Below are 278,963 nucleotides of genomic sequence, written 5' to 3' on the forward strand. Positions count from 1 at the left end.
TATGGAATTATAATCTGGAGGAAAAAGAGCCTCACAGAGCTCCTAGACAATATATCCGTCTATTGGAGCTGAAACGGATCTTAAACTGATCCTCTGTTCATCATTGGCTCTAAAAAAACCTCCAAGAAAGCATATTAATCATTGCTCACTAACAGATTTTAAAAAATGACTGTAATGACACTACTTTTCCACAAATATCGAAATCCAAACAGTCACATAAATCAGCCATTTTACCCAAAATATTTGTTTTAATTCATATTAGGTCATCACAACCACTTTCTGTATTATAGATACCACACCTTACCAGAATTTGTACAAAATACACCAAAAATACCCCTAAAACCTTCTTGATTCCGCTTCCCATTACCATGAAATTACTAATCTGACCACCTCAATATGGCATGTCTCCTTCACAGGCATTGTTTATTTTTATATATATTTAAAGAACACTAAATTTTAAGTATAAACACTTTCTCACACCACCCAACCATTTACACCCCCATCCTCTTCACCCTTGTCCTCTTCACCCCAAAGATTTCCTCAGGTCATGATGACTATTAAGGATTAGTTTAAATAATTTTAAAATCCCTGGAGCTACAGGCCCCCAAAATCAAATAAAACTATTGTTACATTCCCTGACCCCAAATGCCCTCATACCTAGGCTCCTCCAATGTGCTCCAAGACTCTCCTGACCCATGATTGGGTCCAGGTGACTACTACTACTACTTATCATTTCTCTAGTGCTACTAGACGTACGCAGCGCTGTACACTTTTTTTTTTATTGTTACATTTGTACCCCGCGCTTTCCCACTCATGGCAGGCTCAATGCGGCTTACATGGGGCAATGGAGGGTTAAGTGACTTGCCCAGAGTCACAAGGAGCTGCCTGTGCCTGAAGTGGGAATCAAACTCAGTTCCTCAGTTCCCCAGGACCAAAGTCCACCACCCTAACCACTAGGCTACTCCTCCACTAGCAACATTCCATGTAGAAGTCGGCCCTTGCAGATCACCAATGTGGCCGCGCAGGCTTCTGCTTCTGTGAGTCTGACATCCTGCACGTATGTGCAGGACGTCAGACTCACAGAAACAGAAGCCTGCGCAGCCTTCTACATGGAATGTTGCTAGTGGAATAGCAACATTCCATGTAGAATCTCCAATAGTAGCAACATTCCATGTAGAATCTCCAATAGTATCTATTTTATTTTTGTTACATTTGTACCCTGCGCTTTCCCACTCATGGCAGGCTCAATGCGGCTTACATGGGGCAATGGAGGGTTAAGTGACTTGCCCAGAGTCACAAGGAGCTGCCTGTGCCTGAAGTGGGAATCAAACTCAGTTCCTCAGTTCCCTAGGACCAAAGTCCACCACCCTAACCACTAGGCCACTCCTCCACTTGAACATGAAGAGACAGTCCCTGCTCGAAAGAGATTACAATCTAATCGGGACAGACAGGACAAATAAGGGGATAAAGAAATTATTAAGGTGGGAATGATAAAACATACATGGGTACTGTACAAGTGAATAGGGGTTAGGAGATAAAAGCAGCATCAAAAATAACTCTTATATGATGCTGGGCCCATGTGCAAGCTCTCACAGAAGGCCCACTGAGCAGCCTCAAAATCGAGGCTTCGGCTTCGCTTTGGGGCATGTCTGCATTTACATGAAAGTGTGCAGATATGGGCCCAGCCACAGCCCTGAACTTTACTAACATTGCAGCTGCATCTCTACAGCATGAGAGCATAATCCCTTCGACCTCCTGAAAAGCCTGAGAATTTGCACCGGAATACCCAGGTCATCCTGGCACTGCCTACGCAGCCACCCACTGGTCCCCAAATTGGTCCTGGCAATGTAAACTTTAAATAAATCATATTTTAACTCTTAGATTATGATAATAATCTTTTATGCAGCCCTTATCAACAAGATGCACAATCGACTTGAAGTGAAACTTTTCCTGCTAATAAGGTTGTCTGTCAGCGTCTCTGTGTTCCCTAACGAGCCATCACTGCATCTGCTGTTGGTGTCGTTTGAACGAAGCACATTGGTTACTTCTTTCACTGCATGGTGTTCTATCATAAGTTGTAGATTCTTTGCATGCTGGCAAAATAAGTTTTAGCAATAGTAATGCAGTTTCATTGTTTTCACATGTCACCTAACAAAATTATAGTGGCTTTTTGCATCCTGATGGAAACTTTCATGTATATGTTCTCGAAGGTTTTTTTTTTTTTGCTTCAGATTCTGGCCTCGCATCTCCTTGAAGTAGACGATGTCCTCAGAGAGGTAAGCAGAGTGTTTAGAAGAAAGGTGGCATTTTTTTTTAAATTTTTTATTTATAACCATTTAAATTTTTACAAGCGATAAAACAACTTGCTGGAAATACAGAGAAAATAATATGTAGGAATTATTTCAGTCAGGTAATTCTATTCTCTTCCTTAGACCACTAAATAGGGAGAGTGAAACAAGATAAGGAGATCAATTAAACAGTAAACGGAGAAACAAACCGTGGTATTAACCTGATTATCCCCAGATATTACTCGTTTAATTCATTATTCCACATTGATCATCTGGTTGGCTTCTTCAAGGCCAATACGGTGTATAGTCAAATCATTTCATTGAAAAACATACTTATTGTCCAATATTAGTTAGAAATAATACATTTGATTACATTCTTTCTCTTTTAAAAACCAGAAGTTATTTAACAATACATATACTTGTTTCAAATCCCACTGATTAATCCAAGTTTTCACAGGCTTCACTCCTTTTAAAGTAATAATTTAAGGAAATATTTCTGAGGAAAGCTTTAGGAGTCATACCCGGAACTCTGGGAAGAAAGGTGGCATTTTAATTACAGACTCATCTGTTTGCAAGTTGCATTTTGGGGTGAATTTCTTCCAAAAGATAGTAAATAGATCCTAATAAATAAATAACTGCTGATGTGCTTTCTCCAATTCAGAATTTCTGTAGGTTGAACTTTTTGGACAGACCCTTGCAGAAGCAACCTAGAGCTAGCCAAAAGTGGTAAAATTACCTTTTTCCATATAGGTGGTGTTTTGACCTGGAACAAAGCCCAGGAAAGAGGAAATAAACTCAAAACGTTTCAAAGATAAGGTATTTATAACTAACCCCAAGCTTTAAAAGCAAATGTAACTTAAATAATATCTTATCTGTGTCTCTATATTCAACTCAGGCTGAGAAAGTCCCTTCGACCAGCAGAGTTAGGAGTGATATTGCAGGAGGGCCCGGCGAAACGTCTGACCCATCGCATGACACTTCAGCTTCTGGAACTTTGCAGCCAAGTTAAATAATAGTGTTTCTTCCTCATTCTCATCCTTCCTGTCTGAGTCAGCCAGCAAAGATCCAGAGGAGCATGCTTTGCTTAATTCATTTCATGGGTCTCCCTCTCAGTGAACATGCAGTGATCACATGTTTACATCATGATCTGAACAAAACTTATAACATAAACCTATAGAGCATGCGCAAGATACTAAGGTCAACTACAGGACAGCAGATGTTCTAAGAGTCAGCTGACTTGTTTACATAGTGTAGACCAGAAGGCGATGGACAATAGTCTCTAGACTATTACCATTACAGATGGTAATTCTGTACAGGTCACCTAAAACTTAGGCACCAAGATGTGCAGTAAGTGTAAATTCTACCACAGCAATTAAGCATGTAATTGCTGTTATAGAATACTAGTATAAACCCCCAGTTATGCACCCAACTGAAGGTGTGAGCAGTAGCACTTGATGTTAGCTCATTGCGTGGTATAAATGCTTGCACCTAACTGCTGTCAGTTAGATATATAGCTGATTATCAAACATATAAATGGCAAGTGACCGACTCACCTGCAGATGCGCAGTAGAGACTTCCCTCTCTGTCCCGCTCTCATGTCAAGACGTGACGACGTCAGAGGGCGGAACAGAGAGGGAAACGGAGTCAGACTGTGGGACGCTGCTGCTGGAGCCTGGAAACAAACATCGCGCGCACCAATCTCCACCCTCCCCCCAACCCCACCGCTGCTCCCGCCCCCCTCCGTATCGGGCCCCCTGCACTGACCTGACAGTGCCTCTCACCTCCGTGTGGAAGCGCTGCAGCCAGCAGCAGAGCGATCTGCTGCTGCCTGCAGCGCTTTCACACGGCGGTGAGAGGCGCTGTCAGGTCAGTGCAGGGGGCCCAGCAAGGAGGGGGGAGGGAGCGGCGGCAAGGAGGGTAGCTGGAAATCTCGCCCGTTTTAACGGGCTTAACGGCTAGTATTCTATAAACAGTATATAAGTGGTAGGCATGCTCCTGACCTGCTCATGCCACTCACAGATCCATCCCCCCCCCCCCCCCTTTGCAGTTTAGATTTTGCGCGTTCAATTTGTAGCATGCCAACTAAGGGCAGTTATGTGCATAACTGCTAATTAGTGCCAATTAACGCCAATTATAGCCACGTCACTGACACCATTCTATAACTTGTATGGGCAACTTTGCGTACTAAGCATCAAATTGTGTGTGCAAGTTTATAGAATCGGGGGGGGGGGGGGGGGGGGGTAAATGTGATCTTGACGAAAATGAATTCTTTTCATATGTGCTGTCCACGACATACGTTGCCTGTGGGAGCTCTGGGGCCATCTAGCTATTTAAACAGCTGGGAGCTTCAAAAAGCCCCTAGTTGTGACTGTTTTTGTCAGCAGGGTCTTCATGATGTATTCTTTCTGATCATTTAGGAAGAACTACTAGAGAAGTGGTCATCACTGATGATCCTCGAGAGCAGCAAACAAGCTGAGTTTTCAAGATATTTTTCTATTCCTGCTCTTTACATCACTTTTCGAAAGAAACGGTTCTGTCAGGTGCCTGCATTTCATTTTTCTGTGGATACTTTGTACAACCAAACCAATGTATGTTGTGTTGAACATCCGCAGCTGTGTGAATAGAATGCTTATTCCCTACGGAAGCTACTCTGAAAACTGCTGTTTTATCATATCTTTTTTTTTTTTTTTTAATCCACTTGCCTGCTTATAATCGAACGAGAAAAACGCCCAAGTTCCGACCTAAATCGGGAGATGGACGTTTATCTCACAAAACCGAATAAAGCGGTATAATCGAAAGCCGATTTTTGGACGTTTTCAACTGCACTCCGTCGTGGATGCGGACAAAGTTGATGGGGGCGTGTCAGAGGTGTGGCGAAGGCGGAACTGGGGCGTGGTTATCTGCCGAACAAAGATGGGCGCATTTCACTGATAATGGGAAAAAAGTATGCGTTTTTAGCTAGAATTTAGGACACTTTTCCTGGACCCTGTTTTTTCACGAATAAGGCCCCAAAAAGTGCCCTAAATGACCAGATGACCACTGGAGGGAATCGGGGATGACCTCCCCTGACTCCCCCAGTGGTCACTAACCCCCTCCCACCACAAAAAAATGATGTTTCACAACTTTTTATTTTCACCCTCAAATGTCATACCCAGCTCCCTGGCAGCAGTATGCAGGTCACTGGAGGAGTTGTTAGGGGGTGCAGTGGACTTCAGGCAGGTGGACCCAGGTCCATCCCCCCTACCTGTTACAATTGTGCTGCTTAATGCTTATTAGTCGTCCAGCCCCCCCAAACCCACTGTACCCACATGTAGGTGCCCCCCTTCACCCCTTAGGGCTATAGTAATGGTGTAGACTTGTGGGCAGTGGGTTTTGAGGGGGATTTGGGGGGCTCAACACAAAGGGAAGGGTGCTATGCACCTGGGAGCTCTTTTACCTGTTTTGTTGGTTTTGTAAAAGTGCCCCCTAGGGTGCCCGGTTGATGTCCTGGCATGTGAGGGGGACCAGTACACTACGAATCCTGGCCCCTCCCACGAATAAATGTCTTGGATTTATTCGTTTTTGAGCTGGGCGCTTTCATTTTCCATTATCGCTGAAAAACAAAAACGCCCAGCTCACACATTGTTGAATAAAACATGGGCGTCTATTTTTTTCGAAAATATGGTTCGGTCCGCCCCTTCACGGACCCGTTCTCGGAGATAAACGCCCATGGAGATAGGCGTTTTCGTTCAATTATGCCCCTCTTGGTGTGTTCCAGGCATTTTGTAGTTTGAACTAGAGAATTCAAGTTTGTCCCCATCCCTGTGTGTTCTGTCTCTGTCCCTGCCCCATCCCCTTTGGCTCTATAATCTGCAGAAGCCTTGAACACTTATGATTTTATATTTAAATCTTTTTATTAAAGTATAGACTGGAATATGCTGTGCAACTGTTTATAAACATATCTTCATCGGCTCACTGTAGTGTCAAATTGTTGAATATCTTTTATATATACAATTTTATGTTAACTTAGATACTCATCTTATTTAGGTATATCGGACCCAGGGGTTGATGTTAATGTCCTGTTGACATGCATGTTTCGCCCTTCCCTAGGGCTGTCTCAAGGACTGACCCCCTGTGCCGTCTTAGCGTCAGCTCTGCTTAAATTATTACAGGGTTGTTCAGGGTTTAACATAAAATTGTATATATAAAAGATATCCAACAATTTGACACTACAGTGAGCCGATCTGTGTGCAAGTTTCATTGCCATAAGATTAAGTTGGCAATAGGTCACTAAAGTATTATAAGAAGAATAACTTAAAGCTTGGATGAATGTATGGTGTGGGTAGATGAAGTGAGGAGGGGGAGTTACGTACTATAGCGATACTGAATATATAAGACACTTGCAAACCTGAAGGCTGTTGAAGTGGTGTATATTCAGGTACAGTTGCTATTTCTCTGTTCCTGGAGGGTTTACAATTTAAAATAAAAAATCCCAGCTTTAATGAATGTATGGTGTGGGTAGATGAAGTGAGGAGGGGGAGTTACGTACTATAGCGATACTGAATATTTTTTTTTTGTTACATTTGTACCCCGCGCTTTCCCACTCATGGCAGGCTCAGTGCAGTAGGCAATGGAGGGTTAAGTGACTTGCCCAGAGTCACAAGGAGCTGCCTGTAATTGGAATCGAACTCAGTTCCTCAGTTCCCCAGGACCAAAGTCCACCACCCTAACCACTAGGCCACTCCTAAGACACTTGCAAACCTGAAGGCTGTTGAAGTGGTGTATATTCAGGTACAGTTGGTATTTCTCTGTTCCTGGAGGGTTTACAATTTAAAAAAAATCCCAGCTGAAGTGGATTAGAACTTGGTCTCCTGTTCTGAGCTCACTGCTCTAACCATTAGGATACCCCTCTTCCCTTCAAGGATGTCTGTAACAGCATAGGTCAAAAAATGGAACCAGAGAATAGTAAAGTGGAAACAAAATATAGAAAGAACATTGACCCCACCCTTGAAACAACAAATGGCTAACACATTTTTTTTAATAGATTTGGAGAGTTCTCAGAGTATTGACTCACCCAAACTAGACTACACACAAGTGATTTAAATCTCTAAGGGTGGTTGAGCATCTCAATCATAGAACCTCTCCGTGGTTTTTATTTTTTGTTTTTTTACAAATCGTTCACAAAACCACACAGTAGTGCTCTAATCACATAATAGTGAATAACTACCGTATTTTTCGGACTATAAGACGCACTGGACCATAAGACGCACCTAGGTTTTAGAGGAGGGAAATAGGAAAAAAAAAAATTTTCCTTTTTCCCTCCTCTAAAACCTAGGTGCTCCGGTGCGTCTTGTCCGAGTTTTGGACCGCCGTCCCGTACTTACACGATTCCATGTTCCCTGGTGGTCTAGTGACGTCGGGGCAGGAAAGAGCCCCCTCTTTCCTGCCCATCGCGCTGCTCTCCGTGCTCCTCACTGCTTTCTGACGGTCTCGGCGATTTTGGGGGAAAAAAGTGCGTCTTATAGTCCGAAAAATACGGTAAATAAAGAATTTTCCAAAATAACAAAAAAAGGTGTGAAAGTCAATCACTTCTATCTATTGTTCCACTCAACCTCAATCTCAAATATTTCAAAAATATATATGACCTGAAAAAGGTCTAATAATCTTCTAATTCACAAACGAGGCACTTATCGTATTATGTCGAATGACTCTCCTTCGAGATGTTCAATGAGTTGCTGTTATATTTTCATCCATCTTGCTTTCCACAGGAACACCGAGTCTTTGTTACTTTGTTCTCAACTGTTCCACGGTGTGTCCTAATCCTCGTGAGGGCTATCTCTCACCCTCGCAAGAGTATGGTTGTATTCTCTCCTTAGATCATTTTGGAAAATTCTTTATTTAGTTATTCACTATTATGTGATTAGAGCACTACTGTGTGGTTTTGTGAACGATTTGTAAAAAAAACAAAAAATAAAAACCACGGAGAAGTTCTGTGATTGAGATGCTCAACCACCCTTAGAGATTTAAATCACTTGTGTGTAGTCTCGTTTGGGTGAGTCAATACTCTGAGAACTCTCCAAATCTATTAAAATAAAAAATGTGTTAGCCATTTGTTGTTTCAAGGGTGGGGTCAATGTTCTATCTATATTTTGTTTCTACTTTACTATTCTCTGGTTCCATTTTTTGACATTTGATGATTTTCACCAGGGAGTTAATTTTGGGATCAATTTTTGTTTAGTTGGTGTAACAGCACAGGAACATCCATGTTATAAAATTGCCACATAGACGTCCATGTCCGTTGTTTTCCCTGGTTCATAATTTGGATATTTCACTTTGTAAAATGGATGTTCATGCTGGACATTTCCAGCACATGGACATCATCTCACATGTATTTTAGAACAGGCTGTATCATAGTAACATAGTAGATGACGGCAGAAAAAGACCTGCACGGTCCATCTAGTCTGCCCACGATAAACTCATATGTGTATACCTTACCTTGATTTGTACCTGTCTTTTTCAGGGCACAGACCGTATAAGTCTGTCCAGCAGTATTTCCCGCCTCCCAACCACCAGTCCCGCCTCCCATCACTGGCTCCGGCACAGACCCCGTATAAGTCTGCCCTCCCCCATCCTAGCCTCTCAACCACCAACCCCTCTTCCCCCCGCCACCCAATTTCAGCTAAGCTTCTGTGGATCCATTCCTTCTGCACAGGATTCCTTTATGCCTGTCCCACGCATGCTTGAATTCAGTTACCGTTTTCATCTCCACCACCTCCCGCGGGAGGGCATTCCAAGCGTTCACCACCCTCTCTGTGAAGAAATACTTCCTGACATCTTTCCTGAGTCTGCCCCCCTTCAATCTCATTTCATGTCCTCTCGTTCTACCGCCTTCCCATCTCCGGAAAAGATTCGTTTGCGGATTAATACCTTTCAAATATTTGAACGTCTGTATCATATCACCCCTGTTCCTCCTTTCCTCCAGAGTATACATGTTCAGGTCAGCAAGTCTCTCTTCATACATCTTGGAACGCAACTCCCATACCATCCTCGTAGCATTTCTTTGCACCGCTTCCATTTTTTTAACATCCTTCGCAAGGTACGGCCTCCAAAACTGAACACAATACTCCAGGTGGGGCCTCACCAACGTCTTATACAGGGGCATTAAAACCTCCTTTCTTCTGCTGGTCACACCTCTCTCTATACAGCCTAGCAACCTTCTCGCTACAGCCACCGCCTTGTCGCACTGTTTCATCGCCTTCAGGTCCTCAGATACTATCACCCCAAGATCCCTCTCCCCGTCCGTGTCTATCAGGCTCTCCCCACCTAACACATATGCCTCCCTTGGATTTCTACTCCCTAAGTGCTTCACTTTGCATTTCTTCACATTGAATTTTAATTGCCAAATGTTAGACCATTTTTCCAGCTTCTTCAGATCTTTTTTCATGTTTTCCACTCCCTCCGGGGTGTCCACTCTGTTGCAAATCTTGGTGTCATCCGCAAAAAGGCAAACTTTACCTTGTAACCCTTCGGCAATGTCACTCACAAATATATTGAACAGAATCGGCCCCAGCACCGATCCCTGAGGCACTCCACTACTCACCTTTCCCTCCTCCGAGCGAACTCCATTCACTACCACCCTCTGGCGTCTGCCCGTCAACCAGTTCCTAATCCAGTTCACCACTTCGGGTCCTATCTTCAGCCCTTCTAGTTTATTCAAGAGCCTCCTGTGGGGAACCGTGTCAAAAGCCTTGCTGAAATCTAAGTAGATGACGTCCATAGCACGTCCTTGATTTAATTCTCCTGTCACCCAGTCAAAGAATTTGAATCTATTACAACTATGTCTATTCAAATATCTTTATTATGAATCATATAACAAACTATGCTCAATCCAGTAGGTTAAAAACCAAGCACACTATGAGGCATATTTTCAAAGCACTTTGGGAGGCTAAGTTCCATAGGTTTCTATGGAACTTTGGGAGGCTAAGTGCTTTGAAAATGAGCCTCAAACTCACACATTTCAGTCAATCACTCATCCTCCCTACATACTTAATATCCATATCATATATATACACAATCTATGATAAACCATAAATAAATGCAATATTTTCAAATGGCACGGTGTGTGGATGAAGATTAAGAGTCTCTATATTTATCTCAAAAGTTCTCTGACTTGAAGATGATGACAACGTAAAATATACATCCTCAAAAATGAATCTCCCTTGCCCATGTCATTGCAGTTCATGCACAGCAGACTCAAAACACCTTAAAAATATGTTCCACAGTTGTCTTGACTGAATCTTCACACTCCAAGAAATTATTCCACAGTCCGTGTCTGACCAAATGCAATATATTGTTGTCCAGAAGGTCATATCAAAGACACACAACCACAGTCTAAAATACATGTGAGATGGACGCCCATTTGTGACATTCACACTTGGACGTCCATATTCTGAGTTGGACGTCCCTCTCTTTCACAATGTGTGTACACCAGTGGTTCACAGGGGTGATCCCTGGAGGCACCCCAGCCAGTTGGGTTTTCAGTATATTCACAATGAATATTCATGAGATAAATTTGCAAGCATTGGAAGCAGTGCATGCAGATCTCTCTCATGAATATTCATTGTGGGTATCCTGAAAACCTGACTGGCTGGGATGCCTCCAGGACAGGTTTGGGAACCACTGCTGTAAACTTAAGACAGATAATAATCTTGCCTATGTAAGGGAAAAGTATTTATGCCAGATAGGCAGTTTATGACTCACAAGCACTCAAAGCCACACATCTATCCTTTCCTAGAATCAAAACAGATATATGGTCTCTGTGCACCCAGTAATTGGAGACTCTAAACTTCCCAAAGAAGGGGGGAAATTCATCCCTTGCTTCATAGTGTTTTTCTCAGCCATGGAACATTTTCTGTCTGGCTAGGAGACCTTATTTGCCCAAGATAATGTAAATTCTGATGTTCCTGTTGAATCCAATTAAAACATGTCTTCACCATCAGTAATACTAATAATGATTTGATTTTAATTTAATATTTGTATTCTGCTTTAGCCAGCAAACCGATACATGGCAGATTACACAAGCATAAGATACGCTAGCTTAATTATACAAAAATATCATTATTAACATCCATAAGTTAATCAACTATCAATCACCAAACCTGTAACATATAGAATCATCTGAAAAAGCAAACACCCTCTGGACCAGAACAATTCATCCTTCTATAATCTGTTGAAACAATTCTGGTCGCCGCATCTCAAAAAAGATATAGTGGAATTAGAAAAGGTGCAGAGAAGGGTGACAAAAATGATAAAGGGGATGGGATGATTCCCTATGAGGAAAGGTTAAAGCGGCTAGGGCTCTTCAGCTTGGAGAAAAGGCGGCTGAGGGGAGATATGATAGAGGTCTATAAAATAATGAGTGGAGTTGAACGGGTAGATGTGAAGCATCTGTTTATGCTTTCCAAAAATACTAGGACTAGGGGGCATGCGATGAAGCTACAATATAGTAAATTTAAAACGAATCTGAGAAAAACTTCCTTCACTCAACGTGTAATTAAACTCTGGAATTCATTGCCAGAGAATGTGGTAAAAGCAGTTAGTTTAGCGGAGTTTAAAAAAGGTTTGGACGGCTTCCTAAAGGAAAAGTCCATAGACCATTATTGAATGGACTTGGAGAAAATCCACTATTTCTGGGATAAGCAGTATAAAATGTTTTGTACTTTTTTGGAGATCTTGCCAGGTATATTGTGACCTGGATTGGCCAGTGTTGGAAACAGGATGCCGGGCTTGATGGACCTTTTGTCTTTCCCAGTATGGCAATACTTATGTACTTATGTAACTAAGTTTTAAACTTCTTCCTAAATACCAGGTAATTTGGCTCCATTTTGAATTATAAAGGTAAGGCTTTCCAAACATAGAAATGGAGAAAACTGTGGACAGATAAAGACAATATGGCCTATCCTGTCTGCCCATCCATGCCATCTACTCTCCCTATTACTCCCTTGGAGATCCTATGTACTTGTCTCAAGCTCTCCAGTAGGAATGTACCCCTGTAAAGCTAATTTCTGAATAGAACAAAGCTGCTGGAATCATTAATCTAAAGTCTTGCTCAGACCAAGGGCTCATAAGGAGTACGTTTTTCAGTATACTGGGACAAATATTTTGAACCAATACCATTAAGGGCCCCTTTACTAAACCTTGCTGGTGATTCCCACGTGGCAAATGTGATGAAGCTCATTCGAATCGAATGGGCTGCGTCACATTTTTGCCGCACTGGGAATCACTAGCACGGTTTAATAAAAGGGGCCCTAAAAGATCTAAAAACCATAAAAGAGCAGTTAAACACAATCCTTTTTTGAACAGATAATCACTGCACTTCAAAAAAAAAAAAAAAAAAAACAGGGGTGGGGGGAACATGTTCCACTTATTACTCCCCATGACAAATTTTGCTGCAGCATTTTGTGACTTGGGCCAAGATGCACTAAAGACCCGTTAAAGCCCTTTCCTTACCGATTCCCTTAGCGAATCGGTAAGGAACGAGCATGCATCAAAGAATAGGAATGCAAATGAGCTGCTCATTGTAGCTCACTTGCATTCTCTATTCCATCGTTAGTCGGCCAGTCGGCCGGTCGAGCATGCACAGAGCAGCCAAGCGTTATGCTGGCTGCTCTGCGCATGCCAAGGACGTCCTTTATGGACGTCCTTCACTATATATATAAAAAAAAAGACAAGCTATGCCTATAGACGTCCTTTATGGACGTCTTTCACCCCCCCCCCCCCCGAGATCGCCGCTGCTCCCCCCTGCATTGAAATGACAGCTTCCCACAGCCCCGGCTTCCCCGCCATCCTCCACACCCTCGAGGCCCCGGCCCTGCCGCCCCCCCTGAGGTCGTCACCGCCACCCGCCCTCCTTCGTCTGCCACCGGGCCGGGCCCTCACAGCGCCTCTCACCTCGGTGTGAAGGCGCTGCAGCAGGCAACAGCTGATCGCCTCCCTTCGGACTTCCCTCCTTTCCTCCCTGGCCCGCCCTCGTCTGACGTAAGTTACTGAAGTGTCTTGTTAAAGCAACACTACTTTGTTAATAATGATTCAAGTACTGCTGTTGCTTAATCTACTTTTATTTTTTTGCTCTACAGCCCCATCTACTGGAAGCAATAAAAGCCAAAATATAGTAATAACTAGCTGGAGGTTACGTTTATATAAAGGTTATTCCACATGTAAAGCCTGTTTAACAAGATGCAGAAAAGACATTGTACAAAATTTAGTGGTGGAGTATGTGGTGCATATTAATCTAAACACTACATGTAACATAGTAGATGACGGCAGATAAAGACCAGTATGGTCCATCCAGTCTGCCTAATAAGATAAACTCATTGCATATGGTATGAAGTGATACATCATACGTATACCTGGTCTTGATTTATCCTTGCCATTTTTAGGGCATAGACCAAATAAGTCTGCCTGGCACTAGCCTTCTTCTAACATTTCTGAAGTTGTTGTCAAAGCCTCTGAAAAGCTCCACTCCAGCCCATCTGAGTCTATGCCTAATGCAGCATTTACAGAGGTGTAGCTTGGATGACATGGGGGGATGGAGTTGCAATATACTTATGTATTTTATAAAATATACGAATGCATAAACTTCTGAAGAGATGTGAATGTGTACATTGGCGTTTGTGCACAAGCGGAGCTGATGTTGGGTTGTCTCTTTTATAGAGGTATAGATGACAGCATATGCTGCCTGTATAAAGTAACAATCAAAGCCATCCCTTCAAAAATAACTGGAGCTGCATTTTCCTTAAAATTTTTAATTGTAATTAATCCCACAATTAAAAGTATTTTCTTCTTTCCTCCCTTCCTTCCCCTGCAGCAACTTGTGAATCTGGGCAGGTCACTTATCCTCCATTGCCCCAGGTGCAAAATAAGTATACCTGTATAATATATAAACCGCTTTGATTGGAACCACAGAAAGGTGGTGTACCAAATGCCATCTCCCTTCTCTTCCTTAAAGGACTGATAATTTCCCTCCTTCCTACCCGAAGATCCAACATCTCTCCCTTTCTCTTCCTTCCCTCCCTCTCCACTTCCTCAAGTCCATTATCTCTCGCTCCTCGGCAATAGCTTCCACTGGTGGCCCCTCCAGTTCTTGTCAGTCTTGTATCTGAATCCTCCTCCCAGTCGATATTCCCTAAAGGTGGTCTTCTGTTAGTCCCTGGCAGTCGCAGCGTTGCACATATGCTGCCTGTGGCCTGCTTCGAAGCTTTTCCTCTGGCTCATCCCACCTCTTTGGATATTACTTCTTGTTTCTGAATGGGCGAGATGGATCAGAGGGAAAGCTTCCGACCAGTAGGCAGGCAGCATTTGTGCAATACTGCCAGGGACCAATAAAAGATCTCCTTTTAAGGTAGACCAGCTGCGGGGGGTGGGGGGGAGGAAGATACCGGATTGTACCAGGTTGGGAGTGGAAGAGAGCAGAAGAGTGTGGAGGAGAAAGGAAATGCAGCAATACAATAAATTGTTTTCTTAATAGCAGCTAAAGATTAATACATTAATTGCAGAGTTAACTGCAATTAACTTGCAGCCCTAAAAATAACCTAAATAGCCTATACTCTTTTATGAAAATAATTTTATAATACCCTCATAAAGGAAATAAATTTTATATTCAAAGAATCTCTTTGAATGGAACTCTGTTTATATGCTTCAAAATTTAACAATAATAATAATAAAAATGTATGTATAACCTGCTATATCTATAAAAGTCTAATCAACAGCCCTGCTAGAAGTAGTGAGACATAGAGGGGCATAATTGAACGAAAACGTCTATCTCCATGGGTGTTTATCTCCGAGAACGGGTCCGTGAAGGAGCGGACTGAACCGTATTTTCGAAAAAAATAGACGTCCATATTTTATTCGACAATTTGTGAGCTGGGCGTTTTTGTTTTTCAGTGATAATGGAAAATTAAAGCGCCCAGCTCAAAAATGAATAAATCCAAGGCATTTGTTCGTGGGAAGGGCCAGGATTCGTAGTGCACTGGTCCCCCTCACATGCCAGGACACCAACCGGGCACCCTAGGGGGCACTTTTACAAAAAAAAAAAAAAAAGGTAAAAGAGCTCCCAGGTGCATAGCACCCTTCCCTTGTGTGTTGAGCCCCCCAAATCCCCCTCAAAACCCACTGCCCACAAGTCTACACCATTACTGTAGCCCTAAGGGGTGAAGGGGGGGGCACCTACATGTGGGTACAGTGGGTTTGGGGGGGTTGGACGACTAAGCATTAAGCAGCACAATTGTAACAGGTAGGGGGGGGATGGGCCTGGGTCCACCTGCCTGAAGTCCACTGCACCCCCTAACAACTGCTCCAGGGACCTGCATACTGCTGCCAGGGAAGTGGGTATGACATTTGAGGGTGAAAATAAAAAGTTGTGAAACATTTTTTGTGGTGGGAGGGGGTTAGTGACCACTGGGGGAGTCAGGGGAGGTCATCCCCGATTCCCTCTGGGGGTAATCTGGTCATTTAGGGCACTTTTTGGGGCCTTATTCGTGGAAAAAACAGGGTCCAGGAAAAGTGCCCTAAATTCTAGCTACAAACGCATACTTTTTTTCCATTATCGGCGAAAGGCGTCCATCTCTCCTCGGCCAATAACCACGCCCCAGTTCCACTTTCGCAACGCCTCCGACACGCCCCCGTCAACTTTGTACACTTCCGCGATGGAGTGCAGTTGAAAACGTCCAAAATTGGCTTTCCATTATACCGATTTATTCGTTTTTGTGAGATAAACGTCTATCTCCCGATTTGGGTCGAAATCTAGGTGTTTTTCTCTTTCAATTATAAAGTGGATACTAAGCCAAGCAAAAAAAAAAAAAAAAATCAAATAACATAACATAAGCATTGTCATACTGGGACAGACTGCAGGTTCATCAAGCCCAGTATCCTGTTTCCAACAGTGGCCAATCCAGTTCACAAGTACCAGGCAAGATCCCAGAACAGTAAAACAGATTTTATGCTGCTTATCCTAGAAATAAGCAGTGGATTTTCCCTATGTCCATTTTAATAATGGCTTATGGACTTTTCTTTTAGGAAGCTATCCAAACCGTTTTGAACTTGACATCCTGTCATAAAATCAAGCTAAGTAGATAGGTAGTAGGGTTTTTTGGAAATTTCAAATGATGTATCTAGAGCATCTTCCCTTTCATTTGAGACCTAGAAAGAACTGATTGTTAATTGGTGTATAATTTGATGTTTTCTCTTTATTTCCTTTGTAATTTGGCTTGTAGCTTTTCTAAAATTATACTTTTTCTTTGCTTTTCATTTTAGGTATATTAAGTTGCATAAAATAACTCTTCCTCTCTACGATTCCCTAACGCGTCTGTTCACATACGAACCTTATTCTACCTGTCATTTGTATTTGTTCTTTATCAGACCTGGTGAATGCCTTTACGGTACTATGTAAGCCACATTGAGCCTTCAAATAGGTGGGGAAATGTGGGATGCAAAGGTAACAAATAAATAAAATAAAGGCACCATAAATGTCAGGATTTCGAAACCATTATTTGGTTTGTTATAAAAGCATCAGATAAAATAAGGAAAAGTGCAAGCTCCAGTTCACTTCCATTCTTGATATATCAGCTATCATAGGAAGAGCTAAGTGGCTGTCACGTTCGTGAGCCCTTGTGCCCAGACAGAGCACAGCGATGAGGTATTGAGCCTGCGCTCTGTCGAGCAGCTGAGCAAACCTTGAGGCTTCACCTGAGAGGATCACTGTTCCCTGAGGGTTGAGCCCCCAGGTGCAGGCGGCCCACAGGACTTCCGGATACGGTGGGGGTCAGACGGCAAGGGAAGACTGGGCTCAGACAGCAGCTAGAGTTAGGTCAAGTAACCAGCAGAGGATAATCAGGATCAGGTAGTAGTCAGGGCCAGCAGCAAGCGGAGGGTAATCAAACATATAAACGGCGAGTGACCGTACTCACTCACAAATGCGCAGTAGAGACCTTCTCTGCCCCGCCCCCGCGTCAATACGTGATGACGGGGGGCGGAACACAGAGGGTCTCTACTGCGCATTTCTGAGGGAGGGACACCGCCGTCTAACGCTCCCCCCACCCGAGTCGCCGCCACCACCCACCTTCTACCCGGTCGGGCCCTCGCTCCACTATGGAAACAGCGAGGGTCCGAGAACACAGCACTGAGCTCTGCTGAGCTGCCGACATCGCCCTTCCTTCTTCTCTGCCTCTGTCCCGCCCTCGACGACGTTACGTCACACGAGGGCGGGACAGGCAGAGAAGAAGAAGGAAGGCCGACGTCGGCAGCTCAGCAGAGCTCAGTGCTGCGTTCCCGGACCCTCGCTGTTTCAATAGCGGAGCGAGGGCCCGGCCGGGTGGAAGGTGGGTGGTGACGGCTCGGGGGGGGGGGGGGGGCAGCGGCAAACTCGGCGGTGGGGGCGGGCCTTTCAACCCCCCCCTTCCTATAATAGCCCGTTTTTACGGGCTCAAAGGCTAGTCAGGATCTAAGCAGAGATCAGGTCAAGCAGCAAGCAGAGAGTAGTCGGGTTCAAAGCAGTGGTCAGGTCAGGTAGTAAGCAAAGGGTAGTCGGGTTCCAAGCAGAGGTCAGGTAGCAAACCAAGTCTCCACCACCCCCAAGCGAGTCTACCGTAGTAGAAGCCGAAGTAAAGTTTGTAGAGATATGCTGGCCCTTAAATAGCCCCACCATCGGGGGTGATAGCTGTCAGCTGACAAGAGGCAGGGAAACCGAAATCAGCTGGCCCAGGAAGCGTGGATAGGCTGGCCGATAGGAGGAGGTAGAGCACAGACCCGAATGACCAATCCAGACGCCGGGGGCGTGGCCAGAGTTCCCGGGCCCCGCGCCCGGAAGAGAAGAATTCACCAGAGGCGCCGGCGTTGCTCAAAATGGCCGACTGTCGGATGGCAGCGAGGGTAAGCGCGGAGCGCCAGCCCCTGCCATGCCAACCAGCGAGGCCAGCTGAGTAAGGCCCGGGCGTTGGAGTATCAACCCCACTGGCAAGGCCGATGCTATCTGTTACTGAGGCGGGGCCGGGGATCGCACCGGGCACAAGGAGCGCACCATAGGTGAGAGACGCGACAGTGGCTCACAATAATTACTCAAAGCAAAGCAAAGAGAGAGACAATGAGAAAAAGAAAGTTATGTCATCAGTAGGGGTATGAGAAGAAAAGTTTGGGGTAGTCTATAGTGTATTTAGTCTGGTGTTCCAGGTCCCATGGATGTCCCCTCAATGGTTTTCTTGTAGAAATAAGTTTTTAGGCTCTTCTCAACTTTTTCCCAAGGGGATCAAGACACAATGAGTGTGGAAGATTGTTCCAGAGAGAGGGGCCAATGATGCCAAACAGTGAATTAGGTATATGTTCATATGTAAGAGAATGAAGGCATAATTTACTGTTTTACTTTTGCTTTTTAGCTCACAGTAAACTGATTACCAAAGAAGTTTTTTAGAATGGAAGATCAAAGTTATTTATTAAGCACCGGAGGAGGGGTAGAGGAGGGGGAGGGGATGGGACACGGGAAAAGCATAGGAAAAATTTGGTGGGAGATGTAGTCTGAGTCATTGTCTTTGTCTTCTGGATATGTGTTGGGAAGAATGCACACTTAGGGCCTTATTCTATAAAGGTTATGCTCCTAAATTTACACTCCTAAAATTTATGTGCATAATTTATGCTCATAGATTTACGCCCCTAAATTTAAGCTCCTAAAATTTACGAGCATAAATTTAGGAGCATAATTTATGCTCCTAAATGTATGTAGGAACATAGATTATGCTCATAATTTTAGGAGCATAACCTTTATAGAATAAGACACTTAGAGGCATATTTTCAAAGCACTTAGCCTCCCAAAGTTCCATAGAAACCTATGCAACTTAGCCTCCCAAAGTGCTTTGAAAATATGCCTCTTAGGGGTCCTTTTACAAAGGCGCACTAGTGGTTTTAGTGCACCCTAATCGTTAGCGCGTGTTAAACGTGAGAAACACCCATAGAAATATATGGGTGACTCTAATGTTTAGTGCACCTCTGTAAAAGGACCCCTTAATGTGCATCAGTTCGCATCATCCCACCACCCAACTTTAGGTAATCTACAGAGAATTATCCCCCTTTATGTTTTGACTAAATTTTTTTTTTGTTGCATTTGTACCCCGTGCTTTCCCACTCATGGCAGGCTCAATGCAGCTTACATGGGGCAATGGAGGGTTAAGTGACTTGCCCAGAGTCACAAGGAGCTGCCTGTGCCTGAAGTGGGAATTGAACTCAGTTCCTCAGGACCAAAGTTCACCACCCTAACCACTAGGCTACTCCTCCACTAGCAATGTTCCATGTAGAAGTCGGCCCTTGCAGATCACCAATGTGGCCGCGCAGGCTTCTGCTTCTGTGAGTCTGACGTCAGACTCACAGAAACAGAAGCCTGCGCAGCCTTCTACATAAAATGTTGCTAGTGGAATAGCAACATTCCATGTAGAATCTCCAATAGTAGCAACATTCCATGTAGAATCTCAAATAATAGCAACATTCCATGTAGAATCTCCAATAGTAGCAACATTCCATGTAGAATCTCAAATAATAGCAACATTCCATGTAGAATCTCCAATAGTAGCAACATTCCATGTAGAATCTCCAATAGTATCTATTTTATTTTTGTTACATTGGTACCCTGCGTTTTCCCACTCATGGCAGGCTCAATGCGTCTTACATGGGGCAATGGAGGGTTAAGTGACTTGCCCAGAGTCACAAGGAGCTGCCTCTGCCTGAAGTGGGAATTGAACTCAGTTCCTCAGGACCAAAGTTCACCACCCTAACCACTAGGCTACTCCTCCACTAGCAATGTTCCATGTAGAAGTCGGCCCTTGCAGATCACCAATGTGGCCGCGCAGGCTTCTGCTTCTGTGAGTCTGACGTCAGACTCACAGAAACAGAAGCCTGCGCAGCCTTCTACATAAAATGTTGCTAGTGGAATAGCAACATTCCATGTAGAATCTCCAATAGTAGCAACATTCCATGTAGAATCTCAAATAATAGCAACATTCCATGTAGAATCTCCAATAGTAGCAACATTCCATGTAGAATCTCCAATAGTATCTATTTTATTTTTGTTACATTGGTACCCTGCGTTTTCCCACTCATGGCAGGCTCAATGCGGCTTACATGGGGCAATAGAGGGTTAAGTGACTTGCCCAGAGTCACAAGGAGCTGCCTGTGCCTGAAGTGGGAATCAAACTCAGTTCCTCAGTTCCCCAGGACCAGAGTCCACCACCCTAACCACTAGGCTACTCCTCCACTCAGTTAAATTTCAGTTAACATATGCATCTTCCATTTTGACTGAACTTTTTTTTAACCTGCTTTGATTAGCTTAATAAATAACTTTGATCTTCCATTCTAAAAAAATTCTTTGGCAATCAGTTAAAATATATACTTGCCCTGCTGCTTATCATTTCTAGGGTACCATTAGGTATACATAGCACTGTATAAAAACAGACATGACAGTGAGGCGTTGCTCTGTAGAGCTTACAATCTGATAAAAGGACAGGCAAGAAAACACATTTTTGACGGTAAACTTGGTTAAAATTGACAAGGCTGTGAGAATGGGGAGCCAGGGTTTAATTATTAAAACTCCAAAAGATTTGGAACCAGTTCTTCTTGCTCATTTCAAATGAACGCACATCCCGAATTGGAGCAGCAGAAGATCATGGTAAACTGAAACTGTGTCAAACGCTGCTGACATATCTGGGCAACCACGGTCCTTGAGGGCCACAATCCAGTCAGGTTTTGCACAATGAATATGCATGAGCTTGATTTGCATGTACTGCTTCCATTGTATGCAAGTAGATCTCATGCATATTCATTATGGAAATCTTGAAAACCTGAATTGTGGCCCTCAGACTATGGTTTCCCATCCCTGGGGTAACATAAGTACATAAGTAGTGCCATACTGGGAAAGACCAAAGGTCCATCTAGCCCAGCATCCTGTCACCGACAGTGGCCAATCCAGGTCAAGGGCACCTGGCACGCTCCCCAAACGTAAAAACATTCCAGACAAGTTATACCTAAAAATGCGGAATTTTTCCAAGTCCATTTAATAGCGGTCTATGGACTTGTCCTTTAGGAATCTATCTAACCCCTTTTTAAACTCCGTCAAGCTAACCGCCCGTACCACGTTCTCCGGCAACGAATTCCAGAGTCTAATTACACGTTGGGTGAAGAAAAATTTTCTCCGATTCGTTTTAAATTTACCACACTGTAGCTTCAACTCATGCCCTCTAGTCCTAGTATTTTGGATAGCGTGAACAGTCGCTTCACATCCACCCGATCCATTCCACTCATTATTTTATACACTTCTATCATATCTCCCCTCAGCCGTCTCTTCTCCAAGCTGAAAAGCCCTAGCCTTCTCAGCCTCTCTTCATAGGAAAGTCGTCCCATCCCCACTATCATTTTCGTCGCCCTTCGCTGTACCTTTTCCAATTCTACTATATCTTTTTTGAGATACGGAGACCAGTACTGAACACAATACTCCAGGTGCGGTCGCACCATGGAGCAATACAACGGCATTATAACATCCGCACACCTGGACTCCATACCCTTCCTATTAACACCCAATATTCTATTCGCTTTCCTAGCCGCAGCAGCGTCTTTAAAAATCACTCATTAAGGATAATAGTGCAGTAGCACTATAACCTATATGAAACACCAGTTTGTATTGTTTCTAGATTTCCACAACTTTTTTTTGTAGTTTTTTGGTTACTGCTGGTGACACCTACCTCTGTTTTGGTTCATGATGGAAACTGTTACCTTGAAAGAATCGTAGTAACATAACATAGTAGATTAGATGACAGCAGAAAAAGACCTGCACGGTCCATCCAGTCTGCCCAACAAGATAACTCATACATGCTACTTTTTGTGTATACCTTACCTTGATTTGTATCTGCCTTTTTCAGGGCACAGACCGTAGAAGTCTGCCCAGCGCTAGCCCCGCCTCCCAACCACCAGCCCCTTGATTTGTATCTGTCTCTTTCAGGGCACAGACCGTATAAGTCTGCCCAGCACTAGCCCCACCTCCCAACGACCAGCCCCTTGATTTGTATCTGTCTTTTTCAGGGCACAGACCGTATAAGTCTGCCCAACACTAGCCCTGCCTCCCAACCACCAGCCCCGCCTCCCACCACCGGCTCTGCTATCCAATCTCCGCTAAGCTCCAGAGTTATTAAATGCAGGGCTGTGGAGTCGGTACCAAACCTCCAACCCCTACTAATATTAGGCTTTAAACTTTTGTTCTGGATCTAAAGTACTGGTAAATATAACTTCAGTATATAAGTATAAAATGATAAATTTACCATATATTATAGTGTTTTGGGGTTTTTTTTTTTAATTTGAAGTCAGTGTCGGTAAAAATGTACAGATTCCAGCTCCCCCAAACTTGCTTCCTACTCCGATTGAATGTATGTAGCACTTACTATACAGTGATAGTAAGTGTTCTGCTTCAATATATCCCTACCTAGAAGAGCTTACAATCTAAGTGATATCTGAGACATCAAAAGATAAACAGCTTGCCAAGGTCAGGAGGAGTGTAAGTGGTAAACTTTGAACCCTGGCTTCCCTACTTCTCAGCCTGCTGCTCTAACCACTAGGCTACTTCCTCTCTCCAAGCAGTAAAAACCAGCTGGAAAAATCACTACAGTATAGATAGCTCTGTTACATTTAGAGCTGTGAGTGCATGTGGTTTTCCCTCCAGAGGTAATTTGATTATAGTCTCTGTAATGAAGTTGCTAGTTCCCCTTAGCAATACTTCTGAAGGGAGCCACCTTAAGAACCCCCAGGTCCTGCAGTAAGGAGCAGAGAGGGAATGGCAGTCAGGGCAGAACAGGATGTGATTTAGGCAGCCTGATCAAACTCTTGAACCCAGTCAAGCCAAAGAGGCGCAGGGAACAGGGAAGCAGCCCTGCGCTATATGCCTCCACCTCAATTGTGTAAGTCAATGCTTCTCAATCAGTGCTCGGGGCACACCCAGCTAGTCATGTTTTCAGGATATCCACAATGATTATGCATGTACGCTTCCTCGGTATACCATCAAAAACCTGAGTAGGGTAGTGGTTTTCAACCCAGTCCTCAAGGACCATCTCAGCTGGTTGGGTTTTCAGGATATCCGCAATATGCATCAGATACGATTTGCATGCACTGCCACCTTATTATGCAAATCTCTCTCATATGTATTCCTTGTGGCTATCCTGAATAGATAGAAATTGCACCCATTCCCGTCCATTCACAGTGGAATCTAACCCGTACCCACTAAGATCCATTCCATCCCCACCCGTCCTCACAATTACTCTCCTCCATCCTCACCCGTTCCCGCAGGAGTCAACACTATTTATTTATTTTATTTCATTTGTACCCCGCGCTTTCCCACTCATGGCAGGCTCTATGCGGCAGGCAGTGGAGAGTTAAGTGACTTGCCCAGAGTCACAGGGAGCTGCCTGTGCCGGGAATTGAACTCAGTTCCTCAGTTCCCCAGGACCAAAGTCCACCACCCTAACCACTAGGCCACTCCTCCACTCCCATGCTCACAGCCCTCTTGATTCCTTCCAACCCCAACAGCCTCCCGTGGTTTTTTGGATGGTATTTACTATTCAACCAATGAGTGTTCCAAGCCTCATTCTGGTGCTCCAATTGCCTCTCTCAGTGCATTCCAAGCCCCATTCTGGTCACCAGCGATTTTTGCTGCATTCCCACAGGAATCCCATGGCAACTTCTTCCATCCCTGCTAGAATCCCGTGACAACTTCTTCCATTCCTCACAATTCCCATTCCCATGCAGGGCCGCCGAGAGACTGGGCCGGGCCCGGGACAAGGCCGCCCCTGGGCCCCCCCCCCCCCCCCCCCCCCCCCCCCCCCCCCCGAGGTCACGGCTGCTCCACCCGCCACCGGGCCGGGCCCCTGCACTATATGTATATCCTTCAAGAGGTAGTGTGTCATGATTTAGGCTCTACACTTTTTCTGATGTTTTGGTGCTACCTCAGTAAGGTCAAAACACAATCTCTCCACTGCAAAACACTATACACAAACTTGTGCAAAAACCCACTCATAACCTTACCAAACCATAACAGCACTAATTCCAAGGACAGGACGAGCTACAACCTTATGCATGGAAAGGCAGCACTATAATTATACCGGGCTCTAAAACACCAGTACACAACCTAATGAAAAACAAAACAAAAAGGGCTGCAAATACTACACACTAGCAGAATACTGTACCTTATCACACATGAAAAACACATGGCAACAGATATGACACAAAGAACTAGAAATAAAAAAAAATATGAAGGCAAAATACTGAACTAGAAAGTTACCTGAAGAAGTCAGACTCAGCATGCAGCAATACTAGAAAAATTGAAACTTACATGAAAAACATCACAGATACACATTTCCAAAAGCTGACATAAAAAATTCTGAATAAAATACTTTTTTCTACCTTTGTTGTCTGATCATAGTTTTTCTATTCGCTTTGGTCCCAGTGTCTTCTGTTTTATGCAGTGTCTTCTTTCCATTTGATATTTTTTTCTCACCATGTCCACCATCCTCCTGTGTCCTTATGCGTCCTGTCTACCATCTGTAGCCCTGTCCCTATCATTCCTCCAGTTTCAGCATCTGCCCTGAAAGTGTTCCGATCCAGCCCTTAAATTCAGCAATTTCCCCTACATCCATGAGCATTTCTCCTCACTCCCCTCCATCCATGTGCATGTACTTCCTGTCTTCCCTCCCCTCCATCTATGTCCAGCATTTCTCCTCTCTCCTTTTCCCTCCATCTGTGTGCATCTCCTTCCTTTGTCTTTCCTTCCCTTCATCCTTGTCCAACATTTCTTCTCTCTTCCCTGCCCTCCACTCCATCCATGTCCAGCATTTCTCATCTCTTCCCTCACCTCCATCCATGTGCATCTCCTTCCTGACTTCCCTCTCCTCCATCCACCCATATCCAGTAAATTTCCTCTCTCCCCTGCCCCTCCAATCATCCATCCATGTTCAGCAATTCTTCTCTCTCCCCTGCCAGGCATCCCCTCCTGTCCAGCAATTCTCCTCTCCCCCTGCCCTCCTATTCAGCAATCTCTTCTCTCTCCCCCATGCCTCTACCCTCTTATCCAGCGATCTCTTCTCTCCCCCCTGCCCTCCCCTCTTGTCCAGCAATCTCTTCTCTCTCCCCCTGCCCTGCCTTCCCCTCTTGTCCAGCAATCTCTTCTCTCCCCTCCTGTCCAGTGATATGTTCTTTCTCCCCCCTGCCCTCCCCTCCCTCCGAGATCCAAGGCCCCCCTCCCTCTCTCTGAGATCCAAGCCCTCCCTCCCTCCAAGATCCAAGGCCCCCCTCCCTCCCTCCGAGATCCAAGGCCCCCCTCCCTCCCTCTGAGATCCAAGCCCTCCCTCCCTCAGAGATCCAAGACCCCCCTCCCTCAGAGATCCAAGGCCCCCCCCTCCCTCCCTCTGAGATCCAAGCCCTCCCTTAGAGATCCAAGGCCCCCCTCCCTCCCTCAGAGATCCAAGCCCTCCCTCCCTCCCTCGGAGATCCAAGACCCCCTCCCTCCCTCTGAGATCCAAGCCCTCCCTCCCTCAGAGATCCAAGGCCCCCCTCCCTCCCTCTGAGATCCAAGCCCTCCCTCCCTCCGAGATCCAAGACCCCCCTCCCTCCCTCTGAGATCCAAGCCCTCCCTTAGAGATCCAAGGCCCCCCTCCCTCCCTCAGAGATCCAAGCCCTCCCTCCCTCCCTCCCTCAGAGATCCAAGCCCTCCCTCCCTCAGAGATCCAAGGCCCCCCCCTCCCTCCCTCCCTCTGAGATCCAAGCCCTCCCTCCCTCCGAGATCCAAGACCCCCCTCCCTCCCTCTGAGATCCAAGCCCTCCCTCCCTCAGAGATCCAAGGCCCCCCCTCCCTCCCTCTGAGATCCAAGCCCTCCCTTAGAGATCCAAGGCCCCCCTCCCTCCCTCAGAGATCCAAGCCCTCCCTCCCTCGGAGATCCAAGACCCCCTCCCTCCCTCCCTCCCTCCCTCAGAGATCCAAGCCCTCCCTCCCTCCCTCCCTCAGAGATCCAAGGCCCCCCTCCCGCCCTCCGAGATCCAAGGCCCCCCCTCCTTCCGAGAACAAAGCCCCCACCCCTCCCTCCCTCCGTCCGAATGTCAAAAGCGATCTTCTTACCTCGTGGTTACAGCGCGAGCAGCACACAGTGAAAATCGTACAGGCTCGCGCTTCAGCCTTCCTTTGTCTGTCTATCAGCTGCAGGGCGGGACCTCAGCTGATAGACAGACAAAGGAAGGCTGAAGGCGAGCCTGCACGATTTTCACCGCGTGCTGCTCGCGCCGTAACCACGAGGTCAGATAAGAACAAGACGATCGCTTTTGACATGATTCGGAATCGGATGGAGGGAGGGACAGAAGGTGGGCCCTGGAACTCGGGTGAAAGGGACGGACGACGGGTGGGCCCTGGCTGGAACTCGACGGATGATGGGCGGGCCCTGGAACTCGGAGGGGAGGGGCGGAGCTATGGGCATGCGGCGTCGGGCCCCCCTGGAGGCCCGGTTCCGGGGACTTTTGTCCCCCCTGTCCCCCCCTCTCGGCGGCCCTGTTCCCATGCAACTCTCCTAATAAATAAATAATTCTGAAGACCCAACTGGCCAGGTGGTCCACAAGGACTGGGTTGAAAACCACTGAGGTGGGGTCAAGCTATATCATGGAACCTTGTACGACACCTGTTTTATGAGGCCTGGCTGGAGCTAGGGCAGGAGTTTTGTAGCACTGCAGTTAGGCTGTGCACACTAAATCAGGGAATCCTGTCCAGAAGCAATGGATCCACAGAAGCTTAGCAGAGATTGGATGGCAACACCGGTAATTGGGAAGCAAAGCTAGTGCTGGGCAGACTCCTACAGTCTGTGCCCTGAAAATGGCAAGGACAAATCAAGGTCAGGTATACATATAAAGTAGCTCATACAATAAGTTTATCTTCTTGGGCAGACTGGATGGACCTTACAGGTCTTTATCTGCCATCATCTACTATGGTTTTTTTTTTTTTAAATTTATGTACCTGTGAAGTGACAGGCTTCAGCATATTTTTCTGTTAATAAAGAGTCTGGCTTTACTTCTATACCCTTGCCTGGCTGTATCTATGAGGGCCCGTACTCAACCCCTACTCATCGTGCTACTGTAGTTTCAGATAGAATAAAAATCTGTGTCAGGAGTGGAGGAGTGGCCTAGTGGTTAGGGTGGTGGACTTTGGTCCTGAGGAACTGAGTTTGATTCCCACTTCAGGCACAGGCAGCTCCTTGTGACTCTGGGCAAGTCACTTAACCCTCCATTGCCCCAGGTACAAATAGTACCTGTATACAATATGTAAGCTGCATTGAGCCTGCCATGAGTGGGAAAGTTTGGGGTACAAATGTAATAAAAAATAACCTTTGAACACAACCTAAGAAAAATATAAGCTATAAGCTATGGACTAGGGATCATATTGCAAGGGTTACCAGTTCCTTCCAGTTTTCAGGGACCACATCGTCTATCCTTCAGGCATCAGAATTTACACTTCCTCTTTCTAGCATGAAACTGAGTCACAAGCTCTTTAAAAACATGAAGTAAAAGTTAGAAATCTTGTTTAGCTGTGCAAATGTCTCTGCTCTGGGAAAAACCTAAACTTTTCAGATTTCAGAAATTAGGCAGTTAAGATCTGGATGGGGGAAGAGCAGATGCTGTTGCTTTCTGCAGTCCACAACAAGCTTCAATCAAGAATGTCCTTGATGATGCGTTGAAACCTTCTGATCAGTGTGCTGCTGCAGCTAAGAAAGCAAATAGAATGTTAGGTATTATTAGGAAAGGAATAGAAAACAAAAATGAGGATGTTACAATGCCTTTGTATCGCTCCATGTTGTGACTGTACCTCAAAAAGGAGTGGAGGAGTGGCCTAGTGGTTAGGGTGGTGGACTTTGGTCCTGGGGAACTGAGTTCGATTCCCACTTCAGGCACAGGCAGCTCCTTGTGACTCTGGACAAGTCACTTAACCCTCCATTGCCCCAGGTACAAATAAGTACCTGTATACAATATGTAAGCCGCATTGAGCCTGCCGTGAGTGGGAAAGCACAGGGTACAAATGTAACAAAAATATTGTGTTCAATTCTGGTCGCTGCATCTCAAAAAAGATATAGTGGAATTAGAAAAAGTGCAGAGAAGGGTGACGAAAGATGGGATGACTTCCCTATGAGGAAAGGCTAAAGCGGCTAGGGCTCTTCAGCTTGGAGAAAAGGCAGCTGAGGGAAGATATGATAGAGGTCTATAAAATATTGAGTGAAGTTGAATGGGTAGATGTGAAGCGTCTGTTTACGCTTTCCAAAAATACTAGGACTAGGGGGCATGCGATGAAGCTACAAAGTAGTAAATTTAAAACTAATCAGAGAAAATCTTTCTTCACTCAACGTGTAATTAAACTCTGGACTTCGTTGCCAGAGAATGTGGTAAAAACGGTTAGCTTAGCGGAGTTTAAAAAAGGTTTGGACGGCTTCCTAAAGGAAAAGTCCATAGACCATTATTAAATGGACTTGGGGAAAATCCACTATTTCTGGGATAAGCAGTATAAAGTGTTTTGTATTTTTTTGGGATCTTGCCAGGTATTTGTAACCTGGATTGGCCACTGTTGGAAACAGGATGCTAGGCTTGATGGACCTTTGGTCTTTCCCAGTATGGCAATACTTATGTACTTATGTAATGTCACCGGGTTCATGATTACCAAAGCCTTTAATAATGTATCACCACCACCATTACCTTCTGTGAAGACCTTGAGCTGAGACAGTGTTGGACACAACCTAAATCAGGCTCAAGCCTTTCATGATTTGTTAAGCTCTGGTTTATATTTAGAGTCAGTTCTTCCATAATAAGATTAATAATAATGGAACAAGCCATTTCCCTATTGCTCTGGAACTGTAGGCAGCATTACACCAAGGTTGATCAAATTTCTACAAAACCTTAATATTTCAGATTTTACAACAGCAGACTTACAGAATACAGCTTGGTTTAAGCTACATTTTATGAAGATACCTGGATAATTATTAAGCTTCTGGAGGAAGCTCAAATTCTCCAGTTATACCAGACCAATCTTTGTGTTATGTGCCATGTATAATATAATAATGTTAGAAATAATCAGACTAAACAATTATCTAGACTACAACAATTTTGGGAAATAATGACTCTTCACCAGTGCCCTGATTTTCATACAACAGAAAACAGTTCTCTGCTTTCTGCTCCAGCCCAACCTCCTTGCGGAATATGCAGCAAAGAGGATGGGCTAGCCACACAGCTGAAACGTCACGGTGACGTTGCTGACTCGGCCTTTTATAAAGCTCAGAAAGCTCTTTTACAAATCTGTATGACAACAAAAATTACCAGTTAACACTATCAGGCTTATTTTCGAAAGTAGGGTGGATGGGCAGAGCAGATAACCCTTATGAGCTTTACGTAATATGCTCTATGCTTTGAGGATCCTTATTAGGGTGTAAGTATGACGACGTTCCAGCAAATCAGCCCTTGGATGTCTATCAGGCTCATTTTCGAAAGAGAAGGACGCCCATCTTTCGACACAAATTGGAAGATGGGCGTCCTTCTCACAGGGTCGCCCAAATCGGCATAATCGAAAGCCGATTTTGGGCGTCTACGTCCCCAACTGCTTTCCGTCGCGGGGATGACCAAAGTTCACGGGGGCGTGTCGTAGGCATAGCGAAGGCGGGACATGGGCGTGCCTAACACATGGGCGTCCTTGACCCATAATGGAAAAAAAGGGCATCCCTGATGAGCACTTGGACGACTTTACCTGGTCCTGTTTTTCTAACGACCAAGACACAAAAAGGTGCCCAAACTGATCAGATGACCACCGGAGGGAATCGGAGATGACCTCCCCTTACTTCCCCAGTGGTCACTAACCCCCTCCCACCCTCAAAAAAAACATCTTTAAAAATATTTTGTGCCAGCCTCTATGTCAGCCTCAAATGTCATACTCAGGTCCATCACAGTAGTATGCAGGTCCCTGGAGCAGTTTTAGTGGGTGCAGTGCACTTCAGGCAGGCGGACCCAGGCCCATCCCCCCTACCTGTTACACTTGTGGTGGTAAATGTGGGCCTTCCAAAACCCACCAGAAACCCACTGTACCCACATCTAGGTGCCCCCCTTCACCTGTAAGGTAGTGGTGTACAATGGTGGGTAGTGGGTTTTGGGGGGCTCCACTCCAGTGCCCCCTAGGGTGCCCGGTTGGTGTCCTGGCATGTCAGGGGTACCAGTGCACTACGAATGCTGGCTCCTCCTATGACCAACGGGCTTGCATTTGTTCATTTCCGAGATGGGCGTCCTTAGTTTCCATTATTGGCGAAAATCAGAAACGATTATCTCTAAGGACGACCTAAATGTCAAGATTTGGGCGTCCCCGACTGTATTATCAAAATGAAAGATGGATGTCCATCTTGTTTCGATAATAGGAGTTTCCCCTCCCCTCCACCGGGACGTTTTCGAGGACGTCCTCAGCAAAACTTGGGCGTCCCTTTCGATAAAGCCCCTCCACGTAAGCAAATTAAGTCCTTGTAAAAAACATTATGTGGGAAAAACAACCCGTAGTTTTAAAATAAGATTGAATGAACATCAGAGCAATCCAAAAAGGAACTGGATTGAAGCACCACTAGTTACTCATTGCAAAGAATTTAACCATAATTTTGACCTTTTGAAATGTTTTTTTGTTGATTTGATTAAACCAAACATCAGAGGAGGAGATCATGCGAAGCTACTCTCACAGCAAGAACAAAAATGGATCCATCGGCTCAATACATTAGAACCTATTGGTTTAAATAATCTCATTGAATGGCGAGCGTTTTCTTTGATATACACATTATAGGTGCACGAATCAAAAGAATCCGTAAGAATTTTCAATTTAGTACAAAAATGAATACTAAAAATCAAAGTCTACTGTCTATCACAATGACCAGCTACTGTTTAAGAGCACAGGATTAAGCGTGGGATGTTTTTGAAGGCCTATCATCAGTTGGAAGAACACAATGTGACAAGTTTTCTTATCATCAAGTATATTTATTTGAACAGCATAGACAAAGAAAAATTAATAAATTGGATAATTGTTAAATCAGCTGACCAACGGAATTTTGCAGTTCATCTATAATCACACAAAAATTAAAGAATGAATGAATTGCAGAATTCAGATAATATCTAAAAAACTCAATAATTTAACAACTAGAATAATGTGCAATGAGGTTTTCTTTTTATGACTAAACATCGAATTCTATAACCAGTGAACTGATATCTTGCAAAATACTTACAATTAATAAGTAAATTTAGATAAATAAATAATCCATGATCATTATGACATCATTAATTGATCTGGAGATTTAAAAAAAATGCTGTTCATTGATTGGTCGAAAATTAACTGACCCTATGTTTGAAAAGAGTAGCAACTGCTCTGGAAGTCATTTCCTGACTTGTTGCAGAGAGCGACATACAGGACGAGATGAAATGTAAGTTAAAATACCAAATGAGATGTGCACAAGATTGTTCATGATGATATATATAAAAAAAGAACTAACGTATATTAGCTAAGAATTAGAGTTTTCTCTTTTGATGAAAGATATATATATATATATATTTAAACCAATAGCTTGGAAACTTGTGAATGTCGATGCACAGCAGTTGAAGGGAAACGGGTCTGGCCACCGTTGGGTGATAGCTAAGTGCTCAACTGTTTATTATATATATAAAAACCAAGTCTAATATAAAGAGGTATTTTTGATGAAAAATTAAGAAATAAGCGACAAGAAACAAAGAAAACTTATGTTTTAAACTTTAAGGATTACAATAAAACTGGATTTCAGAAAAAAATTTAATATTTTTTTTGTTACATTTGTACCCCGTGCTTTCCCACTCATGGCAGGCTCTATGCAGCTTACATGGGGCAATGGAGGGTTAAGTGACTTGCCCAGAGTCACAAGGAGCTGCCTGTGCCAGGAATTGAACTCAGTTCCTCAGGACCAAAGTCCACCACCCTAACCTCTAGGCCACTCTTCCACTCGTGAGGTTGACAGACCGATGATGAATATTACAACCCCAGTCAAAGACGCTAAAACTCAGATAAGCATCCGGGTGTATTGAGGTCTTTTCCTCGTTTAAATAAATATAAGCAATATATATCTTGTAAAAATACTGGACTCGTCAGTATTTTGTTGCATATGATTGGTTAGAGCCACAGTTATCGTTCTCATTTTTTGATACTGTAAATACTCTACCACCCACTTTCCACATTAGTATTATTTAATCCGCAGTTGCGACAGGACCCACGTTGCCTTTCAATCCCTTCGGAACTTTGAAATTTTACCCTAACATTAATTTATCTTTTCTTTTAGATTTTTTCAACTTTTCATATTTTCAGACCACTCAGAATACGACAGCCAGACTTATCTTCGGAAAAACCCGATTTGATAGCACAAAACCCTCCGCGAAAAACTACATTGGCTCCCAATTAAACAACGCATTGTTTTCAAGATCTGCACACTGGTCCACAAGATTATCTACGGTGAAGCCCTGGGTTACATGCTACTACTACTACTACTATTTGACATTTCTAAAGCGCTACTAGGGTTACGCAGCGCTGTATAATTTAACATAGAAGGACAGTCCCTGCTCAAAGAGCTTACAATCTAATGGACAAATGTACAAACAGTCAAGTAGGGGTCGTCAGATTGGGGCAGTCAGGATTTCCTGAGAGGTATAAAGGTTAGGTGCCGAAAGCAACATTGAAGAGGTGGGCTTTGAGTAAGGATTTGAAGATAGGGAGGGGGCTTGGCGTAAGGGCTCAGGAAGTTTATTCCAAGCATAGGGTGAGGCGAGGCAGAATGGGCGGAGCCTGGAGTTGGCGGTGGTGGAGAAGGGTACTGAGAGGAGGGATTTGTCCTGTGAGCGGAGGTTTCAGGCGGGAACGTAAGGGGAGATGAGGGTAGAGAGGTAATGAGGCGTCGTGATCAACCTACCAATGAGAAACACATCTGAATCAACACAAATGTACTTAAACCTGCACTACCCAAGCTGCAAAGGACTCAAATACAAATCAACTTACGCATCCAATTTTTCCTACATAAGCACTCGATTGTGGAACACACTACCAAAAGCCTTGAAAACGATGTAAAACCACCTACACTTCCGAAGAACACTAAAAACTTATCTTTTTAAAAAGGCATACCCTACCAACCCAACATAAATGCATGATCTCTGCAACACAACAAAACTAAAACATGGAATAGACAAAACACAATTCTCCCGCTGCACGATGACCTTGTGTGGCTGTACCACTTGAAGTTTCTTATCTCAACATTACTCTGTATTTGTTAACACTGGGGTCTGCAAACGCATCTCCAACACTATGTATGCCACATTGAGCCTGCAAATAGGTGGGAAAATGTGGGATACAAATGTAACAAATAAATAATTATATTTCCATTTTATATGATGTCCTATGGAATATGCTTACAGTCTGGTAGCTTGGGAGCACTCTTGTGAACAATCATGTGGAAGAACCTAAGTTAAAGTCCTAGTTCAGACACTGGCACCCCCCATTTATGCTCAGTTCAGGTACATGAAGTGGGCGTGGATAAGGAATGTCAGCATCAGTGGCTGGAAGCATGTCGCTGACTTCCCTGCTGCTCAGACGGCATAGAGGGCTTGGGCAAAGGATATCTTCAACTGGTGGGGCTTGGGTGCATCCCCGCCAACCAAGGTATTAATTTTAATGCGGTGGTGGTGGAAGGAGGGAGGGCAGAGAGGAAAGGGGTGAACACAGTTAGTCTACCCCTGGACCTCCCAGAAGTGAACCTCTAGCTACGCTACTGTTTCACGTGCCCACAGATGTGTAGGGAAGCTAAACGTGAGCTGGGAGGAATATGGAGAGGGCCTGGGAGATGTTTTTTGTTTGTTTTGCAGAAAAAATTGTCTGTGATTTTCTTTTATAACATGAAATGAAACTAAACAGGAAAAGCACATCCCTAGCATGTAATTTTGAAAATGCAGCTATGCTTATTATTGCCTCCCTGACCTAGGTTTGTCTAGAGTTTGCCTTCTTTCCTGTAGGTGGAAGTGCTTATGCTATCGAGTCCTACATGCACTTTTACTTGAGGAAAGGACAGGTAGTTTCAGATAGTCAAGTAAATGGCTTTTGAAAACTGCTTTCATAATGTTTAGCCCTTGGTTGCTCAACCTTCCCATAAACTGGAAGGTTTTCCCCATTTTGAGAGAAGTCTATAAAATAGGAACTAACATTATAGGTGTTTTACATGTATGCATGTATGTGTGTATAAGCCAACAGCCCATTTTTGGGGGGAGGTGCACCCATTCCTTTCTGCTCTCCCCCCCCCCCCCCCCCCCATTAAAAATTTTATCTTTGTTCGTGAGGTGCCCAAGCCCTGACAGCTGAAGAACTCCATGGTCTTAACCTCCCCTAGTAAGAAAAAGACAGCAGAGTACACCTAGCTGCTGATGCTGGCACTCCTTGTGCATGTTCAAACTGAGCATGCATGAGGAGTGCTGGCACTGGCAGCTGGAAAGCACACCACCAACTTCCTCGCATCAGGGGAGGTTCCAACAGTGGAGCTCTTAGCTGGCGGGACTTAGACATCCATACCAGCCATTCAGGGTAATGCATTTGAGGGACCTGAGCCCTAAGGCTCACCCCCCCCCCCCCCCCCCCCCCCCCCCCCCCCCGCCATGGCTACATCACTAGTAAATGCATGCATATCTTGCATAATGTGTGCTTGCAAGGGAATATACACATGGACAGAGCCTGGGCAGGATATATTACTGTACCTTATAGAATATCACAATGTATTTGTGTATCTTCTGTATTTAGGTGCCCACAATTAAATCAGGTCTATGGCTGGAGTATGTGCCTCTGTCTACATTACAGACATGGATATACCTAGTTGTGCTACCATTGTATAAAGGAAAATAAGGGCCTTTGTTGATAGAAACATAGAAAAATGTAGTCAGATAAAGACCATATTGCCTATCCAGTCTACCTGTGTCATATGAGGCTTACACAAATTCATGGATGACTGGGGAAATTTGAAAGCAGTGGCTAAAGAAGTTAGACACTAGAATGCGGGCACAAAAGCATCAGATTTTGTTGCTTTGTGATAAGTGTGCTGCACACAGTGATGATGTCAGGCTGTCTAACGTCAAGGTGGTCTTCCTGCCACCAAATAATACCTCTCTGATCCAACCTATGGATCAGGGCATAATAGCCAATTTCAAACAACATTATCGGGCTCTTGTGCTACGTCATCTGATGAGCGTTATGGATGACCAGACTGGCAAGGATAAATGTGCTGTTGAACTGGCTCGTAATCTATCACTCATGGATTCCCTACATATGCAGAAAGAAGCCTGGAATCATGTTACACAGGCAACCATTGTGAACTGCTACAAGCGGGCAAGCTTTGTTAGGGATGTGGAGAGGGACGAAACAGATGCAGCTGTTGCAAACGCGTCAAATGAACAGGCTATTGACATCCCAGCTGGTGTTACTGAAGAGGAGTTTCATCACTACGTAGCTATTGATTACGATCTACAAACAGCTGACGACAGCACTGATGTTCAGATATGCGCCTACATGCAGGCAATGGCTGATGATGAAACAGATGAAGAAATGAGCAGCAAGGCACATGCTGACGAAATTCAACAACCTCCTGTCACTTTTGCAAGAGTGCTGGAGAGTCTTAACACTGTGCGGGCCTATCTGGAGGCCACTGGATGTCAGTGCTATGACAGTGTTTACCGTCTGGCAGACAAAGACTTCAAGTAAGCCTAATGTCAGTTAACAGAGACTGTATACTGTACGTGTAATAAACAGATTCAGCACTTCTTGATGTGGTGTTGCAAGGTGCTCTGTAGACCATGAGCAGCCACATAGGTTCCTTGTCTCCCAGTTGGATTAGGAGGCATTCTGACTCAGACGGGTGAGGGATGGAGACTTTGCGCAGTCTGATTGCCTCTTGGATCAGGACTGCTACCCCTCTACCCCACTTCCCTTGTCTTGGTATAGCATAGTGAATGGTCTCGGGCATAGTTCTGCCAATGCTACTCCTCCACTTTCATCCAGCCAGGTCTCAGTTATTCCCAAAATGTATAAGTGGTATTCATTGATGACATCATGGATCAAAGGAAATTTTTTATTGCTTATCTGGCATTTACTAGGCCCAAGTTTTATTTATTTATTTGTTGCTTTTGTATATCACATTTCCCCATCTATTTGCAGGCTCAATGTGGCTTACATCATACCGGAGGTACGTTTGCAGCCTCTGGTGTTTACAAATACAGAGTGATGTTGAGATGAGATAAAGTTAATGTGGGACAGCCACATAAGGTTGTGGAACAGTGGGAGAGTTGTGTTTTGTACATTTAGAATTCTAGTGTTATTGTGTTGCAGAGATCAGGCATTTGTTGGGTTGGTAGGGTTTCCAAGTACTGCTGGTCTGTGGTTGTAGTTGTAGTTTTAGGGGTTACTTGATGGTGGTAGGCAGCAGGGCCGTGCCAATGCGGTAAGCGAGGTAAGCGTGGCAGGGGGGCGCCGTCCTCTGGGGGTGCCCCGCCGTGCCATGCTTGCCTCGCCCTCCCGCTCCCATGTCCCAACTGCCCGCCCTCTTCTCCCCCCAACAAAATCTCTTTTAAATTTACCTCCGTCCGGCGCAGCGTCAGTGAAGGAGGCGGCGCTCCCGACGTCTCTACTGGTCTTCCCTTCGCTCAATGTCCCGCCTTCTTCTGACATCATTAGAGACGTCGGGAGAGCCGCCTCCTTCACTGACATTGCGCCGTTCGCTGCCCTGCCAGCCAGACGGAGGTAAATTTAAAAGAGATTTTGTTGGGGGAGAAGAGGGCGGGCAGTTGGGACATGGGAGCGGGAGGGCAGGGGAGAGAGGACAGCAATCATCTACACGGGGGGGGGGGGGGCGGCACCCGATCCCTTGCAGGGGGGTGCCACAAACCCTTGGCAGGGCCCTGGTAGGCAGCTAGACAGAGTTTTGCCTCTTGTGTCATCTAGGCAGATGGGGGAGTCTATTGTTTCTTCTTCCCCAAATTACTGGGATGTCTGAAGATTTATGGTTTACTAGACCAAAACACATTCTTGTTTAAAGCAGATAAGATTACAGAGCTCTCTAGCTATTCAGTATAACAAAAAGCCAGTTTGTCCTTGGCAGCAATTAACAGTGGAGTGTTAATTACGCAGACAGTGCTTGATGAGGGTCTGAGTCCCTTTGAAGTATCAGCTTCCTAAGAAGAGGAGTGTTGTTTGCTTCAATAAAATTTCATGTTTAAAATGAGATATGCAGTCAGTCAGCTAATTCTACCTATATTTTGTGCTTTTAAATCTTAAAACAAGGTAAAATAATTTTAAAGACCATCTATGGTTCCTCTTTCCCTTATCTGTAATGACAATGTTAACAAAATTATGTAAGCCACATTGAGCCTGCAAATAGGTGGGAAAATGTGGGATACAAATGCAATAAATAATAATAATAAATCTCAGCACTCAACTGTGGAACGGCTGCCTCGAGAGGTCAAATTCACTCCAGATCACCCGACCTTCAAGAAGCGACTTAAAACCTTCCTGTTTGGCAGAGCATACTCTGCCAGCCCTTTAGGTGCCACACCCTTTTAATTCATGACTCTCTCTGTGATAATTTATCACTCCCCCTCCCTTTTCCTCCTCAGTTATTTTCTTTCTCCCTCTTGTGACCTTGTAAACTGTATTTTGTACTATTGTTTGCTTATTAACTATTGTAGGCCACATTGAGCCTGCCCATGGGCGGGAATACTATGGGATATAAATGCCATAAATAAATATCTAATATCTAACAGGCACTTCTGTTCACTAGAGACATACATCAAATGGCTGTATTTCACTCCTGTGAAATTATTTGGAAGTTTTAATGCAGAGGAAGATTCAGCAAGATATCAGAAACTAGTAAAAGAGGCCCGTTTCTGAGCAAATGAAACGGGCGCTAGCAAGGTTTTCGTTGCCAACACCCCCCTCCCTCCCTGGCCAACCCCTTCGTTGTTCTGGTCATTGCTCCGCCCCCAACGTCATGACGTTTGACGCGAGGGCAGGGCCCGGAGCGATTTCCCCCCCCCCCCCGCCTCCCTCCCTGCCAACCCCTTCGTTGTTCTGCCATAGCTCCGCCCTCGAGGGCGGGGCCCGGAGCGATTTGGTGGCTTCACCACCACGAACCTTCGAACCTTTTTGAAGGAAGTCAGGGCTTGGCTTCACTGACGTCAGTGTCCTCAGAACGTTGAGGGTGAGTTTTATTATAGTAGAGATTTAGAGATAATGTGAGTTAAAGATATGAACTTCAACTCACAAATTGTAGTCATGGTTTCAATTTGCAATTTCTGATCCTGATGTCCTTTGATCCAACTGATGCAGATCTCCGGACGCTTTTTTTTTACTTATAGATCCAGCTCATATCACAAGCAAAGAGAAAGGGTGCTTGCTTGAAAAGCGCAGGGAGGCAGAAAGCTGCCTTTATCCGAACAAAACAAATGACATTAACTATAAGTGAAGGAAGGAAACTCAAAATAGAACTCAGGACTGGTATCGCAACATAGACTGAGCAGAAGTATGTAAAATCTGAGCAGTAAAAAAGCAATTAGTGTATTATTTAACCTGAAGTGTAGGAGCAGGATGTGAACACAGCCTCTGCCTTCCTCTTGCCCAGATAAGCGCAGTATGTGGTCCCCTCTGAATTCAACACCAAATGGTGAAACGTCAATTGGCCTCTAGATATATCAAACAAAACACCAGCCCCCTCATTCTATAATTTGACACCTAAATTTACAAAGGTAAGAGTACACTTGTGCATGCAAATTTGAGAATACTGTAAGTTACACAATAAAGTGCCACTTTTAGGGGTGTGCATTTATGCATGCTGTTGACATGGGGTAAATGGGCATTCCTGTAGGTGTGTTGATGCTGATTTATGCTAGCATTCTATGATGGAATCTTGATACCCAGTTCCAATTATTTAATGAGCACTCAGCATGCTGTATCTAGGCGCCTAACATGTGGTGCCCAGTTATAGAATTGCTCCATCTTATTTACTACTACGCAGGACTGGTTTTAGACATTCAGGGGTCCAGGGCAGAAACTGGGGAGGGAGCCCAAAAGTTGGCCTTCAGCTTATGCCTCCTTTAGCTTGAGGCAGGTTTGGGGCCCCCTATGGTATGGGGGCCCAGGGCAATTGTCCTGTTTGCCACCCCCTGACGCCGGCCCTACTACTGCTTCTATAGCTACCGCTGCTACTATTACTGCTACTACTACTGTTACCACTACTACTACTATTACTACTTCTCATTTCTTTGGTGTTAATAGACATATACAGCACTGTACACAAACATGTAAGAGTCCCTGCTCAACAGAGCTTACAATCTACTCAAGACAAACAGGACAAATAAGAGATTAGAGCGTTATTTAATGGGAATGATTAAAACAAACCTTGGTACTGAGCAGATGAAGAGGGGGCTAAGAGTTAAAAGCAGTCTCAAAAAGTGGACTTTTAGCCTAGATTTGAATAGGGTCAGAGACCTATATGTATAGGTAAGTCTAGAGACACTATCAGGCTCATTTTCGAAAGAGAAGGACGCCCATCTTTCGACACAAATCGGAAGATGGGCGTCCTTTTCCCAGGGTCGTCCAAATCGGTATAATCAAAAGCCGATTTTGGACGTCTCCAACTGCTTTCCGTCGCAGGGACGGCCAAAGTTCAAGGAGGCATAGCGAAGGGGGGACGTGGACGTGCCTAACACATGGACGTCCTCAACCCATAATGGAAAAAAAAAGGGCGTCCCTGACGAGCACTTGGATGACTTTACCTGGTCCGGTTTTCTTACGACCAAGGCACAAAAAGGTGGCCGAAATGACCAGATGACCACCGGAGAGAATCGGGGATGACCTCCCCTTACTCCCCCAGTGATCAATAACCCCCCTCCCACCCAAAAAAAACATATTTCAAAATATTTTTTGCTAGCCTCTATGCCAGCCTCAGATGTCATACTCAGGTCCATGACAGCAGTATGCAGGTACCTGGAGCAGTTTTAGTGGGTGCAGTGCACTTGAGGCAGGCGGACCCAGGCCCATCCCCCTCCCTACCTGTTACTTTTGTGGAGGAAACAGCGAGCCCTCCAAAACCCACCAGAAACCCACTGTACCCACATCTAGGTGCCCCCCTTCACCCCTTAGGGCTATGGTAGTGGTGTACAGTTGGGGTAGTGGGTTTTGGGTTTTTTTGGGGGGGGGGCTCAGCACACAAGGTAAGGGAGCTATGTACCTGGGAGCAATTTCTGAAGTCCACTGAAGTGCCCCCTAGGGTGCCTGGTTGGTGTCCTGGCATGTCAGGGGGACCAGTGCACTCCGAATGCTGGCTCCTCTCATGACCAAAGAGCTTGCATTTGGTTGTTTCTGAAATGGTCGTCCTTGGTTTCCATTATCGCCGAAAATCAGAAACGACCAAGTCTAGGGACGACCATCTCTAAGGACAACCTAAATTTCAAGATTTGGACGTCCCTGACGAAAGATGGACGTCCATCTTGTTTCGATAATACGAGTTTCCCCGCCCCTCCATCGGGACGTTTTTCGAGGACGTCCTCAACAAAACTTGGGTGTCCCTTTTGATTACCGTATTTTTCGGACTATAAGACGCACCGGACCATAAGACGCACCTAGGTTTTAGAGGAGGGAAATATGAAAAAAATTTTTTTCCTTTTTCCCAACTCTAAAACCTAGGTGCTCCGGTGCATCTTGTCCGAATCCCGCCCTCCCTCCGGCCCTGTCACCACTTCTCCCTACTCACGCGATCTTCCCTGGTGGTCTAGTGACCCCCTCTTTCCTGCCCAGCGCGCTGCTCTTCTTCCTCCTGTATGCATTGCTGCCTGACGGTCTCGGCGAGATTCAAAATGGCCGCCGAGAATTGAAGTCTCGGCGGCCATTTTGAATCTCGCCGAGACCGTCAGGCTGCATACAGGAGGATGGAGAGCAGCGCGCTGGGCAGGAAAGAGGAGGCTCTTTCCTGCCCCGACGTCACTAGACCACCAGGGAAGATCGCGTGAGTAGGGAGAAGTCTACCTTCGGACTATAAGACACACCCCCCATTTTCCTCCCAAATTTTGGGGGAAAAAAGTGCGTCTTATAGTCTGAAAAATACGGTATGCCCCTCCATGATAGTTACAATAGTCCAGAGACTGACCATGAAGATGTTTTAATAATAAACAGCTGACCATAAATGTTAAACAGAAAATATAACGTGAAGAAAGAAGATCAAACAAGGTCAGATGTACAGACAGGAAAAAAAAGACGAAACAAATTACTAATTGTAGCAACGGATTCCTAAGAACCAAGACATTTATAAAAGGTATAGCAGCAATTCCTTTTTTCTTTAGCCAATGGTGTATATCAAAAGTAGGTTAATGAATGTCATTTCTGGTTTGCTTTGACTTGTTAGAAGATCAGAATACTATAGGTTAGTGTTTGTTAAAATTATATGACACTTTTTATCTTTAAAATAATAAAAAAGCAATGTTCGAGGGTAAGGCCTTTAATAAAGGTCTGCCTGCTAGTCCCAACAGTTGATTCATCCTTTTTTAATTAGAAAACACTGCAGAAGATATAATCAAAGGAAAACTGGGGCTTAGAAGCACTTTTTCTTTAACAAGAAGGGTCTAATCAGTATAAGTGAATGGTCTGAGACAGGGATGCGCATCTGCAAATAATTTGGCTTCATTTATGGAATTTTTAACTTGTTCATGATTTTTAGGTAGTGTTTGTTTTTAAATTTAAACATTCATTTTAATAATAATAAAGCATTCGGTATTCAGACAGAAATGTTCAGTGGGGAGAAATTCTATAAATGTCACTCAAAATTCATCGCTTGGAAAAAAAATCAGCATTAAGCGCTATTCTATAAAATTATAAATTTAACATATATTTATTTATTAGGATTTATTACCGCCTTTTTGAAGGAATTCACTCAAGGCGGTGTACAATAAGAATAAATCAAACATGAGCAATAAACAATTATAGTAGTAAAATATTCAAATAACAATACATGGTATGGCATGGAGGGGCATAATCGAAAGGGGCCGCCCATCTCTAAGGGCGGCCATCTCCGTGGACGGATCCGAGAAGGGGCGGTCCCGACCGTATTATCGAAAAAGATGGGCGGCCATCTTTTGTTTCGATAATACGGTTGGGCCCGGCCAAATGTCAGAGATGGGCGGGTTTGAGATGGTCAGTATCGGTTTTCAGTGATAATGGAAACTGAAGGCGGCCATCTCAAAAACGAACAACTCCAAGGCATTTGGTCGTGGGAGGGGCCAGGATTTGTAGTGCACTGGTCCCCTTACATGCCAGGACACCAACCGGGCACCCTAGGGGGCACTTTTAAAAGTAAAAAAAAAAACATTAAAATACCTCCCAGGTGCATAGCTCCCTTACCTTGGGTGCTGAGCCCCCCAAATCCCCCCCAAACCCAATCCCCACAACACTACACCATTACCATAGCCCTTATGGGTGAAGGGGGCACCTACATATGGGTACAGTGGGTTTTGGGGAGGTTTGGAGGGCTCACATTTACCACCACAAGAGTAACAGGTGGGGGGGTGGGGTGGGCCTGGGTCTGCCTGCCTGAAGTGTATTGCACCCACTAAAAACTGCTCCAGGGACCTGCATACTGCTGTCATGGAGCTGGGTAAGACATTTGAGGTTGGCTTAAAGGCTGGGAAAATAAAGTTTTTAAAGTACTTTTTTTTTTGGTGGGAGGGGGTTTGTGACCACTGGGGGAGTCAGGGGAGGTCATTCTTGATTCCCTCCGGTGGTCATCTGGGTAGTTTGGGCACTTTTTTGGGACTTGGACCTAAAAAAAAAAAGGGTCCAAAAAAAAAAAGCAACCAAAATTCTCGCTACGGCCGCCCTTCTTTTTTCCATTGTGGCCTGAAGCCGGCCATCTGTTAACCACTCCCATGCCCACCCCTGTCCTGCCTTCGCTACTGTGCTGACACGCCCCCATGAACTTTGTTCGTCTCTGTGACGGAGTGCAGTTGAAAGCGCCCAAAATCGGCTTTCGATTATACCAATTTGGGTGCCCATGTCCCGAAGATGGGCGCCCTTCTCCTTTCGAAAATAAGCTGGATAGTATACTACTTACAATATAACATTTTAATTGACAGTGTAGAGTATAAGCAAATATAGAACACAGATAGGTAAGAGAGTAAGAGGTGACTAATTTAAAAGAAAGTTGCACATGAGGTCAGAGAGATGGTTAACTATTATCTCAGCTAGGGTAGGAATAAATAAATAAATATACTAGCAAGCTCATTTTCAAAGCACTTAGCCTCCCAAAGTTCCATAGAAACCTATGGAACTTAGCCTCCCAAAGTGCTTTGAAAATATGCCTCAGTCATGTAACATAGTAACATAGTAGATGACGGCAGAAAAAGACCTGCACGGTCTATCCAGTCTGCCCAACAAGATAACTCATATTTGCTGCTTTTTGTGTATACCCTACTTTGATTTGTACCTGTGCTCTTCAGGGCACAGACCGTATAAGTCTGCCCAGCACTATCCCCGCCTCCCACCACCGGCTCTGGCACAGACCGTATAAATCTGCCCAGCAGTATCCCTGCCTCCCACCACCGGCTCTGGCACAGACTGTATAAGTCTGCCCAGCACTATCCTCACCTCCCAACCACCAGCCCTGCCTCCCAACCACCGGCTCTGGCACAGACCGTACAAGTCTGTCCAGCACTATCCCCGCCTCCCAACCACCAGTCCCGCCTCCCACCACCGGCTCTGGCACAGACCGTATAAGTCTGCCCAGCACTATCCCTTCACCTAGCACTAAATCTTCACCTAGAAGAACCCAACTCTACCAATGCACGCAAATGCAAAGACTTCTTACAGTCATGGGATCTCAAATCGCCTAAAAAAGCAAAACAGCGAAGATGACTAACAAAACAAAAATAAAAAAAAAAATAAAAAACAAGAAAATATCAAATTTGTATTTAAAAATACAAATACATAAAAAAATAATAAAATAAAAAGGACGACACTTGTTCATGAAAAATTAAAACACTTTATTAGCCAAAGGATAGCAGGGAGAAATGGACTCGACACAGCTGTGTTTCAGCCATGCAGGCCTGCGTCAGGAGTCTTCTCACCGTGTGTTGATTTTTAACTCTATCCAATTGTAAAAGGAATATGTGTGTCTCTTTCTGAACTATAGCCTTAGGTTTATTTTTCACTTTGTTTTCAAGGATTACCTAAGGCTATATAGTTCAGAAAGAGACACACATTTTCCTTTTACACGGTGAGAAGACTCCTGACGCAGGCCTGCATGGCCGAAACACAGCTGTGTCGAGTCCATTTCTCCCTGCTATCCTTTGGCTAATAAAGTGTTTTAATTTTTCATGAACAAGTGTCGTCCTTTTTATTTTATTATTTTTTATTTTTTTATGTATTTGTATTTTAAATACAAATTTGATATTTTTTTTTTTTTTTTTGTTAGTCATCTTCGCTGTTTTGCTTTTTTGGCTGTTTTTCTTGCGAAGACTGGTTTCTTCTGTTTTTTGTATCTCAAATCGCCTCACATGCAAGCTACCCGCACCAAGGGACACACACTGGACCTCCTATCACACAAACTATCCACAGATCATAACCTATTAATAACAGACATCAGTTGGACAGAAGTACCTTGGACTGACCACTACAAATTGAACCTATCCATAGACTGGCAAAAGAAGGGATTAAACCATACACCAGAACAAACAACTTGCACCACGAGAGGGCAAATAGACCCACAAATATTCTGGCAACAGATATATGATAACAAATGGACTACACGAATCGATTCCATACATTATCTCAATCACTGGGAGAATAGATGCAGAAGCGTACTAAACGAAATTGCTCCCTTAAAAACAAGAATATCAAGAAGACAAAACTCGATACCATCGTTCAATGACAAACTAAAAAAAACTCAAAACCCAATCCAGGAAACTTGAATGAGCATGGAAAAAAATTAAAGATGAACATACACTCAATGCATGGAAACAAATACATAGAAAATACAAATATGCAATACGACAAACCAAAAGGTCCTATTACAAAACTAAAATAGGACCGGATTACAAAGATCTGAAGAAAATATTCCATCTCGTAAACAAGTTACTAGACACGACCCCTATCACCACAACCAACACAGACATCCCACCTGCAGACAAACTCGCTAACTACTTTAATGAAAAAATAATAAAACTACGCAGCACATTTCCTCAGTACAATACCGACATTGAAAACTTCTTCAGCGACCTGGACCTAATCCCTGATGGATACCCAGCAGACCGCTTCTGGTCAACATTTACCCTCCTCACCACTGAATCAGTTACACAAGTGACTCATAGGTTTGCCAGTACTCACTGCAAACTAGATATATGCCTCAGTCATCTACTTAAATCCGCCCCCGTGCATTTCTTAGCTGACCTCACATCCCACCTAAACTTCATGTTACAACAAGGTCTCTTCCCCAAGGATTATGGTAACATCCTACTCACCCCATTACCAAAAGACCCTAAGAAAAACACAAATGATCTCATCAATTACCGTCCAGTTGCGTCCATCCCACTAGTAGTCAAACTGACGGAAAGCTTAGTGACCAAACAGCTTACGAAATACATGGATAAGTTCTCAATATTACATGACTCACAATCAGGATTTTTCCCCCACCATAGTACCGAAACTGTCCTAGTCACTCTCCTATCCAAATTCAAGCAAGAAATAGCCACAGGCAAAAGCATACTTCTCCTCCAATTCGACATGTTGAGTGCATTTGACATGGTAAACCACAATATATTACTAAGACTTCTTGGCCACTTTGGGATTGATGGAAATGTACTTAACTGGATCAAGGGCTTTTTAACCACCAGGACATACCAAGTAAAATCAAACTCAAACATATCACCACCGTGGAAAGCAGCCTTCGGAGTACCTCAAGGATCACCACTAGCACCAATACTCTTCAATATAATGATGATCCCACTGGCAAAGTCCGTATCCAATCGAGGCCTCAACCCATTCATCTATGCAGATGACGTTACAATCTACATTCCCTTAAGACATGACTTAACAGAAATAATCAATGAAATCAATGATGCCCTGAACATCATGAACTCCTGGGCAAACTCATTCCAACTGAATTTGAACACTGAAAAACACACTGCCTCATCTCAACATAACTAGTACAAACCCACAACCATAAACACCCCAGAATACACCCTCCCTACCTCAGACAGCCTAAAAATACTCTGCGTCACAATCAACCGCAACCTTACCCTTGAGATCCAAGTAAACTCTGTAATAAAGAAAATGTTCTATTCAATGTGGAAACTTAAACGAGTAAAACCTTTCTTCCTGAGAGAAATCTTCCGAAATCTAATACAGTCAATGGTCCTAAGCCATGCAGATTACTGCAACGGAATTTATGCGGGATGCAAAAAACAACTCACAAAAAAACTCCAAACTGCCCAAAACACAGCAGCCAGACTGATATTTTGTAAAACACGATTCGAAAGTGCAAAACTCCTCCGAGAAAAGCTGCATTGGCTCCCAATCAAAGAACGTATCTTCTTCAAAATCTGCACCTTGGTCCACAAAATTATCTATGGCATAGTCCCAGGCTATATGATAGACCTCATAGACCTACCAACCAGAAACAGAATTGGATCATCACGATCATACCTAAACCTACATTACCCGAATTGCAACTTACGCATCCTGCTTCTCCTACATAAGTGCACAACTATGGAATGGACTCCCAAAAGCTGTGAAAACAATCCACAACCATCTAAACTTCAGGAAATCACTAAAAACCAATCTCTTCAAAAAGGCTTACCCCACTGGCCCACCGTAATTCCCCACACCTAGCAACACCACATAACCAATGATCATACTGGACAATATACAATATACAATCTTCATTCCCTCCAACCATCATGGTGCCTGATACACACCGATCTCATTCGACCACAATATAACCTTGTATTTGTTATCAACCGAAATGGCGAACGCCTTCTCAGTACTATGGTAAGCCACATTGAGCCTGCAAATAGGTGGGAAAATGTGGATACAAATGCAACAAACAAATAAATAAATAAATAAATAAATAGACATGTCCTGCTGCAGTATGTGCAGCCCGTGTCACTCCTTGTGTGTGTAAGACTAACAAGTTAGTTACTTCTTCCATAAAAGGCTTGGTTGAAGAACCAAGCTTTCACTTGCTTCCTGAATTACAGATAGTGTAGTGTTAAGCGGAGCCTTCAGGGAGTGCATTCCAGAGTGTGAAGGCTACTCCGGAGAAGACTCAGTTGTGGGTATCACATCGTGTAATGTGTTTTGGGGAGGGTGTGGTTAGGGATATTCCTTGAGAGGACCTTAGTTTCCTTGGAGGTGTGTAGAGCATGATCCTGTTCTTCAGGTACCTGGGGCTATTTCCTTTAAGGGCCTTGAAGATCAGACAAGATCTGCACCAGCTCCAATTGATTCAGAATGCTGCAGCAAGACTTACAGAAGGTTGCAAGCAAAGTGACCACATCACATGATTTTTGCAAACTTTCACTGGCTACCAGTACAATACAGGGTTAAATGTAAAACTCTATGTCTGAGTTTTAAATTTAGCCCTGTATTACACTGGTAGCCAGTGAAAGTTTGCAAAAATCATGTGATGTGGTCACTTTGCTTGCAACCTTCTGTAAGTCTTGCTGCAGCATTCTGAATCAATTGGCCTTGGTGCAGGCCCTTTGTAATCAGACCGTTGTAGAGTGCATTACAGTAATTCACTCTTGATGTTATCATGGCATGCACAACTGGGAAAAGATTTACCTTCTCGATGTAAAAAGAGGGGCAGCGTAGCTGTCGCAAATAGTAGAAGCAGCTCTTGAAGGTTGCTTGTATTTGGGGAATGCTGTAAGTTTTTATTTTGAAGCTGGAGTCGGTGTCAGTACATTTTTACTGACTCCAACTCTGACTCCACCTAAAATTGCTTCCGACTCCAACTCCACAGCCCTACTTTATTTTTTCTTATAGCTGGACAAAGCCCTCCCCCTTCCCTCATAGCTCACATTGCACGATGCTGTGGGTTTCGTTTCCAAAACTGCTTCAGGGGCATGGGAAGTGGCTTCCGTGCAGATTGTAGACTTTAGAGAGGAGCTGATTAGCTAAGACATACAAGTTTGCTGTTCACTGACAATAAATACATTTTTGCCATAATTAACATGCTCCCTGAACGAATGCAGCCCTCAAATGTAGCACTCAAATAGATAAAATTAACTTTTGAATTTATTTTCTCTATGATTCAAGACTTGAAGATTGAAGGGTTATTTTACCTAATGTGAGACATACTAAATCAAATCAATTATTGTATACCACTAATATCCCTTTTCTAGGGTTCAGTGTGTGGTTTACATTCTAGGTGAGACAAAAGTTGATAATGTTAGTGTGAGGTATGAGAACAATTAGAGACCATTAGTGTAATGCATGAGACCAAAAACATTATAGGAAAGGATAGTGGATGATACTAGGAGGTAGAAGTCAATGGATTGTTATGAAGCCGTCTTTGGGAAGCGAAAGATTTTTAACCTCTTCCTGAAGCTAAGTTAGCTGTTTATGTTCTGATGGCAATAGGTAGAGAGTATAACAATTAAATCAATTTCCTCTTATATTGGCTCCCACTCAGTACATATAGAAGATCAAAGAAATTCTTTAACAAAAGGAACCTCAACTGCCTGGGGTGCCCCAAACTCTGGCTAGACCCCCAATAACGGCTACTATCACGGGTTCTAACCGATCATCCAAACCCAACTGCAAGGAAAACAACTCATATAGAGAAAAAACCTTGCAGCCAAAAAAACAGAGGACCAATCAGATCTTCAAAATATTCAATGTCATTGCCATGAGTGAGAATATATCACTAGAAAAATCCACAATATCAAAAAAAACTGTGCTTAGTAAAAGGGCCCCATAGTAACAAAGGGGCCCTTTTACTAAGCAGCAGTAAAAAGTGGCATGCGGTAGCGTAGACGCATGTATTGGGTGTGCGCTGGGCCAGTTTTTACCACATTCAAAGTCGTTAACTCGCGAGAGGATTGTGAAAAATTACAGAAAGACCTTACGAGACTGGGAGACTGGGCGGCTAAATGGCAGATGAAGTTTAATGTGAACAAGTGCAAGGTGATGCATGTGGGAAAAAAGAACCTGAATTATAGCTACGTCATGCAAGGTTCCACGTTAGGAGTTACGGACCAAGAAAGGGATCTGGGTGTCGTCATTGATAATACACTGAAACCTTCTGCTTAGTGTGCTGCTGCGGCTAGGAAAGCGAATAGAATGTTGGGTATTATTAAGAAAGGTATGGAAAACAGGTGTGAGGTGTGAGGGTTTTTCCTGCATGCTAAGACCATTTTTATAGCAGCCAAAAAATGGCTGTTTTTCTGTTTCTGATAAAATAACAGAGAACGATTAGCAAACTAAGGGGTCCTTTACTAAGCTGTAGTAAAAGGTGACCTTGGTGTGTGTCCTTATGTGGACACACTTGACATTTCGTCCTTTAGATTGTAAGCTCCTTTGAGCAGGGACTATCCTTATTTGTAAAACTGTACAGCGCTGCGTAACCCGAGTAGCGCTTTAGAAATGTTAAGTAGTAGTAGTAGTAGGATGTTATAATGTTGTATCGCTCCATGGTGCGACCGCACCTTGAGTAATGTGTTCAATTCTGGTCGCCGCATCTCAAGAAAGATAAAGTAGAACTGGAAAAGGTGCAGCGAAGGGCGACTAAAATGATAGCGGGGATGGGACGACTTCCCTATGAAGAAAGACTAAGGAGGCTAGGGCTTTTCAGCTTGGAGAAGAGACGGCTGAGGGGAGACAATGATAGAGGTATATAAAATAATGAGTGGAGTGGAACAGGTGGATGTGAAGCTTCTGTTCACGCTTTCCAAAAATACTAGGACTAGGGGGCATGCGATGAAACTACAGTGTAGTAAATTTAAAACAAATAGGAGAAAATATTTCTTCACCCAACGCGTAATTAAACTCTAGAATTCGTTGCCGGAGAACGTAGTGAAGGCAGTTAGCTTGGCAGAGTTTAAAAAGGGGTTGGACGGTTTCCTAAAGGACAAGTCCATAGACCGCTACTAAATGGACTTGGGAGAAATCCACAATTTCGGGAATAACTTGTATAAAATGTTTGTACGTTTGGGAAGCTTGCCAGGTGCCCTTGACCTGGATTGGCCGCTGTCGGGGACAGGATGCTTGGCTTGATGGACCTATGGCATTACTTATGTACAAAAAAAGGGCTTTTTAACAAAAAATGGGATGGGAAAAGGGCCTGTGGTAAAAATGAAACCAGCGCGTGCCCAAAACCGGCCTGAGCCCTTAATGCCACCCATTGATCTAGCAGTAAAGGCTCACACGCTACACGTACGGTGACCAGTCGGCAAGCGCCAAGTGCTGATTACTACCAGAACTGGCACACGTAGGAAGCAATAAATAATTAATCCAAGCGTTATGGGCGCGCACTGAATCTGAAATAACCACCAGGAAGGTGCACTAGACTCATTTGTGTGCATGCTGCATGTGCGTAGATCCTACCGCGGCTTAGTAAAAGGGCCCCATAGTAAATGACAGCAGATAAAGACCTGAATGGTCCATCCAGTCTGCCCAACAGATTTACATCAACAATGAATGTGATACTCAATCATGGCCTTTCTTTGGTGTTTCTGGGACATAGACGATGAGGGGCATAATCGAACGTGAACGTCCATCTCCGAGGATGGGTACGTGAAGGGGCGGGCCAGACCGTATTTTCGAAAAAGATGAGCGTCCATCTTTTGTTTCGATAATACAGTTTGTGCCGGGCAAATGCATCGCATTTGGGCGGATTTGAGCTGGGCGGTATCGGTTTTCAGCGATAATGGAAACCGAAGGCGCCCAGCTCAAAAGCGAACAAATCCAAGGCATTTGGTCGAGGGAGGGGCCAGGATTCGCAGTACACTGGTCCCCCTCACATGCCAGGACACCAACCGGGCACCCTAGGGAGCACTTGTAAAAAGTAAAAAAAAAAAAGTTAAAATACCTCCCAGGTGCATAGCTCCCTTCCCTTAGGTGCTGAGCCCCCCAAATCCCCCCAAAACCCACTGCCCACAACTCTACACCATTACCATAGCACTTATGGCTGAAGGGGGGGCACCTAGATGTGGGTACAGTGGTTTTTGGGGCTGGTTTGGAACGCTCCCATTTAGCAGCACAAGTGTAACAGGTGGGGGGGGGGGGGGGGGGGGGTTGGGCCTGGGTCCACCTGCCTGAAGTTCACTGCACCCACTAACAACTGCTCCAGGGACCTGCATACTGCTGTGATGGAGCTGGGTATGACATTTGAGGCTGGCATACAGGCTGGGAAAAAAAGTTTTTAAAATTCTTTTTTTTTTGGTGGGAGGGGGGTTAGTGACCACTGGGGGAGTCAGTGGAGGTCATCCCCGATTCCCTCCAGTAGTCATCTGGGCAGTTGGGGCACTTTTTGGGGACTTGTTTGTGACAAAAAAGGGTCCAAAAAAGTGACCCAAATTCTCGCTTCTGGCGCCCTTTTTTTCCCATTATCGGCCGAGCGCGCCCATCTCTCCTTGCCTGATAAACACGCCCCAGTCCCGCCTTCACCACACTTCTGACATGCCCCTGTCAACTTTGTTCGTTCCCGCGACAGAGTGCAGTTGGAGGCGCCCAAAATCGGCTTTCGATTATACTGATTTGGGCGCCCATGAGAGAAAGGCGCCCATCTCCCGATTTGGGTCAAAATATGGGCGTATTTCTCTTTCGAAAATAAGCTGGTATATATTTTATTAATTTATTAAGAAAAACTTGATATACCACCTTAAACTAACAGGTAGATCTAGGCAGTGTACAATAATAACAACATTTCAGAAATATAGGAAAGGAACTACAATTATTTACAGGAAAGTACACAAACATCCGTTTATACAAAATAAAGTGAAGCCTAAGAGAAGGTTACACAAGTGTTAGGGGGAGCGCAGACATATACCTTATTGAAAGCGAAGGATATTTGAGAGAGGGGAAGGGACTGGTAAAATAGCAGGTACAAAGGAAAGAGAAGTCAAGCCGTCAGCAAAGAACATTTCATGGAATTTTATAGGCCTTATGAAATAGCCAAGTCTTTATGGCTGATTTAAATTTGTTAAAGGCAGGCTCAGCCCTGATTTCTCGAGAAAGGGAATTCCAGTGCAATGGAGCAGCAAAATAGAACACACGGTGCCTAGTTGACTCAAGAGTAGGATTTATGGGGTTAAGGAGAACTAGCCAAAAGTCATTTAGGGACCGGAAAAGACACATTAGAGAGTAGGGAATAGTGAGGTTAGACAGATATTGCGGGGAACCAACATGAAAAACTTTGAAAGTGATGGTCAAAAGGTTATGGAGAAGTCCGCCTGGCTCTGTCCTTATGTTCCAACTACTGGAGTTGCCGTCAAAGCCCACTCCAGCCTATCCAAATCTGTCTTGGAGTGGAAGAGTGGCTTAGAGGTTAGAGCATCAGGCTTGACATCCAGAGATGGCTGGTTCAAATCTCACTGCTGCTCCTTGTGATCTTGGGCAAACCACTTAACCCTCCATTGCCTCAGGAACCAACTTAGATTGTGAGCCCTCCAGGGACAGAGAACCCTGAATGTAACTCACCTTGAGCTACTACTGAAAAGGTGTGAGCAAAACCCAAATTAATAATAATTTGCAGGACAAAGACCATAAAAGTCTGCCTGGCACTGTCCTCATGTTCCAAATTACTGGTGTTTCTGTCATAGTAGTAGATGACGTCAGAAAAGACCTGCACGGTCCATCCAGTCTGCCCAAGAAGATAAATTCATATGTGCTACTTTTTTATTTGTACTGTCCTCTTCAGGGCATAGACCGTATAAGTCTGTCCAGCCCTATCCCCGCCTCCCAACCACCAGCCCCGCCTCCCACCACCAGCTCTGGCACAGACCGTATAAGTCTGCCCAGCACTATCCCCGCCGCCCAACCACCAGCCCCGGCACAGACCGTATAAGTCTGCCCAGCACTATCCCCGCCGCCCAACCACCAGCCCCGGCACAGACCGTATAAGTCTGCCCAGCACTAGTCCCGCCTCCCAACCACCAGCCCCGGCACAGACCGTATAAGTCTGCCCAGCAGTAGCCCCGCCTCCCAACCACCAGCTCTGCCACCCATTCTAGGCTAAGCTCCTGAGGATCCCTTCCTTCTGCACAGGATTCTTTATGTTTATCCCACGCATGTTTGAATTCCGTTACCGTTTTCCTCTCCACCACCTTCCGCGGTCAAAGCTCTCTCCAGCCCACCCTAAACTGGATCGCCATATGCGGGACTCAGACCACACAAACCAGTCCAGCACTGGCCTTAGTTGATGCAGCCACATCTAAGTACCACTTGACATGATGCAACCCTTTTAAGTTTTGTTGTTTTTTTTTAATATAATTAATTTTCTAATTAGAGATCCTCTGTGTCCATCCCATGCCTTTTGAATTCTGCCACGGTTTTTTTTTCCACCACCTCCCTCGGGAGGGTATTCCAGGCATCAACCACCCTCTCCGTGAAAAAAGAATTTTCTGACATTACTCCTAAGTCTACCACCCCGCAACCTCAATTCATGTCCTCTGGTTTTACCACTTTCCCTTCTCTGGAAAATATTTGTTTCTATATTAATACCTTTCAAGTATTTAAACGTCTGTATCATATATCCACTGTCCCTTCTCTCCTCTAGGATACCACATGCAAACTGATTAGCACACGGATAACACAGGAGCCCTCGTCACCTACAAAAATAGGTGACGGTGAGTGCTGACGTGCTAATTTTTAAAAACGGATTTGGTTGTAAAAGGGCCTCTAGGGGAACACACCTTTCTTTCCTCATATGCCGAGTATAGAGTTTTACATGTCAAGGAACACTTCATAAATCAGCCTAAGTTGAATTCCTTTGGTTTTTTTTTTAAATTAAATAAACTTTTCTGTTTTCCATAATTCTTGTGGAAGATAGGCTCAAAGGACTTCAGATAACTAAGCTGAAATCCTGATGGACAGTGGCAAACCTGTGTAACGGTTCAGAGGTCGTTCCTGAAATGTGTTCATTCCTGCTGTGCAAAGTACAATGAGCCGGCCTTGAGCGATGGTAGCAGAAAATGTTACTTCACATAACAATTACTTTTTGTAAAAATAACAGGAATTACAGAAGGCCTGGACGGTTGATGGAACACAGCTGCTGATAATTGCTAAAATGACCCTGAGCCAAGCATGAAAAAATGTTCTTTATGTCTAATGGTTAGCAAGACACCAGCAGACAACCAAGGAAACTTCAGAGCTGTTAAAAATGGGCCCTGACCCTCACATCAGCTCTGCATCATGACTGGGCTTTAAATAAACTCAATAGAAAAGCTTGCCAAGTGTTTTATTTATTTAATTTTGTATTATATTGTGAAAGTTCAGCTCAGAACAATACCCCTGCTACTACTTCCAGGAATCAGTACATAAGTACTGCCAAACTGGGACAGACCAAAGGTCCATCAAGCCCAGTCCAACAGTGGCCAATCCAGGTCACAAATACCTGGCAAGATCCCGAAAAAGTTCAACACATTTTATGCTGCTTATCCCAGAAATAAGCAGTGGATTTTCCCAAGTCAATTTAATAATGGTCTATGGACTTTTCCATTTGGAAGCTGTCCAAACCTTTTTTAAACCCCACTAAGTTAACCGCCTTTACCACATTCTCTGGCAACAAATTCCAGAGTTTAATTACATGTTGAGTGAAGAAACATTTTCTCCCATTTGTTTTAAATTTACTACTTTGTAGATTCATCGCATGCCCCCCAGTTCTAGTATTTTTGGAAAGAGTAAACAAACGATTCACATCTACCCGTTCCACTCCACTCATTATTTTATAGACCTCTATCATATCTCCCCTCAGCCGTCTTTTCTCCAAGCTGAAGAGCCCTAACCGCTTCAGCCTTTCCTCATAGGGAAGTCGTCCCATCCCCGTCATCATTTTCGTCGCCCTTCTCTGTACCTTTTCTAATTTCACTATATCTTTTTTGAGATGCGGTGACCAGAATTGAACACAGTATTCAAGGTGCCATCATACCATGGACAGATGCAAAGCTATTATAACGTCTTCACTTTTGTTTTCCATTCCTTTCCTAGTAATACCTAACATTCTATTTGCTTTCTTAGCCACCGCCACACATCGAACAGAGGGTTTCAATGTATCATCAACCACGACGCTGAGATCCCTTTCTTGGTCCCTAACTTTACATTATGTAGCTATAGTTCGGGTTCCTCTTTCCCACATGCATCACTTTGCACTTGCTCACATTAAACATCATCTGCCATTTAGACGCCCAGTCTCCCAGTCTCGTAAGGTCCTCTTGTAATTTTTCACAATCCTCTCACGATTTAACAACTTTGAATAACTTTGTGTCATCAGCAAATGTAATTACCTCACTAGTTACTCCCATCTCTAGATCATTTATTACAAGAGGACCTTACGAGACTGGGAGACTGGGCATCTAAATGGACACTCAGTTCTACATCTATGCGGATGATGTGTAGCTACTCATACCCATTGAACCTTACTTACCTACAGCCTTGAATAAACTGATTACTTGTCTAACATCAATTCAAGAATGGGCTAAACACAACAAACTTTGCCTGAACCCAAGTACAACCGAGCTTCTCTGGGTCCCTAACACAATTGGATACATACCTGACTTCAAAATCCCTTATGGGAGGTACAAACTCCCCCTCAAATCACAAGTCAGGAGCCTTGAAATACAGTTAGATTCAACACTTACTCTGATTCCTCAAATCCAAGCAACATTCAAGAGCTGCTTCTACTATTTGCGACAGCTATGCTGCCTCTCTCCTTACATCGAGAAGGTAAATCGTATCCCAGTTGTACATGCTATGATAATATCAAGACTGGATTACTGCAATGCACTATACAATGGTCTGACTACAAAGGGCCTGCACCAGCTCCAGTTGATTCAGAGTGCAGCAGCAAGACTCATAGAAGGTTGCAAGCGACGTGACTGAATCACACCATTTTTGCAAAAACTTCATTGGCTACCAGTACAAGGAAAATGACCCTGAGTACCTGAAACGTAGGATGATCCTCCACACACCACCAATGACACTAAGGTCGTCCCAAGGACTTTCACTAACCATACCCTCTCCCAAAAGACATTACACGATGTGATACCCGCAAGCAAGCCTTCTCCGGAGTAGCCTCCACACTCTGGAGTGCACTGTCTGAAAGACTGCTCTTAACGCAAGACTATTCAGAATGAATGGATTCTCAGAAGCTTAGCAGAGATTGGGTGGCAGCACCGGTGGTTGGGAGGCAGGGCTAGTACTAGGCAGACTTCTGCGGTCTGTGTCCTGAAAATGGTAAGTACCGCATATGAGTTTATCTTGTTGGGCAGACTGGATGGACTGTACTGGTCTTTTTCTGCCGTCACTTACTATGTTACTATCTCTACTTCAGGAAGCAGGTGAAAGCTTGGCTCTTCAACCAGGCCTTTCATGGAAGAAGTAACTAGCTCGTTAGTCTCATTCACACACACAAGGAGTGAGTCGGGCTGCATACACTGCAGCAGAACATGTTTATCCACTACTACCCTAGCTGAGATAATATTTAACCATTTCTCTAACCAATTATAATGTTCTATTACCTATTGCGTTGACATTGTAAGTAGTATACCATGCCATACTTTGTATTGTTTTTGAATATTTTTATCACTGTGTCTATTGGTCACGTTTGATCTATTCTTACTGTACACTGCCTTGAGTGAATTCCTTAAAAAAATGCGATAAATAAATCCTAATAAATAAATAAATCCATGTTGGCTTTGTCTCATTAATCCTTGCTTTTGAATATGCTCTGTAATTTTGTTCTCTATAATAGTGTCTACCATTTTACCAGGCACCGATGTCAGGGTCACCGGTCTATAATTTCCCGCATTCCCTCTGGAACCTTTTTAAAATATCGGCGTTACATTGGTCACCTTCCAATCTTCCAGTACCATGCTCAATTTTAAAGATAAATTACATATTACTAAGAATAGTTCCGCAAGTTCATTTTTCAATTCTATCAGTACTCTGGGATAGATACCATCTGGTCCAGGAGATTTGCATCACAGAAGAATAAAATAAATACAACTCAGAAAGTTACAATAAAGAATATAAAACACAGTGCAATGCAAATATATAATATGATCAATTATATATCTTAACAATAGAATACAACAGAGTATCACCCCAATACTGGTTAAAAGTACACTGAAATTAAAATAATATAGAACAAAGTACAGTCAAGCATAAATCATAAACTTTTAAAACACATAATTCTGGTCACCGCATCTCAAGAAAGATATAGTAGAATTGGAAAAGGTGCAGTGAAGGGCGACTAAAATGATAGCGGGGATGGGAGGACTTCCCTATGAAGAAAGACTAAGGAGGCTAGGGCTTTTCAGTTTGGAGAAGAGACGGCTGAGGGGAGACACGATAGAGGCATATAAAATAATGAGTGGAGTGGAACAGGTGGATGTGAAGCATCTGTTCACGCTTTCCAAAAATACTAGGACTAGGGGGCATGCGATGAAACTACAGTGTAGTAAATTTAAAACCGGAGAAAATTTTTCTCCACCCAACGCATAATTAAACTCTGGAATTCATTGCCGGAGAACGTGGTGAAGGCTGTTAGCTTGGCAGAGTTTAAAAAGGGGTTAGACAGTTTCCTAAAGGACAAGTCCATAAACCACTACTAAATGGACTTGGGAAAAATCCACAATTCCAGGAATAACATGTATAGAATGTTTGTACGTTTGGGAAGCTCGCCAGGTGCCCTTGGCCTGGATTGGCCGCTGTCATGGACAGGATGCTGGGCTCGATGGACCCTTGGTCTTTTCCCAGTGTGGCATTACTTATGTACTTATGCTACTCTTCAATTTGTCAAATTGCCCCATTACATCCTCTAGGTTTATAAAGGTTTCATTCAGTTTCTGTGACTCGTCAGCTTTGAATACCATTTCTGGCACCGGTATCTTTCCCAAATCTTCCTCGGTGAAGACCGAAGCAAAGAATTCATTTTATCTCTCCGCTATGCTTTGTATTCCCTGATTGCCCCTTTTACTCCTTAGTCATCTAGCGGTCCAACTGATTCTTTTGCCGGATACCTAATAAATATACCTAAAAAAATATACCTAAAAAAAATTTTACTATGCATTTTTGCCTCCAACGCAATCATTATTTCAAAGCCCCTCTTTGCCTTCATTATCAGCACTTTCCATTTGACTAGACATTCCTTATGCTGTTTCTTATTATTTTCAGTCGTTTCCGTCTTCCATTTTCTGAATGATTTTCTTTTAGCTCTAATAGCTTCCTTCAGCTCACTTTTTAACCATGCCGGCTGTCGTTTGGTCTTCCTCCCTCCTTTTTTAATACAAGGAATATATTTGGCCTGGGCTTCCAGGATGGTATTTTTGAACAGCATCCACGCCTGATGTAAATTTTTGACCCTCGTAGGACGTCAGGATGACTCACACAGAAACAGAATCCTTCCACATCAGCTGCAGCAACGCACCGGCCCAGAAACCGGCGTTGAAGAGGACTTTGGCTGGCGGGGGTTGGGGACCCTCACCAGCACGGGTACCTGACGGTGGCGGCAGCGGGGGGGGGGGGGGTTGGCGGTGGCGGGAAGAGGGGGTCAAAAGGGTTTGCGGTGGGGGGTGACCAGGGCCAAATCTGGGGGGGCCCATCCCCCCACGTAGCTACGCCCCTGCTGTGGCCACTGCCTTGCTGCATTGTTTTGTCACCTTGAGGTCCTCACCCCAAGGTCCCTTTCCTGAGCTGTACACATCAATCTCTCTCCTCCTATCTGGTACATCTCTTTTGTATTTGTGCGCCCTAAGTGCATCACTCTGCACTTGTTGGCATTAAATTTTAACTAAAAATCAAACTGGAAAGTCCCACAATAACATCACCTGTTCCTAAGCTGATGTTGGGTACCTGATCACAGGTACCCAAACTTACACAATCAACATGATATAACTAATAAATATACTTTGATAACTTCCTGAGAGAGGATAACATTCAATACGATATACCTTGATATGGTGCACATATTTATTGAGAGAACATATCCAGCGGTGTAGCAAGGGCGGGGCGGTGGGGGCGTTCCGCCCCGGGTGCACGCCGCTGGAGGGGTGCAGGGAGCCAGCGGAGCCGAGAGCCACGTGGCTGCTCCCAGCAGCCAAGAATGCACTCTGTGGGGAGGGGGGGGGTGATGCGCTGGGGGCGGTGTCATGTTGCACCGGGGGGGGGGGGGGGGTGCGCATCGGCGATCTGCCCCGGGTGGCAGCCGACCTAGGATCGTCACTGAACATATCTATAAGAACATAATTACACTTGTATACCTACACATATTCGTTATGATAACATATTTATGGCAGCATAATTACACTCTCAAGTCCAATAAGCACCAAAATATTTTATAAAGGATGAAGCAATGCAATCGACATAAATAATAGCCCAGCTCCTATCAATAAAATGTATCAATAATCATTGTACTTTACAATTAATGATTTACTATTGGATCCATCGGATACGCATACATCATCCACTAGGCTGATTTCTTTTGAGCCTGGCATAGACAAGGGTGAGCATGTAATCCTCATCATTCCATTGGAAAAATTTTTATTTCTTACGTTCATAATGTACTTCTATAATTCCAGTTTCATTTGCATTTTTTATATATAAAATAAACTGAATACTTAGCTTAATTTAGCTTAGTTTAACCTCTTCGTTTTCTTCTTCTTTAAATTCAGCTTAAACTTTCACTATGAGGTATTTAAGAAGTTATTCAGGAGACACATTCATAACCAACATGAATTCCTGTTTCGCCACTGGCTGTCTCAAGGTAGTCTCCTAAAGCCATAAAAAGTAACTTTACAAAAACATCTTAAACATACATTTTTTTTAGAAAAAAAAAACATTTCATGTCCAATAGTATAATTACCAGCCATACTGGTCTGCATTCATCATGGGTTTTAAAACGGCCGCGGCCTTTTTTCAGTGTTTTATATAGAGGTAAAGTCATCTGTAAAACCGAGCACCAATCAGAGCTTAGTGGGCAGGGCACTTTCCTTCAATCAAAATTAGAGTTATGTCAGCGTCATCCATTCAATCTCAGGATTTAAACCCCTGGGGCTGACAGCTTTCAAAGTGAAAATCCAATACTGCTCTCTATCGACTATGTTTATTAAGTGGCTCTATGGGCGTGTTAGCGTTTTTAACGCGCGTAAATGGTTTATGCGTGTTAAACACTAACACACACACAGAAATGAATAGGCGCATTAACATTTAATGCGCCTTAAATTTATAGGCTTGTTAAAAATGCTAATGCACCTTAGTAAACATACCCCTGCTATAGAAATGATTTATAGTAGTAGTAGTAGTAGTAGTATAATTCAGTACAAAAAGTCCACAATGGGGGAATGACATGCAATGAAGCTACAATGTAGTAAATTTAAAATGAATCGGAGAAACATTTTCTTCACTCAATGTGTAATTAAACTCTGGAATTTGTTGCCAGAGAATGTGGTAAAGGCGGTTAGCTTAGCGGAGTTTAAAAAAGGTTTGGCCGGCTTCCTAAAGGAAAAGTCCATAGACCGTTATTAAATGGACTTGGGGAAAATCCACTATTTCTGGGATAAGCAGTATAAAATGTTTTGCACTTTTTGGGATCTTGCCGGGTATCTGTGACCTGGATTGGCCACTGTTGGAAACAGGTGGTAGAACGAGAGGACATGAAATAAGATTGAAGGAGGGCAGACTCAGGAAAGATGTCAGGAAGTATTTTTTCACAGAGAGGGTGGTGGGTGGTGGACGCTTGGAATGCCCTCCCGCGGGAGGTGGTGGAGATGAAAACGGTAACGGAATTCAAACATGCGTGGGAAATGCATAAAGGAATCCTGTGCAGAAGGAATGGATCCTCAGAAGCTTAGCTGAAATTGGGTGGCGGAGCAGGTGGGGGGAAGAGGGGTTGGTGGTTGGGAGGCTAGGATAGGGGAGGGCAGACTTTTACGGTCTGTACCAGAGCCGGTGATGGGAGGCGGGACTGGTGGTTGGGAGGTGGAAAATACTGCTGGGCAGACTTATACGGTCTGTGCCCTGAAAAAGACAGGTACAAATTCAAGGTAAGGTACAAATTCAAGGTAAGGTATACACATATGAGTTTATCTTGGGCAGACTGGATGGACCATGCAGGTCTTTTTCTGCCGTCATCTACTATGTTACCATGTAGGATGCTGGGCTCCATGGACCTTTGGTCTTTCCCAGTATGGCAATACTTATGTACTTATGACTACAAATTAGGAAAAGACCAGAAATACATTTGAAAAGAGAGTAAGAGATAAGAAGGCATCATAAAAGGGAGGTCTTGGGCAAGGGTGATACTACTACTACTACTTAACATTTCTAGAGCGCTACTAGGGTTACGCAGCGCTGTACAATTTAACAAAGAGAGACAGTCCCTGCTCAAAGAGCTTACAATCTAATAGACAAGTGAACGGTCGGTCCGATAGGGGCAGTCAAATTGGGGCAGTCTGGATTCACTGAACGGTAAGGGTTAGGTGCCAAACGCAGCATTGAAGAGGTGGGCTTTAAGCAAAGACTTGAAGACGGGCAGGGAGGGGGCTTGGCGTAAGGGTTCAGGAAGGTTGTTCCAAGCATAGGGTGAGGCGAGGCAGAATGAGCGGAGCCTGGAGTTGGCGGTGGTGGAGAAGGGTACTGAGAGGAGGGATTTATCCTGTGAACGGAGGTTACGGGCGGGAACGTAAGGGGAGATGAGGGTAGAAAGATAGTGAGGGGCAGCAGACCGAGTGCATTTGTAGGTAAGAAGGAGAAGCTTGAATTGAATGCGGTATATGATCGGAAGCCAGTGAAGTGACCTGAGGATAGGGTGATGACTGAGTGATAGGGGGATAACTCTTCTCTGATGATTTCAGGAGAGGACCATGCATCCCTTTGCCTATTCAGCACCCATCTGTGACTAGCTTTTGAGAGCTCTGCCTCCTTTATCAGATCAGTGGAGAAACAGTGCAGTTACACCACTGTTACCTCTTTTCTGAATAATGGGAAGTGTCATTTAGCAAAGGATGAATGGGTCAAAACTCAGTTCTTATACGTGGCAGTGTCATCTTACGTTGGAAAAGGTGCATATATAAGGATACTTCTGGAGCTACTTTTTAATGGCTGCATGTGAAATATCATTATCGCTGGCTCTCTCATCCACAGAATGCATAGATTGCTATCTGAAGAATTACGGGATTAGGGATATTTGAAACCTTTCAGTTTCTAGTCAATGCTTGCAACCATATGTACCTGTCCTTGACCTTTTCCAAAGTCATCTGGCAGTCAGAGAGCAAGAAAATGTAGCTGCGTGTTTTGGGCGTGTACAGCAGGGCCGCCGAGAGGGGGGGACAGGGGGGACAAAATTCCCCGGGCCCGGGCCTCCGGGGGGGCCTGGCGCCACTGCCGCAGTCCGGCCCGCCTGCCCTCCGTCGCTCCCTGGCACTGACCTTAAGCGTTTCCCTCATCTTTCCTTCGAAAGCGCAGCGCAGCAAGCAGCAGCAGACCACTCCTTCCTTCCGTGTCCCCCCCTCGCCTGATGTAACTTCTGCGAGGGTGGGGCAAGGAAGGAAGGAGTGGTCTGCCGCTGCTTGCTGCGCTCAGTGCGCTGCGCTTTCGAAGGTGAGGGAGACGCTTAAGGTCAGTGTAGAGGGCCTGGGGGTGGAGAGAGGGCCTGGCCCGGTGGTGGGTGGAGGGGGGGGGGCCCGGCAACCTCAGGTGGGGGGGGGGCCCAGGGGTGGCCTTGTCCCGGGCCTGGCCCAGTCGCTCGGCGGCCCTGGTGTACAGAATTATTTTTTAGTGCACCTACAAAAAATGCCTTTTAAAACTTTTTGCCGAAAATGGTTATGCGGCAACAAGAATAATTCCGCGCATCCATTTTGGGTCTGAGACCCTACAGCAAGCCATTGACCTAGTGGTAAGGTGTCACGCGGTAACCGGGCAGTAATGGTCTACGCACGTCAGAAAATAAAAAAGGTTTTGGACGCGCATAGCAGATGCGTGCCAAAATTGAAATTACCACAAGGGCCACGCGGTAACTCCAATTTGGCGTGCATTGGGTGCGTGTAGGTAAAATGCCCCCTAAGTAACTGTTGAGTTTATTTGATATGGATGTTGTGCAGTGGGATGGCCTTATGTGGTCTTCTGAATCACAAATAACTGATGTACGGTTTGTCTCCTGTGATACAGCTGTTAGGGTTGGATACTTTCTACTCCCATGGACTTGGAAGTAGGCATGGGCATGATCTTTGTTGATTTGTAATAATAATAATAATAAAACTTTATTTATAACCCGCTATATCTTTAAAAGTCTAAGCGGGGAACAAATCATATACAAAATATTTTTTTAAAAATTATTTATTTACACAACAAACTATACAAAAACCTCTACAATTCAAACATACAGCAGATTAAAATTTAATAATTTAGAGAACAGGAAAAAACCACGCAAGGATGGAGGTGCACTAATTCCCTACGTGAGAAGGATGCAGAAGGCAAGAAGTAGGGAGAGTTGGCTCTTCTCAAACAACAAAGGAGACATATTATGGACAGAGATTTCCTGTCTAACTTCGGGTTAGATTGATATCTTTTGTGTATAGAGATTTGATAAGAATCTCTTTTCATAATCAGCCATACATCATATGACTCCTGAGGCAGGCGCTTAGGGTGCCGAAACACAGCTGCTGTGTCGAGTCGATTTTGAATACTTTGTAATAAAGATTTTTTATCCATCAATACTTCTCCTCCGTTGTTTGAGTAGAGCCAACTCTCCCTACTTCCTGCCTTCTGCATTAAAATAATTTATACATCAGAGGAACCAAAAGCCTGAAGAAATAAATGAGTTTTCAATGCTTTTTTAAACTGGTCCATATTTTGTATTGAACAAAGTACAATGGGCAAAACATTCCATGATTTCGGACCTTTGATGCAGAAAATAGATGATCTGCATTCTTCTAAATAAACCCGATGAAATGAAGGCACGTCAAGTAGCTGTTTTTGAGATGATCTCAGAGAACGAGTAGGTTGATAACATCTTAGAGTGGCACTAAGAGTTGGTGAAATATTACTATTCAATATTTTGAAAACTAGCAATAAAATGTTAAATTCAGTGCAAACTTTTACAGGAAGCCAATGCAGCGATTTCAAAATTGGAGTAACATGATCATAGCGAGAACCTCCTTTAATCAGTTGGGCTATAGCGTTCTGAACTAGTTGTAGCGCCTTCAGCATGTTCCCAGTAATCCCCATTAGCAAACCATTACAGTAATCTAACAGTGGAAAAACTACAGACTGAACAATTTTACGAAAGTTTTCAACAGAAACCAGTGATCTAATATGCCATACAATTCTTAATTCATAGAATACCTTTGCTATTGTATACAGGGCAGATGTTTTCTTCCACTGTCTTGTATAAGGAACAGAATCATCTACCTGAGCCCATGACTTACACAAGGGACAGACACTCCTGTTTAAATGAATAAAAAAGGCTGCTTACATGCCGTGAGCAAATTGAAGAAAGTTATCATTAACTATGAAATCACAATTGAAGAAAGTATTAGGATGCTTTTTTTTCCCAATTAGGATGTTTTTCTTTTTCGATTGTGAGGGCTATTGAATGCTTTTAATTTTTGTACAGTTATTCAAAGTTTGGTACTGCCTTACTTTGATTATCGTAATGCCTTGTATTTAGGTCTGCTACAGTATTTGTTGTATGCTCTTCAGATAGCACATTTGTTATGACAAGAGTGATTGTGGGCATGCCATGAGTTGATCATATACGTAAGTACAGAAGTATTGCCATACTGGGAAAGACCAAAGGTCCATCAAGCCCAGCATCCTGTTTCCAACAGTGGCCAATCCAGGTCAGAAATACCTGGCAAGATCCCAAAAAGGTACTAAACATTTTATACTGCTTACCCCACAAATAGTGGATTTTCCCCAAGTCCATTTAATAACGGTCTATGGACTTTTCCTTTAGGAAGCCGTCCAAACCTTTTTAAAACTCCGCTAAGCTAACCACCTTTACCACATTCTCTGGCAACGAATTCCAGAGTTTAATTACACATATTTCTTCAGTTTTAAAATATTTGCTTTGGTTACCCATTGCCTTTCGTAGAAAGTTTATTTAGTTATTCTTATATCCCACTATTTTCCAAAACCAAGTTTTGGTTCAAGGTGGCTTACAATTAACAATTAGGAGACGTTACAGTGTTATTTTACACTTACAAATACAGTTACGGGTATTATTGAACATTTGTGTCATATAGGGCTCCTTTTACTAAGCGGCAGTAAGCCCAACACGGGCTTTCCGCTCGCTATAACAGAAGTACCACCAGGCTACTACAGCAGCCTGGCGGTTCTTCCCACCCCTACCGTGCCACGACGGACTGTACCCGGCAGTAATCGGGCAGTGCCGCGCGCTGCCCGGTCACTGCCAGGTTAATGCGAGAACCCTTACCACCACCTCAGTGGGTGGTGGTAAGGGCTCCCCCCCGAAATGGCCACGCAAGTGCTTTACTTGCCGCACGGCCATTTCCTGCAGAAAAGTGAGACCTTCCCTTTTACCAGCCGCAATAAAAGGGGGCCTCGGCATGTGTAAAACATACACTGACGCCAGCGCCGGCCCCCTTTTGCCACGGCTTGGCAAAAGGGGCCCATGGTTAGCCATAAAATTTCTTGAAAAGATAGGTTGTTAGATCTTTTCTGAACTGAAGCTAGGTGGTATTGGTTAAATAAAAGTGAGGAAAGTTGGGACCCTTGCAGGATACCACATTACCTTCTGCAGCCTGTGTGGGAGGAGCCTGGTTAACCAAGTAGCTCATTGATTTTTAAGTGAAAAAAGAAAACTGTTTTTGGAGTGGAGGAGTGGCCTAGTGGTTAGGGTGGTGGACTTTGGTCCTGGGGAACTGAGGAACTGAGTTTGATTCCCACTTCAGGCACAGGCAGCTCCTTGTGACTCTGGGCAAGTCACTTAACCCTCCATTGCCCCATGTAAGCCGCATTGAGCCTGCCATGAGTGAGAAAGCGCGGGGTACAAATGTAACAAAAATAAAATAGATACTATTGGAGATTCTACATGGAATGTTGCTACTATTGGAGATTCTACATGGAATGTTGCTATTCCACTAGCAACATTCCACGTAGAAGGCTGCGGAGGCTTCTGTTTCTGTGAGTCTGGCGTCCTGCACGTACGTGCAGGATGTCAGACTTGCAGAAGCCTGTGCAGCCACATTGGTGATCTGCAAGGGCTGACTTCTACATGGAATGTTGCTAGTGGAATAGCAACATTCCATGTAGAATCTCCAATAGCACCAACAGTGGAGGAGTGGCCTAGTGGTTAGGATGGTGGACTTTGGTCCTGGGGAACTGAGGAACTGAGTTCGATTCCCACTTCAGGCACAGGCAGCTCCTTGTGACTCTGGGCAAGTCACTTAACCCTCTGTTGCCCCATGTAAGCCACATTGAGCCTGCCATGAGTGGGAAAGCACGGGGTACAAATGTAACAACAACAAAAAATTAGACTGAATGCAAAAAAAAATATTTTCGTGTTCACCAATTCTGTTTGGGAGAAATAGGCTGACAAAGACTATAAAACAGAAGAGACTGTGTTTCAGCCTGGAACGCCTTTTCAGCTGAGTTAATTGCAATACTGGATAATGCTTGGTATAGCATATGAAGATTACATCATTGCCAAATTTTACTACAATGATATGTTTCATTTAAAAAAATCTGGGTTGCATCCTAAATGAGACCATACCCAATGGCAGATGAATTATGTTCTGTTGTACTGCAGCACTTAATCTGCAGCACATGCTACATAATTTTGTTACTTTTTATAGTATGTTTTTCTTAAACCTTTAAGAAGAAAACTAGATTATAATGGTGCTTTCTAATTTCATATGGTTCCAATTTTGCTTGCTCAAGTAAAACAGAGTTATTTAGAATTAACTGCAAATAGTGGAATTTATCATGCAGTACCCAGAAGCTTTAGTATCATGTGGGGTCTATAGAACTCTGGTTATGTTTGTTTCTAGTCAACATTTCCTTGTATCATCTAAATAGGCAGAGAATCCATACACCGTTCCTAGGTAAGAAAGTGGGAAATGGACTCTGAATCTAAGAGCCTGGATCAATATATACAAGGGATACCTTCTTTACAGATACAAGGAATAGGGTCCCCTTGTTGATCAATGTACTTTAACTGTACTATTTTTTTATTTTAGTTACATTTGTACCCCGCGCTTTCCCACTCATGGCAGGCTCTATGCAGCAGGCAATGGAGGGTTAAGTGACTTGTCCAGAGTTCACAAGGAGCTGCCTGTGCCAGGAATTGAACTCAGTTCCTCAGGACCAAAGTCCACCACCCTAACCACTAGGCCACTCCTCCACTGTTGAGAAGTCTAGCAAAAATTAAGCTAAATCTAGGATTTAGTATAGGAAAAGGATGGAGACTATGGCAGGATCAGTGTGGACATACAATTCTTCATTTACTGGTTGGGTTTGACTTCTTCTCCTAAGTTCTCTTTTCTAGGTACTGAAAACAAGGCAGTCACCTGACAAAATTTTGTCTCGGGCAAATGTTGCTTTGGTACACCCCCTTCCTTCCTATCTATCTGTCCTTTTATGACTGTATCTATCTATATCTATTTCAGTTTTGTTGTAGTTTAAATATCTTTATTAAGTTAACAGTAGAACAAATTGTAAATATTCACAATAATGGCTATGGAAAAAGATAATTATGATCTTTGAGATGGAAGAAAGTTTCTTGATGAACGTAAGGAAATATCAACTTATCGGGCACCTGGAGATATTATGGAATAGTCTTCTAGAAATAAAACCAAAGATTTTATAGCTAAATATGAACTCAACTGGTAACCATGCCATTTTCCAAAAACAAGATAAGAATAGCCACATTGGGTGAGACCAGTGGTACACCTAATAGCCTAGTATCCTGTTTACAACAGTGGCCAATCTAGGTCACAAGTACTTGGCAGAAACCCAAATAGTAGTAAGATTCCATGCTATCAATAGAAATCCACAGAAGCAGAGAACTCAATAATCCCACGAGGATACACAAACACTGGAGAATAGTGGGTGATGGACCATGGATTCCAGAGACAAAAGAACAATCTTAAGTTGTAAACGTTTATTGATAAAAGACTAGACACAATGCTGTGTTTCAGCTACGAGGCCTGCCTCAGGAGTCTTATTGTTTGCAAATTTTTAACTTCTGGATTTCAAGTATGAGAGGCAGGGATAGTTCTGGGCAGACTTATACGGTCTGTGCCAGAGCCGGTGGTGGGAGGCGGGGCTGGTGGTTGGGAGGTGGGGATAGTGCTGGGCAGACTTATACGGTCTGTGCCAGAGCCAGTGGTTGGGAGGCGGTGATAGTGCTGGGCAGACTTATATGGTCTGTGCCCTGAAGAGCACAGGTACAAATCAAAGAAGGGTATACACAAAAAGTAGCACATATGAGTTGTCTTGTTGGGCAGACTGGATGGACCGTGCAGGTCTTTTTCTGCCGTCATCTACTACGTTACTATGAAATAAATCAGGTAAAAGTGGTCTTGACAAAGACATTTATAGATGGGCGATACGTGCCTTCTAGTCAGGTAAACGTTGAGTAGATTGGCCACTGTTTTCACAGGTCATCCTAAGGCATAGGAGCCAACTTTTCAAAATTATTAGGGGTGCTAAACCCAATGAAAATAACTCCTCCCTGGACACAAAGAATTTTCTCAATAGGGTGCTCAAACACCCACAGCACCCACAAAGTCGGCTCTTATGTACTAAGGGCCTCTTTTATCAAGCTGTGCTAGCGGCTCCCGGTACGGTAATGCCGACAAAGCCCATTCACTTTAAATGAGCTCCGTTGGCACTGCAGTGTGGGAACCGCTACAGCGGCTTGATAAAAGAATTCCTAAATGTTTAAACAATTGCAGACAATTACAGACTCCGTGTAATTCTAGGGTCAGATATATTGTTAATCCAGATTACCTCAGGAGTTCAGTTTAAGCCAATGGGCATCTAGAAGACAGTGGCCAAGTGCCCAGATTAGAGCTGGATAGTCTCACTTTGAATCCCTGCCCAGGAGTCTGGGTTCTTCACCTCTTGACCTGGTAAAATGATGGCTGTCAGGGCTGCAGGCGAGCTTATACTGGCCCTACGCAGGTGCATAACATGGGTGAGCTATAATTCTTCTCCCTCCCTCCTATCCAGTTTAGTCAGATCCTCTCAATCAGCAGCATCGGCATAGGCCAGTGGCTCCCCAAACCTGGTCCCTGGAGGCATTGCAGCCAGTCAGGTTTTCATGATATCCACAATGAATATTCATGACAGATTTGCATGCACTGCCTCCTTGGTATGCAAATCTCTCCCACGAATATTCATTGATGATATCCTGAAATCCTGACGGGCTGGTGTGCCTACAGGACCAGGTTTGGGAACGACTGGCACAGGCCAATGAAAAGTGAGCTCGAGACAGCTGCAGCATCAACCTCTCTGCCACATAGGCAGATGATGAAACAGAAGGGGAGGCATCAGTTGTCTGGGCTACAAACAGCAGGTGAGCTAATGGCTCAAAGCTAGTGGATGCTAAGTGGGAAGTAGAGCAACCCTCTTCTCCTCTCTTGTGCTTGCTCCCAGTCTCCCTGTGCACTTTTCTTCCTGCATCAGTGCACTCTGTGTGGTTCACGTGACCGTTATTTATTTATTTATTGCATTTGTATCCCACATTTTCCCACCTTTTTGCAGGCTCAATGTGGCTTACATTATGCCGTAATGGCGATCGCCATTTCCGCAATGAGAAGTACAAAGTGCTATTGCATTAAAGTTCATAAATGATAGAGTGAGTTATAGATTAAGTTAGGTAATCAGATCATTTCCGGCATGAGAAATAAGGTGGTAGTGCGTTAATGTTCATTGGTGACAGAATAACTGAGTAGTCGGTGTAGAGAGTTTGATATTAACTGGTTTGGGTAGAGTTTCGTCTGGTATTTAGGATGGGTCATTATGGTATTTTTTTTTTTTTAGTTATATTTGTACCCCGCGCTTTCCCACTCGTGGCAGGCTCAATGCGGCAGGCAATGGAGGGTTGTGACTTGCCCAGAGTCACAAGGAGCTGCCTGTGCTGGGAATTGAACTCAATTCCCCACGACCAAAGTCCACCACCCTAACCACTAGGCCACTCCTATGACTTTTTGAACAGGTTGGTCTTTAGTAATTTTCGGAAGGTCGTTAGGTCATGCATTGTTTTTATGACATTTGGTAGTGCATTCCATAGTTGCGTGCTAATGTAGGCGAAGCTGGATGCATATGTTGATTTATATTTAAGTCCCTTGCAACTGGGGTAGTGGAGATTCAAGAATGTGCGTGCTGACCTTTTTGTGTTCCTGGTTGGTAAGTCTGTGCGGTCTGACATATATGCCGGGGCTTCGCCGTGGATGATTTTATTTGAACTGTGTGGTACTCTGTAGATGTAGAAAATGGTGATGTGCAAACCATGCTGCTTCAGAAGGCAAAGCGAGGCACCATTGCATGACGCTCAGGCTAAGATTCAGTTTATTTGATATATCGTCTATATACTGAATATCTAAGCAGTTTACAGTTGTTAAAAAATTTTTTTGGGGGGGAGCGACAAGGTGGGAACAACACAAGTAATAGGGATAATAATTCAGGACATGCAACATAATTCACCACAACAGACATTGTCATTGCGATGACACTGCTTTCTTTTTGTACATTCCTTTTGGAGGGATTTCAATGTTGCCATTTTTTGGTTCTTACAGCTTTTGACAGTATTTTATTTATTGCATTTGGATCCCACATTTTCCAACCTATTTGCAGGCTCAATGTGGCTTACATAGTTTTGTTAACAATGTCGTTCCAAGATATCAGAGATACAGTTAGTATTGTGCAGAGATTAAGTAGGGAAGAGAGAAGAAGGAAGGTTTTGAACAGTATTGCACAGCCTCACGTCATTTATAGATACCTTTCACAGACAAGTACATTTGAGCAAGTCTTGTAGCCCCTGAGGCAGGCAGTGTTTTCGCTGCAACACAGGCCTGGGCTGGGCTTGGAACCTTTACTTGTTTGGTACCTAATAAAGGATCGACGTTGGAATTCTCAAGGCCTGAGAGTCTTTGTGTCATCCTCTACTTCCTGTTGGTTCTAACCTACATTTCATACAGGGCACCTCCCTGTTTCTCTAAGTACCTGAGGAGATAGAACATATGACAAAGTGGAAGCTAATGTCTCCACACTATTTTCTAGGCATACTTTTGCTTTGATGTAAGTCAAAGGTTAGAACTCGGAGCAGCGAAAAGCGCACCCAATAGGAGAGACACAGAGTGGCAGATTAAACTTCAGTAAGGTTACAGTTTCAGTTTGGGTTGCACTGCAGCAGTGCACAAGGAAATCTCTGTGACTTGCAGGGCAGCTCAAGCTATATGCCAAGCAAGCAGCTGTTACTTTAAATCAGAGCAGCACGTGCACATGCAAGTCACTATGGCTTTAAGCCAAAGCATTCACAGACCAGGCACAGGCGGAGCAAACTACAAGTCCCTGCAGGCTCCATGCGTTGGGGTAAGCCCAAGACTGAATCAACCCTGTTGGGCGAATCTGGCAACCCTAGGAGCAGCTTCACTCAAGCGGGAGAGGGAAGTGCTGCAGAAATCCAACCTGAGCTGAGATCCCTGCATCATGGAGTAGCTGACAGAGCAAACGACCAGGGAAGGAGGGAGCGATTAACCAGTCTGTTTATTCGGAGCCGGGTTGTTGTGTGGGGCGGAGGCACGTGTGTCTGTAATCTGCAGCCTCAGCGCTTCGGGGGGGACAGAGACGCTTCAGTTCCTGCAGAGGGCGAGCCTGAGCACCCTGCACAACCGAACTCGTAGTAGGCAGGCAGTGCACAGAGGCAGCATCGGGAGCACAACAGTACAGAGGTCGGGGTAAGGAGGTTTTTCGTGATCCGGTACACAACAGGCGATTTGTTCAGAAGATGAAGGAATTCGGCATCTTCCAAGCACTTTTCCTCACTTTCACCACTTTCTGTGTGGTATTCGCAGCTGAGGGTGAGTGCCAGCGATTGCTTGACTTCATTTTCTTGGCTGAGCTGCTGATCAGCAGATTATTTTGGTGGGGTTGGGGGGCAGGGAGGAGATAGGGGCATCGGACTGAAGCAACAGTGATATCTGTGTTTAGCTTCATGCTATAAATCCCCCGTTTTTCTCTTTGATCTTGATTATTCCTTTTTTTTTTCTTTCCTGATTTTATAGTTTGTTTGAGACCAGGAGCCCCACAATATAAACTCCAGAATGGTCCTTTTCATGGTTTTAAAACTGTGCTAGTGAAGAATTTACTGTACTGAGTTGGCTTGTTCCACAACGGTATATTTCATATCAAGTTTAGAATGTTTAATTCTTAGTTTTTAAAATCATAAAAAAGTACTAATAATGTTATACAGTACAATGGTAGATGTCATATCAAGAACCAGAGTATTATATTGGGATTGTAAATTGTCAGCGCTTAAAACATATATTTGATTGCAAATGAGAAGTAAGGCCCTTTGCTTGTTTTATATAAATATTCCTTTTTTTTTTTTTGTTACATTTGTACCCAGCGCTTTCCCACTCATGGCAGGCTCAATGCGGCTTACATGTTTTGTCCAAGAAGGGGCTAAAAGTTTTTATAGACTCCTGGTGAAATGCTATGTTTTCCTTTCTGGACTTGCAAGAGTTAAACGATTCCCATTTGTGCATTAGCGTTTGTTTAAAAGCATCACGGGTGACTCCGGCAATGGGTAGCTTGAGAAAACCTTATTTGATGAGAGAATCCCACACATCAGGAGATGGATTTGTCCTTGTTCTTAATGGACAGAGATTTTGCTGCTTGGGGATCAGAAAAGTTGCTTTCCAGAGCTTTAAATCCCTATTTAGAGCACTGTGACCTGAATAGGGGTCTTGGTTACTCTAAGTTGTGTGTAATTCACTTTGAAGGAAAGTGATGCAAAAGGTCAATTCTGGGAGATGCTATAATTGAAACTTTTTATTTCCTGTCAGTCTGTGGGATATATTACAAACTGAGGACATACTGGATTACGCTTGTATATTAAGTATTCCAGGTGTTGTGCTTCCCACATTCTTACAGTGCCACATTTCTTTGGTCTAGAGACAGCTTTCCTAGTGTAAAATATTGAGGTGGGGGGAGGGGGGAGTCACTGCTGATGCTGAAATGCAGTGTGGAGCATAGATTCTATGTTCAGTTCTTAAGAGTCCTTTGGTTTCAATGAATAAAGAGGGAGAGAATCCCTAGCCTAGATCATTTCCCCCCTGTCATGAGTCTAGAAGGCAGAGCTTAGGGATAGGTGTTGTGCCCGAGGCAAGGCTAAATAGGGATTTGCACCAGTGCCCACACTGAGCCTCTGCCTGGTGAGGGTTGGTTTCAGGAATCTGCCACTTTTTATTGTCATTAAATTAATATTAACCACAACAACAACACTCCTCTTATCTCACAGGGCATAATACCCATCAGCTGAGATCCAGCCAACCTGTGTATCATCAGATTGGCAAAAAAAAAAAACATCCAAAGGATTCCAAACTTTTAAAAAATTTGCGTCTTAACAGCAACTTTTTCATACTTCCGTACTAAACAAACAGCATTCCTCCAAGCATTCTTAGACAGTGCAGTGTTAACATCTTCGCTCAGATAAAATATGCAGAATTGCTAACCCCATTAACACATCAAACAACTTGGCTTCATCCCTGTGCAAAAGATGGGACAAAGCCACTGACCTTAGGAATATGAAGAGAATCTTGTCACAGAGGCAAAAACTCACAGTAACAACTTTTTCAGGTACCTCAAAAGCAGCCTGTGAGGGAATCCCTGGGACTGTTAGATCATGAAGGAGCAAAGGGGGCACTCAGGGAGGACAAGGCCATAGTGGAGAGACTGAATGAATTCTTTGCTTCGATCTTTACGGAAGATCTCTTTTGTTGCTTCGCAGAGATCTTACCTGTACCAAAAGTGGTTTTCAAGGGTGATGATGTGGAGGAACTGAAAGAAATCTTGGTGAACCTAGAAGACATACTGAGCCAAACTGATAAAGAGTAGTAAATCACCTGGACCAGATGGCATGCACCCTAGGGTACTGAAAGAATGCAAACATGATATCACCGACCTGCTGTTAGTGTTCTGTAACCTGTTGTTAAAATCATCCATAGTATCTGAAGATTGGAGAGTGGGCAATGTAATGCTGTCTTTTTAAAAAAGGGTTCCGGGGTGATCTGGGAAATTACAGACCGGTAAACCTGATGTCAGTGCAGGGGAAAATAGTGAAAACTATTATCAAGAATAAAATTATTGAATACATAGATAAATGTGGTTTAATGGGACAAAATCAACATGGATTCAGCCAAGGGCAGTCTTGCCTCACCGATTTGCTTTATTTATTTGAAGGCATGAATAAACATTTTTTTATTATTTTTTTTTGTTACATTTGTACCCCGCGCTTTCCCACTCATGGCAGGCTCAATGCGGCTTACATGGGGCAATGGAGGGTTAAGTGACTTGCCCAGAGTCACAAGGAGCTGCCTGTGCCTGAAGTGGGAATCGAACTCAGTTCCTCAGGACCAAAGTCCACCACCCTAGTCGACCCTTGCAGATCACCAATGTGGCCGCGCAGGCTTCTGCTTCTGTGAGTCTGACGTCCTGCACGTACGTGCAGGACGTCAGACTCACAGAAACAGAAGCCTGCGCAGCCTTCTACATGGAATGTTGCTAGTGGAATAGCAACATTCCATGTAGAATCTCCAATAGTAGCAACATTCCATGTAGAATCCTCCAATAGTAGCAACATTCCATGTAGAATCTCCAGTAGTATCTATTTTATTTTTGTTACATTTGTACCCCGCGCTTTCCCACTCATGGCAGGCTCAATGCGGCTTACATGGGGCAATGGAGGGTTAAGTGACTTGCCCAGAGTCACAAGGAGCTGCCTGTGCCTGAAGTGGGAATCTAACTCAGTGCCCCAGGACCAAAGTCCACCACCCTAACCACTAGGCCACTCCTAGATTTTCAGAAAGCTTTTGACAAAGTTCCTTTTGAAAGACTCCTGAGAAAATTAGAGAGTCATGGGATAGGAGACCATGTTCTGTTGTGGATTAGGACTTGTTTATTTGACAGGTAATCAATAGAAATCAAACAAAATAAAACATGGAAAAGAAAATAAGATGATACCTTTTCTATTGGACAAAACTTACATTTCTTGATTAGCTTTCAAAGGTTGCCCTTCTTCGTCAGATCGGAAATAAGCAAATGTGGTAGATGACAGTATATATAAGTAACATATAGTAACATAGTAGATGACGGCAGAAAAAGACCTGCACGGTCCATCTAGTCTGCCCAACAAGATAAACTCATATGTGCTACTTTTTGTGTATACCTTACCTTGATTTGTATCTGCCAATTTTCAGGACACAGACCGTAGAAGTCTTGCCCAGAACTAGCCCCATTTTCAGGACCCAGACTGTAGAAGTCTTGCCCAGAACTAGCCCCACCACCGAAACACCAGCCCCGCCTCCCAATCTCGGCTAAGCTTCTGAGGATCCATTCCTTCTGCACAGGATTCCTTTATGTTTATCCCACGCATGCTTGAATTCTGCTACCGTTTTCATCTCCACCACCTCCCGCGGGAGGGCATTCCAAGTATCTACCACTCTCCATGAAAAAATACTTCCTGACATTTTTCTTGAGTCTGCCCCCCTTCACATCCAAGCATTTCATTGACAGTCTAACAGGGTGGGGGTGGGTAAGAGGTATGCATGGGAACATCAAAGCATTTCAGTGATAGTCTAACAGGATGGGGGTGGATAGGTGAGAGGAGGGTGATAAACAGAGCAATACAACTTTATGGTTTATAATGGGCTAGAAAACCCCAGATCCTTGTTAAGTCCTGTCTGTTGGGTGTCAAAATATTCAATCATTCTGACTTCAAAGGTCTCACGTTCCTGTATTGTTTTAAAGTTACCTTTCAAGATTCTTACTATGAAGTCACTGGTACAGTGATCTGGCTTTGTAAAGTGCTGCCACACAGGGGCATTTGACAGAAAACAGTGGGTAGGGTTAAGTGGCCATTTTTCTAATGGAGGAGTGTGAGTGCCACGGGGATCTGTACTGGGACTGGTGCTATTTAACTTATGATCTGGAAATCGGAACAAGTGAGATGATTAAATTTGCAGATGACACAAAACAATGCATACTGTGATTAATTGCAGGAATACCTTAGAAAATATGAAGACAGGGCATCCAAGTGGCAGATGAACTTTTAATGTGGACAAATGCAAAGTGATGCACATTGGGAAGAATAATCGGAATCATAGATACCTGATGCTAGGGTCCACACGCTGAAATCTTCTGTCCAGTGTGCAGCGTTGGCAAAAAAAAAAATCAAACATGAAGCTAGAAATGATTAGGAAAGGGATAGTAAATAAGACCAAGAATACTATGATACCTCTGTATCACTCCATGGTGCAACATCAACTTGAGTATTGCGTTGAATCTTGGTCGTCATTTCTCAAAAAAGATATAGTGGAATTAGAAAAGGTTCTAAGAAGAGCGACCAAAAATGATAAAAAGGATGGAACTCCTCTCATATGAGGAAAGGCTAAAGAGTTTAGGGCTCTTCAGCTTGAAAAAGAGATGGCTGAGGGGAGATATGATTGAGGTCTACAAAATCCTGAGTGGTGTAGAACGAGTAGAAGTGAATCAGTTTTTTTTTACTCTTTCAAAAAGTATATAGACCAGGGGACACTCAATGAAGTTACATGGAAATACTTTTAAAAACAAATAGGAGGAAATATTTTTTCACTCAACGAATAGATAAGCTCTGGAACTCATTGCTGGAGGATGTGGTAAAAGCAGTTAGCTTATCTGGGTTTAAAAAAAAAGTTTGGACACGATTTTGGAGATGCTGGACTGGGGGGGGGGGGGGTTGGAGGGAAAAGAGAGACTGGACCTGAGGGGAGAAGGGTAGAGATGCTGGACCAATGGAAGGAGGGAGGGAGAGAGAGAGATGTGGGGGAGGGGCAGCAGGGGAGAGAGAGGGATGATATTGGCCTTGGATGGGTGGTGGGGGATGGAGGGAGAGAAGAAGAGATCCTGGATCTGGGATATGGGCGTGGGAGAAAGGGAAAGGAGAGGGGAGAAGCTGGGCATGGAGAGGGACAGAGGGACAGAGACACAGAGAAAAAGTGTTGGGCAGGGAGGCAGCATAGGGACAGAGATACAGCATGGGGGTAGCCAGATACCTAATTTTGGTTGGGTCTGAGCCCAAGAACCCTGCCTCCCTGCCTGGCATCTCTCCCTCCCCTCTCCTCCCTCTCAGGCGATTCCCAGCTTTCCCCCCGTACCTTTTAAAGCCTTCATTTCTTTGCCAGCAACTCATACCCACTGCACATGCCAGCCCCAAGCCTTCTCTCTGACCTGGTCCCACCTATGTGGAAACAGGAAGTTGTGCCAGAGGGAAGGCTCAGAGCCGGCGTGAGCTGCAGTTATGAGTCATTGATCGTGCTGCCAGAAAAGAAGTGAAGGGTTGTAAAGGTACAGAGGGGTTGGGGGATTGGAACTGAGACGCTGGAATGTCTGCTAGGGAAGGAAGGGAGAGATGCTGGGCGTCTTCAGCTGTCAGGATTTCAGGAGCCCCACCAGCTACAGAGATGTGCCACTGCTGGCTGGGCCTGAGTCCAAAGTGGGTGGGCTTGTGCTCACCCATGGCTACACCACTGGGATACAGAGGGGTGATGCTGGACACAATAGGAGAGACAGACACACTGAGTGAGGGGAGATGCTGAATATGGGAGGACGATAGGGACACTGAGAGGGCAGATGCTGAACATGGCCAGAGGAGGTCTTGGAGGAAAGATAGAAGGTGGACATGAAGAGAGAAGAAATACCAAATACAGAGGAGACCCTGGAAAGAGAGGAGAAACAGAGGAGAGCAGAAGAGAGTCATTGGGACCAGAGTAAATGGGAGAAAAATGCGCAACCAAGGTAGAAAAACATTATTTTATTCTGAATTTATGAATTTGAATATGGCAGCTTTAGGAAACGTGCATCACTGATATCTGGCGTTTCAGTTTCTTTTTTTCTCTAGTTTGCTGTACATGTAGAGTTTGATTTCTTGAGGTTTCCAGTTTTTTTTTTTTTTTTTTGCCTTCATATCTCTGTTCCTGATGTGTGTGGTCCCTTGTTTTATATTTGTTGAGGTATCTGTGTTTTGCATGTGTGACTGAGATGCGATATTCTGCTAGCCTATAGTTTCTATGTGGAGATCGGTAGCAGTCTCATTTGTTCTGTTTTCTCACTAGATGGTTTATTGATGTTGTCAAGTTTTGGTGTAGTATTTACAGTGTTGCCTTTTCACTACTAAAGTTGTTGCTCTTTGAGTCCTTGGATTTGTTGCCGTTCTGTTTCTCCAGTGTTGCCATTGCATTCAGGCTTCTTGGAGTTCCTACTTCTGGGTAATAGTCACTTATTCTGTATTGGTGGCTTCGTCTGTCTTCTGCTAGTGCAGTGATTCCACAGTGAAAATGCATCAAATAGATTTGCATACCAAGGAGGCAGTACATGCAAATCGACCTCATGCATATTCCATGTGGATATCCTGAAAACCTGACTGACTGTCCCCCAGGACAGGCTTGGGAATCACTAAACTAGTGTTTAGTTTCTGTTTAGGGATCTGTAGCAGTCTGACTTTTTCTGTTTTTCCAGTTGGAAGTATATTGGTATTCTAGGGTGCTGCCTTTGTATAGGTAAGGATGTTGCCATTTGAGTCCTGGACATCAGGGCGACTTTTATTAGGACAGATTTTTTTTTTTTAACAGAGATCTGGAATGTGTTTGTCTTTTGGTTACTGGAGCTTTGAAGGGGTCATCCCTCCCCCCAGTCCCCACTACCTTGGGAGATGGAGATATGGTGTTTTAGGGGCCCATTTGTCATGAAATGCCTAGCCCACGCGCCTGGGGTTACCCCAAGGCCACTTAGAGGGTCTATCTCCAGCACAGCTAAGGTCCACCTGCACCTGTCACTTGTGCTCTACACTAGCACCCTCCTCCCACCAACTGGGTTCCAGCCGCCTCGGGGCGAGTCTTCCACTCTCAAGGTGTTCTCCAGTGATTCTAGGTTGCTGGGGCCACACTCCCAGTGGTCCCACAGTTCCTAGAAAGCACTCAGAGACCCAACACACAAACCACCAGGATTCTTAGTCCAGACAAGCAGAGGCAATAAACTAAAAATGTTTGTTTTGACAAAATTAGAACAATGAACAGAAAAGATGCAATCAGCAAACTAACAGTTTTATAATTGATCCATATTTCAGTTATCTAACTATTTGTTTACTATTTAAATAGTGCATGGGGCGATCAGGACATATAGCTGCTCACAAATTATCAAATGTAACTTTTCACAGGGCCTCAGCAAAGAGATCTTTCTCTCTTTTCTCCCAGGCTAAGACTGGAGGAAAAAAAAAACCAGTACATCCTAGCTGAATTTTGAGTTCTTGGGACAATCAGAGCCCAGAACAACAAGTTTTTAAAAATAGTTGGCCACATCACTGCAGGTTACCTCTTCTCTGTGTTAACTAAAGAAAGGAACAGTCAGGTCTCTGTAACAGCTTCAAACATAAACAAGCACCACCTGCTGGCCAAACTAAAGAAATACACTTCAAGAAATAATCAGTACAGTTTACAAGCTTAAACCCCTCTGTTTTTTGCACCATTTTAATGTTTTCACCTAGGGCATATTGAATCCTAGCTACGTCACTACACTGTGCCCATCAATACATACCAGAGCCACTGAGCCACCAAGCAATCCTTGCTGCCTTCATTTCTCATGCCATGTTCATCTTGTTAAATCCATTGATGTAAAGCCCATGTCCTGGAAGCCACATGAAGCTTCTTGTGCCCTCACTTATCCCACCGAATGAAATGGAAGAGATACTTAAGGCTAATAGAAAGTCTAGCTTGTTGACAATGCTTTTCCCAGAAGACCAAGACCCTACTGCTCAACACCCTAGCGCTCAAAACTAATGAGATGCAAATATAAGCGTGCTCATAGTGTTGAGCATTAGGGAGTTTGGCGGGAGGATTGTGCTGGGCGCTTACGCAGAAGAGTTCCGCGGTAAGCTCAGCGCCTGGTAAATCCTGAATGTGAAGCATACATTGGTGTCTGCTTTCTGTGGCCTAAATATAAGCGTTATTATTATTATTTTTTTTAAAAATCTTGGATGCTTATATTTAGATGCAGGAAATAGACACCAATGTGTGATTTTGGTTGGGTCTGCTGTTTCTCACGGCCAGCGCTTAAGGGCTTACACGGGCTTCCTTCTGCTTCCAAAAGCGATCAAACCCAGAAGATTTTGCAGAAAGAGTCATGCGAAATCCTCTCTTTCAACAGCCTAATGCCTTCTCTGACCTGGTGTTATTTTTTGCAGCAGTAGGCAGTTTGGTTTCTGGCGCTCTTTCCTGAGCATTGGGGAGGAATGCAAAATGCGCTCGTTTGTTCCCGCGCTCCAAGCCTCTGAACATTCGGCGCAAGTAAATGCGAGTGCAAGTATGGCACTAATTGGTTCAGCTGAGCATCGGGGCCTCAATGAACTGCTCCATGGGCTTAGATGAGTCTGTAACTAGTCCCATAGGCTTAGCTGTGAGTCACTATGGGGCTCATTTTCAAAGCACTTAGCCTCCCAAAGTTCCACAGAAACCTATGGAACTTAGCCTCCCAAAGTGCTTTGAAAATATGCCTCTATAGGGCTCATTTGCAAAGCACTTATACTTACAAAGTTACATATTTTTTATTTTTATTTTATTGTTTGCATTTGTATCCCACATTTTCCCACCTCTTTGCGGGCTCAGTGTGGCTTACAATAAGATAAGAATAATGAAAATACATTTGTTACAACTTGGTTATGGGTTATATTGTACAAGTTATGCGAGATAATCGAATTATCATTAGGAATATCCCAATGGGACGTCAACATGAAGCTTAAGGGCAGTGTTAAGACACAAAAGCATATGGTGTACATATTTCTGTGAGTAAGTGTATGAGTAGTGTTGAATTATGGGGGATGGGAGATCATAAGTGGATGTATGATGCATTGATGAACAGTGAGTGTGGACTCTATGTGTTTTGGTTCTTTCCATAAATTGTTTCAAATAGATGGGTCTTCAGTAATCTATGGAAGGATGCTTGTTCGTGGATCGCTCTTAAGTTGCGCGGCAGTGTGTTCCAAAGCTGCGTGCTCGTGTGAGAAAAGGTTGACGCGTGTAGCGTCTTGTATTTCACGTCCTTGCAAGTAGGGAAATGGAGGTTGAGGTATGTTCGGGAAGATCTCCTAGCATTTCTGGGTGGTAATTAATTTTGTAAGCCTAAGTGCTTCGAAAATACACCTCTATGCTATTTAAAGGGTAGTGACAAATATGTTATTAAGGCCCAGCCTCTTCTAATTAGTTTCTATAGTACAGGTGCTGCTGAAGAATTAAGCTTCTGTGTGGACTGATTAGATGGAAGGTATGAGCACTGGTGATTCATGAATTGGTTTTCTTGCCTGGCCTGTGTTATAGGGATGTGCATTTGTTTGAAGTAACATAGGAAATATCAACAACATTCACCATGTGGTATCAACACAAGAGAGGCAAGTGAGATCCACAGTTAGTAGTAATGAAGAAAGAAAGTGAATTACAGGAGATGAAGTAAAAATAATTTGTTGACTATAGATCAATGTTTTGCCTGTAAACATATATAAAACTAATAATTATTCAAAAATAAGAACGCATCTAAATCAGATCCATAAAAAACCTGCAAAAACTGAGTAAGCATTCACAGCAATCGGGTGACAACAACCAGATAAATTATGTTAAGCACATTGAAATAAATATTGAAAACATGAGAATAAATACCAGTACGACCAATGAAATAATATTAGATGCATTCTTATTTATCAATAATTTTCAGTTTTGTATATGTTTTTATTAGTTTGGTTTTATTATTTGTTTTTAATTTATGACTTTTGTCTACCAGTTGCTGCCCCTGAAGCAGCCTTTAATAGGTGAAAGATGGCCATGATGGTCTATTGTCAATAAAATTATTTTTGCTTCATCTCTTGTGAGTCATTTTCTTTCTTTGTAACATTCATTATTCAGCTCATTTTGGAAAGAGAAGGGTACCCATATTCCGACCCAAATCGGGAGATGGGCGCCCTTCTCCCGTGGGCGCCCAAATTGGTATAATCGAAAGCCGATTTTGGGCGCCTCCAACTGCAATCTGTCGCGGGAACGGACAAAGATGACGGGGCATCTGTCGCGGGAACGGACAAAGATGACGGGGGCATGTTGGAGGCGTGGTGAAGGTGGGACTGGGGCGTGTTTATCGGCCGAGAAGAGATGGGTGCCCTTGGCCGATAATGGAAAAAAGAAGGGCGGCAGTAGCGAGAATTTGTGCCGCTTTTTTGGACCCTTTTTTTCCACGAACAAGTCCCCAAAAAGTGCCCCAACTGGCTAGATGACCACCGGAGGGAATCGGGGATGACCTCCCCTGACTCCCCCAGTGGTCACTATCCCCCTCCCACCAAAAAAAAAAAGAACTTTAACAAACTTTTTTTGCCAGCCTGTATGCCATCCTCAAATGTAATACCCAGCTCCATGACAGCAGTATGCAGGTCCCTGGAGCAGTTTTTAGTGGGTGCAGTGGACTTCAGGCAGGTAGGCCCAGGCCCACCCCCCCCCCCCTTACCTGTTACACTTGTGGTGGTAAATGGGGGCCCTCCAACCCCCCCCAAACCCACTGTACCCACATGTAGGTGCCCCCCTTCACCCATAAGTGCTATGGTAATGGTGTAGAGTTGGGGGGGAGTGGGTTTTGGGGTGGATTTGGGGGGCTCAGCACCCAAGGGAAGGGAGCTATGGACTTGGGAGGTATTTTAAATGTTTTTTTTTTTTTTTTAACTTTTTACAAGTGCCCCCTAGGGTGCCCGGTTGGTGTCCTGGCATGTGAGAGGGACCAGGGCACTACGAATCCTGGCCCCTCCCATGACCAAATGCCTTGGAAGTGTTCGTTTTTGAGCTGGGCGCCTTTGGTTTCTATTATCGCTGAAAACCGAAACCGCCCATCTCAAATCCGCCCAAATCCGATGCATTTGCCCGGCACCAACCGTATTATCAAAACAAAAGATGGACACCCATCTTTTTTTGAAAATATGGTCTGTCCCGCCCCTTCACGTACCCGTCCTTGGAGATAGACACCCATGGAGATGGGCGTTCGCGTTCGATTATGCCCTTCCACGTCATCTCATGTCACTGGCAAACAAAAAAGAGCAGAAAAATGTGTAACCTTTTGCTGTGAAAACCACATACGATCACCTCCAATTCAGGAAAAGACTAAAAACTCACCTGTTTCAAAAGGCATACCCTCCTGACCCAACATAAATGCGTGAACCTAGCGACACCATAACACTACAGTTCCTACTGATCACCAAACAACTCCACCTGCTCTTGATTTCCTTCATGTGGTCCCTCTACATGAACCTTTACCTACCACAACTTAACCTTGTAACTGTAATTGTTTACTCCGGAGTCAACCAACACTTCTCCGGAACCATGTAAGCCACATTGAGCCTGCAAATAGGTGGGAAAATGTGGGGTACAAATAAAAATAAATAAAGAGTGTGCAGTCTTTCCCGATAGTGCACACATGTGTGAACCATTGCATATGCATATGTGTGAACGGTGCACACATGCATGTACGATTGGGAAAGAATGCATACTGTTCGAGCATATTGTGGAGGAGTGGCCTAGTGGTTAGGGTGGTGGACTTTGGTCCTGGGGAACTGAGGAACTGAGTTTGATTCCCACTTCAGGCACAGGCAGCTCCTTGTGACTCTGGGCAAGTCACTTAACCCTCCATTGCCCCATGTAAGCCGCATTGAGCCTGCCATGAGTGGGAAAGCGCAGGGTACAAATGTAACAAAAATAAAATAGATACTATTGGACATTCTACATGGAATGTTGCTACTATTGGAGATTCTACATGGGATGTTGCTATTCCACTAGCAACATTCCACGTAGAAGGCTGCGCAGGCTTCTGTTTCTGTGAGTCTGACGTCCTGCACGTACGTGCAGGACGTCAGACTCACAGAAGCAGAAGCCTGCGCGGCCACATTGGTGATCTGCAAGGGCCGACTTCTACATGGAATGTTGCTAGTGGAATAGGGAGAACTGAGGAACTGAGTTTGATTCCCACTTCAGGCACAGGCAGCTCCTTGTGACTCTGGGCAAGTCACTTAACCCTCCATTGCCCCATGTAAGCCACATTGAGCCTGCCATGAGTGGGAAAGCGTGGGGTACAAATGTAACAAAATTATTGTGCCCTCTTTCAAAAGAGCATGCACATTTAATGATATTGCTCCCTTGACAACATGATGAACTCTCTTCCCGCCCCCCCCCCCCCCCCCCAAAAAAAAAGCCCTCCTAAGAAACCCAAACATTCCTGGATAGGAAACAGTACTACACAAAATTTTCTGGCTTCACATCTCTACTGTGTTATATTTATTTGTTGCATTTGTATCCCACATTTTCCCACCTATTTGCAGACTCAATGTGGCTTACAATAATACATCATGACAAGCGTCAATCAAGAGTAGATAAACAATTGGTTACATAAAGAACAAGTGTAACATAATGGATATAATCAATTCAGTAAGTCAGAAGGCAGACAGATTATCGAGTAATTAGTGATGTGTTGGAATTCCAATTATTGATTATTATGGTAGGTCTTATAAAGGAAAGTCTTTAAAGATTTTTGAAAGTTGATGAGGTCGTGAATATTTTTCAGATCCAGTGGTAATGCATTCCACAGCTGCGTGCCAATGTAAGAAAAACAGGACGAATGTACTAGTTTGTACTTTAGACCTTTGCAGCTAGGGAAATGAAGTCCCAAGAATGTGCGTGCTGATCTTTTAGCGTTCCTGGGTGGTAAATCAATAAGGTCTGACATGTATGCCAGAGCATTTCCATGAATGATTTTATGAACCAGAATGCAAACTTTGAACACCAAGCGTTCCTTAACTGGGAGCCAATGGAGCTTAGGGGAGAATACCATTAAAAACAGCATAATATTCAGACTTTATCCATACTGGAACAGTCATATGTTCAGATTTCACTGAGTTTGTTGTAGATTCATTTTCCACCACAGAACTGGGTCTTCAGTTCCTGGTAAGCATAGCTCTATGATGAATTTGTTGATTTCAGTTTCCAGGTTCTGAAGTTGTAGAAAGTTTTCCTTTACAGTGCACGTGAGAGTGAGTACAATCCCAGGCAGTCCAAAAATCAAATACATCTGAAGAATTTTCCTGACATCTTTTTCTTTAGGGAGGTTCTGTAGTCTCATCTTCAATTTCAGTTAATTACAGGTTATCTGAAGGCTGGGATGAATCATGTGAATATTGAACAAGTTCGTGTGCAGTTCAGAAGAATTTCATTTTCACCTTTAGTCTGTTTTTAATTCATCTGCTGTTTGTAATTTTATCCTTAAGTCACTGCATGTGGTAACTGTAAGAAATGCATTTTGAACAAATAGGGAAATCTCTCTGTAACAGATTTTATTGTCGCTGAGAATGCTTTCATTCTCCGAGGACAAGCAGGCCGCCTTATTTTCACTTCTGGGTGTCGTTATCCGACGGATTCCGGTGCAGATGCTGATTAGCAAGTGAAGTAGAAAGTTCTAGCAGCCTCTCACTGCACATGTCCTCCAGTCTTCTTTTTTTTCTGCAGAGCTGAGAGGACGCATTCGCGTGTGCTGTCCTTACACTATGCTTCTTGATTTTTCTAAGTGCCTTCCTGTTCGGGTATTTTTCTTATTTTACTTAAATTGTTTCTTAGTTTTTCGTTTTTATAAGAACGTAAGTGTTGCCATACTGGGACAGACTGAAGGTCCATCAAGCCCAGCATCCTGTTCCCAACAGTGGCCAATCCAGGATGCAAGTACCTGGCAAGTTCCCAAAACAGTGCACTATATTTTATACTGCTTATCCTAGAAATATAACAAAATGTTTAAACACACATGAATACAAGTGTATTGCTTCTTCAGCTTATTGAGAGTGGAGTAGTCTCATATGTAACACACGATAAAGATTATTTGATTTTTCACCCAATGACTGGGTGTATTATCTGTGTGTATTGTCTAATCATTGACTGAACCTCCACCACCCTTTGCTAATCTTATATATAAAGATATATTTCTGTTTGTCAATATGCTAACATCTAATTTTATGTAGCACTTAGCTTGAACAAGTTGGTGCTCTTAAAACCCCGACAGGTCCCCATTTCGTGGTTACTTTCTCAAGGGGGAGTCACCAGTTCAAGTAACAGTCTCAAGTGCAACTGCAGCATTACTCTGTCTCCTAGAAATAAGCAGAGAATTTTCCCCAAGTCCATCTAAATAATGGTTTGTGGATTTTTCTTTTAGGAAGCTAGCCAAACCTTTTTTAAACCCCGCTAAGCTAACTGCTTTTACTACATTCTCTGGAAACAAATTCCAGTGTTTCATTGTACATTAAGTGAAGATATATTATCTCTGATTTGTTTTAAATTTACTATTTGTAGCATCATTGAGTGCCCACTAGTCCTAGTATTTTTGGAAAGAGTAAACAAGCGATTCACGTCTCCCCCCACCTATTTTAGTAGGCATTTTTCAGCTCTTTTTAAGTTTTCTTTACTTTTGAGTGTGGATGCCCAGTTTAGACCGCAGCCCCGACCTCAATTTGAATGCTGCTCCCTTTTGAGAGTTCAAGATTGAGGAGTTTAATTTGGCTGAGATTCTTTTTCGATGTCACAACAGACCTCCAGTGGGTTCAAGAGTTTCACCCAGTGTAGACAGGTGATCTCTGCCACGAACCTGCACATTTGGTGCATTGGGCCAGATCATGACCCCTCAGATTGTAATCTCTGTTTGAAAATACAGGTGAGAACTCAGTGGGTATGACTGGCTCAAAGAGAGCAACTTTTTGGCTCCTCGAAGGCCAGAACATCGACTTTGGCACTGACTACATTGACCTCCATAGTGCTCCGACTTCGGCATCCACTAGAAGTGCACCGGCATCGAGTGGATCTCCATCTGCCCAGGCACTGGTACCAGTCAGCATTGGACCCGAGGATGCATACAGAGTTGGCGGCATCATTGTCGGCACCGGGGGATCGAGGCTCTTTGCATAGTGGGAAGCCCAAGAAGCATAAGCATCGGTTTTCCTTAACGCACGGTGCCAGGAGCATCATTCTTGACCTAAGGTCCCTGAACGTATTTCTAGTTAAGGAAAAGTTCAGGAAGCTTTCCCCGGGCACTCTTCTTCTTCTAATTCAGGAAAATTATTGTCTATGCTCTCTGGACTTGAATGATGCCTATACCATCATTTTGATACAAGTCACAGGAAGTATCTCAGATTTTGCGTCAGGAAACGCCACTACCAGTATTGTGGTTTGCCATTTGGCCTGGTGTCTGTCCCCAGAGTTTTCACCGTGTCTGGCGGTAGTCACAGCATATCTACACAAACTAGGGGTTTATGTGTTTCCCTACCCAGACGATTGATTGATCAAGAACACATCTCAGGAAGGATCCAAGGAGTCAGTATGGATGACTATTCAAGTGTTGGAGCTACTGGGATTTGTCATCAACTACCCCATGTCCCACCTGCACCCAGTTCACCAATTGGAGTACATAGGAGCCCTGATAGATACAATGCAAGCTCAGACCTTTCTTCCTCAAGCAAGAGCGGTACCTTAGTAACACTTGCTTCACAGGTCCACAGCAGCCAGCAGGCTTCAGCTCGGCAGATGCTGAGGTCAACTGTGCATGTCACTGCCATGGTATGGCTCCGCTTGAAAGCGGCCTTTTGGACCTTAGCTTCCCAGTGGTCTCAGGCGACAGGGAACCTAATGGATGTCATTCCAATTTCACCTTGGGACTTCCATTCCAAATTCCACCATCTCAAAAGGTGTTGACAACCGATGCATCCAACCTGGGTTTGGGAGCTCACGGAGATAGGCTTCACACTCAGGACCAGTGGTCTGCTTCAAACTCCTCAAGGTCTGGATCATTTGGAATGTTCTAAAGGCCTTCAGAGATTGACTCCAAAACCAAATTATTCTCATTTGAACAGACAACCAGGTTGTGATGTTCTACCGCCTTTTAGTAAAAGAGTCCCTTAGTCCTTACATCATCCACTTCAGAAATGTAAAACAACATAGCTCTCTTTTGTTCTAAAAAAAAAAAAAAAAAAGACTCCCAGAAGTAACACGTTCCACCTAGTCATAACTAGGCCAGAAGTTTGTGCTGGGGCAGAGCCAGTTCACACTGAATAGCAGGTAGACAAGGTGTGGCACTGTTTAAAATATCCAACTAGATGTTAATCAATGTTGTTATGGAAACTTGGGAGAGTAATGAGTTGTGAATGCATAATTGGAGTGTGCGGAAAAAAAAACCCTCAATGCCATCTACCTCTGCATCTCTCAGGCCTTTTGTTATGTTGGTCCCCTTATATCATAAGACGTCATGTACTCAGCTTTTCTGAATTTTCCAATTTGGCAGCATTTCTGACAGAACTTTAGCTAGGCAAAGTCCTGTGTAACGTTCGTGAAAATATTCACAACACAAAACAGCAAACTATTGCTGGAAGCCATCGTTGATCTAGTGCAGTGATGGGCAACCTTTTGATCTTGGTGTGTCAAAATTCGCCAAAAAACCGAGCATAACTCGGATGGTGTGTCACTTCAAGAAAAATCACTGCTACTAGGACCGCTCCCGGGCCCCCCCTACCCGAGATCGCTGCCCACCCGAGGTCACTGGGCCCCCCCCTCCACCCGCTACCGGGCCCAGAACTAACCTTAAAGCCTCCTTTCACGTCGCAGCAAGCAGCAGCAGGGCAGACCTCTCCTCCTTCCTTCTGTGCTCCAGCCTTGCGGACGTTACGTCAGGCGAGGGCGGGACATGGAAGGAAGGAGTGGCCTGCCCTGCTGCTGCTTGCTGCGACGTGAAAGGAGGCTTTAAGGTTAGTTTCCGGGAGCGAGTGTCAGGCCTATACCACGATCTGTGAGCCCCTGTGCCAAACAACGTCTGGCAGCCAGACAGTTCTGATCTTACCTGGAGAATCAGGACAGGAACTTCCTGAGGAAGGCAGGACTGGACACAGGGTGGACAGCAGACAGATGGCAAAAGGCAAGGTCCAGGTCCAAACAGAGGTGCAAGGCAGGCAGCAGGCAAAAGCAAAGTCCAGGTCCAATCAGAGGTTCAAGGCAGGCGGCAGGCAAAAACAAAGTCCAGGTCCAATCAGAGGTTCAAGGCAGGCGGCAGGCAAAAGCAAAGTCCAGGTCCAATCAGAGGTTCAAGGCAGGCGGCAGGCAAAAGCAAAGTCCAGGTCCAAACAGGTTCAAGGCCGGTAAACAATCCAATAACACAGAACTCAGGAAACCACACTAGCAGAAGCCGAAGCAAAGTGTTCTGCCAGCGTCTGTACTTAAATAGCCCCCTCCATCAGGAAGGCAACCATCAGCTGTCCGGGGGGTGGAGCCTACAACCAGCCCAAGGGCTCTGGATAGGCTGGTCACAGAGAGAGGGCGGAGTCCAGCCGCGACCAGCCAATCCGGACCCAAAAGGAGCGTTCTCGGGTCCAGCGCACGGAAGAGACTCTCCAGCTTGTGAGCGCCGGCGCTGCCAAAATGGCCGGCGCTCTCCAGCCGCCACAGATCCATAGCGGCGAACCAGCACCGGCCAGGAGGCAGGCAAGATTCCCCTAACACGCCGCCCGTAGCCAGCGATACCCCTGCTCTCTCCTGCTCGCGGAGCGAGGCATCACTGCGGGCAGGGCGGCACAGGTAAGGGACGTGACAGCGAGGAGGGAGGGCGGACCACACTGCGGCTCCGCCGCCGCGTGTCATCGAAAATGGCTACGCGTGTCAGTGCTGACACGCGTGTCATAGGTTCGCCATCAGGGATCTAGTGGCTGGTAAGACTTACCAAGGATCAGTGATCAAAGAAACTGTTTTAGCTTTATCAGTCACATTGTGCACATTATGTTTAATTTGAAAGCATTTTGTATCTAGACTCTGGAAGAATGGATGCTAGCCTTTGAAAGCCAACAACTTCAACAATGGAGAAAGGCTGAACATCATTTTGTGTCCCACTGCTTTTTCTTCAACTTAAAATCGTTTAAGCTCAGTTGACATTCCAGGTTCCCCACAGGAGGCTCTTGAACAAACTGGACGGGCTGAAGATAGGACCCGAAGTGGTGAACTGGATTAGGAACTGGTTGACGGCCAGATGCCAGAGGGTGGTGGTAAATGGAATTCGCTCGGAGGAGGGAAAGGTGAGTAGAGAAGTGCCTCAGGGATCGGTGCTGGGGCCGATTCTGTTCAATATATTTGTGAGTGACATTGCTGAAGGGTTAGAAGGTAAAGTTTGCCTTTTTGTGGATGATACTAAGATTTGTAACAGAGTGGACATCCCGGAGGGAGTGGAAAACATGAAAAAGGATCTGAGGAAGCTAGAAGAATGGTCTAAGGTTTGGCAATTAAAATTCAATGCGAAGAAATGCAAAGTGATGCACGTAGGGAGTAGAAATCCACGGGAGACGTATGTGTTAGGCGGTGAGAGTCTGATATGTACGGACGGGGAGAGGGATCTTGGGGTGATAGTATCTGAGGATCTGAAGGCGACAAAACAGTGTGACAAGGCGGTGGCCGTAAGTAGAAGGTTGATAGGCTATATAGAGAGGGGAGTGACCAGCAGAACAAAAGAGGTTTTAATGCCCCTGTATAAATCATTGGTGAGGCCCCACCTGGAGTATTGTGTTCAGTTCTGGAGGCTGTATTCTTGCTAAGGATGTAAAAAGAATTGAAGCGGTGCAAAGAAAAGCTACGAGAATGGTATGGGATTTGCGTTACAAGACGTATGAGAAGAGACTTGTGGACCTGAACATGTATACCCTGGAGGAAAGGAGAAACAGGGGTGATATGATACAGACGTTCAAATATCTGAAAGGTATTAATCTGCAAACGAACCTTTTCCGGAGATGGGAAGGCGGTAGAACTAGAGGGCATGAGATAGAGGGATATGAGATTGAAGGGGGGATATGAGATTGAAGGGGGGGCAGACTCAAGAAAAATGTCAGGAAGTATTTTTTCACGGAGAGAGTGGTGGGAGCTTGGAATGTTCTCCCACGGGAGGTGGTGGAGAGGAAAAAGGTAACGGAATTCAAACATGCATGGGATAAACGTAAAGGAATCCTGTTCTGAGGGAATGGATCCCCAGAAGCTTAGCTGAGATTGGGTGGCAGAGCCGGTGGTGGTGGGGGGCTGGTTGGGAGGCGGGGATAGTGCTGGGCAGACGTCTACGGTCTGTGCCCTGAAAATGACAGATACAAATCAAGGTAAGGTATACACATAAAGTAGCACATATGAGTTTGTCTTGTTGGGCAGACTGGATGGACTATACAGGTCTTTTTCTGCCATCATCTACTATGTTTGTTAGCACTTGGTGTCATATATTCATCGGCATTTATGTGGTTGAAATGATTATTTAAAACAGAGGTTGTGAAGTTTTTCTACTGGCCTATGACACGAGAAATCAGTGCCTTGCAGATGGCACATATAGCTTTGCTTGGATCTTCGTTTCTTACCGTAAAGTACTTTCATACAGAACTCCGTTTAGCAATGTGCTTTTAAGCAAGATTTAACAACACTCTTCTTATAGCATATAGAAGCCTAAATTATGCCACTTAAAATAGCCAGATTTACACAAGAACTGATATATGATATATGAATGTTCGATTCACAGCACAAAGGTTGAACTGGAAGTGAGGGCTGTGGGGGGTTCGTACACCAGAGGCATATTTTCAAAGCACTTAGGCTTACAAAATTACTAAGAGGGGCATAATCGAAAGGGGTGTCCAAGTTTTCCCCAGCGAAGGGGCGGGGAAACCCGTATTATCGACTTCGACTGTGACTCCACAGCCCTTCTGGAAGTAATAGAGTATAACGGCAAGCTTGTCCCAGTCCAGCATGGACACTGGAAAATCTTGTGTGAAATTTTTAGAGTGCATTTATTATTTGCATTTGGTTTTAGACTATTAGAATGTAAACGAGTATCAGGTGTGTTATTTGGGGCCAAAATATGAATACTGTGCTCGAATTTTGATCAATCGTGCATGAAGTTTCTTTGGTGATCACTCCTCTCCTCTTCTCATGTGGACTTCTTTTAGAAGACAGAACTTAGAGATCGGTGCAAGGACTGTGAGGGTGTCAAGCTCATAGTCACTATGTTCGCTGCACTCCTTTCCCCTAGCCAAAGTTACTGTGAACATAAAAGTATCTATACTGAGTCAGACCAATGGTCCATCTAGCCCAATATCCTGTTTTCCAAACAGTGGCCAAGCCAAGTCACAAGTACCTGGCAGAAACCCAAATTGTGACAACATGCCATACTACAAATCCCAGGGCAAGTAGTTGCTTCCCATGTCTGTCTCAATAGCAGACTATGGACTTTTCCTCCAGGAATTTATCCAAAACCTTTTTAAACCCAGATACGCCTACCACTGTCACCACATTCTCCGGCAGAGAGTTCCAGAGCTTAACTATTCGTTGAGTGAAAAAATATTTCCTCCAATTTGTTTTAAAAGTATTTACATGTAACGTCCTTGAGTGTCCCCTAGTCTTTGTACTTTTGGAACACGTTAAAAAATCGATTTACTTCTACTCGTTCTACACCACTCAGGATTTTGTAGACCTCAATAGTATCTCCCCTCATCCATCTCTTTTCCAAGCTGAAGAGCCCTAACCTCTTTAGCCTTTCTTTATATGAGAAGACCATCCACTTTATCATTTTAGTCGCTCTCCTTTGAACCTTTTCTAATTCCGTTATATCTTTTTTCAGTTATGACGACTGTGCTCACTGCATCCCTTCCCCCTATCCTCCAGGCATTTGCTTTGAGATACCAAGCTCGAAGAGGAGGCAGTAGAGGCAGATGGCCAGCAAAGTTACTGAGGGAAGAAGCAGATTGTTTTGTTGCCTAGTCAGTCTTGTTGTTCTAGGAAGTTGTTAGTGTAGATTGGTGGTTTATTATGTCTGCTCTGAATAATAGATGAAAGATTTCAGTGAAATGTGTTGAGCTTAACCTTCTCTTTTGGGATTGTGGTATTTTTGTTATCCAAGCATGACCTTCCATTCCTCTCTGTGTGCTTGTAAATTGTAAATGGTTGCCTAGGATGACAGCCTTTTGGGTCAGCAACAAGCAGCTGCCGTCAAAGCAGAACAATAGATCCAGACAACCACACAAACTCAGGGGCCCTTTTGCTGAGCCACATAGGCGCGTACGTGTGTCCTAGATGCGTCAGTTTTGAACTACCGCCCGGCTACCGTGTGGCCCAGGTGGTAATTTCATTTTTTAAAAAATATTTATTTAAAGAATTTTCAGTACAAGATAACTCCATTACACTTATTACTACTGGATCTCCATTTACATTGCTGCAACATAGATCTTGCATATAAAACCATTGTATATAAATCTTAACAACTTCAAATTAACACATAATTACCCCTTGTAACTCTCCCCCAGGTGGTAATTTCATTTTTGATGTGTGTCCACGACGTACGCCGTAAAATATTTTTTATTTTCCGGCACGCGGTGCTAACCGGACAGTAATCGGCATTGTATGCACGCTGACGATTACCGCCCAGTTAACACGCGAGACCTTACCACTAAGTCAGTGAGTGGCGGTAAGGTCTCAGGCCCAAAATGGACGCGTGCCATTTAAAATTTTGCCTCATGTCCATTTTCGCCCCCCCCCCCAAAACGCCTTTTTTTGCAGGCGCGCTGAAAAGTGGACCTGTGTGCGTCCAATACACACGCCTACACCAGCGCAGACCATTTTTCGGTGCACCTTAGTAAAAGGACATCTCGAAGAACCGTCAGCACATTCCTTAACCTGCAGCAAGGGGGCAGCAAAGAGCAGCTGGAGTCAAAACAAAACAATAGATCTGACAGCCACACAAACTCAAAGAGCCATCAAAACATATGTTTACCTTCATAAAAGGAAGGTTTGCTTAAGGCAGTGACATAGCTTGGGGGGGCCTGGGCCCCTGTAGATTCGGCCCTGGCCCCCTGCCACGACCCTCTTAAACCCCCCTCCCGCCACCAACCCTCCCCCGCCCCGCCGCCGCATGAGGTACCTTGTTTGTTGGTGGGGGTCCCCATACCCCGCCAGCCGAAGAGTCTGCTTCAGCACCGGAGTTAGTAGACTCCGGCGCCTTCATTTAACGAAGTTCGTGTGAAGAAGATCAGCTGGTTTTGACGCCTTACGTCCTGCACCGTGCATGTAGCCCCGTGCAGGATGTAACGCGTCAAAACCAGCTGATCTTCTTCACACGAACTTCTTCGAGTGAAGGCACTGGAGAGTGGAGGAGTGGCCTAGTGGTTAGGGTGGTGGACTTTTGTCCTGGGGAACTGAGGAACTGAGTTCGATTGATCCCCAGCACAGGCAGCTCCTTGTGACTCTGGGCAAGTCACTTAACCCTCCATTGCCCACCGCATTGAGCCTGCCATGAGTGGGAAAGCGCGGGGTACAAATGTAACAAAAATAAAATTAAAAAAAAATACTAACTCCGGCGCTGAAGCAGACTCTTCGGCTGGTGGGGTTTGGGGACCCCCGCCAGCAAACAAGGTACCTCATGTGGCGGCGGGGTGGGCGGCGACGGCGAGGGAGGGTTGGTGGCTGGGGGTTCAAGAGGATTGTCGTCGTCGGGGGGGGGGGGTCCAAAACTGGCGGCAGTAGCGGGCCGTAGCAGCAGTAGCGGGGGAGGGGGGAGGCGGCTAAACAGTGCCTCCCACCTCGGGCTCTGGTCCCCCCTCCCTGCGAGGCCTGGCTACACCCCTGGCTTAAGGTGCCAAATACCCTTGTACTGGCTGTTCCTGAAGAGGGAGAAGCCTTATGGGACAGATGGGCAGAGTGAAAGTAAAGTTGCATCCTTTTGTGTATGTTGTTTACACAGTTTGTAGATGGAAGAGGAGAAGAGAAAATATTCTTGACATTCTAAACCTTCACTGAGAGATGTAGGACATTGCTGACTTAACTTATAATTATTTTGCAATTACACTGATATTTGTGGAAGGTAGTTCCTCAAGTTGGATAGACGCATGCCACCCAGCTCATCTCCATATGTAAGGCAGCCAGTATGAAATGCAATATAATGCAGGTTGAAAAAAATGCAAAATCTACTCTCCAGACTTAAAACCCAGCAAAGAAGCACTGCACTATCATACCTTGGGATCACCTTTATATTAAAGGTTCTGAACAATAAGGTGAAACATAAATTAATGGTCAAGAAAATCGCATACAACCACGAAACATCGTGTGAAGTTTACAAAGGGTAGAGCACCTTTTGAACTTTCTAATCCAAAGGCTGGTATATTTAGTAAAGAACTCGCCAAACCTGCCCTTATGATCTCACATCCAGCATATCCACAATTAATATACATGAAATAAATTTGCATACATTGGAGACCTATATGTACAGATATTTCATTCATTATGTGTGTAAAGTGGTGTTAAAAATTAATTTGCTGCTGTTGTTTTTTTTAAGGGCAGGCTCACCTGTGGCTTCTAGCTGAGCTCCAGGTGTTTTTAGGGGAAAAAGGAAAACAAATATTTTATTTATTCTCATGGTGGGAATGGTGCAGCAAGTGAAAGGTATACATGTGCCTGCTGGTTGCACTGGTAATCAGGGTAAACATTCTGGTGGCTGCAGTTGTTTGCCAGAATCTGTTGGGAGGGTCCACTGGAAGGAGGCAAGTATGAAGGAGTCTGCCTCTACCTGTTTAATGGAATTTGAGAGAATTTTGAGGAATAAGGGTAACGTAAGTGTAAGGATGGATGAGAATGTGCTTAATAATTGGTAATGAGAGCCTCACGGGCTTTATTTGGCTCTTCAAGTTGCGAGATGGTTCATGTCTTGATGGAAAATAGCAGCTGGGTGTGCTGATAAAGTTTATGAATTGTGGGATAGGTAAATAATTAATTTTTCTTTGGAACAGCTGTAGGCTAGTTCTGAGGAAAGAAGTTCAGAGATCTAAAGGGAAAGCTGTCAGATAGTTCTGTGTGTACAGACTTATTTGGGCACAGAAGATAGTTGCTGTATTTGGAACAAGTTGTCCAAAGTTAAGTTAACTGGTGATGTAAAAAAAATACGAACCCGACTGCCGAAAGTGAAAGGTTCATTTAAAGTGTACCTGTCTGTCCTTGGCGGACTAAGTAGCTGATGCTGTCACCAAGAGTGTCAGAATTGCATATAAGAAGTCTTGCCGGTATAAGCTGGTATATTTGTGGAAACGAGTGGTTCTGGGAAGGGGAATGTGAGTGCCAGAACTAAAAAGGTGAATGGGCAAGTGTATGTGTATCTGTTTACATCATGGGTAGGTTTAAACAGGAGACACCTAATTATGTATTTTATTTTCTGGGAAAGCTAGATAGGAAAATTAAACCCACATTCAAAAAGAGGGTGTTATCTACTTATGCCTAACTAGGGCCTAGGATCTCTTTTTGAGGTTTAAAAGTCAGGGAGTAGGAAGAAAAAAGAAGTTGTCCAAACTTGCCTGAGGAGAGTCTTAGCTGAAGAACTGTCATTGCAAGGCATGCTAGAGAGCATGCCTAGGAAGAGGAAAAACAGTTAAGTGACTAACCCCCCTGTCATGAAATACCTATCTAACCCTGTGGTCACTTAGAGGATCAGCACAGCTCAGGTCCGCCTGCAACTGGGCATGTGCTATACACTAGCACCCTCCTCCCTCTGACTGGGTCCCAACCGCCTCTGGGCGAGTCTCCCGCTCTCAAATTATTCCCCAGTGATTTCTAGGATACAGGTGGCCACACTCCCAGTGGTCCCACAGTTCCTAGAAAGCACTCACAGACCCAACACACAAACCACCAGGATTTTAGTCCAGACAAGCAGAGGCAATAAACTAAAAATGTTTATTGTCATGAAAAATTAGAACAATGAACAGAAAAGGTGCAATCAGCAAACAATAACAGGTAACTGAAATATGGATCAATTATAACACTATCTAAAAATGTGTTCACTACCTGAATAGTGCCTGGAGAGTACAGGAAATATAGCTGCTCACATGTTATAGAATATAACTGCTCACAGGGTCTCAGTGAAGAGATCTTTCTCTCTTCCTTCCCTGTCTGAGACTGGAGGAAAAGCCAGTACATCCTAGCTGAATTTGAGCTCCTGGGCTAATCAGAGCCCAGAACAACAAGTTTTTAAAAGTATCCGGCCACATCACTGCAGGTTAACTTCTTCTCTATGTTAAACTAAAGAAGGGGGCCCAAAGTACAGAACAAAGTCCAAAATACAGCAAAAAGCACCAAGAGCCTTCAGAGACCGGACACAGTTCTTTATTGGTCCACATTGGGGGTGCACATTGGAAAATTAATTTTTACCAATAAAGAACTGTGTCCCATCTCTGAAGACTCTTGGTTCTTTTGCTGTATTTTGGACTTTAAAGAAGGAACAGTCATTTTGCTGTAACAGCTTTAAACATAAACATGCACCACCTGCTGGCCAAACTAGAAAAACACACTTCATGAAATATTCTTATAATTTGTATGCTGGAAAATTCATCATTTTACCACACCCCCTGTCTGCTAAGCCATGCGGCAGTGCTGACACAGCCCATTCAGTGGGCACATGGCAGCTGCTAGCACAGCTTAGTAAACAGGGGAGTAAGATTTTTTTCTGAACGTGTGCACACAAAAGGAGAGAACATAAAGAAACAGATAGATGAGAGAGAAATATAAAGAGAAAGTTGACAGTAAGAGAACTTACTTGATTCAGAATCCTTGGGCCTGTCTGAGATGTGAAATCTGAAAGACAAGAGGGAAAAACTTTAACGAATGTAGTGCTTATTGAAGCAAATTCACTCGAATAGTTCCAAGTAAATGATTAGTATTCATACTCCTCTGAGAATTTTCTTGATGTTCTTGAAAACAAAACTGTTTGGTTGTGCAACCCTGTAATTGAGACATATGTGCTAATAAATTACACAACTCTTATTGGTCAATGATAAGATAAAACATAGTTTAATGTTAAATTTCCTGGCTTGGCATGGAGGTTGTTTTGGGGACACAACAGTGACATATCTTATCATTTTTCCTAAAGTGTAATACCTTGCTCCGCCACTAGGGGGATTACATGTGGATATCCTGAAACGTGACTGGACAAGCATTTTTTGTCTTTTTGTTGACTTGTTTTGTAGCTGTGTGGCGTGAAAGTTGGTCGAATTGTTTTTAAATACTTCTTGTGATTTTTGAGAGAATTGAATTTGTTTTGATTTTGTTTGATATTTATCCATTCCATATATTGTTATAATGGATTTTAGATACTTAAAGCCATTAAGTCAGTAAGCACCCGGATGAATACAATATTCTAAATAGAAACCTTATATTCATATTCAAACAATCACCTCCGTGAATAGTTACAAACAATACAGCTGTTATGATTGGGGTCTGAACCCCTCTCAAACTTACCTCTTTCCTGGGGGTCAGCTTCTTAGCTGGCTTCTGTTTCTTTTCTCTGTCCTTTCTGAGCTGGCTCTGTCTCTCTGTGCTGGCAGCTTCCAGCAGCATGGCTCTAATTGTTTCACTACACTGCACCTGTGGGTATGTTGCCTGAGTTGCTCTACCTCTCTTTGGGTGTACTGGCTTCAAGTGTTTCACAGTTTTGCATTGGTGTGGGTTGGGCCTCTCTGGGTCAGTGTGCTTTTGCCTAGGTCTAGGGAGTGTGACATCATCAGGGAGGGCCTTGATAAGGAAGTGGTCTTGTTTCCTTCAGGGCCTTTGCAACAGTTGTGTTTGCTTTAGGTAGGGTGGTGCAGTGTGCACGTCTGACATTGTGTCTAGGGTCCCTGCTTGCTTTTGCTAAGGTCCAGGTTAGTGTTAGTGCAGTGTGCACTGGTGTCTATGTGTTTAGCTTTCCTGCTTTTCCCTTTGGTTCCCCTGCTTTTCCCTCTTGGTTTTGGAAGCATTGCTATGTGTAGGGCTTTGGAAGCTCTGTTGCTATTAGAAGTACTCCTGGGTTTGGTGTTGTTAGGAACACTGCAGAGTTTGCTGTTAGAAGTACTTCTGGTGTTTGTGCTATTGGGAGCATTGCAGTCTTTGCTGTTGGTGTTTGGTGATTTAGAATCACTTTTGGCTTATGTGTTAGCTTCACTGCTTTTTCCTTGTGGCTCCCCTGTCTTCCCTTTTAGTGCTAGGAGCTCTTCTGGTTGCTTGCCAGAGTAGTGCTTAGGAAGCACCTTGTTAGTTGTATCTAGCTTGCTAGAGCAGTGCTTAGGAAGCACCTTGTTAGTTGTATCTAGCTTGCTAGAGCAGTGCTTAGGTAGCTGGTTAGTTCTGTGTTTAGCTTATTAGTGTAAAGCTCTGCTTGTAGCTTGGTGCTTAGTAGCACCTGTGTTAGCTTTGTGTTTAGTTCCCTGCTCTGTTAGGTTAGGGCTTAGGAAGTTCCTTTCTTGAGCAGGGATTAGGAGCTCCTGTTTTAGTATAGGGCTTAGGAAGTCCTTTTGTCAGTTTACTGTTAGGAACACTCCTGCTAGTTTAGGGTTAGGAGCACTTCTGTTTCCAGTCCTGGTCCCTATGTCACCCGGTATCCAGTAAGTCCTGTCGGCTACTCGAACCCAGAAGCTCAACTCCTGGGGGGCTTAGTAGCTAAGCACAGGTGAAGCTGTGCGGACCAGTCCAGTGTGCTCCAGTCCAGTGTGTTCCAGTCTGGTGTGCTCCAGTCCAGTGTGTTCTGGTCCGGTGTGTGTTCCAGTCCTGTGTCCTCCAGTCCGGGGGATTCCAGTCCATGTGTTCCGGTTCGCTGGGCAGTGCCTGCAGTCCCTGCCGGTGTGCTTACCCAGTGTTGGTTGGTGGGTTTTGCCTGCTGCTGTCGCTCCTCGGCAGCAGCCCAAGGGCTCACGTTTGCTCCAGAGCCCGGCCCCGCGGGCTCTGAACCTGAGAACCTGACAACAGCCCACCTTAAATCACTCAAAAATTGAAAATTACAAAAAATAAAATGACATAAAATACTACTACTACTACTATTTAGCATTTCTATAGCGCTACAAGGCATACGCAGCGCTGTACAAACATAGAAGAAAGACAGTCCCTGCTCAAAGAGCTATGTAATAAAAGTGAGCCAAGTATAGGACAATCAAGCCATTGTGACATTACTGATGAGGTTGGCTCTTATTGGTGGACTGAGGCATTATGACATCACAATATTAGCTCTGGTTACAAGAGACTACTACTACTACTATTTATCACTTCTATAGCGCTACAAGGCATACGCAGCGCTGCACAAACATAGAAGAAAGACAGTCCCTGCTCAAAGAGCTATGTAATAAAAGTGAGCCAAGTATAGGACAATCAAGCCATTGTGACATTACTGATGAGGTTGGCTCTTATTGGTGGACTGAGGCATTATGACATCACAATATTAGCTCTGGTTACAAGAGACTGCTACTACTACTATTTATCACTTCTATAGCACTACAAGGCATACGCAGCGCTGCACAAACATAGAAGAAAGACAGTCCCTGCTCAAAGAGCTTACAATCTAATAGACAAAAAATAAATAAAGTAATCAAATCAATTAATGTGATCGGGAAGGAAGAGAGGAGGGTAGGTGGAGGCAAGTGGTTAAATATAATGTGAACAGTGCTCAGAACTGGGTACGTGAGTGAAGCTGTCAAGCAGCATATTACACTACCACAATAGGCATCATTGCACCGTCAACCCTCCCTACCTACCAAGTTGTAATTCAAGATGTATACTAAATCAACATAGTATGGTATAATAGCAGTACTTAACTTGGGTTGACACGGCACGGTAAAAACGCTAGGCAGCTGTGCTTGACCCAGTTCATTTATAAATTTTCTTTTTGCTTATGCTGTGTGATCAAAAGTGCTCTAAAATGTACATTTAAAACTTTCTTGCTTGATTGCACTCTCAAAGTATCCTTGCTCGATTGCGTAGCTTTTATTTTTTGTAATTTTCAATTTTTGAGTGATTTAAGGTGGGCTGTATTGTTTGTTACTATTCATGGAGGTGATTGTTTGAATATGAATATAAGGTTTCTATTTGGACATATACAGTTATACTAGGAGAAACCTGAGATTGTATGAATCCCCCCAGTTTAATCTTCCTTAATACAATATTCTAAAGGCAGTATAAACTTGTTAATTCTTCTAATTTGAAGTAGCATCGAAGCACTTCAACTGCTTCTAGGCCCAGGGGATCAGTAATAGATACTCAACTATCTACTGTTTCAAAAATGAGCCCCTTAGGGTGGTGGACTTTGGTCCTGGGGAACTGAGGAACTGAGTTCGATTCCCACTTCAGGCACAGGCAGCCCCTTGTGACTCTGGGCAAGTCACTTAACCCTCCATTGCCCCATGTAAGCCGCATTGAGCCTGCCATGAGTGGGAAAGCGCGGGGTACAAATGTAACAAAAATAAAATAGATACTATTGGAGATTCTACATGGAATGTTGCTAGTATTGGAGATTCTACATGGAATGTTGCTATTCCGCCCTCAACATTCCATGTAGAAGGCTGCGCGGGCTTCTGTTTCTGTGAGTCTGACGTCCTGTCAGATTCACAGAAGCAGAAGCCTGCACGGCCACATTGGTGATCTGCAAGGGCCGACTTCTACATGGAATGTTGCTAGTGGAATAGCAACATTCCATGTAGAATCTCAAATAGTAGCAACAGTGGAGGAGTGGCCTAGTGGTTAGGGTGGTGGACTTTGGTCCTGAGGAACTGAGTTCAATTCCCACTTTAGGCACAGGCAGCTCCTTGTGACTCTGGGCAAGTCACTTAACCCTCTATTGCCCCATGTGAGCCGCATTGAGCCTGCCATGAGTGAGAGAGCGCGGGGTACAAATGTAACAAAAAATAATATTAATTTTATTTTTACTGGTCTGAAATTGGAAGGCATAAGTTTTGATCATATGCAGCTTGAAATATCCTTAGATCTCTTGCTTTCTTTTGTCTTTAACATAGTAAATTGTGGTAGGAAAAAAAATTGATCTTTCCAGTCTGCCCAGTTGAAATTCATCTGCTTTGAATACTTCAGTCCTTTCCCTCAGGCAGAATCCCTAGTACCTGGTACATTTTTGGATTATGTTGGCCATAACCACCCTAAGGAAAAAACATATGTTTTACATTTTTAAAATATATTTTAAGCATGAGTCACTGCGTTTGTGCCTTCACAGCGTGTTGGAAACAAAATCAGTCTTTCTTCAAACTTTGCCCCTCTGCTGATGCACTCAATCAGGATTACATCTGGCTGGGTAAATGACTTTGTCGTCAGTAGAATGGAAAACCCCTCCACAAACCTTGGAAGGAACTTTTTAGTTGAACAGTTCCACTTGGAAACCGTCTAATTTTAAACTAAACCACAATTTTTCTTCTTCTCTTCGGGTGGTGGATTTGAGATTTTCGTGTTTGTTAATTAATCAAATCAGTTGATCATGTGATGATGGGACAGGGCAATTTTATTGGCTTGGTGGATACGACATATGTGGCATTTCTCAGCCGGCCTTGATACAGTGGTGGAAATAAGTATTTGATCCCTTGCTGATTTTGTAAGTTTGCCCACTGACAAAGACATGAGCAGCCCATAATTGAAGGGTAGGTTATTGGTAACAGTGAGAGATAGCACATCACAAATTAAATCCGGAAAATCACATTGTGGAAAGTATATGAATTTATTTGCATTCTGCAGAGGGAAATAAGTATTTGATCCCCCACCAACCAGTAAGAGATCTGGCCCCTACAGACCAGGTAGATGCTCCAAATCAACTCGTTACCTGCATGACAGACAGCTGTCGGCAATGGTCACCTGTATGAAAGACACCTGTCCACAGACTCAGTGAATCAGTCAGACTCTAACCTCTACAAAATGGCCAAGAGCAAGGAGCTGTCTAAGGATGTCAGGGACAAGATCATACACCTGCACAAGGCTGGAATGGGCTACAAAACCATCAGTAAGACGCTGGGCGAGAAGGAGACAACTGTTGGTGCCATAGTAAGAAAATGGAAGAAGTACAAAATGACTGTCAATCGACAAAGATCTGGGGCTCCACGCAAAATCTCACCTCGTGGGGTATCCTTGATCATGAGGAAGGTTAGAAATCAGCCTACAACTACAAGGGGGGAACTTGTCAATGATCTCAAGGCAGCTGGGACCACTGTCACCACGAAAACCATTGGTAACACATTACGACATAACGGATTGCAATCCTGCAGTGCCCGCAAGGTCCCCCTGCTCCGGAAGGCACATGTGACGGCCCGTCTGAAGTTTGCCAGTGAACACCTGGATGATGCCGAGAGTGATTGGGAGAAGGTGCTGTGGTCAGATGAGACAAAAATTGAGCTCTTTGGCATGAACTCAACTCGCCGTGTTTGGAGGAAGAGAAATGCTGCCTATGACCCAAAGAACACCGTCCCCACTGTCAAGCGTGGAGGTGGAAATGTTATGTTTTGGGGGTGTTTCTCTGCTAAGGGCACAGGACTACTTCACCGCATCAATGGGAGAATGGATGGGGCCATGTACCGTACAATTCTGAGTGACAACCTCCTTCCCTCCGCCAGGGCCTTAAAAATGGGTCGTGGCTGGGTCTTCCAGCACGACAATGACCCAAAACATACAGCCAAGGCAACAAAGGAGTGGCTCAGGAAGAAGCACATTAGGGTCATGGAGTGGCCTAGCCAGTCACCAGACCTTAATCCCATTGAAAACTTATGGAGGGAGCTGAAGCTGCGAGTTGCCAAGCGACAGCCCAGAACTCTTAATGATTTAGAGATGATCTGCAAAGAGGAGTGGACCAAAATTCCTCCTGACATGTGTGCAAACCTCATCATCAACTACAGAAGACGTCTGACCGCTGTGCTTGCCAACAAGGGTTTTGCCACCACGTATTAGGTCTTGTTTGCCAGAGGGATTAAATACTTATTTCCCTCTGCAGAATGCAAATAAATTCATATACTTTCCACAATGTGATTTTCCGGATTTAATTTGTGATGTGCTATCTCTCACTGTTACCAATAACCTACCCTTCAATTATGGGCTGCTCATGTCTTTGTCAGTGGGCAAACTTACAAAATCAGCAAGGGATCAAATACTTATTTCCACCACTGTATATTAACCATGGGCGGCAGATGAATCTCTGGAATCCTGGACCGTTCTGGAGCTTCAGCTACAACAGTCATTAGAGATTTTAGACAGCATTTCACAACCATTGAAACAATAGACCTGACTTGGTGTGCCATGAAAAGGTCACTACATAGTAGATGACGGCAGAAAAAGACCTGCACAGTCCATCCAGTCTGCCCAACAAGATAAACTCATATGTGCTACTTCTTGTGTATACCTTACCTTGATTTGTACCTATCCTCTTCAGGGCACAGACCGTATAAGTCTGCCCCGCCTCCCGCCACCGGCTCTGGCACAGACCGTATAAGTCTGCCCAGCACTATCCCCGCCTCCCAACCACCAGTCCCCGCCTCCCACCACAGACTCTGCCACCCAATCTCAGCTAAGCTCCTGAGGATCCATTCCTTCTGAACAGGATTCCTTTATGTTTATCCTACGCATGTTTGTATTCCGTTACCGTTTCCTTTTCCACTACCTCCCGCGGGATGCCCAGGTCTAAACCAGCACACGGGCTTTACTCTCAGCATTTTGCAGCAATAAAAGACATGAACGATATCTCTAAATTGTGCAGGAGTGCTGTTCTGAATGCATGTGTAATCATACATGCCTGTCCTTCCTAGCTACAGCAGGAATCCTGAAGTGTGGGAATTAGTAGGCACTGTGCAGTGGTAGCCATAGGGGCAGGAGACCCAGGGAGCTTGGGCAACCACCCCCCCCACACTTTGAGTCAGACTGTCCAGAATTACAGCAGCGTTGCTATGGGGATCCCCAAGCCCCACCAGTAGTAGAGGGCCTCCTCCTTTGTCAGTTAGAAACTCCCCTATGCTTGCAGTTGGTAGCACTTTCCGTGGGCTGGCATCAAGCCAGCCCCTCCATGCATGCTCAGTTTTTGTGCATGCGCCTGAGCCAGAAATGCACACTGTGCAGCATGCCCCCAAGTGCTCCGACATGACCAAGCAAGGGAAGCCAATGGACAGGGTGCAATTTTGGCACCCATCTCCCTTGCACTCAGATTATGAGCCTAGGGATATAGCAAGGTATGTGAGACCACACAGTCTTACATATCTTGGTATGTCCTTAGGCTCGCGGTCTGAGGCGATGGAGGTTTAAGTGACTTGTCCAAGATCACAAGAAGCTGCAGTGAGATTTGAACCAGGTCTCCTGGTTCTCAGCCTGCTGCTCTAACAATTAAGCCCTCCTCCACTCCACACCATAGCTGCCGAGAGGGGGGGGGGGGGGGGGGCAGCTGGGACAAGATTCCCCAGGCCCGGGCCTCCAAGGGGTGCCCGGCGCCACAGTCCCACCCGCCCTCCATCGTCGACCGTCTGCCACTGGTTTGGGCCCCCTGCATTGAAATCACAGTGCCTCTCACCTCCATGTGAAAGCGCTGCAGGCAGCAGGCCAGCAGATCGCCTCCCTTCTGGCCTCCTTCCTTCCCTGTGCCCCGCCCTCGTCTGATGTAACTGCAGCGAGGGCGGGACATAAGGAGGGCCGAAGGGAGGCGATCTGCTGCCCTGCTGCCTGCAGCGCTTTCAAACGGAGGTGAGAGGTGCTGTGATTTCAATGGAGGTGGGCCGGCCGGCCTGGTGGGGAGGTGGGGGCAGGGGGGCCCGGCCCAGTCTCTCGGTGGCCGTGCGCCACACTGTTAGCCTCCAACACTACTTTTCCACTTTCAGCTCATCGGAATGACGTGCCTCACCTCAGAGTCCTGTGTGATGATTCTTAGCCATTCTTTTCCTAATCTACATGTGGCCTATGAACCTGTCTGTCCAAAATGCATGATTTTGCTTTTTTTCAACATTAAACTGCAGCCATTAAACTTCAGTTTTCTTCCCATTTTAAATAATCTTTTATTGTATCTGTCCCTTTATACATGTCTACAGTACTGCAGATTGTCATGTCATATGCAAGCAGCCAAGCTTCCTTCAGTGTCGATCATTGTAACACAACAACAAAGGTTTTTTTTTTTTTTTTTAATTCAACTGTTCTCCACTCATCATCTTCTTTTACTGGACTGAATCCTATTGATAACTGTTCTCAGAGTCCAGTTTCTTAACAATATGTTTTCCCGGTTTATAATTTTTACTCTCACTTCCTTGTTCACCCCTGTTGCGTGTGGAAAAGTGACAGGCTTCACTCATCTGATTGACTTCACTGGTTATCTCATGGGAGAACTGAATGAAGAAAATCTTTGCTTTATAAAATTATGTTATCTAAGATTCTTTGATTCGCTGGCTTAGGATATTGTACTGTTCTTCAGTAGTGGTTTTGTTCTTCTGTGCATGGTTAACAGGCCTGTAGTTTTCTTCTTCCTTTTATTTCCATCCTTATAGAGGCAATTCGTAAAATAAAAACCTGTAGAGAGAGAATATTTCACGGGCCATCAGGCCTGGTAGGTGGCCAGTGAGAGCGTTGGGCAGCTAGGAGTGGAGGCCCCAGAGTGGATTGGGGTGGACCTGGGCGTCACCCTGGAGAATGCTGGGAGAAATATGCAGATGGATATGCAGTGGGGAGTTGGGGGCAGTTGTGAAGCCCTGTCCTGTCCCTTGCGGCTCGTTTGAGAAAACGGCTGCTTCGACCTCTTGTGTAATGCTGCGAGGCTGTCTTGAGAGGTCGTGGCTACTATTTTGTGAAGCCAGTTTCAAGGGGCAGAAGCAAGGGGCCTTCGCTCCTGCCCTCAATGCCCCACTGGATCACTGGAGTGCAAAGATAGGCCCAGGGGACCTACCTAGACCGTGGCGAGGTTGGGGATTGAAGTGGGATGTTCTAGGGTGGTGGAGGACTTCTACATGGCGTGAGCTGTAGAGGGGGCTGGGAGGGAGATTGTGGGGCCTGTAAACAAACAAAAAAAAGAGGTTATGCGGGTTCTGGCTGATATTCAGCCGGGGCCCTTATAACTGTCTTATGCGGTTCCCAGCTGAATATTGTAAACAAGGCTCCTACTGGCTAAGTCCGAGCAGCCTCCTCACCACCAGCCCGGAGCTCTCTGTTTTCCTCCTTTATGTGTTTCTTCTTTTTCCTTGGGCCTGTTTTTGGGATTTGCAACCCGACCCCCTTTCTTCAACAGCTCCTTGGCAGTTTTAAACACAGTCCCAGTACAGCCAGGCTTCTCTCAGCCCAGTTCAATTAAGTCAGGCTGTTTTAACCACAGTCCAAGTACAGCCAGGCTTCCCTCAGCACAGTTCAATTAAGTCAGGCTGTTTTAACCACAGTCCAAGTACAGCCAGGCTTCCCTCAGCACAGTTCAATTAAGTCAGGCTGTTTTAACCACAGTCCAAGTACAGCCAGGCTTCCCTCAGCACAGTTCAATAAAGTCAGGCTGTTTTAAACACAGTCCAAGTACAGCCAGGCTTCTCTCAGCACAGTTCAATAAAGTCAGGCTGTTTTAAACACAGTCCAAGTACAGCCAGGCTTCTCTCAGCACAGTTCAATAAAGTCAGGCTGTTTTAAACACAGTCCAAGTACAGCCAGGCTTCTCTCAGCACAGTTCAATTAAGTCAGGCTGTTTTAACCACAGTCCAAGTACAGCCAGGCTTCCCTCAGCACAGTTCAATAAAGTCAGGCTGTTTTAAACACAGTCCAAGTACAGCCAGGCTTCTCTCAGCACAGTTCAATTAAGTCAGGCCTTGCGCGGGCTCAAAGCCTTGGGTCCCACCCTCTAGGTCAGTCTCTATTCTCCTGACCTCCTCCCGCTTGACCCAGGACTTCCACCCTATACCTTGAGTGCTGGCTGAGCCATAGCCAAGAGCTCCATGGGTTCGTCTAAGATCAGCTCTGCCTCCTCTTGCTCCATTTCCTCTGGTTCATTCTCCTCCTCTCCTTCAGGAGCCCAGTCCATTTTCTCCTCTCCCCACCCCTTTTCCAGCTGATTACACTTTTCTTCATTAACTCTGATAGGCTGCTTTTCCTTCTCCTGCCACCGGTTCAGCCATCTCCTCCACCAGGGTGGTGACTCAGCTTTTCCCCTTTTCTGGTAGCCCCCTTCTGGAGCTTCTTGGTTCTGCACCCTATTTCTCCTTACCCTGGGTTCTCCTGGGGCTTTCTGGGAGTTGTAGTTTCTTATTGGTATGTCCCTCTTGGGCAAAAACTGAGCAACTTTAGGGTCTTCCCTCCTACCCTCCGGCTCTCTTTTCTCCGGTGGGTAGCTGTGGTCTCTCTTCCTTTCGGCATATTCCTTACTTACCCCCTCCCTTAAGCTTTTACTCCCCAACTCTTCCCCCTTTTCTTCCTTATCCTCGCCTACCCGGGATAGGGCATCCACATTTCCCAAACATCTCCCCGGACGATGCTCCACTGTGTATTGGAAGGGTTGCAGTGCTAAATACCACCGCATTAGCCTTCCGTTGTTATTTTTCATTAAATTTAGCCACTTCAGTGGGGCATGGTCCGTTACTAGCTTAAATGGCCTCCCTTCGAGATAGACCGTACACTCTTGTACTGCCCACCTAATAGCTAAACACTCCTTCTCTATGGTGGAGTAATGGTTCTCATGAGGTAGGAGTTTACGGCTTAGATACAGCACGGGATGTTCGGCCCCTTCATGTTCCTGAGACAGCACTGCCCCTAGCCCCCTCCCCGAAGCATCCGTTTGTAGGATAAAGGGTTTTTCGAAATCTACGGCCTTCAGCACCGGTTCATGGCACAGGGCCTGCTGCATCTGCTCTAACGCTCGCAACTCCGCCTCCCCCCATCTCAGATGGTCCGGGCTCTTACCCTTCAACATGTCCGTTAAGGGAGTGGCCATTTCGGAAAAGTGAGGGATGAATCTCCTGTAATACCCCACCATACCCAGGAAGCTACGCAATTGTTTTTTTCTATTGGGTCTGGGAAATTCTTGGATGCTTTTAACTTTATTCAGTAAGGGTCGCACCTCCCCCCTTCCTACGTTATACCCTAAATATTTCACCCTATACTGTGCAAAGTAACATTTCTTCGGGTTCAGGGTCAGGCCGGCCTCCCTAAAAGCTTGCAGCACCGCCCCTACCTGCTTCAAATGGGTATTCCAGTCCTCACTGTGTATTACCACATCATCCATATATGCTGCGGCATATGTCTGATGTGGTCTGAGGACTCGGTCAAGCAATCGCTGGCAGCTTGCTGCCGCCGAATTAAGGCCAAAGGGCAGCCTTTTAAATTGGTACAAGCCTATGGGGGTACTAAAAGCTGTCTTAGCTTGGGCTCCCGAAGAAAGGGGAATCTGCCAATACCCTTTTGTTAAATCTAGGGTCGTAAGATACTGTGCGGATCCCAACCGGTCCACCAGCTCCTCAATATAAGGCATAGGATATGCATCCGTTTGAGAGATAGCATTAAGCTGGCGGAAATCAATACAAAATCTCCACTCCCCTTCAGGTTTGGGAACTAATACCACGGGGCTAGACCAGGGGCTATGGGACTCCTCAATTACCCCAAACTTCAACATTTCCTGCACTTGTTTAATGACTTCCCTCCTTTTCATTGGGGAGAGTCTATAGGGCTTTTGCCGTACAACCTTACCTTGTTCGGTTACAATCTCATGCTCGACTAGATGGGTATTCCCTGGGCATGCCGTCAAAACATCTTTAAAGCGCTCCAAGAGCCTTCGTATCTCCTTTTTCTGTCCCTGGGGTAATTGTGGGTTAACTCCGGGCTCGCAGGGCTTGAAAATCTCTCGTATTTGCGGCCCCAACTCCTCCCCTTCCTTTTCTTCCTCCCGAGTTTGGAACCCTACCCTAGCTACCCAAGGTTTCATAAGATTAACGTGAAAAGTCTGAACCCGCCCCCTCTCATTCGCCACCTCATACGTGAGGGGGCCCAGTCTCCTCCTCACCACCCAAGGTCCTTTCCACCTAGAGGCGAACCTATGTGGATCCTCCGATATTAAGATAAGAACCCTATCCCCAGAGGCAAACTCCCTTTCCCTAGTCCCTCGATCGTAATAGCCCTTTTGTTGTTCTTGGCTTTGTTCTAGCCGGTCCTGGGCATATTCCTGCATCCTATCCAATCTGCCTCTCAGATCATGTAAATATTCAACTACAGACTGATCGGCTGTTTCCGGAGGTACCCAGTGTTCCTGTAAGATATCCAACATACCCCTGGGTCTCCTGCCAAACATTAACTCATAAGGTGAAACTCCTAGGGAGTCTTGCACCTTCTCCCGGTATGCATATAGCACAAATGGTAAAAGTTGGTCCCACCCGGTCCTATCCTCCCCTAAGGCTTTTTTTAGCATACCCTTCAAGGTCCTGTTAAAGCGTTCTACCATCCCATTGGTTTGCGGATGGTAAGCTGCCGTACGTACATGTTTTATCCCAAATGCCTCCCATACTTGCCTTAAGGTATGTGACATAAAGTTGGACCCCCTATCTGTCAGGACTTCTTGGGGAAAACCTATCTCACAAAAAATTTTTATGCGTTCCCTTGCAATACCCTTCGCCGAAATGTTCCTTAATGGCAGGGCCCATGGATACCTGGTGGCCATGTCCATAATCACTAACACATAGAGGAACCCTCTCTGTGATTTAGTTACGGGCCCCACAATATCCATGGCTATTCTCCTCCCCGGTTGTTCTACCCTCGGCAGAGGCTGTAACGGGGCTTTAGGAGGGAATCTGTCTGATACCTTTTGACAGTTGGGGCAGGACTTACAGTATTTCTCCACTTCCCCATAAACACCGGGCCAATAAAACCTTGCCAATATTTGAGTCAGGGTAGCCTGGGAGCCCTTATGTCCGCCCAGAGGATGATCATGAGCCAGCCTTACCACCAACGGACGAAAAGCCCGAGGTACCACCAGCTGTCTCCCTCCTCCCGAGTTTTCCCAGCTAGGCACCCTTCGATATAATATGTTCCCTTCTATCAGGAACCCCGGGGCTACCTGGCCTTCTCCCTGGCGCGCCCTCTCCCAGGCATACTCTAAAGTTGGGTCAGTGGCCTGCTCCCTATGAAATTGGGGAAACTGCTCTCTTAATTCTTCCGGAGCCACCAGCAGGTAACTCTCCCTCTGTACCCGCTGAAAAGCCTCCCTTCTATCCTTCTGTTCTTTTTTTTTCACGGCCTTTCTTTTTTTCTCCCGGCCCGGCTCGCCCAAAACCTCCCCCTGAAAAGGAAAAACACCCCCTAGGCCTTCCTCTTCCCCGTCCGCCCCCCGGCGTGACTGAGCTCTGGTAGTAACCAACACTTGTTTCTCCCCCATACACTCTATAAACGGTGGCCAATCCCTCCCTAAAATCATATCATGGGGTAATCTGGGCAGCACTGCCACGGCCATCTCTAGCTCCCCGGTGGGCCCCTTTAAGTTGACCCTGTGGAGCGCATACCGTGTCCGGGCCCCATGTATACATTGTATGGACACGCCTCCATCATAGGTCTCCCTTCCCGGGGTCCCCCTCTTTCGTATCTGTTGCCACAGCCGCTTAGAGATCATGGATTGGTCAGCCCCCGAGTCTAACATGGCTGTGATGGGTACTCCCTCCACCTTAACCTGCGTAAGGTACCGAGGCCTGCACCCTTGGTTCACCTGAGAGATCCACCCCTCTCGCCCCTGGCAATCCCTTTTGAAATGTCCCGCTTTCCCACACTCAAAGCACACCTTGCCCCCAAAAGGAGTAGCCTTTCTACTCGGGCCGGCGTCCAGCTCGGTCTTTTTACTCCCCAGCGGGAGCCTCCGGCTTAACTAGGGAAACTTTTGGCCCCCACTTTTCTACCACCCGAGCCTTTCCTCCCTCCCTATCGGGTCCACCCCACTGCTGGGCTTCTAGGTAACACTCCAACCCCGCGGTCACTCCCTCTACCGTCTTACATCCCCTCTTTATCAACTCGGCCCTAGTCTCCTCAGGCAGCCCCTGGAGGAATTGCTCCACTACCAGTTCTTGCAGTATCTCGTTCAGGTTGTGGTGTTCAGGCTCCAACCATTTTTTCACTAAATCCATTAGCTTATGGGCTACCGCTTTTGGGGGGGTCCCCTTTTTCCATTTAGTGGCTCTAAACTTACGTCTGTAAGCTTGGGTACTGAGTCCATATCTGTCCTTAATAGCCTCTCTCAACCTTCCATAGTTGGCAGCCTCCTCAGGAGACAAATCCCTAAAGGCTGCCAAAGCCTCCCCTGACAAGGAAGGCACCAATCGCATGGCCCATTGCTCTTGTGGCCACCCCGCAGCCCCAGCCACCCTCTCAAATGCAGTCAAAAAATCGTCCACATTATCCTGCTCGGACAACTTTCCCCAATTAAGTGCATTCATGGATACATGTCCTACCGCACCGCTTCCTCCGGGCCCTTGTCCATTTTCTCCGGGTTCCCCATCTCGAGGGGTAGTAGCCCCTCTCTGGAAGAAGTCCTGTAGCATGTTTAGTACTGGTTGCTGCTGATCCCGGGCCGCCATCAGAGAGTCCTCGACTATCTTGGCCGTCAGCTCCTGCTGTTTTTGGAACTGGAGAGTCATCCACCCGAAGATCTCCTTGGGGTCCATCACGGCACGGGCACTGCCACCTGGGGGAGGGACAAAACAACAGAGAACCACCTCCAAGTGCGATTACCTCACTTAGGTTGGACTCATTCTCTGATTCCTCTAACACCTCCCCCCCCCCCCCCCCCCAGTTAGGCCCGCTTACCGGAACCCAAGATGGGTCTGCGCCTTTCTCAGCGTTGGCCCTCTGGTGGGGCTTCTCGTCCAGTTGGGTCACGGCCTCCTCTAGCGACAGGTCCTGCAGAAAGATCCCACTCCTGACACCACTTGTAAACAAGGCTCCTACTGGCTAAGTCCGAGCAGCCTCCTCACCACCAGCCCGGAGCTCTCTGTTTTCCTCCTTTATGTGTTTCTTCTTTTTCCTTGGGCCTGTTTTTGGGATTTGCAACCCGACCCCCTTTCTTCAACAGCTCCTTGGCGGTTTTAAACACAGTCCCAGTACAGCCAGGCTTCTCTCAGCACAGTTCAATTAAGTGAGGCTGTTTTAAACACAGTCCCAGTACCGCCAGGCTTCTCTCAGCACAGTTCAATTAAGTCAGGCTGTTTTAAACACAGTCCAAGTACAGCCAGGCTTCTCTCAGCACAGTTCAATTAAGTCAGGCTGTTTTAACCACAGTCCAAGTACAGCCAGGCTTCTATCAGCACAGTTCAATTAAGTCAGGCTGTTTTAAACACAGTCCAAGTACAGCCAGGCTTCTCTCAGCACAGTTCAATTAAGTCAGGCTGTTTTAACCACAGTCCAAGTACAGCCAGGCTTCTATCAGCACAGTTCAATTAAGTCAGGCTGTTTTAACCACAGTCCAAGTACAGCCAGGCTTCTCTCAGCACAGTTCAATTAAGTCAGGCTGTTTTAAACACAGTCCAAGTACAGCCAGGCTTCTCTCAGCACAGTTCAATTAAGTCAGGCCTTGCGCGGGCTCAAAGCCTTGGGTCCCACCCTCTAGGTCAGTCTCTATTCTCCTGACCTCCTCCCGCTTGACCCAGAACTTCCACCCTATACCTTGAGTGCTGGCTGAGCCATAGCCAAGAGCTCCATGGGTTCGTCTAAGATCAGCTCTGCCTCCTCTTGCTCCATTTCCTCTGGTTCATTCTCCTCCTCTCCTTCAGGAGGCCAGTCCATTTTCTCCTCTCCCCACCCCTTTTCCAGCTGATTACACTTTTCTTCATTAACTCTGATAGGCTGCTTTTCCTTCTCCTGCCACCGGTTCAGCCACCTCCTCCACCAGGGTGGTGACTCAGCTTTTCCCCTTTTCTGGTAGCCCCCTTCTGGAGCTTCTTGGTTCTGCACCCTATTTCTCCTTACCCTGGGTTCTCCTGGGGCTTTCTGGGAGTTGTAGTTTCTTATTGGTATGTCCCTCTTGGGCAAAAACTGAGCAACTTTAGGGTCTTCCCTCCTACCCTCCGGCTCTCTTTTCTCCGGTGGGTAGCTGTGGTCTCTCTTCCTTTCGGCATATTCCTTACAATATTGACCGGGGCCTGCATAAGCTCCAGCGGGCACTGCTGGACAATTTAGCCCCGGATATTCAGGGCTGGTGCCTGCTGATAGGAAAGGGATTCAAAATAAGACCAAGAATATTATAATGCCTTTTTATCGCTCCATGGTGTGACTTCACCTTGAGTATTTCATTCTGTTCTGGTCACCGTGTCTCAAAAAAGATATAGCGGAATTAGAAAAGGTTCAAAGAAGAGCGACCAAAATGATAATGAGATCAGAACTCCTCTCATATGAAGAAAGGCTAAAGAGGTTAGAGCTCTTCAGATTGGAAAAGAAATGGCTGAGGGGGGAAATGATCGAGGTCTGTAAAATCCTCAGTGGTGTAGGACAGAAAAAAGTGAATCAATTTTTCACTTTGTCCCCTGGTCTTTGTACTTTTTGAAAATCAATGAAATTACATGGAAATACTTTTGAAACAAATAGGAGGAAATATTTTTTCAAAGAATAGTTAAGCCCTGGAACTCGCTGCAAGAGGATGTGGTAACAGCGGTTAGTGTATCTGGCCTTAAAAAAGGTTTTCCTGGAGAAAAAGTTCATAGTCTGTTATTGAGATAGTGTAAGGAATATGCCGAAAGGAAGAGGGACCCCAGCTACCCACCGGAGAAAAGAGAGCCGGAGGGTAGGAGGGAAGACCCTAGGGATGCTCAGGTTTTGCCCAAAAGGGACATAAAGATGGGAAACTACAACTCCCAGAAGGCCACAGGAGAGCTCCGGGGGAGGAGAAGTAGGGTGCAGAACCAAGGAGCTCCAGAAGAGGGCCGCCAGGGAAAAGGAAAAGCTGATTCTCCCACCTGGTGGAGGAGGTGGTGGAACCGGTGGCAGGAGAAGGAAAAGCAGCCTAGCAGAGTTAATGAAGAAAAGGGTAATCAGCTGGAAAAGGGGTGGGGGGGGGGGAGGAGAAAATGGACTGGGCTACTGAAGGAGAGGGGGAGAAGGAACCGGAGGAGATGGAGCAAGAGGAGGCTGAGCTGGTCTTAGACGAACCCATGGAGCTCTTGGCTATGGCTCAGCCAGCACTGGAGGTATAGGGGAGAGGCCTGGGTCAAAGCGGGAGGAGGTCAGGAGAATAGAGACTGACCCAGAGGGTGGGACCCAAGGCTTTGAGCCCACGCAAAGCCTAGCTCTATTGAACTGTGCGGAGAGAAGCCAGGCTGTAATTGGACTGTGTTAGAAACAGCCTGACTTTATTGAGCTGTGCTGAGAGAAGGCTGGCTGTACTTGGACTGTGTTTGAAACAGCCTAGCTCCATTGAACTGTGCTGAGAGAAGCCAGGCTGTAATTGGACTGTGTTAGAAACAGCCTGACTTTATTGAGCTGTGCTGAGAGAAGCCTGGCTGTACTTGGATTGTGTTTGAAACAGCCTAGCTCCATTGAACTGTGCTGAGAGAAGCCAGGCTGTAATTGGACTGTGTTAGAAACAGCCTGACTTTATTGAGCTGTGCTGAGAGTAGCCTGGCTGTACTTGGACTGTGTTTGGAACAGCCTAGCTCCATTGAACTGTGCTGAGAGAAGCCAGGCTGTAATTGGACGGTGTTAGAAACAGCCTGACTTTATTGAGCTGTGCTGAGAGAAGCCTGGCTGTACTTGGACTGTGTTTGAAACAGCCTAGCTCCATTGAACTGTGCTGAGAGAAGCCAGGCTGTAATTGGACTGTGTTAGAAACAGCCTGACTTTATTGAGCTGTGCTGAGAGAAGCCTGGCTGTACTTGGACTGTGTTTGAAACAGCCTAGCTCCATTGAACTGTGCTGAGAGAAGCCAGGCTGTAATTGGACTGTGTTAGAAACAGCCTGACTTTATTGAGCTGTGCTGAGAGAAGCCTGGCTGTACTTGGACTGTGTTTGAAACAGCCTAGCTCCATTGAACTGTGCTGAGAGAAGCCAGGCTGTAATTGGACTGTGTTAGAAACAGCCTGACTTTATTGAGCTGTGCTGAGAGTAGCCTGGCTGTACTTGGACTGTGTTTGGAACAGCCTAGCTCCATTGAACTGTGCTGAGAGAAGCCAGGCTGTAATTGGACGGTGTTAGAAACAGCCTGACTTTATTGAGCTGTGCTGAGAGAAGCCTGGCTGTACTTGGACTGTGTTTGAAACAGCCTAGCTCCATTGAACTGTGCTGAGAGAAGCCAGGCTGTAATTGGACTGTGTTAGAAACAGCCTGACTTTATTGAGCTGTGCTGAGAGAAGCCTGGCTGTACTTGGACTGTGTTTGAAACAGCCTAGCTCCATTGAACTGTGCTGAGAGAAGCCAGGCTGTAATTGGACTGTGTTAGAAACAGCCTGACTTTATTGAGCTGTGCTGAGAGTAGCCTGGCTGTACTTGGACTGTGTTTGGAACAGCCTAGCTCCATTGAACTGTGCTGAGAGAAGCCAGGCTGTAATTGGACGGTGTTAGAAACAGCCTGACTTTATTGAGCTGTGCTGAGAGAAGCCTGGCTGTACTTGGACTGTGTTTGAAACAGCCTAGCTCCATTGAACTGTGCTGAGAGAAGCCTGGCTGTACTTGGACTGTGTTTGAAACAGCCTAGCTCCATTGAACTGTGCTGAGAGAAGCCTGGCTGTACTTGGACTGTGTTAGAAACAGCCTGACTTTATTGAGCTGTGCTGAGAGAAGCCTGGCTGTACTTGGACTGTGTTTAAAACAGCCGAGGAGCTGTGGAAGAAAAGGGGGCTGGGTTGCAAATCCCAAAAACAGGCCCAAGAAAGAAGAAGAAACACATAAAGAGGAAAACAGAGAGCTCGGTGCTGGTGGTGAGGAGGCTTCACGGACTTAGCCAGTAGGAGCATTGTTTACAAGTGGTGTCAGAAGTGGGATCTTGCTGTGGGACCTGTCGCTAGAGGAGGCCGTGACCCGACTGGACGAGAAGCCCCACGAGAGGGCCAACGCTGAGAAAGGCGCAGACCCATCTTGGGTTCCGGTAAGCGGGCCTAACTGGGGGGGGGGGGAGGTGTTAGAGGGATCAGAGAAAGAGTCCAACTTAAATGAGGTAATCGCACTTGGAGGTGGTTCTCTGTTGTTTTGTCCCTCCCCCAGGTGGCAGTGCCAGTGCCGTGATGGACCCCAAGGAGATCTTCGGGTGGATGACTCTCCAGTTCCAAAAACAGCAGGAGCTGACGGCTAAGATAGTCGAGGACTCTCTGATGGCGGCCCGGGATCAGCAGCAACCAGTACTCAACATGCTACAAGACTTTTTCCAGAGAGGGGCTAATGTTCCCCGTGAGGGGGAAACCGGAGCAAATGGACACGGGCCCGGAGGAGGCGGTGCGGTAGGACATGTCTCCTTGAATGCACTTAACTGGGGGAAGTTGTCCGAGCAGGATAATGTGGACGATTTTTTGACAGCATTTGAGAGGGTGGCTGGGGCGGCTGGGTGGCCACAAGAGCAGTGGGCCATGAGATTGGTGCCTTCTCTATCCGGGGAGGCTTTGGCAGCCTTTAGGGATTTGTCTCCGGAAGAGGCTGCCAACTATGGAAGGTTGAAAGAAGCTATCAAGGACAGATATGGACTCAGTACACAAGCTTACAGACGTAAGTTTAGAGCCACCAAATGGGAAAAGGGGACCCCCCCTAAAGCAGTAGCAAATAAGCTAATGGATTTAGTGAAAAAATGGTTGGAGCCCGAGCGACACAACCTGCACGAGGTACTGCAAGAATTAGTAGTGGAGCAATTCCTCCAGGGTCTGCCCGACGAAATTAGGGCCGAATTAATAAAGAGGGGATGTAAGACGGTAGAGGGGGTGACATCGGGTTTGGAATGTTACCTGGAAGCCCAGCAGTGGGGGGGGGGGCAGAGCGGGAGGGAGGCAGGACTCGGGTGTTAGAAAAAGGGGGCCCGAAAGTTTCCCTAATTAAGCCGGAGACCCCCGCAGGGAGTAAAAAGACCGAGTTAGACGCCGGCCCGAGTAGAAAGGCTATTCCTTTTGGGAGCAAGGGGTGTTTTAAGTGTGGTAAGGTAGGCCATTTCAAAAAGGATTGCCAGTGGCGGGAGGGGTGGATCTCTCAGGTAGAAAAAGGAGTCAGGCCCAGGTACCTAACTCAAGTTAAGGTGGAGGGAGTACCCATCACCGCCATGTTAGACTCTGGGGCCGACCAATCCATGATCTCCCGGAGGCTGTGGCAACAGATAAGAAAGAGGAGGGCCCCGGGCAGGGAGACCTATGATGGAGGGGTGTCTATCCAATGTATTCATGGGGCCAGGACCCGTTATGCACTCCAGCGGGTCAACTTACAGGGGCCCACCGGAGAGCTAGAGCTGGCCATGGCCGTTCTACCCAGATTGCCGCATGAGATGATTTTAGGGAGGGATTGGCCTCCATTTATAGAGTGTATGGGGGAGAGAAAAGTGTTATTCACTACCAGGGCCCAGGCTCACCGCGAGGTAGACGAAGAAACAGAGGGAATAGGGGGGTTTTTTCCTTTTCAGGGGGAGGTATTGGGCGAACCGGGCCGGGAAAAAAAAAGGAAAGCCGTGAAAAAAAAGGAGCAGAAGGGTAGAAGGGAGGCTCTTCAGCGGGCACAGAGGGAGAGTTACCTGCCAGTGGCCCCGGAAGAATTGAGGGAGCAGTTTCCCCAATTTCATAGAGAGCAGGCCACGGACCCTACCTTAGAGTATGCCTGGGAAAGGGCGCGCCAGGGAGAAGGCCAGGTAGCTCCGGGGTTCCTGATAGAAGGGAACATCCTATATAGAAGGGTGCCAAATTGGGAGCACTCGGGCGGAGGGAAACAGCTGGTGGTACCCCGAGCTTTTCGTCCGCTGGTGGTAAGGCTGGCCCACGACCATCCTCTGAGCGGACATAAGGGCTCCCAGGCCACCCTGACCCAAATATTGGCGAGGTTTTATTGGCCGGGCATATATGGGGAGGTGGAAAAATACTGCAAGTCCTGCCCCAGATGTCAGAAGGTATCCGACAGATTCCCTCCAAAAGCCCCATTAAAGCCGCTGCCACGGGTAGAGCAACCGGTGAGGAGAATAGCCATGGATATTGTGGGGCCAGTAACAAGGTCACAGAGAGGGTATCTCTATGTGTTAGTAGTTATGGACATGGCCACCAGGTATCCATGGGCCCTACCCTTAAGGAACATTTCGGCCAAGGGTATTGCCTGGGAACTCATAAAAATTTTTTGTGAGGTAGGTTTTCCCCAAGAAGTTTTGACAGATCGGGGTTCCAACTTTATGTCCCATACCTTAAGACAAGTATGGGAGGCCTTTGGGATAAAACATGTACGTACGGCGGCTTACCATCCCCAAACCAATGGGATGGTGGAACGCTTTAACAGGACCTTAAAGGGGATGCTAAAAAAAGCCTTGGGGGAGGATAGGACTGGGTGGGACCAACTTTTACCCTTTGTGCTCTATGCATACCGGGAGAAGGTGCAAGACTCCTTAGGAGTTTCACCGTATGAGTTAATGTTTGGCAGAAGACCCAGGGGTATATTAGATATCGTACAGGAACACTGGGTACCTCCGGAAACCAGCGAGCAGTCCGTGGGCCAATATTTGCAGGATCTAAGGGGCCGATTGGGTAGGATGCAGGAGTATGCCCAGGACCGGCTAGAACAGAGCCAAGAACAACAAAAGGGATATTACGATAGAGGGACTCGGAACAGGGAGTTTGCCGCCGGGGATAGGGTCCTCATCTTAATCTCGGAAGATCCCCATAGGTTCGCCTCTAGATGGAAAGGACCCTGGGTGGTGAAGAGGAGACTCGGTCCCCTCACGTATGAGGTGGCGAATGAGAGGGGTCGGGTCCAGACGTTTCACGTTAATCTTATGAAACCTTGGGTAGCGAGGGTAGGGTTTCAAACGCGGGGGGACAAAAAGGAAGGAGAGGAGTTAGGGCCTCAAATAAGAGAGATTTTCAAACCCTGCGAGCCCGGAGTTAACTCCCGGTTACCCCAGGGGCAGCAAAAAGAGATAGGAAGGCTCTTAGAGCGCTTTAAAGATGTTTTGACAGCATGCCCGGGGAGTACCCACCTAGTAGAGCATGACATTGTAACTGAACAGGGTAAGATAGTAAGGCAAAGGCCCTATAGACTCTCACCAATGAAAAGGAGGGAAGTCATTAAACAAGTGCAGGAAATGTTGGACTTTGGGGTAATTGAGGAATCCCATAGTCCCTGGTCCAGCCCGGTGGTGTTGGTGCCAAAACCTGAAGGGGAGTGGAGATTTTGTATTGATTTCCGTCAGCTTAATGCTATCTCTCAAGCTGACGCCTATCCTATGCCTTATATTGAAGAGTTGGTAGACAGGTTGGGGTCAGCCCAGTATCTTACCACTTTAGATTTAACAAAAGGGTACTGGCAGATTCCCCTTTCCCCCGGAGCCCAAGCAAAGACAGCTTTTAGTACCCCTATAGGCTTGTACCAATTCAAAAGGCTGCCCTTTGGCCTAAATTCGGCGGCGGCGAGCTGCCAACGATTGCTGGACCAAGTCCTCAGACCACATCAGACATATGCCGCGGCCTATATGGATGATGTGGTAGTACACAGTGAGGACTGGAACAATCATTTGAAACAGGTAGGGGCAGTGTTGCAATCGTTTAGGGAGGCTGGACTTACCCTTAACCCGAAGAAATGTTACTTTGCCCAGTATAGGGTGAAGTATTTGGGGTATAATGTAGGCCGGGGGGAGGTGCGACCCTTACTGAATAAAGTTAAAAGCATCCAAGACTTTCCCCGACCCAATCGAAAAAAACAATTGCGTAGGTTCCTGGGTATGGTGGAGTATTACAGGAGATTCATCCCGCACTTTTCTGTAATGGCTACTCCCTTAACGGACATGTTGAGGGGTAAGAGCCCGGACCAGCTGAGGTGGGGGGAGGCGGAGTTGCGAGCGTTAGAGCAGATGCAGCAGGCCCTGTGCCATGAACCGGTGTTGAAGGCCGTAGATTTCGAAAAACCCTTTATCCTACAAACGGATGCGTCGGGGAGGGGGCTAGGGGCCGTGCTGTCTCAGGAACATGAAGGGGCAGAACATCCCGTGCTATATCTAAGCCGTAAACTCCTCCCTCATGAGAACCATTACTCCACCATAGAGAAGGAGTGTTTAGCTATTAGGTGGGCAATACAAGAGTGTACGGTCTATCTCGAAGGGAGGCAATTTAAGCTAGTAATGGACCATGCCCCACTGAAGTGGCTAAATTTAATGAAAAATAACAATGGGAGGCTAATGCGGTGGTATTTAGCACTACAACCCTTCCAATACACAGTGGAGCATTGTCCGGGGAGATGTTTGGGAAATGTGGATGCCCTATCCCGGGTAGGTGAGGATAAGGAAGAAAAGGGGGAAGAATTGGGGAGTAAAAGCTTAAGGGAGGGGGTATGTAAGGAATATGCCGAAAGGAAGAGGGACCCCAGCTACCCACCGGAGAAAAGAGAGCCGGAGGGTAGGAGGGAAGACCCTAGGGATGCTCAGGTTTTGCCCAAAAGGGACATAAAGATGGGAAACTACAACTCCCAGAAGGCCACAGGAGAGCTCCGGGGGAGGAGAAGTAGGGTGCAGAACCAAGGAGCTCCAGAAGAGGGCCGCCAGGGAAAAGGAAAAGCTGATTCTCCCACCTGGTGGAGGAGGTGGTGGAACCGGTGGCAGGAGAAGGAAAAGCAGCCTAGCAGAGTTAATGAAGAAAAGGGTAATCAGCTGGAAAAGGGGTGGGGGGGGGGAGGAGAAAATGGACTGGGCTACTGAAGGAGAGGGGGAGAAGGAACCGGAGGAGATGGAGCAAGAGGAGGCTGAGCTGGTCTTAGACGAACCCATGGAGCTCTTGGCTATGGCTCAGCCAGCACTGGAGGTATAGGGGAGAGGCCTGGGTCAAAGCGGGAGGAGGTCAGGAGAATAGAGACTGACCCAGAGGGTGGGACCCAAGGCTTTGAGCCCGCGCAAAGCCTAGCTCTATTGAACTGTGCGGAGAGAAGCCAGGCTGTAATTGGACTGTGTTAGAAACAGCCTGACTTTATTGAGCTGTGCTGAGAGAAGGCTTGAGCTGTGCTGAGAGAAGCCTGGCTGTACTTGGATTGTGTTTGAAACAGCCTAGCTCCATTGAACTGTGCTGAGAGAAGCCAGGCTGTAATTGGACTGTGTTAGAAACAGCCTGACTTTATTGAGCTGTGCTGAGAGTAGCCTGGCTGTACTTGGACTGTGTTTGGAACAGCCTAGCTCCATTGAACTGTGCTGAGAGAAGCCAGGCTGTAATTGGACGGTGTTAGAAACAGCCTGACTTTATTGAGCTGTGCTGAGAGAAGCCTGGCTGTACTTGGACTGTGTTTGAAACAGCCTAGCTCCATTGAACTGTGCTGAGAGAAGCCTGGCTGTACTTGGACTGTGTTTGAAACAGCCTAGCTCCATTGAACTGTGCTGAGAGAAGCCAGGCTGTAATTGGACTGTGTTAGAAACAGCCTGACTTTATTGAGCTGTGCTGAGAGAAGCCTGGCTGTACTTGGACTGTGTTTGAAACAGCCTAGCTCCATTGAACTGTGCTGAGAGAAGCCTGGCTGTACTTGGACTGTGTTTGAAACAGCCTAGCTCCATTGAACTGTGCTGAGAGAAGCCAGGCTGTAATTGGACTGTGTTAGAAACAGCCTAGCTCCATTGAACTGTGCTGAGAGAAGCCAGGCTGTAATTGGACTGTGTTTAAAACAGCCGAGGAGCTGTGGAAGAAAAGGGGGCTGGGTTGCAAATCCCAAAAACAGGCCCAAGAAAGAAGAAGAAACACATAAAGAGGAAAACAGAGAGCTCGGTGCTGGTGGTGAGGAGGCTTCACGGACTTAGCCAGTAGGAGCATTGTTTACAATAGACATGGGGAAGCCACTGCTTGCCCCTGGGATTTGTAGCATGGAATGTTGCTACTCTTTGAGATTCTGTATTAAATCTTGCTACTCTTTTGGATTCCAGAATCTTGCTATCCTTTGGGGTTCTACATGGAATGTTGCTACTCTTTGAGTTCCTGCATTGAATCTTGTCACTCTTTAGGATTCCAGAATCTTGCTGTTCTTTGGGGTTCTACATGAAATGTTGCTACTCTTTGAGATTCTGCATGGAATCTTGTCACTCTTTAGGATTCCAGAATCTTGCTATTCTTTGGGGTTCTACATGGAATGTTGCCACGATTTGGGTTTCTGCCAGGTAATTGTGACCTGGCTTGGCCACTGTTTGGAAAACAGGATACTGGGCTAGATGGACCATTGGTCTGACCCAGTATGGCTACTCTTATGTTCTTAACAAAGTGGCCCTTTTTTTGTTTGATGTCTATTAGACTGTGGTTTGACTCTAGCTAAAGTAATGTTTGTTATAAATATAGACAGGTAGACAATCTGCTGACTTTATTTTTGTTTCTATTTTATTTCCTCTGGTTTTTATTTAGGTTCTTTATTTCTATTTATGTTATGTGGCTCTTACGCCTACTGTCTGTTCCTTTAGGTGACTCAGTATTTGTTTTAAGTTGTTCAGTTGCCCCGACGCAGGTGGATAAGTCAAAACATATCGGGCTGTCAGCTATGAAGCTGGAATTCGTATAAGTTGTCATCCTGTCATTTGGATTTTATAAAGATCTTCTGTTTTATATAAATAAAAGTTTTTTTTAATCATTAGACTAGCTTGGACTGTCTACAGCTTTCTTATTTGTGACCTGCTACTTAGATGAAACTTTAAATACTGAAGATAGCTGTTCGTGTCACACATCTTGCTGAGTTCAAAGGGTTTGTGGTTTTTATTAAAAACTCTTGGTTGTTGTGTTTATTTAGATTTTGCTCACACCTTTTCAGTAGTAGCTCAAGGTGAGTTACATTCATGTACAGTATGTATTTCCCTGTCCCTGGAGGGCTCATAATCTAACTTTGTACCTTAGTAATGGAGGGTTAAGAGATTTACCCAAGATGGAGCAGCAGTGGGTTTTGAACCAGGCACTTTTGAATGTCAAGCCCAGTGCTCTAACAAGTTGAATAAAGTTCTCCTAGTGTTTCTTATGTCTTAATATCCTGCTGTTCATTAGTCATTACTGTACCTTCCACTGGAACAAGGGTTTCCTGTAGTGTACCAAGGGCAGGGGCAGTGGTGGGTGGGTGTCCACCCCAGGTGCAGGTAGTAAGGTGGTGCGACGAACAATTACATGGATGTCAGCTCTGCCGATCCCCTGCCCCCTCTGATGTCAGCTTCTGTTCCGGGGCAGGTGACCTGCTGAGCCGACAGCCGCACGACTGATCAGCGTATCCCCTTGCTCGGAGGAGGGGGCTCAACCCAGGATGACAACTATGGTAGGTGTGCCTTTGAGTGTTTTTCTTCTTTTGGATGGATACTCATAGCACATTTCTAGTGTATCCTTGGAATAAGAAGCCACATGTTCAGAATGCTGACATGGATTGAATTTTTCCACGAACTGCTGCTGGCTTTTTACCTTTTAGTGAATGATCATGCTGCCAGAATTTTCTGGGGCCGAGATGTGCCCCTTCAATGCTAATGTTTATCTTCTTTTTTTTTTTTCCATTTATTTTTGCTCTTGATACCGATTTTATAAAAAGTATGAGTGCTAGTGTTTTTTTTAGCTTGTTTTGTCCCTCCTTGTAAGAACAAATGTACGTATGGGGGAAGGAAGGAAAGACATTTGATCAAGGGTTATAATTTCCTCCACTTTACTAATGAAGTAAGGATAACTCTAGAAAGCTAATCACAGATGTATTGAGTTATTTCAGTAGAAAGGTCTCACCTACTGAATTGTCTCGGTCGTAATATTTACAGATTACAGAAGCCAAACTGGTTTTCAGGGGTCCCCGATAATTGGCTCATCTAATGGACAGTTTACATAGTGATAATCGGTCTAAAATACACAGCGGCTAATGGCTCAGTTGACTTAAACAAAGGAGGAGATAGTATACTAATGCAAAATCAGTGTAATTTTGTAATTAAAAAAAAAACTACAGCAAGATACAGAAATTAAAGATTAGCACACAAACTTTATGAAAGAAGTTAATTTTATACATAGTAGTTCCCCAGGCTCTCAGCTTACTTTAAGATGAAATGGCGTGGCACTTATTTTTAAAAGAAGAATCACTTATTTAAAGATAAGTGTCACACCATTTAACCCTCTGAAAGTATTGAATATGTGATTTGAAGAAAAGAAAAAACAATTGCACATTTTGTATTTAAGTTCAAGTTTCACATTTACTTTCAATTGAGTACTCTCACAAAAATTCACCCCAGGGATTTTTTGGACCTATGACTGAATTGTCGCTAAAGATACAAAATTTTCACCAGAAACACTATCTTGGTTGTTAATATCTCTCGACGTCTGAGGTCTTTTTTTCCCCCAGACATATCCTATATAATAAAACGCACCTCCAGCATTCTGAAGCTGACTGCATGGCTGAGGCATTTCTGCTCTATGTATCCATCTCCTGAATTGACATCACGTACTTCCGGGTTCGTCACAAGCAGAAGTGACCAACCACACGAGGTTTCTCGGCTTCAGAATGTTGGATGTGCATTCTGTTAAATAGGATTGGTCAGTTCCTTGAAGCACAGCCAGAGCTCAGCATCCTGCACAGTAATGCTCAGACACCAGAGAGAGAGGGGGGGGGCTGACACCAGAGAGAGGGAGGGAGGGTGGCCTGACACCGGGGGGGGGGGGGGGGGGGGGTATCTCTGTCACACACACTCTCTCTCACACACTCTCTCTCTCTTACAGTCAATGTCTTTCTCACTCTCACACACTGTCTCTCACACATTTTATGTCTCACACTGTATCACATTTACTCTCTATGTGTCACACAGTCACTCACACACTCTCTTGGTCTCATACACTCAGTCTCACAGAGAGTCTGTGTCTCACACATACTCTCTCTCTCGCACACACTGTATGTGTGTGAAACACACACTCTCTCTCACACTGAGTCTCACATAAGCACTTGCACACACTCTCATTCTCACACACACACTCTCTCTCACAGACACACTCGCACCCAGACTCTCTCTCTCTCACACACAGTCACTCTCACATACACTCTCTCAAACATACACACTCCGAGGAGAATCTTGCTAGCGCCCGTTTCATTTGTGTCAGAAACGGGCCTTTTTTACTAGTTAGAATATAATAGTCAATCTGTCAAGTGCTATACTGGTTTGAGTTGATACTATCCTCAAAAGTAGTCTTTTTTGCCATTTTTTGTATTATCCAAAGGATGTGCATAATTACAGAATGGCCTGTAGGTGGATATCTGGCATTTACACACATATGTACACATACATTCACATATATGTTGCTATTGTAATCATTTACTCTTGGAATTGGCACATAGGGGTCAGTATTGAAAGGGGCCATTTTATTAAGCCGTGGCAAAAAGTGGCCTGTGACAGTGTAGGTGCGTGTTTTGGGCGCATGCGGGGCCAGTTCTTACCGCGTCTGTAAAAAAGTTTTGTTTTTTAATGGGACGGGAAAAAGGCATGTAGTAAAACAAACCAAAACGCGCCTAAACCTAGCCTGAGCCCTTAATTCCACCCGTTGATCCAGCGGTAAGGGCTCACGCTCACCAACTGCTGATTACTGCCAGAAAGGCCACCCGTGGGAGGAAATAATTAAATACATCATCCAGGCGTTATGGGCGCATGTGGCAAATCTGAAATTACCGCTAGGGGGCATGGTAGCCTGGCAGTAGTCTCATTTTGGCGCATGATGGACACACATAGAGCCTATCTTGCCTTTGAAAAAGGGTCCCAAAGTGATTTAAGCTGCCAGGAGAGGCTCCTCCTGGCTGCACACTCCAGACTCCATTCCTTTTACCTTGCTGCACCATATGCCTGGAATAGACTTTCTGAGCCAGTACATCAAGCTCCATCTCTGGCTGTTTTCAAATCTAGGCTAAAAGCCCACCTTTTTGATGTCGCTTTTAACTCTTAACCCGTACTCACTTGTTCAGCACCCATTTTTATCATTCCCACCTTTGGAATTCTGGAATCTTGATACTCTTTAGGATTCTGCACAGAATCTTGCTACTCTTTGGCATTCCAGAATCTTGTTACTCTTTGGGATTCCGGAATCTTGCTACTCTTTGTCCTTATCCCTTATTTGTCCTATTTGACTGTCCTAATTAGATTGTAAGCTCTGTCAAGCAGGGACTGTCTCTTTATGTCCAGTGTACAGCGCTGCGTATGTGTAGTAGTAGTAATAGTCTTTGGGATTCCGGAATCTTGCTACTCTTTGGTATTCTGCACAGAATCTTGCTACTCTTTGTCCTTATCTCTTATTTGTCCTATTTGTCTGTCTTGAGTAGATTGTGCGCTGTGTCGAGCAGGGAACTGTCTCTTCATGTCCAGTGTACAGCGCTGCGTACGTCTAGTAGTGCTATAGAAACGATGATTAGTAGTAGTAGTAAATCACCTGTGCAGGGCTATCTGCTGATATTCAGTGACACTTAACCGATAAGAGCCACTGAACATCACCACAGACCACTAAACTGAAAGTCGGCTATTTTGTGTGTGGTCTGTGGGAGGAGTGGGAATTTATGTGGATAAATGCCGATATTCAGCATTTAACCACCTCAGTTAAGCGGCCAATTGGACCACATAAAACTCAGTCCTGTCTTTATACGGTGTCACTTAGATAGTTACGTGCTGAATATCGCATTTAACCACATAAGAGATGGCCGGCCACATAATCCTGGATATTCAGTGCCAGTGCCCGGACCTAGCCTGAAACTGAATATCCGGGAATAACATTAGTTGTGGCTAGAAAAATACTGACGGCCGCCGGCTGAATATCTACCCCATAAATGTTAGTTCCTGCTTTATCAAATTACCCCAATTGGACTAAATTCTATAAATAGCGCAAAAAAGAGCACTAAACACTATTTTATGAATGACGCTCAAAGTTAGGCGCAACCATTTACACCAATGAAATCCTGGTGTAAATTCCCGTGCACATAAATTAAAGGAATGCCCCTGATCTGCCCATGGCCCTTCCATGGCTGTGCCCCCTTACCCACATGTAATTTTTACACACGGATCTCAGTACCTAATTTATGCGTGTAAATATTAATTAAAGCCAATCAGCACTGATAATTGATAGGGCCCAATTATCAGTGGCTCGTTATTCAATAGGTGAATGTCTTCTTTTTGATCTGCTGATCACTATGAAATGGTCTCTCTATTTCTACGGGCCAATAAGATAAAGAGAGGCTTCCAGTTCATTGGACTGTTTTACACTGTTAGGACTTGTTCAGTGATTGTTATTTTCTTTTAGGTGAGCTCTGTGAGGTAAACCGTTGTCTGAATGGAGGCACATGTTTGACTGGTGTGAAAGACTTCACATTCTACTGTATTTGCCCAGATGGCTTCAGTGGCGCAATTTGTAATGAGACAGAGAAAGGTATGTAAGAAACTGCTTAATCCCATATTGAAAAACTGCAATACAAGAGGAATGAAAAGTGGGAGAGGAAAAAGTCAAGAGGGTGAATAAGGCGGAGGAAAAGAATGGAACTGGATTGGGGGTTGTGGTTTAGAAGGACGAGAGGAGGTTCTCCTATACTATAAGGAACCACTGTTATTATACAGGTACACTTTCAATAATTAGTTGTACTTAGTATACTATACACTTTCTCAAACAACTGTTGTTCTATATAACATCAATCTTTATTATTTTATTACCATCATAATTTTGTAACATCTTTACACTCAATTCTGTTTCTCTCTTATTAAAACCATTTAACACATATAAACATGCACATCATCCAATCCACTCAACCACACTCTAACGACATTATTAAGAGTTACTCAATTCTTAATAAAAAGATTAGTCCATGTTTCTGAAAGTCTTTTCCGATGGTAGAATATACTTTTGCCTCATACCAAGAAGTTTATCAGTTGAAATCAACTTTACTTTGAATTAATTCACTGTTCTTCGCTCCATTTCCTTGGAGCTAACGCAACTCTTTCATTGCAAACAATTATATTTCGTATGTCAAATCCGTTAAGAACTTCTTTTAAAATCCAAAAGAGGAAACGTGCAACTGTTCTTCATCGTATTTCTTTTCCAATTGGTACACTGAGGTTTCGTGTTGTTCTAACAGTATTGAACCTGCACGAACTGTGACCCAACACGTACGTGTTTCGCTCATAGAGCGTCTTCAGGGGTCAATACCATAAGCTGCTAGGCACTTGACCCACACCATACCCTTGTGGGAATGCCCGTAAGATGTGCATGCGTGGGCGTCTTATGGGCGTTCCCACAAGGGTATGGTGTGGTTCGAGTGTCTAGCGGCTTATGGTAGCCGAACTGTTGACTCCTGAAGACGCTCTATGAGTGAAACACGTACGTGACGGTCACAGTACGTGCAGGTTCAAGATTGTTAGAACAACACGAAACCTGAGTGTACCAATTGGAAAAGAAATGCGTGGAAGAACAATTGCATATTTCCTCTTTTGGATGTTAAAAGAAGTTCTTAACGGATTTGACACACAAAATATAATTGTTTGCAATGAAGGAGTTGCGTTAGCTCCAAGGAGATGGAGCGAAGAACAGTGGATTAATCTGAAGTTGTAAAGTTGATTTCAACTGATAAACTTCTTGGTATGAGGCAAAAGTATATTCTACCATCAGAAGAGACTTTCAGAAACATGGACAGATCTCTTTATTAAGAATTGAATAACTCTTAATAATGTCGTTAGAGTGTGGTTGAGTGGATGGATGATGTACATGTTGATATGTGTTAAATGGTTTTAATAAGAGATAAAGAACATTGAGTGTAAAGATGTTACAAAATTATGATGGTAATAAAATAATAAAGATTGATGTTATATAGAACAGTTGTTTGAGAAAGTGTATAGTATACTATAAGGAACGAGAAGGAAGAGATAAATGGGTACAGATAACCAAAAAGAGACAGTAAAATGAATGGGAACTTGTGAACAACTGCACCATCATCAAAGTACCAACTGTTATCTAGTATCCACCAAGAATAAATATTCTCACGGACAACGGAGGAAAGGAAGTTAAGGAGTTAGTAGGGAAGATAGAGATGGTCTTAGGTGAGACATTTTGTTGTATAACTTACACTGTTGTATTTTGGGCAGTGGAGAAGGAAAGCTGAAGTTGTTTTACAATATTTTGGGTGTTGGTAAAGTCTAGCAAGAAAAATTAATGCACAGACTACAGAGGAAGGAGCCTATTTACTAAAGGGCATTAAGCCTAATGCATGCTTAGCACGGGAAAAACAGGCTCCTGCAAAACACGTTAAAATGTTTTGTGGTATTTGACCTGTTTGCGTGTGCTAACTGGCCACATTTGCTATTTTAAAAATATATATGTTTTTGTAGGTGTCATGCACTGTTCCCTCTAAGCTGAGTGGGAGCCCTCCGCTTACAGTTCTGCCAGTAAGGGGGGGGGGGAGGGGTTACTGTTTCACTATCATATTTTCAATAGTGAGAGGAACAGGCAGCCTCTGCAGCAGGGGCTTATCTGAATTTCAACGGTGGAGGGGGGGGGCCAGAGCCGAGGTGAGGGGGCACATTTTAGCCCCCCCCCCCCGGTGCCGCTGATCTCCCCCCCCCGCTGAAGACGACGACACCACCACCACCACCCCCGCCCGCCGCCGCCAACACCTCCAACTACTTTAAACCCCCCCTCTCGCCGAAGATATCGACGACACCACCGCCCGCCCGCCCGACGACGACACCACCACCTGGCTCCAACTACTTTGAACCCCCCCTCCCGCCGTCACTCCGCCGTCGCGCCTCACCTTCCTTTGCTGGCGGGGGACTCCAATCCCCGCCAGCTGAAGTCTCCTTCCTTCCTTCCTTTGTTTGGGTTTGGTTTCTGACGTCCTGCACGCATGTACAACGTGCAGGATGCCAGACTCACAGAAACTTGTTTCTGTGAGTCTGACGTCCTGCACGTTGTACATGCTTGCAGGATGTCAGAAACCAAACCCAAATGAAAGGAAGGAAGGAGACTTCAGCTGGCGGGGGTTGGGGTCCCCCGCCAGCAAAGGGAAGTGAGGTGCAACGGCGGAGTGATGGCAGGAGGGGGGGTGGGGTTGGTCGTCGGTAGCGGGGTCCAGGGTCAAATCTACGGGGGCCAGGCCCCTGTGGCCCCATAGCAGTTACGCCCATGCTCTGCAGGACTCTAGGGAACCTGCCTGTCTCTAGTGATTAAAAACAGAATATTGAAGCACCCCCCCCCCCCCCCCAGTGGTAGCAATGCAGTTGGAGGATTCCCACTCGTCTTAGAGGGAACAGTGGTGGCATGCCATGGGCTGAGAATGGGTATGGAAGCTGGAACATTGGTCTTAGCATGTGCTAACTGGCTAACGCAGAGTTAACATGGGAACACTTAGCAAATAGGATGTGGTAAGGGCTCCCACATTAACTTTTTTAGGGACTGCATTCTAATGCCAAAATTAGTTGCTGACCTGAAATTTAAAAAATGGAAAATGCCTCAAAAATGTGGCACATTAAATCTGGGCTAAGGACATGGGAACGTCCTGCGTTAGATTCGGTTAAGCCCAGATTTCAGAGCATTCTACCAAAAGGGCCCCAAAGAGTGATAAATTGTCATGATTTTTCAGCGATAAATCTGTTCAGGAACATTTTTAGGCTTTTAGATTATCCAGATAAAACTATAATTGGGTGACCTTCCTAGCAAAGGAACCACAGTCCTTCAATTAAAGAATGAAACTTAGTAAATGTTCAAAGTTTACTTAGTCATAATTACACTGAGATTACATAGTGGGGAGATTTTCAGACAGGCTTGTGCTTGCAAGCTCCATGGATTATTTATTCAAATGTTTGAAGCAGGGATGGACTGACCGTACGGGCAGCCGGGCAGTGCTCAAGCCTTGGTGGTCTAGTGGCCTCTTTGGGGGCAGGAAAGAACCCCACTCTTTCCTGCCTGCTGCGCTGCTCTATCTGGTATCGCTGTGTCTTCAAAATGGCTTCCGAGACATCCTGCAGCACTCTCGCAGGACTGCCGAGACTCACGAGACTGTTGCAGGAAGTCTCGGCACCCATTAAGAGGAAGCGGCTGTGCCAGGTAGAGCAGCAATGGCAGGCAGGAAAGAGTGGGATTGTTTCCTGCCTCCTGAATAGACCACTAGACCACCAGGGCTCATCAAGGTAGGCCTAGGGAGGCTGTAGTATGCAGGGGGGAGGGGGGGGGGTGCTGGAAACAAAGGGGGTGATGGCGGTAACAACGGCGGGGGTTCCCAATAACCCTTTCTGCCCGGGGGCCCAGATCACTATCAGTCCACCCCTGGTTTGAAGGTCAACTATCTGCGTTACTTATCTTTGAAAATCAGCAAGTGCAAAATGCAGGCACTAAAAATGTCTGGTGGCTTTGGACCCACTATTTATGTTGGTGGCAGAAGTGAGGAGGGGTGCCGAATAGCATGTCTTCTTTTGGGAATCGGTTGTATGTGTGCTGTTTTTCTTCTCAACCTAAACATGTCCAAACGAACACTAAAACACATGCGCAGTGGAGGGAAGCTTTCATTCAGGTCATCATAACCAGGGTAAATACCTATCTGCAGGGAGAAATGCCTTTGAAAATTGCCCTCTCGATGTATTGGACACATTGGCAGCGCACAGGAATGGCTGCAGTAAACATGCTTTTGAATCTTGCGAGAGTCGTCCAAAATACCTAAACAGAGGTAGCCAAGTTGTGAAACTGTGTGAGAGGAGGTGATAGCAATTCTGCCAATTTCCTTGTTGTTTTTCGTGTTTTAACTCTTCTTGAGCATTTTGCATTGACCTTCAGCTATTTCCCTCCCTGCCTCTTGCATTCTTTTCTCCCACACCGATAAGAAAATAACTCTCCTGAGTGTTATGGCATTAGTTTTGCCTCAGAAAGAAGGATTCAAAATAAGGAGTGATATTGGCTAAAAATAATCTTCCTTTCCTGACAGTTCTTTCTTTCCTCTTACTAGGTCCCTGCCATCCGAATCCGTGCCATCACAATGCAGAATGTCAGGTGGTAACTTCCACCCGCCGGGGGGATGCATTTACTGAATATGTATGTAACTGCCCCCCAGGATATGAGGGAGTACACTGCCAGAACAGTAAGTAGTGACTGTGCTTTTGCAGAGTAGGGTTAAACCTAATAGGTTGTACTTTCGGTATGGTAGATAAAGTTGTACCAGTATAAGGGCAAATGATTTCCTGGATTATTTTATTGTACCCCGCGCTTTCCCACCCGTGGCAGGCTCAATGCGGCTTAGGTACTTATTTGTACCTGGGGCAATAGAGGGTTAAGTGACTTGCCCAGAGTCACAAGAAGCTGCAGTGGGAATTGAACTCAGTTCCCCAGGATCAAAGTCCACTGCACTAACCACTAGGCTACTCCTCCACTAGCAACATTCCATGTAGAAGCCTGCCCTTGCAGATCAGCAATGTAGCCGCGGAGGCTTCTGTTTCTGTGAGTCTGACGTCCTGCACATACGTCAGACAAACAGAAGCCTGCGTGGCCGCATTGCTGATCTGCAAGGGCAGGCTTCTACATGGAATGTTGCTAGTGGAATAGCAACATTCCATGTAGAATCTCCAATAGGGAAAGGGAAATGGGACTTGATATACTGCCTTTCTGAGGTTTTGCAACTACATTCAAAGCGGTTTACATATATTCAGGTACTTATTTGTACCTGGGGCAATGGAGGGTTAAGTGACTTGCCCAGAGTCTCACAAGGAGCTGCCTGTGCCTGCAGTGGGAATCAAACCCAGTTCCCCACGACCAAAGTCCACCACTCTAACCACTAGGCCACTCCTCCATCATCTGTTGACATCAGTAAGCTGTCCCATTGTAACATAACACTTTCATTGAGTGAGTGGTCACTAGTTAAGTCTTGTGCAGCACAGTGTCAGGGCTATGATAAAGATAGTTTGGTTTGGCTTATTGAATTTGATATGTTGCCATTATTGCTGTATCCAGATGGTCTATACTCCTGAGAGAAATCTGTGCAGAACACCATGCATTTGTGCACAGAATTCTGCATAGGGACCAAGGAAGCTGCATCCAGGGGCACAGCCACAGGTGGGCTTGGGTGGGCCCAGGCTCACCCATTTTCACCCAAGGCTCACCGAGAAGCATACACCCCAGCCATGCATGACTCAGCATCCCTCACTCCCTTTCCTCCCCCTTCTCGCAGGTTCAGCACCTCATCCCCACCATGGTGCTTGCGCTTTACGCTATCAGCACTGCTCAGCAGCAATTCACACAGGCCTGTTTCAGGGCCTTTCCTCTGATGCATCCCGCCTGCTCTGATGCAACTTTCTATTTATACAGGGTAGACCCCGCATCCCGCCTGCTCTGATGCAACTGTCTGTTTACACAGGGCGGAATGCGTTGGAGGGAAAGCCCCAAAGCAGGCCTGTGTGAACTGCTGCTGGGCAGCTCCGGTATCGTAAAGTGCAAGTACCGTGGTGGGAGTGAGAAAGGGAAAGGAAGGTACAGAAGTGCTGGACCTGTGGGAGGGGGAAGGAGGGAAGAGGTACTGGACCTGCAAGGGTGAGGCTGGAAGCTGAGGAGGGAGGTGCTGGTCCTGCAGGGGAGACTGGAGGTTCGAGGGAAGGGGGAGAGGTGCTGGACCTGTGGGAGGTGGGGGGGGGGGGGGGGGGTTAGAGGGAAAGGAGAGAGATGCCAGACTAGCAGGAGGGGGGAGGAGTTAGAGGGAAGGGAGAGAGATGCTGGACCAAGGGGATAAAGGAAGTGAGGGTCAAATGCTGAAGCCACAGTGGGAAATCAGCCAGAAGCAGAAGGGGCGAGAAGAGAGAGGGAGAGAAGCTGGATGTGGAGAGGGACACATTTTTTTTTGTTACATTTGTACCCCGCACTTTCCCACTCATGGCAGGCTCCATGCGGCTTACATATTGTATACAGGTACTTATTTGTACCTGGGGCAATGGAGGGTTAAGTGACTTGCCCAGAGTCACAAGGAGCTGCCTGTGCCTGAAGTGGGAATCAAACTCAGTTCCTCAGTTCCCCAGGACCAAAGTCCACCACCCTAATCACTAGGTCACTCCTCCACTCATTGGTGTGGGGAGGGAGAAAGGGGAGAAGCTGGACATAGGGAGGTAAGATATAGAGATAAGATGATGGGCGTTGGGTGGGAGAACATGGACAGGGACACAAAGGTGAGATGCTGTATGGGGAGGATATGGGAATAGAGAGACAGTGCTGGACATTAGGGGGGGCATATGGACACAGAGAAGAGATACTAGACATGGGAAGAATAGGAACACAGAAGGGAGATGCTTGACATGGGGTGCATAGGTACACAGTGGAGTGTTGGATGCAGGGATATGAACACGGGAGATGCTGGACAAGAAAATATAAGGACACAGTGATGAGACGTGAATGGTGGACATAGGGAAGGAAGAAATGTCAAATGGACAGGAGTCCCTGTTGAGTGAGTTAAGAGAAGACAAAGAAAGGCAGAAACCAGAGACCGGGACCAATATGATATGAAAAATAAAATGACCAGACAACAAAAAATAATTTTATTTTCAATATTGTGATCAGAATGTGTCAGATTTGGAATGTACATCTTGCCAGAGCTGGTGTTAGACATAGCTGCGGCCTAGGGCAGAAATTTGGAAGGGAACTCCAAAGCCCATTACTGGGCAGTTCTGCCTTCAGCTTCCGACAGGCTAGGGGCTCTCTCTGGCCAGGGAGCCAAGGACAGTTGCCCTAGTTGCACCCCTCTAACACCATCCCTGGCATGTGCCATCTTTATATTTTGCATAGGAGGAATTGTCTTTCTTTCTTGTTTCTTTTTTTTTTTATTATTTTTACTTTCAGTTTTTATTAAGATTTTTGAGTATATAATTAAATCCAGCAAAGCCATAAACATATAAAACACAATAATCTCTCCCCGAATCCTCTCAATCCCTAGTCCCCCTACCCTAAAACATGGTAATAAACCAAAAATGGTGCCCAACAGGTACTCTTCAGTGGGCACAAGTGGTAAAGAAAAAGATAGGAATACCCCTCCGCCCCTCAAAGATATCAAAACCAAAGAGTCTCATATAGCGGAAAGCATATTAGATAATTATATCCGTTCCTCCTGGTCAGGATTAAAACAAACATGATGAGAGTCAGTCAATTGTTCCAAATCTCGAACCACTCAAACTTGAGTTGCCCAAGTGTGTAGTGTGGGGCCAACAGGTTGCCTCCAGTGTGCAGCTATTTCACACTTTGCTGCTGTGAGACAAATCCTTTTAACACAAGTTTACCATTTGCGACCCCTTAGATTGCCCAAACCCAACAGGCAAAATGTAGGCTCACAGAGGAAGAGACTACCCAGAGCCTGTGGTATCTTATTGGGATTTATTAACTACCTTTATTAAGAGATTATTTATTTATTTATAGCATTTATATCCCACATTTTCCCACACACAGGCAGGCTCAATATGGCTTACATCAAGTTAAAAAGGCTTACATCAATCCAGCAACAATCAAGTACATTTAAGTTGAAGAAGTTGGCGACTAATTACGGAGGAGAAGAAAAGGGGAAAGGGTAATAGAGACATACAGTTCAAGAGTTACTGATGTAAGGCTGGGCTTTTGCGTAAGCTTTTCCAAATAAGTGTGTCTTGAGTGATTTTTTGAAAGTTGGGTGATTGTGAACAGTTTTTACAGATTTAGGTAATCCATTCCACAAGCGAGCGCTAATGTAAGGAAAAGGAGGATGCGTAAGTGGTTTTGTACTTGAGGCCACAACATGTGGGGTAATGGAGATTTAAGAACGAACGTGATGATCTGTGAGAATTCCTTGGTGGCAAATTGACAAGGGTATCCATATAAGCTGGAGCTTTTCCGTAGAGGATTTTATGCACCAAGGTGCAAATTTAAAAAATGATTTGTTCCTTGACTGGAAGCCAGTGCAGTTGCTCTCGTAATGGTCTTGAACTCTCGAACCTCGATTTTCCATAGATCAGTCTTGCAGCGGTATTCTGGGCCGTTTGTAATTTTTTTTAGAAGCCCTTCTTTGCACCCTGCGTAAATTCCATTGCAGTAATCAAGGTGGCTTAAAACTAGTGATTGAACTAAATTGCGAAATACTTCTCTTGGAAAATAATGTTTTATACGCTTTAGTTTCCAAAGTGAGAAGAATAATATTTTAGTGGTGGTTGTTTGTTGCTCTAGTGTCAAGTTTCTATCAACAGTAACTCCTAGTATTTTTAGAGGGGCATAATCGAACGCGAACGCCCATCTCCATGGGCGTCTATCTCCAAGAACAGGTACGTGAAGGGGCGGGGCAAACCGTATTTTGGAAAAAAAATGGGCGTCCATCTTTTTTCCGATAATACAGTTTGTGCCAGCCAAATGCATCGGATTTGTGCGGATTTGAACTGGGCGGTATCGTTTTTCAGCAATAATGGAAACCGAAGGCGCCCAGCTCAAAAACGAATAAATCCAAGGCATTGGGTCGTGAGAGGGGCCAGGATTTGTAGTGCACTGGTCCCCCTCACATGCCAGGACACCAACCGGGCACCCTAGGGGGCACTTGTAACAATTAAAAAAAAAAGTTAACTACCTTTGAAGTCCATAGCTCCCTTCCCTTGGGTGCTGAGCCCCCCAAATCCCCCCAAAACCCACTCCCCACAACTCTACACCATTACCATAGCACTTATGGCTGAAGGGGGGCACCTAGATGTGGGTACAGTTTATTTATTTATTTATTGCATTTGTATCCCACATTATCCCACCTATTTGCAGGCTCAATGTGGCTTACATAGTTTTGATAACATTGTCATTGCAAGGTGACATATACATTTATTATTGTGCAGAGGTTAAATGAAGGAGAAGGAGAGGGTGCTAAAGGTAGCTATAGTCGATGAGTTATCTTAATTGATTGGATTGTCGGGTGAATTATTGTGGCTATTAGTTCTCATTGTATGCCTTGCTGAAGAGATATGTCTTAAGAGATTTGCGAAAAATAGTTGTTTCGCCGATAGTTCTCAAGTCTGTAGGCAGTGCGTTCCACATTTGCGTGCCTAAATACGAGAATGTGGTCGCATGCATCTGTTTGTACTTTAGTCCTTTACAACTGGGGAAGTGCAGGTCGAGAAATTTGCGGGATGATCTTGTGGCGTTTCTTGGAGGTAGGTCTACGAGGTTTAGCATGTAGATTGGGGTGTCTGAGTGAATGAGTTTGTGCACAATCGTGCAGATCTTGAACGTAATGCGTTCCCTAAGTGGGAGCCAGTGAAGCTTCTCTCTCAGGGGTTTTGCATTTTCATATTTAGTTTTTCCAAATATGAGTCGGGCGGCAGTGGGTTTTGGGGGCGGTTTGGAGGGCTCTCATTTACCACCACAAGTGTAACAGGTAGGGGGGGATGGGCCTGGGCCCACCTGGCTGAAGTCCACTGCACCCACTAACAACTGCTCCAGGGACCTGCATACTGCTGTGATGGAGCTGGGTATGACATTTGAGGCTGGCATACAGGCTGGGAAAAAAAAGTTTTTAAAGTTTTTTTTGGGTAGGATGGGGTTAGTGACCACTGGGGGAGTCAGGGGTGGTCATCCCCGATTCCCTCCAGTGGTCATCTGGTCATTTAGGGCACTTTTTTGGGACTTTGTTCGTGAAAAAATAGGGTCCAAAAAAGTGACCCAAATTCGCGCTAAAAACGCCTTTCTTTTTTCGATTATCGGCCGAGGACGCCCATCTCTCCTCAGCCGATAAACACGCCCCAGTCCCGCCTTCACCACGCCTCCGACATGCCCCCGTCAACTTTGGCCGTTTCCGCGACAGATTGCAGGTGAAGACGCCCAAAATCGGCTTTTGATTATACCGATTTGGGTGCCCACGGGAGAAAGACGCCCATCTCCCGATTTGGGTCGAAATATGGGCGTCTTTCTCTTTTGAAAATAAGGCGGTTAGTGTCTTAGAGATTGGTAGGGTAAGCTCAGGAGTGATTCAGGTGGAGGGTTTGAGCTTGTTATAGAGTGAGGACAGTATAAGGCAATGCATTTTCTCTGTGTTAAGATTCACCTAAACAGTATTTTAACATAAATTTTGTTAACAGCGTAACAATAGTAAAGTAACCAAGAATAAACATAAATACAATAAATGAGGTAAACTTGAAAACAGTAAATTGAAACCTGATAATAGAACTACCATGAAACAGTATAAAAAATGTACACATTTAACAGCACTGGAATTCAGTTACCAGATATAATACAGTTCCTTCCAAAAAGCTTACAAAAGTACACATGTTCACCAAATATGGAAAAATGTACCCGTAGCATTGTTGCAACGCCAACAGTCTTCCGTGGCTATAAATGGAAACATCTTTTTCAGTCTCTCTGGTGTATAGTACTATCTTGTTACTATTTTGTATGTATTTTCCTTAAGCAGCACACAGATGGAAGCTTTTTTAAGTTCAAGGAATATCTCTTTCTTTCTTGTTTCTCTGGTGTTGTACGTCATGCAAGGTCTGGCTTCTTGGGGTTTCAGTTTAACTTATGGTCACTTATTCTGTATTTGGCATTTGTGTTCTTTGTGCACGACTGAGCATTAATTTTCTATGTTGCATTTTGCAATAATTTGACTTGTGCAGTTTTCCCGATAGATGTATTGATATTTTAGGGGCCCACTATAATATTTATTTTATGATCCTCACTCTAATATTCCCTTATCTCTTGTTTGTCTGTCCTAATTAGATTGTAAGCTTTGTCGAGCAGGGACTGTCTCTTCATGTTCAAGTGTACAGCGCTGCGTACGTCTAGTAGCTCTATAGAAATAACTAGTAGTAGTAGTAATTTCAGTACAAAATTTTGTCTCTGATTCATCAAATGTTTTATGTCATGAATCCTTGGTATGTTTTGCAAGTTCTGGCAGTGTACTGCCCAGAGAGGAGGTTAAGGTCAGAGGCTGCAGTGCATTTGTTGATTGACTGTTTGGTGGCTGGTCCACTGTTGTGGAATGCCTAGTTGTGGAGTGGAGGAGTAGCCTAGTGATTAATGCGGTGGACTTTGATCTAGGGGAATTGGGTTTGATTCCTACTATAGCTCCTTGTGACTCTGGACAAGTCAATTAACCCTCCTTTGCCCAAGGTATAAATAAGTACATAATATGTAAACTGCTTTGAATGTAGTTGCAAAAACCATGGAAAGGTGGTATATCAAGTCCCATTTCCCTTTCCCTATTCGAGATTCTACATGGAATGTTGCTACTATTGGAGATTCTAGATGGAATGTTGCTGCTATTGAGATTCTGTTGCTACTATTTGAGATTCTACATGTTATCAATAGAAATCAAACAAAATAAAACATGCAAACCTTAAGAGTGGACTAACACGGCTACCACACCTCTCTACTTAAGATTCTACGTGGACTGTTGCTAGTGGAGGAATAGCCTAGTGGTTAGTGCAGCAGGCTTTGATCCTGGGGAACTGGGTTTAATTCCCACTGCAGCTCCTTGTGTCTCTGGGCAAGTCACTTAACCCTCCATTGCCCCACATACAAGTAAGTACATATCTTGTGAACCACTTTGAATATGGTTGCAAAAATCACAGAAAGTTGGTGTATCAAGTCCCATTTCCCTTTCCCTATTTGAGATTCTACATGGAATGTCGCTAGTGGAGGAATAGCCTAATGGTTAGTGCAGCAGGCTTTGATCCTGGGGAACTGGGTTCAATTCCCACTGTAACTCCTTATGACTCTGGGCAAGTCACTTAACCCTCCATTGCCCCACATACAAGTAAGTACATATCTTGTGAACCACTTTGAATGTAGTTGCAAAAACCACAGAAAGTTGGTGTATCAAGTCCCATTCCCTTTCCCTTACCAGGTCAGCTGCATCTATCTCACTTGTTTGGGTTTTTATTATGTATGGTTTTATTTTTTTTGTAATCTTCCTAGGTTTTTAGGTTGGCTGTAAATATTTAAAGTAAATAAATGAATGAATCCTGCCCTCACATCCCCAGAATTTAGTTTCTGTTTCTGCAGGACAGCACTCTCTCCAACGAAACCCCTGCTGCAGGACAAACTGTTTCATATATTGCCTTACTGAAGTATGTGAACCATCCATGGGGCTCTAAGGTGTGCTGCACAATTCAGTTACTTCAGTCAGGCTTGAGTGCCAGAGGAGGAGGAGGAGGATGCAGCCTGACCTGCAGCGCTTTCAGCTTTCATCCTCCTCCTCCTCCTCCTCCTCTTCTTCTGCTCTTAGCAGATTAGGCTCCAGAGGAAGGCAAAATATTTGAAATAGTTTATCCTGTTGTGGAGAGTCTATGGAAAAGGGGAGAATACCACAGAGGGTAGAGAAAGAGGAACTAAGTTCTGGGGAGGAGTCATGTGTCTTGGGGGGAGGGGGGGGAGAGAGGTTCTGCTCTGCCTGGGAGGGAGGGAAAGAGGTTGAATGTGTGCCTTGAGGGGGCCCGGGCTGTGTTTGGGAGGGAGGATTGGATGAGCTGGATATGCGTGTGCCTGGCTGGGGCAAGAGTGAGATGGATGTGTGCCTGGGAGGGGAGAGGGTAAATGAGAGGTGTGTGCCTCAGCAGGGACTATGCCATTGAGGGAGAGGGGAGAGAGAAGCCAAGCTTTGGAAAATGTGCAAGGGGAAAGAGAGGGCTTGGAGGTCAGGAGAACAAGCTATAGGGGGTTAAGAGAGGGCTATGTTGGAGAGAGTACCTTAGGGGTTATGACAGTATGTTTCAGGTGGTGTTTGAGAGTTCTGTGGATGTTTATGTGCAGAGGAGGGAAGAGTATTTGAGAGATATGGGAGATGGAGGTTTGAGAGAGAGAGGGAGAGATGAGCAGCAGCGGCCGTGAAAAACAAAAAAAAAAAATGGAAGTGCGGAGCCGCGGCAGCATCTTTCAAGAGGCTCCTTGAAATATCTCCATGTGCTTCAAAATGGAATGGCCATCAGAAACCTGCCTCATTTTACAAGGCAGCATAGACAGAGACGGGTCAGTTCTAATTTATGATGGGATCATACATTAGAACTTAGTACATTACATTAGCTTTGCAGTGTTCCCGTTTCTGTTTGCTGCGATCTAGAGAAACAGTTTTTGTCTTGCATCTGCTGTGCAGTTTGTTTACCATGTTCTCCGCTGAGGAATCGATTAGACTCAACAGCTAGTTCTAGGCTCCAACTTTCATGGAAACTGGAAACGAGTGCATTGACTATGAAACAGGAAATTATTATTCCATTGAACAATTTGTATTTTCTAGCAGAGCTCCTCTAGTTAGTAACTTGTTTTTTAAAAGATGTTTTACAGCTGTGCCAAGGACATTTTCTTTTTAATACCCAGGGCAACCATAACACAAGCAATGGGCAGAGTCCCAGAACTGGAGTTGATACTTTGCTAGCATGACTCACAGAAGCTCAGTCACTGCAAATACCTGGGAGCTTATTCACTCTCTGCAGACCTTCAGTCTCTGTCTGGGGGATAATGAACCAGCAAACCAAACACACCCAAATAGCAAAACCTTATTTAATCCTTCAAGACTCTAGAGAAGCCTAGATAGTAGCGTAGGCTGCACCAGGTACTTCATATCTGCTGGGAGTGAAAAAAAAAATGCAATTTCCAATTTTTTGGCACCAATAGTTCTGGCCATTTGATTTAAGGTGAAGAAGGACAGGTGGAATTTAGAGGTGGCAGATACCTGAGAATTGTGTTTATAATGGTGGTTTTAAACTTTTATACCTCCATTTTTCCATAACTAAAAGTATGTGCACCTTAAATAAATGTCTGATGTTTGATTTATAGATTTCTCACCTAGTGAATGTCTTTTTTTTTTTTTACTGTGAAGCAAATATAGAAAACGAGTAAAAAAGCCCCGTTTCTGATGCAAATGAAACGGGGGCTAGCAATGTTTTCTTCTGTGTGCATGTGGGAGTGTGTGTGTCCGTGCCCTCTGGCCTCTCTCCCCTCCCCCCTCTGAGTCCTTCACTGTTACAGAGCCAGCGATTTGATTTCGTGCTCTGCTGTTTTCCTTCACTGACTGTGTTACAGAGAGGGCGGGGCAGACACTCATAGGGAAACCGGATATCTCGCCCCCTTCACACTTCCGGCTGGAGGCTTCATAGAACGTTGGTGTTGCTTTTTATATAGAGAGATCTGTACTATGTTCTATTGTATACTAGTAAAAAAAAGCCCCGTTTCTGATGCAAATGAAACGGGGGCTAGCAATGTTTTCTTCTGTGTGCATGTGGGAGTGTGTGTGTCCCTGCCCTCTGGCCTCTCTCCCCTCCCCCCTCTGACTCCTTCACTGTTACAGAGCCAGCGATTTGATTTCGTGCTCTGCTGTTTTCCTTCACTGACTGTGTTACAGAGATGGCGGGGCAGACACTCATAGGGAAACCGGATATCTCGCCCCCTTCACACTTCCGGCTGGAGGCTTCATAGAACCTTGGTGTTGCCTTTTATATAGAGAGATTTGTTCTCCTCTGGACCAGAGAGCTTTACAAAATCCTCTTTCACTCCTTTGCACCCTCTCGATGGAACTAGTGTAACTCTCTATATCAGGGTCTGAAACGTTGTTAAATCCGGAAACTGCTGCCAACAGAATACCTCTGTGAAATTACTTCTGTGTGCCAGGAAATATGACAGTCAGTCCTGATGGAAGAACACTGTCTTCCATTTACCTTTTGGTTACTGGTTATAATTGTTACCATTTTCTTCTGGGATGTCTCCATTTTTTTATAGCTCACTTTACACCATTTGAATCTACTTGATCGCTTCATTCTACACAGCAGAATCTCCCTATCATACCGTCCCATCTCAACATCCATTTTCTTCACTCAACGTGTAATTAAACTCTGGAATTCAGTGCCAGAGAATGTGGTTAGCTTAGCGGGGTTTAAAAAAGGTCTGGACGGCTTCCTAAAGGAAAAGTCCATAGACCATTATTAAATTGACGTGGGGAAAATCCACTGCTTATTTCTGGGATAAGCAGCATAAAATGTATTGAACTTTTTGGGGGGATCTTGCCAGGTATTTTTGACCCGGATTGGCCACTGTTGGAAACAGGATGCTGGGCTTGATGGACCTTTGGTCTGTCCCAGTGTGGCAATACTTATGTACATTTAGACTTCACGAGACATGCATGCTTTAGTATGTTCGTGCCTTTTCTTTGAAATGGTTTGCCTCATGATATACATTTAGAAACTTCCTTTAAAAAGTTTATAATGGCCTTAAGAGCTATATTTTAGCCAAGCTAACCCGGTAGTACTTATCCCGTGGCCTGGGTCTCACCTTTGTGTTGCTTTTGTTGTACTTCTTGAGTTTGTTGCTATCCTTCCTACCTTTCATCCCTTAAGTCAGTGATACCGTACTTATAACTGTAACCTACAGAAGGCTTCCTAAGCTTGTTTTCTCTGCCTTGTATATCTTTTGCATTTTCTGCAGACTGCTTAGATTTGCGAAGATAAGTGGTAAATAAAATACAAGTTAAGTGTGAAATGTACTATGGAGCACAGGAGTAGCCTAGTGGTTAGTGCAGTGGACTTTGATCCTGGGGAACTGAGTTCGAGTCCCACTGCAGCTCCTTGTGACTCTGGGCAAGTCACTTAACCCTCCTTTGCCCCTAGTACAAAATACGTACCTGAATATATGTAAACTGCTTTGAATGTAGTTGCAAAAACCTCAGAAAGGCAGTATATCAAGTCCCATTTCCCTTTCCCTTAAAGGTGAGTAGAGAAGTGCCTCAGGGATCGGTGCTGGGGCCGATTCTGTTCAATATATTTGTGAGTGACATTGCTGAAGGGTTAGAAGGTAAAGTTTGCCTTTTTGTGGATGATACTAAGATTTGTAACAGAGTGGACATCCCGGAGGGAGTGGAAAACATGAAAAAGGATCTGAGGAAGCTAGAAGAATGGTCTAAGGTTTGGCAATTAAAATTCAATGCGAAGAAATGCAAAGTGATGCACGTAGGGAGTAGAAATCCACGGGAGACGTATGTGTTAGGCGGTGAGAGTCTGATATGTACGGACGGGGAGAGGGATCTTGGGGTGATAGTATCTGAGGATCTGAAGGCGACAAAACAGTGTGACAAGGCGGTGGCCGTAAGTAGAAGGTTGATAGGCTACAGTGGTGGAAATAAGTATTTGATCCCTTGCTGATTTTGTAAGTTTGCCCACTGACAAAGACATAAATTCATATACTTTCCACAATGTGATTTTCCGGATTTAATTTGTGATGTGCTATCTCTCACTGTTACCAATAACCTACCCTTCAATTATGGGCTGCTCATGTCTTTGTCAGTGGGCAAACTTACAAAATCAGCAAGGGATCAAATACTTATTTCCACCACTGTATATAATATGTAAGCCGCATTGAGCCTGCCATGAGTGGGAAAGCACGGGGTACAAATGTAACAAAAGTAAAATAGATACTATTGGAGATTCTACATGGAATGTTGCTACTATTGGAGATTCTACATGGAATGTTGCTATTCCACTAGCAACATTCCATGTAGAAGGCTGCGCAGGCTTCTGTTTCTGTGAGTCTGCATTATGCATTTGTCTTTAAATGGAGGAAACAGAGAGAGTGGTACTGCAACGAGCTGCGACACAGGCTGAATGTGCAGAATTTAAACAGCAGATTGCGGAGACAGAAGATTGCATGATAAAAGTACAGGAGAGAGAGAGAGAGAGAGAGAGACTGTCAATATGAAAGATTTAGACTTTATCCTTCAGAAATCAGAAGCACTGGAGAATGCCAATAGATGTCGGAACTCAAGGCTGCTGAATTTTCCTCGCGGGCTCACTCTCTTCCAGATTCTGTATAGGTCGTTTGCAAACTAATTAGCTGATTAGGTGCCAACAGCCAACTGTTGGTGTTAACAAGCAATTGACAGAAATTAGGAGTTGCACGCGGATCTGCCCTACTCCTTGTTCTAGAGCACGGGCGCCTAATTTTTACAGCACGCAGCTTCAAAGGGGGCGTGGCCATGGGAGGGGCATGAGCGGGTCAGGGGCATTCCCAGAAATTAGGTGGTGTTATAGAATTACCTGGATTTGCACACCTAAGTGCTATCCATTCAGCGTGAGCACTTACACCATCCTTTGGCAAGTGTAAATGATCGTGGCCAAAGTTCGGTACGAAATGCATACTGAGCTAGTGTTCTGTAAAGGTTGTTGTACACAGAGCGTCTTTTACAGAATACTAGCTTAGCACGGATCATCCTGGTGTGTAACTTCGGGTGCCATTTATTAAATTACCCCCTATATTCGTTAAACACCACTGGCTTCCCATTGATAAGCAGATCATCTACAAGGCTCTTTGTTTGACTTTTAAGGCTTTTAGAACTGGCCTTCCTTCTTATCTCTCCAACTTTACCATTCCATATTCTCTGGCCCGGCTCCTCCGCTCTCTTATACCCTCATGATCAAAAGCAAACGCCGGCGCTAGAAGCTGTTAGCGCCATACTAGCACCGGAGTTTGCTACCGCCCCATGATTAGAGCCCTCGAGCACGTGAAACAACGCGCTCGAGGGCTCTTTGCGCAAGTAGCATGCTAATGCATGCTAAACAGGGCTCAGTGCATTCATCGCCAATGATCAGCGGCCAGCGCGCCAAAATTTGGGTCGCTGGCCGCGGCAAACCTTACGCTAGCTCCGAGCTGGCGTTAGGGTTTGCAGATCATTGGGGAGGAATGGTGAGCACTGTCCAGCATGCAGTTGCATGATGGCAGGCCCCCGTTCCCCCCCCCCAAAGCAAACCTGCCAACAAAGGGGCTGGAAGTCCGGTGGACCTCCGGTCCCCCCGACGATCCCACCCCCAGGTTCAGGGAGGGCTGGAGATCTGGTGGGTCTCCAGCCCTCCCAAACCCCCAGAAAATGGTCCCTGGTGGTCTAGTGGCTGCCGGCCAAGCCCCCTCCCACCCAGCGAGCGACTGGGGGGGGGGGGTTGCTGAAGGTCCAGTGGACCTCCAGCCCACCCCAACTCCCCCCCCCCAGCGTTGTCCGACCAATCCCTGGTAGTCCAGCGTAAAAGACAACCCCCTCTCGGCCTTGGTTGGAGGAGGGACGCAGCCTGCCTCCCTCCTCTTCCTTGGGTTGACGCTGCCGCAAAATGGCGGCGCCCAGCCCCGCCCAGTGCATCCTGGGATGTGCTGGGCGGGGCTACAGACCATGTAAGGGTGCGGTAAAGCACAGCGCTGTTCCAGCGCTATTTTAGAGCCCTGTTTGGAACAGCGCAGGGCTTGTGATCATCTGCCTGTTAGTGATTATCACCTTTACCTCCCAAGTCTCGGAAACGCACAGAATCCACCACACACAGTTCTTTCTTCTTTGCCCCCCCCCCTTTTCACTGGAACTCTGCGCCCCTTTCTATCCGAGCTGAGCCCTCTTTTAAGAAGTTTAAAGTTGCTTTGAAAACGTGACTCAACTTTCAATTCTGCCTAGGTTTAGGTTTTGCTCTTCTTTTACCATTATCCTTACCTATTTTGTGCTACCTCCCTCCTTTGTTTTGTGGATCTTACTCTTTGGTTTGAGTGCTGCTTTTCCTATTTAAATCTATAGTTCCTTTCCTTTCTGATTTTGTGTTAATTTTTTAGCAGTGTTCACCACTGTGATATGCAAGTTAGTTAATGGTCGTATAGCAAATCCTAATAAACGTATCTGCACTGGAAATGTTCAAAAAGTTTGGTTCTGTTCTCAAGGTTCCAGTGGAATCGGTTCCACATTTTGACTAAAGCGCACTGTTTCCCAGAGTCTAGGAAGAAGGAGGGTGTTGGACAGATATCCTCCTTAGATATGGATAGTTTGGAATTAACTGATTTTGTTCAAAGATCTGATTCCGAGCTTGTTGTCTCTACATTATTAATAATTTATGTGTTAGATTCAGACAGGGCGTGACTCCTTAAAATGTATTTCCGAGCTAAGGTACAAGGTTTTGTTTTTTACTTGTCTAGTCATTTACCACCACCCCAAATTATTATGTATTAGCCACCCACAATTTGGAGTGATAAAAGGCTAGGAAGGCCACGTTTGAGAAGTAATGCTCTGATACAGCTGCTTATATACTAAAATTGACAAGCTAACAATTCATTTGCAAGTTATTTTCCATTTTTACTGGGTACTTTCCACAGAGGTCCATATAGTTCTCTTTTTCCCAGGATCTATTTCCCTTATGTTATTCCCCTTAAGTTGTTAAACCATGTTACCTTGTTTATGAGGTTTTTATGAATTCTCCTTTCTCTCAAATGCCTGCACACTTTTGACACTTCTCTTTTCCCAGAACAAAGGGTGTCTTCAGCATCTCATAAGTTTCTAAAGTCACACTGGCTAGATAACTGTTTATTCTTTTGGGCCCTCATGATCAAAAGCAAACTCTGGCGCTAGAGGCTGTTAACGCCATACCAGTGCCAGAGTTTGCAGCCGACCCATGATCAGAGCCCTCGAGCGCCTGAAACCGCACTCGAGGGCTCTCAGCGCAAGTAGCATGCAAATGCATGCTAAACAGGGCTTCTAGTGCAATTAGCTTGCAAATGCATGCTAATTGGCGCTTAACGCATTCATCCCCAATGATCAGCGACCAGCGCGCCAAAGATTGGGTTGCTGGCCGCAGCAAAATCAACGCCAGCTCTGAGCTGGCGTTAGATTTTGCGGATCATTGGGGAGGAATGGTGAGCCCTGTCCAGCATGCAGTTGCATGCTGGCAGGCCCCCCTTCCCCCCCCCAAGGCAAACTCGAACGGGGGGCTGGAGGTCCGGTGGGTCTCCAGCCCCCGAAACCCCCAGAAATTGTCGATCCATCAAGGGGGGGGGGGGGGCTGGAGGTCTGGTGGGTCTCCAGCCCTCGAAACCCACGGCCCCCCTACCTTTCTGTTGGAGGAGGGACGCAGCCTGCCTGCCTCCCTCCTCTTCCAGTCAGTTGTAGCCCAAAATGGCGGCGCCCAGCACCGCCCACTGCATTCTGGGATGCACTGGGCGGGGCTACAGACCATGTAAGGGAATCGCTCCCTTACATTTTGGGCTACGACTGACTGGAAAAGGAGGGAGGCTGGCAGGCTGCGTCCCTCCTCCAACACAAGGTAGGGAGGCCAGGAGGGGGCTGGGACGGGGCCAGGGGGGTGTCACGACACCACGGACCACCAGGGAATTTAAAGACAACGCTGGGGGGAGGATTTGGGGTGGGCTGGAGGTACACCGGACCACCAGCCCCCCCCCCCCCCCCCGTCGATGGAAGAACGATTTCTGGGGGTTTCGGGGGCTGGAGACCCACCGATCCTCCAGCCCCCCCACCCCCGTCGCTGGGTGGGAGGGTGGGAGAGGGTTTGGCCGGCGGCGACGGCCACGATGTTTTCTGGAGGTTTGGGGGGGGGGGGGCCTCGTTGTTCGGGCCGCGGGCCAGGCTGTTTGACAGGTTTGGGCTTTTGACAGCCCAGACCTGTCAAACAAGTGCGGGAGGATTGTGCTGAGCGCATGCTCGGGCGCAATTCTCCCGCACTTCAACATGATAATCAAAGATAATAGCGCTGCTTAGATTTGCATGCATTATCTTTGATCATCGATGCAGAAAAGCCCTGCGCTGTCCCGGTGCTGTTTGGAACAGCGCAGGGCTTTTGATCATCTGGGCCTTAGGCCCTGGTCAGACTCATGGCTGTGCCCATATTCTACAGTTTATGAACTCCAGAGTTCCTGATGTTACCAAATATACACAGAAGAAGCAAACATAAATTTAGCTGCTGTTCTGAAACTTGGGGGTTTAATTTTTCCTAACATTTCCCTTTAAATGTTTAGTTAAACATTGGGGGGAGTTGGGGGGGGGGGGGGCTTGTTGCATTTTCTTTGAAGCACAGCAACTTTCTTTCTTTAATTTGTACAGCGCTGCGTAACCCTAGTAGCGCTCTAGAAATGTTAAGTAGTAGTAGTATGAATGGTAAAACTGAAGAGGTTCAGGTTTCTGTTAACCCTTCTGGGTCTGTATATACTGGGACTAGCTCACCTATAGAGTAAAGGGGGTGGAGGAATTGCAAGGGTTTTTTTTTTTTGTTTTGTTTGTTTTTTTGCCACTCCTACCTCTTAGTCTAATTTTCTTCTTTTGTGCTTTTTTCCTGTGAATTTTGTAATTGGATCTCCCTCCAACTGTGGACTAGTTTAGGAAGACTCGGAAGAATAAGATCTCTGTTGTTTCTATTTTATTTTTTTTTACACTTGGAAGGATAATACGGGCATTTCTTTTTCTGTAACAAGTAGAGGTGCTTGAATAATTTCTATTGGAGAGTAAATAAAAATAAAGGGGCCGATATTCAAAGCAGTTTAAACGGCCAGGAGAGGCTCCTGGCTGTTTAAATTGCTTGTTTCCAGGGCTAACCGGAGATATTCCGTGGCACTTAACTGTACAGTTCTGCTGAACATCCGCTCTAACCGGCCATGCCGAAACCGGCTAGTTTGTGGGTGGTGCGGAGGCGGAGTTAGGGCAGTGCAGAAACCTAGCTGGTTAGCAGAGATTTTCAGTCTGCTAACTGGCTGAGCAACCTCATAAAGTTAGGACAGAAAAAAAGGCTGTCCTTACTTTATGCAGCAAAGTCAACTAGGCACCGGTTTGCAGGTCCAGCTTAACCTATGGACTAGGTGAGGCTGTGGTCCAGGGCGCAAGTGATAAAGGGTGCCAGACACCTGGGCCATTGGTGTCACTGGCCTCATAGGTTAAGCCAGTGGTTCTTGTTGCCCTGTCTTCTCCCCTCCTCTCCATAAAACCAGTGCTGCTCCCTCTTCTTTCTTCAACCCCCCCCCCCCCCCCACCAAGTCCAGCACTGCTTTGTCTTTTTCCCTCCCCTTGGTCTGTTAGACCTGCTTTGTTTTTTTTAGCAGCCCCTGCAGCGATAACAGGCTGCCTGAGCCGGTACCGGATCCTTCCTTCTGCCACGTTCTGCCCCTCTGAAACAATTTACTGGGTACGCGAGGGTGGGACGCGGCAGAGGGAAGGATCCCGTGATGGCTCAGGCGGCCTGTTATCGCTGCAGGGGCTGTTAATGAAAACAAAGCAGGTCTGACAGAGAGGGGAGGAGAGGACAAAGCAGTGCTAGACTGGTGGTGGGGGGGGGGGGGTTGAGGAAAGAAGAGGGAGCAGCGCTGGTTCCACGGGAGGGGGAAAGGGAGGCACTGGTTTCACTGGGGGGAGGGGAGCTTCTCGACAGGGAGGTTTGAGGGAAGAAGGAGGTTCTGGACTCAGGAGGAGGTGCTGGAGGGAGGGGGGGGGCTGAGGGAACAAGAGGAAGAGTTGGATTCATGGGGGATCTGAGGGAACAAGAGGAAAAGTTTGTTGGACTCATGGGGGGCGGGTGCTGAGGGAAGAAGAGGTTCTGGACTCGGGGGGGGGGGGGGGGTAGACTTAGAGAACAAGAGGGATAGGTCCTGGACTTCTGGGGGAGATGGGAGATGTGCTGAACCCATGGGGGGGGGGGGAAGAGGGAGGGAAGGGGATGGGTGCTAGATCTGCAGGGGTAGGGGTATAGGATAGATGCCAGTCTATGGGTGAGGGAACTTGGGAAAGAGGAGGAAGATGACAGAGCATTGAGGGGGGGGGGGGTGTTGCTGGGCAGATGGGGAGATGATAGACCATAGGTGGATAGAGAGAGAATGAGTAAGAGAGAGAGAGAGAAATACAGGATCCACAAGAGATTCAGGTACACAAACTCTGATGCCAATTTGTGATTGGGGGAGGGAAGGCGGAATTGTGGAAGGTGCTGTAGGGGGTGGGAAAGGTAGAATATGGGGTATGGGGGTGCAAAAACAAAAGTTGGACCAGGACGCCACAACCTCTTCAGCCAGCCCTGCCGGTTTGAATATTGGCTGGTACCCAGTTAATTTCTGGATCATGGCATGAAGTGCTGCCATCCCCTACCCCCCTCTCCCCCCCCCCCCCCCCCGGCATTTGTACAATTCAGTAAAGAAAAAAAGGGAGTTCAATTACACAGTTCTGAGGAAATAACACAAAGGAAGGCCACAGGGAAAATGTCTACTGGATGATCCATCATTCCACCAGGGCCGCCGAGAGGGGGGACAGGGGGGGTAAAATTCCCTGGACCTGGGCCTCCAAGGGGGGCCCGGCGCCGCAGTCCCCGGTCTCACATGTCTGCCTCCACGGCTCCTGGCCCCCTTCATTCAAAGCGGCAGTCGCAGATCGCGTCTCTTCTGGCTTTCCCTCCTTGTGTCCCGCCTTCGCGGAAACCGGAAGTTACATCAGACGAGGGCGGGACAAAGGGAGGGAAGGCCAGAAGAGACGCCATCTGCGACTGCTGCTTTGAATGAAGGGGGCCAGGAGCTGTGGACTGCAGCGGCGGGGAGGGGGGGGAGGCAGGGCGGCCTTGCCCCGGGCCCGGCCTAGTCTCTTGGCGGCCCTGCATTCCACCGTCCATCTGTTGAATACAAGAATTGACTGTAAAAGCATTTCTGGGAATACAATAGTGGCAACACTTTGCACCCATCTATTCACATTGCCCAGCTTTTACATTGTTTGTTCTTCATATTAATTATCACTCTCTCTCTGCCTTTTTTTTTTGTCCAGGTATGAATGAATGTTCCACAAACCCCTGCAAAAATAGTGGTACCTGTCAGAATCTTAGTGGTGACTATACTTGTAAATGTCCCTCTCCATTCATAGGGAAGAACTGTCAGCTTCGTAAGTACCCAGTGACAACTGGAAACAACTGATCATATGGGGGGGGGGGGGGGGTAGAAAGCTTCAGGTGGTTGTGACCTAGGTCATAGTTCTCAAGTGGAACACATAAATGTTTAGAGTATCTAAAATCATCAAATAGAAAGTGAGAAGTGAACCAATGACTCCAGGGAAACCGAACTATGGTGGTAAAGGAAATAACTTTATTCACAGACTCGACACAGTACTGTGTTTCGGCCACAGGCCTGCCTCAGGAGTCTAAAATGTAAAAACAAAAAAAAACTTATAACATACATACAAACATTGTATATAAAAAAATGAAAAATAATTTTTAAAATGTATGCATTTTTAAGTGATTTTAAAATAACTTGTAAAAATGTATGCACAATTATATTACTCTAATTTTTAAACAACAATTATAAGTACAACATCCAAATATTATGCACTTTCTATCTGATGGTTTTGTCTTTCGTGGGGGTTTGCGTTCATCCACTCCAGTGGGTTGCCTGCTCCTAGAGTATCTAAAATACCAGCACTTATGGGCCCAATTATTCAGCTGGCGGCAATCAACCCCGTAAACTTAATGTTGGATCATGTCTGGGCGCTAGCATTGAAGTTCCAGGTTTGTGGAGCCTAACACGATAGCCGCCGAGAGAGGGGGGGGGGCAGGGGGGACAAAATTCCCCGGATGCCGCAGTCCCACCCGCCCTCCGTCGTCGACCCTCTGCGCCCTGCATTGAAATCGCAGTGTCACCTCCGTGAAAGCAGCGCTGCAGGCAGCAGAACGCCTCCCTTCGACCCTCCTTCCCTCCCTGTGTCCCGCCCTCGTCTGACATAACTTCCGCGAGGGCGGGACACAAGGAGGGAAGGAGGGCCGAAGGGAGGCGTTCTGCTGCCTGCAGCGCTGCTTTCACGAAGGTGAGACTGCGATTTCAATGCAGGGGGCCCAGCCCGGTGGCAGACGGTGGGGGGGGGGGGGGGGGGGGAGTGGCGGCGACCTCTGGGGGAAGTGGACGGGGGAGCGGCGGCGGTGACCTCGGGGCGGCAGGGGCAGGGCACCGGGGGCGGCCTTGCCCCGGGCCCGGCCCAGTCTCTCGGCGGCCCTGCCTAACACATAGCCAATTAAGTGTGATATTCAGCACTTAGGGGTCCTTTTATTAATCTGCGGTAAAAAGTGTCCTGCGATAGTGTAGGTGCGTGTTTTGGGGGTTGCGCTGGGACAGTTTTTACTGCATTTGCAAAAAAGGGCTTAATGGGACAATTGATCAGGGCATGCGGTAAAACTGAAACCAGCACGCGCCTAAAACCGGCCTGAGCCCTTAACATTACCCGTTGATCTAGTGGTAAGGGCTCACGTGCTACGTGCGCAGTGACCGGTCAGCGTGCACCAACTGCTGATTACCTCCAGAATTGCGCATGAGGGGAAGTAAATAAATAAATCAGCCAGGCGTTATGGGCGCGCGGCAACTCTGAAATTACCACCAGTGGGAGCAGTAGCCTGGCGGTAGACTTATTTTGGCGCACCTTGCGCATGCATAGAGTCTTACATGCCTCTGTAAAAGGGCCCCTTAACCGGGTTTTGGGCATTGAATGAAGTTAGGACTGACTTTTACGCAGTTCTATTTTTGCAGTTAACCTGGCCAGCTAAGTGCTGAATATTGACAGTTAACTAGCCAAGTGGTGACTGCCCCCGGAACGCCCCCAAAATAGCTGGCTTTTACATACACACTAACCAGTTAAGTGCTGCTAAAAATGACCAGTTAGCTTCAAACAGGCGATTTAACCAGCCAGGAGCCATTTCTGGCCATTTAAATCGCATTGGATATCGACCCCTACATGTTTAAGGGTGCAGTGACCTGTGAAAGTGCCAGCAGGGTGCCTCAACACTATTCTATAATGGTGTGCTTAGCATACAGTACATAGTGTGTAAATGCAAAGGGTGGGGCATACACACGAGCGGAGGATGAGTCGGGATCCCAGTTGTGTGTAACTTGCAGAATACTGTAAGTTATGCACATACCTGCTGCATTTAAGTGCTTACGCTTAACGCTAGCAGTGTGGCTGGTGCAACTGCAGGCGCGTAAATCTTAGGAGCATCAATACTAGGTTACATTAGTATCCATAATGGACCATCGGCACCCTGACGCCATTATAGAATAGACTTTTACCACACATCCTTGGCAATGGAGGTGCCCAGTTCTAGAATTGCCCTCTAAGGGAATCTGGCTTTGAAGACTCAGAAAAATGTGGCCATTTTGTGAAGGAATAGTATGTAAAAGTGTCTCTTAAAATTTCACTTGGTCAAAAATATATATTTTTAAATATTTTCATTATTCTACAAGACTGGTCTATGCTATACAACCCAGGAATTGAGAGATTCTTTTTAGATGATGGTCTGCAGTTCTGTATTTGTGTTTCAGTAGTGCCATGTCAGTGTGTACATGAAGATCTGTGTCTGTATTGATAATCTGTTCAAGGGTATGGTCTTGAAACCAAGACAACCACACATGACCCAAGAATTCACTTCATCTGTATATATCCATGCATTCACTGCTCTTCCAGATTCTGAATCATGTTAGTATAGGGTGTTCTTTAGGCACACCGGATTGATCATATTTTATTTTCAGATCCCCTTTCATTTAAATTATGATTTTTTACAGGTTTAAACATATGCAGATAGAGACCACACTCATTTTCCCCTACAAAAGACATAACACAAAATTATTTGGAACATCAAGGCTGCAGCTTTATTGAAACATAACAACAACAACAACAACCATTTCTAAAGCGCTACTAGGGTTACGCAGCGCTGTACAATTCAAACATAGAAGGACAGTCCCTGCTCAAAGAGCTTACAATCTAAAAGTCAAGAGAACAATCTAAAGACAAGTGAACAATCTAGAGGACGAGTGAACAGTTAATCTGATAGGGTGGATAGATTGGGGTATTTTATATTTCTCGAGCGGTTAGGCGCCGAAGGCAGCATTGAAGAGGTGAGTTTTAAGCAGAGATTTGAAGATGGGTAGGGAGGGGGCATGGCGTATGGGTAAAGGAAGATTATTCCAGGCATAGGGTGAGGCAAGGCAGAATGAGCGGAGCCTGGAGTTGGCAGTGGTGGAGAAGGGTACTGAGAGAAGGGCTTTGTCCTGTGAGCGGAGGTTGCGGGCGGGAACATAGGGGGAGATGAGGGTGGAGAGGTAGTGAGGAGCCGCAGACTGAGTGCATTTGTAGGTAAGGAGGAGGAGCTTGAATTGTATGCGATATCTGATCGGAAGCCAATGAAGTGATTTAAGGAGAGGGGTGATATGAGTATATCGGTTTTGGCGGAATATAAGACGTGCAGCAGCGTTCTGAACGGATTGAAGGGGGGATAGATGGCCGAGTGGGAGGCCGGTGAGGAGTAAGTTGCAGTAATCAAGGCGAGAGGTAATGAGAGCATGGACGAGAGTTCTGGTGGTATGCTCAGAGAGGAAAGGGCGAATTTTGCTGATATTGAGGACATAATAACAATATATTATAGTAATGAATCCTTACCCTTCTAGCCATGGTATGACTAGACGGTATCGTTCTAGTCAATTGGTTCTTATGATATTGGCAATATAAAGCCCCTTCGGTGACGCCAAGGGCCTTCTCTGACCAAATGCCTTCATAAATTATTCATGAAGCACGCCAGTCCTTCTCAAGTGGTGACGCAAGAGAGAATGTATTACCCGTACTAAAAATCACTGAATTAAACCTCTCAGGCTGGAATATTTCAGGTCATACCTTTGCCACTGCCAGAAGTGAAGACAGTGACTTGCTTATCTTCAGCTCACACACACAGCTGTGACCTTGATAACAGCACCCACAGCTTCCAAAATATCCTGAAGAATGTACTGCAACCAGTATCAGAGAGATGGACTCCATCAGACCGATAAGGACCAGGGTAATCGACAGATATCAAATCATGACGCACCACATAGCCTGCAGTCACCAAAACCAACCTCGACATTTCAAAATTCACCATTTACTGTAAATGTTCAATCGCTTTTACCTTAGGGGCACCCTTCCATACTCTCCTAGGAATAATATTAGACCAAATAGCTTTTATCCTAGAAAATGTCACAAATATCCAAAATATTCTGCTTCATCTATCTAATGAGATCAACTCCCCTAATCATACACAGATCATTACTACCTAAGTGTAAGAGCAAAATATTAGACTCAGCTAACCATCTTTAAGCCTGAATTTAAGAGGGCGACAACAGATCCCAAAACATTCCTTGAAGTCCCAGTCAATAAACCCAAGAATTTCTAAGCCCAAAATACACGAGTGATCACAAATCCAAACAAATGTCTCTTCATTGTGCAGTACTGGAATTGAAACTAAAGAAAAAAACATTAATTACTACTACTACTACTTAACATTTCTAAAGCGCTACTAGGGTTACGCAGCGCTGTACAGTTAAACAAAGAAGGACAGTCCCTGCTCAAAGGAGCTTACAATCTAAAGGACGAAATGTCAAGTTGGGGCAGTCTAGATTTCCTGAATAGAGGTATAATGGTTATGTGCCGAAGGCGACATTGAAGAGGTGGGCTTTGAGTAAGGATTTGAAGATGGGCAGGGAGGGGGGCTTGGCGTATGGGCTCAGGGAGTTTATTCCAAGCATAGGGTGAGGCGAGGCAGAAAGGGCGGAGCCTGGAGTTGGCGGTGTTGGAGAAGGGTACTGAGAGGAGGGATTTGACCTGTGAGCGGAGGTTACGGGTAGGAACGTAAGGAGAGATGAGGGTAGAGAGGTAATGAGGGGCTGCAGATCGAGTGCATTTGTAGGTAAGTAGGAGAAGCTTGAACTGTATACGGTACCTGATCGGAAGCCAGTGAAGTGACTTGAGGAGAGGGGTGATATGGGCATATCGGTCCAGACGGAAGATAAGACGTGCAGCAGAGTTCTGAACGGATTGAAGGGGGGAGAGATGGCTAAGTGGGAGGCCAGTGAGGAGTAGGTTGCAGTAGTCAAGGCGAGAGGTAATGAGAGAGTGGACGAGAGTTCGGGTGGTGTGCTCAGAGAGAAAAGTGTGAATTTTGCTGATGTTATACAGAAAGAAGCGACAGGTCTTGACTATCTGCTGGATATGCGCAGAGAAGGAGAGGGAGGAGTCGAAGATGACTCCGAGGTTGCGGGCAGATGAGACGGGGAGGATGAGGGTGTTATCAACTGAAATAGAGAGTGGAGGGAGAGGAGAGATGGGTTTAGGTGGAAAGACAATAAGCTCGGTCTTGGCCATGTTCAGTTTCAGGTGGCGGTTGGACATCCAGGCAGCAATGTCAGATAAGCAGGTCGATACTTTGGCCTGGGTTTCCGCAGTGATGTCTGGTGTGGAAAGATAAAGCTGGGTGTCGTCAGCATAGAGATGATATTGGAAACCATGAGATGAGATCAGCGAGCCCAGAGAAGAGGTGTAGATTGAAAAAGAAGGGGTCCAAGGACAGATCCCTGAGAAACTCCAACAGAGAGCAGGATGGGGGAGGAGGAAGATCCACGAGAATGTACTCTGAAGATACGATGGGAGAGATAAGAGGAGAACCAGGAGAGGACAGAGCCCTGGAACCCAAATGAGGACAGTGTGGCAAGAAGTAAATTGTGATTGACAGTGTCAAAAGCGGCAGATAGGTCGAGGAGGATGAGGATGGAGTAATGACCTTTGGATTTGGCAAGGAACAGGTCATTACAGACTTTAGATTAGTGCCGTTTCTGTCGAGTGTAGAGTGTTATTAATAACAAAGCAAATAACACTAGCACAAATACTACTACTACTACTACTTAACATTTCTAAAGCGCTACTAGGATTACGCAGTGATGTACAGTTAAACAAAGAAGGACAGTCCCTGCTCAAAGGAGCTTACAATCTAAAGGACGAAATGTCAAGTTGGGGCAGTCTAGATTTCCTGAATAGAGGTAGGTGGTTAGGTGCTGAAGGCGACATTGAAGAAGTGGGCTTTGAGCAAGGATTTGAAGATGGGCAGGGAGGGGGCCTGGCGAATGGGCTCAGGGAATTTATTCCAAGCATGGGGTGAGGCGAGGCAGAAAGGGCGAAGCCTGGAGTTGGCAGTGGTGGAGAAGGGTACTGAAAGGAGGGATTTGTCTTGAGAGCGGAAGTTACGGGTAGGAACGTAAGGGGAGATGAGGGTAGAGAGGTAGGGAGGGGCTGCAGATCGAGTGCATTTGTAGGTTAGTAGGAGAAGCTTGAACTGTATGCGGTACCTAATCGGAAGCCAGTGAAGTGACTTGAAGAGAGGGGTGATATGAGTATATCGGTCCAGGCGGAAGATAAGACGTGCAGCAGAGTTCTGCACTTATAACCATCTGATCGCCATCTACCAAGCTTCTGAATCGCTTCAATAGACAACCCTTTCGCTGCTACAAAGGACTGTGTCCCAAAAATAGAAGATCCAGAGTACCTAAAGAAGCAGGATATAATTCAGACTTAGCCTCCCCTAAAATTGCCACATAAATATTGAATCCTAATAACCAATTATGAATTGATTTAGGTACTTTCACCCTCTCTTTCTTAGTTTCCTCCTTCCCATCCTCATTTTTTCTCAACTCATAATCCCACTCCTTAATTAACAACTCAAACAAGTCCACAAATTTGCCTTTCAAAAATTTTCTCCTCATCTTTAATGAAACATGAGCTCCAAGCTCAGCCAAAGCACTAAAAGTATGGCCCCATTTACTTAAAGGACGACCAACATTGTCCTTCCCAGTAACCCGAGGAACCTCTTAGACTGTGGAACAAATCCATAGCACCCTCTGAGTCACTGTGGGATGAAGATGAGAATCTATAGGCTCAGATGACTCCCATTACCTCAGCTGGATTCTTACCAACCTCTCTTCTCTTATGCTTCTCACTATTCAATCTGTTTACCACACGACACAAATTGCACATCAGTTTCTTATCTTTCAAACACTTGTGCAAACCCTTCCTCCCTTTTTTCTTTCCCGAGCGCCCCTTTTCCCCTCTACTTGTACCCAAAGGAGAAACAAAATCCTCACCATCAGACAGAGCTGACGTTTCCTCAGTAACCATATCAGACTCATTAGGATCAAATCTGCACCACCTCCTCTGTCCCTTGAAGGGACCCGGGTTACTGGCAATACTCTTCCCATCACTCTCTGTATTCTGAGTCATATCCAGATTTGAAACTTTACTGGCACTGCATTTATTAGGTCATTTTCCACCCATCACCCATCTCCCAGCAATTGCTTTTTTTAACGACCTTAGCTGCAACAAACTTCTGTCCAGCAGATTTACTGGGTCTTTTCCTGACAGCTTCAGCCCTCCCATTCCCCTCAACGTCCACCACATTTCTTTTGGGACCCATAACAAAACAGAAAACCACCTTTTAACTCACCACACCAGAATTATAAAAACACCACACTGGCAAACACTATACTTTAGATTAATTGAAAATTCCACAATTCCTCACCAATCACTTACCTCCAGCTCCACAAAACTTCACAAACTTAAAACCGCAACCACTCAAAACACCTCCAAAAGCACAAACTTGACGATACAGCAGAATTGAAACTCTGTTCACTTACTTTCCAGTCGCACCACTTCACATACTGCCGTCACCTAAATGTGACTCCCTGAAACACTGCACTGGCACTGGAAATATCTCCATACACCCTCTTCCCGCACTCAGAAACAGCACAGGCTCAACTGCCCCAACAACCCAAAAGTCCAAATCCCCAATAGAAAAACTTCTTCTTTCAACTATTCAACGTGATGCAACAGTACAAAAACCTCCCTCCCACATCAAAACCCCCAAAAGAATGCCACCAAAGCTCAGTCGCTCTCGATTGGCTCAAACACCAGCCAATCAATGCTCCTTTCTACTACTACTACTACTACTACTATTTAGCATTTCTATAGCGCTACAAGGCGTACGCAGCGCTGCACAAACATAGAAGAAAGACAGTCCCTGCTCAAAGAGCTTACAATCTAATAGTAGTAGTAGTAGTAACAGTACAAAAACCTCCCTCCCACATCAAAACCCCAAAAGAATGCCACCAAAGCTCAGTCGCTCTTGATTGGCTCAAACACCAGCCAATCAATGCTCTTTTCTACTACTACTACTACTACTACTACTATTTAGCATTTCTATAGCGCTACAAGGCGTACGCAGCGCTGCACAAACATAGAAGAAAGACAGTCCCTGCTCAAAGAGCTTACAATCTAATAATAGTAGTAGTAGTAGTAGTAGTAACAGTACAAAAACCTCCCTCCCACATCAAAACCCCCAAAAGATTGCCACCAAAGCTCAGTCGCTCTTGATTGGCTCAAACACCAGCCAATCAATGCTCTTTTCTACTACTACTACTACTACTACTACTATTTAGCATTTCTATAGCGCTACAAGGCGTATGCAGCGCTGCACAAACATAGAAGAAAGACAGTCCCTGCTCAAAGAGCTTACAATCTAATAGTAGTAGTAGTAGTAACAGTACAAAAACCTCCCTCCCACATCAAAACCCCCAAAAGAATGCCACCAAAGCTCAGTCGCTCTTGATTGGCTCAAACACCAGCCAATCAATGCTCTTTTCTACTACTACTACTACTATTTAGCATTTCTATAGCGCTACAAGGCGTATGCAGCGCTGCACAAACATAGAAGAAAGACAGTCCCTGCTCAAAGAGCTTACAATCTAATAATAGTAGTAGTAGTAGTAACAGTACAAAAACCTCCCTCCCACATCAAACCCCCCAAAAGAATGCCACCAAAGCTCAGTCGCTCCCGATTGGCTCAAACACCAGCCAATCAATGCTCCTCTCTCATCGCTTCCGACAAGGTAAGGAACAGAGGGGAAAAATATGCTGTGGGGCTGTTCTGCACACGTTATATTGCCCCAGATTATTCTGGGGCTTATTTCTTATTGCTTTGGATTAAACTTCCTAGTGGTTCCTTTTCTTATGTGTTATTGAATTTAACCCACTGGCTACAAGTTTGTAGTCTGTAGTGACAGTAATGATCGAGAACAAATATCCGCCAGAAGGCGGAGAACTCTAGACGCCCCACGGACAACAACAAGAAATGAAATAAAAGTGGGAGGACGACCAAGGATTCCAAAGACTGAAAGGATCTCTCTATATAAAAAGCAACACCAACGTTCTATGAAGCCTCCAGCCGGAAGTGTGAAGGGGGCGAGATATCCGGTTTCCCCATGAGTGTCTGCCCCGCCCTCTCTGTAACACAGTCAGTGAAGGAAAACAGCAGAGCACGAAATCAAATCGCTGGCTCTGTAACAGTGAAGGACTCAGAGGGGGGAGGGGAGAGAGGCCAGAGGGCAGGGACACACACACTCCCACATGCACACAGAAGAAAACATTGCTAGCCCTAGTTTCATTTGCATCAGAAACGGGGCTTTTTTTTACTAGTATACAATAGAACATAGTACAGATCTCTCTATATAAAAAGCAACACCAACATTCTATGAAGCCTCCAGCCGGAAGTGTGAAGGGGGCGAGATATCCGGTTTCCCTATGAGTGTCTGCCCCACCCTCTCTGTAACACAGTCAGTGAAGGAAAACAGCAGAGCAGGAAATCAAATCGCTGGCTCTGTAACAGTGAAGGACTCAGAGGGGGGAGGGGAGAGAGGCCAGAGGGCAGGGACACACACACTCCCACATGCACACAGAAGAAAACATTGCTAGCCCCCGTTTCATTTGCATCAGAAATGGGGCTTTTTTTTTACTAGTTTACAATAGAACATAGTACAGATCTCTCTATATAAAAAGCAACACCAACGTTCTATGAAGCCTCCAGCCGGAAGTGTGAAGGGGGCAAGATATCCGGTTTCCCTATGAGTGTCTGCCCCGCCCTCTCTGTAACACAGTCAGTGAAGGAAAACAGCAGAGCACGAAATCAAATCGCTGGCTCTGTAACAGTGAAGGACTCAGAGGGGGGAGGGGGAGAGAGGCCAGAGGCCAAGGACACACACACTCCCACATGCACACAGAAGAAAACATTGCTAGCCCCCCTTTCATTTGCATCAGAAACGGGGCTTTTTTTACTAGTATATATAATAATAAAGATGTTTATTGAGGTATAAAGACTCTGACACAACGTCGTGTTTCGGCTGTTAGGCCTGCATCAGGAGTCTATAATCAAATTTTGAATACATAAATTATAAAAAAAACAATATAAAAGTAGACAACATATATATACGTTTAAATATTTAAAATTAATTTTATAATTTTAAATATTATATAAAAAAGTATGTATAATAACAAATTAGATGCATTTAAGAATGAATATGAATTTAAACAGATGATTAAATTTTTAAGAAAATAAAACATTTAAATTCATCAAAAAATAAAATAAAACCTTCCATATTTAAAAATATGTAAAGACAAAAAATGGTGTGCTTGTATAAAAATGATGTACATAAAAATAAATAACAATATGTAAATGAATTCTCATGTCTACACAAAGTAAGAAAGCAGTGTGGATTGGATACATTAAACATGGATAACCAAATGCATTCAAAGGTGAATTTGTACACATTAAAAATTAAATGAATCCTCTCATATATTAAAAAAAGGGGGGTCAAACAATGAATAAATATTTAAACGCATAAAATGGTGTGCTTATATAAATACAATTTGCACATGAATAGATACAAATATGTCAAAGAATTCACATGTCTAAACATATAAATGATTATAGCACATATATGCATGTGTTTGAAAAAATACCTCAATAAACATCTTTATTATTATACTAGACTTTGAGCCTGTAAAAACGGGCTATTATAGGAAGGGGGGGTTGAAAGGCCCGCCCCCACCGCCGAGTTCACCGCTGCCCCTCCCCCTCCGAGTTCGCGCCCCCCCACCGAGCCGTCACCACCCACCTTCCACCCGGCCGGGCCCTCGCTCCGCTATTGAAACAGCGAGGGTCCGGGAACGCAGCACTGAGCTCTGCTGAGCTGCCGACGTCGGCCTTCGTTCTTCTTCTCTGCCTGTCCCGCCCTTGTGTGACGTAACGTCGTCGAGGCCGGGACAGAGGCAGAGAAGAAGAAGGAAGGGCGATGTCGGCAGCTCAGCAGAGCTCAGTGCTGCGTTCCCAGACCCTCGCTGTTTCAATAGTGGAGCGAGGGCCCGACCGGGTAGAAGGTGGGTGGCGGCGGCGACTCGGGTGGGGGGAGCGTTAGACGGCGGTGTCCCTCCCTCAGCAATGCGCAGTACAGACCCTCTGTGTTCCGCCCCCCGTCATCACGTATTGACATGGGGGCGGGGCAGAGAAGGTCTCTACTGCGCATTTGCGAGTGAGTACGGTCACTCGCCATTTATATGTTTGATATCCTTTCAGTCTTTGGAATCCTTGGTCGTCCTCCCACTTTTATTTCATTTCTCGTGACAGTAATGATCGCCAACTTGCCCCGAGTCAACCGAACAGACTGACTGGGTCCTGAGTTTAACCTATTGAATGCTGAAAGTTGTAGTTGTTGTTATCCAAAGGAAATTAATGGAACAATTAGAACTACAGCTCCCTGCATGCAGTGGGAGAAAACCAGGACCAAATAAATCTGCTTGGTTTATGTGAGCTGGCAACCCTTAGGGAGTGCAAGGTGATGCATTTTTCAAAGAATACAATGGACATCAGTTTTCAGTGTTTGTCATGGATAAAAAGTCTTACCAGTCAGAGGCTGTACGGAGAAATATATGTAATTTATGCTTTTTGACCATGTTTTCTCCCTCTTTCTCTCTTACCTTATTAAACTTTCTTTCCATTTCTCTAAGTTATCTTCTTTACCTTCTCCAGTTTGTGCTGTTGCGCTGGGCATGGAGGGCGGGGCAATTGCCGATTCCCAGATCTCAGCCACATCTGTGCACTATGGATTCCTGGGCATCCAGCGCTGGGGTCCTGAGCTTGCTCGACTGAACAAGAAAGGAATTGTAAATGCCTGGACCTCAAGCTACTATGACAAAACTCCTTGGATTCAAGTAATACACCACTTAACTTCCATTTGTAAATGATAGCGTATACCTCACTTAATTTTAAAATAAGGGTCCTTAGTACTTCCCAGTGATCTTTGTGCTAGTGTGACAGAAAGAAGGATCTTTCTGTCATATTCTCCTGGCCAAACCTGTCTGTGGAGACACTCGGATGCTTTTTCATGCAACCCTCTAATGAACACATTTCCCCACAAAACACTGATGCTTACTTGTTGGTTCTTTGCCTCCTGCCCAGAGGATTTGATGTCTTCATACCAATCTTGGTGCTGCTTTATCACTCTTCTGTGATATGGGGTCTTCATTGCAATGTTGGTGCTGCTTTATCACTCTACTGGTGGTATGGGGTCTTCATTATAATGTTGGCGTTGCTTTATCACTCTACTGGTGGTATGGGGTCTTCATTATAATCTTGGTGCTGCTTTATCACTCTTCTGGTGGTATGGGGGAGGGGGGTCTTCATTGCAGTTTTGATGCTGCTTTATCACTCTTCTGGTGGTATGGGGTTTTCATTATAATGTTGGTGCTGCTATATCACTCTTCTGTGGTATGGGGTCTTCATTATAATGTTGGTGTTGCTTTATCACTCTTCTCTTCTGTGGTATGGGGTCTTCATTATAATGTTGGTGTTGCTTTATCACTCTACTGGTGGTATGGGGTCTTCATTATAATGTTGGTGCTGCTTTATCACTCTTCTGTGGTATGGGGTCTTCATTATAATGTTGGTGCTGTTTTATCACTCTTCTGTGATATTTATTTATTTATTTATTTATTGCATTTGTATCCCACATTTTCCCACCTTTTTGCAGGCTCAATGTGGCTTACAATACATCACGAATAGTGGAAATATATTAGAAAATAGACATTTAGTGTTACAGAAGAGTCTTGGGTAACATGATAATGATAAGACATGATAATAATATAACAAGCATATATTATATGGGGTCTTCATTGTAATGTTGGTGCTGCTGTATCACTCTTCTGTGGTATGGGGGGGGTCTTCATTATAATGTTGGTGCTGCTATATCACTCTTCTGTGGTATGGGGGGGTCTTCATTATAATGTTGGTGCTGCTATATCACTGCGCTGCGTACGTCTAGTAGCGCTTTAAGTAGTAGTACTGGTGGTATGGGGTTTTCATTGTAATGTTGGTGCTGCTTTATCACTCCTCTGGTGGTACGGTGTCTTCTGCTACAAAGTTTATGCTCCTATATTTACGCTCCTGAATTTATGCACCTAAATTACTAACATAATTGATGTTCGTTCCTACATACATTTAGGATCATAAATTACGCTCCTAAATTTATAAGCGTAAATTTAGGATCATAAATTTAGGTGTGTAAATTTAGGAGCATGAACTTTGTAGAATAAGGTCCACTGTGTCTTCATTGCAATGTTGGTGCTGCTTTCCCCCTCTTCTGGTCCCTTGGGGTCTTCAGTACATTGTTTTTGTTACTGTTGCCCTTCTCACAGTACCTTGGAGTCTCCATGGCCCTGTTAGTGCCTTTTGCTTCTCTTTTGGTGTCATGGGGTCTTCATGTCACTCTTGATGTCTTGTAGTGCTGGTGCTGTATTCCAAGTTGTATTGAAAATGGATGGAAAATCCCATTAAAGTGCAAAATTGCTTGTCCCGTTGATAACAAATGATTCAGAATTGAAAATGAATCGATTGAGTGATTGATCGGAAAATGAACCAAGCCAAAAATGTTTCCTATGCACACTCCTAATGATTAGCTTTCTACAGGATGAGAATAGGTAGGAACCATTCACTCTTTTATTTATACTGGTCTTTCCAAAAAAGCGGGGAATGAGCTTCTGATTTTTCAGAATGAGGTAGCCAAAAAGATAATATAGAAAAACAAGTGGGAAAGGGCAGTTCTTTTTTGTATATATGTGTGTGTGTGTGTATATATATATATATATATATATATATATATATATATATATATATATATATATATATATATATGTTTATTGGCTGCGAATCTCACTTTGTATACAATTTTTAAAATGCTTAAATTGGGCTTTGGATCTAGATACCTGTGTGCCAAATGTAGCAGAATTAGAAAAGGTACAGAGGAGGGCAATGAAAATGATGAAGGGGATGGGATGACTTCCTTATAAGGAAAGGCTAAAGCGGCTAGAGCTCTTCAGCTTGGAGAAGAGACAGCTGAGGGGGAGGTATGATAGAGGTCTATAAAATACTGAGTGAAGTGGAACGGGTAGACGCTCAAAAAAATAAAAGGACTAGTAAATTTAAAACAAATCGGAGAACATATTTATTCACTCAGCATGAAATTCAACTATGGAATTTGTTGCCACAGAATGTGGTGAAAGCAGTTAGCTTAGCAGGGTTTTAAAAAAAGGATTTGGCTAACTTCTTAAAAGAAAAAGTCCATAAGTTATTAAGATGGACCTGGGAAAATCCACTGCTTATTTCTAGGATAAGCAGCGTAAAATCTGTTTTACTGTTCAGGGATCTTGCCAGGTACTTGTGACCTGGATTGACCACTGTTGGAAACAGGATACTGGGTTTGATGGATCTTTGGTCTGTCCCAGTATAACAGTGCTTGTGTTCTTATGTTAATGGCAGTTGCTAAATGTATAAGTGCCCTATCGTTGAAATTTCAGCAGCACTTTATGTACACCCCCTCATTCTATAGCAGTTTGTTTAAATTTAAGTTCTATTTGCATCCATTTATATGTGTAAGCATGTTTAATGGCAGTAGTTTGCCTAACCACTGTTCTTTTAACTACATACTAAAATGGCTTAGTGCGTAATTGTAGGGTGGGCATTCATAGGGAGGGGCTTGGGCATATCATAAGCATTGTCAGTATTTAAGCAGACAGCTAACATAATTCTATAACTTACATGCCTAAATGCCACACATAGGTGCATCTAATGGTCAAAAAGACCTTTGGATAGAAAAGTGAGTTTTCTATCCGAAGGTCTTTTTAAAGACCTCATTGTTCCATCCTCTTGTGTCTACATTTATTGACCATTAGATGTTGTTCATGTATTTTATCCTAAAGACTCCTGATGCAGGCTACCAGCCAAAACACTTTATTGTGTTGAGTCTTCACCAATAAATTATCTACAATCAACTGAAGTCTCCTTGTTTGTCTCTAGTTAAGCCTGGTCTATTTCCCACTCCCATCTTTATTGCTGTTGTTTCGTCATGGGATCTCGGCATTCCTCCGTCTAAGCGGACTCTCACCCATTTACACTAGCCATAAACCTGGCGTATGTATGCACATTTACATTTAAGTGAGCAAATGCTGGTTTATGCCAATAATTCTTTAAGCATAAAGCACACACCAACAAAAAGGACAATTCCCTACGAAGCCAAATCCGCAGAAACCAAGAAAGTAGGGAAGGGACATTGGCCAACCAATTAACCAATGTAGTCCAGGGGTAGGTTGTAACAAATTTATTGAGCAGATATCAAAGTGCAAACAGATTCTGTTGATTAATACATTTGTTGCAGCTTACCTCTGGACTGTTTCGGGTAATTGGTTGGCCAACATCCCTTCTGTACTTTCTTAGTTTCTGTGAATAATTCTTTAAGAACATTTATGCCTGTAAATGCTTTTACAGAATAGGCTCTTAGCCTGTGGAAATTGGGGCCTAAAGTTTGATGGCCTGTTACAGAATTGCTTCCATAGAGGGTAATTCTGTAAAGGAGTGTCTATTTTAGGTACCAAGAAAGAACCTATTCTATAGAGAAAAGTAGGCACCTACTTCCCTTTGTAGGATATTAATGCAGTCATGTATATTGCACATGTATATATTTAGCCAGCATTCACTCAGATAAGTTAAGTGATTGAAGATTTCTTTAAAAGTTGAAATTATTTATTAAGATACCTTAAGAATGTTTGTATATTGACAGGAATTGATGAGGAGGTCGGTGGGTAAAGTTTTGATGACATAAACCTCTGGTTGTCAAGTACCACTGCTGAGGTTCCTTCCATAATTAGTCTTTGTTTCATATTAGTGTGGGTCAGTTATATTGTGGTCACTTTTGGACACCAGTTGTATTTAGGCAGGAATACTTACAACCATTATGTGCATAACTGTGCAGCCCACCCATATTTATTTTATTTTTTGTTACATTTGTACCCCGTGCTTTCCCACTCATGGCAGGCTCAATGCGGCTTACATGGGGCAATGGAGGGTTAAGTGACTTGCCCAAAGTCACAAGGAGCTGCCTGTGCCTAAAGTGGGAATCAAACTCAGTTCCTTAGTTCCCCAGGACCAAAGTCCACCACCCTAACCACTAGGTCAGTCCTCCACATTCCATCCAGACTCCTCCCATGTGAATGCTCACCTGCAAAGTATTTACCATCGAAGGTAGACACCTACTTATTGAACAGCACATAGCTGGATTATTTAGTGTGTATGTACATAAATGGAGGAGTAGAGTGGAGGAGTGGCCTAGTGGTTAGTGCAGTGGACTTTGATCCTGGGGAACTGAGTTGGATTCCCACTGCAGCTGCTTGTGACTCTGGGCAAGTCACTTAACCCTCCATTGCCCCTGGTACAAAATAAGTACCTGACACTTTGAATGTAGTTGCAAAAACCTCAGAAAGGCGGTATATCAAGTCCCATTTCCCTTTCCCTAAATGACTAGAATACCAGCATTTAAGCACATACCTGCCACCTAAATCTACGAGGCTCCCCATAATGCTACTGAAAATTTGTACAGAATACCCCAGCACTGTTTGGATGTTACTGAGGTGGAGAGAGGGCAGAGTATGAGTGTTACACCTAACTCACAGATAATGAGTGATATTCAGCCACTGTCCATATAGCTAAAGACCTACTTATTCAGAAAAGCATTCCCCCCGACCTAACTTAGATGCCTCAACTCTGCAACACAGCAAAACCATAGATTGTATTGGACATTATATAGTCCTTCCTATCTTCGATCCCTATGTACCTGAATATACTAACCTTACCCGACCCTAATATCAAATTGTATTTGTTTCCATACCAGACTTGGCGATCGCCTTTATGGTATTATGTAAGCCACATTGAGACTGCAAATAGGTGGGAAAATGTGGGATATAAATAAATAAATGGTTTAATTTAGGTCAGATAAAAGACCAACCCAAATTACACTGCTTAGCTCTATAGATTGTTGCAGAACTATGCATGTAGCAGATGTCTGACCCATACCTATAGCTCAGAGGTCATGCAGATAGTCAAACCTAGGGCCCTGTTTACTAAGCCGTACTGTGGGCGCGCTATCGTTTCTAGCACGCGCTCATACTAGAGACACCCATAGGAATATATGGGTGTCTGTAGCATTAGCGTGTGCTAAAAACACTAGCGCACCTTAATAAACAGAACCCCTAGTTTCTGTCTTCTGGAATCGATTGCCTTTAAAGCTTAAAGGAATTGAGGATTAATATACTTTTAGTAGATGTTTTTTAAAACAGGATTGGTTGCACAAATTGGGTAATATTTAAGTTTTTAATGAACACTTCGATTGATTGTACTTGGTGATTTATAAGATTTCCTGTTTTGTTTTTATATTTTTATTTGCTGTATGCTTTTAAGCATGGGTTTATAGTGCCTTACCAGTACGTGACATTTTGAAGGAGAAATGAACTTTTTAATAAGTCATTAGTCTATGTAATGAAGAGATTGGTACAAACATGGAGACAATATGTTTCATTCTAAACCCTCATTGAGGTTTTCAAAGAAACAGAGGGAAGCCTGGTGTGAAGGGAAGAAGACCGATACCCTATGGCAGATCTAACTTGTGGGTTTCCTGAGCCTTTTGTAGTTAGTTGATCCTTATCAGAGACTTTATGAATGGTTAATGGCAGTAGTGTGCCTAACCGCTATTCTTTAACTACATACTAAAATGGCTTAGTGTGTAATTGCAGGGTGGGCCTTCCCTGACCTTTCAATGGTCAAAACGGTAGGATTCTGTAGTTAACTGAGCTGACAAAGCACAGTCAATGATCTGTAACATTAAGAATTTAGAAACAGCACTGATTTTGGTCTGTAAAGTGGGGGTTATAAATCATATAAATTAAATTACATTCACTAGGTAGTATTTACTCTTTCAGTTTGATGACGTACTTGCGTACTTTTAAACTGAGTAGCCCTTGTGGTATGGAGGGATGGATTGCTAAACCTTCTAACACAGCCTCTTCAATGCTGAGAATTGTGTATTTTAGAAGCAGGTCAGATATTTGTGATGCATAATCCTCTCTCTAATACAAGTGCTTCCCTACTGGTTGACCTTTTTTGGATCTCTTGTTTATTTAGAAAAAATATGTATTGCAGCCAAAGTAGAGAGAATAAAATCTCAGGACTCTGATCTTAATCTTCAGTACAAAGTATACCCCAAAAGGATGTCCCAGCATTAAAAAATAATAATTTGCGAAGGATGCAGTTCAAAATTTGGGCTTTGATTTTAGTATATATCCTGGGTGATTTGTTTAGCCCTCACCTTTGCTGTTAGTTCTTCATGTGACCTTGGGGAAAGTATTGTGACTCCAAGGTCAAATTGTTTTCCCAGGGAACAGTTGAAATTACTGCTGTCCAATTTTGGGGCCCTGTTTACTAAGCAGCGTTATAAGTGTGTTAACGTTTTTAACGTGAGTTAACCATGTACGTGCCTACAATATCCCTATAGGCGTCTACATGGTTAACGCACACGCTAAGTGTAGACGCGCTAAAAACACTAACGCATCTTAGTAAACAGGGCCCTTGGTTCTGTATTGCCTCTGACTGTGCTGACTTTGGTAAATTGCTTCCCTTCCATCTCACAGGTCAACCTGCTGAGGAAGATGAGGCTGACTGGCATTGTCACCCAGGGAGCAAGCCGGGCAGGCAAGGCAGAGTATATCCGTGCGTTCAAGGTGGCATACAGTCATGATGGACATGAATTCACCTACCACAAAGGGGAAGAGAAAGCCAAGGATACGGTGAGCCTAAGACAAAATGAGGACATGGTGTCCTGTGGATATCTAAGGAGTACAGTATATATTAAGCAGTCTTTCATCAGCAGTGTCTGGACCAGTGGTTCTCTGGCTTGCTCTTGAAGCCCTTAACTCAATCCTTGTAGCAGAGTAACAGATGGTAGATGACGACCAGCATGGTCCATCTAGTCTGCCCAGTGAGATGACTAGAGTTTTGTCTGCTGCATGCAGAATATACAGGCTATACCCTTCTATGTGTAAAAGTCAATTAAGTTTTGCTTTGATTCTGTCCTTTTGCTGTATAGGGATCCTTTCTGTTTATCCCACACATTTTTGAGCTGTCACTGTTTTTGTCTTTAGCACTAAAAGGATAAGAGAGTATATAATATATAAAGCAAAAAACCAACCTCTCTTGTATAAAGTGCACAGTACGTAATACGCTGTAGTATTCCTGTGGAGTGCAAATAAGAGAAAGGGAAAAGGCCTGTGCACCAACCTCAACCCTATGTATGTTAATGGGGTAAAGAGGCAGTGCTTTTTTTGTGCCGGTACGCAACGGTACGGCGTACCGGCACCTTTTTTTTTTTTCCTCCCCCCGCCCCATGAGTCCATGTCCCGCACGCAGTGCTCCTCCTCTTGCCTCTACGTCACTGCGCTCCTCCGGGGTCTTCCTCCAGGGGCAGTGACGTAGAGGCAAGAGGAGGAGCGGCTGCGGGGCAACAGCCAATGCCTAATGGCTGTCTACAGTGCCGGGGTGCCGCGTTTCAGCCAGGTTTCAATTTTTTTTTAAAATCTTCTTTTTCTTTGTGTAGCGGCCGCTGCTGCTCAACAGGAGAAGCAGCAGCGGCCGGAAATAGGGGCTGGTGCCGCGTGCGTCGCGACTTCGCGCCGTTCGAGGGAAACTTGGCAGGGAGAGGGAAACCAACAGAGGGAAGGATTAGGGAGAGAGGGAAACCAACAGAGGGAAGGATTGGGGAGAAAGAGAAAGAGGGAAACCAACAGAGGGAAGGATTGGGGAGAGAGGGAAACCAACAGAGGGAAGGATTGGGGAGAAAGAGAAAGAGGGAAACCAACAGAGGGAAGGATTGGGGAGAGAGGGAAACCAACAGAGGGAAGGATTGGGGAGAAAGAGAAAGAGGGAAACCAACAGAGGGAAGGATTGGGGAGAGAGAGAAAGAGGGAAACCAACAGAGAGAAGGATTGGGGAGAGAGAGAAAGAGGGAAACCAACAGAGGGAAGGATTAGGGAGAGAGGGAAACCAACAGAGGGAAGGATTGGGGAGAAAGAGAAAGAGGGAAACCAACAGAGGGAAGGATTGGGGAGAGAGGGAAACCAACAGAGGGAAGGATTGGGGAGAAAGAGAAAGAGGGAAACCAACAGAGGGAAGGATTGGGGAGAGAGGGAAACCAACAGAGGGAAGGATTGGGGAGAAAGAGAAAGAGGGAAACCAACAGAGGGAAGGATTGGGGAGAGCGAGAAAGAGGGAAACCAACAGAGAGAAGGATTGGGGAGAGAGAGAAAGAGGGAAACCAACAGAGGGAAGGATTGGGGAGAGAGAGAAAGAGGGAAATCAACAGAGGGAAGAATTGGGGAGAGAGAGAGGGAACACAACAGAGGGAAGGATTGGGGAGAGAGAAAGAGGGGAAAACAACAGAAGGAAGGATTGGGGAGAGAGAGAGAGAGGGAAAACAACAGAGGGAAGGATTGGGGAGAGAGATTGAGAGGGAAAACAACAGCGGGAAGGATTGGGGAGAGAGAGGGGAAAACAGATGGAAGGATGGGGAGAGAGAGGGAAAAACAGATGGAAGGATTGGGGAGAGAGGGGGAAAACAGATGGAAGGATTGGGGAGAGAGGGAAAAACACAGATGGAAGGATTGGGGAGAGAGGGAAAAACAGATGGAAGGATGGGGAAAGAGAAAGGGAAAACAGATGGAAGGATGGGGAAAGAGAGAGGGAAAACAGATGGAAGGATGGGGAGAGAGAGAAAGAGGGAAACCAACAGAGGGAAGGATTGGGGAGAGAGAGAGAAAGAGGGAATCAACAGAGGGAAGGATTGGGGAGAGAGAGAGAGAGGGAAAACAACAGAGGGAAGGATTGGGGAGAGAGAGAAAGAGGGAAATCAACAGAGGGAAGGATTGGGGAGAGAGAGAGAAAGAGGGGAAAAACAGATGGAAGGATTGGGGAGAGAGGGGAAAAACAGATGGAAGGATGGGGAGAGAGAAAAAGAGGGAAAACAACAGGGAAGGATTGGGGAGAGAGAGGGGAAACAGATGGAAGGATGGGGAGAGATAGGGAAAAACAGATGGAAGGATTGGGGAGAGAGGGAAAAACACAGATGGAAGGATTGGGGAGAGAGGGAAAAACAGATGGAAGGATGGGGAAAGAGAGGGAAACAGATGGAAGGATGGGGAGAGAGAGGGGGAAAAAACAGATGGAAGGATGGGGAGAGAGAGAGGGAAAAACAGATGGAAGGATGGGGATAGGGAGAGAAAGAGGGAAGACGCTGGATGGAAGAATGCAGAAAGAAATAGGGGAGACACTGGAAGGATGGGGAGAGAAAGCAGAGCTGCTGGATGGAAAAGGGGAATAGAGAAAGACTGGAGAATAAGAGGAAGGGGCATGGGGAGAACAAGGGTGAGGAAAAGATGAAAAGCCACAGGTAGATTAAGAATGGATAGTAAGAATGAATTAAATCTGGACAGAGAGCCTGAAAAATATTGAAGAAAGCAAGAAAAAGGAGACAAAAATGACAAATGGCACAGAAGAGTTAAGCGAAAACAAAGGAAAGGAGAATCACAGACTGGGACCAATATGGAAAGAAAAACAGTCACCAGACAACAAAGGTAGAAAAAAATCATTTTATTTTCATTTTAGTGTTTGTAATATGTCCAATTTGAGAATTTACATTGGCTGTCTTATTTTGCACTGGGTATACTGGAGCTGTAAGAGCTTACAGAGATTATTTATAATGAAAAAAAATCACGTTATTTTTTTCTCCTACAGTACTGTAATATTTTCAATGATGTCTGTTTATATGCGCCATGGCTGGTATAGGGGGTGTGGTTAATATGGGTGTGGCTATCATAGGGGTGGAGCCATATGTGGTGACCCCGCCCATAATGAGTACCGGCACCTTTTTTTCTACAAAAAAAGCACTGTAAAGAGGAAATAGATGGGTCCAACTTCCTTCATCGGCATAAAAAAACCCTTTATTCTTAGCTCTTGCTAAAAACTCCACAGGAAGTTCTAATTATCAGTCCCAAAAACATAAAGAAAACACTTAGCTTTTGGGTTGGTGATAGGCGCAAAAAAACGTGCAACCAAAGTCAGTCACACTGACTGCGGCCAAAGTTTCGCTACTGTGAGCTGTTTCAAGGCGTGCATGACCAATCAGTAACGCTGAACTGAGCACAATTCGTCTTCAGGCCACCAGGGTCCCCTGGTTTGCTCATTAATACCTTTCAAGTAGAATTAGAAAAGGTGCAGAGAAGGGCGACGAAAATGATAAAGGGGATGGGACGACTTCCCTATGTTTGTGCAGCGCTGCGTAAGCCTTGTAGCGCTATAGAAATGCTAAATAGTAGTAGTAGTAGGAAAGGCTAAAGTGGCTAGGGCTGTTCAGCTTGGAGAAAGGGCGGCTGAGGGGAGATATGATAGAGGTCTATAAAATAATGAGTGGAGTTGAACGGGTAGATGTGAAGCGTCTGTTTACGCTTTCCAAAAATACTAGGACTAGGGGGCACACGATGAAGCTACAATGTAGTAAATTTAAAACGAACCAGAGAAAATTTTTCTTCAGTAAACGTGGAATTAAACTCTGGAATTCGTTGCCAGAGAATGTGGTAAAGGCGGTTAGCTTAGCAGAGTTTAAAAAAGGTTTGGACGGCTTCCTAAAGAAAAAGTCCGTAGACCATTATTAAATGGACTTGGGGAAAATCCACTATTTCTGGGATAAGCAGTATAGAATATTTTGTACTTTTTTCGGATCTTGCCAGGTATTTGTGACCTGGATTGGCTACTGTTGGAAACAGGATGCTGATGGACCTTTGGTCTTTCCCAGTATGGCAATACTTACGTACTTATGATATCTCCCCTTTAGGGTATGCATATTCAAGTCAAGTCTCTTTTTTTTAATGTCTTCTACCCTAGACCCCATACCCATAACTGCTTTAAGTCTTTTTATGTCTTTAGCAAGGTACAATTTGCAAAACTGGACTCAGTTCTCCAAGTGGGGTCTCACCCTCCTCCCTTCTACTAGTTATGCCTCTCAATGCAGCCTATCTTTCTTCTGGTTTTGGCAACCGTCTTGTCGCATTGTTTCACCGCCTTGAAATCTTGGACACTATCACCCCAAGGTCCCTCTCCTGGTCCATGCACACCAACCTGTCCTCCTATCCTATGCAGCTCTTTTGGATTTCTGCACCTAAACTGCATTACTCTGCTTTTCTTTGCATTAAAGCTTAACTGCCAAGCTTTTGCCCACTCTTCTGATTTTTGTAGATCTCCTGTCATGCTGTCTGCTCCCTCCCTTTGTTACAAACCTTCTTTTCCTTCTAGCTCATAAAGACATTGAACAGAGTTGTACCATAGCAATGCATGTGCATGTTTTATTAGACCAGAACAACTTGTAAGGGCAGGTTTGCAGTGCATTGAAGGAAAATAGCTTCTGCATGCAGATTCATTGAATGAGGGCACGTTAGTAAGCACAGCACATGCATATCAAGTATACTGGAGAATAAAGTGCTAAAAATGGTATCAACCCTACAGTGATGGGGTTTCTCATGTAGGAACTAGGCTTGTGGTTCTCTAACATGTCCTGGTGACCCCTTGGTTTTTCAGTATATCCTAAATCGGGGGTCCTTTTACTAAGGTGCACTGAAAAATGGCCTGCGGTAGTGTAGGTGCATGTTTTCGGTTCGCCCAGATCCATTTTTCAGCGAGCCTGCAAAAAATGCCTTTTTAAAATTTTTTTCACGAAAATAGACGTGCGGCAAAATCAAAATTGGCGCGCGTCCATTTTGGGTGTGAGACCTTACCGCCAGCCATTGACCTAGCGGTAAAGTCTCACGTGGTAACCGGGCGATAATGACCTACGAGCGTCATATGCCACTTGGGGCACATCTGATATGCGCGTCCAAAAATAATTTTTTGGACGCACGTATCAGACGCGCACCAAAAATGAAATTACCGCAAGAGCCATGCAGTAGCCGGGCGGTAACTCCATTTTGGCGCGCGTGGACGCTTACGAGGCTTAGTAAAAGGGCCCCTCGGTGTACACGAAGTAAATTTGCATATTTTGCATCTGCAGTGTATGCAGATTGATCTCATGCATATTCATTGTGGATATCCTGGGAACCTGACTAACTTTGGGGTTACCAGGATAGGTTTCAGAGCCACTGCCGAAATGTCAGAAATTCCAGGTGCTATAACCTCGGCTCACTCACAAATAAGAGATAAACATTCGCTCGCTGCCAAAATGAAGATAGCTGGATTCTTAAATCCCTGAGCACTTTTAATGTAAGCAGGTACAAGGTGAAGGGGAATAAAGGGAAAGGGAAAATGAACTGAACAGGTTATGGGTTGCATCCCTAACAGAGCCTTTCAGCAGTGATTGAAAGAGAGATCAAGCTGCATGACTTGAAGTACTGTAGTTTGAATATGTGTGGGCAGAGGAAGATTATCATCTCTGGGCACTTACTGGATGGCGAAACAAATTCCTATTACAGTCTGTACAGTTTGCATCAAAGGAATCTGGTGCATTGTATCTAAGCGTGAGCAGCTTATTCCAAGCAAGATCAGTGCTGACCAATGGCGTAACCACACGTGGGCCTGGGTGGGCCAGGGCCCATCCACTTAGGGCTCAGGCCCACCCAACAGTAGCACATATTTAGCGGTAGCTGGTGGGGATCCCAAGCTCCTGAAGACTTCCCCCTACGCTACTCTCTATGATACTGGCTGTTGTGTATGCTCAGTTTCAGCGCATGCCTGCTGCAGACTGCCAAGGTGGAAAGAAGCATTTTCCTGCCAGCTGAGATTTTTTTTTTTTTTTTGGGGGGGGGGGGGGGGGGGGAGAGAAGGAAAGAACACTTGGTGCCCACCCACTTCTTGCCTAGGCCCACCCTGTTGGCTCTCACTGTCCTTTCCACTCACATTCTTTTTTTTTTTTTTTATTTCCCTCTCTGAAGGTTTTCTCTGGAAATGTGGACAACGACAGTAAGAAGTCCAACTTCTTCGACCCCCCAATCATAGCACAATATGTCCGCATCTACCCTGTGACCTGCCACAGAGCCTGCACTCTGCGTTTCGAGTTCTTCGGCTGTGAAATGAACGGTAAATTTGTACCAGTCTTGGTGCCGTGTCGATGGCAGCTTTCAGTAACCTGTAGACAAACACAGCAGCTCCCAAACAAAATGCTTTCTAACGACTACTGAGCTTGCTACGGATAGAGATATTGGCGCGCGTCCATTTTGGCCTGAGACCTTACCGCTACTCATTGACCTAGCAGTAAGGTCTCATGTGTTAACCGGGTGGTAAGGGTCTACAGGCGTACAATGCCGATTACTGCCCGGTTAGCGCTGCAGCGTGCTTAGTGGACGTGCGTAAAAAACGAAATTACCGCCCGGGCCACGGTAGTTCAAAATTGACATGCATAGCCACCTCTGTGGCTTAGTAAAAGGGCCCCTGGATTCTTACAACAAATGACTTTCTTATGCATTATTCTTTGTTATGCATCCTATACTGTTTATTGTAAGCCACATTGAACTCAAATAAATATTATATCCCAATAGAGGCATCAAGATGTTATTCAGCTTAGTGTCTTGGAAAGTGTAGTCCTCATTAGCTGCTCTTTGTTTCCCAGCTTATCAATTTCTATATATATGTAAAGAGGCCCTGTAGAGCAGGGGCGTAGCCAGACCGGCGAGAGGGGGGTCCAGAGCCCGAGATGAGGAGGCACAGTTTAGCCCCCCCCCCCCCCGCCATTGCCATCCCCTTCCCCTCCCCGCCGCCACCACCAACTTTGACGACCCCTGCCGACGACCCTCTCGCCCCCCCCTCCCACTATTGCCGCGGGCTACCCTTGCTGGCGGGGGACCCCAATCCCCGCCAGCCGAGGTCCTCTTCTTCCCACCTTGCAAGATGGCTTCGTTCTGTTTCTCTGAGTCTGACGTCCAGCACCTACAACGTGCAGGACGTCAGAAACAGAACGAAGCCTTCGCGGGAAGAAGAGGACCTCGGCTGGCGGGGATTGGGGTCCCCCGCCAGCAAAGGTAGCCCACGGCGGCAGGGGAGGGTTGGTGGCGGGAGGGGGGGTCGAGAGGGTCGTCGGCAGGGGGGGGGGGTCCAGGGCCAAATCTACGGGGGCCCAGCCCCCATGGCCTCACGTAGCTATGCTACTGCTGTATAGAGTCGTCTCAGTCAAGTGATTTGTTTCCTCAAATCCCTCAATGACAGTCGATGATGGCCAACATTTCGCAAAGCTACTTCAGGATATAGTCATCTGGGAAACAAATCACTTGACTGAGATGACTCTTTACAGGATCTCTTTACATATATAATATATATAAATAATAATAATGAGTGGAGTGGAATGGAATGGGTAGACATGGCTTGCTTGTTTAATCTTTCCAAAAATACTAGGACTAGGGGGCACGCAATGAAGCTACAAGGTAGTAAATTTAAAATGAAAGGGAGAAAATATTTCTTCATTCATCGTTTAATTAAACTCTGGAATTTGTTGCCAGAGAATGTAGTAATAGTGGTTAACTTAGGGGGCTTTAGAAAAAAGTTTGTATGGATTTCTAAAGGAAAAGTCCATAAACCATTATTAAAATAAACTTGGGGAAAATCCACTGCTTATTTCTAGGATAAGCCACATAAAATGTATTATACTGTTTTGTGAACTTGCTGGGTACTTGTGACCTGGATTGGCCACTGTTGGACAGGGCCGCTGCCCCCCCCCCTAGATTGCCGCCGCCTCCTCCCCCAAGGTGGTCACGCCGCTCCCCCCCCCCCCCCCGAGGCCGCCGCACTGCAGTCCCCAGTCTCCACCCGCTCACCCCCTGCCCCGTCGACAGCCCCCCTCCGTCTGCCACCGGGCCGGGCCCCCTCCATTCAAATCACAGCGCCTCACCTCCGTGTGAAAGCGCAGCAGCTGCAGATCGCCTTCCCTCCCTGTGTCCCGCCCTCATCTGATGTAACTTCCACGATGGCAGGACACAGGGAGGGAAGGCCCGAAGGGAGGCGATCTGCCGCTGCTGCGCTTTCACACGGAGGTGAGGCGCTGTGATTTGAATGCAGGGGGCCCGGCCCGGTGGCGGACGGTCGACGGAGCCGCGGGTGGGTGAGACCGTGGACTGCGGCGCCAGGCCTTGGCCCGGGGAATTTTGTCCTCCCTGCCCCCCCCCCCTTGGCAACAGGATGCAGGGCTTGATGGACCTTCAGTCTGTCCCAGTATGGCAATACTTATATACTTATTCCTAAAACTTGTGTACAGAATACCAGGGTTGTGCACCTAAATTGGGTGCCGTGAATTATACCTGGTTTCAGCATCTTTACTGACTCTAACCCTTAATGCACATTAATTAAGTAGCACACACTAAGGGCCCTGTTTACTAAGCCGCGCTGTAAGTGGGCAAACGTTTTAGCACTTGCTAACGATAGAGACACCAAAAAGTTAGCGTGCCTACAGCGCGGCTTACTGAACAATGTCCCCTATCCGTTAGCACACCTTACTAAAAGGATCCCTTGATTTGTTAGTGCACCTTAAAAAATGTAGTGCATGCTCAGTTTAATACACTGTACCTGACAAACTAACACACAGTAGTAACTTCCCAAATAAAACAGATCAAACTAAAAAAAAGAAAAACACCCGAAATTCAAGAAAATCAAACACACATTTTTCTTCGCTGTGCTCTTCCTTACTCTACACACTGCCTTTCTGTTCATTGACCGCATTCTTAAAATTCATTGTAAGCTCTTTGAGCAGGGACTGTCTTTACGTGTATGGTGTACAGCGCTGCGTATGCCTTGTAGCGCTATAGGAGTGTTAAGTAGTAGTAGTATATTTTCAAGACTATATTACAGATCCTTGTCACTCTGAAACAAATACATGAGAAGCGGAGGCCTGTGCCATAAGCAAAACTTTATGCACAACTTCCAGAGCTCAGGATTTAGCCATGGTTGGTTCTGGGAGCTCTCTCTTCCATGTATATTTATGTGTCCCACCCCTGCCTGCTGAGAGATTTTCTACTCTTAAGCCGCTAATTCTTGACCTTTGATGTAATCTTTTACTGTTTGTAGATTTTTCTTCCGATTTCTTCTTCTCTCCATTAGTGTCTAGAGTGACACCTTCTGGTGTCAGGCAGAACTGCAGCATTGATTAACATTCCTTTGTGCTGTGTACTTGCTAAGGTTTTCAGTGCTTGCTTTCCCATCAAGCCTTGCTTATATCAGGGTGCCATTGACATATTCCGTGGCTGAGTGGCAAGCAGTGTTTAAATCCTGTGGACTTAAATAAAAGCATGCTGCATGTGACATTACATCTGCTGCAAAGTATTCTGCCTGGTGAGCTGGTAAAAACTGGTTTCACGTCTGCGAGTATGTTACGGAAGGGATACTTGCTTAATGTTTTTGAAAAATGAGTAACTGACTTGCTTTGCTGTTTATTTGTAAACTGAGTCTCCCTGAAGCAGCTTGTTTAATGAAACACAGGCTATGTCAGAGGAGTTGATTAAAATTGTTTTTCTCTGTAACATAGTAACATAGTAGATGACGGCAGAAAAAGACCTGCATGGTCCATCCAGTCTGCCCAACAAGATAAACTCATATGTGCTAGTTTTTTGTGCATACCTTACCTTGATTTGTACCTGTCTTTTTCAGGGCACAGACCGTATAAGTCCGCCCAGTACTATCCCCGCCTCTCAACCACCAGCCCCGCCTCCCACCACCGGCTCTGACACAGACCGTATAAGTCTGCCCAGCACTAGCCCCGCCTCCCAACCGTCTCTGCCACCCATTCAAGGCTAAGCTCCTGAGGATCCCTTCCTTCTGAACAGGATTCCTTTATGTTTATCCCACGCATGTTTGAATTCCGTTACCGTTTTCCTCTCCACCACCTCCCGCGGGAGGGCATTCCAAGCATCCACCACCCTCTCCGTGAAAAAATACTTCCTGACATTTTTCTTAAGTCTGCCCCCCTTCAATCTCATTTCATGCCCTCTCGTTCTACCGCCTTCCCATCTCCGGAAAAGGTTTGTTTGAGGATTAATACCTTTCAAATATTGGAACGGCTGTATCATATCACCCCTGTTTCTCCTTTCCTGTAGCGAAAGGGTTGTGCATATATTTATTTATGCCGGAATAAAGTAAATTTCTTTGAATAGGGGCAAATTAGTTAAGAAATTAAAGGGGATGAGATTTGATATACTGCCTTTTTTTTTGTTGCTGTTACATTTGTACCCCGCTTTCTCTGGTTACAATCAAATCGGTATACATATATACAGGTACTTATTTTGTACCTAGGGCAATGGAGGGTTAAGTGACTTGTCCAGAATCACAAGTAGAAAGCTGTAGAGGAATGGGGTTATGGGAGTCCCTTGGTTCCCACAGTACTCCTGCGGGGAACCCCTCCAGGTCTGCGGGGATGGACGCAGGTCCTGCGGGTTTCCTGAGGATGTGTAGTGCCAGGCCAGCCTGCATATCCTTTCCTGTGACATGGCAATTATAATAACCCTAAAAAAAATTAGAGGATATGGTTGGTGTCATTGAAATCCCCATAAGCACTGAGAGAGGAAGTTATCAACGTGGGCTACTGTTAAGTTGGTTGTTTTATGACAAGTTGGTTTATGTTAGCACAGGGGACGGGCAGGGATAGAGGAGATTGCTTGTGGGGATGGGCGGGGATGGTGGAGATTCATAGTAACATAGTAAATAACGGCAGATAAAGACCTGAACAGTCCATCCAGTCTGCCCAACAAGATAAACTCATTTTACATGGTATTTAATACTTTATATGTATACCCAAGTTTGATTTGTCCCTGCCTTTCTCAGGGCACAGACTGTAAAAGTTTGCCCAGCACTGTTCTTGTACTAAAAGTTCTGAAGCTAACATCGAAACCCCTTAAACTTTACACTCCAGCCCATCCCTATCTATTCAGTCACGATCAAGGGCATAGACCGTAGAAGTCTGCCCAGCTCCCATTTTGTTTCCCAATTACCAGTGTCGCCACCCAATCTCTGCTAAGATTCCGCGGAACCATTCCTTCTAAACAGGATTCCTTTGTGTTTATCCCACACATGTTTGAATTCCAATATCGTTTTCCTCTCCACCACCTCCCGCAGGAGGGCATTCCACATATCCACCACCCCTTCTGTGAAAAAATACTTCCTGATATTACTCCTGAGTCTGCCCCCCTTCAACCTCAAGTCATGTCCTCTAGTTCTACCACCTTCCCATCTCCAGAAAAGGTTTGTTTGTGAATTAATACCTTTCAAACATTTGAACGTCTGTATCATGTCAGCCCTGCTTCTCCTGTCCTCCAAGGCAGGGGCGTATCTGCGTGGGGCCATAGGGGCCTGGGCCCCCGCAGATTTCGCCCTGGACCCCCCTACCACAGACCCTCTCCACCTCCCCCTCCCTCCCGCCCGCCCGCCACCAACCCGTCGCCGATCTTTGCTGGCGGGGGACCCCAAGCAAGGATGCAAGTTTCAACGCTTCCTGTTCTTCTGAGTCTGACGTCCTGCACGTACAACGTGCAGAACGTCAGACTCAGAATTTGGAATTCAGTCTGACGTCCTGCGCGTTGTACGTGCAGGACGTCAGACTCAGAAGAACAGGAAGCGTTTCAACTTGCAGCGGCGCAGCCTGCATGGAAGAGAGGACCTCGGCTGGTGGGGGGTTGGGGTCCCCCGCCAGCAAAGGTAAGTGACAGCAGCGGGGGAGGGTGTCATTGGTGGCGAGGGGGGGGTCCGGAAATGGCGGGGGGGGGGGGATCGGTGGCGCCGGGGGGGGGGGGGGGCTAAAATGTGCCCCCTCCCTCTGGCTCTGGCCCCCCCTACCGCCCGAGTCCAGATACGCCCCTGCTCCATGGTATACATGTTCAGGTCAGCAAGTCTCGTACGGTTCGCAACGCAAATCCCATACAATTTTTCTGTCTTTTCTTTGCACCGCTTCCAGTCTTTTTACAGCTTTAGAAAGATACGGCAAGATTCTAGTGAGGATGGGTGAAATTTCTGTCCCCGTGCAACTCTCTAGTCACAAGGAGCTGCAGTGGGAATCGAACCTGCTTCCCATGGTGCTCAGGCCACTGCACTAACCATGAACCTACTCCTCAAGATCAAGTTTTGATTTTATATTGTTTTACTTTTGTTTGAGCTCTCTCTTTGTGAGCCACGTTAAAAAGCTATTTAGCATCTGATGATCGGGACAAAAATATCTGAGGTTTATTATTTATTCAAGTATTTGGTGTACTGCTGTATCGATCTGATCAAAGCAGTTAGCAACAGTAAAAAAGCATAACTACATAAAACAAAGGAAAAGAACATCATTTCATGAAAGTAAAGCAAACACATTCATAGCTTAGAGGAATGGGAAGGGAAGACTCAGGTAGTAGATAGAAGAGGGGAACAAGGGTGGGCTGACTGTCCCCAGTCTTTCAGGCTGACTGTCCCCCAGTCTTCCCTACACCCATAGGCGTAGTTTGACTGTTTCATTTGGGGGGGGCAAAGAATGGGTGGAGCATATTAGCACATCATTTGCATATATACATATGCAAATGATATGCTAATATGGAGGAAGGAATTGAAATTTACAGGCAAAATATCACAGATGCACATTTCAAAAAGCTGACACATTTCAATTAATAAATTATGAATAAAATACTTTTATCTACCTTTGTTGTCTGATCATTTAGTTTTTCTATTCGCTTTGGTCCCAGTGTCTTCTGTTTTATGCAGTGTCTTCTTTCCAGTAGGCTTCCCTCTGCTCCCCACCCTCCGAGTCCCATCCATCTTCTGTTCCTTCCCTCTGCTCACCATCCTTCCGTCCCATCCATCTCTTGCTCCTTCCCTCTGCTCCCCACCCCTCCCAGTCCCAACCATCTCTTGCTCCTTCCCTCTGCTCCCCACCCCTCCCAGTCCCATCCATCTTCTGTTCCTTCCCTCTGCTCACCATCCCTCCGTCCCATCCATCTTCTGCTCCTTCCCTCTGCTGTGCCTGACCTCTCCCAATCCCATCCATCTCCTGGTCCATCCCTCTGCTCCCCACCCCTCCCAGTCCCATCCATCTTCTGTTCCTTCCCTCTGCTCCCCACCCCTCCCAGTCCCATCCATCTCTTGCTCCTTCCCTCTGCTCCCCACCCCTCCCAGTACCATCCATCTTCCCTCTGCTCCCCACCCCTCCCAGTTCCATCCATCTTCCTTCTACTGCCCCCCCCCCCCCCCCCCGCGAGGTCCAAGATTGTGAGTCCGTTTACCCCCTCTCTTCCTCCCTCCCTCCGGTGCAGGCAACAGTCTTCAGCTTTTTCAGCGTTCCTGGCAGCGGTAGCGATGTACACGCTGCCTTCGGTCTGCCCCGGAAGCCTTCTCTTCAAGTTCCTGTTCCCACCTATGCGGGAACAGGAACTTGAAGAGAAGGCTTTGGGGCAGAGCCGAAGGCAGCGTGTACATCGCTACCGCTGCCAGGAACGCTGAAAAAGACTGCTGCCTGCGCCAGAGGGAGGGAGGAAGAGAAGAGGGGTAGACGGACACGCTCCTCTCTGTCCGCTTGGCTTCCCTGCCCTCTCTGTCTGCGTCCCGCCTTCCTCTGACGTCAGACAGAGAGGGCAGGGAAGCCAAGCGGATGGAGAGGAGCGCGTGCCTGCATGTGGTTTTTTTTTAAACTAATGGCGCGGCGGTGCCTCGTTGTCGTTTGGGGGGCATTGCCCCCCCTTCGCCCCCCCCAGTCTACGCCTATGCCTACACCCCTTCCCGTGCACTCCGCTCCATGGATAAATCCTTCTTATCTGTTCCCCTCTCCACTACTGCCAACTCCAGACTTCGCGCCTTCTGCCTCGCTGCACCCTACGCCTGAAATAAACTTCCTGAGCCCCTACGTCTTGCCTCATCCTTGGCCACCTTTAAATTTAGACTGAAAGCCCACCTCTTTAACATTGCTTTTGACTCGTAACCACTTGTAACCACCTGCCTCCACCTACCCTCCTCCTTCCTGTACACAATAATTGATTTGATTTGCTTACTTTATTTTTTGTCTATTAGATTGTAAACTCTTTGAGCAGGGACTGTCTTTCTTCTATGTTTGTGCAGCGCTGCGTATGCCTTGTAGCGCTATAGAAATGCTAAATAGTAGTAGTAGTAGTAGGCTCAGTAGCAGTGCTTTTTTTTTTTTTGTGCCGGTACCGGCACACCTGCCCACTCCCTTCCAGTCGTGCATCCCACGTTATCCAAATTCAGTTATTCAGTTCTATGTGGCTTACATGAGTAATAAAACAGTGCAAAGTGGTGAATGATAACATATTAGTTGAAAACTATGAAATTACAGAATATAGTTGAAAGATATTAACTAGGGGAATAATCGTTGGTTAACATTTGATAAAACCATCTAATAAAGGAATTTATTGAAAAAGAAATCTAAGCAGAAGCAAAGCGTATTGGAGATAACCAAAGACCAGTGCGAAGCCAAACGAGTCTTTTGACAAACTTTAATTAATAAAAGTAAGTGGCAAACAACAGGGACGCTTCATGGGCCGTGTTTCGGCTAAAGTGCCTGTATGAGGAGTCCACAGTACATAGGTTGAAATGATAGAAGTGTATAAAATAATGAGTGGAATGGATCGGGTGGATGTGAAGCGACTGTTCACGCTATCCAAAATACTAGGACTAGAGGGCATGAGTTGAAGCTACAGTGTGGTAAATTTAAAACGAATCGGAGAAACTTTTTCTTCACCCAACGTGTAATTAGACTCTGGAATTCGTTGCCGGAGAACGTGGTACGGGCGGTTAGCTTGACGGAGTTTAAAAAGGGGTTAGATAGATTCCTAAAGGACAAGTCCATAGACCGCTATTAAATGGACTTGGAAAAATTCCGCATTTTTAGGTATAACTTGTCTGGAATGTTTTTACATTTGGGGAGCGTGCCAGGTGCCCTTGACCTGGATTGGCCACTGTCGGTGACAGGATGCTGGGCTAGATGGACCTTTGGTCTTTCCCAGTATGGCACTACTTATGTACTTATGTACTTATGTACATGTGTTAAACGCATGCGGTGTTTAACTCACAAAGCATAGCAGTAAGACCTCTTAGGAAATTAAAAATACTCCCCCCGCAGGCAGAAAAAGACAGCACCTCATGCATGTGACACATACACATTTCGACCTATGTACTGTGGACTCCTGATGCAGGCAATCTAGCTGAAACGTGACCCATGTCAAGTCCCTGTTCTTTACGACACCAGAAGAGGCTCTTCCAAGTCCACAGCAAGCAACAAGCAGAACGAACCAGAGTAGACCAGGAGTCCAAGAAAATCTTTGTTAGAATAGAGCCGACGTGGCCATGTTTCGCCAAATAGGCTGCATCAGGGGTTTACAAACCAAAACAGCTCCTGAAAGGCAAAAAAAAAGAAATGTGGGGACAGAGCCACAGCTTTTCTTCTCACCTCACTTTCACAATTTGCACTTTTCAGTTGTGAAAGTGAGGTGAGAAAAGCTGTGGCTCTGTCCCCACATTGTTTGCCTTTCCAGGAGCTGCTGTTTTGGTTTGTAAACCCCTGGTGCAGCTTATTTGGCGAAACGTGGCCACGTCGGGTCTATTAATTAGATTGTAAGCTCTGTCGAGCAGGGACTATCTCTTCATGTTCAAGTGTACAGCGCTGCGTACGTCTAGTAGCGCTTTAGAAATGCTAAGTAGTAGTAGTAGTCTCTGGGATTCCGGAATGTTGGTACACTTTGGGATTCTGGAATCTTGCTACTCTTTGTCCTTATCTCTTGTTTGTTCTGTTTGTCCTGATTAGATTGTAAGCTCTGTCGAGCAGGGACTGTCTCTTCATGTTCTAGTGTACAGCGCTGCGTATGTCTAGTAGCACTTTAAAAATGCTAAGTAGTAGTAGTAGTAGTAGTCTCTGGAAGTCCGGAATCTTGGTACACTTTGGGATTCTGGAATCTTGCTACTCTTTGAGATTTTGCATGGAATCTTGCTACTCTTTGAGATTCCGGAATCTTGCTACACTTTGTCCTTATCTCTTGTTTGTTCTGTTTGTCTGTCCCGATCAGATTGTAAGCTCTGTCGAGCAGGGACTGTCTCTTCATGTTCAAGTGTACAGCGCTGCGTACGTCTAGTAGCATTTAGAAATGATAAGTAGTAGTAGTATTAGTAGTATTCTAATAAAGATTTTCTTGACTACTCTGGTTTGTTCTGCAAGTCCCAGTTTTCACTTACTTTTTATTAATTAAAGTTTGTTAAGAGACTCCTTTGGCTCCACACTGGTCCTTGGTTATCTTTGCTGTGTTATGCTTCTGCTTTCCATCTGTGCCGATAGGTCCTTCTTCTGTTTTTCTTAAGGAATTTGAGCACCTAGATGCCATTATGGAGTTGGCTCAACCCACTGCATTTTGCCACCCAACCTGTGATTCCTTTTATAGAATCTTCTCTAAATGTAGATATAATCAGATGAGGTTGTTTGTCCTGTCTTTATCCATTTCTAGGCAGACACAGTGGCCCCAATGCTCAAAACTCTGGCACTATTCCGAATAGTGCTGTAAAAAATACCATCAGAACGGCGCGGAAGAACTATGCCCTAATGGTCAACGCTAATGAGATGCACAATATAGGCACGCTTATAGCGTTCATGGCGTTCAACATTAGTGGGTTCGGCAGGAGCAGTGACAATCCTAGGTCGGGTGCCACCTGGGGCGGATTGCTGATGTGCACCCACCCCCCCGGGCGCAGCATGACACCCCCCCTGGCGCAATGACACCCCCCTCCCGGGTGCATTCTTAGCTGCTGGGAGCAGCCGTGCGGCTCTCGGCTCCGCTAGCTCCCTGCTCCCTCTGCCCCGGAACAGGAAGTAACCTGTTCCGGGGCAGACGGAGCAGGGAGCCAGCGGAGGCGACAAGCGTGCGGCTGCTCCCTGCACCCCTCCAGCGGCGTGCACCCGGGCCGGACCGCCCCCACCGCCCCGCCCTTGGTAGTCCACTGGGCAGGAGGATTGTGCTTGGCGCATGCACAGAAAAGTTCTGTGGTAAGCTTGGCTCCTGTGCGCACGCGCCTGGTAAAACCTGAACGTGAAGCACACATTGGCGTCTGTTTTCTGCCGCCTAAATATAAGCGTTTAAAATTTTTTAATTTTTTTTTTAGCTTGGATGCTTATATTTAGATGCAGGTAATGGATGCCAATCTGTGTTTTCACTTTGGGCATTGACATTTTTTTTTTTTTTAATTGCGTGGATGTTTTAAATTTAGACGCAGGAAACAGATGCCGATGTGTGCTTTCACTTTGGTCTGCTGTTTCTCATGATCGGCGCTTAGGGGCTTGCACAGGCTTCCTTCTGCTTCCAAAAGCAATCAAAAAACCCGGCAGATTTTGCAGAAAGAATCATGAGAGAAGCATGGGAAATCCTCTCTTCCAACGACACCCTATCGCCTGCTCCGACCTGGTGTAATTTGTTTGTAGCGGTAAAGCAGTTTTTTTTCAGGTGCTATTTTCTGATCGTTGGGAAGGGATACAAAATGACCTCATTAATACGAGCTTGACTACATTAGCATGCTATTTGCGTTATTAATCTGTGCGCTTGTTTGTTCCCGCACGCCAGGCCTCTGAACATTCTGTGCAAGTAAATGCGGGAGCTACTACAGTGTTAATGACCTCTAGCTCCCGCGTTTACTTTTAAGCATTAGGGCCAGTGTTAGGGAGATGTTTTTTTAGTAAATGAATTGTTTGCTTGCTTTGTCCCTTGGTCCATTACTGACCACTCTTTTCTGCTCACGAGCAGCTTGTGAACCCTTCCCTTTCACTACCTTTCTTCTCTGTGAACTGTTATGTTACAGTGTATTTCAACACGGCAGGTTGCTCTGATCCGCTTGGGATGAAGTCCCACCTGATTTCCAACAAACAGATCACGGCGTCCAGCATGTACAAGACCTGGGGGATCGATGCTCTCAGCTGGTACCCACACTACGCTCGCCTGGACAAGCTGGGAAAGAGCAACGCCTGGAGCGCTCTGAGCAACAGTCCCTCGGAATGGCTGCAGGTATGTCTGTTTTACCGTAAATGACAGCTGTCAGGGTAGCCTGCGGATTTTCTTTTTCAGAAGACAGCTGGGAAGTACTTGTAGAGCAGTGCTACAAATGAAAGGGTTGATATTCAAAAGTGATTTAGGGGTCCTTTGACTAAGGTGTGCCGCAAAATGGCCTGCGCTGGTGTAGACGCGTGTATTGGATCTGCGAAGGTCCGTTTTTTCAGCATGCCTGCAAAAAAGGCCTTTTTTTTGGTCGAAAATGGACGTGCGGCAAAATAAAAATTGGCGCGCGTCCATTTTGGGTCTGAGACCTTACCACCTCCCGTTGACCTAGCGGTAAATTGTCTTGTGTTAACTGGGCAGTGATGGTCTACCCGCGTACAATGCCGATTACCGCCTGGATAGCACCACGTGCCGGAAAATTTCAGGCGCGCTTAGTGGACGCACATAAAAACTGAAATTACCACCCTGGCCACGCGGTAACCGGGTGGCAGTTCAAAATTGACGCATGTAGGATGTACGTACGCGCCTACGTGGCTTAGTAAAAGGGCCCCTTAATTGGGTAGGAGAGGCCCCTTCCCAGTTAAATTGCATGTGTGGGGCGGCTCTTAACTGGAGGTGCCGCTGAATATCAGCACTGACCGCTAAACATGATGCTAGCTATTTTGTGGGTTGTCCTGTGGTGGAGTTGACACTTATATCGCTGAAGTGCTAATCCACAAAGCTTACCATGTTTGCAATGTTTCTGCATTACACGCTAAATAGCGTTTGCTTTAAGTACATAAGTATTGCCATACTGGGAAAGACCAAAGGTCCATCAAGCCCAGCATCCTGTTTCCAACAGTGGCCAATCCAGGTCACAAATACCTGGCAAGATCACAAAAATGTACAAAACATTTTATGCTGCTTATCCCAGAAATAGTGGATTTTCCCCAAGTCCATTTAATAACGGTCTATGGACTTTTCCTTTAGGAAGCCGTCCAAACCTTTTTTAAACTCCGCTAAGCTAACTGCCTTTACCATATTCTCTGGCAACGAATTCCAGAGTTTAATTACACGTTGAGTGAAGAAACATTTTCTCCGATTCGTTTAAAATTTACTACATTGTAGCTTCATCGCATGCCCCCTAGTCCTAGTATTTTTGGAAAGCGTGAACAGACGCTTCACATCTACCCGTTCAACTCCACTCATTATTTTATAGACCTGTATCATATCTCCCCTCAGCTGCCTTTTCTCCAAGCTGAAGAGCCCTAGCCGCTTTAGCCTTTCCTCATAGGGAAGTCGTCCCATCCCCTTTATCATTTTTGTCGCCCTTCTCTGCACCTTTTCTAATCCACTATATCTTTTTTTGAGATGCGGCGACCAGAATTGCACACAATATTCGAGGTGGTTGTACTGTTGTAGATGCAGAACATGTTTACATTTAACTGGTAAGAGCTCTATTGTGTCAGACCAAAGGTCCCCGAGGGTCATATATGGCAGTGGAGGAGTGGCCTAGTGGTTAGGGTGGTGGACTTTGGTCCTGGGGAACTGAGGAACTGAGTTCAATTCCCAGCACAGGCAGCTCCTTGTGACTCTGGGCAAGTCACTTAACCTTCCATTGCCTGCTACATTGAGCCTGCCATGAGTGGGAAAGCACGGGTTACAAATGTAACAAAAATAAAAATAAATAAATATGCAGTTATCACATGTACAAGCATTTCCCATTGGTCTGTCCTAACTGAAAAAGGGTTGAGACTCATTTTCCTATAGTCCTACAGCATTTAGAAAGGAAAACATACAGATTTTTCCAAATGTATTCACTGGATGCACCACTTGAAAATCTCATTGTGGTAGTGAATGTCACTCTTTGGGATGGGCTTCCCTTTTCATACTGTTGTGATGTACCAGCTGCTCCTTTCTACTTATGTGCCGGGTCTGGTACCACTAAACTAGTTGTAGAGTGGGGAGTGCCTTTCTTTGCTCCTGCTGGCATCACCAAACAGCTGCTAAAATCACAGTGAATTTATTTCCTGTTTCATATGTGTTACAGGAAGTAACCATTCTCTACTTCCTACTCCTGTGTGATGCTGGTGGCTAGAACGGATTGACCGAAGAAAGGAGCTGTCTTCTCTGCAGTGGATTTAGTGGTGATGGGCAGATAGAAGAAGGGGGTTGATGTGACCAGTTTGCAGCTGGGGGTAGGTGGGAGATGAGAGCTGGGGCTTGGCGATGAGCCTGATAGAGGGGGATGGGAGGAGAAGTACAGATATTGCTGGGGAGGAGGAGACACTTGGGCATATGCAGGAAAGGGGAAGATGGAGGGGCAGAGAGATGGATGCTGGGGTTAAGGATGAAGAAAGGTAGGGTAGTGGATGCTAAGGAAGTGGAGAAAGAACTATTGGAGAAGAGGTAGGGACAGGGCTGCTGAGGAAAGGGGAAAAAGAAGGCTACAAACTGTTTGAGGGATAAAAGGTGACATAGGTGAGAGAGGGTGGAAATAGGGGGGGGGGGGGTAAAAGGGGAAATGGGAACCTGAGTAAGGGGGTAAGATATAATAAAGGGATTGGAGATGGTAAGGAGATGAATAACAGGGACGAGATGAGAGGGAGAGATTGATGAGGCCTGGGAGGTGATGAATGCAGAGGTTGGAAAAGGGGATTGGAAAGTGAGTGAAATTCAGGGAATAGAAGGCTGGGGAAGGGATCAGAGAGGGATGGGGATAGGAGGAGAAGGGAGGAAAGCGTAGGAAGTGGAAAGCTGATACGTAGGTGAAAGAGGAGACAGGATTGTGAGGAGAAGGAGGGATGAAATCTAGTTACTGGTTGATAAAAAGGCAGATGAGAGAAATGGAGACAACAGTGAAACAGAAGGATCAGTGTTAGAGTCAGGCATTAGGAAGAAGACAGGACAGTGAAGAAACAGAAAATGGAAATGAGGTCCTGGAAAGGGACTTGGAGATAAGCAACAAAAGGAAATAGTAAAGAGGGACCAGAACCAACCCAACTGGAAAACTAAAATGATCACAAAACAAGGATATGATTTTAATTTTGATATTTAGAGAAAATGTACATGTCTTGTGTCTTGTTCCATAGTAAAGGAAGTGCATTTCACTGTTCACACTGATTTCTTTTGTTTTCCTTTCCTTTTTTTTTTTTGGTCTACATTATGTTTCTAGTTTGTAATCTCTCTCTGTTTTTTTTCTTGCTAAGTGATGACCTGTGTTTTCCTTGTGTAACAGGGGTGAGCGATTCAATTGGTACATTGGTTCTGTATAGGAATCTGTAGCAGTCCATCTTTTCCAGCTGGAAAAGAGCTCTTCACTACCTATGCTTAATGAAAGACCCGCACCCTGATCCCTGGAGATGTGTTGGTGCTCTAGAACATTTGCAATGCTAACTTTTTCTAGGTAGGGTTGGTGCAGTTTGAGTTCTTAACTTGGTGCTGCTATGGTACAGTAAGCTTCTGAAGGTTATTTGCAAGGTTTTGTCTTACATCACTGTGTAGCTGTTACTGATTTGACACAGAGTTTGTATGTGGAGTTGTCAAGTTCCAGGGGAGAGCAGTCCCTCTAGATGAATAATCAGTGATTGCACCTAAGGAGCTCTTGGCATCAGGTTGTTCCGACGTGGAGCTCATAAGATAAGTAACATCACTTTTCGAATTGTGTTGTGAATTTTTCATTCTTTATTCTAAAAAGCTGGCCTTTTCTGGTTTCTGTTATTGCCTGAAAAGTGTTCAGAGTATATTAAGTGGCTCATTTTCGAAAGAGAAGGACGTCCATCTTTCGACATAAATCGGAAGATGGACGTACTTCTCCAAGGGACGTCCAAATCGGTATAATCGAAACCCGATTTAGGATGTCTCCAACTGCACTCTGTTGCAAGGATGGCCAAAGTTCAAGGGGGTGCGTCGGAGGCATAGCGAAGGCGGGACTTGGGCATGCCTAACATTTGGACGTCTTTGACCCATAATTGAAAAAAACAAGGACGTCCCTGATGAACACTTGGACGTTTTCACCTGGACCTGTTTTTCTTACAACTAAGGCACAAAAAGGTGCCCAAAATGACCAGATGACCACTGGAGAGAATCTGGGATGATCTCCCATTACTCCCTCAGTGGTCACTAACCCCCTCCTACCCTCAAAAAACATCTTTCAAAATATGTTGTGCCAGCCTCAGATATCATACTCAGGTCCGTGACAGCGCATGCAGGTCCCTGGAGCAGTTTTAGTGGGTACTGCAGTGCACTTCAGACAGGCGGACCCAGGCCTATACACCCCCTACCTGTTACATTTGTGGAGGAAAAAGCAAGCCCTCCAAAACCCACCAGAAATCCACTGTACCCACATCTAGGTGCCCCCCTTCACCCGTAAGGTAGTGGTGTACAGTTGTGGGTAGTGGGTTTTGGGGGGCTCAGCACACAAGGTAAGGGAGCTATGTACCTGGGAGCAATTTATGAAGTCCACTGCAGTGCCTCTTAGAGTGCCTGTTATTGTTAAATTGCTGCCTTTACAGATAAGTGAATGTTTGGAAATAATGCATATAATTATTCATGCGAATTTGCACAGCTTTTGATAATTAAAAAAGTAAGAATATTGATAAAGAAATAAGGGGATTATATGAGGATTTGCTCCACACCATTTCGCCTGTGCGAGAGAACAATATTGTTCATATGGTTGTGAGAAGCAGCTAATCTGATTTTCCTCATGTACCAAATGGTATGTTGCTAAATCCTGCTTGTGATATAAATGTTTGGGACATTAATTATTTGCTTTGATTATTAGTCCCCACAGTGTGCTATTTGGGTGATATTTCATTTAAGAGCATCTTAGGGTGCCTTGGCATGTCAGGGGGACCAGTGCACTACAAATGCTGGCTCCTCCCACGACCAAATGGCTTGTATTAGATGTTTTTGACATGGACGTCTTTGGTTTCGAAAATTGCCAAAAGTCAGAAACGCCCATGTCTAGGGACGTCCAAATCTAGGGAAGTCCAGATTTAAGGATTTGGACGTCCCTGATGGTATTTTTGAAACGAGAGATGGACGTCCATCTTGTTTCGAAAATATGGGTTTCCTCAACCCTGTATTTCGCCATTTTGCAAGGACGTCCAAATCGCAACTTGGATGTCCCTTTCAAAAGTGCCCCTCTAAGTAACACTGATAGCACATGTTGCACTTTATCACTAAAGAGAGCGTTCGTTGCCCAATGAATGAAGTCCTATGTCACCCGTCAGTGGTCTTGACGGACTATTTTGTGGGTGCGTGAATCTCTGAGGGCACTCCTCTCAGTACACAAAATATTGTATATGCAATGGTTGAAGTAGTACATTTTCCTGGTTCTAGTGGGTATCAGGAATTTTACCAGTAAAATAGGGGATCTTTTTTTTTTTTTTTTTTTGAGTTGCAAAGTGAAACATTCTACTTCTGCTATGTTGGGAGAGTTTTATTGGGTGATCTGAGAATTCCCATGTGAATGAATAATTACATACAATTGACTTGTCTGTGAGTACTGGTACTCCTCACTCTAGACCTCGGAAGTGTGCAGCTAGGTCCTGCCAGCTGCCAGCACCAGAGGGCTCAACCCTGGTGGAATGAACTGGACATTTTTGTTTTGCATGTGGCTTGACTTCATTAGGTTGTTTGACTTTGGGCCCTAGGATGCTGTCATGAAAGCTTTTTTTTTTCTCTCTCCCCTGCCCTCCCCACCATGTCCAGCGATTCTTCCCTCCCCTCCATGTCCAGCGATTCTCCTCTTCCCTGCCCTCCCATCCGTGTCCCGCGATTCTCTCCTCTACTGTCCTCCCATCCCATCCATGTCCATCAATTCTCCTCTGCCCTGCCCTCCCCTTCCTCCCTCCCCTCGATGTCCCGCGATTCTCTCCTCTACTGTCCTCCCATCCCATCCATTCTCCTCTGCCCTGCCCTCCCCTCCCCTTCCCTTGCTCTCTCCCTCCCTCCCCTCGCGATTCTCTCCACCCTTCGATTTGTACCTGAACGTTCTCTGGCTGGCTGGCGCTGGCTTCCCTCCCCTCTCACTGTTCCGCCCTCTGACGTCATCACGTTTTGACGCGATGGCAAAGCAATGAGTGGTTATGGATGTTATGAACCCAGGCATCCAGACGTAGAATGTTGGAGGTACAAATTATTATATAGGATAATATATAAATATATGTGGTTAATGTATTTTCATGATTTTGTAATAAACTTAATTGCTTGGCTGCTGTTAATTTGCTGTCTCTCACTCCTAACCACTTTACTCCCTGATTGTAGCTCTGAGGAGGGAGGGGCGCTGGACTCCGGTGTGCTGGGGGGGGGGGGGGGGTGTCATCTCATCCATCGCCTCAAGCAGCAGATTGGCTTGAGCTGCCCATGACCAGGCCTTGTGGGGGTCCTTTTATTAAGGTGCACTGAAAAATGACCTGAGCTAGTGTAGGCGTGTGTTTTGGATGCACACCGATCCATTTTTCAGCGCACCTTAAAAAAATGCCTTTTTAAAAATTTTTTAGACCAAAATAGACGTGCGGCAAAATGAAAAGTGGTGTGCGTCCATTTTGGCTCTGAGACCTTACTGCCACCCATTAATTTAGCAGTAAGGTCTCATGTGTTAACAGGGCGGTAATGGTCTATACACATACAATGCCTTTTACCGCCCGGTTAGCGCTGCGCAGCGGAAAATAAAAATTATTTTCCAGTGCGCATAGTGGGCACACATAAAAAATGAAATTACCGCCCGGACCATGCTGTAGCCGAGCGGTAATTCCAAATTGAAGAGCGCTGGGGCACATGTAGACGCCTACGCAGCTTTATAAAGGGGTCCCTTGGTTCTGTTATGGCAGAAAAAGGTGTAACTTTTGGGAATGCCCAAGTCCCGCTTAAAACACCCCCCCCAACACACCCCCTTGAAATTTGGATGAACCTGCGGAGAAAAATGTCTCAAATAAAAGTTTTGAAAATCGCAAGTTAGATGTTCTGGCAAGAAAAATGGCCTTTTGCCATTTTATGAGCACCTATGTCTGTTATTTTACTGGATGCTTATTCTTTGATTTCTCTGGTCTTGCAGCTTCTTTCTCAGCATAGCTGCCCTTCCCCCCCTTTACTTAGTTATTCCTCCTTTCTTCATTTTATTCCAGCTCAGTCCTAACCAGCATTAGGATTTTGACAGCCTGAGCCTTCACTCCAGAGGCGTAGCTACGTGGGGCCACGGGGGCATGGGCCCCCACAGATTACGCCCTGGCCCCCTCTACATTTGACCCCGCCCGCTGCCGCATCAGGTACCTTGTTTGCTGGCAGGGGTCCACAAACCCCGCCAGCCGAAGAGTCTTCTGTGCTGGTCGACTCCAGCGCCTTCATTGTGTGATCATCTGCTTCTGACGCCTTACGTCCTGCACCATGCATGCAGCCCCATGCAGGACGTAAGGCATCAGAAGCAGATGATCACACAACGAAGGCGCTGGAGTCGACCGGCGCTGAAGAAGACTCTTTGGCTGGCGGGGATTAGGGACCCCTGCCAGCAAACAAGGTACCTGATGCGGCGGCAGCGGGGCAGGGGTTGGGCGGGTGGCGGGGGTTTTTTTTGCGGTTGCGGTAGTGGTGGGTGGGGGGAGGCAGCTAAACAGTGCCCCCCACCTTGGGCTCTGCCCCCCCCCCTCCCCGCCGAGGTCTGGCTACGCCCCTGCTTCATTCACAATTATTTGGGGATTTTTTTGGGATTTCTCATATTGCAGGAGACCTGTCCTTTTCACCACTATTCTTAGGCCGTTCTCCAAGCCTCCTTCCAGAATCCTGTTATCTTTCACGCTAAATCCAGCCACCAGATGGCAGCCTTAGTGACTGCAGTATTCCTTCCCCTCCAGGACTTGTGAATGCTACTTTCACAGTTGGGGCAGCCCCAGCCCATCCAGCAAGTGGAGGATCAGACCAGAAACCTTTCACATGGCAGTGCGCAGCACCAGAACCCAGCAACCAAGCCGGGCCCTCTCCCTCTTTTTCATTCTCTCTGCATGTTTTGTTCGTTCTGGGAAATCCCTGCTTGTTCACCTTTCATGATTTCCTTATCTGCCTTTTTAAATAAAGTGATTGGTGTAGAAGAAAATGGACAGGCTGAGGCATCACAATCACACCTGAGTAAGTGAGCATGCTTTTCTGCGTTCCCCTCTGGAATATAGCAGGGGTGAGACTCAAGTGACTCTGCCACACAGCTGAAGAAACTTTGGTGCCTTCCTTGGCAAGGCCCTGGGAAGTGGAATAGTGGGGAGGAGCTTTTGAGCTACAGTATATTGTACTGCTAGAGAGACAAACCTTTGATGGGAGAGAGAAATAATAATGTGGACAAATTATATACCACAGCAACGGCTTCCATTACTGAGAATGAGGAACACTGGTCCATTTTGTTGGAAGAACAGTGTGTCTCTTCAAAATTTTAACTACTTCCAGGGGGAATGAGTGACTCATTGACTCCAAATTAGGACTTGGGAGATAATGATGGTATTTAATAGATTAGCATCCCCCCCCCCCCCCCCTTTTCCTTAGCTGCTTCTCCGTCTGCTGGATGACAAGGATGTTGTCTTACCTCTGTTTCATCTTCAGCCTTGAGTACTTCTAGCTCAGTGTCAAACTGAAATTGTATAGGGCAGGCTGGGACTCCTCATAAAATACAGACAGCGGGTAGTAAAAAGGTCAAAAGGAGAACTTTATTTCTGTACAAAGGGAGATAAACAGGCTCGTTTCTTCATAGGTTCTGCACCCTCAAATGCAATCCTTGTACTCTGTCCCCAACTGTTCCATACTTCACTATATACTGTTTTCCCTCATGAATCAGGGCCCTAGTAGCTTGTGCGCTGAAAAAATGGCTTGCGGTAGTGTAGGCGCGGGTTTTGGGCGCATGCCAATCCATTTTTTAGCGTGCCTGTTAAAAAAAAAAAGGCCTTTTTTTATTTTGCCAAAAATGGACGTGCAGCAAAATGAAAATTGCTGCGTTTCCATTTTGGGTCTGAGACCTTACCTGGCGGTAAAGACTCACGCGGTAACTGGGCGGTAATGTCCTATGTGTGCCAAATGCCACTTGGCGCGCGTCCGTTACGTGCTCCTGAAAATAAGAAATATTTTTCAGACGTGCGTATTGGACGCCCTCCAAAATTGAAATTACTGTAAGAGCCACGCGGTAGTCTGGTGGTAACTCCATTTTGGCGCGCGTCGGGCGCGTGTAGATGCTTACACTTCTTTTAACTTAAGTTCCAAGGAACGACTCCTATCTTACTGGAACCTCTTCTTCACACAAACTCAGGGTAGCAACGTCCATTGAAGGCCACTCCACTTCCTCAGGCCTTCCTTAGGTATTACAGCCTACAGGACACGCTGGAAGGATCCTTGGTATCAGAACCTTCCTTTCCAGAGGCCTCTTACTTTTGGACCTTCCTCCTGGAAGCCTCTACAACAGTGGCGTAGCCAGACCTCGGCGGGGGGGGGGGGGGGGCAGAGCCCGAGGTGGGGAGCACTGTTTAGCTGCCTCCCCCCGCCGCTGCCGCATCAGGTACCTTGTTTGCTGGCATGGGTCTCCAATCTCCGCCAGCCGAAGAGTTTTCTTCAGTGCAGGTCGACTCTGGCGCCTTCGTTGTGGGATCATCTGTTTCTGACGCCTTATGTTCTGCACTGTGCATGTAGCCCCATGCAGGACGTAAGGCGTCAGAAACAGATGATCCCACAACGAAGGTACCAGAGTCGACCGGCGCTGAAGAAAACTCTTTGGCTGGCGGGGATTGGGGAGCCCTGCCAACAAACAAGGTACCTGCGGCAGGGCGGGCGGCGACGGCAGGGGGGGGGGGGTCAAATGTAGAGGGGGCCAGGGCGTAATCTGTGGGGGCCCATGCCCCCGTGGCCCCACATACCTACACCCCTGCTCTACATTGGGGCCTCACTGGTTCTAAACTTTCTCAGAGCATTTAACCTTCCTTCCCTCTGAGCCCAGCCCTTCTGACCCAGGACCTGTTTTGGCAGTTTATCACCACTCAGGCAGCTAAACTGTGTCCTTTTAACGCCACCTGCTGTAAGGTGGCTAACCTGCACCTTCAGTAAGGGAGTGTTCCTAGGGACGCATGCCGCTTTACCACTCTCTCCTTCACAGGTTGCAAACCGATCATGTTTTCAGGATATTCCTAATAAATATACACAAGAAATTTGCCTTATCTATGTAGGTAGTCCTGCAGATTGCACTGCTTTGCTGGCCTCCAGAATTGTAGGCTGACACCTATGCTCTTAAGGAGTTGGGTTTTCAGGATATCTACAATGACTATGTATGAATTAGGTTTGCTTGCCCTTAGTCTCTGATGTATGCAGATACATTCATGCATAGTCTGGACTACTGAGAGGGAGGGGGGGGCGGAATTCCCCGGGGCCCGTGCTCCAAGGGGGTTCCTAGTGCCGGCAAACTTCTTCCTGCCTGCCTGCTTGCTTCTGGGTCTGTCTCTCTCCTGCTCCTGTGTGCCAGGTCCTGGATGATTGTATTAACAGGATATATCGAGTGACCCTGGTTATCCTGTTAATGCAATCATCTGGGTCCCAGCACACAGGAGCAGGAGACAATAGGCCATCAAACCTCCTTGAGTCAGACACAGGAGGGTAAGGGGCGGGTGGGGGCAGCGGCCAAGGTAGGGGAGCGGTCTCTCGGCCGCCTTGTGCATATCATTGTGGCTATTCTGAAAACCTGACTGGTAAAGGGGCAGAAGTGCTGTTTAAGTACAATATTTGTTTTTCTTTTTCTCTCCCCTCTCCTTTCTCCCATTCCAGTCCTTATCTGCAAATTGTCTCCCTTTTTCTTTTTCAGCTGTCTGACCTTTTGATCCCTGCCTCTTTATCACCTTCACTTGGCATGCTGGTGCACTTCTGCCAGCCCAGCTATCCTTCATCTCGCCAAGAAGCTGTCTTCATGGTCTGTCATTTCCTATAAGATCCAGGCACCGATATGCTTCATGTTTGGGTTTTTTCTTCTTCCCTTTGTTTCTTTGAATGGCTATATCTTAGTGCTCTGTGATCACAGCGTACAGAAGGGAATTCTCTGTGGAGGGATAAAGTTACTGGGGTTGTGATGTTCACTGCTAACGCCTCCCTCATGTTTGCATTCTGGCTTTGTGCTCTTGGTTCCTGGTATGGATCCACTTTTAAAAAATGAAAACAATGAACTCATTCAGAAAGATATAAACAGGATGGAGTCGGTCCAGAGGGCGGCTACTGAAATGCTCAGTGGTCTTCGTCGTAAAACATATGAGGACAGACTTGAAGTTCTTAGTATATACAGTGGGGGAAATAAGTATTTGATCCCTTGCTGATTTTGTAAGTTTGCCCACTGACAAAGACATGAGCAGCCCATAATTGAAGGGTAGGTTATTGGTAACAGTGAGAGATAGCACATCACAAATTAAATCCGGAAAATCACATTGTGGAAAGTATATGAATTTATTTGCATTCTGCAGAGGGAAATAAGTATTTGATCCCCCACCAACCAGTAAGAGATCTGGCCCCTACAGACCAGGTAGATGCTCTAAATCAACTCGTTACCTGCATGACAGACAGCTGTCGGCAATGGTCACCTGTATGAAAGACATCTGTCCACAGACTCAGTGAATCAGTCAGACTCTAACCTCTACAAAATGGCCAAGAGCAAGGAGCTGTCTAAGGATGTCAGGGACAAGATCATACACCTGCACAAGGCTGGAATGGGCTACCAAACCATCAGTAAGACGCTGGGCGAGAAGGAGACAACTGTTGGTGCCATAGTAAGAAAATGGAAGAAGTACAAAATGACTGTCAATCGACAAAGATCTGGGGCTCCACGCAAAATCTCACCTTGTGGGGTATCCTTGATCATGAGGAAGGTTAGAAATCAGCCTACAACTACAAGGGGGGAACTTGTCAATGATCTCAAGGCAGCTGGGACCACTGTCACCACGAAAACCATTGGTAACACATTACGACATAACGGATTGCAATCCTGCAGTGCCCGCAAGGTCCCCCTGCTCCGGAAGGCACATGTGACAGCCCGTCTGAAGTTTGCCAGTGAACACCTGGATGATGCCGAGAGTGATTGGGAGAAGGTGCTGTGGTCAGATGAGACAAAAATTGAGCTCTTTGGCATGAACTCAACTCGCCGTGTTTGGAGGAAGAGAAATGCTGCCTATGACCCAAAGAACACCGTCCCCACTGTCAAGCATGGAGGTGGAAATGTTATGTTTTGCGGGTGTTTCTCTGCTAAGGGCACAGGACTACTTCACCGCATCAATGGGAGAATGGATGGGGCCATGTACCGTACAATTCTGAGTGACAACCTCCTTCCCTCCGCCAGGGCCTTAAAAATGGGTCGTGGCTGGGTCTTCCAGCACGACAATGACCCAAAACATACAGCCAAGGCAACAAAGGAGTGGCTCAGGAAGAAGCACATTAGGGTCATGGAGTGGCCTAGCCAGTCACCAGACCTTAATCCCATTGAAAACTTATGGAGGGAGCTGAAGATGCGAGTTGCCAAGCGACAGCCCAGAACTCTTAATGATTTAGAGATGATCTGCAAAGAGGAGTGGACCAAAATTCCTCCTGACATGTGTGCAAACCTCATCATCAACTACAGAAGACGTCTGACCGCTGTGCTTGCCAACAAGGGTTTTGCCACCAAGTATTAGGTCTTGTTTGCCAGAGGGATTAAATACTTATTTCCCTCTGCAGAATGCAAATAATTCATATACTTTCCACAATGTGATTTTCCGGATTTAATTTGTGATGTGCTATCTCTCACTGTTACCAATAACCTACCCTTCAATTATGGGCTGCTCATGTCTTTGTCAGTGGGCAAACTTACAAAATCAGCAAGGGATCAAATACTTATTTCCCCCACTGTATACAGTTGGAAGAAAGGTGGGAAAGGGAATGTATGATAGAGACATTTAATTACCTCTGTGGCATAAATGCACAGGAGACAAGTCTCTTTCAACTGAAAGGAAGCTCTGAAATGAGGGGGCATAGGTTGAAGGTGAAAGGGGACAGACTCAGGAGTAACCTAAGGAAATACTTCTTCATAAGGGTGGCGAATGCGTGAAATGCCCCCCCCCCCCCCCCCCCCGAGAAAGTGATAAGTACATAAGTAATGCCACACTGGGAAAAGACCAAGGGTCCATCGCGCCCAGCATCTGTCCATGACAGCGGCCAATCCAGGCCAAGGGCACCTGGCCAGCTTCCCAAAGGTACAAACATTCTATACATGTTATTCCTGGAATTGTGGATTTTTCTAAAGTCCATTTAGTAGTGGTTTATGGACTTGTCCTTTAGGAAACCGTCTAACCCCTTTTTAAACTCTGCTAAGCTAACCGCCTTCACTATCTGAATTTAAGAAAGCTTGGGATAGGTACATAGGATCTGGGAGAAGAAGGGATAGTAGATAACATGGATGGGCGGACTGGATAGGCCATATGCTCTTTATTTGCCTTCTGCACTCAATCTGCAGCACCTCATTACCTCTCTACCCTCATCTCCCCTTATATTCCCGCCCGTAACCTCCGCTCACAGGACAAATCCCTCCTCTCAACACCCTTCTCCACCACCACCAATTCCAGGCTCCGCCCATTCTGCCTCGCATCACCTTACGCTTGGAATAAACTTCCTGAACCCCTACGCCAAGCCCCCCTCCTTACCCATCTTCAAATCATTGCTCAAAGCCCACCTCTTCAATATTGCTTTCGGCACCTAACCTTTACACCTTTGTACCTTTCATGTAATCGGGAATGCCCCAAATTGACTACCCCTACTTGACTGACTCTACACTTGTCCATTAGATTGTAAGCTCTTTGAGCAGGGATTGTCCTTCTGTGTTAAAATTGTACAGCGCTGCGTAACCCTGGCAGCGCTTTAGAAATGTTAAGTAGTAGTAAGTAGTGTGTTTCTATGAATGTTTGCACTTGGCGCATAGCAAATAATGATCAGGGATTCCACAAGCTTCCGTGATGCTCAGATTTTTGCAGAAGGTCAACAGAATCTCCACATTCCAAATAGTCCGACACCATACAAGTTATGTATCAGCTTCGAGTCATTAAACATACATTTAATAAAACTTATGATATAACAAAAAAACATTATTCACTAATGCCACATTCTGTCTTTGTGAGTGTGAACTACTATGACTTGCTCTAGATGTTAAACAAATATCTGATACCTGCGTTATATTTGTGCGGCTTGGGAATTATATCCCAGGATTTTTCACTTCAGGCCTTCAAAATGCCAATTTCAAGGGCCACAAATGCGCTCATTAAACTACTTTTTTTTTTAAGGAGTAAATGAAATATGCAGCTTAGCCTAATTCTTGGACTAGGCATGCACAGTTATATTTGAAGAACATTTGCGGTGGATATCATAGAAACCAGGCCTGTTTCATAGTAACATAGTAGATGACGGCAGAGAAAGACCTGTACGGGCCATCCAGTCTGCCCAACAAGATAAACTCATGTGTGCTACTTTTTGTGTATGCCTTACCTTGATTTGTATCCGTCATTTCCAGGGCACAGACCGTAGAAGTCTGCCCAGCACTAGCCCTGCCTCCTAACCACTAGCCCCGCCTTCCCCACCGGCTCTGCCACCCAATCTCCACTAAGCTTCTGAGGATCCATTCAAGATTCTTTTATGTTTATCCCACGCATTTTTGAATTCCGTTACCGTTTTCATCTCCACCACCTCCCTTGGCATTCCAAGTATCCACCACTCTCTCCCAGAAAAAATACTTCCTGACATTTTTCTTGAGTCTGCCCCCCTTCAATCTCATTTCATGTCCTCTCGTTCTACCACCTTCCCATCTCCGGAAAGGGTTCGTTTGCGGATTAATACCTTTCAAATATTTGAACGTCTGTATCATATCACCCCTGTTTCTCCTTTTCTCCAGAGTATACATGTTTAGTTCAGCAAGTCTCTCCTCATACGTCTTGTAACGCAAATCCCATACCATTCTCGTAGCTTTTCTTTGCACCGCTTCAATTCGTTTTACATCCTTAACAAGATACGGCCTCCAAAACTGAACACAATACTCCAGGCGGGGCCTCACCAACGACTTATACAGGGGCATCAACACCTCCTTTCTTCTGCTGGTCACACCTCTCTCTGTACAGCCAAGCAACCTTCTAGCTACGGCTACGGCCACTGCCTTGTCACACTGTTTCGTCACCTTCAGATCCTGTTATTATCACCCCAAAATCCCTCTCCCTGTCTGTACATGTCAGACTCTTACCGCCTAACACATACGTCTCCCATGGATTTCTACTCCCTAAGTGCATCACTTTGCATTTCTTTTTTTTTTTTTTTTGTTACATTTGTACCCCGCGCTTTCCCACTCATTCTTCGCATTGAATTTTAATTTCCAAACCTTAGACCATTCTTCTAGCTTCTGCATATCCTTTTTCATGTTTTCCACTCCCTTCGGGGTGTCCACTCTGTTACAAATCTTGGTATCATCCACAAAAAGGCAAACATTACCTTCTAACCCTTCGGCTATGCCACTCACAAATATATTGAACAGAATCGGCCCCAGCACCGATCTCTGAGGCACTCCACTACTCACCTTTCCCTCATCCGAGCAAATTTCATTAACCACCACCCTCTTGCGTCTGTCCGTCAACCAGTTCCTAATCCAGTTCACCACGTCAGGTCCTATCTTCAACCTGTCCAGTTTATTTAAGAACCTCCTGTGGGGAACCGTGTCAAAAGCTTTGCTGAAATCTAAGTAGACTATGTCTATAGCACATCCACGATTCAGTTCTCCGGTCACCCAGTCAAAGAATTCAATGAGATTCGTTTGGCACGATTTACCTTTGTTAAAACCATGTTGTCTCGGATCTTGCAACTTATTGGCTTCCAGGAAATTCAGTATCCTTTCCTTCAGCATCGCTTCCATTACTTTTCCAATAACCAAAGTGAGGCTTACCGGCCTGTAGTTTCCAGCTTCTTCCCTATCACCACTTTTGTGAAGAGGGACCACATCCGCTGTTCTCCAGTCCCGCGGAACCTCTCCCTTCTCCAAGGATTTATTAAACAAATCTTCAAGAGGACCCGCCAGAATCTCTCTGAGCTCCCTCAATATCCTGGGGTGGATCCCGTCCGGTCCCATGGCCTTGTCCACCTTTAGATTTTCAAGTTGTTCATACACACTCTCTTCCGTGAACTGCGCTCTATCCACCTCATTCTCATATGTACTTTTGCCAGTCAATCATGGTCCTTCTCCAGGATTTTCTTCTGTGAAAACAGAACAAAAGTATCTATTTAGCAAATTTGCTTTTTCTTCATCATAGCGGTTCGCAGCATCTTTCAGTCTCACAATTCCCTTTTTAGTCATTCTCCTTTCACTAATATACATAAAGAAATTTTTGTCACCCCTCCTTACATTTCTAGCCAGATGTATCTCTCTGAGCCTGGAGGACCAGAGCAAGGGAACCCTGACTCTATAGAAACCCCTTTACTAATTAGACCCACCACAGCAATCTCCATGTGTAGAAAACTATCCAGAATGTATGTGCAAAGCAGGGGTGTAGCCAGACTTTGACGGGAGTGGGGTCCAGAGCCCAAGGTGAGGGAGCACATTTTACCCCCCCCCCCCCCGCCATTTTTGACCCCCCCCCACCGCCGCTGCCACCACCACCTTTGACCCCCACTGGCGCCAACCCTCCCCCGCCGTTGGGTACCTTTGCTGGCAGGGGTCCCCAACCCCTGCCAGCCGAAGTCCTCTTCTCCAGCGCGGCCGCGTTGCTGATCTGCAAGGCTTCTGTTTCTGTGTACGTGCAGGACATCAGACTCACAGAAACAGAAGCCTTACAGATCAGCAATGCAGCCGCGCCGGAGAAGAGGACTTCGGCTGGCAGGAGTTGGGGACCCCCGCCAGCAAAGGTACCCGATGGCAGCGGGAGGGGAGGGTTGGCGGGGGGGGGGGGGGCAGGGCCAAATCTACTGGGGCCCATGCCCCTGTGGCCCCATGTAGCTACGCCCCTGGTGCAAAGATGAATTCCACCTTTTATTCCCTTGTGTGGTGGTTACTTGAATCTCAAAACCCAGAAGGAGGGTAGTGTATGCTCAGAACTTTGTCTACCCTGGCTTTATGAAATCCTTCTGATAGACTCTGTCTATAACCCTGCACTACTAGAATGACTCGGAAATCTTTTAGGGGATGAAGGAGAGCAATCAGCAGCAAAGAAGGAAATCACTTACAATACCATACTGGCTTCTAAGGATCTGTAAGATGGTATAATAGAATTGTCAATGTGGAAGGTTGCAGCCCAGCATGGAAGGAATGTGTTAGCTCAATGAATCCCATCTTTTTCTGTTTTTGATCTTCTTTTGAGCTGTTACCAAAAATCAGGGCAGCCGAGAGGAGGGGGCGGGAGGGCCAAAATTCACTGGGCCCGGGTCTCCAGGGGGGCCCGGCGCTGGGGTCTCTCTCTCTCTCTTTCTCTTTCCTGCTCCTGACGGGACCCAGATGATCGCATCCCAACAGGAACTTGAGAGAGACAACTCCGGCATCGGGCCCCCCTTGGAGGCTGGAGAGGACCCGAAGGAGCAGACACAGTAGGCTGGCAGGTGGCCCTGCCAGCAGAAGACATATTCCTCCAGCGCCGCTCTTCTTCACAGTCTGCTGTGTTGCCTACAGTGGCTGATTTTCCCCTCAGGCCGCACATGCTCGCTTTTGAAACCGAGCATACGTGACCTGATAGAAAAAGCAGCCGCAGGGGCAGGCCATGCAGCAGAGAGAAGAAGAGCAGACTTCTGCTGGCGGGGCCTTGGGATCCCCGCCAGCCAAGGTATTACAGCTGCGGCAAGTAGGAAGGTGGTGATAGCGACAATCCTTGGGGTGGGGTGGCGGCAGTAACAATCCTTGGGGGGGGGGGTGTCATGTCCCCTACCTCAACGCAAGCGGCATCCTCGGGCTGCGCGGGGTCCCGTCGACACGCACACTTGACTGGTACAGCCCTTAGCGATGTGTGTGTAGTTCTTCTCTGGCTGCAGGCTTCTTGATTGCTTTGCTTCCATGCACCTGGGACTGCTCTCTCTCTGCCTGGCTTCCCTTGCTTCTCTCCTATTGGTCTTCCGGTTCCTCCTTGTCCTATGACTGTGCTCCTTCTTCCTGCTGGTCCCTGCTGATGTCAGACGCCAGCATTTTATCAGCTGAGCTCTTCCTGGACTCCATGCTTTGGCTTCTACTTTGGTAGGTGCTACTTGCTCAATAGTTTGCTTCTTCTCTACTTTGTCCCTCGTTGCTGACTTTGCCTGTGCCTGGATTACTCTCTTGACCTGCTGCCTGCCTATTGACTTTACCTGTGCCTGGATTACTCTCTTGACCTGCTGCCTGCCTATTGACTTTACCTGTGCCTGGATTACTCTCTTGACCTGCTGCCTGCCTATTGACTTTACCTGTACCTGGATTACTCTCTTGATCTGCTGCCTGCCTATTGACTTTGCCTGTACCTGGGTTATTTCCCTGGGCTGAAAATATCCCTCCCTTCAGGTACCAAAAGGGGCAAAAGAGTTAAAGCGCACATGAGAATTTCATTTTGAAATCCCCATGTGTACTTTGTACCTACTGTAACAGTGCAAAATCCTGAATGTTTTTTAGGGAGTCTCCCCTTTGCAGATTAACATGGAGGCATGCAGTCACTCTAAATTGGCAACAGTTAATATTGGCATGGCAATGAACAATCCTGAGAGATAATTGCAGTTCCCACTTCCACCCACTAGAGGTCACAGTAGTAACTGTAGATTATGGTGAAGAGGTGACTCTGGGAGGGAAAGGCAGTGTGGGAGTAAAAGAAGAAAATTCTAAAGATAGTCGTGATTATTACAAACATGGTTATTCTTTCTGCCCCTACCTCACTTTTGTTTTTGTTTAATTATATGTGACTAGTTCAAGTGGGAGTGTTCCATGCCATAAGGTGCCATGCAAATGGTGAACTGTTTGGCTGAAGGGAGACATCCTAACAATAGCGAATGGATGAGTGTCTAAGAAAGGGAAGTTGGAAAAAAAAGTGAGATGACTAATTGTGACATATTCCCACAATGGAAAATGTATTCTGGCAAAGAGGTCCCGTAGTCCCTCCAAGCAACTGGAAGGCTTTCTGGAAATGTGGCATTCAAGCCTAAATGCCAACTAAACCTGCAGACTGGATTTCATATACTCATTACACTAGGAGGTGGGGAGTTATCAACATGGGCTACCTTGAAGACAAGATATTTTGCCATAAGTCCTGCTGTTTTAGCACAGGGTCCCATTTTACACAATGAGACCCTGTGGCTGTGCTAAAATAGCAGACGAGGTAAAATAACCCATTTTAATAGTAGCCTTTGTTGATAACTTCCCCCCCTAACTTGGTATGGTCCTGAATGTAGTAGTATTAGGCTAGTTCCTAACAAATAAATAGGCAAATATTTAATTGTCTGCCCTTTTTATTTGAAAGTTAGAGGGTTCTGGCAGAATTAGTTTCCAGTAGTGACCTTTTAAATGGCCTCAGTCTGGAGGATTGTGACTTGTATTTTAATTATTGTTCCTGTTTTAATTTATGTTTCATTACTTAGTCAACTGGAAATTCCTTCCTCATATCTCCCTTACGCCTTTTCTTACTTTGGTAAATGGTTAACTAGGATATTGCTGAATCTGAAACCTTTATGTTTAGCACATCCTTGTAGTTTAAGCCGGTTAATCTTTATGCTTTAAGAGAAGGAAAGAGGGTGGGATTCAATATACTGCCCTTTAACTCTTGGTGAAAAGTGAAATCCTGGAATTCTGATGTTTGGTTTTTTTTACAAGAATCTGGCTGCAAAAAAAAAAGGTTATTGGACATAATTCTAGGAATTTATCCTCACCTTGGTTTAATGATCAGCTTAGAGTTCTTAAGAGATCTACGAGGAAAGCCGAAATGATTTGAAGCAGAGAAAAATCTCCAGCAATAGGGCTGTTTGGAGGAAGCTAGCTGGTGACTATAAAACAGCGATCTTAGACGCCAAGAAGGATTATTTCTCCCAGTTATTGTTAAAGTTCCTAATACATCTAGGGCTGTTTTTTTCGTCAAGTAAAAAACTGTTTACAGCTTCTCAGGGTACCTCAAAACCTCTATTTCTACGTTAAGGGCCCTGTTTACTAAGATGCATTAGCGTTTTTCACGCGCCTACAATTAGCGCCCACGCTAACTGTGTAGGTGCCTATAGGAATATTGTAGGCACGTACACAGTTAACGCGCGTTCATGGTTAATGTGCGTTTAAAAATGCTAATGTGCCTATGACGCGGCTTAGTAAACCGAGCCCTAAGTTGTCAAGTGTTATCTGATTTTTTTTTTTCCATGAGAAAATTGTTAAGATACGAGCTGGATTAGATGTACAATGTGATAAGCCTATTGGTCACAATTTCTCTTTGCCATTGTCCAATCAATTTACTGGTGGTATTCAAAATGTTTCAGTGAGCTCATTGAGGGGATTTTCTCTGGAAGAGCTAGTTGATATGACTAGTTCTCTTCGTCCTTCTGCCTCATTGCTAGATCCATGACCTTCGGTCTTATTGATGAATGTCAAGGAAGTTGCTGTTCAGTCTTTTTTGCCATTGATTAATGAATCATTGAGCTTTATCTCTTTCCTACTGACTGGAAAACTGCAGTTGTGCGTCTGAGTCTCAAGAAAGCTTGTCTTTATCGAAGTGTGTCTGGAAATTATAGGCCAGTTTCAAATTTACCTTTTTTGTATAAGATTTTGGAGAAATCTGTATTAAGTCGATTGCTTGACTTTATAGAAGATCATGAATTGTCTGATTTACAGTCAGGCTTCAGGAAATTCCATATCATGGAGACTGTTCTACTAGATATTGTTGATGATTGTTGGAGGTATCTTGATAAGGGGACTGATGTTCTGTTAGTATTATCAGATTTAAGTGCTTCTGTTGACACTCTGGATCACTCTATTTTATTGTCTATATTATCTGAGATGGGTGTTTGTGGCATGGCCTTACTTTGGTTTATATCTTTTTTGGAAGGTAGAAATCAGCGGATTCTTGTTGGATCAGATCTTTCAGAATCAGAACCCAAGCCTTTTCTGTTTGGAGTGTTTGCCTAAGACCCCATCGGGGCAGGACAAATACCTGGCTCTTTACTTCAATCTCTAGGAAGCCAAAGGAAAGAAATCCACTCACATACCACCAATAAAAAGATATAGATCAAAGGCCTTTGGGAGAGACAACGGAGGGTCTCACATAATGGCAGTGAGGCAACCCAGAACTGTCTCAAAATCCCTCAGATCCTCTGCTCTTTTATTAGAAATGCATTAAGCCGTAGATCAACTGGTTACATCACAAATCTTGGGACACAAACGTTGAAAAAATGCATTGGCCAGATTGTATTCTGCTTACATCTGCAAGTTAAGGGGTTCAGGGTACTTTCCAAAACTGCTAGTGGTTCCAATAAAAATCTAACATTTATAGGAATGCGGAACTATCATACATTATTCCATGCATCATCTGTGTGCTCAGACACCTTCGTACATCACATTCACTTCCCTGTTCTCTTCCAAACTTGTTTATGTCTAATAAAAGTTTCCTGTGTCTGGTAAAGACAGCATTTAGTAATTTTCCATCTTATTTACTATACTAACATTTAACCTGTAATATTCATTTCTATGAATGGGGCGGGGGAGACGGACAGACAGGGACACACCGTTATTTTCAAATATAACCTTAATATCATCAGGAGTACTTGAGGGTGCTCTTTTATCATCTCTATTGTTTAATCTATATGTTAGACCTGTTGTTGATATTGCCTTGGGTTATGGGGTTCATATTCACACTTTTGCTGTTACATAGTAACATAGTAGATGACGGCAGAAAAAGATCTACATGGTCCATCCAGTCTGCCCAACAAGATAACTCATATGTGCTAATTTTGTGTATACCCTACTTTGATTTGTACCTGTCCTCTTCAGGGCACAGACCGTATAAGTCTGCCCAGCATGCCTCCCAACCACCAGCCCCACCTCCCAACCACTGGCTCTGGCACAGACCGTATAAGTCTGCCCAGCACTATCCCCGCCTCCCACCACCGGCTCTGGCACAGACTGTATAAGTCTGCCCAGCACTATCCCCGCCTCCCAACCACCAGCCCCACCTCCCACCACCGGCTCTGGCACAGACCGTATAAGTCTGCCCAGCACTGTCCCCGCCTCCCAACCACCAGCCCCGCCTCTCACCACCGGCTCTGGCACAGACTGTATAAGTCTGCCCAGCACTATCCCCGCCTCCCAACCACCAGTCCCAATTGATATCCAATTGTATGTTCCTCTAGGTGTTTCTTAAGATGATCAATTAGATAAACTGTTTTCTTGTTTAAACGCTATAAAGAATTGGATGACTGTGAGCAAACTTTAGCTGAATACGGCAACAACAGAATTTCTGTGGGTTCGTAGAGAAAGCTGCTGTTACCCTCGTCCTATATTATAGAAGGGATGCACCCTATTAGCTAAGGATCATGGACAGAGTTTGGGAGTTGATTTGGATGCTGGGCTTTCATTTGAACTCCTGTTCTTTTTATTACCTTTTGTCAGCTTCGCTTGATATGTTTTTGTTTTCATGCTCTGATTTTGCACAGTTAGTGTATGCTTTTGTAATTTTCACTCATTGATTATTGCAGTGCTTTGTTTGTGGGTTTGCCTTCTGGAAATCTAAAAAGATTTCAACAGGTGCAAAATGCAGCTGCTAGTCTCTTATCCAATTCCGCTATGCTTGTTATTCCTATTCTTTTGTTTCCGCATTGTCTCGCAACATAACACAAACAAATTCAACACCATTAACACACCAAAATTGAATCTTCCAATTTCGGACACCCTAAAAATTCTTGGAGTTACCATTGACCGACACCTAACACTTGAGAGTCACACGAAAAACACAACCAAGAAGATGTTCCATTCAATGTGGAAATTGAAAAGAGTAAAACCTTTCTTCCCAAGGGCCGTCTTCCGCAACCTGGTACAATCAATGGTACTCAGCCATCTAGATTACTGCAATGCACTCTACGCTGGTTGTAAAGAGCAAATAATCAAGAAGCTTCAAACAGCTCAGAACACTGCAGCTAGACTCATATTCGGTAAAACAAAATATGAAAGTGCTAAACCCCTGCAAGAAAAGCTACACTGGCTCCCACTCAAAGAACGGATCATGTTCAAAATATGCACCCTAGTTCACAAAATCATCCATGGAGATGCCCCAGCATACATGCCAGACCTGAAAGACCTACCACCCAGGAATGCTAAAAAATCGTCCCGCACATTCCTTAATCTTCACTTCCCCAACTGTAAAGGTCTAAAATACAAACTAACGCATGCGTCAACCTTCTCCTACCTGAGCACACAATTCTGGAACGCGCTGCCGTGCAACTTAAAAACGATCTATGAACTAACTAACTTCCGCAAACTACTGAAGACACATCTCTTCAACAAGGCACACCACAAAGATCAACAAATATGAACTCCTAAACGTATATCCAGAATTGCCTTACAACATTTGCTTGTTAACTACCATCATGTTTTTAGTTATCATGTTACTCTAGACCCTTCTATAATACTAAATGTATATTTTCTTTCATCTTTCCACTATTCATGATTTATTGTAAGCCACATTGAGCCTGCAAAGAGGTGGGAAAATGTGGGATACAAATGCAATAAATAAAAATAAAAATTGGTTACCTGTTGAGAAGCGCTGTTTTTATAAGTTGTTGGTTTTGGCTTTCAAAGTTTTTCACCTTACAGTGCCAAAATATTTTTTGAAAAAGCTGCCTGTTTATGTATCTAGTCGTTCCTTACGTTTTCAAAATGAGAGACGTTTTTCTCTTCCTTCTGTTAACTCTTTTTTTAGATGTGAATATTCTTGGCTTTCTGGCTTTTCTGTGGAAATAGCATTCCTTTATATATTAGGAACACTGATGACATTTTATAATTCCGTAGAAGTATTAAAACCTTTTTGTTTAGCCTTAGGCTGTTTTATTTTTTGGATTTAAGAACACTTAAATGACTATTTGATTGTAGGCTAATTATCACGGATCCTAACTGTACCACTGAAATCAGTATCAACCAAAAACGGACTGTGAGATCTGAGTTCACTTGTTTATAAATGTGGGGGAAAAGTCTCATCAATCACCAGGTCTTACTTCTTAAGTCAAAGACCTCTCTGGTGATGAGTTTTTAATTTATTTATTTTATTTTATTGCATTTGTATCCCACATTTTCCCACCTATTTGCGGGCTCAGTGTGGCTTACAATACATTGTAATGATGGAAGTACAATTTGTTACAACACAATTATGGTTACATTGTGAGGGGTTAAGTTAAAACAAGGTCCAGGTATCGTTAAGGGGAATAAAACAATGGAGAAGAGCGACTGAACAATAGACGAACAACGGATACTGATAGGGCAACAGAACATTAGCAAGAGAACGTTCGGGCTTAATATTTTTTACCTGTAAAATTAAGGTTTAAATGTGTTAAAGTTACGGGGGATAATAGTACAGAAGAGAATGTATTGATGCATTGTTAACAGTGTGTGTGGACTTCATGTGTTTTGATCTTTTCGATAGATTTTTTCAAAGAGATGAGTCTTTAATAGTTTGCGGAAGTCGGTTAGTTCATAGTTCGTTTTCAGGTTTCGTGGTAGTTTATTCTAGAATTGTGTGCTCATATAAGAAAAGGTTGATGCGTGCAGCTTTTTGTATTTTATGCCTTTGCAATTAGGGAAGTGGAGGTTGAGGAAAGTTCGGGATGATCTTTTAGCGTTTCTGGGTGGTAGGTCTATTAAGTCAGACATGTAGGCTGGGGCTTCACCGTGAATGATTTTGTGGACTAGTGTGCATACTTTAAAAGTGATGCGTTCCTTGAGTTGGAGCCAGTGTAACTTCTCTCGTAGGGGTTTCGCACTTTCGTATTTTGGTTTCCCGAAGATGAGTCATGGACAAAACCCCCTCCATTCATTAGTGACTCAAAATAAAGTGATTCAAATTAATGTGTCAAAACTAAATACAAAACTGTGATGAATTATATTGTAAATAAAACTGCTGTCTGTTCGGCAGGGCTGCACTTATCTTAGGCTCTTTATGTCCCGACGGATGTCCGTTTCGCCGTTCTTCTTTTTCACAGGAACGAGCCAAGGTGCCTGCAGAAAAAATAGCAGAGATTATTAATCCACTTCTCAGTAAACAATGAATTAAATTAATGTGTGAGATTCAAGAAATTTGGCTCACAGCGGTTTCACTGCCATCATATATGCTTCCCTGCCAGCTATTGGTTGGTTGTTATTTTTTGGATTTGCATATTTGTTGGTTGTATGGGATGGAATCCATGATGTTTTATGATTTTATATATCACAGTGTTTTTGTGTTTATGTACTGTTTGCATAGTTTTTTAAATATAACTTTTATTTAAATTGCAAAATAATACAGTTATTTGTACTAGCTGAATGGCTGCAACTTTAAATCGAGTCACTTCCAAAATTATTTATATAATGAGTTGCATATGTAATTCTTTACGATTGAAGATACTTTACTAGTGGAGGAAAAAGGCTTCAGATGCTCGATTCGCCGATTACTAATTTCTCATAAAAGTAATCTTTATATATCGGGCGAACTTCTTCACCAACCTTATAAAAAACCTCCAACCTTTATTGTTTCCTTGTTTATTCTTTTTCTCTTTTTTATTTACTTTTGCTAATGCTATAATTTTTTAACAGACATGTGTATCATCTTCGCTACTATTCGTTTTTTCAAGTAAAGACTTAGCTTTAATTCTTTATGTTGGGCCTGGGTCTGCTCAACAGAGCGCCTCCGTTTCGGTCCTTCCTCAGGAGTCAAACCGAGCCTCTCAAAATTTTCCAAGTCCTGTTGGTAATAAGACACATCGTAAGAATTTCAAAATTTATTCCGTTGTGTTCATCAGCAAACAAGGATAACAATGGAGAAAGGATGCTCCCAAAGCTAAAACTCACTCTTTAAAAGCCAAAAACTGCTTCCTAAGTTGCTGAGTAGCTCTGGTCACCTCCAGAAAAACTTGAATAGATTGACCACAGTAAAGGACATATTTTGTAGCACAATTTCAGTACTTTCAATTTTTTTCTCTCCGTATTGAAGGTCACCAACAGGGTTACCCTTGACTGAATAATATCTTGTGTAGTTTCAAGAAATTCAGTTAAATTAAGGGATTCCAACCCTGCCTGATGTTCCTGCCGAAGAATTCAAAACAGACATGGAATCTACAGCATCTAATAGCAAAACTTCCCTGAGGTATTTCTTCAGGAGAATTTCTGGAGCTAATAAACGATGAATAGGAAATTTCAAAAACATCAAGTTCTTAACTTACAACATATTTTCTAAATGATCAAGATGTCTATGCATATATAGGCTATCTTTAATTCCAGTAACGCTTGAAGACGGAAGAGTTTTAATATGAGAAAAATTCTGAGATTGAGTCTTATCAATAATAGTTTACAAAATTATCTCTCTAGTATAGGTAGCAAAGTACTTTAACAAAACTATAATCCTGTGAAGTGCAATAGAACCTTAATAAGAAAAGGGAAAAAGCCTCTGAACCCAAACCAACCTCCATCCAAAATCAATGTTTTCAAAAACAAAGGTGGAGGAAAATATATGGGTTACCTCTCTTCATCGGCATAAAAAACCTTTAATTCTTTGGTTCAAAATTGCTAACCATCTCAGAAATGACAATTAATGGATCCACAAAAAGAAGTAAAAGAACTACTTAACTTAAACTTAAGTGCAGGTGAGCAAAAATGTGTATGTGGTCGGTCAGTCACACCGACTGTGGCCAGAGTTTCGCTGCTGGGAGCTGTCTCAAGGCATGAATGACCAGTAACTTTAAACTATGTCCAATCTTCCTGCTATGGGATTCCGGTAGGGATCCTCTCTATCTGTCTGTTCCCAGTAAGCCGCTGAAGCAGGGAAGCTTAATGCAGGCAAGCGGCGCCTAGAGGTGACGACAGATGCCACTCAGATGGGAAACTGCACATGAGGCACTCCTCCCCTGGTAGGATCCTTTCTCTCTCGCTGTTTCCGGTGAGCCGCGGAAGCAAGGAAGCTTAATGCAGGCAAGCGGTGCCTAGAGGTGACATCCGCTCTCTCATTACCTCTCGCCTTGACTACTGCAACCTACTCCTCACTGGTCTCCCACTTAGCCATCTATCCCCCCTTCAGTCCGTTCAGAACTCTGCTGCACGCCTTATCTTCCGCCTGGACAGTTACACTCATATCACCCCTCTCCTCAAGTCACTTCATTGGCTTCCGATCAGGTACCACATTCAGTTCAAGCTTCTGCTTCTAACCTACAAATGCACTCGATCTGCAGCCCCTCCTTACCTCTCAACCCTCATCTCCCCTTACGTTCCTACCCGAAACCTCCGCTCTCAGGACAAATCCCTCCTTTCAGTACCCTTCTCCACCACCGCCAACTCCAGGCTCCGCCCTTTCTGCCTCGCCTCTCCCCATGCGTGGAACGGACTCCCTGAGCCCATACGCCAGGCCCCCTCCCTGCCCATCTTCAAATCATTGCTCAAAGCCCACCTCTTCAATGTCGCCTTCGGCACCTAACCACTACACCTCTACTCAGGAAATCTAGACTGCCCCAACTTGACATTTCGTTCTTTTAGATTGTAAGCTCCTTGAGCAGGGACCGTCCTCCTTTGTTAACTTGTACAGCGCTGCGTAACCCTAGTAGCGCTCTAGAAATGTTAAGTAGTAGTAGTATCAGATGCCGCTCAGATGGTAACTGCACATGAGACAATCCTCCCCTGGTAGGGATCGTCTCTCTCCATCTGTTCCCCCATTGTTATTTTTTTGTAATTTTATTATGCATGCAACTTTGTAACCCGTTCTAGGCGTTATCGGTAGAGCTGGCTAAATGCATGAATAAATAAATAATATATATTGTAAAAGAATAGACTGTTCTCTGTTTCAGTGCTGTTCCTTTATTTTGAATGAATTGAGAAAATGTTAGTATGAAGCCCTCCTAGGATCAAAGCATGACGGCTGTGTTTTTGCATTTCACCCCAGCTTGTTGTCAGTGGTGAAATCCATATGTTTGGTTTCACAAGATTTACATTTAACGAGTTGCCTTTCCAAGTCCAGTCTCAAGTTGCGTTACTTACTGTTCAGTAGAGCTAAGGCAACGGAGGATTAAGGGGATAATTCTGTATCATGGGCACCAACAGTTACATGCCAAATACTTATTTATTTAAAACATTTATAACCTGCGCAATCCGTAGGCGTTTTACAATAAGTACACTCATAGTGATGAAATGACAAATCATAACAAAAACATAACTATCATGCACATACTACAGCAAGGACGCCACACACAGAAAGCTAATATCCACTACACATTACTCACTAGTTTACCAACAGGCTCGTTTTCGAAAGAGATGGACGTCCAAAAAGTGACATAAATCGACACTTTGGACGTCCATCTCTCAGAGACGTCCAAATCGGTATAATCGAAACCCAATTTTGGACGTCTGTAACTGAAGTCCGTCGCAAGGACGTCCAAATTTCAAGGGGGCTTATCGGAGGCGTGGTGAAGGCGGGACTTGTGCGTTCCTAAGACTTGGACGTCTTTGACCCATAATGGGAAAAAGCAGAGACGTCCATGAGTAAAACTTGAACGTTTTCACCCGGACCTGTTTTTGTTACGAATAAGGCACAAAAAGTGCTCAGAATGACCAGATGATCACTGAAGGGAATCGGGGATGACCTCCCCTTACTCCCCCAGTGATCACTAACCCTCTCCCACCCTCAAAAAACATTATTAAAAATATTACTTGCCAGCCTCAGATGTCATACTCAGGTCTATGACAGTGCATGCAGGTCCCTGGAGCAGTTTTAGTGGGTTCAGTGCACTTCAGACAGGTGGACCCAGGCCCATACACCCCTACCTGTTACATTTGTGGAGGAAATAGCGAGCCCTCCAAAACCCACCAGAAACCCTCTGTACCCACATAGAGGTGCTCCCCTTCACCCGAAAGGGCTATGGTAGTGATGTAGAGTTGGGGGTAGTGGGGATTGGGGGGGGGGGGGCTCAGCACACAAGGTAAGGGAGCTATGTACCTTGGAGCATTTTATGAAGTCCACTGCAGTGCACCCGAGGGTGACCGATTGCTGTCATGGCATGTCAGGGGGACCAGTGCATTAGAAATGCTGGCTCCTCCCACGTCCAAATGGCTTGCATTTGGACATAGTAACATAGTAGATGACGGCAGAGAAAGACTTGTACGGTCCATCCAGTCTGCCCAACAAGATAAACTCATATGTGCTACTTTATGTGTATACCTGACCTTGATTTGTATCTGTTATTTTCAGGGCACAGACCGTAGAAGTCTGCCCAGCACTAGCCCCGCCTCCCAACCAATGGCCCCGCCTCCCACCACCGGTGCTGCCACCCAATCTCCGCTAAGCTTCTGAGGATCCATTCCTTCTGAACAGGATTCCTTTATGTTTATTCCACGCATTTTTGAATTCCATTACCGTTTTCATCTCCACCACCTCCCGCGGGAGGGCATTCCAGGTATTCACCACTCTCTCCATGAAAAAATACTTCCTGGTATTTTTCTTGAGTCTGCCCCCCTTCAACCTCATTTCATGTCCTCTAGTTCTACCACCTTCCCATCTCCGGAAAAGATTCATTTGCGGATTAATATCTTTCAAATATTTGAACGTCTGTATCATATCACCCCTGTTTCTTCTTTCCTCCAGGTATACGTGTTCAGGTCAGCAAGTCTCTCCTCATACGTCTTGTAACTCAAATCCCATACCATTTTTGTAGCTTTTCTTTGCACTGCTTCAATTCTTTTTACATCTTTAGCAAGATACGACCTCCAAAACTGAACACAATACTCCAGGCGGGGCCTCACCAACGACTTGTACAGGAGCATCAACACCTCCTTTCTTCTGCTGGTCACACCTCTCTCTATACAGCTTAGCAGTCTTCTGGCTATGGCCACCACCTTGTCATACTGTTTCGTCGCCTTCAGAATCTCAGATACTATCACCCCAAGATCCCTCTCCCCGTTTGTACATATCAGACTCTCACCGCCTAACACATATGTCTCCCATGGATTTCTACTCCCTAAGTGCATCACTTTGCATTTCTTCACATTGAATTTTAATTGCCAAACCTTAGACCATTCTTCTAGCTTCTGCAGATCCTTTTTCATGTTTTCCACTCCCTCCGGGGTGTCCACTCTGTTACAAATCTTGGTATCATCCACAAAAAGGCAAACTTTACCTTCTAACCCTTCGGCAATGTCACTCACAAATATATTGTACAGAATCGGCCCCAGCACCGATCCCTGAGGCACTCCACTACTCACCTTTCCCTCATCTGAGCGAATTCCATTAACCATCACTCTCTGACGTCTGTCCGTCAACTAGTTCCTAATCCAGTTCACCACGTCAGGTCCTATCTTCAACCTGTCAAGTTTATTCAAGAGCCTCCTGTGAGGAACCGTGTCAAAAGCTTTGCTGAAATCTAAGTAGATTACGTCTATAGCACGTCCATGATTTAATTCTCCTGTCACCCAGTCAAAGAATTCACATTTTGAAAAAAGATGGACGTGTTTGACTTGGACGTCTTTGGTTTCGAAAATCGCCGATAGTCAAAGACGTCCAAATCCAAGGACGTCCTTGGTATTTTCGAAACGAAAGATGGATGTCCATCTGTTTTCGAAAATGACCTTTTCCCCATCTCCAGATTTGGACATTTTACAAAGACGTCCAAATCCCAACTTAGACATTTCTTTTGAAAATGACCCTCCAAAGCAGATATGACTCATACCTAAACAGAGGCTTGCTGGTCACCAAATGCTTCTAATTTATTTGGCTTTTGCTCACATCTGCAAGTTAAGGGGTTCAGGGTACTTTCCAAAACTGCTAGTGGTTCCAATGTTTTAAGCTTCCTTCTAAATTGATCCACCCTTTGTGTGCTTAAATGTCTAGAGTACTAGTTCTTATTTGCAAAAGTGTACACTTACCCATGAAAGTGCCAGCAGGGTGCCTAAGCATTATTTTTTAATGTTGCATCTAAATTATACAACAAGTAAATGCAATTGAGACATATACGTGGGTGGAGCATGGATAGGGCTCCCAATTACATGCGTAACTTACAGAATAATATATTTTGTGCAGGTCTATGGCTTGTATAACTGTGGGCACATAAATGTTAAATGCACCGATACTCGGTTATGCCAATATTCTGTAATGGGATTAAAGAATAAGCTCCCACCATGCATCCTCAGGCCACATTAATGGAGGTGCCCTGTTGTAGAATTACTCCCTAAGGGGCCCTTTTACTAAAACATGCTAAAACGTGGCCTGAACTGTGCTCAGCACAGATCTTTCCCATACAATGAGGCCACTTCTAGCATGTCGGTAAAATAGCCCCATTTTTCTATTTTCCTATTAATGGCCGCACACTAATTTTCCCATTAGTACATGGGCATTAGCGTGTGAGCTCTTATCAACACCTATTTTCTAGGCAGGAAGGGCTCTCTCCCTAACCACGCACTGATCAGCATGCTGCGATGTAGCTGCGCTAACCGATTACCCCTGGATTCTGTATAGTGCATTTAGGTTTAGTTGCCGAAATTGGCGTGGATTCTGTAACACCACACATAACTTAATTGGCTTAACGAGCTAATGAGCGCTGATAACAGCACTTAACAAACAATAATGAGCACTAATTGGCTCTGATTAGAATTTAGGCGTACAACCCGCTGAGCATAGTCAGTAATGATGTGCGCTGAACTTCTAACATGTGGAGGCAAAAAGGGGCATGGTTATAGGTGGGGAAATGGGCGTTTCACGGGCGTTCCAAAATGTAGGCGCCTAGTTATAGAATATGGCCCAGTGCGCCTACACCTACGTGCTGAGATTTACACCAGGTTTTCGTTGGCGTAAATCGATGCATGCAGATATCTACGCTGAAATATCAAATCTAGGCGCCGATTATAGAATACGCTTAGTCGGCACTGATTCCAGCACTGATTTTTTTAGGCGCCATGTATTGGATCTCCTCCTTAGTGCAGAACATGCCTACACTCCGCTTCCTCTCCCGCTCCAGCACTAAAAAGTAAAATCTACTTTTTAGCATGTGGGAAGCGTGCGCTGATCCTAAAACTGCTGAGTGATGCCTGAGCACACCCTGCGGCAGTGCTTTGCGGTAGTGCTTTGTATCCTGCGGTAAGCACGCGTTCATGCTTACCGCAGCTTAGTAAAAGGACCCCTAAGTCATTGGCCCAAGGTCCACAAGGAGCATCAGTGGGAGAAACAAGACTTGAAGCTGGTTTACGTGGTTCACAGTCTAATCTCTTAATCCTAGGCTATTCCCTTACCTCACAAAATGATGGCAATCTTTTATCTCTCTGCAGGTTGACCTTTTAACTCATAAAAAGATCAGTGGGATCATCACCCAAGGCGCAAAGGATTTTGGGACAATTCAGTACGTTGCAGCTTTCAAAGTGGCTTACAGTGACAACGGGAAAGTTTGGACCACGTATAAGGACCGCAGAACCAACAATGATAAGGTATGAGCAATGAATGCAGCTGTGCATCTTCTAGAAAACAGAAGTAGAGGTCAGGCGATGCCTTCTTACTGAGCTAAAATTGTATTTTGGTAAGCTTTTGAGATACACAAACAACTGAATGTCTACCATGAGGCGGGTGAATATCTGTCTGGTTTGCATTGGATGAAAATTGTGGAGAAATGCATGGATGATTGCCAGCAGATTTGTTGTTTTTTTTATTATTATTTCTTTATTGTTTGAAAATAAACATTTACATAAAATAAATACAGGAAAATCAAGAAAATATAAAGGAAAAATATTTTTTCCTTTATATCAAGGAACAAGTAAGAAATTTATTGTTACTTAGTCCACAATAATATGGTCAAAACACAAGGAAATTGTACATTGAGATTTAAGAGTAAACTATTTAAACTGCGAGGGCAGAGACCATTCCCAGCTTGCGGTTTCAGCTCCCTACTGGGGTGACCGGGCCTCTTTCGCCTCCACTCTGTTTAGAAACTACTACTACTACTATTTAGCATTTCTATAGCGCTACAAGGCATACGCAGCGCTGCACAAACATAGAAGAAAGACAGTCCCTGCTCAAAGAGCTTACAATCTAATAGCAACTATAAACTGACGCAGTTTATCTGGTTCAAAAAATACATAATATACAGCATTCAAGGAAATTATACATCTACAAGCGAATTTCAATTTAAAGGTACCACCTAGAGAGAGAACCCGAGACCTAAGTCCTAGAAATTCTCTCCTCCTCCTCTGAGTATTTTTACTAAGGTCAGGAAAAATGTGTATTTTTGATCCGAAAAACTGGGTTGAAATATGTCTGAAGTAAAGTCTGAAAACATGGTTTCTATCAGTCTCGAATGCAAAGGTAGCAAGGAGAGTTGTGCACTCCGTTATTATTTCTAAAGATGTTTCTCCAAGTTGTGATACATTCAATTCTGGAGCTTCTGTTCGAGCTATATTGGCTCCTGTAATGTAAAAAGCTTTTATAATTGGAGGCATAAGCTTCTTTAGGAATACCAAGCACTTCAATGAAGTACTTTTTTAACATTTCTATTGGTGATATTAAGGGAGTCTTTGGAAAATTTAGGAATCTCAGGTGAGCTGGTTGTCAAGAAATTCAATTTTCCTTTGAGTTAAGTCTTTATCTGTTACCATTTTAGCAACAACTGTCTGTAAACTCTTTATCTCATGCAAATTTGACTCACATTTTCTTTCCTGCTCCTGAGCCTTCGATTCCATTGTTTGCTGAAATATTTTCAAATCTTTCACTTCAGAGTTAAAGGAATTAGTTAATTGTAGTAGAGATGAGTTGATGGTCTGAATCACCTCCCAGAGGGCCTCCAAAGTAACTGCTGCAGGTCTACTCCTCACGCCGAGCACACTGAGCGGGGTTTCCTGGCAGGGGGAGGGCGAGGAATCAATACCTCCTGCCCTCTCTCCAGATGACGTTCTTCCTGGAGTCGAGAATCCAATAGGGCCGCCGCTAACCTCCAGAAGACTTGTCTGGGGTTCTCCCATTGTTCCCTTCTCACCGCTCGGTCTCGGCGGTGCAGCCTGAAGAGGCGGACTTAAAGACGCCGCCTCTAAGCTAAGATCCCCCTGTTGTTCTGGGGATCCAACCAAAGCTGGTGCCAGGGCTTCCGATGCACGGAGGCCAAAAGATTCCAGGGTCGGCTGCTGGAGCGTTGGATTTCCGCCAGGGCTCGCGGCGGCTTTTGCCCCGACTTTCCCTTTTCTCTTCACCATAATATCAGGTGAGAGAAAATATGCGCTACTGGAGCGAAGCCTGCAGCTTGAGAGCCAACGTGTAACGCTCCCTCACACGGACGCCATCTTGCCCAAATACCCAGCAGATTTGTTGTTGTGGTCAAATAAGGTTCATGTGTTATAGACACATTGGGGAATCGTAGAAGGGAAGAGTTGTATAGAGTCTATTACGAGCTTTGGTTTCGTTTAGGCACTTAGGTTGGGTCGATCGGGAATGCCTTTTTGAACAGGTTGGTTTTTAGTGATTTCCAGAAGTTTGGGCGTGTGCTGGGCCACTTTTTACCATAGCTGGGAAAAAGGCCATTTTTTAATGGGCCAGGAAACGGGCGTGCGCAAAAATTAAAACTACCGCACACCTATGTACGGCCTGAGCCCTTACCATAAACCACTGACTTAACGGTAATGGCTCATGCGCTACCCATGCAGCATGCGCCAATGTGGCCACGCTGCCGATTACTGCCGGGAATGCCCCTCACGGTAGTAAATAGAAAAATATTTTCTACCCCAGGATTTGGCGTGCGCCAAACTCAAAATTACTGCCGAGCACACAAGGATCCTCAGAAGCTTAGCGGAGATTGGGTGGCAGAGCCGGTGGTGGGAGGCGGGGCTAGTGCTGGGCAGACTTCTACTGTCTGTGCCCTGAAAATGGGAGATACAAATCAAGGGCAGGTATACACATAAAGTAGCACATATGAGTTTATCTTGTTGGGCAGACTGGATGGACCGTACATGACTTTCTCTGCCGTCTACTATGTTACTATGTACTTCCCCAGCAGTAGTGCCAATTTTGCATGCGCTACCCCGCTCGTTAGCTCTCCTGCAGCTTTGTAAAAGGCCCCCTTTATGCCCTGATCTGTAGCTGTTTAAAATGATAAGGGAAATACCAAAACCTCATAAATTATTCCCAGACATACCTTATAAAATTATTCCCAGACATACCTCATGAAATTATTCCCTTTAGAAGGGCCTGCAGTCATTCGAATGCTGTATATGGCAGCATCACTTCTGAACATTATATTGTACTTCCAGGAAAGACGCCATTCTTCACCTTTCATTCTTCTAGAGATGCTATTCCTGTAAACACACTTCTCATTGATTTGGCTGTCAGTTTGATTTATAGAGCCCTTGGATCTTGTGCTTGAGCATCTGGATTTTAGACTCTGGGTTGATTTCATGTTTGTTCACTTAAGTGAAGTTTATGTAGAGAGAAGATAAATTGATGTTGAATAAGGACAATAAGTGAAGTTTATGTAGAGAGAAGATAAATTGATGTTGAATAAGGACCACAAGTCCATCAAATTGGCCTAATCCTGGTGAAGTAACACAATTCACCCCCTCCATGGGCCTTACTCTCACATCTGAGAGTCATTTTTAGTTACCGTTATCCCCTACTTTTGAATTCTGTTTGGCCTGAATTACCTCCACTAGACAGTGACATAGTAACATAGTAGATGACGGCAGAAAAAGACCTGCACGGTCAACCCAGTCTGCCCAACAAGATAAACTCACATGTGCCATTTTTTGTGTATACCTTACCTTGATTTGTACCTGTCATTTTCAGGGCACAGACCGTATAAGTCTGCCCAGCACTATCCCCGCCTCCCAACCACCAGCCCCACCTCCCACCACCGGCTCTGGCACAGACGGTATAAGTCTGCCCAGCACTATCCCCACCTCCCAACCACCAGCCCTGCCTCCCATCACCGGCTAAGCTTCTGGGGATCCCTTCCTTCTGAGCAGGATTCCTTTATGTTTATCCCACGCACGTTTGAATTCCGTTACTGTTTTCCTCTCCACCACCTCCCGCGGGAGGGCATTCCAAGCATCCACCACTCTCTCCGTGAAAAAATACTTCCTGACATTTTTCTTGAGTCTGCCCCCCTTCAATCTCATTTCATGTCCTCTCGTTCTACCGCCTTCCCATCTCCGGAAAAGGTTTGTTTGCGGATTAATACCTTTCAAATATTTGAACGTCTGTACCATATCACCTCTGTTTCTCCTTTCCTCCAGGGTATACATGTTCAGGTCAACAAGTCTCTCCTCATACGTCTTGTAACGCAAATCCCATACCATTCTCGTAGCTTTTCTTTGCACCGCTTCCATTTTTTTAACATCCTTCACTAGATAAGGCCTCCAGAACTGAACACAATACTCCAGGTGGGGCCTCACCAACGTCTTATACAGGGGTATTAAAACCTCTTTTCTTCCATGTATCCGTACCATCCTTGATGTGAAAAACAACATTGTATTATCAACTCAGGAGACTTCAAGTCATTCAAAATGCTGCAGTTGAGGTTATTTATTTGGGCCATCCTCGATGTGAAAGGATGGTGGTGGATTGGAGGAGTAGGCCTAGTGGTTAGGACAGTGACTGGGGAACTGGGTTTGATTCCCATTGCAGCTCCCTTGTGACTCTGGGCAAGTTACTTAGGGGCCCTTTTACTAAGCCACATAAGCGCCTACGCGCGCCCCAATCCCGAGTTAATGCGTGAACCTTGTGGTAATTTTGCTTTTGGCGCGGGTCCAAAAAATATTTTTTTATTTTCTGGCGCGTTTCAGCTACGCTCGCCAAGTGGCATTTGGCGCACGAAGGTTACGTCTATTTTCGGCCTTATTTTTATGGATGAGCTGAAAAATGATTCTGCACGCGCCCAAACCCCCACGCCTACACTACCGCAGGCCATTTTTCAGCGCATCTTAGTAAAAGGATCCCTTAACCCTCCATTGCCCTAGGTTAAAAAAAAATCCCATAGATATTGATCCCTCTGGGACAGAAAAAGCACCTGCATATAAAGTGTACAGCATTTTGTACATCTAGTAGTTCTATAGAAATGATGAGTAGTAGTAGTATGTGAGGAAAAAAGCATTGTATTATCCAGGGGTGTAGCTACGTGGGGCCACGGGGGCCTGAGCCCCCGTAGATTTGGCCCTGGACCCCCCTGCCGACGACCCTCTCGACCCCCTCTTGCGCCGTCACCTACCTTTGCTGTTTCTGAGGCTGATGTCCTGCATGTTGTACTCAGAAACAGAACGAAGGAAGAAGAGGACCTCGGCTGGCGGGGGTTGGGGTCCCCAGCCAGCAAAGGTAGCAGACGACGACGGCGGGTTGGCGGCGGGAGGGGGGTCGAGAGGGTCGGGGGAGTCAAAGTTGGTGGTGGTGGCGGGGGGGTTCGGCAATGGCGGGGGGGGGGGGGGGGGGCTAAAATGTGATGACGTCAGAGGGTGGATCAATGAGAGGAAAGCAAAACCAGCACCAGCCACCAAAAAAAAGTTGGAGGCGAGGATTCAATCGACGGAGAATTGCCTCCCCTCTCTCCTCCCTGTCCTCCAAATTCCAGCCCCCCCCCTCCGAGTTCCAGGCCCACCCCCTCCCTCCCCGCCCCTGGTATTATCAACTCAGGAGACTACAAGTCATTCAGGATTCTGCAGTTAAGCTTATCTATGAGAACAAAAAATATGACACCATTTCTCCACTTTTAGTTGCAGAGCACTGACTCCTTATCTACAGTAGGGACTATCTAATGGTTAGAGCAGTGGTCTTGACATCCAGAGATGGCCTGTTCAAATCCCACTGCTGCCCCTTGTGATCTTGGGCAAATCACTTAACCCTCCATTGCCTCAGGTACAAACTTAGATTGTGAGCCCTCCTGGGACAGAAAAATACCCACCTTGAGTTACTACTGAAAAAGGAGTGAACTAAATCTAAATAAATAAAATAATAAATAATAAACCTTTATTTCTCTATAGGTGCATAAGAATAGCTATACTGGGTTAGAGCAATGGTTCATCTAGCCCAGTTTCCAACAGTGACCAAACTAGGTCACAAATACCTGGTAAAAACCAAATAGTCCCTTATCCCATATGCTCCAATACGCAGTCTTCGCTCTATTGATTAAGGGTCCCATCTTCCATTTAGTTCAAGAAATTGTGAGAAAGTCAGTCTGCAGTCACTAGACCACCAGGGCCGCACACTAAGGTAAAGGAGAGGAGGAGAGGGGTAGTGAATAGAGTCATGTGGGTGGAGGGAGGCTGGAAAATTGGGGAGGGGATCTACATGGGGGGGGGGGGGGAGAGAGGGAATGTGGCTTTCTTTTGGGGGAGTCAAAGTGACGGGGGTGGAGTGGGCTGTGACGGAGACGGCACAGGGTACAACAGGGCGGGGCATGTGCCCTCTTTTTTTCTTAGGGCAAATATGGTAACCCTAGGTATCACACTTCATCATCATTGATGTGCCCTTTGCCTTTATGTGCTTAACTGTTAGAAAGGTGACACTAATAATTTCTGTCTGCCTTCATTTCTCCATCTACAGATCTTTCCAGGAAACAATGACAATAACTCGCACAAGAAGAACATTTTTGACCCTCCGTTTTACGCTCGCTTTGTGCGCATCCTGCCCTATTCCTGGCACGAACGCATCACGCTGCGCATGGAACTTCTGGGCTGCGATGAGTAGATTCAAGAGGAAGGAAGAAGGACAAGCAGAGGGAAAGCAAGATCGCCACATTATCCCAGCACTCAACTTCTCCGCGTCTCCTTCTGCCTACAGTTCAGCTGCTGTAACACTGTGTGTTCATGCCATTCAACCCCTGTTGATATGGAAAGCTTGCTGTTCTGTAACAATGTCTGCTTCTCTCTATCACGGGGTTAGGTGAGGGCTGAGCATTGCTTGATTTTTTTTTCTGAAACAAATAGTCCTGATTGGGTTCCTATTTTTTTACATTTTTTGTTTTCAGGTTAACATAAAAAAAGAGCATGAACTGTGCATAGACCATTCCACTGATTTATCTTTAGGAGCTCAGATACCTTTGACTCATCAGTACTGAAGCATTGCTACCAGCTGCTCCTAAAAATGAATCTCTGCGCTGTGTTCTCAGAAGAGAAATGTAGTTTTTTCCATGTCCTTGATCTGTGTGACTTGTTTGCATTTTACAATGGAACCTGGGTTGCCGGTTTTCTCAAGGAGGGAAGTCTGGCTCTGTGCAAATATTGTTTACCACTTTCTGGAATGGGGAAATGTTTCTAACTGACTGGTTATAACTAGTTAGGGGGGAGGGGGGAAGGTAAAACACGCTGGTTCGTAGACACTGCTCGCATCCAGAGGGGTAGGTACGTGTATTGATTCAAGCCTGGTCAGGTTACTACTACATTTTTTATTTTCATCTGTGCTTGTTAAACTGCACGCATTTCTAAAAAGCGTTTAAACCCCGCATTATACCAAGTATGTATTAGTAAATACAGAAATACAGAGTATTAAGTTGCTAAAGACCCAACTAATCCTTCCCCTTCCCCCCCCCCCCCCCCCAATTTCCTTTTCAGATTCCAGTACCACAGCCCTAGTTTGGTTTCTGACTTTACCCCCTCATCACACCCACATAATAGACATAGCTGTTGAAATTCATAAGAACATAAGTATTGCCATACTGAGACAGACCGAAGGTCCATCAAGCCCAGTATCCTGTTCCCAACAGTGGCCAATCCAGGATACAAGTATCTGGCAAGATCCCAAAACGGTACAATACATTTTATGCTGCTTATCCTAGAAATAAGCAGTGGATTTTAATAATGGTCTGTGGTCTTTTCTTTTAGGAAGCTATCCATACCTTTTTTTAACCCGCACTAAGCTAACTGCTTTTACTACTTTCTCTGGCAACGAGTTCCAGAGTTTAATTACACACTGAGTGAAGAAATATTTTCTCCGATTTGTTTTTAAATTTACTACTTTGTAGCTTCATTGCGTGCCCCCTTGTCCTAGTATTTTGGAAAGAGTAAACAAGCGATTCACGTTTACCCCGTTCTACTCCACTCATTATTTTATAAACCTCTATCATATCTCCCCTCAGCCGCCTTTTTTTCCGAGCTGAAGAGCCCTAGCCACTTTAGCTTTTCCTCATAGGGAAGCTGTCCTGTCCCCGTTATCATTTTCATGAGTACCTGGGACTCTTTGATGAAATGAAGCAGGTGGATGAGTTTTTGGGGGTCAGACCAGTGCACTGTGGAATTTTCCAGCTGTCAGGATGAAGCTTTGCTGTCTTGAAATTTCTAGAAGAAGTGGTCCAACACTTGCTAGCAACTGACAGCACGACTGCTTCACCTCCACACTGAAAAACACCAATGCCAAGTATCTGTGCCCTCTCTCCATCTGTGTTCAGTGGTAGAGGACATGGTAAGGGTGCCTCCCTGAGCACTGTAACAGCAGAGGGGACAGGTTAGACCTTGGGCATAGAAAGCAGTCCCAGAGCACTTCACAGTGCAGCAAAATCCTCTGGCAGCTTAGAATTGTGTAGTGAAGGGATAGTGTGAGTGTGTTTCTGGGAGGGGGAGCTGGGGCTCCTTTTACAAAGGCACGCCAAAAATGGCTTGCGGAAATGTAGGCGCGGGTTTTGGGTGCGTGCAGAATCATTTTTCAGCGCACCTGTAAAATAGCCCTCTTTTTTCCCCCCCCCCTGAAAATGGACGTGCGGCAAAATCAAAATTGCCACGCGTCCATTTTGGGTCTGCGACCTTACCGCCAGCCATAGACCTAGTGGTAAAGAATTTGGGCGGTAATGACCGACGCGCGTCAGATGCCATTTGGCTCACGTCTGCTGCGCGCGCCAGATTTTCAGGTGCGCGAATCGGATGCGTGCCAAAAATGAAATTACCGAAACAGCCGTGTGGTAGTCGGGCGGGAAATCCATTTTGGCGCATGTTGGGCGCTCGTAGGCACCTACACGGCTTAGTAAAAGGGGCCCTGCATTCTTTAAACCCATTTACAAAGAGTGTTTTCATTTGGATTATAAGTAGGGTTTATGATTATAGGTTTTAACTGATAAACATTAATAAAACAATGCAAAAAAAACAAACCAAACCAAACAAAAAAAAGGTAAAATAGGTTGTTATTGAATAAATGCTGGAAAACCACCATTGCCCCAGAACTCTTTCAGCTTGATATCCTCCACTCAGTTTTTCTACCATTTATGTGTTACACCTCTTCACGTGCACAAATATCTGGATTTGATTTCACAGAAGTTCCCCGGTAATAGTACCAGTGATGTGACACCACCGGTAAACCAAGACTTTTTTTGTGCCTTCAAAGGACCCCTAAGAAGCTGGAAAATAAACAACTGTTTTTTACATGTCATAGGCAGAACCTAGCAATTTACAAATCAATATATTAAATGTATGGCATTTAAATCAAGGCAAACGGAGCCACTATTACCCTGTTCACATTTTGTAACTCTTCTGTTACCTCTGCATAAGCCAGAAGGTGGGTATGAGTTGGAAGGGCTCTCTGTTAGTAATGTACAAGTCCTCAGCTACATGAGCTCAGCATGTTTTGACTTTGATACCCATTTTGAAGTGTTTCAGTTCATCTACAGCTAACATCAGAAAGGAATTAGTTAAAACATCAGTAAGGAAGTATACATCAGCTTGCTAGGTTAATCAGGGTTTAGCAGAGCAAGAAGGTAAAGCAGTGACAGCCAGAGAGGCATTTACGTCCTGTAGACCTCATGCTTGGAGTTGCGTAAATGAGCGGATATGTGCCTAGGATGTGTCTCTTCCATTGGTCTTGACCTCTGAACTCTTCAGGTCATTATGGTGTGTTCCTTAACGGAGTGACCTGACCTTGGGAGCAAAATGCAAGCTGGTTCCTGTCTCCCAGTGAGTTTGGTTAAGAAGGCAGCAGGCAGGTGGTCTTTCATTTAAATATGGCAAAGTGTGGCACATTGCATTTAGGCTGGACTTTACCATAGTCTCCAAGAAATCAGTGAATGGGGTATCTAAGAAAGATGACAAATTGTCTTCCATCATGGAAAAGAAGAGATTAGTAAGCATTGAGAGAGGTGGAACTTTATAGACTAACCAATTCATTGAGGTCTGAACGTTTGAGGATCAAAGCGGCTCTTTGCTCCCACAGAGGATTAGCTGGTTGAGAGGCTGATCTGCTTTTGAGAGAGTTGGGCTATTTTTGACTGTCCTGGAGCCTCTTTTCTCTCATGTCCTGGGTCAGGGGTGAACAACATCAGGATTGGCAAAACACTCATCTCCTTGTTATCCCAAATGCTTGAAGGAGCAGCTCCCCAAACATTAGTGTCCTGAAAGAAAGAGAGCTGGACTTGAAGAATGGAGGGGGGTGGGGGGTGGAGAGTGGGATTGAGCATAGGGAGCTGAGTCGGGGGTTTGATATTGGGAGGCAGTGGGAAGTGAAGGTTGTTAGCGCTCTCCTAGTGTCAGAGACAGTACTAGAAGAGAGGTTGAACTTAGGGGGAAATCTGCGTAATAAATTTTAAATTCTTTAACTTTTAGCAATTGCTTTTTAATTATTATTCAATGATTATACTGTATTATTCTGTCAGATAATGTATTTAAAAGTGCACAGATGCGCTGAAAAATGGATCGGAGCGTGCCCAAAACCCGCGCCTACACTACCGCAAGCCATTTTTCAGCGCACCTTAATAAAAGGACCCCCTAGAGAATAAAAATGACAGGTGTTCAATAGCTCAATATCCCGATTAAGCAATTAACAAGAAAGCAGCAGAGAATGTAGGAGATGGCATAGGTGAAATACTGAGATGCCAATCTCATTTGAAGGCTCTGTTACTCTTGCAGTCTTCGAGCCCCCTTCTCTCACTCGTGAGGACTGTGTCACACTCCTTTTCTGAGAGGTGAGTCTAGAGTGGCCTCACTAGTGGGAAGAAATCTGAGCGCACCTTCCTGCCTCCTCCTGCCCCTATGGGTGCACATGCTATGAAACCTATGGGCATACTGTGGTCCTGGGGAAATTCTATGCAAAATAATTTACAATTCTGCACACAATATTTGAAAAATTGTGCAAAATTCTGCTACTCCTTGTCTCAAAAGCACAATATAATCACTGTTACTCGAGTCACAATATATTAAACTACAGTAGAAAAAAAAGTTATTCCTAAAATATGCAGGGATTATTTTTAGGATTTATGGCAGAATTCCCTCTACGATTACCCTAATACATAACTAGTGCCCCACCCCCTTTGGGCTCAAGGCTTCCCAAAATTGCACATCCCCAAGCCCTGCCAGCTGAAGACCTCCTCCTCTGGGTGGCAGAACTCCATCCAAGCTTGGCAGCTGTCAGTAGTATAAGCTGCCACTGGCCCCCTTTCCATGCTTAGTTCCCCCCCCCCCCCCCCCCCCTGTTTCTGGTCAGTTCTCACAGAGGTGGACTGTAACTTTGAAATGACCCTATTATGTATTTTAGAGCAGGGCCGCCGAGAGCCGGGCCCGGGACAAGGCCGCCCCTGGGCCCCCCCCCCACCCACCCGAGGTCGCTGCCCACCAGAGGTCGCCACCCACCCGAGGTCGCCGCCCACCCAAGATCGCCGGGCCCCCCGCCGCCCACCCGCCCGAGGTCGCCGGACCCCCTCCACCCGCTATCGGGCCGGGCCCTCGGAACTAACCTTAAGCCTCCTTTCACTTCACAGCAAGCAGCGGCAGGGCAGACCTCTCCTTCCTTCCATGCCCCGCCGTCGCGGACGTTACGTCAGGCGAGGGTGGGACATGGAAGGAAGGAGTGGCCTGACCTGCTGCTGCTTGCTGCGAAGTGAAAGGAGGCTTAAGGTTAGTTCTGGGAGTGACGGAGAGCGGGCCAGGCGGCGCCGGGCCCCGGGACTTTTGTCCCCCCTGTCCCCCCCTTTCAGCGGCCCTGTTTTAGAGCTATAACATGATAGGGAAATTGTACTGGGCAGCTGTATTCATATATGAGTGGGTAAGTCATGCAGGAGACTTTTGGATTGGGGGGATTTTAAAAAAAGTGAAAACTGTGTTCATAGAACAATGGGGAACATTAAAGAGGATCTGCTAGATTTGGCTCCCCACTAAGAGGGCAACTTTGTAGTTTTGAGGTAGAGCCACGACTAATTTGCAGACCTCTACTGTAGCTTGTTCTGGGGTTGTAACTGAACTCTTGTGGTTTGGTTTTAGATTCTGCTGTATTTTAGAAATAAACATTGCTTGAAATGGTCTGGGATGAATCCACAGTTTTTTTTGACAGTATTAAATCCAGATAAAATCCAAGCTTGCTGTGACGTGTTGTTGTTTCATCGTATCCTAATTATGTGTGTGTGTGTAAGTGCGTGTGGCGTTTTGGAGGTAACTGCAGCTCAGTGAATGAAAATTCAATTTGGAGAAATTTATTGACTGTATTTTTCTTTTAGTGGGAAGCAAATCGTGATAGTTTATTCCAGCTGTGAAAATAAACAAGGTTTTTTTTATGTTGTTGCTATTTTTTTAGTGGGAAGCATGTTTGATAACTTTGTAGCCATCAGATGTTGTATGAGCCTTCATGAATGCAATATTCTGGCACAGGAGCCAGCTCGGTGGGTGCTGAGCTCCCCTAGTATTGAGCAAACTCTTTCATTCTGTCCAGGAATGGGGTAAATGTTGCATTTAGTACCTCTAGTCACTTTGGAAAATTGGCTCCCATGTATTGTGATTATTATAAAACAGTGGTAAATATGCACTTCCTTCCTTAAGACATAAGAAATACCAGACTGGGTCAGATCACAGCTCCATTTACAGTTGTTGCAGTTTACAGTTTATTTAAGGGGCTTTTTACAAAGCAGCAGTAAACCCAATGCGGTCTTGGCAGATACAAATCAAGGTAAGGTATACACAAAAAGTAGCACATATGAGTTTATCTTGTTGGGCAGACTGGATGGACCATGCAGGTCTTTTTCTGCCGTCATCTACTATGTTACTATGTTACCGCTTGCTAAAATGGAAGTACCGCCAGGCTACCGCAGTAGCCCAGTGGTAGTTCCCTGTCCCCCAGCATGCGCCATTTCTGGCGCTGCAAAAATATTTCAATTTTTGTAGTGGTGGTGTGTACCCAGTGGTAATCGGGCAGTGCCGCATGCTGCCCAGTTGCTGATGGGTTAGCATGGGAGCCCTTACCACTACCTCAATGGGTGATGGCAAGGGCTCCCCCCCACCAAATGACTATGCAGCAAGTGGTTCACTTGCTGCACAGCCATTTATTTAAGAAAAGGGAAACCTGCCTTTTACCTGCTGCGGTAACAGGGGACCTCGGCGTGCATCAAAAACACATGCCAAATGCCAGCACAGGCTCCCCTTTTGCTTCAGCTTCATAAAAGGACCCCTAAATTTGCTATACCACTTAGCTTTGGACAGAAAAAAAGATCACAGCAGTGTACAAGATTAAAATAACATAAAACAAGAACTACAATAATCAGATAGAAAAGATAAAAACACACAATCCATTCAAGCAGATTGAAAAAACACACATCATATCGAATCAGTTACCCAGAGCTTAAACTCCATCAACCCGCAGGACGATACACCAAAAGCAAGAATAAAATAACGAGCTTTCAGCAATCACTTGAAGCATCTCGATGATTGTTCGCTGCAGACCTCCGAAGGAAGGACATTCCACAGGAATGGCGCCAAATAAAAATAGGCAGTCTTTCTAGTTATCATAAGATGGGTCCAAGTCACCGGAGGAATCGCCAGCAATAACCTATCTTGCGAACGCAAAGATGTAGCTGAAGTATAGGATTGAACCAAGGTAGCAAGTGGAAGAGGAAGCTTTTCATAGTAGGCCCTATGGGTAAGTACCATCAACTTAAATGAAATCCTAAAAGACGCCGGCAGCCAATGATAATGAATATACAAAAGAGTCATGCGATCAATCTTCTGAACCCTGCCCAGCAAACGTACTGCAGTATTGTAACTTTTGTAAGTTTGAGCAGTTCCAGCCAATACCACGTTCACATAATCGAACTGAGACATAAAGAAGGCATGGAATAATGTCACAAAAGCCTGTTGATCTGTACAATTCCTTACAGCGCTTTAGCCCAGCATCTGCTTCCAACGGTGATCAATCTAGGACAGAAGTACATGGCAGAATCCCAAAGAGCAGCAAGATTCCTGCTACTGATCTCAGGGTTAAGTAGTGGCTTTCTCCATGTCTATCTTAATAGCAGATTATGGACTTTTCCTCCAGGAACTTGTCCAAACCTTTTTTAAAATCCATCTACATAAAACATTCTCCAGCAGCAAGTTCCAGAACAGAGCTTCATTATGGGGTCCTTTAACTAAGCCACACTAAAAAGTGGCTGGCGCTGCTGTCAGCGTGTGGGTTTACCGCATGCTGCAGCCACTTTAGTGTGTCAGTAAAATAGCTGCATTTGCTATATCCCCCATTAATGGCCATGCGCTAATTTCCCAATTAGCATGTGGCCATTACCATGGGAGCCCATACCGCCACCTATCTACTTGGCGATAAGGGCTCCCATGGTAATGGGACAGCGAGCGGCAATGTGTCAGTGCTACCTGATTAGCGCAGGTCATGCCTACTCTTTGTCCATGGGAACACCTCAGCATGTCCTGTGGTAGTGCTTTTTAACGTACGGTAACCACACGCTAGTGCTCCTGCGGTTTAGTAAAAAGGCCCCTATGTGTTGAGTGAAAAAACAATATGTTCTATTTGTTTTAAGAAATATTACAATGTAACTTCAAGGAATGCCTCCTGGTCTTTGTAGTTTTTGAAAGAGTAAACAATCATTCACATTTGCCCATTCTACATCATTCAGGATTTTGTAAGCCTTAGGGGAACCTACTATGATTTAACCACAAATATTAATGTATGGGAAGTACAAAGACTGGGTCGTAACTGTTGGGTGTGTGCCTAGCATGTCTCCTGCACTTGCTACACAGAAAAATTATTTACCGCGTGTTAAGACTATTCATAATTAGCGCGGCTGCACTTAACACCTGCCTCTTGGAAAGTACTGAGCACCAGCTGCAGTGTATGGTCTACGTTCCTTCGCTTCCCATAACCGATCCTAGGTCGGCTGCCACCCGGGGCGGATCGCCACTGCCCCCCCCCCACAGGCGCAATGACACCCCCCTCCCCGGCGCATCAAGCCCCCCCCCCCCCCACCGGGTGCATTCTTGGCTGCTGCAGGGTGCAGAGAGCAACCTTGCGCCTGTCGGCTCCACTGGCTCCCTGCTCCCTCTGCCCCAGAACAGGAAGTAACCTGTTCCAGGGCAGATGGAGCAGGGAACCAACGGAGCCGAGAGGCGCGTGGTTGCTCTCTGCACCACTTCCAGTCTTTTTACATCTTTAGCAAGATACGGCCTCCAAAACTGAACACAATACTCCCAGTGGTGCCCCACCAACGACTTGTAGAGGGGCATCAACACCTCCTTTCTTCTGCTGGTTATTTTTTTTATTTTATATTTTATTTTTTATTTGCTGCATTTATATCCCACATTTTCCCACCTATTTGCAAGCTCAATGTGGCTTACAATATAATACCATCCAAAGTGGCTCAATCAATTAACAGTTGCTATTCAACTTTTTTTATTCAACTTTTTTTTATATATATATAAAAATGAGGAGGAAAAAAGCCTCTTTATTCCCGTTTCAGTACATACTAAACCGGGATGGAATCTTCATAGGCTAAAAAAACCTCCTTGTACCTTTAATCAACAAAACACATCAAACATCACTTTTGACGAACACTGATCTTTAGTGCCGTCCTTGCAGTTGCAATTTAGCTTCACTCTGGCATATCAGAGTGAAGCTAAATTGCAACTGCAAGGACGGCACTAAAGATAACTGTTCGTCAAAAGTGATGTGTTTGATGTGTTTTGTTGATTAAAGGTACAAGGAGGTTTTTTTAGCCTATGAAGATTCCATCCCGGTTTAACAGACACAAGTATGTACTGAAACGGGAATACAGAGGCTTTTTTCCTCCTCATTTTTATATATATATAAAAAAAGTTGAATAAAAAAAGTTGAATAGCAACTGTTAATTGATTGAGCCACTTTGGATGGTAAAATTTCATTTGTTTCAAACATAGTGGTATTGTCCCATTTTTTGTCTAAGTTACAATATAATACAACAATCACATTATGCCCCTCTCTATGCAGCCTAGCATCCTTCTGGCCATGGCCATCGCCTTGTCGCATTGTTTCTTCATCTTCAGATCCTCGGACACCAACACCCCAAGGTCTCTCTCCTGAGTCGAGCTTACTAATCTCTCCCCTTAGAAAATTGTGTATTACAAGTATGAAGCATTGCTAAGATATCTTTTACTTTGGAGAGTGGATGCATCCAATTAATGAATACTGTCCTTTGAATGGTACACATTATTATTTTTTTTTTTTTGCAGTCTTGGGGGGTGGGGGGAAATCAAGCTGGTAAAAACAAATGGCTTCATATACTATTAGCAGAGTCAGGAAATGTGCAAAGAGCATCCTGCACCCTCAGGGTCACATAACACAACTGATTCCTGACAGAGGCTCCTGCTAATCAGATCTGTCAGCACTGTGAAGTGTGGCCACTCTGATCAGAAGTTTGCACATTTAAGGTCGAAGGGTGTCAGCCCCCTCCCATTTTCCCTTTCATCCCCTTTAGCTTTTTTCATTGCCAGGAAATACCGAAGCAGGAATACTCTAGGGCCCAAGAATGTGCTTCCTTCTGAATTCCACTGCTAGACACAACTTTCTCATCACCCAGAGGCTGAATCCAACGTTTCCCACTCTTCTGTGTAGTTGCTCACCAAGCTAGTACATAAGTATTGCTACACTGGGACAGATCAAGGGTCCATTAAGCCCAGCATTCTGTTTCCAACAGTGGCCAATCCAGGTCACAAATACCGGACAAGATCCCAGAAAAGCTCAATACAATTTGATGCTTATCCCAAAAATAAGCAGTGGATTTTCCCAAGTCAATTTAATAATGATCTATGGACTTTTCCTTTAGGAAGCTGTCCACACCCTTTTTAAACCCTGCTAAGCTAACCACCTTTACCACATTCTCTGGCAACAAATTCCAGAGTTTAATTGCACGTTGAGTGAAGAAACATTTTCTCCGATTCATATTAAATTTACTACTTTGTAGCTTCATCGCATGCCTCCTAGTCCTAGTATTTTTGGAAAGAGTAAACAAACGATTCACATCTACCCGTTCCACTCCACTCATTATTTTATAGACCTCTATCATATCTCCCCTCAGCCGTCTCTTCTCCAAGCTGAAGAGCCCTAGATGCTTCAGCCTTTCCTCATAGGGAAGATGTCCCATCCCCTTTATCATTCTTGTCGCCCTTCTCTGTACATTTTCTAATTCCACTACATCTTTTTTGAGATGCGGCGACCAGAATTGAACACAATATTTGAGGTGCGGTCACACAATGGACCAATACAAAGGCATTATAACATCCTCACTTTTGTTTTCCATTCCTAATAATGCCTACCATTCTATTTGCTTTCTTAGCCGCAGCAGTACACTGAGCAGAAGGTTTCAACGTATCATCAACGACACCGAGATCCCTTTCTTGGTCTGTGACTCTTAACGTGGAACCTTGCATGACGTAGCTGTAGTTTAGGTTCCTCTTTACCACATGCATCACTACCTTAGGTCACTGTTTAAACATAAACTTTTTATACTATTATGGATACTGTAGTGTGGTTGCCATGTTAGTTCATTAGAAAATGTGGAAATAATGGTTAACAAACAAAAAACATCCCCTCTAGCCCCCCCCCCCACTCCCACTCAAAAATAATGTAATACCTCCAATAAAAAGGTACCACATTTTTCCCACCCTCCATACACATAGACAAATTTTTTTTCAGTAGTAGCTGAAAGCGAGTTACATTCAGGTGCATAAGGTATTTCCCTGTCCCCCGAAGAACAATCTAATTTTGTCCCTGAGGCAATAAAGGGTTAAGTGGCTTGCCCAAGATCCCAAGAGGCTGCAGTGGGATTTAAAGTCAGGCTTCCCTGGCTGTCAGCCCAGTGCTCTATAAGTTTGGATTTGGTTCCCTTTTCAATACAGTAGCAGCCTATTGATGAGAGCACTGGGCTGACAACCATCCCATCCCAGGGGCTGGTGACTGGCTTCCTGGATGTTGAGGACTAGCAAGGGGGGATGGGAGAGAGTTAAGATAGGAAGGAGATGATGGGATAAAGAAGGAGACAGGTGGGAGGGAAAGGATAAAAGAGGGAGACTGGGTGATGACAGGTTGGGGAGAGAATGTGAGCTACCAAGAATAGGTGATGACTGTATGTGTGGGGGGAAGGGATGAAGAGATCAAACAAGAATGCATAATGACAGAGTCAGGGAAAAGAGCATGAGCAAGACTGGGTGATAGGGTGGGGGTGTGTGAGTGTGTGTGAGAGTGTGTGTGAGAGAGAGAGAGAGAGAGAGAGAGACTGCAAAGAGAAGCACAATGGGTCTCCAAGAATGGGTTGGCATCCATACTTTAATGATGGATCCTTCATTAAAGTTGGGATGAGGGTCCTTCATTAAAGTTTGGGTGCTAACCCATTCTTAGAAACCCATTGTGCTTTCTTTGTTCAGCATGGTTTCCTGCGCTCTGGACTCCCTCTTTCCTGTTTGCCTAGAGTCAGGGAAGAGAACATGAGCAAGACTGAATGACAACAGGGCAGAGAAGAGAGAAACAGAGAGTGAGACTGTGTGATAGGGTGGTGGTGGGGGAGGGGGAGAACAAGCAAGATTGGATAAAGTGGGGAGGGGAGAGAGATAGACTAAAAGAGAGAGAGAGAGAGAGAGACTAGATGGGGAGGGGGCTGCTGCCTATATATTTCTAGGAATAAGAGTAGAGGAGTGTGGTAGCCGATCTGACGAAGAAGGGAAACCTTCGAAAGCTAATCAAGAAATGTATTAAGTTATGTCCAATAAAAAAGGTATCATCTTATCCATGTTTTATTTTGTTTGATTTCTATTGATAACCATAGGAATAAGAGCAAACAGAGCCCAAAATCAAATCAATCAAATATACAAACACTCTATGACACCAGTAGTAAAATATAAGTACTGGACCTTTCACAGCTCACAGCCTTCCCAAGTCCTCACCTTTTGTTTAATGCACGTCATATGTCACTTCAACCTTCTCCCTACCTCAATATTTCTTTAAAACATTTTTGCTTATAAAAAGCTTTTATTTAAAGTCAAATGCTCCAAAATATACCCAAATGTTTGGAAACAAAAGAAAAGACAAAAACCAAAGAGCGGTTAACTTTTAAACAGTGCAGTGCCGACTTCCAATGACACCCGACGCCCACAGGTTCTCATAGTAACACAGCATAGTAACACAGTAGATGATGACAGATAAAGACCTGTATGGTCCATCCAGTCTACCCAGTAAGATAAACTCATTACATATGGTATGAAGTGATACATCATATATATACCTGATCTTGATTTATCCTGCAATCAGCATACATATACTCTATAGATACTCTACTGGTGTTGTTAATAAGGGGAGGAAAAAGCCTCAAAACCAGACAGGAACTCCTTATGTTGGAATCCAACTTAAGGGGAGACCTGTCTATTCATCATGGGCTAAAAAACCTCCCTAATTTTATTTATTTATTAACTTGAGACCTGACACTCTAATCGTAAATGTGTCAGAATCACTTATCTTCCAGCTGTTTTATCGATCTGTACTCGCCCACGGCCCGACTCCAGCTGAGTTTCGAATCCTGCTTCAGGGCACTGTGGATTCTTGTGATCAATATTTCGCCAGCTGGAATACACTGCCTGTACAGTCCTGGCCATTTTTAGTCTGCCCGGCACTGGCTTTGTCCTAAAATTTCTGATGTTGTCAAAGCCCCTGAAAAGCTCCACTCAAGCCCATCCAGCCTCGATCAGGGCACAGATTGTAGAAGTCTGCCCAGCACCAGCTTTCCTACCTAATCTCTGCTAAGCTTCTTTAAATCCTATCCTTCTAAACAGGATTCCTTTATGTTTGTCCTGCGCCTTTTTGAATTCCGTTACCATTTTCATCTCTACCACCTCCCACGGGAGGGCATTCCAGGTATCTACCATCCTCTCAAAGGTGTTTTGGCAAGGCAGCCTGCTTTTGGGGTTAAAAGGCACGAGGCGAAGACTTGGGACAGCTGTAAGCTGTGAGAGGTCCGGTATCTTATATTTTACTACGGATATCCTTCTGCTCCATCATAGTTTGTTGACGTATATTTGATAGATTTGATGTTGGGCTTTGTTTGCTCTTATTCCTATTCTCTTAATTTTTATTGGTTTGACTATCCTTGAGGGATAGGTTGTTCTTTTCCCTTTGTTTAGGTTGCCTATATGTTTCTGCCAGTAGGCTGCATTAAGGGCCAGATTTACTAAAATTTCTTTTCTCTTAGACACAAATCCTGGGATTCTATAGATCGCACTGAGATTTCCGTGCTGAAATCGAACCATATTCCGTAACAATGCGGATAAGCTAATTGGTTAGCACGCTAATCAGCATTGATAATTGGATGTTAACAACCAATTATCAGCACTAATTGGCACTAATTAGAATTTGCACTCAGAACTGTCTAAGCATTTTCTGTAATGTGGTCTGTGTAACGTCTAAGTTGTGTAATTGAAAAGTGGCGTGGGATGGGCATTTCTAAAGTCTAGGTGCATTGTTATAGAATGCATCCGGTCCGAGCATAATTTAGGCGCTAGAATTTACACCAAGTTTTACTTGTTGTAACTACCCATGACTAAATTTAGTCAAGCAGAGCAGCGCTCGGTGTATTCTGAATACTGCATGGAAATTTAGGCTTATTCTATAAAGTACACCTAAATTAAGGCATACTTTATAGAATACGCTTAAGCGAATTTCATTTTGGTGCCGATTTTTTAGGTGTGATATATAGAATCTTCCAGCCTTAGCTCCTTTAGTGCTTGATTATTGTGATAGAGCTTCCCTACCCCTGTTCTGTCCTCTGACAGCCTCACACTAGTTTATAACGTGATCCTAAAATGTGTGATGCTTTTACTGTTATTCTCATTTCTAAGGACTATCATTGCTGCAGTTCTCACTCTGCAAAGATACATGAGCAAGGCACTGTGTGTAATGTAGTTCACAAGCAATGCAACCACACTTGCTTGGCTGTGTAAGAACTGTTACCACTGGTTGTGAGGCTGCCCAGACCTCCTCTCTCTCTCTCTGCCAAGCTTGGCTCTTTTGTCTTCCTGCAACCATTTCCTGGTTATTCTTACTATCTCTGTCCTGGGAGGTCAGCCAGGGATGACCTTTCCCTCCAATCAAGGGCTGTCCTCTAGCACCTCCCTTGCCACCCGGTGGCATGCTCTGTCCCCATTGGTCTTTATCTACTCTTCCCTGAGCCTGTGTGAAGCCTCAACACCCCTTTGTCCCTTCAGCCATGAGGCATTCACCATCTTGTCCCAGACAGCTTTTGTCCTGCTGAAATTCCCTGCAACGAACTTGGTTTTTACCTTGAAAATATCTCCTCCCTGATGAGATATCGCACATTCCAGTCACCCAGCTTTGAACCACTTCTACCTGTTCAACTATCTTTCTCCCCTGCAATAAAGCTACCTCTCTTCAGATCTCCACCTCCAACAGCTCTCAGATTAAGGAGTCTCTGTGCTGTGGAGCAGCACTTCTGAACATCTGTCTGTGAGTAAATTGTCTGTGATTTATTCAAATAAAAGAGGCTTCATAAAAATAATAGAGACTCCAGGTGTGACTGGTGTGCCAAGGCTATACTCTATGATATCATGACTTTACAGTAATAAGTCTATGAGAGTCTTAACAACCCCCACTCCTCAACTTCAGTGGAGACAAAGAGATTGAGGGTCCTAGCTATTGGCTCCTAAGTTTTTGGGTTGGCGTGTAATTTTTTAGGAAAGTTGTGATGGCATCTATCTATCTATCTATCTATCTATCTATCTATCTATCTATCTATCCAGTGTGTTTTTATAGGAAAGCAATGGATATCATATCTATCCGACTACTAAAAGTTTTGATAACATATGTTACGTATTATGTTATTAGGATGAAGTGATATAAACCCAATGGCAAATGTTTCACCTTTTCTTATTCTGTGATCTTGTAAATCACCATTACCATTCATTACAGTTTAGAAGGTTGTATGTATAATGCATTAAAGTCCTAACCTTTCAAACCCATGGGTTCTTTCATTAGGATGTATTTTCTGCCCTTCCTTATACGGCATAAAGAGTTATATAATGTTAGAAGAAGTAATTCAAGATGGAAGATCTAGAGATGCCCAGTTTTGGAGTAGCAGGGTGTGCTGGCAGCAGACCTGAGGTGCAATGAAGAATAGCCTAAGACCCATGATGCATTGATTAGAGAAGACAAGTCTAGAACAGTTGGTATTGCAGGTCACTATTAAAATGATGTAGCAGATCAGAGTTTACTTTACCACCTGAAAACTAGAGCAGCTGAGCGTTCTGAAGAACTGCTACTTCACAGGAACTGTGAGCAAGTGCTGGATCTCCAGTAACCAATACCGAGAGCGAGTCATGCATTTGCTGGTGGATGGCGAATGCATAACTCACTTCTCTGGAGGATCAATACCATGATGCCGGGAAATTCAATTTTTGAATTGAATACATTTGAAAGAGTTTCTCCACTCTTTAAAAAAATTACACTGGCTTCCGATCTCCTCTCGTATAAAGTTTAAAACTGCAGGTGTGGTTTTTAATTCTTTGATGGGTCAAAACTCAGCAAACTTATCTAAATATTGTCTTTTGCTTTCCTCAGGTAGGACTTTTCGTGCAGCTCACGCTTACACTTTGGATGCTAGAGGTGTGCACTCGAAAAGTTATTTGACCAACTCTTTTAAATATTTGGCTGTGAAGATCTGGAATGATATTCCCCACCAGATTTACTAAGGCGCATTAGAGTTTTTAACGCACCTACAATTAGCATGCATGCTATCCGTGTAGGTGCCTATAGGGATATTGTAGACTTGTACATGGTTAATGCGCATTAAAGACGCTAATGCGGCTATAACGCGGCTTAGTAAACAGAGCCCTAAGTCTGTCTGTTCTTACTTTATATTGAAGGTTTTTGTGTACTCGGATATCGATTTATTTATTTATTACATTTGTACCCCGCTCTTTCACACATACAGCAGGTCCAGTGCGGCTTACATGGTAAAAGAAAGCATCTTACATGGTAAAGAATACAGTAAAAACAAGGAAATGTAGGAACAGTATTATAAATTGTGATGATCATAACTACTTACATTATGAAAGGCATTACAAAGGACATGTGAAAAGAACGTAATGAACTAGAATAGGGAAGGTAGACAAGGATATTCCACTAGCAACATTCCATGTAGAAGTCGGCCCTTGCAGATCACCAATGTGGCCGTGCAGGCTTCTGCTTCTGTGAGTCTGACGTCCTGCACGTACGTGCAGGACGTCAGACTCAGAGAAACAGAAGCCTGCGCAGCCTTCTACATGGAATGTTGCTAGTGGAATAGCAACATTCCATGTAGAATCTCCAATAGTAGCAACATTCCATTTCCATGTAGAATCTCCAATGGTATCTATTTGATTTTTGTTACATTTGTACCCTGCGCTTTCCCACTCAAGGCAGGCTCAATGCGGCTTGCATGGAGCAATGGAGGGTTAAGTGAGTTGCCCAGAGTCACAAGGAGCTGCCTGAGCCTGAGGTGGGAATTGAACTCAGTTCCTCAGTTCTTCAGGACCAAAGTCCACCACCCTAACCACTAGGCCACTCCTCCACTCCAACTCTATAACATTGGGGTCAGAGTAAGCATCGACGTCTTAGCAGGAGTATCGTAGGTGATCTGGTGGAATTAAGCTGGTCCATTAGGGTAAACTTGCTTGAAAAAAATGGGACTTTAACATTTTCCTGAAAGGTAAATAGTTTGATATTATAATTTTCTATTTTGCGTTTTGCTTTGTACTTCCACCTGAATGTGATCTTTCCTTCTCTTGTAATCCACAGTGAATCCAAGTAAGATATGGCGGAAAATAAGCTATTGAATGGAATGGAATGGAATACTAGCGTAGCAGCTAACAAGAGTTGACAATAAAAACAATTGTGATTATTTAATATTGTAACTTTCATTATTTGCAAATGCATTTTTCAGTGAAGTGTAAGGTCCCCGTGTAAGGTGCAGACCTTAACTAGTTTGTCTAGGTTATATGTAAATTCAGCTGCATCTGAGGATATGTATTCCATACTCTGCCTTTTGGATTTAGGCACCTTGGAAAAGCGCATTGCTGACAGTTGTGAGAGATGGCACTTCAAGGCCATGTAGTGTTTACATGTTGACCCTGCTTCTCCCGCCTTTCAACTTGTAAGGAACGGAATGTGTGCTGAGAACTTCAGTTTGCCATTAACAGCTTTGTCATTTCTTTATATTACAGTGGACACTCCTATCCTACACATACCTTTTAATTTCAGTGTGGCTAACAAAAAAGAGAACTGAGGGTTCCCAGGAAAATTAGCGAGCCTTTCAGATTTCCAGAAAAGCAAAGACTTTTAACATTTTATGAAATAATTTATAGTTTGTTAGTTTCCTTGTGGAATTAGGTAGGAAATTCTACAACATTGCAGATTGGTAAGGAAACGATAACGTTAATGGTGATTTATGCACTATGGGCTTGATATTCAAAACTATTTGACTGGCCAGCAATGGCTCCTGGCTGGTTAAATAGCATTTCAGCGTCTAACTGTAGATATTCAGTGGGAGATAACTGGTTATCTCCCGCTGAATACTAATGAGCTATATCATGTGACATAGCCATGGATATTCAGCACTAAACTGGCTATGTTAAGCGATTAAAATAGGCCACATAAATAGCAGGCTTATCTTTAACCTCTAAACACTTAGCCGGTTAGACCTGAATATCGGCTTAACCAATTAAATTGTCATGGTCAGAAATGAAACTGGATATTCAATGCTGGTCGATAGAAACAGCCTGGCATTGTATATCCAAGCTTAATATGGCGGAGGACAGCAAAAGCACTGCCCGCCGCCAGCTGAATATTGGGGGGGGGGGGGGTATCTTTCTAGAGTTAGGAACCCTTATCCATACTCTTATCATCTCTCGCTTAGACTATTGCAACTTGCTTCTCACTGGTCTCCCACTTAGCCATCTCTCTCTTCAATCTGTTAAAAATTCTGCCACACGACTTACAGTGGGGGAAATAAGTATTTGATCCCTTGCTGATTTTGTAAGTTTGCCCACTGACAAAGACATGAGCAGCCCATAATTGAAGGGTAGGTTATTGGTAACAGTGAGAGATAGCACATCACAAATTAAATCCGGAAAATCACATTGTGGAAAGTATATGAATTTATTTGCATTCTGCAGAGGGAAATAAGTATTTAATCCCTCTGGCAAACAAGACCTAATACTTGGTGGCAAAACCCTTGTTGGCAAGCACAGCGGTCAGACGTCTTCTGTAGTTGATGATGAGGTTTGCACACATGTCAGGAGGAATTTTGGTCCACTCCTCTTTGCAGATCATCTCTAAATCATTAAGAGTTCTGGGCTGTCGCTTGGCAACTCGCAGCTTCAGCTCCCTCCATAAGTTTTCAATGGGATTAAGGTCTGGTGACTGGCTAGGCCACTCCATGACCCTAATGTGCTTCTTCCTGAGCCACTCCTTTGTTGCCTTGGCTGTATGTTTTGGGTCATTGTCGTGCTGGAAGACCCAGCCACGACCCATTTTTAAGGCCCTGGCGGAGGGAAGGAGGTTGTCACTCAGAATTGTACGGTACATGGCCCCATCCATTCTCCCATTGATGCGGTGAAGTAGTCCTGTGCCCTTAGCAGAGAAACACCCCCAAAACATAACATTTCCACCTCCATGCTTGACAGTGGGGACGGTGTTCTTTGGGTCATAGGCAGCATTTCTCTTCCTCCAAACACGGCGAGTTGAGTTCATGCCAAAGAGCTCAATTTTTGTCTCATCTGACCACAGCACCTTCTCCCAATCACTCTCGGCATCATCCAGGTGTTCACTGGCAAACTTCAGACGGGCCGTCACATGTGCCTTCCGGAGCAGGGGGACCTTGCGGGCACTGCAGGATTGCAATCCGTTATGTCGTAATGTGTTACCAATGGTTTTCGTGGTGACAGTGGTCCCAGCTGCCTTGAGATCATTGACAAGTTCCCCCCTTGTAGTTGTAGGCTGATTTCTAACCTTCCTCATGATCAAGGATACCCCACGAGGTGAGATTTTGCGTGGAGCCCCAGATCTTTGTCGATTGACAGTCATTTTGTACTTCTTCCATTTTCTTACTATGGCACCAACAGTTGTCTCCTTCTCGCCCAGCGTCTTACTGATGGTTTTGTAGCCCATTCCAGCCTTGTGCAGGTGTATGATCTTGTCCCTGACATCCTTAGACAGCTCCTTGCTCTTGGCCATTTTGTAGAGGTTAGAGTCTGACTGATTCACTGAGTCTGTGGACAGGTGTCTTTCATACAGGTGACCATTGCCGACAGCTGTCTGTCATGCAGGTAACGAGTTGATTTGGAGCATCTACCTGGTCTGTAGGGGCCAGATCTCTTACTGGTTGGTGGGGGATCAAATACTTATTTCCCTCTGCAGAATGCAAATAAATTCATATACTTTCCACAATGTGATTTTCCGGATTTAATTTGTGATGTGCTATCTCTCACTGTTACCAATAACCTACCCTTCAATTATGGGCTGCTCATGTCTTTGTCAGTGGGCAAACTTACAAAATCAGCAAGGGATCAAATACTTATTTCCCCCACTGTATATTTTGCCAGTGTCGCTATGCTCATATTAGCCCTCTCCTCAAGTCACTTCATTGGCTCCCTATCCGTTTCTGCATACAGTTCAAACTCCTCTTATTGACTTATAAGTGCATTCACTCTGCAGCTCCTCAGTACCTCTCTCCCTACACTCCTCCCTAGGAACTCCATTCGCTGGGTAAATCTCTCTTATCTGCACCCTTCTCCTCTACTGCTATCTCCAGACTCTGTTCCTTTTATCTTGCTGCACCATATGCCTGGAATAAACTTCCTGAGCCGGTACGTCAAGTTCCATCTCTGGCCATCTTCAAATCTAGGCTAAAAGCCCACCTTTTTGATGCTGCTTTTAACTCCTAACCCTTACTCACTTGTTCAGTACCCTTATTTTATCATTCCCACCTTAGTAATTCCCTTATCTCTTATTTGTCCTGTTTGTCTGTCCTAATTAGATTGTAAGCTCTGTCGAGCAGGGACTGTCTCTTCATCTTCAAGTGTACAGCGCTGCGTACGTCTAGTAGTGGTATAGAAATGATAAGTAGTAGCAGGGCAAACCTGCCATACATCTAGTTAAATGCTCTCACCTAGATAGCCAAAGACCACACATAAGTTATACTATTCTAGAATTTACACACATAACTTTGCACCTCATCCCACCCACCTTCAAACTACATGCCACTGCACGGAGGCACCAGTGTATAGAATAGCACGTAACTGGAATATTGGTATTTATGTGATTATGTGTGCAAATACCTTGCTCATTTGTATGCATTTTTGGCATCTAAATACAGCCACATCGTTATAGCATTGCCCTCCACCTGTTTAAGTTTCTAGATAGATTTAAGCCGGCACTATAGCAAGCCTAAATCAAACTGGACAGTTCCAGTGCAGTCACCGCTTACTATGAAATCTTTTTTTATTGGTAATACATCAAGACAACAGTTACAAAATGTCTTACAGTAACAATAAAACAATGGTGCAGCTGAAGCAGTACAACAACATTGTAAATCACCAATCACTTTATTATTTCATACCCCTCATCCTCCCTTCTAGATCCATTGTATTTAAACTAAACCATGACTCCAAACAAAGAAAAGGATATGTTATTTTCCACAATCTGAGTATAACCAGTGGTTACACTGACAAAATCATACTATGTCAGATATACTTCCTCTCCTGTACATCCTCTTCCTCCAATCATCCTAACACAGTGTGAGGGGCCTGCACAGGGGTCAAAGTATACCTAAAGTACCTTCTCCTCCTTCCCAATGGGCTGATGATGTTAATCTTGTCGTGAGCCCTTGAGCCCAGGCCGAGGCCTAGTATAGGGTTTTGGCCAAGGCCTAGGTTAGACCAAACAGGCACTACGCACTACCCCAGCCACCAAGCCCCGCACACACACAACAACCAAATAGCACCACCAGAAAATGGGAGATAGAGCATTCAGGCGGGCCTCACGGCCTATCGGCAACCCACTTGCAAAAAGTCCAAGCATGCGGGCCTCACGGCTGAACAGGAACCGAGTCATACACTGGGAAGGGAGAAAGAACAATGAGGGGTCCCCAAAGGGACAGGAGCACCAGCAACGCACACAGCGCTAGCAAAGAACGCAAGGGAAAGGAACTGACAGACGTTCCTATAGGAAACACAAGGCTGTGCCACAGGCAGTCAAGTATAAAGGAAGCCATACAAGAGAACACTCTAGGCTGTACCATACAGCACACAAGGGAAAGGGAAAGCCACCTAAGAATACACAGTGCTAACCTCAAAACAAACAGGGATAAAGGGAACTGCTATATAGGAATACACAAGGCTATGCCAGCCACACAGCACTCAAAGGAAAAGGGAATCCACACACGGCTGGCCTCACAACATACAGGGATAAAGGGAACTGTTATATAGGAATACACAAGGCTGTGCCACACAGCACTCAAAGGGAAAGGTAAGCAAACAAACAGAGAATGTTGCCTTAACACACACAGATCAGAGAAGGAGCAGCGCTCACCAGAAACAGGAGACAGACACAGCAAAGAAGGAATAAAAGCAGGCTAAAGGAAAAGACAGCTTCAAAACACAACCTGCCAGAAGCAGGGCTTACACTGCAGACAAAGGGTTAACACAGAAGAAAGGGAAACTTAAACAAACCAACAAACTGGAATGATACATGGGACAAGCTTACCACAAACAATACAACACCAGCCAAGCAGAGAATAGACCCAGGTGCAGTGTAGTGAGGCAATCAAGCACACGCTGGGAACACCCAGCACTCACACAGAATCTACAAGCTACGAGGAGAGAAAGCAAATCTCCAACATAAACACAGTGTGCACTAGCACAAACAGAGAGAGAGGAAAGCTGGCTTCAGCTGACAGCAATCAAATGGTAAAGCAAGAGAGGTAAGGAGAAGTAGGCTTAAGTAGATCAGGCTTCTGACGTCTGCTGCTTCAGCTGTCAGCTCAGCCCCTGACAAGCCAATCAGGAGCGAGTCCCAAACATTCCCCTGCCTATCTAGCAGAATCATAACAGATGATCAGAAGCAAACGCCAGCAATAGAGGCTGTTAGCGCCATACTAGTACCTGCATTTGCTACTGCCCCATGATCAGAGCCCCCTAGCGTGTGAAACAACGTGGTTGTTGGCTCTGAACACAACTACATGCAAATGCATGCAAAACAGGGATAAACATATTCATCCCCAATGATCAGCGACCAGCACGCCAAAGATTGGCTCGCTGGCCGTGGAAAACCCTATGCCCTACCCTAAGCTCGGAGCTGGCGTTAGGGTTTGCAGACCATTGGGGAGGAATGGTGAGCCCTGTTTAGCATGCATTTGCATGCTAGTAGGCCCCCATTCCCCCCAATGCAGCAGCCCCCGCAGGAACTCCAAGCCAACCAGTCTGAACCCCCCCCCCCAGCAACATATGGCATGAAGCCACACCTATCGCATCCCAGGAAGCACTGGGCAGGGTTGGGTGCCGCCATTTTTCAGGCGGCGCCGATGGAAGAGGAGAGAGGCCACCTCCCTCTTCCAACTTAAGGTAGTAGGGTGGAGGGATTGACAGCGGCCCACTGGGCCACCAGGGACATCTTGGGAATGCTGGGGGGCTGGAGACCCCTCAGATCTCAGCCCCCCTGAACCTGTGTCGGGGGGGGGGGTCTGAGGGACTGGAGGTCTGCTGGACCTACAGCCCTCTGTCGCTGGGGGGGTCATCGGTTGCCCACTGGGCCACCAGCCTCTCCTGAACCTGTGTCGGGGGAGAGGGTCGGGGGACTGGAGGTCTGCTGGACCTCCAGCTCCCGTTTAGCCTGGCTCAGGGTGGGGGTAGTTGGGGTTTGGTGGTCCTATGAACCTCCAGCCCCTGTGTTTGACAGGTCTGGGCTTTTGACAGCCCAGACCTGTCAAACAAGTGTGGGAGGATTGTGCCTGACCGCATGCTCAGGCACAATCCTCTCACACTTCTACCCCATGATCAGTTGCATGCAATTATCTCTGATCATACGTCTAGTAACACCCGCGCTGTTTTTAGAGCGCAGTTTGGAACAGCGTGGGGCTTTTGATCATCTGTCTGCAAGTTACCAACATATACATTAGATTAACACCCACTTCGCAGTCACTGCTCAATGTATATATTCAGTGCCAGTGTGGTACTTAATACGATGACTGCACTAGCCAAAAATTGACCCCCAGTTTATGTACACACACACCCTCATATTAACCCTGTCTTTCTTTGCTCTCAACTGAACGTGATGTGGAGAGATTACTAACGTTCACAGGTGTTTTAATTTGGAGAAATAACGAGATTGTGTGGTGCAAGAAGGTGCTGCTTGCTTGATTAGTAGGTTGGAGCTTCAATGTGCCTTCTACTCCTTTGGGTTGTCTTGCGTAGGCATGCCAGCTGATCACCTATGAATTAATTAAACCCATGACACTTAAGAGCATTGGGATAGTATAATGAGAAGTTACGCATTTGCGCTGCATACAGAGCAAGCTTACCAGATGGTTCCTGATCACTTGGGATAGATGAGATAATCCGTATTTTAATGCCCATCCCATTTCAGTACGTGACTGGCATATCTGTGTCTGTATTTCTTCATCCAAAATCATCTCTATAGCTAGATTGGCAGTTAGTAGCTTTAGCTCTCTCATACTGAGAGCATTAAACGGAACAGGAATTACAAACTTTGCAATATCTTAAGATCTATGGGGTCGATATTCAGCTAGCGATGGTCAGCATTTTGCTGACGGCACCAGATTTATTCCCAGATGTTCAATGCCAGGCCACTTCTGGGCACGGGCATTGAATATCCAGACATATGTGGCTGGATAAAACATAGCAGGTTGGGGCCCTTTTACTAAGCCGCGCCAACACATGCCAATTCGGAGTTACCACCCGGCTACCAGGTAGCTCGGGTGGTAATTTCATTTTTTACATGTGTCCGCTATGCGTGCCGGAAAAGAATTTTTATTTTCTGACGCATGGCGGAAACTGGGCAGTAATCGTCATTATACGCGTATAGATGATTACCACCCGGTTAGACCTTACCGCTAAGTGAATGAGTGGTGGTAAGGTCTCAGACCCAAAATGGACACGCGCCGATTTTGATTTTGCCACACGTCCATTTTTGGCAAAAATTTAAAAAATACCTTTTTTTTACAGGCGCGCTGAAAAATGGATCTGCGCATGCCCAAAACACACGCCTATGCTAGCACAGCCCATTTTTCAGCGCACTTTAGTAAAAGGACCCATAAGTGCGATATTCAGCACTTAACTGTCTACGATGAACTGCATAAAGATAGGACTAGTACATAAGTACATAAGTACCGCCATACTGGGAAAAGACCAAGGGTCCATCAAGCCCAGCATCCTGTCTCCGTCAGTGGCTAATCCAGGCTTCAAGAACCCGGCAACCCCAAACAAGTGGTTTAACCAGCCAGGAACTCTTTATGGCCAATTAAACTGCTTTGAATATTGACCCTCTTGTTGATATTATAAGGGGCAGTTGGGAAAGGACTATTTGATCCCAATCTAGGTTTGGCTGGAAGCTTGGGCTGATTTAATGAGTGCCCTCATATGCCTACCTAAAACTACACTACCCAAATCGCAAAGGACTGAAATATAAAACAACTTTGGCAGCCGGCTTCTCCTACAAAAACACACAACTATGGAATTGGCTCCCAAAAGCTGTGAAAACAATCCACGACCACTTGAACTTCAGGAAATCACTAAAAACCTACCTCTTCAAAAAGGCCTACCCCAACGACTCCACGTAACCCTCTTCACCTACCAACACAGCATGACTATGATCGAACAGGACATCTCGCAATCTTCATTCATTCCGACCCTCCACTTATACCTCATACGATCACTATACAACTTTGTATTTGTTATCCACCGACTGGGCAAACGCCTTTGACGGTACTATATAAGCCACATTGAGCCTGCAAATAGCTGGGAAAATGTGGGGTACAAATGCAACAAATAAATAAAATAAATAAATAAATATGATAGATTAAGTAATGCTAATTCTGATGCTGAACCAAAACTTCTTCCACCCAAGTAATGCCTGCAGGTCAGCAGCGTACTGGTCAGTGTTGTGAAAGGACTTTTACAGGGCCCATTGCTTTCCTCCCTCATACATTGTGTGTTTCCTGATCCTGTTTGACCTTTTGTCATCGGATTGCGAAGTTCTGTGTAGGCTTTCGTTGAGTTTACAGGAAAGATTTTTATTCTTTCCCCCCCCCCCCCCCCCCCCCGCAAAAGTTCTCTTGGGAGTTACCACCCATTGAGAATCAGGAAACCAGGTTTTCTAATTCTATCCTCATTAGAGTGTAAGGGCAGGTCTTTGTCCCCCTCATTGTTCTTCTGTAAAAGAGATGATCAATTTCCAGGAAAAGGTCAGAAACATGAAGGAAGCCCTCAAGACAAGCAACATGGGCAGCTCTAAAATGGCAACAAAAATTCCAAAACCTCAGCACAACTGAGGATGGAGACACCAGGGCCACCGTGATGGAAGTGCCTCTGTCCATTCAGCTTTTTCCTCCCTATTAATACAATAGAGTGACTCATCGGTTGAAATAACAGTACAAATCCATTTGGAAATAAGGTCCTGTCATAGATCCTCTTTCCTAGGATAAAAAGCAGAGCGATACAGAGAGTAAAAAAATAACCTTCTCTGGACAACTTGCACTTAAAGTTGGAATAAGTGAAAAGATAACGATAAAGAAAACCAGAGATTGGGTGAGGAGTTGCCGCATCAGAGCTGAGTCATCTCCATGGGCCTTGTGGTCTTTACCTGCCCAGATTAGGCACCAACAATACACAGAACTATCTAGGCAGTGGACCACAAGTTGTGGAACCCCACATTGGGGACACATCATCAGTGACTAGGGTCACAGAAACAGGGCTGCTCTCCATCTTATGGACTTCCACTGTGACCTATGCCCAGACCCTGCCACCTCCTGTGTGGGCTTCCTGTTAGACTACAAGCCCATGAAGAATACTGGGGTCTGTGATTGTACCCAGGGTTCTGTGCAGACTGCTGCTACTGTCACCACCACTGCTGCCTTCATACTTTGGGTAAGTGGACAGAGAATAAAGTGGATGAAGTGGGGGGGGGGGGGGGGGGGGGAGGCATAGAGGTCTTCTAATAGCAGTCCATAGTCTGCTATTGAGACAGATATGGGCAGCAACTACTTGCCCTGGGATTTGTAGCATGGAATGTTGCTACTCTTTGAGATTCTGCATGGAATCTTGTTACTCTTTAGGATTCTAGAATCTTGCTATTCTGTGGGATTCTACATGAAATGTTGCCAGGTATTTGTGACCTGGATTGGCCACTGTTGCAAACAGGATGCTGGGCTTTATGGACTTTTGGTCTGACCCAGTATGGCAATACTTATGTACTCTTTGAGATTCTGCATGGAATCTTGTTACTCTTTAGGATTCCAGAATCTTGCTATTCTTTGGGGTTCTACATGGAATGTTGCTACTCTTTCAGATTCTGCATGGAATCTTGTCACTCTTTAGGATTCCAGAATCTTGCTGTTCTTTGGGGTTCTTCATGGAATGTTGCCATGATTTGGGTTTCTGCCAGGTACTTGTGACCTGGCTTGGCCACTGTTTGGAAAACAGGATACTGGGCTAGATGGACCATTGGTCTGACCCAGTATGGCTGCTCTTATGTTCTTTTCATCATCTAGGGTAATGTGAATTTTTAATTTTTATATTTTGTCCTCATATCATTATGTTATGTTTTGTTTTTATCTATTTATACACTTCTAATCCTACATGTTACTCTCATGCATCTGTTACAATTTTGATTTTGATATTCTTATTCCGTTAATATGATTGCCATGATATTCTTATGCACCTTATCTGTATTTATATTCTGTAATTCTTATTCCAGTAATGTGAGTGTTGTTGTAACATATTGTAAGCCACATTGAGCCTGCAAATAGGTGGGAAAATGTGGGATACAAATGCAGCAAATAAATAAATGATTGGATTGTATTGGATAAAAGTTTTGGAAGTATTGGCCTAGGCTCTACAACGTTGAAGGCACTATATGCCCAATTTTCTTTGCTTGTGTGTGTGTGTGGGGGGGGGGGGGGGGGGATTCCTCTCTCCACTACTCTCCAGTCCTGCCTATGGGTGCCAATATCTTAAATCTTCTTCTACGATTGAAGACTTATCTCTTTGAGAAAATTTATTGCAAGGATCAAAATACATGAAGTCCACACACACTAATAGAAATGCATCGATACACTCTCTTCTGAATTCTCTTACCCCGTATTTTCACCACAATTAAAACTCCACCCACATATAAAATTGCTATACCCTTATGCTCTCTTGCTATTGTTTTATCGCCCTATCTTCTCCCCATTGTAACATTCCATTGTTTCTACGCCCCAAACGATGTTTTGACTTGACTTGTCTTCCCATAACTCCTCACAATGTAACCCATAATCGTACTGTAACACATTGTATTTCCATCATTCACAATGTATTGTAAGCCACACTGAGCCCGCAAATAGGTGGGAAAATGTGGGATACAAATGCAATAAATAAATACTCTCATGCTTTCTGTTTCCAAGTTGTTTCAGAAAAGAAAAATACAGCTCAGTGCATCTGAAACACACTGGCTTTCAGAAAGGTAAACTCAAGTTTCCCTTGCTTATGTATAAAGAGGAATAGAATCACAGTAATGGAAAATAGATTGCAATGCAGAGAGCTTTCGGAGTGCCATAAACATGCAAGGGTCCATTTGATTGAAATGGTCCTTTCTAATGATATTGATTTTTTTGATAAATGTTCAGGTGGATTGAATGAAAGATGAAATGGATGCAATGTGTGTATTGATTACATCATATTAGGGCACTGTTATATGATATTACTCACCTACCCATATAGTACATAAGTACGTAAGCACCGCCATACTGGGAAAAGACCAAGGGTCCATCAAGCCCAGCATCCTGTCTCCGACAGCGGCCAATCCAGGCTTCAAGAACCCGGCAAAACCAAAAAAAAAAAAAAATTAATAATGTTCAATGGACTTTTCCCTCAGGAATCTGTCCAAACCCCCTTTAAATTCCGTAAGGCCAGCTGCTGTCACTACATTCTCTGACAACGAGTTCCAGAGTCTAACTACACCCTGAGTAAAGAAAAACTTTCTCCTATTTGTTTTAAATCTACCATATTCTAGCTTCATCTTGTGCCCCCTGGTTTTGTTGCTGTTTGAAAGTGTAAACAAACGCTTCACAAATAAATATTTTATAAATCTAGATTAATGCGATTTTAGTCTAAGCAGATGTCCTGTAGTTTATTTCTAGGTTTATTTATTTTTAACATTTATACCCCACGTTATCCCGAACATACTCGAGTTGAATGTAGCTAACATTGAATAAACAACAGACAAAGCATCAAACAAAATATCAAATATAGACCATTGATGGCCTGTTGCAATCTAAGATACTCCATCAACGGATAGAAACCTCTCAAAGAGAAGAGTTTTCAATCTTTTACGAAATACCAAGCAATCAGGCTGACCCTTGATTACCATTGGCAGTGAATTCCACCACTTAGCACCCTGGTCTAAGTCAGCAGAGTGAACTGACTTATAACGCACTATCTTGCAGTCTGGAAGATGAAGTCTATGGTAGTCCCTAGAACCAGAGGTTATATTGCATAGGGGAATAGTTATTAAGGACTGCATATAATCCAGTGCCATGCCATATAATATTTGAAAGACAAAAACACATAATTTAAAAATAATCCTGGCATTAATGGGCGACTAGTGCAGCTTGCATAATAATGGAGAGGCTCTATCAAAACACGATACCTTGAGAACAAGCCTAGCTGCAGTATTTCGGGCCATTTGTAGTCTTTTTAGGACACCCTTCTTACATCCTGCATAGATGAAATTGCAGTAATCAGACTGAGTTAAAACCAAGGATTGAACTAGTAGTCTAAAGATGTCTGGTGAGAAATATGATCTAATTCTCCTCAGCTTCCAAAGGGACCTGAAGGATTTTTTTCACTACTGAGGAAACCTGAGGTGACTGTCAATTAACACACCCAGTACCCTAAGCGTAGAGTCTAGGGGTATGACACATTGTTAATAGTAAAATTATTATATTCGGTACGATCAAAGGGGTTGGTTACCACAAGAAATTTAATCTTATTGCTATTTAACTTAAACTTAAATTCAGAAGTCCAGGATTCCAAGAAATCCAGACCAAGTCTAATCTTAGGGGCAATTTCTGGAAGACCAGTCTTGAAAGGGATATAGATTGTGACATTATCCATGTGACATTATCCATTAGGAGTGGAGGAGTGGCCTAGTGGTTAGGGTGGTGGACTTTGGTCCTGGGGAACTGAGGAACTGAGTTGGATTCCCACTTCAGGCACAGGCAGCTCCTTGTGACTCTGGGCAAGTCACTTAACCCTCTATTGCCCCCCCTGCAGCCACCCATGTCCAGCAACCCTCCTCTCCCCCTGCCCCCCCTGCAGCCACCCATGTCCAGCAACCCTCCTCTCCCCCTGCAGCTACCCATGTCCAGCGACCCTCCTCTCCCCTGCCCCCCTGCAGCGTCCCTTCTGTCTCCCCTGCCCTCCCCTGCAGCCACCTATCTGGTCTCAGGACCCCCTCCCCATCTCCCTCTTCCCTGCCCCCCCCTGCAGCCATCCATGTCCAGCGACCCTCCTCTCCCCCTGCAGCCACCCATGTCCAGCGACCCTCCCCTCCCCCCTAGGCGCATCACCCAAGCCCCTCTGCCCCGGCGCATCACCCAAGCCCCTTGGGCCCCCCCTTGGGCACATCAACCCCCTCGCCACCCGCAGCCGCCAATACTAACGCTCTCTGGCCGCTGCTGCATCTCCTTTTGAGCAGCAGCAGCCGGTACAAAAAGAAAAAAGCCAAAAAAAGATTTTTAACCTGAAACGTGGCTCCGTAGACAGCCATCTGGCATTGACTGTCATCTCTGCAGCCGCTCCTCCTCTCCCCTCTGACGTCGCTGCACTCCTCCGGGGTCTTCCTGCAGGGGCAGTGACGTGGAGGGGAGAGGAGGAGCAGCTGCATTGACGACAGCCAATGCCAGATGGCTGTCTACGGAGCCGCGTTTCAGGTTAAAAATCTTTTTTTGGCTTTTTTCTTTTTGTACCGGCTGCTGCTGCTCCACAGGAGAAGCAGCAGCGGCCGGGCAGCGTTGGTATTGGCGGCTGCGGGTGGCAAGGGGGTTGATGTGCCCGGGGGGGGGGGGGGTAGGGGCTTGGGTGTTGCGCCGGGGCAGAGGGGCTTGGATGTTGCGCCAAGGGGGGGGGGGGTACTGAGAGCTGATTTGTAGGCAGGCGAGGAGTAGGGAAACACATTCCACGTGTTTCCCTACTCCTCCCCCTGCCTGGCTCGCGGTTTTGCAGGGCAGGGGCTTGGGTGTTGTGCCGAGGGGGGGGAGGCACTGACAGCTGTTTCCCTACTCCTCCCCTTGCCTTGGAATCAGCTGTCAGTGATGTCACTGTCGTCAGTGTGTTCTAAGCTGCCTAGCAGACCACCTCCGAGGGAGCCACGGTCCCAGGCACATTAGAACGTTGGAGGTGAGAATTATTATATAAGATTACATTTGTACCCCGCGCTTTCCCACATATAGCAGGCTCAATGCGGCGTACATAGTAAAAAGGTAAATAGAATTACAAAGTCGTAAAGGAGATTATACGAATTATTGTAAATGTAATAATAATGGGGTAAAGGATAAGTAAATTGAGCATTTGAGCATAGAGGGGAAAGAAAATGAGGCGGGAAGGCGTAGGAAGGATGGGAAGGAAAAGATAGGGGGTGAGCGTGGGGAGAATGGGAGATATGGTGATGTGGAGAATAGGAGATGGTCTAATGTATAACAATCATCAGGACAGGGATCATGTGGGCGGGATTTAGTTAAGTTGGATCATTGGCTGCAGTGTTTTCTCTCAGTTAGGGTAGCAGTGGGTAAATATGTCTTGCTGCAGTATGTGCAGCCCGAGTCACTCCTTGTGTGTGTGAGTGAGACTAACAAGTTAGTTACTTCCTCCATTAAAGGCCTGATTGAAGAGCCAAGCTTTCACCTGCTTCCTGAAGTAGAGATAGTCTTGTGTTAAGCAGAGCCTTTCAGGCAGTGCATTCCAGAGTGTGGGGGCTACTCCGGAGAAGGCTCGCTTGCGGGTATCACATCATGTAATGTCTTTTGGAGAGGGTGTGGTTAGTGATAGTCCTTGAGAGGACCTTAGTGTCATAAGTACATAAGTATTGCCATACTGAGAAAGACCAAAGGTCCATCAAGCCCAGCATCCTGTTTCCAACAGTGGCCAATCCAGGTCACAAATACCTGGCAAGATCCCCCCAAAATACAAAATATTCTATACTTCTAATCCCAGAAATAGTGGATTCTCCCCAAGTCCATTTAGTAATGGTCTATGAACTTTTTCTTTAGAAAGCCGTCCAAGCCTTTTTAAAACTCCGCTAAGCTAACAGCCTTTACCACATTCTCTGGCAACGAATTCCAGAGTTTAATTACACGTTGAGTGAAGAAACATTTTCTCCGATTCATTTTAAATTTACTACATTGTAGCTTCATCGCATGCCCCCTAGTATTTTTGGCGATGTGTGGAAGATCATCCTATGTTAACATTCAGCAGGCAACGTACACTAATGGAAGAAAGGCAAGAGAGTGGAGATATGATAAAAGATATTTAAGTACCTCTGTGGCATAAATGCACAGGAGGTGAATCTCTTTCAATTGAAAGGAAGATCTGGGATGAGGAGACATAGCATGAAGGTGAAAGAGGACAGGTTTGGAAATACTTCTTCAAGGAAAGGACGGTGAAGTCATGGAACAGCCTCCCAGCAGAGGTGGTAGAGACGAAAACTGTATCTGAATTCAAGAGAGCTTGGAATAAGTAAATAGGATCTCTAATGAGCAGATGATCAGAAGCAAACTTGGGTGCTAGAGGCTATTAGTACCATACTAACACCCACATTTGCTATCGCCCCCTGATCAAAGCCCCTGAGCCCATGAAACAACATGCTCGCGGGCTCTGACCACAAGTAGCATGCAAATGCATGCTAAACAGGTATTTTATTATTCCTCCCCAACGATCAGCGGGCAGAACGCCAAACATTGGCGCTCTGTCCGCAGTAAACCCTACACCAGCTCAGAGCTGGCATTAGGGTTTGCAGACCATTGGAGAAGAATGGTAATATTTGTTTTTTTTGTTACATTTGTACCCCGCGCTTTCCCACTCATGGCAGGCTCAATGCGGCTTACATGGGGCAATGGAGTGACTTGCCCAGAGTCACAAGGAGATCCCTTTCCAGCACACATTTGCATGCTAGCAGGCCCCCCATTACCCCAATAGAACCCCCCTCCCCACAGGAACCCCAACCCCCACCTCAAGCCATTGACATGGGAGCTGGAGGCCCAGAGAACCTCCAATCCCCCTGACCCCCCTGACACAAGTTCATGGGTGGCTAGAGATCCAGTGGATCTCCAGCTCCCCTAAACCCCCTCACCCCCCCAAAAAAAAATCCCTGGTGGTCCAATGGGCCGCAAACACAAGCCTCCCAACCTGGTGATCTAGTGGCCAGCTTACCCACGCTCCCTATAGCTGAGCGACGGAAAAGGGAGCAGTACATTCCCTCATCTTTCAGCGCCACCTTGAAAATGGCAGTGCCCAGCCCTGCCCAGTGCACCCTGGGATGCGCTGGACCAGGGCTTCACCACCATACAAGGGAAAACTCCTGCACTTTTACCCTATGATCAGAGATAATAGTGTGCTTAAATTTGCATGCTAGGAAATCACTAAAAATCAACCTCTTCAAAAAGGCCTACCCCAACGACCCCACGTAACCCTCTTCACCTACCAACACAGCATGACAATGATCGCACAGGACAACACGCAATCTTCATCCATTTCGACCCTCATACGATCACTATACAACTTTGTATTTGTTATCCACTGACTGGGCAAACGCCTTTGACGGTACTATGTAAGCCACATTGAGCCTGCAAATACAGGTAGGTGGGAAAATGTGGGGTACAAATGTAACAAATAAATAAATAAATAATCATAGAGGCGGTAAAGCCCCGCACTGTTCTGCACTATTTTTAGCGTGTTGTTTGGAGCAGCGCAAGGCTTTTGATCATCTGCCCATAAGCGAGTGATAAGCAGAATAGATGGCATGGATGGGCAGACTGAATAGCCCCATATGGTCTTCATCTGCTTTCATTTTTCTCTGTTTCTATTACCAGACAACTTTCAAAAAAGAGTAGAAAAGCCCTCAATCAGTGCCGCGAAAAAATTTGCAGTTATCACGCAGTAAAGTCCCACATTAAAATGGATTGATTGCAAATATTAGTACACTTTAGTAAAAGGGCCCAAGAGCCTGTGTTCTGTGTGAATAGTGCACATTATTAACGACACCCAACCCCCCCCCCCCCCAGATGTTTCCTGTCATTTTGGTCAATGAATGACATGTTGACAGGTTGACATTTCCCATGTCATTTCAAACAGATGTGCATCCCTAAGTATTTATGGACTGGGAAGCTGCTGATACAAAGGGTAGAAAAGGGAGAATAGGAGACAGGGGAAGAAGGGATACATTAGGGAGAGAGTCTGGGAAGGGAGGGATAATATAAGTTTATATACGTAATGAAAGCAATTTAAAAAAAATAAATCAAAATCATTCTCTCAGATAAATGGGCAATTTGAAAATTGCCCACCCCCCTTACATGAAAACGTATGTGCTTTTGTTTCAGCATTTGTGTGGCTAAATGGATCTTTTGTTTTGCTATTTGCCAACTCCGGAGAAGCTGCTGCCTTGGGCAACCTCTTAATTTGCCTAATGACTAAGCCAGTGTTTCCCAAACCTGGGCCCGGAGGCACCCCAGCCAGTCAGGTTTTCAGGGTACCCACAATATATATTCATGAGAGAGATATGCATGCACTACCTCTATTGCATGCAAATTTCTCTCATGAATATTCAATGTGGGTATCCTGAAAATCTGACTGGCTAAGGTGCCTCCGGGACCAGGTTTGGGAACCACTGGACCAAGCAGAACCTGTTCCCTACTTTTTGTCCCCCTCCCCCTTCAAGTTAAGCAGTCAAACTCGGTGGCCCAGGCCATCTTCTAATACAGAAGCTTTTTTTTAGAGGGGCCAAGGGGTGGACTTGAGGGGAGGGAGAATTTTCTCTCTTTTCCCTCCCAGCCTCTGCTGCTGTTGTTGCTGCTACCACTGCCGCATCATATCATTGCTGGAGGGGATGACCAGCCAGCGCTGCTGAGAGAGTAAGCCAGGCCCAGGGCAGGGCAGGGCCGCCACCGCCGGACCCGGGTCACTGCTGCCATCCCCGAATTGTAATCACCACTGCTGCCCCCCTCCTGCCTGCCTGAAGTACCTTGGCTGGCCCCACGGCTCCTTCCTCTACTCAGCATTGCCTGCCCCTGCAGCTGCTTTCCTCAGGTCACATATGCTCAGTCTCAAAACTGAGCATGCGTGGCCTGAGGGCCCAGCAGCTGCTAGGCAGGCAATGCAAGGGGAGGGCGACGCTGGAGTTTTCTCTGTCCTGCTCCTGTCGGGATGCGATCACCCGGGTCCCATCAGGAGCAGGAGAAAGAGAGAGACCCCGGTGCTGGGCCCCCATTGGAGGCTCAGGGAATTTTGCCCCCCCCCATGCCCCCAATCTCAGCGGCCCTAGTTCAAGCCCCCCTAGCTGCTGGAGCCCATGCCCTGCTGCCTGAGAAGCAAGGAAGTTGACGGGTGCTCTAGCTTCTGACTCCAACACTTCCGTGCATGCTCAGTTTATGAATTGATCATGTGTGGGAGTGCCAGCGTCAGCGACCAGAACACCTCGCTGACTTCTTGCTGCTCAGGAAGCAAAGGCGGGGGCTGCAGCAGTGAGTCTTTTCAGCTAGTGGGGCTTGAGCATCCCTGCCAGCCAACAATCTGCAGACATACCAAGTCACATGCATTAAGCCTGTGACACATGCATTCGGTCCTGGACTTCAGCTCAAGCCAAAGCCCCATCCTCTCAAGCATTCATGGAGCGCTCCTTCCTTCCTCCAGCGCTGTCCTCCATCAATGTTTTGGGCCACCGGCAGCTGTCAGCGTCAGTGAAGTAAACAGACTGCCTTTTGTGGCTCAAAAGCTTTCCCTCTGCTGCAACTTCCTGTCCCACCAATGCGGGAGAGGGTGCAGGAAGTGAAATGCACCCGTAGATTGGAAGTGGAGAAGGGATGGGCATTGGTGTGCTCACCAATTAGCACAGGATTAAAGCGAAAACCCTACTGGCTACAAAATAGGTGACGGTTAGGGCTCCCGTACTAAAGGCCATATGCTAGTTGGTAAATTAGTGCATGGCTATTAATGGGAAAAGCAGGTCTTTTTACAGCCACACTAAAAGTGGCCTCAGCGCATGGGAAACGCATTCGCTAAAAATAGCACAGGCCACTTCTTAGCGCAGCTTAGTAAAAGGGCCACAAAATCACTTGTATATATGATTTCAAATCTAAAATCAGAATTAGGGTCAAAGAGTGAATATATCAAATCAAATTTCAAATAAAAATCAAAAATCATCCAAAATGATTTTAAATCTTCATTTCCATTTACTTGACTTGAAATCATACCTAACACTGGTTAGTGACAGGAGGAAGTGCAAAAGTGTCGTTGTGAGACTCAAAAGGGAGGAATAAGTAGAGCAGGGGCGTAGCTAGACAATAGATTTTGGGTGGGCCTAGACAAGAAGTGGGTGGGCACCAAGTGTTCTCTCCCCCCCACTCCCCCCACCACCAAACAAATATGTCAGCTGGTGGGAAAACGCTTCTTTCCACCTTGGCAGTCTGCAGCAGGCATGCATTAAAAACTGAGCATGCGCAGGTGCCGGTATCATGGAGAGTAGCGTTTTCATTACCATCAGGAGGAAGTTTTCAACTGGTGGAGCTTGGGATCCCCACCAGCTAAACCTGTGCTACTGTTGGGTGGGCCTGAGCTCTAAGTGGGTGGGCGCTGAACCACCCAGGCCCACCTGTGGCTACGCCACTGATGTAGAGGCTGATGAGGGAAAAGCATAATTGCTTAATACATATTTCTGTTCAGCATCCACTGAGAAAGGCCCAAGAATAGGACCTAAACAGCTGTTTCTGAAATAAAGAAAACATCTGTGTGTGTGGGGGGGGGGGGGGGAAGGGTATATATATATATGTGAATCTGTATGTTGTATGTGTATGTCTGTGTGTGTGGAGGTGTGTCTGGGGGTTGGGGACGGGTATATATATCTGGGTGTGTTGTCTCTGTATGTCTGGGTGTGTGTGTGGGGCATTTATGTGTGTTTGGACTATATATATATATATATATATATATATATATATATATATATACAGTGCACTCCATTTAAGTGCACGTTGGATAAGCGCATGCTCTGTTTAACTGCATGCCGTACTTCGGTCCCGTTTTTGGCGCCATCAAGTTCTATGGGGACAAACTTTGGTTTAGCGCACCACTGATAAGTGCAAGATTCGCTTATATGCATGGTTTAAGACTGCTCCTCTGCAGGAAAGACTCCGCATAAGCGCATGCACGGAATATGGAAGCCGATTGACACGTGACAAAGGGGCGATAAATTTGAAATCTCGTTGGTTAACTGCCACAGGCAGAATAAGTGAAATAAAGTTGTTAGAGTGTACACTGGAGTCGTCGTTGTCGTCATCATCATCGTGCAACTGTAAGACTTCAACACTGGCTGAACGAATAGAAGCTCTGAAAAAATTAGAAAGCAAAGTCAAGCATCTATTGCTAAAGAATATGGGGTCAATCCCAGTAAAATTTCACGTATCTTAAAGCAGAAAGATCAGCTTCTGGAAGACTGGCAAAACAATACAAATCCACACTGGAAACGTAAACGGGCGGGAAAAGCTGAGGAGGTAGAAGATGCTCTTTTTCAGTGGTTTTGTCAAGTCAGGAGCAGACAGTTTCCTGTCAGTGGTCCACTGCTTCTGGAGAAAGCTAATCAGCTAGCTGAAAGTCTTGGACTAACTGAATTCAAAGCCACTGTTAGATTGTTGGAAAGATGGAAGGAGAGGAACAACATAAAATTCAAGAAACAGCATGGTGAGAAACAAGACGCTGATGACTTTGGTGCTGAAAATTGGGTTGTTTCAGTTCTTCCTACCATCTTGAACGAGTTTGTACCTCGTGACATTTTCAATGCTGATGAAAACGGTCTCTACTGGCGAGTGATTCCTGATGGAACACTTGCATTCAAAAAAGACAAAACTACAGGAAGTAAAACGTCGAAGGACCGACTGACGATCCTCCTTTGCTGCAATATGGATGGGAGTGAGAAGTTGGAACCACTCGTCATTGGAAAGAGAAAACAGCCCCGTTGCTTCAAGAATGTTAAGCGACTTCCTGTGTCATATGAGGCTAATGCAAATTCACGGATGACTGGGGAAATTTGGAAGCAGTGGCTAAAGAAGTTAAACACTAGAATGCGGGCACAAAAGCGTCAGATTTTGTTCCTTTGTGATAATTGTGCTGCACACAGGGATGATGTCAGGATGTCTAATGTCAAGGTGGTCTTCCTGCCACCAAACACTACCTCTCTGATTCAACCTATGGATCAGGACATAATAGCCAATTTCAAACAACATTATCGGGCTCTTGTGCTACGTCGTCTGATTAGCATTATGGATGACCAGACTGGCAAGGATAAACATGCTGTTTAACTGGGTCATAATCTATCACTGTTGGATTCCCTACATATGCAGAAAGAAGCCTGGAATCATGTTACACAGGCAACCATTGTGAACTGCTACAAGCGGGCAACCTTTGTTAGGGATGTGGAGAGGGACGAAACAGATGCAGCTGTTGCAAACACGTCAGATGAACAGGCTATTGACATCCCAGCCTGTGTTACTGAAGAGGAGTTTCATCACTACGTAGCTGTTGATTACGATCTACAAACAGCTGACGACAGCACTGATGTCCAGATATGCGCCTACACGCAGGTAACAACGGCTGATGATGAAACAGATGATGAAATGAGCAGCGAGGCACATGCTGACGAAATTCAACAACCTCCTGTCACTTTTGCAAGAGCGCTGTAGAGTCTCAACACTGTGCGGGCCTATCTGGAGGCCACTGAATGTCAGTGCTATGACAGTTTTTACCGTCTGGCAGACGTAGTCTATGGAACTCACAGACCCAAGAGTGTACAGAGGACTATGACTGATTACTTCAAGTAAGCCTAACATCAGTTAACGGAGACTGTATAACGTCACTTAACGGAGCCTGCAAATGGGTGGGAAAATGTGGGATACAAATGCAATAAATAAAATACTGTACATATTATAAACAGTACTGTACATATGTTTATCAGATGTCAAGCCTCTATGGGTCACAACGGTTAAGTGCATGCTCCGGTTAACTGCATGTATTTCTTTATGTATGTGTGTGTGTGTTGTATGAGGGGGGTATATATGTTTGTGTGTCTGTATGTGCAGCACAGGGATATGTTGGAAGTTGCTGATAGACCTTTTATTTCTGTTTTTCAGAAGCAAAATACTGAAGTAATCTCCTCCTTGATGACATTGAGGGTCTCTTTTTAAGTGTGGGTGGTGGTGGTGGTGGTGGTGATGGTGGAGGGAGGCAGAGGTGAGAGGAACTTTGATGCTCTGACAGCCTTGCTTATTTCCGATCTGAGGAAGAAGGGCAACCTTCGAAAGCTAATCAAGAAATGTATTATGTCCAATAAAAAAGGTATCATCTTATTTTCTTTTCCATGTTTTATTTTGTTTGATTTCTATAGATTCTACATGGAATGTTGCTATTCCACTAGCAACATTCCATGTAGAAGTCGGCCCTTGTAGATCACCAATGTGGCCGCGCAGGCTTCTGCTTCTGTGAGTCTGACGTCCTGCACGTACGTGCAGGACGTCAGACTCACAGAAACAGAAGCCTGCGCAGCCTTCTACATGGAATGTTGCTAGTGGAATAGCAACATTCCATGTAGAATCTCCAATAGTAGCAACATTCCATGTAGAATCTCCAATAGTATCTATTTTACTGTCATAGTAATGCTTGAATGTTTTCACTTATATACATTGTCAGCTAGCACATTTGCTTATTTCCGATCTGAGGAAGAAGGGCAACCTTCGAAAGCTAATCAAGAAATGTATTAAGTTATGTCCAATAAAAAAGGTATCATCTTATTTTCTTTTCCATGTTTTATTTTGTTTGATTTCTATTGATAACCTTAAGAATGGACTAACACGGCTACCACACTCCTCTACTTGCAAGCGAGAGAAACTTTACACAGGCAGTGAAGATTTATTTCCACAGAGTGGCAATTTTGTTTTTGAACAAGATCTTACATTGAATGAAGACAGAAACCAAATCTATAACAATCCATTTACAAACATTTTTTGTTAACATACCTGTGGAAATATATACTTTCTAAATTTTCATAGTCTACAAGAAAGAAGCAATCAGCGGTGACTAGTGTCCCACAGTTCTTGTCTTAGCAAGTGGATGAAAATAATATTAATATTACTGGAAGATTAATTATTATTGTTATTTTGACATTCAAGAACACAGGAATATTTCCACAGTTGGAGAGAAGGGTTTTATTTTTATTTTCTAAAATGCAGTATTTAACTAAAATCATTCTTGAAGACATGCCTGAATCTTTCCCCCTATCATTACATCGTAGGCTCCTCTGAGACAACTTGGCACTTTATACCAGTACATTACGGCTGCGGGTCCCACGCCCACTTATTCCTGAAAATAGAACTGAAACTTTTGTTGGAAATAGACACCTCCACCTTGCTCTGGGGTTCTATGTATATTGGTCAAATAGATCCCTGAAGCAGAAAAGACAAGGTGATGCTCTCCCCTCAATGTACACAGTTATATGACACGTTAATATGAAGTGACAGCAAAAACCAGAATAGAGACAAGGCAGGGAGTGAGAAAGCGAGCCAGAAAGTTTACCCAGTGACTCCAAAGCTCAAACTATTTTTATTGTCTAGGGAGGAGTACAGGGGGGTGGAGGAGGAGAGAGATCCTGTGCAGCTCTCCCTTAGAAAAGGAATGCAGAACAAAACTGAGAATGTTATAATGCCCTTGTATCACTCTAAGGTGGGACTGCATCTTAAATATGGTGTGCAATTCTGATCAAACTTCTAGCCAATCAAAACCTCAACCCCTACATATACACAGACGATGTCACAATTTACATCCCGTTCAAACAGGATCTAAACGAAATCACCAACGAGATCAACCAAAGCCTCCAACTCATGCATTCCTGGGGGGATGCATTCCAGCTAAAACTTAACGCAGAAAAAACACAATGTCTTGTACTCACCTCACAACATAACACAAACAATTACTCCACCATAATCACACCATACTGCTCTCTTCCCGTCTCACAAAATCTGAAAATTCTTGGAGTTACTATTGATCAAAACCTCACACTCAATGCCCACGTGAAGAATACGACGAAAAAGATGTTCCACTCCATGTGGAAACTCAAAAGAGTAAAACCTTTCTTCCCGAGATACATCTTCCGCACCCTGGTACAATCAATGGTAATAAGTCATCTGGACTACTGCAATGCACTGTACGCTGGCTGCAAGGAACAAACTATCAGGAAACTCCAGACAGCCCAGAATACCGCCGCCAGACTCATATTTGGAAAAACTAAATATGAAAGTGCAAAACCCCTAAGAGAGAAACTTCACTGGCTCCCACGCAAGGAACGCATTGCGTTCAAGATCTGCACGATTGTACACAAAATCATTCACGCAGACGCCCCAATCTACATGCTAAACCTTGTGGACCTGCCACCCAGAAACGCCATAAGATCATCCCGCAAATTTCTCAATCTGCACTTCCCCAGCTGTAAAGGACTAAAATACAAGCTGACACATGCCACTACCTTCTCTTACATGAGCACGCAGTTGTGGAATGCATTACCTACAGCCCTGAGAACCATTGACGAAATAACTAACTTTCACAAATCTCTGAAGACACATTTCTTCAACAAGGCCTACAAAGAGAACCCATAGCCATATAAAACTACGTCACCAACCCTCCCAGTTATAAAAAGCCCACCTTCTATACTAACCTACCTAACTCCTTCTTTCTCGCGCCTTACTTAATCTTTGGACATTATATATTGTATCTGATATCCTGGAATGACTATGTCATAACAAAGCTCTGTAAACCACATTGAGCCTGCAAATAGGTGGGAAAATGTGGGATACAAATGCAATAAATAAATAAATCATTGCATCTCAAAAAAGATATAGCAGAATTAGAAAGGCAATAAAAATTATTTAAGGGGATGGAACAACTTCCCTAGGAGGAAAGGCGAGATAGGTAAGACCTTTTCAACTCAGAGAAGAGATATGGCAGAGGTCTAATAAAATACTGAGTAGAGTGGAATGGGTAGATGTGAATTGATTGTTTACACTTTCCAAAAATACACGGACTAGGGGGGCATGCAATGAAGCTACTAAGTAGTAAATTTCAAACAAATCAGAGAAAATATTTTTTCACTCAACTTGTAATTAAACTCTGGAATCCTTTGCCAGAGAATGTGTTAAAAGCTGTTAGCTTAGCAGGGTTTAAAAAAAGTTTGGCCAAATTCCTAAAAATCCATAAACCATTATTAAGATAGAGTTGGGAAAATCCACTGCGTATGCCTGGGATAAGTAGCATAAAATCTATTGTACTCTTCTGGGATCTTGCCCGGTACTGGGATACTGGGCTTGATGGATTTTCACTCTGTCCAAGTAGGGTGATGTTTATATACTTATGGCTCTCCTCCTAGGCTTCAGAGTCTCCCACTCAGTCATCAGCGGTCTACATTACAGGGCTGCTGTGCAATGATGCTGTTCACCTATTGAAAAAAGGATGTCACATCTTCCAGAACCAACTGCTAAACTGGGATCATCAGAGGTGGGTAGAAAAAGTCCTTTGGTAACTGAAACATTTGACACATACAGAGAAATGGAAGAAAAGGGCAACATCTGGAAAGCTATATATACTAGCGCTCATAGTCTGGGAAATAAGATCCAAGATCAAGAGGCAGTCACGGATGACTTGAATTTAGTGGCCGTCATGGTGATGTAGTGCCCTGAGTTCCATGCCTGGAATATAGTTATCCCAAAATGCAACCAGAAACCAAATCACACAAAACGCTGTAAGTGAGCCAAAGTAAGCAGTACTGGGGAAGAAAGAGCAGAAACTTCAGCAGCAGCAGTGCTTGTTTTGAGGGGGTACTCGGGGGTACTGAGTACCGGCACCTTTTCCAGTGTCTGCTAAAATTGACCCATGGACCACAAGTTTTAATGAAAGAGCTCAGGCTCAACACACCAATTCTGCCTTGTCATAGATTCTGTGACTGGTTGCAGGGGGCCTGGCTATTGTGGGGTGGGTCCCTCAGTGATCATCCCACCCCTAAAGGGTGGCCTGGCATTTGAGTACCGGCACCTTTTTTGCTAGAAAAATTGCACTGAGTCATAGGAGCCAACTTTTCAAAATTATTGGGGGTGCTAAGCCCAATGAAAATAACCCCTCCTTGGACACATACAAGGAATTTTCTCAATATTGGGGGTGCTCAAGCACCCACAGCACCCACAGAGTCGGCTCCAATGAGCAGCACGCTGCCCAGTATCCATCCTCCTCCGCTCAACAACATTTGCAGAACGACGTACGGTCTAACTTTTTCATAGCTTCCTGCAAGTCAAACATCTGATGCACCTAATACTTTAATTCATGAATGTTTCCATGCCACACTCAAGGAAGTCTTGCAAACTTGCAGGGACGGCAGAGGAGTCAGGTGGAAAGAGCTGGGCGAGAGGAGGCAGCATAAAGTGTTGCCAGAATTTGGCAGCTACAAGGGTTCCCCAGAACTTTCCAGGAGGGGTGCAGATTGCTTCTCTTTGAGGTAGCACAGGAGGGTCAAGCTCAAGGATGCAGTTGGACCGGCATGAGAGGTTGCCTTGTTAGGGAGATAGGGGAAAGAGGCTTTGAAGAAATTACAAGAGCTGCCTGTGTAATCTGTATTACATGAAAATAATCATGTGAAAAATAGTTCAGGTCTCAACTATCTAAAACTTTCTCTTTGATCTTCAAAGCAGAGGGTTTAGAAAACTAAATGCAGCCTTGTACGTTACAGATTGACTTGTTCAATGGTCTGAAACCATCTGTGTATGTGTCTTGTATGTCTGTGACAGACAGTGGGTGTGGGGGGGAGTTAATTATTAGAGAGGGTCAGAAGGAAAGTGCAAAGAGTGATATGAAGGAGACTGAGGGGTTCTGTTACTAAGCCACGGTAAAAAGTGGCCTGTGGTAGTGTAGGTGCGGGTTTTGGGCGCGCGCAGAATTATTTTTCAGCGCACCTGCAAAAAAGGCCTTTTCCCCCGAAAAATAGATGTGCGGCAAAATCAAAATTGCCGTGTGTCCATTTTGGCTCTCTGACCTTACCGCCAGCCATAGACCTAGTGGCAAAGAATTTGTATGGTAATGACCTATGCGCGTCAGATGCCACTTAGCGGACGCAAGCCAAAAATGAAAATACCACAAGAGCCATGTGGTAGTCGGGCGGTAAGTCCATTGTGGTGTGCATTGGGCGTGCGTAGAAACTTACGCAGCTTGTACCCTCAAAGCAAAATATTTATGGCAAGGGTTGGAGAAGGAGGGGAATAACCATATTTTCCCAATACGATCCGTGGCATGGATGTAACATCTGATGGTGCCAACACAGGCTTCAAAAAAGATATAGTGGAATTAGAAAAGGTGCAGAGAAGGGCGATGAAAATGATAAAGCGGATGGGATGACTTCCCTATGAGGAAAGGCTAATGCGGCTGGGGCTCTTCAGCATGTAGAAAAGACGGCTGAGAGGAGATATGATAGAGGTCTATAAAATAATCAGTGGAGTGGAACGGGTAGACATGAAGCATCTGTTCACTCTTTCCAAAAATACTAGGACTAGGGGGCATGCAATGAAGCTACAAAGTAGTAAATTTAAAACAAATCTGAGAAAACTTTTCTTAACTCAACGTGTAATTCAACTCTAGAATTCGTTGCCAGAAAATGTGGTAAAGGCGGTTAGCTTAGCAGAGTTTAAAAAAAGGTTTGGCCGGCTTCCTAAAGGAAACGTCCATAGACTATTATTAAATTGGACTTGGGGAAAATCCACTATTTCTGGGATAAGCAGCATAAAATGTTTTGTACTTTTGGGGGGATCTCGCCAGGTATTTGTGACCTGGATTGGCCACTGTTGGAAACAGGATGCTGGGCTTGATGGACCTTTGGTCTGTCCCAGTATGACAATACTTATGTTAGAATTCATTAAAGTAGATCCTCAGTAAAGAAAATGTGGTAGCACAGACATTTTTATTGCCAGTCCTTAGGGGAATGTTAGGCTTTCCAGAGTTTGTGATGGCCTGTGTTCACTGTAGTACAAATGATGCTCATCCCACTGGAAGATCTAGAAATGATAAATTTCTTGACATGTAGGTTTGTCAAATGGTTCCATCTTTCCCAAGACGGGTAGATCCAGTCCTGCTCATAACCCACTGCATTCACAAGGAAGTTAGAATCATAAAACCAGGGTTCAATTAACCTGTCCTGCCAACAGCTACTGCAATGGTGTGGGACAGTGCAAAGAGAAAGTAGGGTGAAGAAGTGGAGGGGAGTTGGGGGGGGGGAGTGCGGGGGAAGGTAGGAGGTGGAGGTACCAACAAAAGAAAGGAAGAGTAGAGGAGAGATCCGTGTGAATGTGCAGCAGAGAGGCATAGAACAATGAGGTAAGAGACGGGGAAGGTACAAATGTGCACAGACAAAACATTTTCAGTTTGTTTTTGGAATTTTTCATGATTTGGGGGTGTTTTTAGAGTTTGTTTCACACATTTGGTTTAATAGAAACATTTAAACATGCAATAGAAACTTTAATGCATGAGGGTTGAATGAAAAGTAATACCTCCACCTCCATAACTTTTGATTACATGAAGATATTGCTATGAATCAAAAACAAAACTCATGCTGGAAACCTGTGTTTTGAATTTTTTTTTCTTTACAGGTGAATCTTTGTGATGATACTCCATGTACTTGCTGCTTTGTTTTTGGCTCATAACAGTGAGCCCCTGTTTCATTGGCAGTCACAATCTTGTGAAGAAATTCCTCTCCTTAATTCTCATATTGAGACAACCATTGCTGACAGATTTCAAGTCTTGAAGCTTTCATTTCTGCAGTCAGCGTTTGAGGAACCCATGTTGCACACACCTTTTGATATCCAAGAATATTGGTAATATAACCCACACATTTCTGTGAAATGCCAAATGCGTCAGCAGTTTTCTTTTGAGTGGTCCTCCAATCGTCCTTCAGTAGTTGCTCAACCTTTCTCACTTGAGACTTGTGTGCTGCTTTCACAGGTTATCATTCACTTTGGTTTTGATCACACAAATCAGCCCTTCCTAGTCCACAATCCTTACATTTTTTGGCCCACTGATGCACATTACTCACATCAACACAGTCGTCACCATAAACAACCTGCAGGTGGCAGTGTATTTCAATTGGAGGGATCTCCTTCAACAGTCAGAAATTCTATCACGGTACAAATTTAACCAATGAGTACTCACTGTATGCTTGCATTTCACAAATAGCAAAGCAACCTCTTCATACAGACACTTCTTACCAACCGAGGTAAAGGAAGAGATTTCAAGTAACAAGTGAACACATGTAGCGGCCCTTTTACAAAGCAGCGGTAAGCCCAACGTAGACTTAACATAAGTACATAAGCACCGCCAAGCTGGGAAAAGACCAAAGGTCCATCAAGCCCAGCACTCTATCTCCGACAGCGGCCAATCCAGGCCCCAAGAACCTGGCAAAAACCCAAAATTTAATAATGATCAATGGACTTTTCCTTCAGGAATCTGTCCAGACCCCCTTTAAACTCAGCAAGGCCAGCTGTCATCACTACCATCTCCGGCAATGAGTTCCAGAGTCTAACTACGCGCTGAGTAAAGAAAACCTTTCTCCGATTTGTTTTAAACCTACCACATTCTAATTTCATCTTGTGTCCCCTGGTTCTATTATTGTTAGAAAGTGTAAACAAATGCTTCACATCTGTCTGCTCTACCCCACTCATTATTTTGTAGACCTCTATCATATCGCCCTTCAGCCGCCTTTTCTCCAGGCTAAAGTCCTAGCCGTCTTAACCTCTCCTCATAGGGTAGTTGTCCCATCCCTTTTATCATTTTTGTCCCCCTTCTCTGTACCTTCTCCAATTCCTTTATATCTTTTTTGAGATGAGGCCAGAACTGAACACAATACTCCAGGTGCGGTCGCACCATGGAGCGATATAACGGCATTATAACATCCTCATGCTTGTTTTCCATCCCTTTTCTAATAATACTCAACATTCTGTTTGCCTTCTTAGCCGCCGAGGCTGGTACCACTGGTCTACCACAGCAGCCCGGCGGTAGTTCCCAACCCCAGCGTGCCATCATATCTTGGGCTACAAAAATATTTTTATTTTTGTAGCGCCGATATGTACCCGGCGGTAATCAGGCAGTGCTGCGCGCTGCCTGGTTACCGCTGGGTTAGCGTGGGAGCCCTTATCGCCACCTCAATGGGTAGCAGTAAGGGCTCCCCCCCCCTGAAATGGCCACATGGCAAGTGCTTCACTTCCGGCATGGCCATTTCCTGAAGAAAAGAAAGGCCTACCTTTTACCCACTGCGGTAAAAGGGGGCCTCGGCACTTTCGAAACATTACGCTTTGTGGTTTTATATCAAGCAAATGATTATAGGGGAGGTAATATACCCCAGTGGTTACATCGTGTGCAGCAAAAGCTGATTTATTCCTTGCATACGATTAAGCCTTATGGGCTCAATTGCAAAATAGAATGGAAGGTTTTAGGTTAATTGGTTACACTTAATTGGTCCCTTTAAAATAAAATGGGTCGTATACTCCATCAGTACGCATGCATTAGCGTTTCTTATGATGGCTGAGTAGAAGGAGTATTTGGAGATCCTACAGCTATGTCTCGCTATAAATATTGAATCTCTGTCGTTTGGTGAGTTCATCTGTTACGATATGAAAAAAAAAAACCCTTTTTATGGATCGATTGATGTATTACCTTTATGAATGATGACAATGTTATGTGCACAGGTTGACAGCTCCTGAGGACGCCTTAGTGGCGAAACACTAATTTGTGTAGGGCTGGAAAATATCCTTAAGGATTGGAGACATTTTAAAGGATTGGAAATATCCTACAGACTGGAGACAGTTTTACAACGTAATGGTCTTCAGATAAGTGATACAATTGCTGGATATTTGATGTGAGAAGATTATATTACTTCTACCAACTGAAGAACTGACTTGTCACAATTAGGTGGTTTTTGTATTTTGATTCAGTGTAGGATTAAACATGGAAAGAACTTTTTAAGATGTAGTCACTTTGAAATAATATGTGTAAAACAATTTACGAACGAATTAACATTCGTAAATCTCTGAAGATCTATCTCTTCAACAAGGCATACTACAATGATCAATAATTGTAACTGTAACACATGACCACTTTGCCTTATGTTCTGATTGTTTTCTTTCTATACCTGATTGCTTAATTTTATTATGTTATCCATGTTCTTTACGTATTACCAATTGTATCTTTTACTCTGGAATGGAGAATGCCATGACAGAACATTGTAAGCCACATTGAGCCTGCAAATAGGTGGGAAAATGTGGGATACAAATGCAACAAATCAAACATATAAATGGCAAGTGAGCGACTCACCCGCAAATGCGCAGTGGAGACTTTCCTCTCTGTCCCGCCCCCGCGTCGACGTGATGACGTCAGAGGACGGAACAGAGAGGGAAAGAAACGCTGTGCTGAGGAGTGGACCTGGAACACGCAAGGGGAGGGAGGGAACTGCCGAGGTCACTACCGCTCCCCCCCCCCCGAGGTTGCTGGTGGCCCCCCTCCACCCAGGCCGGGCCCTCTCCGCTCCATTGAACTTACAATGCCTCACCTCCGAAACCGCAGCAGGCAGATCGCTTCCTGTTGGCCTTCCTTCCCTGCCTGTGTCCCACCCTCGCCGATGTTACGGGTGGAGGGGGGCCGGCGGTGACCCCGGGGGGAGGGGAGCGGGAGCGGCGACCTCGGGGGGAGGCAGGGAGGGGAGGGGAGGGCAGGAGAAATGCTGGACATGGATGCAGGTGAGGGAAGGAGAAATGCTGGGCATGGATGGAGGTGAGGGAAGACAGGAAGATGCACATGGATGGATGGATGGAGGGGAGGGGACAGAGGAGAGGGAAGGGAATAGAGGAAAATAACTGGATATGAATGAGAGGGGAGGACAGGGGGTAAGAATGAGAGGGGAGGACATGGGGTAAAAGAAAATCACTGGCCATGGGTGGGGAGGGCAGGGGAGAGAAGAGAGCTACTGGACATAGATGGATGGAGGGGAGGGCAGGAGAAATGCTGGACATGGATGGAGGTGAGGGAAGACAGGAAGGAGATGCACATGGATGGAGGGGAGGGGAGAGGGGAGGGGACAGAGGAATTTTGCCAAACAAAAATCTCGTCCGTTTTAACGGGCTTAATGGCTAGTAAATAAATAAAACAAACAGGGGAAATTTCAGAGCAGACCACGTAAAAAGTAAAATGATTTTTTTCCAAGTCATCAAAACAGCAAACAACTTCCTTTAATTGCCCGACATGGAGGAGTGGCCCAGTGGTTAGGGTGGTGGAGTTTGGTCCTGGGGAACTGAGTTCGATTCCCACTTCAGGCACAGGCAGCTCCTTGTGACTCTGGGCAAGTCACTTAACCCTCCATTGCCCCATGTAAGCTGCATTGAGCCTGTCATGAGTGGGAAAGCGCAGGGTACAAATGTAACAAAAATAAAATAGATGCTATTGGAGATTCTACATGGACCCTAGTAGCGCTTTAGAAATGCTAGTTAGTAGTAGTAGTAGTACTACTGAGATTCTGTTGCTACTAT

General features: G+C 45.1%; 1 protein-coding gene across 2 annotated transcripts; it reads left to right on the top strand.

The window, feature by feature from the left end:
- The first annotated feature begins 72,152 nt into the window (after nucleotides 1–72,152).
- Nucleotides 72,153–230,351, top strand: MFGE8 (milk fat globule-EGF factor 8 protein). Of its 2 annotated transcripts, none has more exons than XM_030189697.1 (10): nucleotides 72,153–72,665; nucleotides 129,038–129,163; nucleotides 133,716–133,847; nucleotides 153,252–153,365; nucleotides 165,169–165,350; nucleotides 172,149–172,304; nucleotides 178,485–178,629; nucleotides 190,336–190,538; nucleotides 222,955–223,110; nucleotides 229,193–230,351. In XM_030189697.1, exons 1-10 carry the CDS (start codon nucleotides 72,593–72,595, stop codon nucleotides 229,334–229,336), a joined length of 1,431 nt encoding a protein of 476 aa, XP_030045557.1. In that variant the 5' UTR covers nucleotides 72,153–72,592; the 3' UTR covers nucleotides 229,337–230,351. The 2 variants fall into 2 exon arrangements, with proteins under 2 accessions (XP_030045557.1, XP_030045558.1); XM_030189698.1 differs by having other exon boundaries at nucleotides 72,154–72,665; nucleotides 190,354–190,538.
- The last annotated feature ends 48,612 nt before the right edge of the window (nucleotides 230,352–278,963 follow it).

This window comes from Microcaecilia unicolor, chromosome 1, assembly GCF_901765095.1.
Source record: "Microcaecilia unicolor chromosome 1, aMicUni1.1, whole genome shotgun sequence".
Taxonomy (NCBI): Eukaryota; Metazoa; Chordata; class Amphibia; order Gymnophiona; family Siphonopidae; genus Microcaecilia; species Microcaecilia unicolor.

Bases quoted from the DNA above. Each gene is read 5' to 3' on its own strand.
- MFGE8 (XM_030189697.1), top strand. From the start codon at position 72,593: ATGAAGGAATTCGGCATCTTCCAAGCACTTTTCCTCACTTTCACCACT. The intron at 133,848-153,251 runs GTAAGTAGTGAC...TTTTTTGTCCAG, and splicing joins GGGAGTACACTGCCAGAACA to GTATGAATGAATGTTCCACA. The intron at 178,630-190,335 runs GTAAATTTGTAC...GTTATGTTACAG, and splicing joins CTTCGGCTGTGAAATGAACG to TGTATTTCAACACGGCAGGT.